Source organism: Gymnogyps californianus, chromosome 2, assembly GCF_018139145.2.
Source record: "Gymnogyps californianus isolate 813 chromosome 2, ASM1813914v2, whole genome shotgun sequence".
NCBI lineage: Eukaryota > Metazoa > Chordata > Aves > Accipitriformes > Cathartidae > Gymnogyps > Gymnogyps californianus.
In genome coordinates, this window is record NC_059472.1 from 96,741,391 (window position 1) to 97,029,748 (window position 288,358).

The window sequence follows — 288,358 nt, forward strand, 5'->3', positions numbered from 1 at the left end:
GCCATTTGTCTTTCAGGACTCCATTGTCACCACTCCCTGTTACTTAGCGTCAGGAGAGGACTCTCTTTGTAACTTTTATTCTGTATTATGAGAGCTGAATGCCGGTTTCTGATCTCTGGTGTGGCACTGCTTGAGACTGCTGGCTTTTCTGCTTTGGATGATCCATGCTTCAATTTGCTGCTGTGCTTGTAAAGAAAGAGCCTTTAAATGTGCCCCCTTTTCTCCACCTATCTTTGGGTTTTCTCTGTTTATTAACTATATATATATACACTTATATATACACATATATAAAAGCAATGGCTTTTAGCTTAATTTTCTATTAAGAAACAAAAGTTGTTGAGTTGTTGTTGCTATGTAGGGGCAATCTGGCTACTACAGATTAAGGCAATTTTAAAAAATATTTGCGGGCAGCCTGGCTTGGAGAAGCATTCAGACAAAGAGTTAGAGAAAGAAAGAATAAAGACAGCAGAATAACAATGCATGGACTTAAAAGCGCAGAATCTATCTCCTTAAAAATGTTTGCTACTTTTAGCACTAAAAAGATTGTTAAAATAACAACCTGACTGCTGTGCTGCCACTGGCCTCGGAGGATGGTATGGAGGGCAATGTGCATCATGGGGAAAGACGGGGCACAGGACCAGGGCTCTCGTCCCCGCTTGAATTCACTCTGAACTCGAGTGGGTCAGTCAAGCCTAAATGTACAAACCTGTCTTAGAGTCAAGCCCCCGCAGCCACACGCAAGAGGTTGATCTCCAGAAGTGCTGAGCCTTTGCAGCTTCTGTGGAAATCTGCTTTGTTCTGGTGTAAGGCAATCCTATATTTGCTCAGCAGGGCTGAAGTTACAGATCTATTTTTGTTGCTGCTTTGTGTCAATTCCCTATAAACAATTGAGTAGGACAGAAAAATTTTCTTCTCAGAAAAAATACTCAGTTGCCCATTTAGATGCATGAGACCTGTGACCTAATCTCTGATCCAGCATGGTCCTGTTTTCCGAATACCCACTCTAGTCATAAAAGCTGCTGAACTAAAACTCTTTCTTGCTCAGATGTATCAGGCCCACGCATCAGGTGGTGATGCCCTAACCAAAACGTATTTAAACGATTCTCTCCGTGTCTCAGAAATTAATAATTTTGTTAAATTAACCCCTCAGGCAGTACACCATGTCAACGTTTCTGGCCACACAGACTTTATCTAAATACATTGGCAAACTAGTGCTTAAATCAATGTTTTTATGCCAAATCTTCACCTGGTTTAAATAGACATGATTTTATCTATTTTAAAGCTATGCTATTTTACACCAGCCAAAATAATGGCTCTTTCTTTCCAGCAAGCAATCCTGAGAGCTTTATTAGATTGAACTTACCTGGGATGTACATCCCAGATGATTTTGCAAAATCATCCATGCTATATTAATCCAGAAAGAAGAAGGAGTTTTACTGCTATTGTATTAAGTTCTTTTGTTTTTATCTTCTTAGCGCGATTATTTCACTTGATTATCATACAAGAATTTCATCTGACGTTGAGTTTAGGTGTACCTGAATTCATTATACTGTCTAATTTATATTTGATATAAAATGACAATAGCTTGAAACTGTATTGACAGATCTTTATTGAAGATAATTACTCAACAGGAATCATTCTGAATGAATTAATCAGATTGAAAATTCGCTTCAATTTTACAGCACTCCAGTGATAAGAAACGTAACTATACACATTTCCTTTGCTAAATTGTAGCTATAATTTTGTTTAAAACTCTTTGAATTCTTTCAGGTAAATTTGAGCTCCCTAGAGAAGCCTGTAACACCTAAGCTCAACTTCTGAGATTTGATTAATTCGCAATTCAAGATGATACTGCTACAGGCAGATGTCTCACTCGTTTCCCTGGGATGGCAGGTTGTCACTTGTTTCAGGGAGACGGTTTGGTGGGAAGGGTGGGAGAAGCGGCCACCTTCCCTGCTGTTATCAGGAAGAGGTTTTGTTCCCCATTTGTGGAGCAGGTGGGAAACTGGCTGCCGCCGCGTGGGTCTGGCGGCGTCTCTCCCTTCGCCCAACCCCGGGGAGGAACTGGAGGACCCAGGCTGCACCCCCAGCCCCTCTCCTCTGATGATTTCAGTCGCTGACCTCCATGGGACCAGCCTTAGGCTCGCGTTTGAGCATCTGCATAACTTGCTTTGGGATTTCAGAGGCCTTATGCTCAGCACTTTGCAGAATCAATCCATAGAAATGAGAAACATTGCTTGTAACTTCAGTGGCTACACACATTTTACCTCAAAAGGTTGCAATAATTTATTTTCTCAATTTTGATCTATTTCCACTAAAAAGAGTTGTCGTAAGTGAAAACCTAAAATGTGCCTTCTATTTTCTTAACCTATTAAAATTCATTTGGAAACACAGGTCATGTGTGTGATATAATGGTTGTTCTCCATCCTGTATTCTTTGGCTGGAAACTGGTATGTATGGAACTGGCTTTCTGACAATTACCTTCTAGAGAAATTTTGTAGAAATGATATTCAGCCAGGATATAAAACAGCAGAAGGGAGAAAAAAATTAACAGTAAATCATGGCGAGGGCGAGGGAAGAAAGATGAAAAATCGGCAATGCATCTGAGATACGGCTGTGGTGCGTTCACACAGAGAAGGCATTCAGTGGCCACAATGGCTTATATATGCTTCACCTAGTAAGTGGTGTAATTGCCACGCAGACATATTGAACTAGTGTTTATTTCATGTCATATTTAAAAATTAGTTGAGTCACAAAAGTAAGAAATGAAGAATAGTGAAGACAGGAATATAGACGTAGAAGACAGATGAAGAGGGAACGATCATGCTGAGAAATCATATTGAGAGCGTGCTATGGATAAGTTAATTCTTTCATCGACTATTAATTAAAGGTTTATTTCCTTGTGTTGAAGCCTCATTGTCCTAATGCATTTAGACAGAGAGGAAGAAAAGGAGAGGATGGGGTGGATGTAATTCACCATCAGGAGAGGAAAGTCACTGCATGTAACACAGTCCCTCCTTCCATGTGTTCTGTCTCTCTCTCCTTTCCCAGTAAAACATTTTTAGATTCTCCTCAGCATCTTGGAAATCATTTATATTATTGTGCTTCAGCTAGTTTATTTGTGTTGATTTTCCTCTTAGCCAAATGGGATTGTTTATTGGGAAGTATTACAGCACATCACTGTGTATTTGAGTTACTTTAGTTTGGCTGTGCTTGCTTCCTGCAGGTCTCGAAAGTTGCCAGCTGCTTGTTCTGAGGGTCTGAGCCAGCAAATTATCAGTACCCACCTTAACATTGATTGCCAGGACTTTATATGGCTCTTCACACAAACGTGCACCAAAAGCTGCTGTAATTTTTCTGTTGCTATTCATATCTATTGTACCAGCCCTGCAAGACTCTTCATGAGGGACTCTACATGCAAGGCACTATCTGTGTGGGGAAGACAAGAAGGTGATCGTTGCCTTAGAGGCCATGCAAATGCCATTTTCTTGTTCCTCACCCCCAGAATGCTCATGGAACAGCTTCTCCTCTCTAGTTTTCGTCTGCTGGCTCAAGTGAGGTTCTCCAGATGCCTTCCATTGTGAGAGACAAGAGGAACACTGGTCTTTTAAATACACACTGGTACCAATCCCCCTCTTGCTAGCACCAATTGAATGGCTGTGTATTTCTATTAATCTCAGCTGAATAAGTTGATTGATGCTGATTTAGGTGAGAAGAGAATCAATCTTGCTACTGCAAAAGCTGCTAACAGATTTGCATTACATTATATCAGATTTATTTTACTGTCCCTGTTATAACGTTCCTTTCCTGATTTAATATGGTTTTGCAGAATATTCAGTAGACCCTGATAAACCAACTGAATATATTGTGTGAATTTGCTCAGTCTTTCTAGGAAAAGAAATAAAAATATTGTGTAAGATAATGCAAAGGAGTTTTCCATACATTTAGGCTGAGCACAGGTGTAAAAAGTGGAGTCTGATGTGGGAAGCTGGCTCCTTGCTTTTGCTCGCTTTCACAACCCTAATTACAGACCTGTGAATTAGATGCAGGGGAAGCTAGATTTCTCAGTTGCGCTGATGAACTCTGCGTCATGTTTTACTGCTCGTCAAGTAATTTCACACAAGTTGTTATATAAAACCCCTAAACCACCTGAAGGAGAAAGCAGAAACCTCACTGGAGAAAGGTACATGTGTGTTGGCCAGCTGTTGTCCCACCAGGAACCAATTTGCTTCCAGTACCAATTCCCATTGTAAAAGCTAATTTGGAAGCTGCTGAACTTTTTATCCATGTAGATTTTGCAAATAGAAGGTGAGGGCAAATGGCACACAGTTCAGCAGATGGACTTAGTCTACTCTGTGGAAGACAGGAGCTGGCGGAGAATTCTTAGGTATCTTAAAGAATAAAAATAGTAGTCGTAGTCTATTCAAATACTTGGTATTGCACTGATACACTGTAAGTCTGGCTTCAGCAGAACTGCTGGCCCATAAACTAATTGTGTTCTACATCTTTGGGCAAGGAAATGTATCCTGGCTTAGCCTAGTAACATGGTATTTTAGAAGGATGATTTAAAAAAAATGAGATAAAAAGTGAAGAAATTTTAAAATTTTTTAGATCCTACAGGGAGGAGGGGGAAAAAAAAAACAACAAAGCCCCCACCCAGAACAGAACCTTAGAAAGCAGGAATATCATTGAATGAAAAAGGGAACATGGACTGTAGGATGTCTAGTGGGCAAGGGCCAGGAGGTTATTTCAACCAAAGCATTGGAAAATGAAAATTCTACTGTATTAAGCCAATAAAAAGAAATGAAACTACAGTGGGAGATACATAAGGAGGAAATTAGAAGAGCTAAAATGGAAAGGGCAAATGGTACACATATTTGGGAGGGGGGGGAAGAAACACAAAACTGAAAAACAATAGCAAGAAATCCTGGAAGTGTATCAGGAGGACAGAACTTGGAAAAGAGTTGGATTACGGATAGTTAAAAGGATCACTTCAGAAACCTGGATGTCACTGAGCCATTGAGAAGGCACCTGTTCAAGAGTGATTTATTTTTCTTTTTTTCTGATGATGGCTAGAGGTACTACTCAAAACTGTGCAGAACAAAAGGTGTTGAAAGAACTGGACAAACTGGAGAGTAGAAAATCTCTAGAACTCTTAAGCCTGGTGAAACATAAAAATGACAAAAGGGCTGAGTTAGTAGTAAGAGCATTCATCCGTCATCCAAACAGATGTTATACTGGGACGCTAGAAGGTGTCAAATGTCCCTGATGTTTGAAAGTCTCTTCTGGGGAGTAAGACGACTGCAAACCAAAAAGTCTTATTTGTGAACTTGGTAAGTTAAACCACAACAGATCACAGAACAATTGGAAGATATGGTAATCAGATAATTTGACAACCAAGTCATGAGATGGTATTGTAAGAGGTGTTCAACAGGAAAATCATAACGGGGAGTGAAAGGTAGATAGACAAAATGGTGGAGTATAAGTGGAGAGAATGAATGGATTTATTCTTTGAGAAGACCTTTGCAAAACAGTTATCACTATTAGGGTCTAGAAGCTAGGCTTTTCAAATTGTCTTTCTTTGTTTCTGTGTGTTTAAACCTTTGCTGATCTACCCTTGCCAACCTCAGAAGGTCTAGGGTGGAGAAGGCAAAAAAGGAATATGGAACTGTAGTGAAAGAGTATTTGCAGAAAGGCTGCAGAAAATCAGAACAGAGTTAAGGTGGCGTTCATAAATGGTGAAGTTGTGCTGGTGGTCTTCCCCTGGGTTTGGCATTTGGCGAAAAGATGCTCAAGAGAACCTAGAGTACTTCAAAAGATGGATGGAAGATCTTTTTTTAAACAAATCTGTACTTGGAAGAGAAGACAGAGTAGTAGATGACTCCGGTTTTCATTTTCTCCATGCCTTACATGTTTGTAATAGCGTTCTGTAATAAGTGAATAATTTTTAAAATTAAAGTGATTTTAGAACAATGTGAGTGATGAATATGCCTTCATTTGGGACATAACATTGAATTTTAGCTACCCCTTGTCTAAAAAGACACAGCACGTAGACTTCAGGGAGAGAGGAAGAAAACAGCTGAGTTTTGGCAAGAATATAGATTCTCCTTCTTCAAGACGTGAGGGAACATCTGACTGCTGGAGCATTAGAAAGAGATTCCTGTAGCAGGAAGGCAACCCTTAGTTGTCCACCACAGAATTTCTTGTGTGTCCCGTGATGCTATGCGTATCATGGCAATACAACTTCCATCAAAGGAATTTTGATGGAAACTTTTAACACTGCATGTTCTGGCTGAACGATAGTTTATGCTGCAAAGAAAGTACCATGTGACAAAAAGTAGAGACTCAGATTGTACCCTTTTCTTTTATTGCTCAGTCTGTTCTACAGCACTGCCCAAGTCAAATTTGCAAGATTAGGCTCTGAGTTACTCACACTTTATGATAAATCTGAGACTAGCACCGAGGTTTAGGGCTTTCATCCTTTTGCTAACATTCTTATCTTTCAAGGTCTGTGATAAAAAGTTGGACTTACCCAGGGTCCCTTGCATCGCTATCTGTGTTTGAGGCAAGCTGTTCTTGGGAGTGCGGATATAATTCCAGTTGATTTCGGTATGAGTTTGCCTCTTGTTTTTATTGGAAAGAGTGTTGGAATCGGCTTATGTTCTGAAACATTTTATCTTGTGGTTGAAGACTGGACTTTTGAGTTGTATATATAGTTTTGCTTAAACTCATATCACACTGTACATGGACTTTCTGAACTATTTTTGTGGAGATTCTGTAATTTACCACTTAAAACAACTAACAAGTTAAATCCATGAGATCCAAAATTATTTCAAGTGTTGTCTCACAGATGAGGAAGCTCATACTGAAAGAATTAAAGGTAATTTGAGTGGTTTAATTCTAGAAAACCATAACTGGCAACTAACCCACTGGCGTTGATCTTATAATGTGCTGGGCATGCAGTATTTCTCCAGATTGTTGTGGAGGCACTTTTTCTTACCTTGACTTGTGCAGAGATATTCCAGGAATTGGAGGGCTGAAGGCCAGGTGCTGAGATCAGATAATATGAAGGATGCGTAACTACTGCACAATAATAGCTTTCATATAAAAGAAAGACTTATTAAGAGAGTGAAGAACATGGGCGCTGGAAATGTCCTGTGATCTGATCTTGGTTTATGGTACAGCACAACTGGTTAACCTGCAGCTTTTTTCCAATGCAATTATGCCAAATTGTCAAACTGAAGTATACTGCTTAGTACATTGTCTGACTACTACTATTAAAGATGTACTAGCACTGAGGAGTGTAGTCCATTAAAAAAAAAACCAAACCAAAAAAACCCCAGCCAAAATTTCTCATGGATCATCCCCCATGTTCCTTAAAGAGGTAAAATCCTTTATTTGGCCTAACTGGAGTAAGGGCAAACTGCCTAAGTAAGAAATATGGGACTGGTTTATGTATATGTTATCAGCCTCCCCCCACTCTGCCTGAAATGATCCAGTATCTCAGCCCAGCTTGTCTGGTAGCAGAAACTTATGAGTCATTTTTGCACTACTTGACCCCGACACCAGCAAATAAATCCCATGGGCTGTAAGGGACAGTTAGAGTGAGAAAAATAAGAAAACATATGGCCAGATCAAGAGATATGTCTGGTTTGTAATCTGAAGAAATACACCTTCAGATTTTCCCTCTTGCTCTGAGAATGCAACTCTTAATCTTCCTGCTGCCATGGAAAAGCTTGGTCACCCTTCTCAGATAAAGCAGTCTACTTATCTCGTCAATTCCCACTCACCCATTATTTATTTCACAAGTTAGAAAGCTGTCAGCATTGCGTAAGAACCATCAGCATTAATATTTGATGACCACAGCTGCCATAAGCGTAACAAATGTGATATACTGCTAGCAGCCATTAAATATTCTGTTTACTCCATAAATGTACGTTTTTAGAAATCTATTGAGAGATGCTGTCCAAGGAGATTTGAAGCTGAGTATTTATTATGAATCTTAGTTTTGAGTATAAATGATACACTTCCCTGAGAGTCTAGTCAACATTTACATCCTCAGTGCATATTTCTACATTTAATGAATGCTTAGAATGTGACATTGGTTTTGCTTCTGACTATTGTGTGATGAAATGCAATGGCTTTTCAGTTTACACTCTACTGGGATGCATTTGAAAGCCACATGAATGTGCCTGTATTTTAATAGGCACCAGTATTTTAAAAAGGTGGAATAATTTTAAATTATATTTTATGCAATACTTGGTTGTAATTGCATATTTTTGCAATTTTTAATCTTGTTAAAACTTTAGCAGCTTTGCCTTTATGCAAGAAAATCTCCCTGGATTTGTAAGTGGACTTCTTTGTGTTTCGCTATCTCTGTTTAATGCAGCAGAGATTTCATTTATCTGTGCTGAAATGTACAGCTCCAGTGACTTACACTGTGAATAACACCAGCTCTTTCTCTGAAGTTTGGAGCTACTTTTAGATATTAAAAAAATAAATTTGCAGCCTGATTTGGATTATATTTATTTTTATTACAGAACTCAAAAATTTGTTAATGGTTCCAACAGGAAAGCCAGTCAGGAGTGTTTGTTAGGGACCAGTACTCAGCTTGTGGGATATTTAAGTGAAGATGCCAAACTGGGGCAACAGCGGGAAGAAAGTTTGTCACTCAGTAGTTCCCCCACAGAGAAGCTGTTGAGATTTTTTGAAAACCCAGTCATTTATTTTAGTAAAGATGTTGGGTACGAAGTATTTCTGAAAATATTTTCATTCTGACCCCAGAATGAAAATAGTTTGCACAGGAGTCTGGGAAAGCAAGGAATAAAAATGGACGGCGTACAGTCAGAGGGCCAGAGCAGGCAGAGATGGTTTTCCAGGAGTTACCAAAATAAGCACCACACACAAACTGGCGATTTAAAGTGATGTCCACCATTCCCATGCCCATGGAAAGGGCAACAGTATTCTCTGATGTTTCTACATTTTTTTCCCAAAGGCTACAAGACAGAAAGGAAGATCATTCTGGTGATACTTAACTTGCAAGTTTTACCATAACAGATGAAAAGCTCCTTCAACCAACGTTTTTGTATTTACAGATTCCATAAATTGCCAAATTTTCCAGAAAATTCTATAAACTTTTTAACCACACTCACTGCTTTGCATACTTTTACAGACTTTTGTGGCAGTATTTATGATAGATATTCTTCATCTAATATCAGATTTTTTTGCATGACTTTTATGTGAAGTCTAATTTGACTAGCAATTAGATGTATATAGTTTAAAAGCCCTGAGCAATGAGCAGAATTACCTTCACCTTATTCTTAGCACTTATAAAAAGAAATAAAAAATTCCCTCGTTCAACTCTGGCAAAAGCAGGGCAGTGGTGGCAATCTGTATCCATCACTCCGTGTCGCCTCTCAGGAACACAAGCCTTTTCTTCTTTGCAAACAAAGACTATGGATCCGATTGAACTGGATATTTTAAATCTGCATCTTTAAAAAAAAAACAAACCAAAAACCAAAACATTGACACCATTTTAGTAGAAAGGGAAAACAATGTGAAACATTCAGAAATGAAAGTGAAGTATCAGTTGTACCTTTTAAAATGTTTTTTCTCCTCCTTGCCAATGTTTCTAGCATCGCTCTAGGAGTCTGAAATTAAACCATTTCCCTGTTGATTTGGGTTGGCTTTTTCGAATTGGAAAGAAAGAAAAGAATATGCTTTCCTTTTTTCTTCTTTTCCTAGCATTGCAAAAGCCCCGCAAGGATTCCCTTCAAAGAAATCTGATCAGTGATTTAACACAGTATAAAATGTTATGTAAAAGCACTAAGAAATATTCTCATAGAAGCCATTTGGGAACAAAAAAGAGACAAAAACAAACGTTTCAGCCAACATTTCCAAAGGAAGATCTATCATTTTTATTATTATTATTTTTAGACTCAATTTTTTTCCTCATTCAAGCACATGAAGAATAGACTTTTCATATGTGTCTTGTGCCAGAGCCCAAGCTGGGAACAAGGTGCCTGTCTGCTCTTCAGCGTTTGATATGATGGAGTTGAGGATCCTGAGGGGAGGGAACAAGGCTAAAAGCAAGATTACAACCCTGGACTTCAGGAGAGCAGGCTTTGGACTCTCCAGGGATTTGCTTGGAAGAATCCCACAGGAAATGCCCCTGGAGAGAAGAGGGGTCCAGGGGAGCTGGTTGATTTTCAAGGATCACCTCCTTCCAGTTCCAGAATGGTCCATCCCAATGAGCAGGAAATCAAGCAAAGGTGGCAGGAGGCCTGCGTGGATGAACAATGAGCTCCTGACAAAACTGAAATGTAAAAGGGAAGTATGCAAGAGGTGGAAGGAGGTGCAGGTGACCCAGGATGAATACAGAGACACTGTCTGAGAGTGCAGAGATGGGGTAAGAAAAGTCAAAGGCCACCTGGAGTTGAATTTGGCAAGGGAGGTGAAGGGCAACAAGAAGAGCTTCTCCAGGTACATTAGTAGGAAAAGGAGGACTAGGGAAAATATGGGCTTGGTGCCAAATGGGACAGGAGACCTGGTGACAAAGGACATGGAAAAGGTCAAAGTTCTCAATGCCTTCTTCCCCTTGGTTTTTACTGTAAGACTGGACTTCAGCAATCCCAGGCCCCTGAGACCAAAGGGAAAGTCCAGAGCAAGGAAGACTTGCCGTCAGTTGAGGAGGACTGGGCTAGGAAGCACTTAAGCAGACTGGACACACTCAAGTCCATGGGACCTGATGGGATGCACTCAGGAGTGCTGAGGGAGCTGGCTGATATAATTGTGAAGCCACTCTTGATAATCTTTGAAAGGTCATGGCATTTGGGAGAGGTTCCTTAGGACTGGAAGAAAATAAATGTCACGCCCTGTCCTCAGGAAGGAGGATCTGGGGAACTACAGGCCAGTCAGCCTCACTTAGACCCCTGGGAAGATGATGGAAAAAATCCTCCTGGAAATAATTTCCAAACATACGAAGAACAAGAAGGTGACTGGGAGCAGTCAGCATGGACTTAAGAAGGGGAAACTGTGCTCGACCAGCCTGATAGCCTTCTACAATGAAATTACTGTCTCAATGTGTTAAAGCTCATCTGCACACCCACAAAGGAGCTCAGGGAGACAATGGCAGTGGGGGAGCCTGAATAATATCCTGCTGGGCTAAACCCAGGGCCATCAGCCCATCAAAGGCCCATCTGCACAAATCCAGAGGAGCACGAGGCACAATGGCAGGTGGGAACCCAAACTGAGGACTCCTGAGGAACGACCATCTTGCCTGGGCCCGTCCCAGCAGAGTCCAGGCATGAAACCCATCACCATGAGTCATCAGGAGCAGCTCTCTGGGTCACCTTTCAAACTCAGGGAGGGGGGTTTGCTATCTAGGGGTGGGACATTTTATGAGATACAAGGGAAAAGCAGTTTGGGATCACACAGGACTTTTTATGGGATGTTTAGGGGAGGAACCAAAGGCAGGACACAGAGAGGTTTAGATGATTTTTGGAGGAACAAGAGTGGGAAAATAGAGGGGTAAAGGTATAAAAAGGGCTGGTTGTGTGTAAACAGTTGACTGGTCAGTACGGTTGTCCGGCTGTGCCCTGCACCTGCTTTCTGTCCTGAGAGAGCTGGGACTGTTTCATCTAGAGAAGAGAAGGCTCAAGGGGGATCTTATCAATGTGTATAAATACCTGAAGGAAAAGTGTAAGAAGCCAGGCTCTTTTCAGTGGTGCCCAGTGACGGGACAAGAGGTGATGGGCACAAATTGAAATACAGGAAATTCCATTTAAGCCTAAGTAAAAGCTTTTTCACTCTGAAGGTGGCTGAGCACTGGGACAGGTGCCCAGGGAGGTTCTGAAATCTCCATCCTTGGAGACGTTCAAAACCCACCTGAACATGGCTCTCAAAAACTGGCTGTGTTTGCCCATACTTTGAGCAGGGAGGTTGGACTGGATGATCTCCAGAAGCCTCTGCCCGCCTCAACAGTTTTGTATTTCGGTGGCATCGGCGTAGCTGGGGTACAGCACAGCACAAGTGGGAATGCGAAACATCCTCTCCTGTACTGTCACCTACAGCTGCTCCACTATTGCCAAAGGTATCGGTGAGCACGTCGCTTGCCTCTGAAGGAAGGAGCGGAAGAGGTAACAAGGAAGAGCTGCAGCCTGCCACCCTGCCCCGGCCCATAAGGGGTGGCAGGGATGCTTTGGTTGCGCTCCCAGGGCTGGTGCTGCTCTGCGAGCGCCGGTGGGCACCTTCCCGCTGCTGCACACCCCTGCCCCTCGCCCTGCCCCAGCGACAGCCCTGAGGGACAGCTGCCTCTTGGCTTGCGCATGGGTGCGAAGCCTCTTGCTCTTGGATGGGTTAGGGCGTCCAGGGGTGCTGCAACAGAAATAAGATCCAGGCACGAGCAGCTTCCCCACTTCGGAGAAAGCGATGCCACCGGGAGTGTTTCCCAGACCGCCGTCAGCGTGGCAGCCGCCCTTCCCTGGCCACGCTGCTTGCTCTGAAGGGGAAGGTCAGTCGTGAGGGTCCGGCTGCCCTTCACACCCCCTTCCCAGCCACAGGCCAGGCTCCTCTCTAGAGGCATCCCACTTTAGCACAGGGTAAATATTATTTAATCTAGTAAAATTCCTCCGGATAGCTCTAGGCTGTTATTAAAAAAAAAAAAAAGGCTGCCAGTTAACTTTGGGCAGTTGTTACTGAGAGAGTTAAAACCATGGGGAATTTTATTGGCCTACTGTGACACAAGTTAAATATAGGGGCAACAGGAATTTCCCTCCAGGCCAGATAAGTCCCACATAAAATATTTGAACTTTGCAGGCATGCACACCCCATAAGGCAATGCCAAGCATTTCATCCAAGTAATAATATAAAGAGGGCCCGCTCTCCAGTAGTGCAGCAGCCCTGTGTGAGAGGATGCCTGATTTCTTTTGTCTGTGTTTTATTGTTATGCTGCTATGCATGAGGTCTGTACACCATCCTCCTTACTCCTGCCTGTGCATTCCTCTTCTTTGATCCTTCCCAGCACCATGGAACATAATTCACACTTACTCCTTTGTGTGGAATTACTTCACTAATTTCACCTGGGTTACTCCAGCATTTTCACCAGCACGCCTGAGAGAATTATCAGTTTATTTACCTATTTTTTAAAGTTCCGGAGTTTACTCTCTCATTCCTTAAAACTCCATGGGACATGTTTATTTTGCTTGGCACTCAGTGTAAAGTTAAATTAAAATAAAACAATATAAAAGAAAAGAGAAATGATAAGAGAATAAAAGAGAAAAGAAAAGAAAAAAGAATGGCTAGCTACATTTCCTGCTCCTTAATGAAGCAGCTAATTGGTCTGTCCTGGAAGCACTCCTCTGGATAAATCACAGACCTTCACTCCCTGTGCAGACACCTAGAAGTCCCCAGAGAAATGTTACTGTTCCAGTGTAAACTACTACTCACATGTAAGTACTTACAGACAGCTTGCAGCCTGAAGAGGAAGGGAACAAAAGATGTTTGGTATGAAAGAGCAGGTCAATGGAATTATTCCTAGAAACTTTTCAGATGTTTTTCGAATGAGCTCACTGTGTTAATTACTGCTTCTTTTTTTTTTATTGCTGTGCATGCTGGTAGGATAGAGGAGGAGCATGCTACAGCCAAGCACTTGGGTTTTATGTGCCTTACAACCTTGGCCAAAGAGAAACCTTCTCCTGAATTTTTTTATAGTTTATTTAGGGGCTTATATCTGGGATCTGAGATCCCAGATTCCACTGAAAAGATAAGTATTGTTCCAAACAGTACCTGTCTTGGTAGCAAGATACTAAGTGGATTAAATAGATAATGTTTCCCAAAGGAAGGAGTATGCTTGTAACAAATATGACTCTTAAAATCTGATATTTCTGGGAGATAAAGGAAGACAAACAGTTCCCATTAGCTTTCCTCCCACCAACACATACATGTCACTGTGAATGAAAGTTCACAAGTAATTAGGTACCATCAGGATGAGGTGAAGTTCCCAGAGAATATTAGTTTTTAAGTTGTGAACATATTTTTCTTGCTTACATTATTCAATACAGATTTCCACTTTTCTGACTGCAGAAAACCTTGCTGGAAGCATATTTTTACTTGCCTTGGCCATACTGATGTAAGTAGGGTGACACAGTAGAGAGGTCAATGCCTAATGCAAGTGCTCAGTTTAAGGATGGGCTGCAGGGCTGGGGCTCTCACTGTAAAACTGCATCTGGAAAAGGAGCATTTGGGGGGGATGGAGAAGGGGGCGTGCTGTACTAATAAACACCTACAGATTGACAGATTTTAAACAATATCGGGAACATTTTGTCATTTGGTGTCTCAAGAAGAATCTTAAAAGAATCTAAATTGTAGTGGGTTGTTTAAATAAAACCCGTGGGAAATCTGCACTCCCTGTGCTTGAGTAGCTCAGAGGAACAGGTTGTGCCCCAGTTCCCTTAGAATGGGGAATTCCTTCAAGGGGGACCCATTTCTGCTCTTCTTTTGGGGGAACGTTGTCCACTTTGTTGTCACTGCTGGAGGTAAACAAATTAATAACATGAACAAATAAGGAAAATCATAGCAAGCTAGCAACACCTACAACAAAAAGGACAACATATACATGTAGTTAAACTCAGGATTTCTTCCAGAGGTGGATATATGAAAAAAGCCATACAAGCCTGTTTCTTTGTTTTGTAAGCTGTATTTTTTGAAACACATCATTTAAAGTTTATGCTTATTCTCTTTTAATCTTCTTCCAGTAAAACAAAAAGTAAAAATAAATATTTTTAACCTCTCCTTGTGCCTCCAGCTTTTGGTACTTAAAGGGAAGTGAGTTTAAAGTAATCATCTTGTACAACACGGGAAAAGTTGTATTGTCTCAATCATGTCTTAGAGCTTTTCTGTTTCAGAAATATTACTCTGCAGCATTCTCCTGTGCCTGCAGATATTAATAACACTGTGTCGTTCAGACCAGACTATCAAATGAATTTACCAAACTAACTGCAAAGTAGAATTAATTGAACCTTCCTCACAGTCGAGTTTCTTATCATCCCTACACAGTAGGTAAGTTGGGCAACTGCTGTAAAAACTGAAGCCATGTGCATGTGTTTAATGCTGATAGAAGTAATTATTGTGCAAAAACATTTGATGCAACATTGCTTCATCTACAGAATTCCTCCATCCTCAGTTTATATTTCCTCTCCACCTTAAATCAGATACTTTTACCGGTGAAAATATGATGATTAAAACAAATGAGCAGACTAGAAACAAGCCTGCTAGCCACCTTGCAGTCACCTTGCCTGCCTGCTTGCTGATTAGCGCAAGGGGACACGTTGCAAACTTCCTGCAAACAAAGTACGAAGCAATGGACTGCTCTGAGCTCAGCGGCAGCACGTGCTAACTGAAATTATTGCAGTATTACTGGCTGCAGTGTGAAAACCTCAGAGCCGAGAGAACAAGGTAACTGCGCATGTGTTCAAGAGCAGTGGGAAAGAGACTCTCACCACAGTTTAGTTAGATCAGGTGCACCAAAAAGGGAAGGTGCAGCGTGCAAATGTGACCTCTTCAGAGAAAGCGTCAGATCAGCAGCAGCGCCCATCACATTGCATGACTTTTTGCTGATGCTGTGCCCGATTCGTTTTCTCACTGCCTTCCTGCAGAACTGCAGACATCGGTTTTGCAGTTAATTGTGTTCTTGGAAGTGACAGACCAGGAAATTCTGATTGAAACACCTGTTTAGGAGGCTCTTCTCAGTTACATGCAGTCTGCATCAATCAGTAAAGCTGTGCCATGAAAAGTCATTTCATTTCGTGGAGGATTTCGATATTGCAAAATCTGGTTTCTTTCCAAATTGGAATGAAACCTAAATTTCAACATTTTCCATGAAAGGGAAAACACTTGGGGTCACTGCATTTCTGGCAGGCTGCTGCAGAAAGGAGGGTGCTGGGAACCCTCGGTCTCTCATCCCAGGGCTTTCCATGTGACTGGCAGGACTGGGACCAGTGAGCCTGAAAACCACAGGGTCTCCCACTTTCCCGGGGAGCTGCAAGGCTGCGAGCTAGTGATTCAGTTCATCGTTCCCCAACAGTCTGCATAGTGATCTCTGGAAAGCTTGGTGCTGTAGCCCTAGCTCTGTTCTCCCTCCTCTGTGTGTGAGTTGGTCCAGTCTGCTGCATCTGTTTGCTTCATGGCTTTGGATTTCTCGATGCATTCCCAAAGTGCAGACCCTCTCTGAGCATCCCCTTCTGAGAACTGAGACCTTGGTATCCAGCTCTGTAGGGGTTTTGGAGTTCAGCGCCAAGTTTATGTGCAAAAACATTGTAGCTGATTTGTCTTTGGTGCCAGCTCAAATCTGTGTCAGGGCTGAACTTGACCTCCATGTAATGGTTTGCTGTCACTGATGCAGATCCTGAGACTGGTGTCAGGTCTCAGAGACGCCCTGATGGCTTAATCAAACCCTTTCCCATAGCACCAGTTCGGTGGGTATTCTGGCAGATTGCCTCCTCAGGGACACATGATAGCTGAAGTGTATACTGCAGCCTTTGCATGAGGTTTCTAACCACATCCCTGTCCCCCCCCCCTTACCGCCCCCTTGACACTATTTATTTTAGGCAGCACAAGGGAAATACAGATCTAGGCAAAACAATAACATGTCTATGTGCCATATCGTGCCTCAGTTTTCTCATCACACCGGACATTCTTGAGTGCTTTCCAAGGCCCTGCTCTTGGGAATGCAGAGCCTCTTCTCCCTGGACCTGACCCTACAACATGGACCACAGCAGTTTTCCTCTCCCTTCTGTGAGCTCTAACCCCTTCTTTCTTCCAGCATTAACATCAGACAGTCAAAATGATGCCACTTGGCACTATTTTCTTTAGCACGTTTATCGCACTGTCTAAACCTATTGAAAATGTCAGTGACCCATCTAGTCCCTTACCTAAGATAGACCTTCACCTCTCTTTCACATCTGTACATGCACACTTCATCCATCCATCCATCCATCCATTGCCTAAGCACTAGCCCCGGGAAAGGTCTCTGAAAGCAAGAGGTCACGTAGCAATCAACAACTGGACATTTTCTGTAATCAGAGTCTCTTCAGAGGATGCAGTGTAGATGAGTCAACATTCTCCAATGGGCAGAAAATACTTCCTTCAGACAGTTTCTGACCGCAGAGAACTATTAAGTGCTGTACTTGTGATTCACTCCGGGAATGAGCATGCCAAGTTGAAGTGACGGGAAGAGGGAAAAAGGTTTCTGAGGATGTGAAATGTTGCCACCATTCTCAATTTTAAATGTGCCTAAGGACATGAGGTGCCCCGTTAGAATACCATGTGAACGTAGACACACTCTCCAGCTACCTCAAGAGCCAAATCATGCTTTTAAGGGCCTTGTCTGAGCATCTTCAGCTCCACCTGAAGTCAATGAGGGTTGATGGTGCTTAATATTTCTGAAAAATAGGCCTAACATGCACTGGGTTGTGTTGGTGTTTAGCCAGGAGCTTAGGAAGTACAGTCTTTTCCCTCCCTCTGCAGCTTTGGGCCAATCTGTTTTCTTGCAACAACACAGAACAGCACTAAGAATTTATATGTTTTTTGAATGGCGGCAGACATTTGATGGAAACCTCCATATGTAGGTCTGGATACAGGTCTGCTTTTTTTGTTTGTTTGTTGGACCATCTAGAAAATTTCTATGGGAGGAGACCAGAAGAGTTTAGCTTGTTTACCTTGTCAAAACCCAGGCTGCAAGAGGTTATGGAAGTGGTGCAGAAATACTGGGTAAACAGTGGAAAGATCATTGACGCTAAAGGACAATGTTAGCTAAGAAAAGCTCAAGCTGAAAACGAGGTGTTTCTAAATAGACAGTATCTTTTTAGGGGAAATAATAGAGTGAGTTGTCTACCCCCTTCTTTTTAAAGACAGAGCTTTTATCATTTATTCAGATTCAGATACAGTATGTCTGCCAGCCACAGCAGGGAACAAAAATCAGACACCCAGAAAATGTTCCCAGCTCTAAGGTCCTATAAGTATTCTTTCTGCAAGAGCCTGTGCTATTGAACTGATAGAAAGCTGCCAGAAAAGGAACACTATTTAAGCCTAAGCCTGCTCATGGTGAATTCATTTGAAAATTCCAGCAGATGATTTCAGGGTGATTATTATTGTGTTGCTTGCTTAGCTGCAGCTGTGATTTCCTTTTTGCATAGTGTAGACAGAGCTTTACAGAATGTTTCCCAGCACCTTCTGTGATAATTGACAATTATATGTAAACCCTGCCTATTGTTTCAGATAGCACAACATGTTCTTAGTTGCATGTTTCAGATTAGAAATGGATTGAAAAATGAAAAGACAAATAAAGCAATAAAATCTTTAGAATTTGTTTCACTCATTCACTTTTTGTATATACTCTCGGGTATATTCTTCTCCTGTCATATGCATGTGAACCCAACCAATGTTTAATGGAAGCTTTGTGAAAAAGCTGAGAAAAGACCATACTTCTCTGAAATTCAAGCGCTACTTTGATATCAGGTTGTACATGAGTACATGACAGACTTTTCCTATCCAAAGGAATATTCTCCGTCTTTGGAGATTATGTTTAATAAGGTGATGGCATCAAAAAAATGCAGGGCTAGATTGCGCTGCCTACGCAGAATGGTGTGTAGGAGTCTAATGACTGTTTTTCCTCAAAAAAAGGTTCCACAAGCATGCAACCTGCCCCCGGATGACCCTTGCTAGGATGAAGGCTGAAGACACAAAATACCTCTGCAGAAGGTTTGCTGTAGGAATGAGAAGGGCACGTAGTTGCTTAAGATATTAAGCTATAGGAGATAATGAAATCATGGCCTCTAGTGAGAGACCTACAAGACATAACAGTATTGGTCAAGGCTCCGTGCCCAAGCTACACTGCCTCAGCAGCAACTGCGTAAGCTTATCTCACTGCCATGCCTAATCATCACCCCAGTTAGCCACGATCGAGGCTTTGCTAAAGCAGGTTTGAGGAGAACCGTATAGATGCGTGAAAGTAATGCAGTGAGGAGACATGAAGAGCAGGTGGAGATGACAGAAAGAAAGATTTGGATGCAGAGTCCCTTTCTCCGTTAAGAGAATTCTTGCAAAACAGGCTTGAATGGAGGATCAAAGGATGTATTTTTTTAAATTGGAAAACAAAAGAAAATTTGAAACACCATCACTAACCCAGTAGACCAGCGATAATCAGAAAGCCAGAGAATACTGTATGACACTGGAAAGGATTTTATGCAGATGATGTCATTCTTTCTTTGAATGAATGCTATTAATCTGCATCTGAAGCATAAAACCATGAGGTAATGGAATACATTAATTGCTGCAAGCCGCCAGTGTCTCTAGGCCAGTGGTTACCAACATTTTTGGAGCCAGCCTCTTAGCACTTTTCCTCCCAGCCCTTGTCCCCAGCAGATAACTTCCACCTTTGCCCACAGGTTCCCATTGCAGCTTTCCACCGGCCAGAGCCTTTGCTGCTACTTCCTCTCCTGTGTCCCAGGTCCCCATGCTCCTGCTGCTTTTTCTTACTGCCAGCTCCAAGAACAAGACCACAGACCCCAGCAGAGCTTATTCACTTGGCCCCTGCACTCTGCTGAGCCTCACCTTCAACGTGGACGTACCTTGCTGGTTGGGAAGGGAATTCCTAAGTTGCCTGAATTGTTCCCCTAGCTCATCTGCAGTGGTGAAAGGGAAGGTGAATGCAGAGAATCCATGTGGAATTTTTTCCATCACAAATTAAACAAGTGTGTGGGAGCTCTTCGGTTCAGGTCGGAGCTCACTATTGCATTCTTCCAGATTCTCGACTTTTGCTCAGGAGGGAACCTCAGGGGATTTTCAGAGCATTGTGTAAATGACCTTGCAGAGTAAGCTATTAGCATTCACTAAGTATGTCCAATAGTAGTAACTTACGCTAAGGCAATAGCACTTCCATTCGTGTTTGGGGGGTTTTGGGGTTGGTTTGTTGGGTTTTTTTTGTGTGTAATTAGATTGTACATCCTTTGGAGCAGATTATTCTATGTCTAATGTAAGTACAGGCAGATAACTGATACTCAATACAGGTTTTATAGTAATGTATTAGAAGGATAAAGATAGTCCTGGCTATTTTTAGAGTGGTATAAGTGCCAGGTCTCTGACCCCAAGGTCTGGCCTGCCATTCCCTGAGGACCAGAGCTCAAACTCTGTATCTCAAGTTATAAGCAAGCAAGAGAATTTTGTTTGTGCAGCTGACATGCTACGGTACTTAAGGTGTCTGAGATCAGGTTAAGGTGTCTGTATGGACAGAGCCAACAACAGCTCCCACTCAGGCCCGGGGTGAAAGGGACAAAACCAGACTGCTTCTGTAGTTCCTGCTGCAGGCTTTGTTTGACAGAGCTAATTACCAAAATCTTCAGAGCCCCCTTCTTTCCATCATTGGTAATCCATCCACATACTGGCAGCCAAGCAGTTTAGAGAGAGGAGAAGCTGTGGAAGAGGAGACTGGGAGCCAGGTTTTAAGGGATGACTGAGATAGATGAATCTAAGAGGAAGATTACAAGCTTGATAAGCAGGTGGAGCCTAATGGAAAAGGAGGACGAGAATGGGAACTGGGAGAGGGGAGTCGGCACAGGTTCACCAATGTGAGACATTGGAAAATCAGTCTGGCAGTGAGACAGGGGAAAGGAGTTAGGATGAGACAAGGCAGACGACTGGAGCGGGATGAAGGGTCTACAGAGGGACCCTGGTGGGCTGAGAGGCTTTTTAGGAGGAAAGCTTTGGGGTAGAGGTGGGACTGTCTGGGCAAGGAGGGAGAAGGCAGAGAATTCATCTGGGGCAGGGAGACTGTACAGTAAGGGGATGCTGGTGAAGAAGAAGGACTGAGGGGAGGAAGAGACTCAGCAAGGGGAAAGTGTAGTTGGGCAAGGAGCCTAGCACGGGGATTCGCAGCCCAAAGGAGGGAGGAGGAAGGAAGGGAGGAAGGAAGGAAGGGATTCAACTGGCAAGGAGAAACGGATAGGGCTGAGGAGTGCACTGACAGAGAAGAATCAAAACAGGAACATTGTAGTGGGGTGGGACAGAGTCAATCAAGCTTGGGAAGGAAAAGCAGAAGAGCATGTGCCTCTTGTAGCATATATTTCTTTGGTTCATCCTTTCCAGTGTCAGCAAATAGCACTGAAACCCACTGGCAAAGTGTGCGTGTGTCTGTCTCTCATACGCACACACACACGTACACAAACATGCACACAGAGAGAGATTCTGTCAGATATACAGGGCAATGGTCAAACACTGGTGGAAGTTGTCCTTTAGCTCGTGGGGCAGATGTCTTCAAGACCATTACGCAGGTTCCTGTGTGCTGGGGTACTGAGAGACAACAGAAGCACATTTCTGGGCTTTCAACGTGCTTTTATAAGCCTAGGAAATAACGGTCATGTAATTTTGTTTTTTTCCTTTATTAACGTTTAAAAAAACCAAGTCCTTAGTCATTGGACAATGCTAGAATTAAGGTTGCAAAATCCTCTCAGCCATGAGACTTATACCTTTGATTGCATCATCATACATACTTTTTCCCTCAGAACTCTTCTTTGCTGAAGGTGCAGGATGGATCTGCTTTGGGACGGATCCAGGGCTTACAGGGTCCCCTGCTTTGTCTGATACAGAAATTGTCAAATGTGTATTGCCTGAGACAAAGGACTGAGGAAGGAGACTAGAGATTGTCAGAGCTGTATCTTGCCCTGGAAAATAAAAATCTATCCTTGGTTCTGCTCTAATTCTTATATGATGTTAATCAAGTTTTGACAGTTTGACAGCTTATTTAAGAAAGTGTGTTTCTTATATTCGGTATTCCAAATTTCAGGTGCTGATGCTTATGTTTGTAACAAAAGTCAATGTAAGTTGTTCCTCGATCAAGTAAAGTGCTGTATAATGCTAAAGCTTCTGAAAAAATCAAACTGGGCATTTAAAATTAATGAACAAATGGGTATTTGTGATACTACAGTGGTGGGTGTTATAGATATTAGTAATTCTGTCTCCACCACAGGGTTTGAATGGCACCATTACTAAGGCTTTGGTACCATGCCTTGAGCAATATGGTGAAAAAGAAATATTGAGCAGGAGCTCATTAATGGTGCAATCAGACACAATGTTCTGGCTGCAGCGGATCCTGTCTCATGGATTGCTGACCTCTCAGATCTGCTGGCAGAATAGCACATCTTGCTGTTCCTCAGTTTTGCAAAAATGATCTGGCTTGGCGGGGCCACCGTTTTGCCTGCCCTTTAAAAGCGCATACACACACCACCCCCCACCACCCCCCCAAAAAAACCCCCTAGATCATTTGACAGAATTTGAGTTAGGAAATGACTACAGATGGAGCTGCGCTGGCAGATCAGAAAGTGTGATTATATCCCTGGCAGAGAAGGGGTGATGAGTAGCTGGTGGTAGGGCCAGGGCAGTAGACTCTCACTTGGGATGAGCTGTGATCAAAACGTGTCTCACCCTGCTCCGCTGGAGTCCCACCCTCAGCAACAGGCAGTGCATGGAGTGGCCTTCACCCAGAGCAAAGGAGCATGACGCTGGTCTCCAATACTCACTATTCAGGACTAAATTAATGCTGCACGGGTAACCTTTCTTGTGGTGTTTCCTAACTACTGAGTGGTGACCTTTACAGCCTGAATAGTGTTTTCTGAGCACATTTTTGTGTATAAGTACACACGGAAATACATGTTACATAAAATATATGTGTATCATGCATATGTATGACTTTCCACAGAAAACTATATTTTTGCTACCTTTTCTTTGCTGTGCACTAGGAAATACTCAAGGGACAGATGAATCAGCCCTATGGCACAGCCAAAATCACGATGAGTCTATCAAGTGGACCTCACAGGGAACGTTTAAATCCCATAGGTATTTTAGAGACACTTAGTAACTTCTGGTGCTCCTTAAATATTAACAGCTGCTCTGGACTGTTGGATGAATGATAGTTTGGAAAGCTTTCTGTGCAGATCCATGACATAACTGTGTCTCAGTTGAAGAGGAATGCTTCCTTTAATCAAATCATTGTGTAACATGTCTGATTCACCATGGAGTTGCTAAGTAGTGTGTCCCAAGTCTCTGCAGCAGATACAAGGTTAATTGGGGGGGGGGGGGTGGAAGTGGAAAAGGGAAATGTGTTTTTTTAAGCCATGCTCATACTCTGAATCTTAGGCCAGCAGTGGACAAAACCAGTTTCCTAACTTCAATTGGAGTCTGAAAGCCTCTTTGATTTGTGCCAGCTGCTGGTGGCCCCAAGAACAGTTTGAAAGGAGAAGCAAATAGGCTGAGTGCAGCAACCAAGCATCGACTGGCAGTGGGGATGTCCCAATCTTAATCCTTATGCCATCCCCAGAGAAGATATAAGGATATATAAGGTGCTCTGCTAACTTCGTGATTGTAAGTTAGGCAACTCCCCCAGAGTGAAGCCGGATGGCTTTCAGGATGTTTTGGGTTGTCTCTGTTATTCCAAAAGGCTGCAGTGCAGATACGTGGGCTGAGCTGGGAAACCTGCCCCTCTGCTGTGGCGTTCCTTGAGTGATATTCATGTATAAAATGCTTCTGTTTTGACTGAGAAGGATTTACCGACTGAAAGGAGGTTTAACATTGGCAGAACTATAATTTCCACCAACTGGCATGGCTTTTCTGCACTGAAAGAAGGATTGAAAGGTAGTTGCAGCTCAAGATCTAGTTTATGGAAGTTTAAAAGACAACAAGAGGTGCAACACTACAGTGACACGGGTGTTGTGTGCAGGTCTTGAAATGGCTTAGAAGACCAAGAGGGCCTGGAACACTTTACCAGCACCTAAACCTTCCCTGAGGGAACTAATTTTGCCTATTGGGAGAAAAATGATATAGTCTTATTTGAAAGAGAAAAACTGAGTTTAAAAATAGAAATCGACTCCTGATAAATAGTACCATGATGCTTGAGAAAGCTACCTGTGGCACGCTGGATGTGATAACCTGGAATAAATGTCAGTTGGTTGAAGGGGCTATCCACATGATAACCATTCATGCTATGTACAAGTGGTGCAACTGATTTTTGTAATCCCAGACAAAAGTAGACTCTTCTGAAGCATTGTCAGCCTGTGAAAAGCTTCCAAAGACCAAAGCTACTGCTGAAAAGCCAACGGGGTGGCCAGCTTCCAGCTTGGCATCTGCTGCTAATGTTCCATCTACCTAAAATTGCCATTATAACATAGTTAGAAAAGGCGTTTTTCATTTCCTGCTCTGCACTGATGTGTAGAGTTACTGTGTGCTGTTAGCAACTAAGTGCTGGTTTTCACTTCAGAAACAGATGCCTTTTTTTGAAGGCTGGACCCTGGCAGCCCCTCCATAACTACGGAGATGGAAAAGGGCGCAAGAAGTTGCCTGGACACAAACGTGCATGTACGGTGCTATTTCCATCAAGCTTGGTTTTCTTTTTCCACTCTCCTCAGCTTTAGTTTCTCGGATGTGAGGCTTCTCTCCTGACATGACTGCGCTCATGCAGTGTGAAGAGGAGCACTCCCTGCATCTCTCCAGCATGTGAGAGTGCTCCTGGATGCGCTTAGCTGCAGTCCCTGCCCCGACCTTCTTCCTACATGAAATTGTTGGTGTAAGAGCTACGGGCTGCTCTGTAGTTTCTAAAATATTTCAAACCTCCTCCATTAAGACATGCTATGCAGCCGCCAGTCTCTACAGATCAGAGCACGATGGCCACACGTGGTGGCTGGAGTTCAGTGTGAATCCGATCCATTTTCTCTGAAGCTGTTTCAGAAAATGAAACCCCCCTTGTCCTCTCCCTGGATAAGCCCCTCCTGCCAGTGGTCGTGTATCACCCTTGAATAACTCTTCCGTATAGATGGTTTTGAAGTTCTGTTGAGTCATCGTGCAGTCTGGGAGGGTTTGCTGTACGCTGGCTCCACACCTGCATTTTCCAGAACAACCCAGAGGGAACTGCCCTGTGTGATTGCTCGCGGTGTCCCACAACACTCACATGCAGTACGGTGCACCATTCTTCTTTGACGCCTCCATCTCTCTTTTCAAAGCTTAACACAGCTTTTGCAGCACTCTTGCTTTCCAGGTTTTATCTGAGTCAGGTCATAAGCACGTGTTTCCTTTGCGACTATCTCTGCTGGTTGAAGATATTGCCGCCCCAAGGTATTGGTTATTGTTCCCGTGCCAGAGGTCACCATTCCCACAGATTTGCCAGCAGGTGGAAAAATGTTTACATACTCCATTTGCTTCTTTACAGAATTAACTCAGTTAACTTAAACTGCTAAAGAAGGCAGTCTGGACTAGCCCACATGCAGTGGAGCCGCTTAGGGAGCGTCCACGCAACCCCTTCTGCTGGCAAAGCAGGACCTGTAAACTGCATGTGGGACACTAATGCACTCAGTCACAGCTGAAAAAGTAGAGCAAGTAGAAGACATTTATCCACAGGCTTGAAATCTGGCTGACTTCAACATGGACCATTGGAGGTGATGCTAGGGCATGGATGGGATTTTAAATATTAAAAAATTCCAACATAAACTAAATTAAAATCTAATTACACAAATTTGCAATGAAGAGGGAAAAATAAATGTAATATCTGAACTCTATTAAAGGATTTGCATTTGTATGGGAACATTTGCAAAATTAAATGTTTTAAAAATTGTTTCAGATGATTTGGCCAGGAATAATTATGGCATAAAACCAGACTGTAAATACAGAGAAAACCAAATTAAGCTGGGACATGAGGTAAAGGAAGTTATTCATAATTGTTTTATGTTTAATATACTTTTTTCAGCAGCGCTGAAATGTCTTACTGCAGCATAATTAGAATATAACCTTGTCCCAGGAAACCCAACAGTTGCAAGCCTGATCCTGTGTGTGTGTGTGCATGCATGTCTGCCTGTACACTGCCTGTAACAACCCGACCAATGGCAAGGGCGAGTCCTGGGAATGGAAATTTTTCTCAAAATTCAGGCTATTTCAGAATTCGGTGTGGGGTCCCACCTGGTGTCAGATACTCACTAGTGAGAGCAGAGAGAAGGCAAACAGCACGTGAATTAATTTTTCAGTTGATTTTTAACTTAGGAAGGACTACAGGTGCCACCAAAGACCACAAATAACAGAGAGCAGCTTAGAAAGGTTACCCTTGTGGAATGGAAAGATCAAAGGGAGAATTAATTTAGGGAAAATAGTCTAAAAAGTGAACATAACAGGTAGTAGTGGGAGTAGAAAGCAGTAATGCAAATAAAAAGAAAGGATGTAGGAAAGATGTAGGAAGCACAGAAGAATTCTTTCCAGATTTATAATGATTTGTAGCCAGGCAAACCAAAAACTCCTTGAAGGGATTTTAAAGCAGCCTGGACGTAAATTTGAATGCAGGCCATATTATTTGCAGCTAGGGGGTTTTGTTTAAAAGTACTTGCAATCCTTTTATCGCAGCTGTGGCTTTCTTTAACTTTTTAATCTTTTGCTTGCTGTGTGGCATCAGATACGTTTTTAGAGTTAAGGTCTATTCCAAGCCTTAGAGAATCTAAAATCATGAGCCAGATTCTTGGAAATGAAGAGAGGGGGCTTAAGAAACACAATGTTAACATGGTGACGTACACGTGTTATATACACAGACACATACATGTACATGTATGTGTTATATATACACAAGCATGTTTTGCAATTTCTTTTGCTCATTTTCTCCATCAGGGCCCTGAGAACACTAACAGTCTTTAATGGACCTGACCAGCCTCACCCACCCACTCACCTTAAAAGGGCCCAGAAACCCTTTTAAGTTCAGCTGGGGACCATCAGCCCCTGGCTGAGCTATTTGGAGACATGTTGGTCTCCAGCTCAGCCTGGCTAGGACTGGCCAAGGAGTCCTTTTCTCTGGAGCTCAATGGTTTCCCAGCCTGAACCTGGCTCTGTCTTGTCACCATGGCCCTACCTGGACATCACTGGACCTGACCTGTGAACTGGCTTCATGGCTTGATCTTGGACCTGCCCTATCACCATGCTTTTGCCTTATGGTCTGGACCCTTGGTTGGACCTGGCCACCATCTCTGGGCCTGTCTTGCCTGGCTCACTCAGGCATGTGGGGCAGGCTATGGGATCACCTCAGCTCCTGGCTTGCCATCCCTTGGAGAAAAGACCTGCTCTTGCTGCTCTCTGACACTCTCTTCAAGTATGTATGTGAGTGTGTAGAGGTGAGCTACTGTGGCCATCGCTACCAAAATGACAGAAGATGGTGACTCCTGTCCACTCCGCAGAAGCACTCTAACTGAAGTCACCTTTTTGCCTAATGAGGAAGGAGCTGTCCCTAACTGGCTCCTCTTCCCCTGGAGGCAGGAAAGTAGCAACAGAAGGCAGAGGTAAGGAACAGAAGCCTCTGGCAGCATTGCTATAATATCTCCAACACAGGAGAAAAATCTAGATAATGCTTTTATTTTCAGATGTGAAGATCTGTGGTTCAGATTTGGCCAGAGAACATTGCCCACAAATAAAGATAATCCTCTATTCAATGTTTCACCTCACTGGCTTGATCCTGCAAAGTATTGCTTGTCTAGGTAAGAAATGTGCACTGATGTGGTTTATGTGAGTGTTTTCAGAGCTTGCTGCTTAGGTCATACTCACTATTTCTTATCAGTCAGACCAATGCACCTGCATTTTATAGGTCAAGAGGACTGGGACTCTGCAGTTGATGGTATTTCTGCAGTAGACTTCCAGAATCAGCTTTTGATCACTTTTTGTCACTGCATCCAGTCAACTCAACAATATCAAGGAATGTTTTTGGTCTCAGTAGTAACAGGATTGGGCAGTGGGTCCCAAATTTGAAAATGAAGAGCAGCCATTTGCACCTCTGTGTCCTCCCTGTGCTCCCGTTGGGAGCTGCTTAAGAGGTATACACCAAATGGTCAGCCAAGGGGGAGGATGATAGAGACGTGAGTGAAGGAAGCTTCAGTCCTTCCTCTCCTAACCTGCAACTTCTCAAAAGATGCATCCAGGCTGGGGAAAATAAGGTGGAACACATAATGTCTCCTCGTGCAACTTGGGTAAGGAAAAGGTACTTCGAAGTTGGGAGAGAAGTAGTGTGACGAACAACTGGATAAAGAAAAAAACCACTCAACAGCAAGATGGGCCCTGGGAATGGGAGCAGGGATTGAAGGAGTAATTAAAAAGTGTGTATAAGTGGAAAGGGTATTAAAAAAAAAAAAGCTTGCAGGAAAAATGGGAGATGCAAAGGTGGGTACCATGAGTTTGGCCTCAATAAACCAGACTGAAATTATCATGGTTACTTCATTCTACAGTCCATAGCAGTGGAGCAAAGTGTTTCTGCATCTCTTGGTTTGTGTGATTAAAATGTTCTTGGCATCAGCTTTGGTTTTAATGCGATTGGTTTTTAAACATAATTAGAAGGGTTTTTACGGCTTTGTGTATTTCTAGTTAAAAGACAACAGAAGTAATGCACAGTTCTGTTTTGTACCAGAGAAGGATCTCTAAAGCATGCACCAGAATGGCACTACAGTCTTGATAATAAGATCATGTATGGTGGAGCGTTGCAGAACTGGCTCTGAATTGTTGCAGACAATGCCTCTGTCGCAAAAAGCACAACCTGTGGTTTGTTAGCCCTATTGATCTCGGTGCCTCGTTGTGCAAGCTGTTCACAGGATCAGATACACAAAATGGAGCCTTAGATGGGGGAGGACAGGTTCAGTTATGTTTCAATTCTCTATGAACTTTTTTGATTCAGTAACATTCACTTTCTTTTTCCGTTCGAAGTTTACTGCGGAGGCTACACTAAGATCATCAGGGACTCCAGGCATGAGTGGTCCCACTAAGCCAAAGGGATAACTCACATGCTCAAATGATGCCTATAAAACTTGATACAAGAAGCCCTTAAGCATATGCTCTGGCTTTCTGAGAGTGCACTAGTGGGACTCAACAGACATGCAAATTCTTTCCTGAAGACAGGCACAGGAAAAATTACTCCACAAGGGAAATACCTCTCTAGAGAGGGATTCACAGCTGCCCTACGTACTCTTCCCCCTCCCTGCACGCTGGTGCCCGAAGCCCTCGGGGAGCTGAGCTGTTCCTTGCAAGCTCCTCTCCTATCTGTGCCCAGCATCTGCCTCACGTGGCTGGGTCTCTTTATCTCAGCAGGCCTGGCCTCCATGCTGGATTTCTTCTGGTCAAGTATTGACCTGGGCTTTTGTCACCCCTGACAAACTCGCTGTTTTTAAGAAGTGAGTGCATGCCATGCTTGGGGTTTTACAGGCTGGCCAGCCACTTGTCCTGTAGGATTTCTGTGGCAATGATATAATTTACATATCTCGGAGGAACTATGCCAATTTAAACCAGTGGAGGATCCAATGTCTTAACTTTGGTTTTCCTTCTGTTGCCATGAGCTTATCTGCAAGCGTAATTGTACATCAGTGTCAGATCCTCCTCTCCACAAATGTACGCACATTTAATTCATCAGTATGGCTGTTCCACAGTTTGATCAAAATAAGATATATGTCATATTTTTGTGATGTAGAAAAGGCCTTAACACTTGCTGTAAAGACAGGGCTGGGGAATGATTCACCTCTGAAGGAAATAAAGTGTGCTTTTTCTGTTGTACCACTTCTTAAGCCAACAGACAAGCAGCTTGGAGGCCAGCTGTTGCACCCTAGAGCACGTTTTGATGTTGCTTTTCAAGACATTACAGTGTTTAAATAGAAGATATAGTCAGTTGTGAAATGTCTTATCCCTTCTTGGTGAAAAGGGGCTTCAACTGGCGTGTGACAAGCCCATGGCACAACTTTCTGGAAGGGGTGCAACGTGCAGCTGGACCTGAAGAAGCCCGAGCAGAGGCTGCCAAGCCAGCCTGGAACAACAGCCCGGCCAGGCGGGGAACAGGGCTGGATGTCAGCTCTCCAGGCTGCCTAGCACCCTTTGGCTGATCCGTGAAAAACCAAACCCAAAATATTTCTCTGCTTACTGCAGTGAGAAGCCAGCCTTGAACCAGGTCTCTTATTTATATCACTGTTGCTCTCCTATGCCTAGTTTTCCTCTGTCTTGTATGGTACACAGGTAATTTTTTATCGATGCGTGAAAATGGGTATAGGATGCAGTCATGCTGCTGTGATAGGATTTTGGAAAATGACATCCATGGCTTTTACAGTGTTGGCCTTGTGAAATTTTGGGACAGCTGCAAGATTGCAAGTGCTGTGTTTTCAACTTGTATTCGCTTGCTAAAGCATGTTTTGAAAATTTTCGATGCTCCTCAGCGTTGGAGCCTGACACTTGTTAGCCTTAGTTTAAAAAGGTTTAACAAAATCACTGGCCGCAGCTAGAGGAAATGATTTTTCAGGAGACCCCACAAACAGGGAAATTACATAGCAGGATTATTAACAGAAAGGCACCAAGATCATTCAAAGCAAAACCATACATCTAGTTATTGTTGTAGCCATTTGGACTTAAGGAGGACTGAACATCTTTAAATGATAGAAATAGCACAGCTTACAAAAGGTGCTATATGTCTGGCTTGTGATGCACCACTGCAAATACTCCATATATTATTTGAATGCCACTTCACAGTCAGGGGAATAAGGCTAAAGGAACTTGAAGCTTTGTTGTTGATCTGTGCCTAATGATCTGCAATATGCCTGGTAAAGCAAACATTCCAGTAATCAAAGAAATTTTAACTTGTTTGAGATTTTTCAATAAATGGGGATTTTTTTTTTCCTCTTTGTGGATTTCTTATATTCACGTCTGTACCGGGAAAGAGGCAAGGGAAAACATTTCCAGAGAAAATAATGATGTTTTGCTTATTTCCTTTTAACCCTGCAACCTTTGAGCTGCTAAGCTAACTTAATATGCTCAGAATGTGATATTTAAAAGACCTCTCCCATACATGTCTGTGGCAAACAAAATACTAGAGTGCCATTGAATGGCAAAAATACTTGGGGAAGAAGGCACGGGATGAAATGCTTTTTAATCATTCAGATATGTTAAAATGTTTATGGTTGAATCTAAAGAAAAAGCATACCACTGAAAGCATCTTGGCAAGGTGCACTTGTGTTAAGTGCATATGTGTCTTCTGTTTCTTGAACAGATAAAATAAAAGGCTTAGCAGAAAATGCTGGCAAACCACACCATATTTAAATGAGCAGTTCAGAACCTAGAGCTACTGAGAAAGAAAGATCAGAGTGAACTGGCGAGCTGAGGTGAAGGGGAGATGCAGTGGAAAATATGAGCAACTTCATGAAAAAGTTCAGAGACAGCAAGAAACCCGTCTAGCTCAGTTAGGAGTAAAAATACATGGGTGCAAGGGAGTAAAAGTACAGAGCCTGCTGACCTACAGAGAAACAGTTTTTTCTGAAAAGACAGAAGCAATTTTCAGTGGAAAGCCAAAAGCTCTGGGACTTGCTTTTCATGGCTACATCTATGCTAACTTCAGAGCACCGGCCCAAGCTCAAACTTGCCTTGTGTTTGGACACAAGACTGTGCTCAGGGCCTTGGGTGAGCTCCATCTCGGGGAGGAGGAAGGGAGTCTGAGCTGGCTCAGCCCTTTAATATAACCTCAACGGTATCATATCCTGCACTGCAGATGAGCCTTTGCCTTCTCCCAAATCCTCCATCCCAGATCTCATAATTCTCTGTGGCAATTATCTCCCTCCCATAAGAGCTTAATGTCACATCCCACAAAGCCCTGTTAGATGTGTGGTGTGCTGAGTACAAGGCATTCATCGCATGGCGGTGGTCCAGCCTGCCCCTCATCCTGCTCAGCGCAGGTCAGCAGCAGCATGGGCACAGCATATGCCAGCCACTGGGGCTGCCTTTGGAGAAAAAGGCAGCACTGGTTTAACCAGTCTGGTTTTAATTTCTTTCTTTTTTTCTCCTTAGACTTTGGCATGCCATCATGGAAGGTTTGGCCGGGCAGGGAGTGCGGCCAGCCTCCAAAGCGCTGAGAATGAGTCTCTTGCTCTTGGTCTCATCGTGTCTCTGCAGGGAGGATGCTGCACGTGGTGCGGGCATGGCACCAGTCTCGCCAGAGCTTGCAGTACCGAAGGAGAGCTCAAAGGGACTCTGCTAGAAGGCATTTTCCTCAGCGACTTCTTTGCTCTGTGGCTGGTCTCTTGTCCAGTCTCTTGTCCTGTGACCAGACATGTGAGGCCTTGCGTGCTCGGAGGAAAGAAGGCTGATGTCAGGCTGTGGTGGTGGTTTAGGTAGGGTGAGGATTGCTTCCCCTGCCTGGAGGCGCTGTTGCTGGGAAAGCTCTCCTGTGATTACCCCTGGGGGAGCACCACAGCAGCTGGGGCTCCTCCAAGGAGGGAGAAGGACAAAGAGTCACCAAAACAGTTTTTAGCATAGCATCTTAAACACATGTATTCTTGTCTGAGACGCTCTGATATCATTAAGATGAACATGGTGTAAATAACTAGAGACGGCATCAGTGATCATGAAGGTCATTGAAATGTCTGGTTAATAGTACCTGGAAAAAAGGTGAAGCTCTGTCAGTGAATTGTGCCCTATATCACTTGATTAACCTGAAGCTGGACAGATTTGCACCTTTCCTTGGCCGCAGGGGTCCACACCAGTGACCACCACACATTGCTGCAGTATATATACATCAGTAAAAAGTAAGGTTAGGCCAAAATTCTTCGAAGGAACATGTTTCCGTTATATAATGCCAGTTTCTCCAAATCGGAAGGAACCGATTCAACTTATGGGACAACATAAAAGCAACCCCCCTTTAGGACATCCTGCAAAGGGAGGCGATGCAGGACACTGCCAAGCAAAATGTCCCAACCGGGACCAGCTCCTTGCTCGGAGCAGCAGGCTGCGGGGAGCGGCGCACGGCCAGGTCCCTGCTGTCGTCTTTGCCTGCCTCCAGGAAAGCGTCTGGCCGTTGCTGACAAGGGAGAGTTGCGAGTATCTGGGGTGACAGCTACTGCTGGAGAAAAGGGGAAAAATGACCTCCTCTCGCAGCAGCAGCGGTTGCTGCCCTATCTCTCTGGCCCCGCCGCAGGAGCGGCAAGCCCTGGAAACGCTCTGAGCACCAGCTCGTACCAGGTAAGCCAAGATCCTCTGACTTTCATCTGAGTGGCGCCGAATGAGGAGCCTCAGAGCACAAGCTAATAGACAGCAGTTCATTTAGCGAAACCTTTATGTTAATTCAATACAGACTACTTACGGAATTTCCCTTCTCTGAGAGAATCTCAACTTCTGTAGAGAAATAGCGCTCAGTCTTGTTTTTTCTTTTCAGAACTTCAGAAGTTCCCTCAAAAATTCCCTGAAGCCTTAATAATAAAGATTCTCAGTTGCGTGTCAGGATGTAATGTACTATATAAAATTTTCACATTTGATGCTCAGCATAGTTAAATCTACCATAGTGCTTCTCATTCAATATATACCAAGAATTCCAGCAAAATCACATACTGTTCAACTAGAGATTTATCATGGGGTGCTTAACAATGAATTATTTAAAAGTACCTAATGTATCATGGTTTCTTGAGAGCCTAATGTGTGTATGTGTATATATTTATACATAAAATACCTGTGAGCCATTACAGAATACCAGTTTCTGAGCGTAGGGGTTTTGAGCGTAAATCTAGAGGATGTTTAAAAATAGGTGTCCTCCTGAAAATGCAGTGGAGTTTTAGCAAGAAAAAAGCCTTAATAATCTTCCCTGTTCAGATATACACAGTCATTTAAAGGGAATCTGTATCCTGTAGGGCTCCTTTTAGGTGAAATTTTAAAAGCATCTAAATTCTGCCATGAAGAATTTTTTTTCAATGTGCATATTGATGTGGCATTTTAGATCTCGCTGAAAACTTTTAAAGAATTTCCCTCACTTGCAGGTTTGAGACGATTACTATGTGCCTCCTACTAGCAATCATCCACAGTACTTTTCCCAAAGTACTTTACCGAGTGGGTATGCACTTCCTTTTTACCGATGGAAGGACAGAAAAAGATGAAGTGGTCTGCCCAGGATAAACAGCCTGGTATGCTGCCTTTTCAAAACCCTCGGGACTGTATTTTCTACCTGCCCAGGGGGGAGCCCACGGGAGCAACGTCAAGCTGGGCTGGAGGCGGCTCTTTGGCCCCTAGTTCCGCTCACTCGAGGTGAGCAGGCTGAGGAGCATCGCCAGCTCACAGCTGCCTCTTCGGCCGCTTTTTCAGATGGCCGTGGGAATAACCTCACGGGGTCAGACTTTCAGTTCTGCGTTTCGTCATCTGACCCAAGCTGACTTTGAGGTGACTGGTTTCACGTTCAAGGGTGGCTCAGCTGGCACCATCTGACATGCCCCATGCCTCCCTGGGGACCTCTCTCCTCTTTGACACCTCCTTAAGTCATTCTTGTAAAGACACTTGTGCTTGATTGCAGAGGAAGGGCACCTATTATTCCTGTGCACATCCACGTGGTGAGAGGGCTGGACTTTCACGCTGCTGGGTGGGACGCAGTTTGACTTCTTTGAGTAGAAAAACAGTTTCCTGCTGGCTCCAGGGGGTTTGCTATTGTCTTTCATTTCAACTTGCACGTTGGAGCATCTATTTTGAACTTATTCAGGTCCTTGCAAAGAGATGGGTGACCTAGGACTTCCTTTGGCACCAGCAGCAGCTGTGGTGGGTCCTTTTTTGTCGGGCATCTTGCGAGGAAGGGCCAGCATCTGATTCTTCCTCCCTGATGACTCTGGTGACAACCACCTGAAGCTTTCAGACAATGAGTAGCAGAAGAAGGAGCCAGATGCCATGTATTGCAAAGGCCAGCAGGACGGACTTTCAGGGACAGCTGAACAGAACAAGTAGAGGTCCAGACCTAGTTTCAGAGGTCACTTGATCTCAGGTTTGTGACTGGCCAGCATCACAATTAACATTTGGTACGCTAATTTAAGCTTATGGCACCTGCAGGATCATATTCATATTGATGTGTTCAGGCTAACGGCAATTCTGTTCTTTAGCAAGTCAGAGCCCTGAGTCTGAAAGCCAGAGGGGGAAGACAAGCTCAGTCTCTAACAAAAGAATCATCACTTTCTTGCCTAACTGGAGTAGTAGAACACAATGTTTCTCCTGAAGACGCTCTTTGAGGGTCTGATTTTTCCCCATAAATCTCTAATTCTGTGATGAATACCATCTCTCACCCGAACCACTAGGTTGTGGACTAGCGAGGCAGTGTGAAGGCAGGTTGTACACTTACTTTTGCCTTGTGTAGTGAATCCTTCTGTTGCTTCCGGGCAGGAGGCAGGACAGGTTACCCACAGCAGAGAACCTGCCACCGTTGTAAGCCATAAACGTTTTCAAGGTATAATTTAAGCGAACTCAAGAGTCAAAATAGCCCAGAGGCAGTGCCTGTGGCCAAAAGCTCAGACAGAGGTGGTCTCGTGTCTGTACGCAGCTCTGCAACGAGCTGCTCTGCATCTTCCTTGCCTTGGTTTCTCCCCTGTGGAACGGGGATGAAAGTACTCATCTGTCTTATGAAAACCTTGCTTGATTAAATGTGGTTTGAAAGGAGGCCCTATGAAAAACTTGAAGACTCTGGAAATGGTGGTCATGTTCTCTTAAGGTAGGCCCTGGTCAGGCTCTGGTCCGGACACTAAACTTTACGAGGGAAGGACGTAGCATGGCCAAAGCGCTTACAGCCGAGCACAAGGGCTGCCAGGGCAGCGCAGGCACGGGAGGAGGAAGGACGGTGAGGTGATGCAAGAAATATTTAATTGGGTTTATTTGCTGAAGGCATCACGTGCCGGCTCCAAACGCAAAACCTGATGGAAAACCCGCGCGGTCGTGAAAAGCTGCCAACACCTCTTCGTCGGGGAGTTTGGATAAAAAAATTAAAACACAAAAGTTCCGCCCCCCCCCCCCCCCCCCCCGGCGCCAAAAGCCTAACCCCGGCTCCCTCGCCTTCGGGGGGGGGGGGGAGGCACGGCGTTTCCCGGCGGCGGCGGCCGTGCCTCCCTGCCCCGCGGCGGGGGGGGGGCCGGGGGTGGCAGCCCTCCGCCGGGCAGGGTGACCCCGCACGGAGCACACGCACGGACACGCAGGTTGCGCGCACACACACACACACGCGCACACACACACACACGCGCGCGCCCAGGCTGCACACGCACAGCTGATGCAGGAAACCAATCGCCGCGGCACAGCCCCCACCGGCAAAACCCGCGGCCCGGGCCAAAAAAGGGGCGCCGCGGCGGAGAGCACGACGCGCCTCCTCCTCGTATTTCCTCCCCCGCCCACTTCCAGCGGCGGAGGGGCTCGCTGCCGCCGGCTGCCGCCCGGGATGAAAAGTTAGCCGCGGCAGGATGCGCGGCGCGGCGGTGAGTTTCCCCGGCGGCGCCGGGGCGCGGCGGGGCGGGCGGGCGGCGGGGGCGCGGGGAAGCCCGGCCGGGCGAGCGGGCGGGGAGGAACCTCCGGGATCTCCGCGTCAGCCCCGGCTCTCTGCGTCTGTGTGTGTCTGTGTGTGCGCGTCCGGCCGGCCGTGCCGGTGCCCCGGGGGCCGGGCCGCGGCAGGGGGGAGCGCGACGCGCACCGGCGCAGCGCCCCGAGCGGCGGGGGCGGGGGGCGGCGGTAACTTTTGTCCTCGGGGGACGGCGCTGCTTCGTGCGGGGCCCGGGCGCGGCCGCCGCGCGGGGCCCCCTGAGGAGAGGCCACCCCCGGGCCACGGCGGCGAGGGGCTCCCCACTCCCCCCCGAGGCGCCGCACAGCCCCGGCCGCGGGGCGGGGGTCGGCCCGGGGCGGCGGCGGGGGCCGCGGGGTCCCGCCCGTGAGGCGGCGACAGCAGCGGGGAACCCGGCCCGCGGCGCGTCTGTTGTGCCTCGCGCTGCGCCGCCGTCCCTCCCCCACCGGGCCACGAGGAAACCCCCTCGGTGACCCCTCCCCCGACCCCTCCCCCACTCCCGCCTCCCCCCGCCCGTCCCGGCCGGGGAAGGGGGCGGGGCCGGGAGACCCGGTGACGTCACTGCTCCGGCCCCGCTTCCTGCAATAGAAAGTGAGAGAAGGTAAAACACCCCCTCCCCCTCCCCCCCCCCCCGCGGCCCGCGCCGCCGCCTCGCGCCCCTCCCCCCGCCAGTGACCGGGGCGCCGGGGGAGGGGCGGGGCGGGGGAGCGCGTCTCTCCCTGAGGGGAGCCCGGCGGATGCGCCGAGCCCGCCCGTGCCTGCCGGCCCTCCCCCGTCGGGCCCGCCCCGCCCCTCCCGCCTGTCAGGGGAGGCTCCCTCCCCCCCACCCCCCCCCGTTCCCCTGCATTGTGTGTGTCCGTTGTCCCCCCCTTCATCGCCCCACAGCCGGGGGGCAGGGGTCGCGGGGGGAGTGTCCGGGGTCGGTCGTCTCCCGTGTGGGACGGGGACGGGGGGGGGGCGCCCGGAGGAGGGGTCTGCCGCGGGGGGCGGGCGCGGCCGGGGGCCGGCCGGCACGGCGGCGGGGGGCTGCGGAGGGGGGCCGTGCCGGGGGGCGGCGCCTTGGCCGGCCCGGGGGGGACGGGGGACGGTGCATGGAGGAGGGGTGGGTGTCGGTGCCGGGCTGTGTGTGTGCGTGCGCGCGCGGCCGGGCGCGGCTGCGCTGGGTCATGTTTGTGTTTGAGGTTGTCAAGTGAAGGAGGCTCCCGGCCCCCCCCCCCCCCCCCCGCTCTCCCTCCACACCCCCCCCCTCCCGCCGCCGCCGCGCAGGGGTCGCCGCGTTCCCCGCCGCCGCCGCCATCAGCTGCCGCCGCCGCCGCGCCGGCCCCTCCGCCAGGTTTGCAGCGGGCCCCACGGGGGGGGGGGGGGGAGGCGGGAGGGGGGGGCTCGGGAGGCGCCATGGGGGGGGGAGTGTTGCGGGGCGGGACGGGCGCTCCCCGCCGCGGCCGCCGCCCCCCTCTGCGTGGAGCTGCGGCAGCCACAACACAATGTGTCCTCCGCCGGCGGCGGGGGGGCCGGGCGGGGACAGGGAGGACCGCAGGCTCCGCTCCCCCCCCCCCCCCGCCCCTCCGGGACGCGCGGGGACTCCGCGCCCCGGCTGCGCCCGCCCGCGCGTGTCCGCCCGCCCGCGCTCTCCCCGGGGCTGCCGGCTGCACCCCCAGCCCCAGGCGGGCAGCGCTCGGGCGGGTTTGTCTGTGTGCTCCCCCCCGCTTTGCAGCCGGGGGTGGGGGGGGTTGGGTGCCGCGGAGCCCCGGCCCGACTCTTCCCGCCCCCTGGCCCCGCCGCCGTCCCCGCTGGGTGCCGGGCTGCGGCCGCCCCCCCCGCACCTTCCCCCCCCCCCCCCCCCGGCGTGTGTGCAGCGCTTTGTTCGGTGCGGCGTTGCAGAGGGGTTTTCCCAGGCTCCTCCCTCTTTATTCATTCATGTTTTTTTTTCCTCTCTCCCTTCCCCTTCTCTTTGCAACCCTGCTCGCACATACCGACGGCTCTCCGGGCCCCGGGGCTGGCTGCTTCCCCGCCCCGCTCCCTAATCTGCATTTTTTTGAGGGGGGGGGGAGGGGGAGAGGGAGATGTGACCGCTGCGTTTGCAAAGGCCCGTTTCTCCTTCTCCCTTTTTGTTGAAATTAAGGAGGGAATGACTTTTCGCGTGGGTCCTGCACGGTGTTTCCGCCGTGGCTTTCACACGGCCATCTCTTCCCCCGAAAGAATGAGTCCTGCTGGTGAGCGGGGGAAATTGGTGGTTTTAAAGCGTAAATAAGATGTCATTTGTGCTGCAGGGGAGCATCGGGAGGTGCTTATGATTTACGGATACCCAGGGGATTTGAAACTCCTGCTCCAAATAACTTGCATAAAGAAGTGATAGTGTTTATTATAATCTTTAAAAACCTCAGCCCAGCAGCACCCAGAGTAAAGGGGGACTGGGATTCAGGGGGTGCTTGTTGCTTCAATCCTGTCTGAGACCAGGAAAATGGACCTGTTAGCACAAGGTTTTATTTCTTTTCTAAATCTTTCTGTTATCCTTGCAGATAAAGTGGAATGAGTTGAACAACTTGAGAGGCTGTGTGCTCTGTTTTGGATTTCTCCTTGTTTTTCCTTTAACGTGCAGTAATACCCTAGTGAAGAACCTTTAGTCAGAATAACATTTTCCAGCCTGCCTTTGTGTCAGTTGCAGTCAGTTTCTTCTCCTGTTTGGGTCCTTTTATGCAGCAACAGACAAAAGAAACATTAAAAATTAATGATTATATTCCTCAACAGTCTGTAGACTGAAGGGGTGGTTGCAAGTAGTCTATTTTAAGTGGGTTTGAATTCCAGTTTTACAAAAACATGGTTGTCTTAAAAAAAAAAAAACCCAACCCTAAATTAATACTTATAACAAATGCTAAAAATTCTATATACTTCGTCCTTCGAGTAGCTATCCTTAATCAACTTGTCCGTAGTAGGGGCCATTCTGAAGTTTATATAAATTTTTAAAATTTCTTCCCAGTGTTTACTAGACATGAGGTAGTATTACTGTTTAAAAAAAAAAGTAGAAAGTGGTTAATTTTTTATTTTGTTTAGCTGGAAGAGTGGAATTACACCAGTCATTTTCTTTTTTAAGGTCTTGTGCGTAAGTAGTTTGCCGTAGTTCTGTGGGAGATTTCACATCCTGTAGGATTTCAGAAACTAAACAAAATGCTCCTTCAACTGGAAGCAAATCATAAGAATATTTGAAAAGTAAGAAAGTTGTGTTCATCTCAAAAAAGATGTAGCTTTGGGGCTGCAAATGTAGGTTTGTGCCAATTTAGCAGCAAATCTGCGTGTTAGGCTATTAAAAGAATTCCCTGGTCCGTGGGGTTATCCGTACCGGGGCTTTGCTGGTTGCAGCCTTCTGTAAATGCAGCGGCTGCTGCAGCCACGTAGGACCACGCCAGGGCAGAAACTTGCTGTGCAACAGCTTGCAGGTGGGTCGAGAGCCAGTGTGATTCCCTGCTGTACACTGATATTTTGGCAGAAATATCCCGTGGGGAGTTCTTCCGGACCTGCACGCTCCGTGTAAGGAACCCGGAGGTAGCTGATGTTACAAATAGGGTGGATTATTGCTGATGCAGTGCGTGTTTGCCCTCCACTCTGCTCTCCCCCCACCCCAAGATGAAGATCTGTATCTTAAAGCCTGAGGTCAAATTTTGTTTAGTTTTCTGGATTTATTTGCATGGGACACGAGTTGTTGGAAGACGTTTTCTGGCTAGAAAACGGCTGACAAATGTGGAAAAGTGTCTTAGTTTTCTCATGCTTCCTGAGTAATCCCAAAAGGAGTTTCACCCTCATGTAGTTTTCTTAAGATATTGGAACATTTCACTTTGTAAAAGGATAAGTACAGAAATATTTCTTGCTCATCGCTAATTTCCATAGCCGTTTGAGGATGAAAGAGAGCAGACAGGTATCTTTGTTTTCCTTATTAATGCATACATCTCATAACTTTTCTTTCTCTTTTTTTAGCATACGGATTAACTGACCCTTTTGACAAGTTTATGGAGCTGCCATCTCTCTGCTTGCTGTACTTTCCATTTCTGAGAGGAGAAAGTGGTGTATGAGATTAGAGGAAAATGCCTCGGACAAAGCAGATACATCCCAGAAATCTGAGAGGTATGTAGCTCTCAGCTGAGAAAGAAAAGCTCTTGGGAAACTCAGTTGCAGTTTCAATTACGAGGTTAAAGGAATATGTATTTAAGAAGTCTGTTTTGATCCAAAAATAGTTTGCAAGCAAGTTTTAGGAGTCGTCTGCGAGACAGCTCTAATTTTGAGAGAAATAAGTGGAATCTGTTCTTATTCCTGCAGTCTGTGTGCTCGACAGCATTCTTGATATCCTCCAGCTTACAGCAGTAACCAGCATGAACTTTGAAAAGGCAAAGGAAGGCATAGTTTCCTTACCAGAGAGTTTACAGTTGAAATATACAGGGAGGTGGGAAATGCACGTAACATAGAAGCGGCATGAGATCTGACAGCCGGTAGTTGTTTTTCTTAATAGTAATCAGTTCAGCTTGCTTTTGAGGGGATGAAACTCTCCTCCCATGCATGCCTCCTCACTGTTTATCATCTGTCACCCACGCTACCTCGGGCGTTGCTAGGTTTGACCTTGGTCTCCTCGCTGTCGTGGCTTCGCACAGCCAAATGGCAGCTCGTTGGCTCTGGAAAGGAGCAAGCAGACAAGCGACCTGCTCCACAAACTGGCAAGCTTACATGTCCAGGCATTTCCTTGAACAAAATCCCAGTGCACTTATCCGGGCCCAGGACTGGCAGATGAGTGTGAGGAATCTGATCCTATGGTTATTTGTTACTGTCTTGGTAGAAGTGGCCCTGGAGGAATTAAATGAGGGGAAAAATACAGGTCAGTTGACGAGCAGATGTGTATGTTGAGGGAGAACACACTTCCATCCCCACCGTCGTACGTAGCTTTCGGGAGAGCATGCTTCCACCTGCACCCTCATGTGTAGCCATCATCAGCTTTTTTAATGTGAATTTTACAGTTGCAGTATGGAAGCATCCCTTCAGACAACAAAAGCGATTATAAACCACAAACATCAACATAAAGTTTTAGGGGCAGGAACAGCATTTGATTCCGGTTTTAACTTTTTATGCCAAAACCCAACAAACATCCGCATGTGTTTCAGTTAGTTTACAGTTGAGAGGCTCTCAAGTGCTAGTGCATACAGCTGTATCCGAGACCTTGTGTTTGCGGACTGTTATCACTGCTGCCACTAACAATCTCTGCTGGAGAAGACATTTTTGCAGTGTCTTTATTGAGGAAGTGCTGAGTAGCATTGTTCGGTGTGATGGATAAACCTCCATCACAGATCAGGAATTTCACATTTAGGTGATGCCATTTCCCCTTCTTACTGAACGTGAAGCAATAAATTAGAGCCCAGTTTTTAACATTGCTGCTTACCAAGTTGCTGACATAGCTGAGCTTATGTTTTCTGATCAAATATGAGAGATCTAATTTTAGTACTCTGTCTGACATCTACTCTTGTATTGCTTGAAACTTAATAGGAGTTAAGTCTGTTGTAAAGCTTTCTATTCACTTAAATGCATTTGAAATAAATAATCTAATTAAACTCATAATTGTGTAAGAAATTAATTGCTTTTTTTTTCCTTGCGTAATTTCCCCAGTCATTTAGCTTTTATCACCCCCTGTAATAGCAGTTTTCATCAGTTCCTATTTTTCCACAACTAATGGAGTTCTTGAATGAATTAAGATGGGTTAAATGTTGAGAATGAAAATAGAGGTATACAGTGAGCCCATAATTTGAAATGATGTTGGAACGGTTAAATGATTGTTAAAACTACACAGGTGCTGCAAACTTCAACACGTTGTGAGCATATATTGCACTATCATGGGTTATTAGAGGTGAAGTGATTTGAAAAATCAGTTTACTTCTCATTAGTTATGCCCTATTTCCATTTTTAGTCTAGATAATGAGGAAAACTGGATTTCAGTTTCTTTAGTCATTTTATCAGTCTCTGAGAATATTGCAGAAAATATTTGCTTAAATCCTCAGTTTTTGCTGGAACTTGAGGAGGCTGAAAGATTTCACAGGTCTGTTTTCTGACAGCTTATTTTTATGTATGCAAAGTTAGAGCCGTCTTAAGTTGACGCTCTTAACCATTAAAACTTTAAAAAAATTGTTTTTTAACACTGTGGTTTAATCCATGGTAATTAGTACCGATGATAACTAAGTCTGCAGAAAGAATCAATGTCTGTGGTCAAAGGTGAAACTCGGCAAACTCTTATGTTTTATAACTTTTGGAAGACAAAGATGTAAGATTAAGAAACCTGTATGTTTAGGTTAAAAGGTATTTTTAAGTTGTCTAAACCTCATTGTCACCTTTTGTACTATGTACAAAGAACACTCCATGGCCTTACCTGGCTTCTCCCTCCCTTGTCCCAGCTCCTCTTGTTGCCCCATAGCAATCAAATCACCAACAGTTTTAACTGGACTTTTCCAGAGCCCATCAATGTTTAACTTTTTTGAGAGATCACTGTTGAACAACCCTTGACACTCTCTATCCTGCTGTGCATCAGATGAGTTACTTGAGTTGCACTTGCAGTCCAAGTCAGCCTGGAGAATAAACAACCAAGTGCAAGAACCTAAAGTATTTTCCCCTAAAAAAACCCCAAGACAATTCCCCTCTCCTTCCCCCCAAAAAACCACACAGAAAAAAACCCCACCATAAACACCCCCCCCACCCCCCACCCCCCATTAGTTAATTTGAGGTTTGCTGCAGTATAGGAATAAGTTTTGGAGGTTTTGATATTGCCTGTGTTTACCGTAAGCAACGTTATTGTCTGGGGAAAATGAAGTAGCATTGTTTAATATAGAGAGCTAAATTTAAGATTTTGGCAGGAAACCTTAAGGCTCTTCTTTTTGTGACATGGCTTGATTTTACTCATTTTGTATACTTCTGAGAGAGCTGACAGCCTTTTGCAGATTAGCAGTGGCCCTGAAGTATCAGGATCAGTGAAGATCAAATTTATTTTTTGTGGGTTTTTTTTTTTGTGTGCTGAGGTCCTCTCCCCTCTCCCCCTTCTTGGCTTTTACTGTCTGTTTATAGATGAGTCAATATAGTGCTGTGCTAACCTGATTTTACAGCAGGAAAAAAAAAACCCTGTATCAAGAGGACAGGCTATGGGAAGCATTATTTTGGAAATAAAAAAAAAATTAAATTAGTTGGCCATTTGTTTTCATGACTGCGTGTTAGTGACATGGTTTTAATGCCTGACTGCGGCTGAATGAGCATGTTGTATCTGAAGGGTACCAATAAGGCATCTGCTGTGCTGCGCTCGTTTCATTTTGTCACATCAGCCTTCCCTGCTTCTCACTGCAAATACGTTCTTACGTGAAAAATGTTACCATCACCAGTGGACTGCTTTGGTAAGAGGAGTTGTGCACAGTGTCAGACTTAGTCTCCTGACTAACTTAACAGTCGTGGTCATCCCCAGCAGTAGGGATGAGTGGCTAAAATTTGCGAGAAATTACAGTTTTGCAGGTCTCAAAAGGATATGGATTGGATGCATGCAAGTTCTGGAAAATGCTTAGTAGTTTCAAAGGTGAAGGCCAAAGGTATGCCTAGGAAAAGCCTGGCACCGGTTACCTGTCAGCTGTGTGAGTGGAACTGAGTTTATAAGCAGGTGCTCTTGATGTTGTCTTAGTCTCTTAAAGATGCATATTGTGTTGCTAATCAAAAGCATCATCACTCCCCTCCAGAAAATAAGTGTGCTGCAAAAGAGGAAAATATCTGTCTTATTCAGACATCCAGAGGTTGTCTTTTCTTAATTTACTTTATTTGTTGTATGAAGTTTTAGCTTACTAAAACTAATGAAAAGACTACTTTGCATGCGGTTACACCCTGTATTTACATGGCCAATTGATACACAGGTGTAACAAAACATTTCATAGAAGCTGTAATGTATTCCCAGAAGTACAGTTACATTAGAGAATCATGCTTTTAGCAGGGCTGAGTGGGCTTGGTTTGTTGTCAGATGGTTGTGAGGATATAGAAGGAAAAACAACTCATGTTTTTGTTTACTTAGAAGTACTGAGTTGCAGAGTTTAAAGTGAAAACTTATTTATTACGTGTACAGTGTTTAGCACAGTGCTCTGATTCACCAATACAAAACTGTAACAGAAATATTTTGAACTTAGTCTCTTTCTAGATAAGCTTTCTGTTATTTTTAAGAAGACAAGTTGTTGCTGTTCCTGTTTTTCCTTCTCAATCAAATATTTCTATTTGAAACAAACGGCGGGCAGGCACATAAAGTTCAACAGCCACCTCCAAATCTTTTAACACTTAGCATTTGATAAGGAAATGCAAGTATAATATGAATAGCTTTGCTCAATAGCTTGATAGCTTTGCAGTAATCTGAAAAGCGTACTTAAGTTTGCTGGAAAGCTGGATACGATGGGGCCTTACGATGTCCAGAAGAGCTAGGCGTCTACTACGTCTTAAGTGTGATTTAGCAAAGGCTCTTTGAGTTGGTTTAAAATTGTCATGTGCTTTCAGTACTGAAATAGGCCTGTGTACGGTGAAAGCTGACAGGTTGATATTTCTTATTAGTGTTTGGTCGTGTAGTCTATAAAACTTGAGAATCGATTGGTGTGCTGTGCTTTAGTTCATGATTTGCATCAAATGACTTAAAAAAAAAAAAAGGCTGAGATTTCTCAAGGCTCACTTCTGTAACTTGTGCTTGCTTGGTTCAAAAGAAATGTGCAAGCACAACATTTGACTTCTGGGTCTTGGTATTGTTTCTGAGACAAAAATAATGCTCCACTTTAGGGTATTTCTGAGGGGCTGTTAATGCAGTATTGGTACATCAGAAGTGCTAGCAGGCTGCGCTCTGTAGCATACCTGTGGACATCCGTAAAGATGCTGCATATGTGTCTTGGTTAAATTTCTGGAGCAGTGTGTGAGATACAGGTGGAACAAGAAGTCAGAGTTTTGACTCGGTGACTTTGTTATAGAAATATCCCTTGATTTGGCAGCAGTTCTTGTTTCTGTATATCAGATTGTTTCGTATAATTTCTTCTACAAACCAAATTTGAACCCAGACCCTCCCTCCTGAAGGCAGAGAGAATGCATGGCTGTGTTGGTGTATCATCAGCTGGAGTACCAGCAGAACCACCTGTAATGCAATGAATAGACTGGATCTCTTGTAGACCATAGAAGTACTCTCTCTGTGCCTTGTATTTCTCATCTGGGCTGTGGAATGCTAATGTATCTCTCTTTTTGTTGGTTTTTGTTTTAGTTGTTTAGAGTGTAAGATCTTTAGGCTGTTTCTTAAGGTGTGTATGGTCCAACATCTTGCACATTAGATATCACCTTGACTGCAGCCCTTAAATTTTATTGTAATGTGAATAATTTCTATATTTACATGTGAAAAACTGTCTGAAATACTCTGCAGTGTAAGAAACGCTGGATTTAAAGCTGTAATTTGCCACCCTTTCCCATCACCTGTCCTGTTCCTGTCTCATCGTTCCGTGTCCCTAAATTTGATCATGTGTTTTCAACAGGGTGTAGTCTATTCATTTCACAGGATGGTTGGGGCTTATGTCAGTGGCCACAGGCGATGGACAAAAGCCTGTTCAGAGTGGATTGCAAGACGGGAAAGAATGGTAGGGTGGATAACACTGTTCAGTGTTGCCTTCAGACAACTGCATTTAATTCCTGCCTCTACCACTGAGTTTCTTGTGTGAGACTGAGCGATTCTCTTACACCAAACCTTTGCAGCCAGCCACTAATTGCATGTCCTGCATTTTGCCTGGGTTGAGATGCCTAGGCACAAATTCTGAGTTTTTGCAACTGCAGTTGGTCCACTATGGCTACAGTTTGGATGCAAAATACTGGAAAAGTGCTAAGTACCTTTAAAAAAAAAAATTAAAAAACCCCCAAGGTCTAGGTGACTTAAGTTGAAGATCCAAGATTAGCCAACACTTATGGCGAATCTTAATCTCTCTATGCTTCTGTTTTCTGCCTGTAAATTTGAGATACCAGTACCACATCAGCTTCTAAGCGCTCAGAAGGTAAAGTTGTTAGTGTTGTGAAGCAGACACTCGATGGCTAAATAATGGAAAAGATAATGAGGAAACGGGTAGTAAACAGAGCCAAGCAGTGACCGCAGCCCGTTTTGCGCACTGGCTTGGTTTGCATAAACACCCTTTTGGCATTCTCCAACTTCTTGCTGCTTTGCTTCACAACCTTAACATTTAAAAGGTATTCTTAAAGGTTACTTCCTAGCTTTTAAAATACCAAACTAAAAAACCAAGAAATTCCACCGTGTTGAACCACAGTGCTTCTCATATGAGTCACCAACGTGTTGGGACCTCAAAGTGCGATGCAGGCTTTTGCTGCGTGAGCCGTGCAGCATGCTGACGTACCCTGCGTGGACCAGGCACTGGAGAGCAGAGAAAGAAATCGCTCCCGTCGGTGAGTGTTCATCATCATGTTGCAGAGTTTCGAGCTGTTGCTGCGAAAGCCCCTGCAGCCAGGAGGGAATACTCACCGCAGGAAGTGTCTCTAGAGAGGAACATCTTTAATGTCATCGTTTCCCAGCTGGTTTCAAGGCTGGTTTTAGCCATTGCTGCTGGAGGAGGAGGAAGTGAAGCAGTCCTGCCTTCCCCCACCTCAGATGCTTGTTCCCGGTGCCCTCTTTACTCATGTGTTTGCTGGCCCTGCAGTGGAAGAAGTAGTGGCATCCAGAGTGAGTTATGCTAGCATCACGGGCGGGGGTTAATTTTTGTGCTGGGTTGGTTGGTTCCCTGATGCTGTACGCAGCACTGCTGCTGGAGCAGGTGGCGGTGGCAGCCTGGGAGGGACGGCGCAGAGGCAGGGTTGTCTTGAGCCTCTTGCTTGAACTCATTGTGAAACCATGTTGGAAATCTATATTTGCCATGTGTAAGAAGCAGGCTTTTTGAGCTTCTTTAATTGTCCAAAGACAGGTATAGATTCTGATAGGGATAACAAAAGGTGTGTTCCTTGTTTCTGGTTTCTTTGCTTTTCCCTCCAGAACCCCCCTTCTATTGACAAATTTCAAAACTGGGAAGTGATGGAGGTTCTTAATGGATGACTTCAAGAATTTTAGTGTACTGGTAAACCAGCAGGACACCGAACTGGTCTCAGTTGACACCTTAATTAAAAAGAAAGTAAAACACTCCCTCTAAAATTTGGCATAGAGCTTTCATTCAGAATGAACAAAATTTGGCTAAGATTTAAGCAATTAAAAAGAGGTCCAGAAAACCAAACTTGATTGTAGCTGGCACTGTCAGCTTTGAATATGTATTTATAGATTTCTGCATATGCACGCTAAATATTAGGAAAAGAAAATGGGGATAATGCAAAGAGAGTCTGCTGGATACAGACAGTGGCAAAAATAAGTGCTTTCAGAGGGAGTTAAAATAACATGAAGAAGAGGGATAAAAGAATGGTATTCCAGCTGACAGGATTGCAAAGAAATACCTGTAAGAATGTTGCTGAAAGAAAAAGAATGGAGGAAGGAGCTTAGTTCTGTTCTCTTGATAGTAGAAAACAACAAATTGTATTTTTTATGGAATATAAAATCATTATAATTGCAGTTAGAATCAGGCTCGAGCTTGAAGAAGTTGGTGAAGGGTAAGGTTAAAAAAAATTGAATTCATACAGAAATGAAAAAAGCAGCGATGAACTGGGGCTTGAAAGCTGTGTATAAGCCAGTTAGATTTCTTTCAGAATACAGTGAAGTGGAGACAGTGCAGATCTGTAATTCTGCCTCACCTTTACATCCTGTATCTTTATTGCTAATTGAGTTTGGAGTAAGAAATGCTACAGAATTTAGCATTTGCTGAAGCACAAACTCCAGTGTGTTAGGAAGGTCATGAAAAAAATTGTAGCTGTGAAGAGAGAAACAAAAAGTAAGATTTCAGCAGTTGCTCTTTCAAACATTTCTATTAAAGCAGGCAGTTGGCTCTGGAATGAAACTGAGTCCAGTCTTTTGAGCCCAGGAACAATTACATTTTTAAGAGTCCAGCTTTCTTATGAGCATTTAGAAGAACATGACTTTTTGTTTGGTTGGTTTTTTAAATCCTTGCATCTCAGAATAGATTTTGGTTCGCTGTGAGTGTATATGTAAGGTAACTGTTTTAATGGGGGGGATGTATGTGTCTGTGTGTGTGAACTTACTTAAAAAACAAACAAACAAAAAACCCAACAGCCACTTCTAGTATGTAACCATTAGAAGTTAACATGTAAATGGCAGAATCCTGGATAGGCTGGAGAAGCTTGGTTAAGAGAGCCTCCTCGCAGAGGTTTATGGTTATCTACATCTTGAATGGCTGTTACGAAAAAGGCGAAGGCTTATGGTCTCACGTTTTTCTTAATTGACTTTTTACTGCTTTAAAACTATGCAAGTTTCTCTGTTGACACTCCTGTCAGTATTTTCAAACTTTGAAGGCATCAGTCCACTAGACTTCGCAGTTGTGGGCTGTGTTACTGCACAGTCTTATATCTAGCCAAATAAACTTTCCAAGAGCGTTGTTACCATTTAAAAATATCTTGTTGCAATGAATTCTCTTTAATAAAAAAAATACCGAAGGAATTTGCAGCATGGTACTGTTTCCTTTAAACGTGCATTGTGCCTGTGTTACGATGCTTGAAAGGGTTTGTGTGATAAATACTTACCTGCTGCTCCAGGCGAGGATTCTTGGGCTGTGGGAAGAATTCCCAGTCCTTGGCAGAGTGGACAGGCATGCAGGACCTTGCTCAGGGAGCTCAGTAACAACACGCAGTTGTCTGCATGTTAGGGGGTAGTTTCTGTTTGATCTAACACTTTGCAAAATTGCTGAAGAGGTGAGAACTATTTTTTTTCTAACCACAGTCAGTCCTTATCACCAAACCAGTCACCCTGTAGCCCACCTTGATGTACTCAGGAAGCTTAGAAAAAGATTCTGTTTTGGGGGTTATGTTGTTTTGGTTTGGTTTTTAATCCTGAAGTGATTCCCTTTCATGGCATGTATTTTGAGTTTCTTCTTACAATCAGACAATTTGATTTCAAATTGCAAACTGCTGTAAATATTTGTGCTGGAAAACATGAAGGAGACTTCCTAGAGCTACACATTTTCAAAGAGCTAGTTATATCACTATGTATTTCCTAGACTTGTTCATTCTTTGGTATGTTGGACTTCTATAGTAAGCATTTTAGTTCAGTAATGGCTTATGAGATTATGGAGAGAGAAACTCAGGCTCTCACTCAGTTGGAAAAGTAAGATTTTCCTTGCTATGTTAAAACAGATGAATAAGTTGGACTTTAAATTTCCAAATTGGATGAGTTCGGTGAAGTGCAGTCTTTCCCTCCACTTGCTTAAATGTATCATAACTCAGAATATTTACATTAAGAAGAAAGGGCGGGGGGGAACCCCCTAGGCAGATGTTTGGAGCCTTCGGTGACGCATTTGTGGGGGAAGTGGGGAAGCTCGAGTTCAGTAGGCGAGGCAGTACTGTTTGTTTTTACACAAAAGCTTTTTAAATGCCCTTAAAGCTTCTCAGAACGAGGCCGCTTGGAGAATATGCTGACTTAGCAATTCCCATATGACCTTTGGTGGCAGACTGAAGAAGAAATGTCTTTGTAATGATCCACAGGTTGTGAAAAGCAGAAGGAGGATTTTTGTTAAGGCAAAGTTGAAAAAGGTCTGTGTACTTGAAAATTTCATCTTTGACTTAATACTTTGTTGATACTCATGTAATTGAATCTGGTTAATGCAGTAAACTGGATTTAACATCTTTGATTACCAGCAGAAGCAGCGAGTAGAGAATGCATGTTCATATGTTAAATACCCTGTGAACTTTCTTCCCCCTGAATTCCCATGTGTTTAAAAGATAAGTTCCCACCAAGTCCCCTTCGTAAATCCCGGGGCTGAAATCGTGAAAGGTTTGGAACGAGCTGCGGGGCGGAAAAGCAGCAGTTCAGCAGGAGCCTGTGGTGTAGCGTCGCTACAAAACAACTGTGTGTGTGTTCCTAGTTACCTATGAAATATGTGGCTTACGCCCTGCCAGCGGTGGTAGTCATGGAATATCCAGAGCACACCACATGATTTCCTCTGATTTTTGGCCTAATTTCGGGGGGTGGGAAGTACGGTAAGTTAATGTTGAATGGCATTGTTTTTAACTACTGAGCTCTGTTAAGTCAGATGGGAGATTGCACGCTTGTTCTTACCCTAAAGGTTGCAATGCAGACGCAATACGGAGCCAGGAAAAAGAAATAAGTGTTTGGAAATGGCACTTAAAATATAATTTCTGTGGTGGTTTTGCTATTCCATTACCTATAAGGAATGTCTAGCCGCTGTGCTTTTTGAAGAGGAGTGGCTGACTCCTCTGTACAGTAGATATACAGATTTTACCTTTCTCCCTGCTGCAGGATTTGTTACAGAAAGAAGTATTTCTGTCCCAGATCTGTGAAGGAAGCACAATGGTGTATGTATTAATTGTGTTTAAAATATTTCACTCTATAATTTTTTATTAGCAAAATACCTAATATGCCAAAATGTTCCTGTAATTCTCAGTTGTCAAGAGGCAGAGCTAAGTATGTACGCTGTAATAGTTTAATGCCTTGAATCTTAAAAGAGAATTGCCTTCTTCAGTGTAAGGGCAATGCTTTTGTGGCTAAGAGGCAGGTTAGGAACTGTGAAAATGCTAAACTTTATTACAGGGATGACTTAATTTTCAAACAAATCTTTATGTAGTGTACACAGCGGACTTGCTGAATTTGTCTCAAGTATTGCATGCATTTGTTAGGGGGGTGGAATAGTACCCTTTTTCATGATAACAATTTATGGAACATTTAATTATGTTTTCCCCTGGTGTTTTTTCTTTCTTTTAAACAAAGTATATGTCTATGCCGATAAAATCTTACATTCATTTTAGAACACTTGTGTATGTATGTTATGTCCAGGTATATGTGTCCATTAGCATGTTTCAAAATAGTGTTTTCTTTATGTGCTGCTTCCTTTTTTTTCTTAGAATTCTAGTATATAACCTGAAACAGTGATGTAACTTCTGGAGATACCAGAGGAATTGCTGTTCTGGTACAGGATGATTTCACTTTTGTCAGACTTGTGAAATGCAGTTTGTCTTCAGTACCTCTTCAGCAAGGTTTGGTATCAGGGTTGCTGTAGAACCTGGCTGCCATCCCTGTTCGCGTACGTGAAATCCATTGCCGCAGTGGTAGAAAGAAAGCCAGTTTTTGTTGTTTGGCTGCTAAATGCAGATCTGCTTCCCTGTTAAAACGGTCAATCTTCCCTCTCTTAGGTTCATTAATTAGGCTAGTAGTTAGGTTTACTCAGAAGCCCTGCAGTCTTAACAGTTTATGGTTTTCTGAAGCTTTCAGTTGTCTTGGTGTGTCATCTGCATATGCAAGAGTACTGTCAGGGCAAACTCTGAAATTCCCTGATGGAGCAGGTTGGGATCTCCTGCTTGGGGCCTTTGCCAGAGGGATCCCATATCCTAGAATGAGTGGGCACTGCAGGCAGATCGGGGCACGTCCCAGAGCTCGTGGGAAGTTTTCACAGGCATCCAGGCGGGATATGGCCTCGGCACAAAAGAGCTTTTAATTATTAATGTTTTTCCAGTATCTTATGGCTGGCTTCTATCATGCCTTTTCAAAAATAAATGAATAGTGCATGCCTTTTTTTTTTTTTTTTTTGCAAGTGGTGTTTCTCTATTTTTTTTTTTCCTTCCTCTGTGCTTTTTTTCTTCTCTTACTCTTTTTCTCTAGAGTGACTTCCAGTTCTCACTATCCACAGATATTGCTTCTCTACCATTCTGTCTGCTAATGCAAATATAACCGACAGTCTAGTGGACATCTAGGAAACAGGCAAATTCATAGTGTCGTTTTATTCCTCCCTGATTTTTCCTCCTGTTCTTAAGCCTCACAAACCTATGATATTGCTAACATCTTACATGCTTCGGTTTGCTCCCTGAACAAAGTTGTAGGTATAAAGACATTTCTACTGAAGAGACCCAGAGTTTACATGATGAGGCCTTAAAAAATACAGTTAACAAAGTATGTGCTTCAGGAATAACATCTTTACAGTGCTTTGAGAAAGCAGAATAAGAAATTGGCTATAGAGAAGCATGGTGTATTAAGAATCAAGGTTCAGAGGTTTGAAGAATGTGATACCTGTCTGTAACATGCTCAGGAAGCAATGCGAAGTAATGGATGTTCAGTATATCTGAAAACTGACCCCATTATTTTAGGCAGTATTTCTACAAACAGTGTCTCCAAGATGAAAGAGCAAGGATGCGTGTGGTTGCGTTTCTTATAGGTCTGTATAAACACGTTTAGGACTGCTTGGAAGTGCAAAAGAAGAGTTAATATTGAAATATTTTTCCCAAATTTTACAGTAATTTTTGTACTTTTTTTTTCTTCTTTTTTTTGGGGGGGGGGGGAGGGGGGTAAAAGTTCTTGATTTCCCCATTCTGTAGGAGATTCACATTCTAGCAGCTTTTCTTTTGAATGCTCAACCTCCATGCCTTAGTAAAATGCTGACCAGATTTGCACGGTAGATCTCTGCTGTTTGCCGTCTTGGACTGTCAAAGGGAACTTCAGTAGAGAGAGTGTGTGCTGAGGAGGCTGGCATGCCCCACGTGCCTCGCAGCCTCCTTTCTTTCCTGTGTCTGTTTGTGGCATCGAGGGTAAAAGATAGATTGAACCTGTTGAGGTATTTTCTTGTGGACCTTAGTATGTCACCTGCAGTCAGGTATTAAAAGCTTATAAATGCAGCTTGTGAATTTCTGATTTTCAGTTTGGCTGGGAAATCACAATTTGCACAGCATGGCCGGCGACAGTCCTAGCTCACCAATATTGGCCTTCTGTAGTTGAATGTATTAATTATAAAAAGCTATTTAAACATACTTAGAAACAGGGAGGAATCTGAATGTTAATGTCTTATTGGTGGAAAATAATGGCCTGAAAAGGATGTAGTAGTCAGTGTTTTCCAGAGCTGAAAGTTTCTGGTTAACCATGTATTTCCGCAAGGGCATTCAGAAATTTGAAATGCTTTAAAACCTACTGATGCAAGGAAAAGGGGCAGAGGAGATAAAGCCTGTTTTTAAGCTAACAGAAAGGGTTAATGTAGATGCACAATTATGTACTGATTACCTGCAAGTTAATTTCAATCTCACGTTTCTAGTAAACACTGAGGTAAAACATGTCTCTTGAGCCAATGTTTATAACTAATCAGCTTTTTCTCCGAGAGGCTTTAAAAACACAGATTTGGCAACAGTAACTAAGACGGTATTTTACAGAATAACCTCCAGTAAATGGAAAGAAAGCTGGTAATCAGTTTTGATGAACAGATCTGCATTCTGTTATTTAAATGTTTACATCCTGATTAGCATGTACGCTACATTTAAATATGCAATTTTATTTTAGCAAAATTTGAGGCATGGAGAGTGGAGATAATCTTTCAGATGCTAAAGACTGGGAATGTGAGGTAAAAAATTTGCAGGAGATGCACCCATCTCCCTCAGCCTTGTAAAGTGATACCTATGTGACTGATATTTTCACTTGGTTGTGGGATTATGGGGTTTTTTAATCAGATATGGGTAAAGGAAAAAGTGGGGGGGAAGTTTGGTTTTACTTTGTTTGGGGTTTTTTGCAAATTCTACTTAGTCTACAACAGACTTAAATTAACTGAAGTATTCAGGCTGTTGTTCATGAACTAAATGTCTCCTGCTTATTTTGTTAAAGAAGGTTGAGCATGTACAAAAGTTGGATATTTTTCTGGATTATTTTAAGAATTGCCAGTTTATGATAGCATCTGATCGTTTAAATCTGCATTTTCATTATGATATTTGCTTCATATATGTGTGCAGAATAGTTGCTATTTCTTATGTTGTTCATAATGCTAGTTGTTTTTTTTTTTTTTTAAATGGGAAAGCACTGATTCTGATAACAGTTGTTAGGTACCAGAATATAGTGGTTTGCTTTGCCGACTCACTTCTGCTGCAAAGTTGAGACTTTTGGCCAAAAGAGCGTGTACATCTTTCTGGGTTGCAGATCCTGGCTTTGTGAAGAACTGACTGATTCAACAGAAAGGTTGGCCTGCCACGTAAGCACGCCATAAAAAACGAGCATCTGACAGCTCTGTGGCTTAAAGTAGGGGATCTGACACAGGCATATGGAAAATTCATGCAACGGGGATACTGTATCAAAACAATTTCTGTAGGGAGGCAAAACCAAACCCTTTCCCTCCCTTCCTCCCTCCTTTGCTTCCCCGTGACTCTGTTTTTACACTGTTTGCTTCTCACCTTTTTCCTTTTAAATGATTCCTCTTTAAAAATTAACATCTCACATGAGGATTGAACAGTTCCTCAAAGAATTTTTAGGTAGAACGATTGAACTTTGAAGGGGAATATTCACATGGAGATAACATCAGGAAGGTGGGACGCTTTTGAAAAGCCGTGGTTCCTCTTTCACTTAACGTGACTGTCCAAAAGGAGAGACAACATACTGCACTCATACGTTGGAAAGGGAATTCCTGCGCAGGATTATTTGACTCTCTTTCTTCCAAAGGAAACTTGATATTCTTTCTGAGCCCTCTGATGACACAAACCTTTTCACCCCTCCACCCAGTATATTTTTGTTGCATTAGTTTTAATATCCTCTGCAAGGTTTTGTATTAGTCTTCTACCTGGGCTTGTAGAGCAAAGACTTCTGTTTACACAGAAGACCTTCTCTTGTTGTTGTTGAACTGGCAGAGGTTTTGAGAACTGTGAAGGGATAGAAAGTAAACGTAGGCAAGCAACAAATAGAACAATCACCCTTCTCTCACAGCAAGCAAGTCTATAACTGATCTTGCCAGCTTATTTTGTTTTGCATTTTTTTTTTTCCTCCCCTCCTGCCTCAAATGTTTTTAAGACTGTTAGTCGTAAGCAGTACCAAACCCAAGTAATTCACAGTTGTCAGTTTTTCTGCATAGGTAATACCCAAACTACTCGGTGCTCTGTTTTTACTATTGCATTGGTGCTGGAGTGCCATTCATGCAGCCAGTTTTCTTCTCTCTCTGCTAGAAGAAAAAAATAAAATAGCTGGAACAGACTTAGGCATTCATCCTGTCATTTTTCTCTATCCTCCTTGAAAATCAAAACAATTCAATAGTAACATTTTTCACCAACTGTCTTTGGGGCTTCTGTATTTTTTGTTGCACTTCTTTCAAGAGACCTTTCAAAATAAGGTATTGCTGTTACAACTATCACAAAGTCAAGAAGTGGAGGCACAGGAGGATTAAGAGACAGCTTGACCAAGGTGTGTAGGCACCTACTTTCTACCAAAGCCTGAGGAGCTATTGTGCCCAAAGCCCTTGCTGGATCAGGCCCTTGAACGGTCGTTTAGGGTCATGCTGGGGTATGAAGCCAGGTCTTTCCTGCCTGCCCCGGGTAGCAGTGGTCACCACTGACCCAGTGTTTTCCAGCAGAGCCCTTTCCTAAAATTTCTGAGCTGTGTGGCTCTCTTTACAAGACTCTTCCCCCCCACCCCCTGTCATGTATTTGTGCCCAGTGCTACGGGGTGTAGATCAATGAGATATAGATGTGTTTGTCCAGGGGCCTGTGCCTTGCTGTGCCAGCGGGACACGACTCTGAACAGCATCACCAGTTCCAGCAGCTGCCCAGTCTGCTCTTCCCTCTTACGAGTTTCATCTGAGGGAAGCTCTCTGTGGTGAATGAATTATTGAAATGAAGTGCCTGAAGATACAGTTAGACTTGCATTCATCCTGAGAAGTAATTAACAACTGGATGTCTCACCGCTGAGAATTAATTCCCTTCGGTAGTGGCCAAGTCCTCCTCTGTGTCTGTGCAACTACGTTTGTGTGTCTTCAGCTGGGCTGTTGCAGTGAATATGGCAGACATGCCTCTGAACATGCAGATCCGTGTGTACGGCGAGCCTGTGCAGCAGACTAGGGCTCATACTCTTGAGCCTGGCCCCAGTTATGTACAGGCTGTGGATTTCTGATCTGGCTGCAACCTCCGTGAAGCAGCTGACTTCATGCCTGGGGAACCGCACTAGCCTAGGAACCACAAAACATGAATCATAGGGATTAGAGCCTCATGGCGAGATAAGGGCAATAGACTTCTGGCTGTCTAAAGGTTGGAGAAGTTATTCTCCATCACTGTTGCCATCTCTGTGCCCAGGAGTGCTGAGGAACTTGGCATGATGCTGCGTGGTGGAAGTTGACGTGGGTTTATCCTTTATGTGTGCCTGCGTGAGAAAAGTATGTTTGGTAAACAAATTTTAAAACGCCTGGTTTGTTCCTTCTGCTTCATATGTAAATCCCAACGTGGGAACTGCATATATGCTTACTTAGTATTTTAAAGTTGTAGAAGGCTAATGATGCTGCAGCGTGGGTGCGTGAAGCCACGCTGTAGCTTTTTGTGTCGTACCAGGGACCAGGTGTGTGCAAATCATCCAGGAGTCTGCTGACGGGTGGAGGAAGGGGCTGTCGCTCTCCTGCCACGTTACTCCTTTGCTCCCCTGGTAAAGCTCTGCCTGACACACACATTGCTTTGCTTATTTTGGTGCTCTTACAAGCCATACTAAATAATTGTTATAATAACAATGCAGACTTCTAAGTAAAAAGTCCATTGGAAAAAAAGCTGAGTTTTTTCCAGAGACGAATCCAATCGCCCCACCCGTTTTTTCGCTGCAGAAACTGGAGCTCAGGAGTTGCTACAGTAATGCTCTTCCAAGTCACAGTGGTTGCTTCATCCCCTTCCTAATAACTGTGCTCCTGTGGTGGTGAGGAAGTACAGCAATGCTCCCAGGCTCAGCGTGTACAAAATCCTCCATACAGTCACAAAAAAAGTATTAGTCTGCAGTTAAGTGGATAAATATATTCCCCAAGGAAAACTTTGTCCGTACCTGTCTGTATCTGACACTAATGTTGGAGCATGCAGCTGAGAGGAAGAGGGGGGTAAATATTCCAGCTGAGTCGTCTTTGCTTCTTCCCGATTATGCGTTTCCATTCATGCTTAATGCCCATGGAAATATTTTTTCCTTAGAGGTTATTTTATTTGCTTTGCTTCTTTTTATCAAAAATTATATACAGAGTATCTTACCTTAAAAACTAGATTAAACGAACGTATTTGTGCAACTAAGACAAGAACTGGAAATTAGAAAAGTGGATTTGTGGCTTTTCATTCAATATTGATTCATTTTACTTGTACTGCTGTCCTGTATTGAGCTGAGGCTTTTACTTTGCAGAAAAAGAGAAGCATGTACTCATGTCAAGAGCATAATTCCTAGTTATTTTCAGCAGGTGCTTAAACACATTTGTAAATTCCAGCTTATAGCTGAGCAATTCACCCTTTACCCCCTCTACGTAAATTCATAGTGGAGGACACAATGAGGGGTTTGAGTATATAAATGATAACTTTTTTTTCAGCGTGGAATTCCCATTGAGAGGCCAGGCCTAAAAATACCAAATGTTTCCACAAACAATTCCTGCACGCTGCATGTTGAGTAATACAGCTACAACCAAGGAGAGAGCTTCTGCTGACAATTTCCCAAATGAATGCAGGAGTCCAAGCTGAGCTAGTTTATATATAGTTTTTATTATTGGTCATAACGCTCTTACGAGAAATCCAGATGTGCTTGAATCATGCAGCAGATTAATGACACAAAATGACTGTGGCTGCAGGATGAAGGTTTCTTTTGTGTACCATAAAGGATACGGTAACCAGTTAATGACTTCAAAATATTTTACAGAATGCAAATGAGCGAGTTAGGGCATGTAAACAAAAGTTGTCAGACTTCTTTTCAAGGTAAGCGTTTGAATTACATGCTATTGAAATGTGTGACTTGATTTAAAGAAATAATTTTGTATCAGTGCTGTCCTTTTCCAGTGGAGTGTTTCAATAAATAAATATTTTTTTTAAAACCCTCAAAACATTCTCAGTAAATAAAAGGGAAATTCAAAAGGAGTAGAGGATCTTTACAGGGCAGGCAACAGTCCTTCTAAAATAGTAGAAAATCTTGTATAAGGGAACCTGAAGTGCTTCATTTTAGGAATGTTTCAACATAACAGAAATTTTTGAGTAGCCACTAATTTGAAATATGAAGTTCAGCATGAAAGTTAGTAAGCTTACGAGTTCAGATATTTCTCAGTGCTCATATCCAGCAGCTGTATAGGCATGTTTATGCAGCTTCAAAAACCTTATTTTTTTTTTTTTCCTGCTGCTGCCATACTGTACTTTCCTTGGGAAGAATCCTGGTCCAGTGGTTGGAGTTTCATGTCAAAGTATGCTCTCTCCAAATTAAATCCCTGCAGAAGCAGGCGAGTGGCATAGGGAACTTGTTCGTTGCAGCTGCATCCACCAGCTACAAGTTTTCTTGTTGCTCAGGGTGGTAGAGGCAGGTCTTTTCACTCACCCAGACCATTTACTCATTTGTTTGGCAAAGAAATTGATTAGAGTGATGCTGTCAATGGACTGGTTTCACCAGTATCTTTATATCAGAATGGTTTCAAGTACAATATATAATTGGAAGCAGCGTGGGAGAGCTCAGTAGCCCTTGTGGCATTGCGGGGTTTTTATCTTGATTTTTGACACAGTTGAGACCATGCCTGAAAGTGACTGAGCGACCCTCGCAGACCCATCAGCGCTGCCCATTGGCACTCAAGTCAGTAACTGTGGCTCAGAGTCCACTCAGGTCTGATATTTCCACTCTAACAAATCCACTTTAAAACTAGCATCAGGCACTACTTACACCAGCAGCTGTTGTACCCCAACATGTGCCCATGAGTAGCTGTATTTTTCACTCTGTGTATTTACACACGTCTAAGCTGTAAATAATGCTTGAACTCTTTCTAAGCTTATTTCCAGCTATTTTTTGGTGGAGTATTTAGATTACTTTCATAGACTGGGATGGGCTGTGTGTTTCTTCTGTGTTGTGAAGCTTTCACATAGTGACTTTTTGCTCACCTCAACTTCTGTAGAAATCCACTTCTGAGAGAAGGGTGGCGTTTGCACCAAATTGTCTGCATCCTTTGGCAACACAGAAAAAGGAAAACATTTTTCCTGTTAGTAACTGGTCTCATTTGTATTTCTGCTTGCATAAGAATATAGCCCAAATTCACAGAGAGGGATTTGTTTCAGGGTCCTGTTAACCTGAGAACTCTTGGGTTTTTTTTTTTTTATTCCTGGCAGTAGAATTACATTCACTGTTTCTCCTATTTTGAGTCTAATTTCTATATGTTATGGGAACTGTAATGTAATCGTCTCCATGAAATGTCAGGTTGCCATTCATAAGAGACACTTTGGAGGTTTTTGGGTTGTTTTTTTAACCAATGGCTTATCTAGGCTAGGGGTGAGTGGGGCTGTTGAGCTAGAGGCACTGGTGGCAATATTGGGGATGGTCAGGTACCTTTTAGCCTTTGATCATTGTGGTAGTTAATACTATTCTGTTTAATCCTGATAAAACTTACTGAAAGTAGTCAGACGTTTGTGCATAGTAGCATTATCTTTTTTTCTAAAGGTACTAAGGATGCTGATAGGCGTTTCTTTGTTCCTAAGGCAAGCATTGTATTGATACAGAAGTGTTTTCTTTTGGGACGTCAGAATCAAGTCTGGTTTATGTTATTTCTGTATACATACCTATCCTTCTAGGCTTGTAATATTTTCTGGAATTCCCAGAGTTTTCTGCAAACAGCTTTATTATTAGATGTGTGCTTTCTGAAGTCTCCGCTTAGGTTATCTTCAATATCATGATGATATTGAGGTCACACCTAGCAGCAAGACAGCCCAGGCCATGTATATGTGGGGAAAAGGGAGAAGGAGGTAGGGAGCAGGGGCAGAACAAGGGGTTATGGAGGAATCAGGACTGTATAATTTACTTACCTGTATGGGAAATGTCTACATCTATTTATAAATGAAACTTTCTTAGATCTTTCCCCAAACTTGATTTTTTGTATTTGCCTGAAATAAAGATAGCGGAGAGAGACACGACATTACCAAAGACTGTGGAGCAGATTCTGATAGCAGTATAGATTATGCTGTTCTGGAGAAGATTATTTTTTAAATTATTGATATGCTTGAACAGCAGCTCTGAAAATATGTAGAAGAAAAGGTAAGAACAAGGATAGATGGTTGATGCAAAAACTACCCAACAAAATTGGATCCAGATGGAGGAAGTGGGATCTACGTTCTTGAGCTATGGAAAGGCTCTCCCGTGTTTATCCCTGTTTTCCATTATTTTCAGCACAACGCGAGGAACTCTATGCTACATTTAGGTGTTGGAACTGAGAGTAAGAAAGTAGTAATGAGCCTGTTGTCGGCGTGTTGTGCTTTCTTTAATTTACAGCATCATCACTGTGCTGTGCTGCCATAAAGGACAGAATATAGCCTTTGTCCCTACTGAACGTTAGCAGAACCCAAGAATGATGCATGCAGTTGGCAAAGACTTCAACAACAGAGTCCCCATTCATCGCTGCAGAGTAGTTTGTTTTAGCTGTGTTACATAAGCCATTTGTGGTATAACTCAGGACATTGCACAAAATAATATTGGGCATGGATATCCATCTGTTGTACTAGATACTGAGAAGGGGAAAAAGATACCTTATTGCAGTCAGTTGCTGGGATAGGCCTTCAGAAGCTAGCTGAATTGAAGTATTATGACCCATTCCCTTAGCAACATCATATAACAACTGCTAGAAGCAGTATTGAGCAACTGCAATAGATGTCCTACTTGCACAAAGATATTCAGTTTTACCCTTTATGAACCTAATGCCAGCTCATGTCTTTGTGAGTTATGCACAAACTGGACTGGTAAGAGAAAGTTTTTTCTGAAAATACTACATGAGTTACCAGCCTCATGGTGTAATGGTGATGTGGGGCCGTAGGAATTATAAAGCAGGTAAGATTTTTGTCATTGAGCTCTGAAAAGTTACTGCCATTAGATATTGTGTTTCCTGAAGGTAAAACCACCTACATTTTGTAGTTAACATTCTGCCCACGAGTATGCAAAATATTATTAAGTAGAATGTTTTTGCTTGCAATGGAAAGAAGGAAAAAGAGTAGCTGAAATATGTCAGAAGTGGGTGATACTGAAAATATTGCCTTGCCATCCTGAATGTTGTCTGACAAAGAAGTAAAATGCTGTATAAAACTCTCTTCACTTGAAGTGATGGGTCTCTGCATTTTGTTTTGGAGGACTTTTTAAAAAAAAAAAAAAAGTGAAAGCAGGCGTTTCCCAGAGTCATGGATTGCCTTTGCCTTTGTTTTGTTTGCCCTGTGCCAGGGAGGCACTGGATATTGCCTGCTTGGCAAAACATCTTCTTTTTCTTGGCATTTGATACCACTAGTCCTCAGTGTGAGCTTGCAAAGCGACTAGAGATGCTGGAGAAACTTTAAGCAAAAACCAGTTTTATTTCAGCCAGGTGGTGCGTTAAGTTCTTGATTACTGAGTTAGCACAAACAAAAAATGTAAAGTGTAACAATAAAGTACAGACTCAGAGACTGTTGTCATATATTCTGTTCAACTTGTTTCTCTAGGATGTTTTCCAAGGTGTTTTATAGCTACAGAAATCTGAGGATCCAGCTCTGTGTAGGTGCTCTTTGCCTTTGTAATGCTCTCTTTCTAAGGGGGATCCTTTCCTAGAATTAAAGGAAGAAAATTTCAGATCATGTTTCTGTTGATTTTTTTGAAGCTCCTTTTTTTTCCTGTTTTCTTGTCTTTAGTTATGTGGCAACCAAGGTGCTGGTTGTATCATATTCTTTAAGCTTATCTGGGAACAGGTTTTGTTGCTGAGGAGGATCCTTAAAATTCCTGTGTTTTACCTCTTAATAATTCAGTTACATCATGTACTAGAAGAGTTTTATTGAATCATGTAGCACTTTGTCTTCTAGAGCTGTAACACTTTATTGCAATTATGTATGACATTAACATGCACTGTTAGTTTTACGTAGAGACCAAACCTGACGTATTAAATCAATGACAGACTTGGCCTTGGGGTTGATATTTCTAAATTGTCTTCAACTGCTAGCCTGTTCTACAGTTAGTCACTTTTTGGGGCTCTGGCCATCACAGTGGTGAATTACTGAAAACAATTTGAGAGTCTATTGTAACTACGGATTTTGGTATTCATAAATATTTACGGGTGGGAAGTGCTGATAAAAACGGTAGGTCATTTTTCGTGATTCTGGGGGCTTCTTTCAGTTGGCTGTAAAATCGAAAATACCCAGTTGAATCAGTTTATTAGAAGGCAGCATTCATTCCTAATACGTATAACCAAGTTTTCTGTAGTTAGGCCATGCAAAAAAGAAAATGAGGACTTTTTTGCATTTGGAAACTAATTTGAATTTAAAGGACGTATACATGTAAAATTCAGGGAATTTTCGAGCTCTGTGGACATGCTTATTCTAGGACAAAAAAAGTGCTCTGTGTCTGTTCAGCTTTACCCATTTTTAAAATAGAATACTTAATTGAGAATAGCTACTAGCTGTGCATAGCTAGGCTTTGAGTCTGTGAAATTTCTCTGTGTCTTATTTGGGTTCCTAAGGAGGCATTGCCCAAGTATTATTTAAGTATCGGATTTCAGGCTGAATATTTCCAGTCTGCTTGTTTTGCAAGCACCTAAAATTACTGTAACTGAGAGAAAGGAAAAAAGTGTAGTTTGTGCTTTTGATAACAATATGTATGTAATCAACACCTCCTGGTTAATGAATTAGTTGGCTGTTTCTTTCATACAGCAATAGGAGGGAAAACTGCTGGGATAATCAGCAAGTATTGGCAGAGGGATTCAGCAATGTATGTATCAGTTAATATTTCCTTTAAATAGTTTTCAAGTAGACTAGATCAAAATTTTGAATACGTCCCCCTATGTGTCTAATTATTTTCCAGAAGCTGAGGCAAATTAAATATTATAAACTGTACAGTATTTAATTACTTTCTTAAACCTTGAGGAAGCACACTGAATGGTTTTATTTCCCTCTTTTCAATGCAATCACAGTCTGCAGAATAAACTCTTAATTTTGATTTTGAAACATTGAACATATTTGAAGGCTTTTTTTTCCCAAAGAGATCTTCTGTAATGTCAACATAAATATCTTTTTCTTCTTAAATGGTGATAAGAATATGTTCCTTTTACAGATACATGTTGCGATTGCAACGTATTAAATACTTTGGGCCCAACCGTGCATGCAGAAGCCCTGTTACAATTTAGAGTTCATTGCTTAGAGCCCTCCCAGAATTCGGGTATTAAGAAGTAGATGCATCAGCAGAGAATAAATTTATCTTTGGTGATGGCTACTGAACCTGTGTCCTCAACAGTGTTACGTTCCAGCGCCCAGACTTGTCTTTAAACGTTGTCTCTTACCAACTGGACTGAAAAAACAAGCCAAAGTGGGCATGGGACCATTCCCTGAGCAACAAAGAGAGGACAGTGCGTGGCTGGCCACCAAGTGATGGCCATCCCTTCCTCACGGCAGGAGGTGGAGCAGTTTTGAGAGGAAGAGCAGCGTAGGAAAAGTTGCGGTTGAGGGGAGGTTGTGCTGCTGGCCTCGGTCCGGTGCTTGGCTCCCCAGCCCCTCATTCTTCAACGCAGGTCTGCTTGTGCATAATACTGTATTTTCGCTCGGGGTGCTTGCGCTCCCTGAAGCAGGGGAGGGAAGCGCTGGTGAGGAAGGGAACTGGACGGGAACCAGACGGCTCCTAGGATGGGCTGGACTTCAGTATCGAGGGGGAAGCAGCCCTCCGGAGGGAACGCTGACAGGGGATGTTTGATGTGAGCTTCCTCTTGTTATCCACATTTAGATAGATACTCCTGCTGTTGGCAGGGGTTTGGGGTTTTTTTGGGGTTGTTTTTTTGTTTGGTTTGGGTTTTTTTGGGGTTTGGGGGTTTTTTTTTTGGTTGTTTTTTTTTTTTTTTTTTTTACAGAACCAACAGTATATTTTTGTTTAAAAAAGATGCCATAAGCTTAAGCTGCGATTCTTTCATCTTGGCTATAACAGAACCAAAGAGAAAACCAATAAGCCAGTTGGCTAGCTTGGAGCAGGTGTGTTTTTCCCAATTAGGAAGCCTCATCGCTAGCAGAATAGCTTTGTGGAGTTTTATTATTTGCTGTACATGAATGTGAGATACAGATTCCTCGCTCAGTCGTGGCAGCTGTCACCCGAGGATGCCGGCGCTGGGGAGCGGAGGCTCCCGTGCCGACAGCCTGAGCCAGGGTGCCCCGTCGGGAAGCCGATACCTGGCCAAGCGGGGAACCAGGGTTCATGAGGCGCAGAAGGCTTTGCCGGCTGTGGCTTTTGGGAGGGTCCGAGACCTCTGTGCTGCTCTGATGCGTGAAAGTAATTTAAATCATTTCAGCATGACCTCGGGGATCTCTGCCCCGCTTTCTGTTGGCTGGTAGAGACCAGGTTTCAGTGTGTTCTAGTGATTTGGTGATTTTTCCCTCTCTGCTTTATTGAAAAGCCAGTGATAACTCATTTATTATTTTCTGTTTACCAACCATGCTGTCCTTCTGTAAGAGGTTTGGTAGCAATGTAGTGAATTACAACAGTATTTTTATCAAACGTCCAGTCAAAATAAGTTTCTGGAAGCACTCAGAATTGTGGGAAGGTGTTTTGCAAACATCATTTTCTAGTACAATAATGCTATAGCTCGAGGAAACCATGCTATGTATTTTGTATTAAAAAATAAGGCCGGTTCAAGCTACAAATAACTGTAGAAGCTGGGATCACCAAGACAAAAGAAATGGCCCACACAAATGACTTAAAATTTTGAGTCTGACTGTGTTTGTACTCTTCTCTTGTCTGAAGGCTGCCAGATTCTAGATGCCGTCTTTCCTGGGAACTAACCAGTGCTCCCTGGCATGATTTTTACTTCCCCTTATGTCTATATTAGAAAAAGCATATGTGTAGTCCCTAAATGAATATAGTGGTTAACAAGCTATGGATTACAACCCACAAAACATATTTGCTAAAGTAAGTTTCATAATGCCTAATGGAAAACAAATACCAGAGCTACTAAAACAGGAATATTGCTATACATGCATATATTTCATATATGAGAAAAGCTGAAGGAAAAATCCCCTTCTGAGTTTTTCTTGAGCACGCTTCTTCCTGTTGGATTTAAGTTACTGGAACTCTGGGGACAGCTTGGTTCTTTGGTACATATTTATCTTTTCCCTGGTAGGGCAGGACACTGCTACATGGCAGGAACAGCTAGGTACTGTCGTTACACGAGCAGTAGTTTCATCCTTCATAGTTACATCCTAAGGAAGTAAAGCAAAAGAGGCCATGCAAAATTTTCAAGCCCTCTACGATGTGCATTGTGCGGAAGTGACGGGACATGATGCTCGAGCAGCTCGGTGAAGGACTGCAGCATTTGGAGAAAAAAACCTACCTTACAACTAGAGAACTACCCCCAGCTGATGGATGTTCTTGGGGACAGGTGGGGAGCAGACCCCGGCTGGGAAGGAGTGTGCTGGGATAGAGCACATTTTTCCGCGGTCTTCGATGGCAGATTGCCACGGGTGCCTGCAGCCCTTGCTGCCCAACTCGGGTAGCACTGAATTCAGGAGGTAATCCAGCTAGTAACTGCTAGCTTGAACACAGCACAAAATTAGAGGTTTGATTACAAAACACTAATGCTCAGTAGTGTTCTTAACCTCGGGTGCTCAGTCTTGAGCCAGAGCTTCCTGAAGTTGGCTTAAACTATTAGATTTTTTTAAAATTAAAAAGGAACTTGAAATGTTATTTACTTGCCTTCTTTCATCTGGTGCTTCACATTGGCTTCTTCCACATGATTGCACTGCTGTGAAGGTTAGGAACCTAAGAAGAAAAACTGAGATTACTGTAACCTTTTGCTTCCTCTATCAAATCCCTTAAGAAATTATCAAACACTGCCAAGGTTTATGATGTAATTAAAGGCTTACTAACACCTTTTATAACTGCCTAATGCTCTGAGTAGAAGAAGAAACTCAGTTATAGCATGTTGTGTAACCAAGCATGCTGGCTCGCGTCTTCAAAAACAGAATTTAAAGTCTGTTTTTTCAAATTAACTTTTAGATGCCTGTATAAATACACTTAGTTCTGGTAAGATCAGTGGAAATTGTTAGATGGGCAGCACTTCTTCTGATCTGAACTGCACCTTTGTTTTGTTTTGTTTTGTTTTTCTCCTTAATTTTGGTCATTAGTTTCTCAATAGTTCGTTGATACTAGTGCACTTTGTATTTAGGAAACGGGGTAACTTCCATATTAGCTACCTGGTTTTGGTAAAGCAGCTGTTGCAGAATGTCCACTCTTCTGCCAGAGTTTACCCATGAAGTTCTCTATTTTGTGTTTAAAAAAACAGCTTTGTACATGTATGCCTATCTACTTTTTTTTTTTGTTTGTTTTAATTCCCCTAAGAATATTTGTTAGTTAACTGCTGTGGGAACTTTCTGTGGTTTTCTGATAACCTTTATACAAACCAGGAAGAAGTGGCCTTTCTCATTTCAAAATGAGCTGAGACATGGCTGCTAGGTACTTTCCAAATGAGTGCATCATGACATCCCCTGTGGCTAGCCCATATGAACCTCGCTCAGTCCAGCTGTTGTTACCCTGTCAAGTATGTCTCATGAAGCCAGAGGCCGTATCTGCCATGCACTTGCATAAGGTTTTGCCTGCTTCATAGAAAAGGAGGATTGCTGTGACCAGTATAAATAAAAGTATGACCACAGCTTAACTTTCAGTTTATTTTCCTTGGAATCTGGAGCATATGTGCGTTTGTGGGATATAAATACATATAGAAACTTTCCATTAAACAAAGCCCATTATTACAGCAATCCTAATGCACCTGCATGGAACAACAAAAGGAAATGAACTTTTCAGTTAAGCACCCTTGGTCCTGGCTGTACAGCAAAAACCTAAGTGTCTGCCCAGTAATGGTTCTGATAAATTGTTTGTCAAAAGCTGCTGTAGTTAAACCCAACAGTTGCTTTGCATGAGATGTGACTCCAAAACAAGCTGCTGAAACTTAGTTATGCATGTGCTGTGGACAAGGCTTTGCTAAGGGAAGCATGTGTTAGTAATGTAATTACCGAGGTGTTTTGCTCTGCCTGAATTGTTTTCTCGGAGAGCTTCACTTTAAACACTGTCACTTTCCATGTTGCTGGTAAAAGGAAAAGCCAAAGGAACATGTATGTATGGTGACCGAGATCTTCACCAGGACTGCAGTCCTGTTGGTTTTCACAAAAAAATCTAGAACGGTTTTAATGGGATCATTGACATCTCCCTGGCTTGGAGAACATACTTCAGCCGTGGACTCCTCTTGCAAGCCATGTGGTGGATGTCAGGATGAGTGTGTCAGGCGGGTCCAGCCTTTAGGACACAACAGTTCGTATGCAATGCTCAGCATAAACCAGGCAGGCTGCAGGCGTCCAGATGAGGCCAGGGCCCCTCCAACCCCGACAGCAGTCCAGAGACAGGAGAACACAAAACATTTTTGAAGCCACCTGTGTTGTTCTCTGACCTGTGCTTTGTCCTGTAGAGGCACAGTAGTTTCTGACCCCTCATTTTTAAGACATTATTGCAATGCCTTTGTTCTTAAAGAGTTAAGTGTTTTCATGTACCCGTTTTTTTTTCCCCAGCCCAAGGACTGAAGTTGATTGGGATAAAAATCACAGTAATTTTTCACATCCTTGCTATAGGGTGACTGTAACTGTAACATTTCCATGGGGGGTTCTGTGTTACCCACCAGCCTAGCCCAAATTGTGTACCCCTCTGCATCTTCAGTCAGTCCTTCTAGGCTTTCTAGTTTTTTCTACGCTCTGTATGTATCCTTTGCCCAGGATTACCAGGGACAGCAAGACTAAAGCCTCTCTTCTTTCTGTATTTTAAAATAAAGGGACTGCTCCTGTCATAGGCCTCAGTGGGCACTTGGTGCTGGGAAAAGGGTGAGGCGGTTTGCCTGCATGCAGAAGCACAGGGCTGAACTGGGTCCCCAAGAAATGATCTAACCCACTTACCCTAAGACAGGGTTGGCAAAGTCTTGGTCATTTCTGACAGCAACTAGCATCTTCATATGTAGATATATGTTCTCATCCTACTAAAAAGATACAATATATGTCATATATATGATGTATATGTATACATATATATATCATATATATTCTATTCAAGTGCTTGTCTTTCTGTCAGAAAGCTTTTCTCACTGTCTTGGTAAAGTCTTTCTTCTTGTAAGTTGAAAATAAGTTCCTTTCCTTTTTGCGTCATCCTTGTGAACAATTGAAGACTGTTACCTTATCTCCCTTCAGTTTCCTTTTGTTTAGATTAGATACGTAATCCATCCTTTTTCTGCTCTTCTCTGAGTATCTTCTGACTTGTCCACATATTTCTTTGAGTGCAGCAGTGAAACTTGACCAAAATGCTCCTGCTGACATCCCAGTAATGCTGAGTACAGCAGAAGGCTTTCCTCGCGGACCTCTGTTGCTGTCTGTCTGTTCCAGCACAACATTTGCTTTTTTGCAAGAGTGCAATATTGTTGATGGATATCTAGCTTATTGTGCGCTGTAACCTCTAGCTCTCTTCCACAGAACTCCTGCTTAGCTGGGAGAGTGCAAGTTGGGCAGTCGATGAAAGATGGAAAACTGGTTGTGAGGCTAGCATGGGATAATGAAATAGAAGAAGGGATAACAATGACTTAGAGGAAAACTACTTGACTAAAGAAACTGTAAAAATATTTCCCTGGGGGGAAAAAAAGGACAAAACTTAGAATATTTTTTTCCACAGTTACTAAATCTGATGCCAGAAGGATTTTGGCAATAAACGTGCTGAAGTTCAGTTTGGATGTCAAGGTTATAACCTGATTGAGGCTAGGAAATAGCCAAAGAAATCTGTTTTTCTTGTGTATGCAAGACTATTATTAATAGTATTATTATTAATGCTAACGTTTGCTTGCTTGCATTGGTGCGTGCTGAAATCTGTCACTTTGCAGCCCAAGTTGCTTTTCTGTGTGACCTTTTCATATTCTTTGTGCAAAAAATTTCAGTTCAAGTGATTTTTATATAAAGCATTAGATAAATTCAGTTGGTTTTGTTTGTATGTATTTTCTTGTAACAATAGTAATTTTGTAAGTTTCAAGAAGTGGTACTTTAAACTTTTCCATAGTCTTTTTATCCCACATTTCAAATGGCAGGGTTACTTGTGCAGTGTCCAGGGTGGGTACCTATGCAGAACAACTCCCATCATGCTTTTGGTTATTTAGGATGTGCCACACATGCACAGCGAGTTTTTCCTTTCTGAAAAGAGGGGAAATCCTCACTCATTGAAACAATTTGTCTTCCAGATTGGACAAAAAACTGTAGGTCTTTGTAGTGGGCTAAAATCCTGCAAAATTTCACCACTATATTTTTTCCAGTAATCCCAAGACTGTTTGTTCAGCTGCTTTTATTCAGTTTTAGCACTTAATGTGAGTATTTGAAAAAAAGAGAGGTGGTTAAAGCATGGAACTTTTTTTTTTTTAAGTTCTTTGACATGTACTTGTTGTTTCAAACTCCTTTCCATGTTCACATTGTTAGTTTTGTGTGCGTGTAAAAGAGTGTGCTGTGTGCGTGAGCACTCCCAGGAGGGATGTCAGCAATTTGTACTCCTGAGTCAGCAGAAGTTGCTGGAAAAAGGATAGGAGTGTAGTAACTACTGCAGCGAATGCCACGGTTCGTGTTGTGTTTGATCCCGATTATGGGCCTTAAGCCCCTACTGACAGCTGCAATCCCCTTGTTTATGAATCTGTTTCTAAATGCTTTCTTTCGGAGAGTCACACAGCTATGACTTCACCCTGGTTTGTTTCAACATTTCCTCATTAGCCTTAAGGGAACTCTCTTAAAACCTGCTGCCCCACGCTGCTTCCATCGTCAGCGTGAAAGGGGACGGTTTAACAGAGCTGTGCAAGGACCAGGGGCTGGGCTGGATTTGGGAGCAGGAGGGAAGGGCGCTCCATGGTGGCTGGAAAACCATGTCGTCAAATATCGGCTGTATTACTTTATAATTTCTGACCCAACTATTACTGAATTGGCCAAGGACTGGATTGAAATCATACAGGAATCTGGGAGCTTTATTTCTCCTTCGGTCTTTCGCTTTGGGCTACTTCAAACCAAAACTTCAAAAATTGAATAGAAAGATATTGTTTAATTTAACATTTTTTCCACTTATGCTATGGTCTCGGTTAGGGGGTTTGGGTTGGTTTTGTTGTTTTGTTTTGTTTTTTTTAAGAAACTAACCAGCTGAATCCACGAAGTAGTACATGTAGTAACCTTACGATGCTTCTATCCTTGAGCATGTGCACTGCTACGAAGGGACAATCAGCTGTAGAATTGACCTGGGCTTCGTCTTTCAAGGCCTGCACATCGGTGACTACATTATTTGTTTAGCATGTTCTGTGATCGGTGCTAAAATTTGAGTTGCACAGTGTGCAGAAGTGCTGAGTAACTACTGTTTCCCTTTTATTTTGTTTTAAATAATTCAAAAAGATGCTTATACAAAGCTGTGGGTGCCCTACTGCATAATTAATACTACAACAAAACCACAGCAGCATTAAAATAATTAGTCAAAAAGGAGCTCTGCCTGTCTGCTACCTACAGAGAAAATTCTGTCCTACCTTTTTATTGCTCTGGAAATGTAGATCCAGGTCTCTCTACAAGCAGTTTAAAATAGATAGCTTTTGCTGAAGTCCCTCTGTTGAAATTTAAGGAGGGGTAAAAAGAGCAGGAGCAAAGAGCTGACATGCCCTTGGAGAGCTCAAAGGAGACCAGTGGATGCGAGGGGAAATCAAGTCTTTGCTCTCAGGGAGGCAGGATCTGTATCCATCGGTTTTAATAAAGGTACGGTAGGGTTTGAGCTGCGGGTGGAGCAGGGAGCGATAAGGCTGGTGTTGGGGTCACCCTGGCGAGTTACACAGTCACCATCTTTTCCCGCATTGTTTGCAGAAGAACCCAACATGAGCTCCCGATCATGGCTGAATTGTGAACTTTTTTGGATTGGTACACTAAATACTTTTGATGCAGAAGTTGGAAGTTAACAATGATTCCTTTGTGTAGCAGTCTCTTTTGAAGTAGAGAGTCCTGTATCTACACAAAAACATTATGCGGAGGGATAAATTCTGCTTTTAAGTCTGTATTTTATACATAAATGTCGTATGAATCTTTTTAGCACAGTATATGTTAACATGAATATTTACATATGAAAAGGAAATAGGATTTTAAACTATTTAGTTGAATATGTAAGTATCCCTGTACTTGTTTGATTCTCCCCCCCAAATAATCAGCAGAGAACTTCAAGGCTTTGGCATTTCACTCCCTTCTCACAGTAATTTCCGTCCTTCTTGAGTGCTGATACTTGGTTCTGTCTTAGCTATTTGATACTGAAGTTTCTCAGAAAGCTTTTACATCCATATCCACTGGTCGGAAACTGCTTGGCTGCTTTTTTGAAGTCACCATCTTAATTTCTATCACAACATTTCCTAAACCATTTCACATCTTGTTTTTTTGGATAGAAAACCAGTGGTGTTCTCAGCTGTGGCTGAAGACCCCGGTGCCATAGCCGGCAGCCCTGTGGCAATGCTGGGACCTGGTGAGAAGCTCTTCCCCAGGCTGGTCCAAGAACATCAGTAATGGTGACGGTCACCTCTCCTGAACACAGTTTAGTACCAAGCGCAAGGGAGCCACCCAGGCCATGCAACCGCAGCCACCTCCGGCCCTTTGCGGGCTGCGTTGTCTCATGTCATGCAATACTGTTGTTGGTTATTAAAGGCATCCTCTCATGTTGGCAGCCTACCGGACTATCTTCTTCCAGCTAAGCCTCAAGGCTTATTCCACCAGAGCTCAAGGGGGACGTGCCTGCCTTAGCTGTGTGCTGATGCTGTCAGTCAGACAGGGGTGATGCGGAGTAGCAGGCCACTCTTGATCACATATTATGTGCCTGACTTAAGGGCCCCGGCAGATCCTAGTTCAGGAGAGCATGTGTACGGCTGCCGCTGGGCGATGCGGTTGAAACCTCAGCCTGGTGACAGTGAGAAGAGGTGCTGTTTGCTGGTTGCCCACGGTTGGACCCATGACAGTGGTACACCAAGAACGTGTAACGAATCCTACGAGTCATGCCATTACTTCTTGGCATATCGGTTTCCTTTAACTTTGTGCTCAGAGGGAGCCCAAACACAGCCCCAGAGACTCCTCCCTTCACCTTCACGTGGAAGACACCTCTGTGTGGTCTGGGCAGACAGGACACTTGTGGTAGGAAAGAACGTTGATTTGGACCACCTAAGGAGCAAGCAGCATAGAAACGCATCCTGGAGAACCAGTGTTAGCGTAGGGTGAGCAGCTGTTCTGTTGTCATCTTCCATGAAGTAACTGGAAAGTTGTGTCATAAATACTTGTGGCTCTGATCGTGTCTGCAGAATACGCTGTGTGACAGACAGCCTTGCTTAGGAGTCTGTATCTTGGGGATTGTGTTGAGTCATACGACTGATTATTTAAATGTAAATAATAATTGACACACGTTAAAATTTGAATTTCATTAGGTGGAGGTTTTTAGACTTAGGCAAATGAAATTTTTTTAATATAACACTGCAACGTGCTTACTAGCTTTGACAAAGAGGTTTTTTTCCCCGACACAGAGATAGCAGATAATAATAAGCAAGCAGACAAGGTTATGCAACAAGGGGATATTTTAATCATCTGTGTTTTGGAGAAGACAGGCCAGAGTGAGGTACCTCTTAGAAACAATCTATTTCACTGATGCTTTGCTTCAACAGATTGACAGCATCTCAGAAAAGAAAATAAGTGTTTGCTATTCCTGTTGTAGACTTCTTTCAATCGCTGCAACAGATGTTCCAAGCATATTGTTCCTCTGTTAGGTTTCTTTAGTAGTAAAAATACTGCGGTCTAAATATAGTTTAAATTGGTTGAGGTACCTTGTTTGAATATGATTCAAAATTGCATTATACACGGTTTAAATCATAGTGTAACAGGACAAAACCATTGGAAAGACTAGTTAAGATTATTCCAAACCCAGGTAGGAATTTTTATTCAATCATATTTAAAGCGGTTCCAAAGAAGTGCTATCTTTTTCCAACATATCTTGCAATCTGACATAGGATGACCACTAGATAGCATAGTGAACTCTTCTCCCCCTGTTCATTATTTGGAATTACCTTAGATAAAACTGGAAAAAAAATACTTAGTTAAATAGTTCTCTTTTCCTGTATCTGCTGTGTTGTCTCTTGTGACAGCTGTATATTACACATCAGAAATACACAGATTTTGTTTTCCTTGTTTTTTCAGTTGAAACAGGGTTTAGCATTCAGGAACAGTTGAAGTGGCTGAGATTAGAGCGAGAACCAATACGCATGCACAATGTACCCATTTTTCCTTTGGGGAATTTGGGAGGTGGAAAGACTATGGCCCTTATGACCCCTCCCTTCCCTCTGCCAGTGAGTTCCAGTTCAAAGCTCTTCTCTGTCACGTCTCTTGCTCCTGGGGACCACTGGGAGAGCTAACGATGTGATGCAAGCTGAGTTCTGCTGAATGTGTTGGTGGTAAATAGCTCCTCCTTTTTATCCCCCACCCCACCCTTTGTATCTAGCAAACTGGTTGCTGTTCATGAGACCCACTTTTGGAGACTACTGGGTTGGGAGCGCAGCTGCCTGCCTGGAGTCGGGTCACGGTGGTATGACAGTAACTGCCCTGGCGTCCTTTACAATTACAAGTGCAATTCCGGTCAGTGACATTGATCGGGGGAATGCTCTTGTTTGGATAGTGGCTGGCCGAAGCTTTCTGCTCCCTCTTTTTGACATCTGGCATCAGGACACATATACAGATGAAGTTGCTAAACTGCAGTGTCTGGGACAAGGTGCTCTTTCGTTTCCAAAAATGATGAGTAGAGCAACATTAGGACACAGTTCAAGGTTTATTTCGTCACTTGGACTTTCACTCCAGTGGAAAAGATTGGGATTTCAATTTTAGAAAATGGAGATCATCAGTTTGTAATCTATTTTTGTTTCATTACTAGTTAGTTTTTTAATAGACTCTTAAAATACTCCTCCAAGAAGGAAGTGTAGGGAAATACAGGTGCTGTGATCTCCAGTCACTAATGACTGAAAACAGTTAGCATCCTTCATTTTGTGCCCCTTTTTGGGGGAGGAGAGAGAAGCTCGCGTGGTAATCACATGCTGCCAGGTCGTCGCTGTGAATCAGGTGGCAGTAGAAGGAGTCTCTTGAAGGTCCCACTTCTGCAGGAAAACTCACTGGTAGTTGACTTGAGCGTCGAATTTTGAGACCTCACAGGAGAGAGCAGTTCACGTACACTTTGTCTTGAAACGATTTGGGCCCTGCTATGATCTCACGTAAGGAGACATTTTCTTCTAGGTTTGTTTTACAAATTTAGAGTTAGGATCATTCATACTGATCTTTCTTTTTCTTTGGTTTCAAGCTTCTCTGCGCAGCAGTGATGATTGTTTTTTACTTATTTGTTTCTTCATGTTACTTGTGTTGATTTAGTGCCCATAGGTATTTAAGCTGTGAGAACAGTGGGAAAGACTTTGAACATCTAATTTCTCCCCCTTTTTGCAGCATTGTTCTTGTGATTAAACAGAAGTCCTATAGCATTCACCCCCAGAGGCGCTTTATAAAGTTCACTGGTAATGTTACTATCCATGGACAGCCGAATGCACTTTCATTTACTTGCAGCATGATTGTGGCCTTCTCGTAATTGTTTTTATGAACAAATTTATTTATTTATTTATTTATTTATTTATTATGAAAGAAGATCATTAACCTACTTCTTGAGTTTGCTTTCCTGTTTGAAGAGCTGAGTGGGGCACATCAGGACAGTTGTGGCATTGGGGTTTCAAACTTCATCTCTTTTGTCCAGCTCCCATGCCAAGGTATAGGAGCATGGTGAGACCTCTATTTCCTGAAAGGTAAATTGGTCGTTTAGGGACCGACACCTGGGATCCTTCTTTATTTCTTGGTCCTTATCCATTTATAACAACAAGGTTTCTTGCAAGATGATGATGCCTTTAGCTCAGGATTTAGCAGGGCGAGTGAGGAGAAGAGGTAAAGTTTCTTGGAGGTGAATATAGTAAAGATGTTTCTGCCTGCCTATAGCATTTGGATGTGGCTAGTAAGAATGGGAAACACCTTGACCTTAATGTAACCTTCTGCCCTGGTAACTTGGTCATCTGTCTCAAGACCTGCAATAGGAGATTTGACTGCCTCTCACAAGCTCTCCTACCAAGGCTATCTTCCAAAAAGGGAGACAGAAGAGTTACGTAAAAATGTTCTCCTTCAAAACTGTATGTTACAGAATTCAACCAAGACCCTGATTTTAGCTCCAGTAGAAGTCTAAGACTGGCACAAACCATTTTCCAAGGTCCATTTTTCTGCGTGTATAAAGAAAGTAAATGAACCAATATTTTAGTATGTGGGACAGAATATTCCTAAATGACAGCAAGTAGAAAGGTTTTTGGAAATAGCCACAACCGCCGATTCACTAGTTAGCGAGGTTTCTTCCTCCAACAGAGGATACAATTTCTTTGTAAGAAATCACCAGCAGAGAGCTCTGAGGAGAGGCGGTATGCTGTGAAACAGAAACTGAAGCAGTTGCAGACATGATACCTCCCTGTTGAACATTAATGAACTGTAGCATTTATATGTAAGGTTTGTGGCTTGTTATGTATGCTTAGCTTGTCAGAAGTTTCTCGGGGCATTAAGGACAGGCAGTGTCATTTGTGCAATAGGCAAAGCCCTCTGCCTGTGGATGTAACAGTGACCTGACTTGAACTGATAAATAGCTGTCTTATCCACGACCTTTAATAGCTGAAATATGTTCACCATCTACAGCATTTTAAGGTTTGCTTCAAAAGAGATCAGAGATCAGTGGATAACACGTATGTATGTATGCATTGCTCTGTGTGATCCTTTCTGGCTTGTAACAGTACATCAAGGGAATTCCAGAGTTTAGGAGTAGCAGAGCGATCACAATCACTTTTCCGTGTGCTCGCTTTCTTCCTCATGAAAGGTGCTCATTCATAGGGATGCATGGTGGTGTGCAGCCTGTTGATCTTAAAGAAAAAAAAAACCACAACAGAATGTAAAGTTGGGTTTTATCCTCTTAATGTAAAATAAGACTTATTTTCTGTTTGTATTCTCTGGTTTAATTTGAAAGAAGACAGAGACGATATTAGAATATAATGAGGGCAATTCATTTTGTTGGTTCACAGTGGCTCAGATTTAGAAGGAAAAAAAACCCCTTAATCAGCACAGTACTTAAGGGCTCCCCTGTAAGAACGTTATGCTTAACCTTCAGCAAACGCTTGTGGGCTGCCCTGAATAGCAATGGGTTTAAGCACATGCTTAAGTGTTTTCCTGAAGGAAGACCTAAGTATCTTGGCAGGTGTTATATTACGGCTTCATTTACCTTTATCATAAATCCCAGCACCAGAGGCAAACTTTTCTTTCATCTCTCGGCAGATATCTGGGTGTATAGATTTTTTTTTTTTTTTTTTTTTCCCCCACCTCCGTTTGGCTTGCTTTCTACGCCGCTCTTGCTGCAATCGGGTCAGCCTAGGCTGACCTTCAGTGGCGCTCCGCATGGGCTGGGGGGCCTGCCCGCATGGATCCGATTGCACGATCAAAGTCCCCACACCTCGCCTTTCATCTGCCGGTTCCCTGCCTTCGCGGGGTTATTAATTTGAGGAAGTTCAACGCGCAACAGTTTTCCGCTGCACCCGTTAACGGGAGGTAGGAATGGGGACTGCGTGTCGTTGAACGGCTTCGCTGTCGTCGGTTTTCCGTGGTGGGAGGTGGGATTGGAGCGGGTTAAATCTGCACCCGGCCGGCTGTTGGCTGGCTGTGGGAAATGCAAAAAAAGGAGAAAACAAAACAAACAAACAAACAAAAAAAACCAGAAAAACAAACAAACAAAAAATCCCCCAAAACCAAAACAAAATATCCCCAAACCAAAAAAAAAAAAAAAAAACCCACACAAAAAAACCCAACCAAAAAACACCCGACCCGCAGGCCTCCTCAGACTGCTCTCGGGGTGAGGCGGGGCGGGGGCGTTGGGGCGCGGAGCGGCGCGCGGATGGCGGTGGGATGCGCGGGGGCCGCCGGCCTTTTGGCAGGGGCTCGGCGCGCTCCTCTTGCGTAAGAGGCGGACCGTCTTCCCCCGTCGCCGCCGTTGCCATGGCGAGATAGCGGGGGAGGATTCCTGGGATCCGTAAGCCGGGGAGAGAGATGACGTCTTAAGCCGGCACTCCGCTGCGCCTAACGTGATGTGGCAGGGTCGTTCAGGTGCCCCGGGGGGAGGGGCGGGGGTGTGTGTGGGGGGTGTGTGTGACCCGCCGGGTAGGGGGAGCGAGCCAGCAGCCCCCAACTGTTGCAGGCATCATTTTAAATAAAATAAAGCTGTGCGGGTTGCGGGGAGGGGGGAGAGAATTGGGGGGGTGTGGGGGTAGGGGTGGCTCTTGGGGGTAAGAGGATGAGATGGGTTTGCACGGGGGCTACGTTGAGAAAAATACCGCAGGACTTCAGGGGAGGTTGGTTTGAGGTATTGGGCTGGTTTGGATGGAAAGGGGAGGCATACGTGTTTATGAATATTTCTAAGTGTCTGCCGAGAACTGGCTGTCAAGTGCTAGAAGGGGATTCTTTTAATTTTCATCTGCATATTTTATTATCGCAGTTAGTTGTTACCGTTTTAATTGTAAGCTGTGCGTATACACATATCCTGAAAGTCTATAAGCTGTAAGCAAGCAGCGAGTCTAAATACTAGCCCTATGCTGATATCTAGCCTAGATCAAGTCATTGACAGATGTCCTTAACATGAGTGGAAGGAATGACAGAAGACGACATCAGTGTCTGCTTTGGTAAGTTTTCTTTCCGTTGTCTTTAATTATTAGTGTTTTACTCCATCCCTTGTTTAGTGTCCAAATGGGAGCAGTTGCCACTGATGGGGTCTTTTTGTGCTTTTGAGCTTTTTGCTATTCTTTTGCCTGCTTGAATTCCTAGAAGCAGGTGAGAATTTATTGAGTCCTGTCACTGTGGTCTCTTCTTTTGTCGCTGCAAGGGTATCATTAGTGCACGCAAAAACTTTATAAATTCTGATGTTCGGTTTTAAGTTTGGAAAAGATGATGTATTGTCTAAAAGAAAGTATGAAAAATACTGTGCTGCAAAATATTACATTGTAAACATGTTTCTTAAGAGAACAAACCCTACCTGGGTTAGTAATAATATTCATTGCCAGAAGACAAATGTGTGTGGGGAAAAAAATCTAAGTAAATTTAACATTCTTAAACTGTTTTACAGCAGTTGGGTAAGAAATGTGTTAGGATGTAAGAGAGTACACTACTGGGAAATGAGCTTGCATTACACCCACAGAGCATTTACTGTACATTAGTTATAACCCTGTTGTTTTTGTTGTTGCAATTAATTGAGTAATTTCTTCCATGACTGAAACTGCAGGTTAAGCATGTTTGCTTTGAAAGACAGTCTTCTGAATCAAGACGGCTTTTGAACTTACCATATTAACAAGCTCTCGCAAAGTACATTTTGTGCACTATGGTTACGAATTCCTGAAAAGTATCGGTGGGGGTTAATTCACTGTTACATAAACAGCCAATAACAGCATTTCATTGTACTGGAATTGCTCTAAAATAGTTATTAGCTTCCAGGTTATTACCTGGAAAAAGGCTCTGTTTGGTCTACGCGAACAAAGACATTTCGCTTTTGCAAATATTATTTGTATGAAAAAGACAGAAATGGACTACAAGAACTTTAAAGCATTAAAGTAAGGACGCTGTTGTATAAATAGGCAAAGCCTAACCTTGGGCTGTAGTGTAGCTTTAGTGTTGGGTTTTACAGCTGTCACAAGATTTTTATCTCCAAGTTGTACTGGGAGGGGGGGGAATGGAACAAAATCACAACCAAACCAGTTTTCCAGAAGCTGAGTATTTATTGTATGAAGATGTTTGAGAAGAGCATTGTTGCTTTAATTAGCAAAGCATACCTGCTACCCGTGTGTGTGCACGCAGATATTCTAAAAATGCAGAAGTGGGAGCTGGCAACACATAAAGCTGAACAATACAGGCGTACCAAACTGTGCAAGCACCGGGGCAGCACAGGGAGCCAGAAGACGGGATTTATTGCAGCAGGGTTATGCAATAGTTCAGCACACTCCAGGCGGTGCAGGAAGGAGCTGAGAAACAGTTTCTGAGCGACTTGAGTGCCTTGGCTGGGAAGCAGGGGTGCCTGCCTGTCACTGGAGGGTGGCAGGTATGCCTGCAGCCATTGCTGGTGGCTTCTGGTTTTGAAACGTCCCGTCAGGAATTTGCTAGATACTTCTGGTGTTGGAGTGTTTATTTAGCAAAGCAGGCCTGGTACCTGTTGAAGGAGCCTGCAAAACTGGCGCTGTCGTCTTTGGATATGAGCAACTGTTGTTTGCTCGGAGAACTTGAAGTGTTTGGATATGAGAACTTTGCTTGCATTTAGACATCCTCGGTTGCCCCCAGACTAGCTTACAGCTGTTCTTTTCAGGAACTGGAAATATTGCTTCTGCTGCATTTCTGTAAGTAAAGAGTACAGCGAGGGGGTTTTTTTGAGTGTGTAATTCAGCTGTCTTTTGCATATGTCTGATGTTCGTTAATATTGACAGCTACTTTCCAAGAGATAAAATAACTTATGTTTTGGTTGTTTCAGCTATAGGGATTTGACTCTTGTTTATTTTAAAATGCAGTATTGTTCTGCATCACCAGCAGTTATTTATTTAGGCTTGGAAGGCAAACACGTGGCTTTGCATTAACCTTTCTTTCCCTCCCGTCTCCCCTGACCCCAAAGTAGTTCAGCCTGAAACTTGATAAGTTAATTGCAGTTACCTTGGCAAAATTAAAAACAAATGAAGACGGATGAAGCTTGACCTTAAAATTATTTTGGATAGGCTGGGCATATGCAGCTGAAAGCACTAATTGCTGCTGTTTTGGCAGCTACCTTTGACAGTGTAGGGTTTCAGTAAGTGCTTCCTCCTTGAAGGAAGTGAGACACACCCTGCCGTCTGCTTCGCTTCTGGAGCCTTTCTGAAGCTCGTTGGATTTATGAGTAGCCTCAGTCGATGTCGTGTAGATATGCCTTTCAGATACTTTCACTTCCCTGACATGGAACTAGTGTCAGCTTATCTCTGTATTTTTATTTCGATATATGTATGCTTGTCACAGGGAATTAAGTGTGTTTGCAGTGTTTAAAAACGGCAGACCTTTACTACAGTCAATATAATTATAATGGAGTTAATGACACTTTAAGAAGAATTTTTGCTCCTTTGTCTGTTATGTACCATGATTTGATTATAAATCCCAGCAGTGCCGACGGCCCTGGAGATGATAGATGACAGGACACAGTACATACTGGAGGATCAGCTATTAATATTGGTTCATCCAGTCCTGGCTTGTATTGTGAAAAGACATTGAGAAGGTGCCTGTAACTCAGCCGTGGAATTTATTTAGAGGGAGACTCCAGAAGAAAACCCAAGCACAAATCTTCCTATTAATATATTTGGAAATCTTTTCATGATATTAAATCTGACAGTGTTTGTTCGTGTAGCATATTTTACCAAAAGTGATCCTAAACCTTTGCAAGTTGTCTTTCATCTAGAAAGTGGGTAGTACAGGGAGATTGAGAAGCAGGGGTAAGGCTTTTGGATCTTAACGAAGATCATTCTGCTAGCGCAGCCAGAGGGGAGATGTCAGGTGGGAGGCTGAGCTGTTTTTAAAGTAATGCATGGGTTTCTTTTGGTGTGATCTAAGTGTCCATTTGAGACACTGTGCGGGTGCACCATACGGTTTTGGTCTTTGCTCTTTGAGTTTTGTGTGTTATAAAGTGTATGGTCACAAACCAGTTCATGCTGAGCACAGTAAGATTCTATTCTGGTTGAACATCCATGCTTTATTATAGGTCTTTATAGTCATTGCAAGATAAATAGCAAGTTTTTATTACTTATTATTAAGTTTTATCTTTGAAGATCGTTTTCCAAAAGATTGAAACGGGTTGTTACCTCACCTAGGAGTTATGAGTGTGATTGTCAGGAGCACTTGGAAGTTGAGTTAGGTGAACGCTGTTTTAATTGGCTGGAGCTTTACCATCAGCTTCTGTGGCAAAATTAGTTAAAACCCGTCACCAACGTCATAGTGCCTTTGAAAATTCTCAACTGTATTATGAAGATTTTTTACTTTAGAATTAATTGCTACAAGCTGGAAGAAGAGGCTACTTTCTAACTACCCTAATTTTGCATTGTCCGTACAATAATTGGTTTACACTGTATTTAGGAGACGCATACAGAAGTCAGGTGTGTTTTTGCAGAAGGGTTTTAGGCAGCTAGCTTTGTGTGGGCCCAGTCTGAGACAATTTAATAGGGTCTAATTTTGAGAAAGTCCTTTGCTGAAAACCGGGCTGGTTCAAGAGAACTGTGGTTGGGCGCTTTGACTCATTAGCTGCTTTTGAAGTCGTTGGTCTAACTATTTAGTATAACCTGTCAGAATGTGTAAGGGCAGGAGGAGTTTGTGCCCCCACCTTGGATGCAGTAGTAATATGTGATGAAATAGCAACAAATCAAGCTGCCTTTAACTTTTTGTGTGCCATTGGAAAGGCACCAGTAAATGAGAAGATATGCTCAGGAGGGCATCTAAGGGGTTAATTCAAGAGTATGTTCTATGTAAGTAGTTGGCAATAAACTGTCTAAATATCTCTGTAAGACTTCACGTGTGCAGCAGCTATGTTCTTTAGGAGTATAAATTACCTTTCCAATAAATCCTTGGAGCATGGGAAACGTTGTTTTGTGGACTGGAGCTAAGGCACACAGGAAGGTCACGGTGGGCACTGGTACCGAACTTGCATATCCCACAACAAGTTCCTTAACCCTGAGACCCGATTTTTCCCCCCCAACAAGTAATTCCCTGTGGCATTTCACCCTCACCTCTCCAGCATTGTCCCACATACTCTTTTCTGCCTTCCCATCACTGAGCCATGCAGTCGAAAACAAGCATCCCCTTCCCTTTTCCCGCTTGCCGTAGAACAGGGAATTTTGTGCCACTGGTAGGCGTCTTGCTACCTGCTTTTTTTTATTGCTCTGTGCCTGGACGCTTTCCAAGGCAGCCCGTCCTCACTTTCATCTACGCCCTGGGATTCCAGGGGAGCGACGAAGAAGCAAACCTTTGTGTGAGATTTGGCTGGTTAGCAGAGTCACTTGCCACAGGGGAATGGAAGTCATAACAAGGGAGTTCCCGCAGATAGGTGGATGTTGTGGGGTTGTGCCAGGAAGTTTTGGTTTCCTAATAAAATGGTAAGATGAAATTCTGGTTCTCTTAAAATCCTAGGGAGCTTTATAGTCAGCCTGAGCACGGTCTGAATTTCGGTGAAGAAGTATGGGGTTTTCTGGGTTAACTTTTTTTTTTTTTTTTTTATGTTTAGGCTTTGCACTGCTCTGGAGATGCTCAAATTCAGAGGTTGGGCTCTTTATCCGATATCCTCTGTTGGTAGCGTATTGGTGGGGGAGTCAAATGCTCACCCGAGTTTGGAGCGTGGGGATGGGGAAGGCATTTCAGCTTCATCTAATTTATTCCATGCAACAGAGAAATATTCATCTGTGTGTGCCTGCGTACCATTGTAAGGGACAGGTGTATATATAACAAAGAAAAAGACCAGCATTTTGAGATCCATAATCGAGTTTGTAGCTTTACAATGGATACAATGTTGTGCAAAAAGTAAAACATATCCCTATTGAAATTACCTAAAACAAGAGTATTTTCAGAACGAGTCCTCTGAACGGTAGTAAATTTGTTCATAGATTTGAGTGAACAATAGATATTAAATCCACACTTAATAAGGGTGTGTCAAGCCATTCCTTGTGGGTATGTCAGATGATCTTCAGAGTAGATTTGTACTTGATTCAAACATCTGCAATTAAAGCTCATTGAAATTAGATTCATAGGTCATTGTTGACATTATTTTTAGAAGTGTGCGTTTGTTTTCCTTTATAACTTGTATTTAATGTGAAAAAGCAACAAAAACTAAAATGTCAGAAAACTCAAAACTTGTCACATTTCTGTAGTTTTTCTGAAATGAAAATGTGTATTAAATCAGAGTTTCATTATTACAAATTTTAAATACTTTGAATTTGACTTTTCAAAGTCTGCATGGCTTTTCTTTAGTGTAAGCTAATAAAAAAATTGAAACAAAGCCTTGGATACAATATTTTTGGGTTTGTTTTTTTTTTTTTGAGAAAAGATGAAACTGACCATTCTAGAAAATATTTTGTAATGTAAAACTTGCTGAAACTCATCCTTTCCACAAATGCTTCAGATTTTGGCAATGAATATTCTGACAGAAAATTTTTTTTTTGGCAGATTCCCTCTGGCAGCATCCTCTTGTCATCAGCACGGGAGCCTACAATTTTCCTGGGGATGCTAGGCGTTAGCCCAATGTAGGCCATTTTAAGCTATAGAAAATCAGTCAACTACTACAGCCAAACAATGCTAGCTGTGCCCTTTGGTAATAGTAGAATGGGAGAAATGGCCAGTAGATCATGAAATAAAATTTAATTTAAGGTTTCAAAACACCAGAATATCTTAATGAGAGTCCCAGTATTGACTCCAGTGTTAATAAGGCTCCGTGTACCTTAATAGTGCATTTCCCAACCATGATGTGTTTTAATTTATTTTGCTCTGATTTTATGGATATGCATTACTTGTTTTGGGGATGATTGTGAGGATAGCGTGCCATATAATGCATTTTACTCTCCAGTACTAATATATAGTGTCAACCTGATTTCTTACAACCTAGTTTTTGTATGGGGAATTTTAAAGGACAGTATATGGTTTGATATGCTTCATCCACTTCTTGTTACACAGGATTTGTAGTATAATGCTTAAAGCCCCTTTGATAATACAGCACATAGATTCTTACTGGCCTGTACAAGGTATTCCCAAAATGTGTTTACTCGTGCAGTTTACTGCAGCCTTCTGGTTTTCTTTGGCATTATGCCTTAAGGAAGCTTTACTGTTGCACTGTTTGGTTTCAAGTTTTACTTCTTAAATATAAATTAAACGTGATATATTTATAAAGCAAAAATTCGTAAATTAATATGGCCAGACATCTCAAATCTGAACTAGAAATGAAATACTACAAATAAAATTTTGGTTTGCTTTGTCTAAGTCTTGTTGAATTGTATGAGATGGGAGGTATCGTTTCCCACTGCATATCTTCAGCAATCAACAGTGTAACAACAGTCTGATTGGTTATTTACTTTTTATTTTCTCTCCCATAGATCTTATGTCAACAGCATTCAAGTGCGAGCGTAGCATGGTTATTTTTAATGTATCTTTCTTGGTTGCGTAGATCAAAACATGAACAGTTTTATAGAGGTTGCATTTTTACATCCTGACAACTTCATATTTGTTCTTGTTCCTATTAAAACGTTTAATGTCCCTCAGACAACTTAACCTTTTTCTTCCATTTGAAATAATGACAAGGACAAATAATTGTCAACATCCCTTCAACCCGATCGTTTCACTGCTCCTTCAGTATCTTGGAGGTCTGGAAAAGCGTTTCTGCCCTTCCTGCAGCAGAGAGGGTGGCCAGAGGTGGGAATGCCTCTGTCTACCTCTGTCTCTGCAGCAGCCCTGGTGGTGGTGTGCAGCTGCCGGGCTACCACCACCAACTCAGAGGGCCACCTCCAGAGCTTGCCTTACCCACACTTGCAAAGCCCCGGGTGGCTGAGGGAGCGTGGCAAAGAGCAGGCTGCAGGTCGGCTACGTATTGCATCTTCCTTTCTCCTAACGTCACACTGTATTGTGCCAGACCTGTCAGCTGTAACAAGGTGTAACGTAGCGGTGAAGCGAGGAAATTTTACAGTACCTCCAAACGCAGTATGGTTGTGAACTTCCACCACTTTGCTTTGGATAAAGTGATTAAAAATAGTGTTTCGGGTGAAAGAATGAATGATACCTGAACAGCCGCAATGACTTTGTCAGGATGTTTAGGACCTCGAGCAGAGGTATGGATTTTGGGAATCTGTAATGCCTGTGAAATAGAACCAGTATTTTTTAGTAGTATATTTAAGTTAAACTTCTTGGTAGAAGGGGACTGTTTTTTTTTTCTCTCTTATATGTGTCTAGCACACTGCTCAGTAAATAGGGTTCTGATCCTTCACTAGCAGACTGTGATATGAACACCAGTGATTTCCCCATGTCGCCTTCAGACCTGTGTGATTATAATCCTACGTCAGCATCGGGGTGACTGGGATTCCGCCATGCTTTTAACTACTCAGGTTGCCAGTTAAAAAGGCCCATTTCCACTTACAAGTGATGAAAGATCTCTGTCACACACTGCCTGGCACAGATCTACTGATGATGGATGTGACTGGTACCTTCACAGCATGTTCGTACTGTGTCTTTTCTGGAATGTGTACCCAAAAGGAAGGTTTCCACGGTTTTCAAACGTTTTCTTCAGCTGAAGACCTGTTGAGAAGGGAGAAGGTGTTTTAAGGAAACTGTGGCAAATATAAATACTTATAATAAGGCTCTTGTGGTCTGTGTATGTGCTGCCTGACAGATCTGTATTTGACTTCACTGATGGCTATTCAAATGCAGAGTTCAGTTTTCTAGATCTTCCTGCAGTTCAGTGTGCCTTGATGGCAGGTTATCTCCCCGCACAATGTCCCATTGCCTTTTCGTGTGCAAATACTCCCTTAATTGTTTGTATCCTGCTCTTTGCCACTCTCTTTCTCTTGTAAAATGAGTTAGTGTGTTTCATTTAGGAAGAATACAGTCAAATATTGCGTGCTGTGAAATGGCAGAAAGGGCATTTGTTTCTGGTGGTGGGGCGTGCTGGTGTAGGTAGCTGTCTTGTATGGCTTTGGGAGGAATGTTCAGCAGATACTTGATGACCTGCCGTAGGAGGAAAAAGGTGCGCAGGTGAAAATGGAGGAGGTTCTTGTGAATGTCGAGGTCTCTTGCAAGTCTGGAGCTCAGCCCACGTTCCCGTACATAGAGAGAGAGATGCACTGCCAAGAAATTAATGTCTGCCTTATTGGGATACCAAGGGTCTTGGTGCACCACATTCAGAGCGCTTCTGTGGCTTCGCTTACAGACCTAAGTTTGGGGAAAAAAAAAATGTTCCAGCTGGAAAGAAACTAATTTTTCTTTAATAAAAAAAAAAAAAAAAAAGCCTTGGAGTGCCTTGGGTGTGTTGGGTAATTGTGTACTCAAGAAATGAAGTTACATAAGTGCAGACACTCCTGTAACCCTAGCCTGCCAGGAAGACAGGCGCTGCAGAAAATCCACTCATCACAGAAGAACTCCAGCAGGTGCAAAAGGGGAGAAGCTTTATCCTTTGCGCCGTATTTATTCACAAAGAGAAGTTGTCTTTGGCTTGTCTGTTTGGCACCAGAGGAGTCCCAGTTTTTATCCTGTGGAGCTGCTTTTTCTTGTTGGTGTTGCTGGTAGAAGTTTCCTTTTCTGACGTGGAAGGGGAGAGGTGGGTGTTTTCCATAGTTCATCACAAGGCTTCGCCACCGCCGGGTGAGAGAGTCCAGGTAAGCTCCTTCTGGAGGCAGGATGGGAGTCAGAAGCAAAGTCCTGGGCAGCAGCTCTGGTGGCTTCCATCCCAGAGCTGTTTGAGAGAGAGGAAAGATGTGGAGGGGCGTAGAGGCGGCACGCAGCAGAGCACGGTGTGTAGGACATCGGTCTGGGTTTCCCAGTTCAATAGGAAAGACCCACACAGATCCGAAACAGTGGACAATGATGTCCAGATCTACCTTTCACGCTTACCAGTGTGTGTTTAGGGGAGTTTTAAAAGAAGGACGCTCTCTGGGAAAAACTAGGCTATACTGCATTTACTAAGTATGCATATTTTCAGTTAACGTAGTTTATGAAATGTGTAAACAGGCCTTACTGTTTGCTTACATTGCTTACGGTACAAATGTCAAATTTAAATGCATGTGAAACTTTATTTCATGTATTTATTTCAAATGTAATTTGATTTTACTGTGAAAACATTTCATGAGTTAAGTTTGGGATGTGCAGCAGAACAGCAGAGATATTTAATATTTTGCTTAATTTAGAAAAATGACCTTTCAGAGAAAAACACTGTGCTTGTCAAAAATATACTGATGAATTAATTTCTTATGATGCCAGTGTGTTAGTTGACTTTTGAGAGCAACCTTATAGATAATGAGTTTTATTTTTATCTTAGATCAGGCTGATTGTAGTGCCTCTCGCAAATCAAGTCACTTTTACTGGCTTTTATGATTATAAATATATAGCAACATTTGGAAGCAAAAAAAGGAAAAAAACGAGAAAAAAACCAAACCAACCCAGCCCAAAGCTGTCTGAGTGGCGTGGATACCTGGAGTTTTAAACAATATTGCAATTGTAAGATCAGTACCCCCTTTCACCCCCCCCTACTCCAACCGTCCCCAAACCACCCTTGAAATACTATCTAGAAATACCATACTTCTATTCTGATTTTAAATGGCCCTAATAGAAACTATGTTGCATGTGATAGCAATGTTGTCTTGCATTAGAAAATACTAACTTTGTTTCCACAGACTAGGTCAATGACTTTCCATTTGTAAAAATCTGCAAGGAATTTGAAAGCAACTTCAGTACTTCTTGTCGGTTTCTGACTGCTTAAATTGATTTATGTTTAGAGGCTAATCTTGCTCACTTTGACAAAGCTGGCAACTTCAGTGGGTTTATTTGTGCAGATAGAGTGAGAAAGATTCAGCTTTTGATATAAATACTTCAGCTTTCTGGTTTCTGAGAACTATTTTCTTACAGTTAATTATGCATCCTTAAAAATGTGTACATTCATACGCATATGTAGAGGGAGAGATGGCAGTTTAGTTTGCAAACTATTGAGCTTCGTTTTGCCTATCAATGTTTTTAATTTTAGTTTGAGTTAGAACAATCTCCAAACTGTTAAGATAGACTCAGATCAAGAGAGTTACAAGTCAGGTCACATATATCATCACATGTAGCATCATATACTGTATATAGGTGGCTATTACTGGAACATCAGTATATTCCAATATATTACTTTAAAAGTTATTGCTGGGTTGGTTCAGAGTGGTCCTTTGAGGTTCATTTGGGCAGGGACAGATGTCAAAACAGGAGGTTTGTGTTCCTGAGAGCCATCGGCTGCTGTTGGGACTCAGGGCAGGTAGCAGGGAGAGTGAAGGAGATGGCTCAGCTTGCATGGGCTTGGGAACGGGTTTGTGGAAGCTAAAATATTGCAAAACAAAAATGCCTTTTCGTGCTTTAATTCTAATAATTAACATGGTTTTAGATGGAGTGGTGCCAACCTCAAAGGAAACAGCTTACAAGTTTAAAAGTCTGTGTCGTTTAAAAGAAATATTGAAGGGTCAGTGGTCAGATATGTTCGTGACTAGAACTGAAGTGTCTGTATCAGCAAACAAGAGAATCTGAGTTCAGCAGTCTAAAAGGTTGCAATTTGAGTGAAATGCAACAGTAAAGCTAAAATGCATGGTAAAACCACACAGTTTTAGCTTCATTGTTAAATGTTAGCAGTATGTTAATGTTCTTGTGTTAGAAATGCCATCTTAATGATTTGAGTGGAGTATTGCATTTCCTGAAAATGAAGTTAGCTTCAAGTTGCTGTTGAAAATAGAAAAACCCGTATTGCTATTTTGATTGCTGTGTTTTTGCTGGAGTCAGTGGGCAGCAAGTTACTGTCATGTTTTGGTGGTTACAGTCAGGTCACTCCGAACTAGGCTCAGCTGAGCATTTTTGGTAATATCACGAGTATACTCCAACTTTGCGACGGCAAACTTACTGTAAATTTGTGTTGATCTCTTTTTCGGTGGTAGTTTCTTAGAATAGCTTTAGTTATTGTTGGAATAGTGGCAAGTTTAAAGGGTATTGCATGCATGTAATGGTATTTCATCTCAACCAAAACAAAGGATGTCAGTTTCTAAAGCAACCAGAATTATTTTTAACTCTTTCCTCATTTCTTTAAAACAAACCCGGAGTGATTCATCAGTATCCTGTCTCGAAGTGGCCCCTGCAAAGTGTTTCAGAGGCAGAATAACGAGTGGTTCAGTGGGCAATTTTGCAAGAACTGGCTGTGGACCACGGTGTTTTGTTTTGTGGGTTTTTTTTTTTAACCTTTCGTGCAGTGCAATTAGTACCTGGGTGGTGTTCTGAAAATCACATTTGATCTCCATCGAGAACGTTACCTGTTTGCCCTTACCAGGGTGTGTTCTTCTTAATAATGTGAGTGCTGAGATTCCCTGGTACACAGCTTCAGTATTTCATGACAAAAGCCCAAGAGCTAATATCTCATTGTGTTTAAAAGGGTTTCTCTGTAATGTTTTCAAACAGAATGGATCAATGAATTCATTTGCAGTGGGAAAGCTAAATCTCAAACACATGTATTTTAAATATCTGCCCAAAGCAGGGAGGAAATGAGAGCTGAGATAAATTGATAAAACAGAACCAGTGAGAAGTTCAGCTCCTAAGACCTACATCTTGGTATTAGAAGTAAGAGTTACGAAGTTTCAGTTTGCTCTTTTTTTTCCAGTAGTGCTCAGCTTGACCTTCCCTACCTGCATTACATCAAATATTTTTCACCTCTCTGTAAATTAAACTGCTGTAATCTTTTAGACTCTTTGCATATGGAATCTTCTACAGGCTCCTAAGTATTTTTATTGCCTTTTGAACTTTTTCTGTTTCTGAATTAATTGTATTATTATTGTGTATATTTTTCCTGAAGCAACCCAACATTTTATCTGCAAATACAGCCCCCTCCCACAAAGAATTAAAAAAATAAATCGGCAAAGTGCCCAGGAATGAACCTTGCGCAGTATGTGGTTATTTTCAGAGAATCATCGAGGTCTGCAGGTCAGTTGCTCAGTGCCGTGAGTAGTTTAAACAGATACAGGGTTTCCACCTATTGATTTCTTTCTGTATTTCAGTGCTTTCATCATGGCTTTTTGCCTTAGCATGCTTGTTGTAACACAGCCTTCCAGGTAAAAACACTTTTCCATAGTCTGCAATTTAGGCTGCTAATGTACTGGTTGGGTTGCATTGCTCTAGCTGTCCTATGAGGAGGTGACTCCTAAGGTGTCATACAGTAGACTGTAGTTAAACTGTGAATTAAGCCAGGAACTTAAACTATTTGCGTGCTCAGAACTACATCCTGGTAATAATTTAAAAATGGCATCTGTTTTTCCATATTTCAATCCAAATTTTACAAGGGGTTTTTTAAGGAGTGCTATTGGGTTTGTCTCTGCTTTTGTGCTAATTTTGGAGTAACAATTTCCAAATCTTTGGTTTACTGTAGCATGTGAGGTAATGAAATTGCAGCCACTGAAATCTTCAGAATTATCTACTAGGAGTGTGAATGTGTAAATTTTATCCAGTTGATAATTGGTAATTAAGGGCAGATTCTGTTACTGAATCCTGGCTTGAGTTGTTAATGAACACTTGTTGAGTATTCAATTTGAATAAAACTTAATTTCTGGAAGTTCTTAAAAATAAAACTGTCACAGTTTAATACAGTTGGAAGTAATTACTAAATGGGATAAAACAAATGAGAGCTAAGATATTTAAATACCCAAACCATAAGCTTAACATGAATGGAGGGTGTTGTTGGCTTTTGGGGTGGGGTGGCTTTGGGGTTTTGTTTTGGTTTGATTTTTTTTAAAGTATTATATGCTTAAAATTTATTTCAAATTATGAAGCCAAAAGCCAAATACCTGACTACCTATAAGAAATTGGTTAATCCTGCCTCAGGATTAGCCTGAGGTTATTTGGTTTGTAATTATGAACTGTAACTACAGAAAATGAGAAGCTGGACAGAAAGACTGCCAAAGATATGAAAGCATCAGGTCATCTGCTGTATGAGTATATATTTTAATTAAATTTAGTCACCAGTAAAATATTGTCCAATGTTTATTTACAAGGGAAAAGAAATGGGAAATCATGTGTTCGGTATTTTCCTACTTGCTGCAATTTCTCTGCTCTCTGAGTAGAGTCCTCAAAGTATGACCTGATCTATCATCTTCTCAGGAAGGAGAAAGAAAAAGGAGAAGAAAATTATTTCAGTGCATCATTTCTACAGCGTAGACACTGTTTATTGGCTTTGTATTTTACTTCATCATTTCCCCCCCCGTACTACCTTTTATCCTGCTTTTGTTCTCCTGTCTCCTTTCCTTCTCCCTCACCCATTTCAACATGGAGCAAAATATTTGCCTCTGTTTTTGAGAACCACAGAGAGAGAGAAATGCTGTCTGAGCTCTGTGCACAACCTGAGGTCTTCCCCAAGTTGGAGGCATCAGAAGCCTTTGATCTACTGTGGTTCACGCGGGGAATACCAGATACGTGCATTTGGTTGGTGGATGCCCACCTTGTCCTACCACTCACAGCCTTAAAAAATAGCACTGGGTGAATCTGGTGACAGCGGGGGGAGCAGGAAGGTCTTGCTGATGTGATTCTTGGCATAGGAGGGGTTGGCAAGAAAGGAAACCTGAGAGAGGTTGAGGAGCACCGAGCCCAGCCTTGCTCGTGGTTTTTCTGCACTGGAAAAATCTAGTCATTCCAGCAGTTTTGCGTGATGGTTTATAACAATGAACAAGGTGAATTTGGAGAAGGTATAAGCATTAAGGAGAAGAGTAAGTATTAGGGAAGCAGCACTTGTTCCTTGGCACGTGATCACTAATGATTTGTAAAGAAAGTCCGAGGAAAGAGCATCCAAACTGCAGAGGCAGAAGGTGTCCACCGTGAGATCTGCCACCGGCTGCCTTGCCGCTCGCCAGGCAGATGCCCTGGTACATCACTGCGGGCCTGGCTCAGCTGTGTGCGTTGGTGAAAAGTGATGCATCTCTGTCTTCCATCACAGGATGCCATCATGAGAAAGTGTCAGATTGACAGCTGTGGATTGCTTTTTTCCTTTCCCCCAACACCTTTTCACTTTGCTCATGTAATGCCCCTTCGCTATATATTAGGTTTGGATGAAACATTCCTGGTATTTCGTAGGGCTCTTATAAGCTTTAGTGAGAAGCTGGCAGAGCGTTTTCCTTCAGCACAACTCCGGGTGCCTAGGTCAGGGAGACTCGGTGGTCTACTAGCCAGTGTGAACCTCCTCAGAGAAGAGAAATTAAAGAGCGAGAGAGGTTGGCCAGTTGGCCTCATTCTCCCCTCCCTTCCTTCTTTGTGTGTGCAAAGTTTCCGATGTTATTTTTCTTCCTATTAACGATGCACAATTTTTGTCTTGGTTACCCTTTCTCTGGCTGGAAATGTGGAAACTTTGAGTAGAAATTTATTTTAGCTGAGCTGTTGAAAAAAAATTGAGAAAAATACTTCTGTAAATAGGTAAGACATATTTAAAACTGAAATAAACAGATTAGGGTATATATGGGGAAAATGCCATTTAAAATCTTAATAGTTTTGGAAATTTGAGGCTGATCTTCAGTCATTAATTTTAGTGCTACCAAGAAAATATCCGAACAGGCGTGTTAAAAACAAAACCAAAAAGCTGTTCCAGGACATTATACTGGGTTTGCATTTTCATTGTTTTAGTCAAGTAGCACATTCTAATAATTTCTTTTCCCACTCACCATATTTTCCAGAAGTCATTGTTCTAACAAAACAAACCAAAAAAAAAAAAAACCTTACTGTAAATGAGTTAATAAAGTTGGATGCAAGTCTTTCTGCTCTGTTGTGGCACAGGGTCGATTTGTGTAAAATCTTTTTGTTAAAGGCCAAATAAAAATTCTGTTTGAGGACTTGAAGTCCCTGGATGCTCACTTCAGCACATTGCTATTGAAGCGAGCGAGCTCCAGGCTGAATTGTTCACTTCCAAACGCAGGAATGGGATGGTGTGTGCAGCAGCTTGCTGTGGCTTTCTCCCACTCGTTCCTCACCGCCCCCTCATCTTCAATCAGACGACGCAAAATTGAGCGTGAATTCTAAATAAAAAGGGAAAAAACACCTGGGTGATGTTCAGATTGCAGAGTGCCATCATTTTGTAGGTGTATAAGAAGCAGCTAGTTAAATCATCTTCCTAAGCTTGCAAGTAGAGAAAGAAAATTTCACCAGTGAGCCTAGAAAAAGGAGGGAAGAGGGCTAGGTTTTGGTTTAGATTTTACTTGGGTTTTTTAAAGAAATCATAATAGTTTGCAGTTCCACGGCAATAGGAACTGTACTTGTGGGATGAGGTGAATGTGAGTGGATCTATATAATGTTCGCTTAATTTTTCAAAACACTGTTTAGCATATTAATAATGCACTTAACTATCTGTATACTACCATATTTGTTTCCTATTCTTTATTTACTAAACAAAACCTTCTCAGCTTCTTGTAATAACTAGTTTTTTGTATAAAAATTCATGAACTGAATTTGCAGTGTCAACATTCTGGGATTTTTTTTTCAAGATCTTATTTGTTGTCCAAGGGTTTCTTAGGTATAATCAAAAAAGGAATGCCAGTAAAATACTTCAGCCTACTTTCTTTTATTTCTTGGGGAGAAATTTATTATATTTCTTGGAGGGAGGGGAGAGAGAGAGAGCGCATTTCACTGGTTTTTTTTCTTCAGATTTGATGCTGATTACCATCCAGGGCACACAGCAAATATTTTAACAACCACCCCCACCCCCACAAAGAAAGAAAGAGAAACAAATTTTGGTTAGGACTCTACTTTGGAGGAGTCATTAAAGATTTCACTGTTTTATTCCAGTTCTCTATAAATTCAGCCCCACGAAAGACCTTCTGGGGCTCTATTGCAACACGTTTTTGTTTGTCAACGGTGCTTAGAAATCATGCTGGGTTCTTCGTCTCTGCTCCCTTTTACCGGATTTGTATGATCTGAGCAATTTTGACCTTTTGCAGCGGTCAGGGGCAAGGCAGTGCTGTCCTTTACAGGTGAGCTGGGGTGGGCAGGGTGCCTGCGGGTGGGACTGGGACCCGGAGCAGGGAGCCAGCAGCAGCGGTGTCCCCCGGGGCCGGCCTCCCCTCTCGGCTCCCGGGGCCAGCTGGAGCAGGCACGGAGGAGGAGAGAGACAAGATGCGAGCTGGCTGCGCTGGAGACAGATTCTAACGAGTGCCTTGGGACCAGTGCAGCCCTGCTCCAAGCAGAAATCCTTCGTTTTACAGGACTTGGGGAAGAGGAGGAGGGGAGCTCGAAAATGGCTCGTGCCGTTTGCAGGGTAACCAGGTAGGTGCTTAAAGTTGAGCACAGCCTTAGCAGGCTGGTGTGTGGTTGTGACCAGAAAATAATCCCTTCTTAATAATGTGGATGTTTGTCACTTGGCCTCCTGTGACAGAAGACTTCAAGTCCTCTATTTTTCCTGAAGAAACGGATACCTGTTTAGATGGGAGGTTACTAGCTGGCAGGACAGGGGCTGAATCTGGCCCCCAGGATGTTTTCCTCCCCTCCATCCCCTCTCCCTGGGAAAAAAAAGGAGTTGTTTTGTACAGCCTTGTCTTACGAGGCTTATCTGCCATTCAGCCCCTGAATAAGCAACCAAAATAGTGAGGCACCTAGGTTTTTACAGTGCTGGAGGGTTATGGTGTAGGACCTGTTGCTGTGCGCTGTGGGGTGCTCTGCAAGGTCAGCTTCCAATTTCTACTTCAATTAATGGTTAGCGACTTGATATCTTCTTTCTAGTAGTTCTTTAAAAGTAGTAGAATTACAAAGCTGCAGCAGTGTTTGTAGTTTCAGCTCATCCCGATTTGCTGGGAATGTATAGGTGAATATATGATCCGTTTTTATTTCCTTTTGGTATGGAACATCTCCCTTACGTGCCTGTTTTCCTCTTGGCGTGCCTGCCAAATGGTCCCTCCTTCCCAAAGTTGTACCTTGGGAAGTGTCTGGCAAATTTGGATGACTTAGGGTAATCGGCCCACAGCTTTCTTGCTTTGTTTAGGGTCCACCTAACGCTGTGTAGGGCGTGCGCAGTTTCTGGAGAGGTGGTTTATTCTTGCTCCCACCGTCTTTGATGGGAATGGCACACAGACTGGAGAACACCCAAGTGCTCAGTGGGATACTCTAGAGCTAGTTTTTGTCTCAGGTCTTGAGGGAGGATGGGAGCAGGTACGGGAGAAAAGTAAAATAAATCACTGAAGTGAGGTATTGGCTTAATACATGTATTTTACACCCCCGATTTGTGTTTGCCCTGAGAAGAGAACATGAACTGCCTAGGGCTGCTTTGTTTGCAAGCCTCTTAGAGTGGCTAAGCCCCTGTTCATGGCTGGAGCATGTTGTTAACAAGAAAATATCATCTCTTTGTGCCTTTGCTTAAGTTTTATGTTTCAGGTACACCTAGTCCTACATCAGCTTGTATTGACTAGTTTTTCAAAGGCATTTTTCTTTTTGTCAATCCAATGTCTGTTGTTGTTTTTCACTTTAAAGCTGCAACTAGTAACATTTCATTCAGCATATAAAAAAATCAGGGCAAAAATAGAAGATTACTGTGGAAAAATAAACTTGCAAAGTCCACAGAGCAATGTTTAGCATAACAAGTTAACTGTGGATTTTTAGGTTTTTGGTTTTTTAGTGCTAAGACCCACTGATGCTGTTATGACTGCTCATATGTTGGACTGTATTCACATGCTTTGGCTTGTAACATTAAGACCTATTAAGTGCTTGGAAAAAGAAGCAAGCAAAAAATGAGATATCTTAGTTAAATTAATGAAAAGCTTTAACTTTGCATTTAATGTTTAGTTACACTAAAGAAGGATTCTGAATTTGAAGGTGAGTGTGATTTTGCAGCCCTGTTCGAAGTGGATTTACTGAATAGCATAAAATGGCAGCTGACCATTGATCTGGAAGAAGTCCTAAGCTGTGTGTTAGAGTTGGTCCAGTTATAAGGATGATACATGAAGATGCTCCAGCGCTGGCAGGAGCTGGTGAGGAAGGAGTGGGCAGGGTGGCTGGAGGTGACGACCCAGAGGCATGTTCTTTGAGCTATGTGGTGAAGGGATGATGGTGTTTGGGGAGGCTGGGTTTTAAAGACAGGTTGGAAATAAGGACAGGGTTTTAAAGAAGAAAGAGTATCGAGTGAACTCCCCCGACACACCCCAGAAGAAAACTCTCTTGTGTGTAAATTTATTGAGAGGCTGATATTTACACATTTTGCAGTCAATACCTGCTCCTTAGCAGACAAACACTGCCTGCCGTTTTACAGTTAATAAAAATGTGTCTCTGTCGATTCCCGTTCTTCTGAGTGATCCGGGAAAGAGCACGCATAGTAAAGTGGCAGTGTTGCTGATTTGATGGAGTTATCCACGGAGGTGAAGATGAAGATGCAAATGAAAATGCAAAGGATTTCAAAATGACATTAGGTTGCTGTGCAACCATATTATAAAATGACAAATGAAATTCAGTGCGGATAAATGCAAAGTGATGTCCACAGGAAAAATATTCTAACTTTTCATTTAAATTGAGTTGCTTGTTAACACTCGAGCATGAGATGTGAGGGTCACATATTTGTGTGGAGAAGTCAACTGGATACTCACTAGCTGTCAAAAAGCAAATAAAGCATTAGGAATAGTTATGGCAATACTAGAGGAAAAACATTAGCATCTGTGGTGTGCCTTCATCTTGAACAGAGGGATCGATTCTGACATCTTCCTCCTAATTCTCTTTCCCTTCTTCACTTCCACCTCCAAAGAGAGATAAGATAGTACTGCAAAAGCTGCAGAGGTCGTCAGTCTATTGAACAGCTTTTGTGTAAGGAATGACTACGTAGATGAGGCCCTGCAGTTTGAAGAAGAGAGATGTGAAAAGCTCACGTGGATTCAAAGCACACTTGGAGAAACTAACGTAGGAATAATCTATGGGACCCGTGAGGTTCAAATACAGCTTCTGGGGCTTGCTTCAAAGCTGCGTGGTTTTGGAGTCTGGGATTTACCATGTGTCCTCTTCTGCTTTTCCCTCAACTTCTGCTCATGGCTGCTGCTGTGGAGGCAAGACGTTGGGCTGGACTTTTGGCTTGACTTGGAGGCTTTTGCTTTGCTTTGGTTTTTGTTAGTGTCATCAAAAAAATATTTTTTTTTTTTCTTAGCCAGCAGTACTATTTATTGTCCATCTTAATATCAGGTAATTATAAGAACTTCAGTGTCTAAAGTCCTACTGAAGATTTAACCATTTAAACCATTTCTGTCAAGATTTTAGGATCTCGGTAAAGAGATAATTTTTAAGGTATATGCTAAGCTTAAGAAAATGAATCTGTGTTTAAACAGGGTTGTTGGTGCTATAGGTTCCTCAGTGCTGAATGTATCTACTTACATGATTTCTGCCTTGTAAACTCGGTAGCGTTTGAGGAACTCCAGAAATAGAAGAAGACATTACAGAGCAGTTTGACCCCGTGGAGAACTTGCAGAAAGCCTCGGCGCTGTTGTCTCAGGTGATGAAACACTAGCTCTTGATGTTGTTCTACCTGTTGAACCAGTTTTGTGCCTTTTCTGTGTTGGGCAAGCGCTCCCTCAGCAGCCTTGCAGTTGAGGACGAGTGCTTTTGGAGTACCAGAAAGATGGATGGAAAGTTTTTCCCCTGTTTGGCTGGGGAGTGGCTGGCTCGACTGTTGGCTGCTTTGGTATAGGATCTGTATTTGAGAAAATACAGAAATTAAAGAAATCATTTGGGCCCCATGTGTTGTTATTTTTATATATGTTTCTGGTGAGTGGAAAAATTGTGTTGGGTTTTTTTGGGTTTTTTTGTTAAAATGCTTGCAGGTATTTCACTGGCATTTATTTGATTTCTGTGTCAGGGTTTAAAAAAAAATGAATAAATGAAAACCACACTTTTTTTTTCCAGTTTGGGGACATCAGATCAAAGGCCAGGAAACCTACCAGGGGGAGGGAACCTGTCTCAGTGCAGAAAGTATGAAGGTGCTCATAGCAGCAGCTTGGAGAAGGTGGTGAACTGGAGCGATTCGTGGCTTTAATATTTTGTTTTAACTTTTAGCCCCAATATTGGGTTCGGTATGGAAAAAAAACCCAGAGAGCCGAAATTAAGCCTGGAACAGTGAATGCCCTAGAGGCTGTTAAATAATTATTAAGCAGATTTTAGTGATAATAATCTACCCTGTCGTAGGTACACAGCTAGAATTTGGCAGTGGGGCAGAAGAATGCTCTAGGCATCAGCATAGCAATGGCGTAATTATTGTGCTAGGTGGCTGATTAGGAGCTATGCAAATGGAACTGCAATCAGTATTTGTGTTTGTGCTTTGTTACAGGAGAGACAAGGTGTAAATGAATTATCTCTGGTGGCACAGCTCGTGGATCTCAGAAGTACACATAGGATCTAGGATCGCCTGGCTTTGTGGGGCAGGTGGAAAAGGGACTAGCTGTGGAAAGTGCCAGCCTTGCACGGTGGCTTACACAGGGTGAAAAGGTGCCTAGCAGGAGATATTTCTGAAGATACTTCACCTGCACTACTGAATTTTCGTGTTTGCGGCTACTGCACCTGTCCCCACAGGTGCCTCGCTGTTTGCTATATCCTTCTGTAAGGCAACAGCCATCCAAAAATCCTCTCCCCTCCTCCCCCCCCGTGCTCAGTTTTTAGTGAGTTTTAAAGCCTCATAATAAAAATTCAAATCATGTAAACAAAAAAAAAGTTGAAAGCTCCCCAGTCGTAAATGGATGACACAGGGACTGAGTTTGGGTTCATATGCAAAGTGCTTATGTAATTTATGTGCATACACCTTGTCAGCCTCATCAGGAGCCCTTGCCATGCTTAAGTAATACATGTGATGGCAAGGATAAAGCTGTTATATATTTCATTATATACAGCCTCTTCATTGACTGTTTTATTGTATATACAGTATTGCTGATACTGATTTAATCTGCAGATTACAGATTGTGTTTTCAAATATGCAAGCCTTTTTTTCTTAAAATGAAGAATAATGAGGAGGATTTTTATCTTCTGTTTTCAACGGGGTTATGTAAAGTATCTGTCATGGGTTCTTCATTTTTAAATGCAAATAATTATGTATGGCAGGGAGTGTGATGAGCATTCAAAGTTGACATTAAAATGAAAATGCATAAAATTTTCCTGAAAAACTGATCAAACAGGTCATTAGTCAAGGTTATAATGACTAGTGAACATTTTAAGATGTTTTAAATCTCATTTAAGATGTTTAAAAAAGTAGTTGAGAGTTTTTAAAACAACTGCTCCTGCATCATCCTACTAGTTGCTAAGAGTTCTGAATTCACATAATTTTTAAGAGGTCTTTTTTTCCCCCCTCTGTTACAGCTGTACTAGCAATCTTCAAACCCGGTAGCATCTGATAAACTGGTATTTAATCTGTTTTACCTTGCATTTTTGGTAGGCTGGGGACATCCACGCTATCAGTTATCAGGCTCAGCGTTTGGCAACCCACTAAGCTGTGGTGCTGTGATTCTCTAAGCCCCAAACTGGAAAGGAGAAACCACAAAACAAACCGTATGCCAAAAAGTGTCAAGTTCCCACACTGTAAAATTATAGAGAAGATGTAGGGACTGTTTTTCCTCATCTGATCTCTTCCTTTTAATCTTGAGCGTTCCTCATTAAATTAGAAAAGGGAAATACACGGGGACAGAAGAGTGGTTTCTAATTAAAAGTAGATTTAAATTTGAGAAGAGTGCCTCGTCCTGTGGGTTTCGTGAAATGTCTTTTTGCTGCTGTTTGCCAACTTTGTAGGTGTTCATTTTGCAGCAGGAAGGCAGCAGTGGGAACTCTGGGCCATCAAAGGCGTCCTCAGGTGCCTGGGTCTGCCAGCCCTTGTACCTCCTGGCTGCGGGGTCCCCTCCTTCTGCAGCAAGGGACGGTGCTGCCATCCCTCCTTCCTGCCGCGAGCCCGGGGTGCAGTTGGGACCTGCTCCCCCGGCTCTGCCGCTTGGGTTTTGGGTTTGGAGGATCTCCCGCTGTGCGGGGAAGCCTGCGTGCAGGGACCTGCCGAGCCTCCGCTCTTCCCAAGGGATGGGCAAGAGGCAGCATCCTGCCGACTGCCCCACCAGCTGCACTGCACTCTCAATTAACTTAATGGGCTCCTTGTACAGACAAGACTTTTGCTTCCCCCCCCCCCCCCCCCCCCCCCCCACTTCGTTTTGGTTTTTTTTTCAATTAGCTGGTTAAAGGAGGTCTTGGGATTCATCTCAGATAACCAAAACGCATTAGGACGACGGCATTCTTGTTTTAGCAGGCTGTAAAGAGCCTTTCCTCCTCCTGGTGAAAGGGAAAAGCCAAGTATCCCAGGCCCCTCGCAACGGGGCGCGGGCACTTCTGCATCCTCCCCAGCCCCTGGTGGGTACCCCCTGCTGCAGGCGGGGTGCCTCAGGATTAAACGCTGCCTCCGGTGCCGAGGGAACCTGTCAACCGGGGAAGCACTCCAAGCTTGCGTCAGCTTCGCACGGTGGCATCAGCTTCGTGCGGCTGCCCTGCCCTTCCCTTCCCGCCCGCGCCGCTGCCTGCGCTGTGTGGGCACGGATGCTTGAAGCGTGAGGCTTCCCTCCGGGGGAGGTGTGAAATGGCTCAAGTGGGACATGGGGGTGGGCTTGCGTCCCTCCCTGTCAAATCTGAGCCCTTCTTCACGCGCCGTGCCGCTCTGCACCGCCTGTCTGGTGCTCGGGGTATTTTTATTTATTCGTTTTGGTTGGGTTTTTTATTTATTTAATAATAGGTGCTTTCAGACATGCTTCTCGTCCCGTGAAATGCAAAGCACTTTGTTGCTGGAACATTAGCCTGGTGGGTTTCAATACTCAGGAGATGGAGATTTCCACACAGGGTCTCAGCCTCTTTTCACTTGTTCTCTAAATTTAAGTAGCAGTGGAAAATGCAGTGTTTTGAACTTTCATCAGTGGTTTTCTCAAGCTGTGCATACCCCCCAAAAAAAGAAAACCCACCCACGGTTCTGTTTACAGTAATACCGCCCAATGCGTATAGACTGATGGCATTAATGCACTTCAGCTGAAGAATATTTTGTCGCTGCAGTTCGCTTCTCTGCTAGTGATCTAGATGATCAGTGCAAGAAAAAATAATGAAAGTGATATCTTTCTTTGTGTCCATTGAAAAAACATGCAGAGTGATTTTTAAAATTACTTTTCAAATGTCTTCTGATGCAGTAAGGTAAGAGAGAGTGCGTTTTTTGAGAAAGCAAGAAGAAAAAATTGCCATCTGAAGCTGTTTTGCAGGAGGTATTTTTAGGATGACTCAGACATAAGGCCTGAGAATTGTTCTTGTCTTTAACTGAAGGGAAAAAAAATGCTGACATTTTCCTTCCAGCTGTTTTGGTTAAATATTTGAACATACAAACTTAGCCTTTCAGGCAAGATATGAGCTCATATTTTTTTAAAGTTTTGATGAAATAGCCTGTTCTTAGCATCCAGTATGGTGTAAATCTGCTAATTTTCCACTTATCCATGAACAGAGTATGTGAGGTTAAAAAAAATAAAAACAAAGCCCTTTTTATTGTTTTAGAGCAAAAGTTTTGCATCTTCAACAAGAAGCCAAAAGAAACCCTTTTTACAGTGATACAGACACATGCCAATATGTACAATGAAAAATATTCGTGTTTGGATGTTTTGCATAAGCTTAACGGACATTTCTCACCCACCACCCCCATGTAAGCTTTGCTGGTGGCTTAAAAGTAGTCCTCCTCAGTGACTGCTTCATTCCTTTGTGTGTTGTTGCTGTACGGGGTGACTTGTTCAGCAGGACGAAGTCATCTCTTTACACTGGCATGGGGACTCTTGTGAGCAAAAAAGAGATGAAAAAACCAAAACAAAACACACAAACAAACCCACAAATGGAAGATTTCTTTAGCTCCAGCTTAAATTGCTGTCAGAAGTTACTGGTTTCATATTTTGCAGACCTCACACTTTTCAGTATTTCTGCTTTACTTGCTGGAATTCCTAAACCTTTATTTTTCTTCTTTAACTGACCGTATAAATAAGGCCTTTAAAGTTTTTCTTGAAAATTCCTAATGCATTTCTAATACACATAGACATGTTCAAGTTTGTATACATTGATATGCTGACATCTTTAAAAAAAAAAAAGTAAAAATCTTTATAAACTACATTTTATTTGTAGTGTAACTAAAATCTGTGAGGTTATATCTCTCAGCGAAGATCAAAAATAGAGAATGTAAAGCTGTTGAAAAATGTGGCTTATTTTTTCGTTTAAAAACCCACCGCAGCATGACCGTATCTAACTCAGACTGTTGGTATCCATTTAATGATCTATCACAGCAGGAGGCGTGTAAAACAAGAAGTATATTTTACCGCGTGCCAATCTCCTTCCTCGCGTTCCTAAAAAGCACAGTTACATTATATATTTAAAACCCCAAGGAATTTGATGATATTTCCATGCAGCAGATAACCTGCTGGGAGAGCTGTATTGGACAATAACAGGAAAAGATTTAATACTGGAGTAAGAAAAGCCATTGCACCCATGTTGTTTCATTTTATTTTACACACATACATACATATATATAAAACTATATGTGTATAATATGTCGTATATTATATGATGTTACTTGTGCTTTGCTTTTTTGTGGTATGCACCTGCCTGGGATAAACAAGAGCTGGCTCCGTGGCTTGTGACACCGCTATCATATGGAGTCTCCTGTCTACGCAGCAGTGTATACGATGATTTCCTCTTTTATTGCTGCTCCGCTTTTTCCCCTCTAGTAAGCACTTAGTGAGAAGCGTCCCGTCTTAAATGAGAGTGTGTTGTCTGTCACCATCATCGTTTGCTTCTAGATGTGTGCTACTCCAGAAGGCTGACTGCTGAAGGTTGGGGGCATTAGAATAGGTCTGGCAACAATCCAGTCATCAAGATATGTCCTATTCTGTCATGTTATGGGAAATAAAGCAGGTGCTGTGCCTGCCACGCATTAGAAATTTCCATTAGTTAAATTATTTTCTCTTACCCTAGTAAAAGTAAGTAATAGTCCAGTGATAAAGAAATGTTTCCTTTGTAAAATTTTCAGATTAGACAGTATCTTCAGTATCACAGGTTTAAATCTGAAATAATACTAAATCAAGTGAGTACTGGATCAGATAATATTATTTGCAATTAATAGTGGACTTTGCAGTTTTCAGTTCCTCCTGGGTTTTGCAGATGATTTTTGTGTAATGTATTTTTGCCTATAAAGAGTTTTCAAAGGTGTATACCGTTCGAGAATCTATAATATAATTGTGAAAGAATATGGTACACTACCTGAAATAATTTGCATTAAAATGTTTCACATACGGGTAGTTTAATGAGACAAAGGAGAAGGAAATGACTGGATAATACAAATTTGATGTTATTTAGCAAGTTATTGTTGGCGTACGTGGGGCTTGTCAGAAGAGCCAGGGAGGCTGCGTTTCGGTGTCGCTGGGGTGAGTGATTCAGAGCCTGCTCTTCCCACCTGCTCCGCAGCGGTTCGGGGTAACCCAGTTCTTCCTTCCAGCCTGAAATGCAGTGGTGTGTAAGGCAGCCGCCCATACAGGATCTGTAGCTGTAAAACGCGGCAGGCTGGGAAGCAGCTGCCACAAATTTCGTACGACGGTGTTAAACATGCCTCGGTGTAATAACAAGAGCAGGTAGCTGTGTGATACAGCTCGTTACGAGGATGTAGTCCTCAATGAAACGTTTAGCAAGTAGACCCGTGGTAATACCCATGCCTCATTTGCAGTCAAAATTGGCTCGCTTGGTTTCCAGAACCAAGACTGAATTTTTTCGGTGTTCATGATGCTTGAAACTGTTTTGCACAGAGATACGTCCATAGGTATGAAGACATATATGCAACAAATATAACACATTGGGGAAAACATATCAGGAGATGCAGGAAGTGTAGGAGACTTTCTGGCTGTGTACCAAGCATGTGTTTACCTAGTTGTTATTTCTGTTATCTGTGGTTCTTTGTTTGGGATTACAGTCTGACAAAGAAGTGGTTGGGAATTTCTGATAGGAACCAGTGTTTTTTTTAAATAGGAGAGAGAGAATTCAGCTAAGGAGATCAAAGCATTTAATCTTTCTGGCAATCTAATGTAGCATACTTCCAAAATACTTAAGTAATTCTTCTCTATAAAATAGGATGATCGTGAATTTAAATGCATACATTTCTTGTAGCATTTATGTGAAATATGCAGATAATTCTTTTAATAATGAAACTGCAGTTGTCTGTGTACTTAAGTATAAATTTTGAAGACAAATCTTTTACATCCTCTCAAGAGATAAACACCGTACCTTGTGCATTAGATGTATCTCTAAACAGAGAGGAAATGAGTTTCGTAGCCAATCTACGGTTTCAATTGCTTGTTGCTTTTTGGTAAATCTTACAGCTCCATTTACAGGGTTAGTTTGTTGATGTTTATTTTTTTCCTGTGTGTTCATGTATTTCCTCAGCTGTCATGCAGCTTTGTAAGTTGCGTATTCCATCACCTTTCTGTAAAGCAATAATCTGTGGGAAAACAGTATAAGATTGTTAGATACATTTTTCTCTTATAGCATTAGTGGCACATGTATATAAAAGATGCTTTGTTTATGTTTCCTCTTATTTTTGTTAGAAATTGTTACTTACAGCCCTTTCTATTAAAAAAATGTATAGATACGTACAGTATTTCAGCTGTAGCTGAAATCCAGGAAGATGTTAAATATCAAGTCTTCAGTGTTTAAAGTAAGCCTGCACAACTGGGTTGGTAAAGAGCTGGTGAAGGGTTGTTCTCTTTTTGAGTTGCTTGGGTTTGTCTTCAGCAGCCAGTAGGTCAGTACAAAAGAAACTGTGTATAAAATTTCCTTTTAAATATGTATGTATGTCTCACTAACCTCAGAGGAAGAAGGAAGAAGTTTGGCTTTTAAAATTGCGGTGGTAGTCTTTCTCGCTAGAAGCTTCATTTGCTCCAGCTCTGGGAGTCTGCCCAGTTAGCATCGTTGTGAGATGTTTTGGTGCATTCTCTGGGACAACGTACAGGAGAGAAATTGTTGAGCTTTAGTGAGAAAGAAAACCTGGTACTAGTTTTGAAAGGCAGAACTGAACAAAACTCAGTCTTAAAACCTGCGAGAAGGTTTTGTTTCAGTTATAATTTTTTTGTTCTACTGAGAAAATAATTGGAAAACAATTTCAGACTTCAACTGTGAACAAATGGTTCCAACGTACTTGAGTGGTTCAGGTCATAAATATTAGAGAAGGCATTTAAACCCACTGATTTAAAAGTCTGTTGAAGAAAGGACCATTTTCTAGAAACCTTGTGTTGTACAGGAACGGTGAGTAAAAGTCAGACTGAGTAACAGCCTCCACACTCGTGAAGAAAGAGGTGAGGACTTTGCAGAGCTGTCCTCCTCCTCCTCCTTTGTATGACAGCCATGTTGAGTTGTACTAGTAAAGTTGGGAGAGGTTTAGGATGAATTCAGTTATATTCTATTCTTTCGATTTAATTTTATAAAAACTGCCCCCTCCCCCCAAGGGGAAAAAAAAAAAAAGCTTTCACAGGTATTCTGGAAAATGATCAGTTATATCTGAAAGCCATGTTCCAAGCTCAGATCTTGGTCAGTCAGGCCATAGTTTCATGTGGAGCTCAGCCTCTCCCAGTGCCGCTGCTTCTTATCAACACAGCCTCTTATCCTGTAGCCACTCAAGAGGACTGTTTGCTAGCAAAAAGAAATCAGTCTCAGGTTTTTAGTCATTCCAGTTGCCCCTTTTCTTGCTTCTTGCTCTGCAAGTGCAAGCGCGCCCACATGCAGAACGAGGTCCCCCCTTCCTGCGGGATCTTCTGTGCGACAGCAGCAGAAACGCAGTTCCCTTCCTGACACTGATGTGTTTGGGGGGCAGCAGGCGATCTGCGAAGAACAGGGTGAGAGTAAAGACTCGAGGCCTCTTTTTGCTCCTGCTGCGTGTGTGGGAATTTCAGGTCGTTTCACAGAGGGATAAGCACGGGGCTACCGCTCGCCTTCCACTACTCCTGTGTGACAGTATTGGCCCCATCGCTTCACGTAGCAAATCCTGTTTGCTGTTTCTATCGCCGTGTTTAATGCCGCATTGTCTTGTTCTAATAGCATTTTTCAAAAACGTATTAAAATACTCTGTAATGCACCGTAATACCTACTCCAAAGAGTCCCCTGACTGCATAAATTATTATAGATGGTACAAAACTACAGTGGGATTAGCTGTTGACTGCAGATCCAATGCCAGTGCTTTTTTTTTTCTGCAGTTCCGTGTAATTTAATATGTCAATAGCCTTGCTGGTAAAACATGATAAAATTTTATGTTGCTGTATTACTCATAATGTACCGCATATTTACGTGTGAATTGTATCACTCCTAAATATAAACAGATAGTTCAAGACAGATTTCAGTAAATGACTTTCTAAAATCTTGCGCTTTTTATATATGTATTTTAATAACGACTGTTCTTTCTTGCAGACAAAATTGAAGAAGCACAAAAACAACTTAATGGAACAGAAGATCAACAGAGAGGTAATAAGCAAACCCAAAAAGTGAAATGGAAAAAAATGCATTGTGATTCTAGAGGGTGATCCAAAGCCTTCCTGCATCAGTGAAAAGACTCCACTGGGCTGGGCGCCGGATGAGGGCCCGGGCATGTCTATCTGCAGATCAGGGGCTGTGTCTGTAACGCCCCAATTTTGCTGAGACACAAAGGCTTTGTTTTAATCACTTGAGTAGCTGCCTTGACCTTGATGAGACTGCTGAAGCTGTAGCATTAGGAATGTGCATGAGTTATTGACTACAGCCTGTGCTAACTGTTGGTTCATTATATGATTTACCTAATCATTAATAACCATATTTGGTTTATGGCAAGCAATATGTGATGATTTCTAACAGATGCTGAAGGGGGATTGATCATCACAGGTTATTTTAAGAAACAGATGACCTGTGACAGATTAAATCTGTGTGTTAGAGCTTAGAAAGCTGGTGGAAAGTTGTTGCGTTTCAAGGCTGGCTGACTGCAGTGGTACCTGTGTGGTTGTGTGATAAAGCTCATCTGCACACCCACAGAGATGCCCAGAGAGACATTGCAGGGGGAGCCCAAACAATATTTGCCAGGCTGCTACCGGGCCCATCACAGGAGAGCCATGAAAGGTCCATCTCCACAAGCCCAGAGGAGTACAGGGGCAGGCAGAAACCCAAATGAAGGACTCAGAGGAAGGGGGACCCTGTCTGGTCCTCTCCCAGGGCTGTCCCCGCAGAGCCTCAGCCCCAGTGTCCCGATGTGAAACCCATCACCATGAGTGATCAGGAGCAGCTCTCCAGGTCAATTTTTGGACTAACGGTGTTGTTAGCTGGGGTTGTGGGACACATTGGGGGATGCGGGGGAAAAGCTTTTGGGGATTGTGCAGGACTTACTATGGAATGTCTAGGAGGTGAACCAAAGGTGGAAAAAGTGAGGGATTTAGGTGATATGGGAAGGAACAAATGTGGGAAGTAGAGGGATAACTGAATAAAAGGGTCTGTTTGCATGCTAGCAGGGGCTGGCCAGGACGCTTGTCTGGCCATATTGTGCTCCTGACCAGCACAGTCTGTCCTGTCTCCTCATTAAACTCCACCTTCAACTGTTTTCCAGTAAGAGGCTCTGTACTCCCTGCGTGTATGGGGGGGGTCTGTGGTGCAGCAGCCAGAGCGAATATGGGTGTGATTGCTAGCAAAGATCACGCCAGCTGAGCCAGTGAGTCGATGAAGTGGGCTGGGGGCCAGGATGGGTTTGGAGGTCTTTAAGGGCCACCTCTGGGTCTGAGAGTGGCTGCTGGTCTGTAGAGGCAAGAGCACAGGAGGGTGGCTATAGGGACCGGGGAAGTCCTGGACAGCTCTGGCTGCGTGTGCGATGGTCTGTACCAGCAACTGGCGTGGGGCTGCAGCCTTGGGGGCTCATATGTCCAGGTGCAGCAACTGGGGAGACTGGGATCTGGAGGTGGCTACCGGGCAGACTGAGTTTCTAAGCCCAGCTGCTGGTGGGGTCCACCTTGGACATGTAGATATGTTTCCATTAATGGACCTCTGTCCTGCTCAGCCAGATCAGGGAGCAGGATGAGGTAGTTAAGTGTTGGTGTGAGTGCTCAGAGTGTCTGTCTGGGATCTGTATGTCCAGCCATATATATGTGTATATATATGTATGTCTGCGGTGTATATGTGTGCTCTGTGTGCATGTCCCTGTTGGGAAAACATTTTCAGCCTTGCTACTCGTTGGGCCTGGAGGCATAGAGCAGCAGCAGCTTCACTTCTCTTGGGCTGCCGGATTTGGCATGAGATGTTTTCCTTTAACAGTACCCTGTGTCAGTGCTTTGGCTTGTTCTGGGTAAGCATTCACCTTTCATGGTAGTGAGCTGTCCTTCTGGCCTGTGACACATCTGTGAACAGTGTTGTAAATTGTTGATGCTCTGTCCTGGAATCAAAGTTTATTATCTTTTGAAACAATGAACTTCAAAACTTTTTGAAGATTAGAGAACAGAAGAAATACCCAAGCGGATCTCAGCAGGGTCCATCTGGCCCAGCATTCGGCCTCCAACGGAGGCAATAGGACGTACTGTTTAAGGACAGCACATAAGCCTGGCCACTTTCTTTAGTCTATTCCCCTCATGCTGTCCACAGACATTGGGTTAGGGATGTCTGCCTCGTCCCTTTGGTATCTAGACATTTATGGAGCTGTTATCCATGAATTCTTTTGATTAAATGCTGTTTGCATCCCGCATTCTCTGGCAGCAAACTGCAGAAGTTCTCTACCAATCACATAAGAAAGTACATTATTTTATGGGTTTTTTTCTCAATTTCCAGTTCTTCAATTTTCAACAGGTGTCCCCCGGTTCAAGCATTGTGTGATTTGTTAAATAGCAGTTCTACAGTCACCTTATCCACTGCCTTCATGATTTTATAAATCTTGTCCATATCTTGCTCAGCTTTCTCGTCTCCAAACTCATGACTGCTTTAGTTTTTCAACGGAAGGTTTGATACAAACTGTCTTGTATGGGCCGCAGAACTGTGATGTCGCTCTACATATTTGTAAAAGGTGGAAGAGGAAAAAAAAAAAAGTGGCTAGATAGTAATAGCAGTCCTTCAAACATTTACAGAGATTTTTCAACAAACTAGACCTGCTACTAAATAGTTTTGATGTATTTTTGTTTAGTGGATCGTAGATAAGTGGTATTGTCATGCAAACGTAAAAAACTTGGCATGTAAAGTATAGCTGTCTGCTCTTGTTGCTGTTGGTCTTGCAGAAGTAGTATTGGTCTGGATTATTTTTTTGTGATGGACATGTTCAAGCTAAAGATGAGCTAACCTCTGCTTTCAGACCTTTGTTCTCACACGTGGCCGAGTAACATCTTTGCACAAAGGAAGAGAAATTCTGTAGTGTAAACTTAACCAGGTACTCTGAAAAGGATGGGGTTGCAAAGATTTACGTGGTGGTAGCACTCAGCTTTCAGCATCTCAGAATCAAAGAGATCATTGCTTAATTTTTGGTTTCTAACCTAAATTCATATGGCTGGCAATAGAAAATTAAATTTTTACATAGAAAACTGATACAGAAATAACTGAGATAATAAGGTTACTCTTTTATTTTCAGATAAAAAAATGTCCTCTGCCATTTTTTTTTTAGTTTCTTAAACGTCTGGATAGATAGATTTCTTGGTAATATGAAGTAAAGAAAATGATTTATTTGAAGCTTTAGAGTCTGAAGGCCATTGAAAAAAAGAAAATATATGTTTTGAGCTAAACAAGTAAACAAAAATGCACACATTCACATAAGTTATTTTAAATCACAATCCAGTGTATACAGATTCACATGAAGTATGTTTATATATTTTTCCTCTTTGTTGATTTATTTTGTCTTTCAGTTCATCTACATCACTTTAGATTTGTTTATTTCCTGTCTGAAATGAATAGGGAATGTAATTTTTGGGGAATTTATAATAAGTTAACTACTGCTCTGTCAGTAGCAGAGCTGTCAGTGGCACAGCATATTTGCAGGGAGGAATTTTTCATAAGTTTAATCATGGCGGGTTTCTGCTGACTAGCATTGTGCGCTGATCAGTCATAACTTTATACATGTGTGGGATTTAAGTTAAATTTAATTGACTACGAAAAGATATGTATTTAACACCTCATTTTGCCATTAGCTGTAGTAATCCAATTAAGTGCAAATTGGAATAGGACTCTGTTAAGCACAGAGGAGACATTAAATGAGCAGACATAGTTTTCAAGTTTGCGGACTTTGGTTATTTAATATAAAGTTGCAACTGGAAGACCTACCTTTTTTTTTTTTTTTTTTTTTTTTTTTTTTTTTTTTGAGTGGTAGTCCACAAATACATTCAGATTATGGATATTCAAATGGCCTGCCACTTGAGACCAGAAACATGTTCGTTAGGGGCCGTGCTCACCTTCCCGCTCAGTGAGTGTGTAAGGTTGATCATTCTTGTGTCGTTTCGTTTTCTCTCAACTGCCCAATTGCTGCTATGAATTTTCAGTAGGAGAAGCTGTGCTTCTCTTTAGCTTTGACTGTATCTCCCAAGGCTGTTTTACACCCTGGGTGTGCCCCGACTTTGAGGTTGAATTTAATCTTCTGACACATGTACAGGGTTTCATTAGTGTGATAGAGAAGGTCTCACTCCCAGCGAGTGCTCCACGTGGTGTTCTTTAAAACCTGGAAGAGATGGTGAGCTTGAACTACAGAAAATTTCTCCTTGAGAAGGCAGTGAAAGCTTTCTCTGATGTGGGACCCAGTGGGTATTGTGGGCTGGAAAGCAGTCAGCTGAATCCGACTGCTTTATCTTTGGTCTACCGCTGGCCATCCTCCTAAGAAAGCTATCCCAAGAAAGTCTCTCTGTCTTCTCCCTTCCAGACTGGTAAAGTCAAGTCCTCTCAGATCCTTGTGATTACCACAGAGGCTTCTGATTTGGTCATCCCCAGAACCAGTTCAGCCACTGAAGGCCAATATGAAGCGCTGTAAGCATTTGTTTTCTTCTTTATCTGTTTCAGCAGTTCTCTGCCTATCACAGCAGTCTGGGTCCTAGATACATCAGCTCCACCAACACCATCATTGCATTCTTTAGGACTAGTGGAACTAACTTGGTTATCTCCATACTTGGCACCAGCAATGCTAAGACTGCTGCCTAAATCTCTATCTGCTTCTGAAACTGTTCAGGGAACTAAAGTTGGTGACAAACTCCAGCAACACCAAGATTTGCCATAAAATGGATGTCAGATCCCCAAAAGAACCATCTCATGGCCTGATATATACTCTGCATTGCCCTCCGATCCTGGGGTCTCTCTGGCTGTTAGGAGTACTATTCTGGACTCAACTACATCATTTCAGATAACTGCTGCTTGCCATGTCACAGCCAAAAGGATCAATGATAAATGGCCAGATCAGATGGAAGATGGATTTCCTCATTCTACTTCTCAGTCGTGGGGATTCCTGTGTCCTCAGAGTATGAGGTGGTCTGGGATGGTCTGGGGACACACATGTATTCCTCAGCCTCATTGCAGTTTAGACTTGCAGACTGTCGTGGTTGTTTGTCAGGTGTGAATTCATCCCTCTGAATAAGCTGCTGTTCTTGTTTGATCAAGTTTTTTACTTCCTGCAGTGTCGTGGTTTAACCCCAGCTGGCAACTAAGCCCCACACAGCTGCTTGCTCACTCACTCTTCCGCAATGGGATGGGGGAGAGAATCAGAAGGGTAAAAGTAAGAAAACTTGTGGGTTGAGGTAAAGACCTTTTAATAGGTAAAGCAAAAGCCGCACACGCCAGCAAAGCAAAAGAAGGAATTCATTGACTACTTCCCATTGGCAGGCAGGTGTGCGGCCATCTCCAGGAAAGCAGGGCTCCATCACACATAACAGTTACTGGGGAAGACAAATGCCATCACTCCAAATGTCCCCCCCTTCCTCCTCCTTCTCCCAGCTTTATATACTGAGCATGACATTATATGGTGTGGAATATCCCTTTGGTCAGTTGGGGTCAGCTGTCCCGGCTGTGTCCCCTCTCAACTTCTTGTACACCCCCAGCCTACTCCTTGGCAGGGTGGTGTGAGAAGCAGAAAAGGCCTTGACTCTGTGTAAGCACTGCTCAGCAATAACAAAAACATCCCTGTATTATCAACACTGTTTCCAGCACAAATCCAAAACATAGCCCCATGCTAGCTGCTGTGAAGAAAATTAACTGTATCCCAGCCAAAACCAGCAAATGCAGGAGAGGGGGAGATGGGTAGACTGTCTGTACCTATTTCTTCAATAGGTAAAATTTTAAAGAGTTTAATGATTGTCACTGCAAGCTGTATGCAATATAATGAATCCATCCTGAGCTCAGACTTCCAGTCCCTCTAATAGCATGCAGGCATCTGCCAGTCTCCTCTCCTGATCTCTTCCCAAGACTGACAGGTGTATCTCTGTCTAGCTTCAAGGAGAAGCCTGTTTTCAACCTATCTTATTAGGGATCAGAGGCTTTGTATTACCTGCTGCCTCAACAATTGCAGCTGAATTTACTCAGACAAAGCGTGGGAAGATTTACCTCTTGAACACCACCTGTCCTTCAAGGTCTATGCTCCATAGCATGGACCAGGAGGATCCATGTTCTTCTGGTGGTTCTTTTTGTTACAGCACTCCTGCTCTCACCCCCAGAAAAGATGATGTTGTACATAGCAGAAAGAAATAAGCTGTCAGTTAAGTTTCAGATCAGTGCGTTACGTTGGTCCCCTCCAGTTTACCGGTCCTGATAGAGTACTCATTTTGGAGTACCCACTTGAGTTGAAGGGATAAAATCTGTCCTTAAACTGTGTTAAGGTCTATTTAGCACCTGTTTGAGTCTGTCATTTGCCTATCAACCAAGTTGCTATACTTTCTCACTCCATCATTTTTATGTTCCTTAAAGAGCTTTTTCAGTTCCTTGCCTGCAGCTGGAGATGCTGCACATGGAATTTGAAGATGAAGCTGTGTATTCTCCTGCATCCCCAGTTTCACATCCTCAGCATAGCTGTTCACTTCTTGGTCTGTGAAGATGGATTTCTAAGTTGCTCTCACTTCTTCCAGAATTCCAAGCAGTTGTGACAGATCTATCTTGATAATAGAGTTCCCTTCCAGAGGCAGCACAAGTTTGTCCCTAAGACAGTATCAGAATTTCACCCAGATCAGTTCTCTTTCCAGAGTCTCATGCTTCGATATTAGTAGTGCCCTCTTCAGTTGCATGCTGAGATACAGAAACATTGTTGGCAGGTCCAAGGGTTTTGTCTGACTTCGTCAGTGGTTGTTTAAATGGCAGCAGGCTCTGTCAGTATTTACTGAGAAACCACCAAGGCAGAACCATTCAAAGCCTTGGTTTGGACTCCAGCAAGGTTCAAGCAACTTCTGGGGTGCTGTTGAAAAATACCTTCATTTCCAGTCTGTCATGGGGCTACCTAAAGCCTCCATCTTGCTGATCTGTCTCTGGAGCCTTAAGGTTGACACTGCATTTGGTGGAGGGGCTCCATAGTCACTGTTTGCATGCAGGGCTGTAAGACTCTCTGTTTGCTTGCTTAGGTCCACGTATAGCTGTGTGGAACTACCCATTGTGTGAATGTACATTTGAGCTGTCGTGGAAAGAAAGAGTAAAGAAAGGAGAGATTACGTTCCAGCAGCAAGTATTCTCTGAGATGCACAATCCACATGCACATATGTTCCCCTCCCACACTTGCAGTCCCTTCAGAGTAGTGTGTTGGCATGGAGGAGAGGCAACTGAAATTAAATGCCCTTTACCTTGTTTGCCCATCTGCTGTTTTTTTAACCAGAATATTATTTTTCTAGTAAATTGAACGGCACTGAGATTTAGGTGAGGAAGTTTGTCATTATAAATGGAAGCATGAGACTTCAGTTCAGAAATGTAGGTTCTGCTGGAGATTCATGGTAGACATATTTTGTATCTTCGGAGTCCTTCCAAACTCTCCCTGCCTTATCATCTCTTTTGTTAAATGAATGCATGTTATTGACAAAATTATAGAGGGAGTTTCAAATACATTATTATAAATATACCAGCATTCTCCCTAGATAAACAAAACGTTGCATACGTCTTACCTTAAAGATTGATGCCCTTTTTATGCTGCTATGTCCCAGCTTACAGACGACTCTCATCGGCCCACCATCTGGCCTCAAAGGAGCGGCCAGGTCCCTTCCCTCCTCTCCCCTCCCCGCAGGCACTCCTGATCCCGCTTCCTGCCACTGCACCTCTCCCTGCCAAAAAGCAGGTGGGAGCGCTGCGTGCTGGTGACGTACCCTGCTCCCTAGGTCATCAGCTGTGGTCAATGCTGTATTCTTTCGTTCAAGGGAAATAGGAAATGGAATGAGAAGGGGAGAGATCAAACAAAAATCTGGAAATGTGATGCTAAACAATTGAAGCATTTTGATTTACCGGCTTAGAGTTACCTCATCCTCCACAGATGTTTCCCTGAATTTTTCCTGTAAGTTTGCAAGCATGTGAGCTTTCTGGATTCTTTGCTGCTGTGGTACCCATGTACTATCGTTAGTCCAAAACATTTTCTTTCCGTTTTGTATTTGTAGGAGACTGTGCCTTTTTGGGCAAGACATGTAACCAAGATCCAAAGTTTCATTTGATTCTTTTCATCTTTCCATCCTTATCTTCAGCAACCATATGGGCTAGAAATACAGTCACTCTAAATGGAAGTATATAATCTTCAAAAGTTGCAAGTTACAGTAGTGTCCTGTTTGCTACTTAATGTTGGTGAGAGGATTAGCTTGCCTTTTTATTTTTCTGTTGATACAAACTAGAACTACCTACCTTTTACTTTCCAAATGTTCAAAACTACAAGCTAGCAATAGTATTTCATGCAATTCAGTTGTGCGTTTTCCTGATGTCTGATTTCGTAAAGTGTTTGTATCTACATTAAAATATGTCAATACATGTGTCTGAGAGGTAATTTATTTAAATTGTTCTGTGTACGTCGAACTATAAGGCTTTAAATCAAGACTGAATTATCTTCCTAAAATATTTACAGCAGCTCAGACAGCCGTGATTGGCTTAATGCAGGAACTATTCGTGTCTATAGCTCATGTCGTACAAGATCTCACATTTTCATAAAGACCCATCTATTCTTAAAATCTCTGGTGTTTTCATATTGAGGGAACATTGCACGCTGCTAATAACAACGACTACTTCAAAGGTCCTTTCTGTCTTCAGGCACATTCAATGCAGGGGTTTGTGCCCACGAAGGACAGTGAGAAAACTCTCCTGACTTCTTGTGGGAGCAGGAGTAGTCTCTGATATCATTTAACCTCATTTTTCATTGCTTTCGTCTTCAATAGTTAAGTACATTTTAATGTCCTCCTTTTACCAGTGGCAGTAAACTGATAAAAATGGAGATGTTTACATGTTCTTTGCTCTGAGAAACAACATTAGAATATGGGCTTAACCCAGGGAAGTTTTCTGGCTCCTGTAAGCCTCCTGGGTTGTGAGTCAATGTCTGTATCTGTTATTTCTATTTTAGTTTTCTTTGGTTAGTACATTTAGTTTAGACTACTAGCAGCTGAAATCTGCTCAGTAAATCCACTGCTGGTGCTAGACACAGCAAGAGCTGGTATTGTTTTGACAGGCAGACAAACAGATTTACAGTTTTAAATTGAACATTTCATCCTTTGGAGCTATTATGAGAACTTGGTTAGAGCATTAATGGGATGCTAAAGTAATAGTATTTTGACTTTTCCTGACAAGTATAGCAAATTTTTTGAGTGACAGTTCAGCAAAAGAGATTCCAACCTGCAAGTATCATTTTCAAAGGGACATTATACAAATTAACTTTGTAAAACAATTGTTGAAAAAGCATCTTCCTGATAGTAAATGGAAAGTGGCTATTCCAAATCATGGTACAGGGCATTGTTAAATCAGTGGCTATGTTTTCAGATGCAATAACATTTTGAGCTTGACCCCGCTTTAGTCAATAGAAGGATTTCTTGCAAGTTTCTAAAATCTGAGGCCGGAACAAGCTCGTTTTTGTGCTGGGAGGATGCTGAGCTAACAAACTAGCTAATTCGAGAGGCATACCTACGCATGTGTAGTAAATGCAATAGGTTGCTAATTTTAGCTGATGTGAGCTGGGAGCAAGCCAGTTGTGGAAATGCGAGATTTTTCACTTGTTAGCTTCCTTGTAGTCTGCCTTGCATATGAGTAATCAGTATTTTTTTCATATTTTCCAGATACTCCTTTAGGTCAGGGAGTTGTTAATTTCCTTTGGCCACCTCCTAAAGGGAAAATGTAATATGTAAATGGATGGTGAGTTAGATACAGTGTGCCACTCTCTGGTAGTTATATGCCATAGGCTGACCTGCATGGAGTCTTCCATAGGAATCTCCTTAAAAGGTGCATGTGTGTATTTGTGAGAGGGAGAAGAAAGAGACTGTGGACGACTGTGGAAAAAGGCAGGCGAGGACAGAGAAAGGAAAGAACTGTGAGTAGCTCAGTGGGACCTCCCACTGATGCCAAAGCAAACCTGCCCTAGGGGAGATCATCCTTCCCACCTCTAGCACACCAGACTGAGCTTCCATGGTTAGGACATTCCTGGTGTCTAGTTTTCCATCAAATCAACTTCTGTGACTTTTGTCATGTTCATGGTACTATTTAGTCCTAAAAGAAAGACCTGCTGTGTAAGACTTTTCCTACTTGCTTTGCTAGAGCTCCTATTCCTTTCTCTGTTTTTAAATAGTATGGTTGTTAGGTCTGAGCTCTTTACTGCACTTCGTTTCTCTTCAGTTGCTGCAGGCAGTATGGAAATTGCTCCATTTGATCCCTGCTTTTCAAATGGAAGATTATATTAAAGAAATGCAGAGAATATGACTAAGGAGCTTCTTCTGTTTGAACATCATTATGTGCAAAGAGAGTTTAGTTAACATCTTATTCCTTTCATTTCTGTTTTTTTCCCCTCAGACTCATGTTTGGGGATTTTATATTCAGTATCTCATCTGACCAGATAGCAGTTGCTTGTTGCTGATAACCCTTAAAATGGCTGCTGTTTCATGAGCCGTCTATAATTCTGTTTTAATGGCCTTTCTTCTTCTTTGTGTTAGGGGTAGAAGTTGTTCTAATGATTTGCTAGCTAAATCCTAACTTTCCAGTAACAACTGATAATCCTTAAATCGCAAACAGATAATGTAATCGTGAAACTGTTCACGACATTGCCCGACGTTCGAGGAAGATTTCCACGTGTCCCTGAGGTATTTTAGTTAATTTCTGGCAACATACTTTGTCTAACTGGCTGTGTTTAAACAGCTTTATTCTTACATGGATAACTGGGTGGAACTGGTTTATGATTAGGCTTTGACTAGGAGTCCATTAATTTGCCTTTGGGGAGACATCCTGTCTTTTTTCATGCCCTTGGAGTGCCCAGTGAGGAAGAACAACTCAGACTGGGATGGCTGGTGATGTTAGCTGTGATAATGTTGTCCCTCCACCTGCGCATAGTCAACATGCTTTATCTTAACAGCACTTAAGTGATGATTAGTTTTCTTAGTTTAGTATTAAGGCTTCTGCATAAATTAGAAATGTAGTGTTGTTAAATGGCTGTAATGCAGAGCCAGTAGATAAATTCCATAGAGCTACATAATATAGTAAATATTTTTAATTTTTTTGAGCATGTTTAAAAAAACTGTACTACAAGCCTTTGCTGAATGTTCATATATTGACATTTTGTGTGAGTAGTTAGGCATTAACCATAGGTTGTGTGGTCGGCCATTCTTGTGTTGCCCTTCTGTCTTTCAATGAAACTCTCAAGTCCTGTGAAACTTTACAGTGGTTCAGTCTCTGCTGGTTTCTCATACACATAATAGTGGGAAATCTCGATCAGTAGTGAATGTCATGTTTCATTTTATATGTTTCATGCTGGGCAGGAAATTAACTCTTTGGGGGGAAAAAAAGTCCATTTCACTTTGGTCAGAGATTTTCAGATGTGCTGAAATGTTGCATTTGATTCCTGTTCACATATGGATGTTGGCGTTTCTCAGCTGAGGCTCTAGTGTTACCTCAGTGGTCAGATGTTTATTGCTGTTTGATCTTCTTGGTCTTCCTCATCAAGCACACTGGTTTTATGGCTAAAAATCTGCTGGTTGTTACTTTCTGCACTCAAGCCAAGAAGCTAAGTGCACAAAACAAGACCAAACTCTTATAAAGAAGATCTTTCTTGGTCTCATTAGTATAGGGTAGTTATGTCCTTACACCCCATCAGAAGTCTCACCATCAAGGTTGTCTTGATGTGAGTAGCCATGACTTGAAAAGATGCCATCAAAAAGACAGCCCCAGGCTTGTCATTTACTCTTTACCTATCCCAAGGCCAAACAAGAGTTGGCGCTCTCACGTCTGGGATGAAACTGTATCACAGGGGAGCTTCCTGGTAAGTCCAAGCTGTGTGCCTCGGGGCGAAGGTGTCTCGCTTACCTTACGCTAAAATGTTATTGCACAATTTATAAAGCTAATCCGCTCTGCCCTCGCTAATCGTGCCATGCTGTTTCATCTAGTGCGTGAGCAGTAGCCCAGAGTATGCCTTTGTGGCTGCACCTTTAAACCTATCATTTGCTGTATTTCTCTTACTGGGTTGTATGTATTCTTGATTCTTGGGGAAGAACCTTTTATGTTTTGAATTAACGAGTGGATCATTTCTGTATCTCTTTACCCTAGCTTCGTTCAGTCCAGAAAGTTATTCTGCCCTTTCAGCTTTAGTGTATCTTTGCAACTCAAACACTGGTGAGAGAGATGCTGAGACTTGGGGTCTGAGGAACCTCTTGCTCACTCCCACACCAGCTCTTGTCTCTCTCAGGGTAGTTTGAAATATAGGCAGGCCTATTCTTTCAGGAAAATGTTACTCAAAGGCAAGAAATATGTCTTCCTTTCCCCAGTGTTACCTTCAAAGTGACAGTTCACTCCTGTTAATACAGAATTAGTGGAAACAGTAGATTGTATAGTGTAAACTTTACCATTTGTACTAAAAATTATTAAATAATGTTTGCCTGTTCTTAACTATTGCTAACTTTTGGTACCCCGCAATATGGGTATTTCTTGGAACGTATTTAGTTGAAAACCTATAAATTGCGTATGAATAGACTTAGATATAAAGCAATGCCAGCCACATCTGTAGTGATGCTAAAACATCCTGTGGAACAAACTGAACATTTTAGATTGCATTGTTTTTGTCGAGGTGCCTGTTAGTTTTGCCATAAGCGAGATGAAGTGTGCACGGAATTTACTGATGTGATTTGTTTGATGGTGGAAGTTGCAAATGGGAAAAGGAATTAAGCAACAAGAAAAACAGAAAAGCAGGATTTCTGGGGGTGCTATTCCGTGTGTAGCCAGAGAGTGTATCATTGGTATGTCTTCTGATCCAGATGACTTAATAAGATGAAGACCTATAGGAGCAGGCAAACAGTGTATTGGGTATAAACGTGAGCAGAAGTACTTTGCAGACCTTCAGCTATTCCAATTTTGTAACAATGGAAATTGATAAAAACTGTGATAAAATGACTATGATAAAACAGCTTCTATTATAAAGTGACTGAATTTGGGGACAAGGGGAGAGCAGTGGATGTCATTTTTTAGCTTTACTTTAACAGGGCTTTTGACACTGTCTCCCACTATATTCTTGTGTCCAGGTTAGGGTGGTGAGGTCTGGATAGGTGGACAGCCAGAGGAGTACTAAGTCTGGTTTCAAGAGGTACAAATGCAAAGCCCTGCACCCAGGCAGGAGGAGCCCCTGCAGTGAGAGCGGCTGGGGACTGACTGACCAGGGAGCAGCTCTGTGGAAAAGCCCTGGGGGTGCGGTGGGCAGCGAGCTGGGCACCAGTCAGCAGCACGCCTGGCGGCAAGGGAGGCCACATCCTGGGCTGTATGAATGAAAGCACAACCAGGAGATCAAGGGAAGGGATTATCCTCCCCCACTCAGCAGTCCTTAGACCACATTTAGATACTGTGTCCAGTTTTGGGCCCCCCCGGTGCAGAAGGAACATCAAAAACCTGGAAAGAGTTCAGCGTTGGGACACGACAACCATCAGGGCTGGAGCACTTGTCCTGTGAGGAGAGGCTGAGGGACCGGCGCTCATTCAGCCTTGAGAAGAGGTGGTTTTGGGGGGGGTTATCATGAAGATGGAGTCAGGCTCTTCAGAGTGGAGCATGGTGGGAGGATGAGAGGCAATAGGAGTAAGTTGAAACAAGAGAGGCACGGACTGGCTTGTTCCCAACGAGGACAGTCAAGCAGTGGAAGATGTTGCTCACAGAGGCCGTGTAGACTCTCTCCTTGGAGGTTTCCAAGACCCTACTGGACAAAGCCCTAAGGACCCTGGTCTGATCCCATAGCTGGCCCTGATTTGAGCAGGAGGTTGGATTAGAGATTTGCTGAGGTCCCTTCCCACCTGAATTATCTTGTGATGTTATAAAATACTAATTTTTAAATTTGGGAAACTTACTTAGTGGTAGAGGTACTGGGTATGATTTCTTGCTGTATACGTCAGTACACATTTTCTCTACAATTACCTTGAGATTGTAGATACACATGAACTTGAGACACACTGATTTTTATGGGCTTACCAGGGTATGATGGTAGAGAGCATTAAAATTTAATTTGACTTTACGAAAATGTATGCTGTCATTTAGGTTAATGGCACTACTCAAATGAGTGCTGGTACCACATATTAACATAGCTGCACCTTTCCTGGAGCTTATGTTAGTAGGACTTTTGCTGTTTTGGTTAATAATGAGAAATTATGCTAATAAATAGCCATTCTGGTATGAAAACCTGGTGTGAAATGACCCTTAAAAGAGGATTGGGGAACCTCTCTCTTGCTGATAGCCAGTACAATACCTTTGATGGGTCACATATCAACCCAGAGCTCAGTGTTGTCTGTTCAAAACACCAAGAAAAATAATCATGTGTTTACAAGCAGTATGAAATCATGACACCATATTTACCTCATGCATGCTTTATGGAATGGTCCAGTATTTGCTGATATGAACATAAGGACATACATTGGCATAGATGAACACTTGATCCAATCCCTATCAGACTGCTTTAGCCTTTGAATGTCAAAGCTCACTCCCTCTTTTTAATTAATTAATGTCAAATTGTGCTTTATGTACAGATCAAGTCGTTTTTAAGGGTGCACTCTGTACTTGTTTGAACTTGCATCCTCAGCAATAAAGGCTCTTAAGCATAGATTAAGCCTACTGACAGAGGTTTTCAAATATCGCTGCTGACTTGGAGTGCCCCAAGTTCTTTGACTTGCCTCCTGACCTCTGAAACGGGGAGAGACCATTCTTGAGATGTGACCATCTCAAGAAGTCTGAAGTTAGGCACCTGAAATAAGACTCTTAAAATTGTTGGTGATTGACTTTAAAATCCTCTCTATTTGTGCTTAAAATTAAGCATGGCGCTTGGGATTAATCTTGTTAAAAACTTTCTCTTGACTGTGAACATTTTCATAGTTGTATGTGTGGTTTATGTAACTGTGATTTTTTTTTTTTTTTTTTAAATGATTTGGAGAAACTATAATTTTAGGAAAAATGTGTATGGCTGTACTTAACATGTAGGAGGCAGTATGAAGCTAAAGGGGTAGTTTAATAAAAAATGAAAGTTTAGTTATGCCCTGCTGCGTTTAATGTAAGTTCTGGTAGCCTTACATTTGCGGCAAGACTTACTTCTTTATCTCATAATCATGTTCTTAACTTATTCATGGAAACAGACCCAGTGGGGTGATTCATGAGTGCTTTTGATAGTTTCAGTGAAATCAAAATTAAATAAGTATCAGATGTCAAGAATAAGAATATTTTTAATATCTAAAGACACTGGGAAGCTTAGCTTTAATCAGAATAAGATCCTTAGTGATGGTCTCTCTCTTTTGAAAACCCTTCTATCTTTGGATTGCTACCATTGTTAGGTGTCAGAGTAACCATTTAGCTGTAAGTTTAAGACATCAATTAGTATTTGAGCACTTTCAGAAGAGGCTTGATCTTACTTGCAGCACCCCGGAAGCGGAAGTAGAGATTTAGGAGCTAATGTTTAGGCACTTGGATTTGAAAATCTGGTCTCTGTATGGAAGCCTACAATGATTTTTAAAATTCTGCAACATAAAGCGAGCACATGAGATGAAAATTGTGCCGTTCATTGGACTGTAGGGGCAGGTAGTGGTTGCTTTGCTCCATGTTTCACAGGGTCGCACCAAGGGAGAAAGGAGCTTGCTGCCTTGCTTCGGTTCCCTCTTATTCTCTTCCTTTTTTTTTTAAGTGCAAGCATGTAGCTCTCTTAGAAGGGAGAGAAAGAGAGTGGGTGTTATAACAACACGTAGGCTTTGAGACAGGCAGTTCTGGAAGTTACTTAAACAAAACCATTGAGATCATTTTGTCAAGACACTGTCTAGTTCACCAGTAAATGCTTCGGAAGGAAAAAAAATCAGATGCTTGTACCTTTTGTTTATTTGCTGCGTGAGTTACTCTGCCAGATTGCTATCTACACCATCACACTTGTGTTCTTTTGCTCGATTTCCTGTGCATAGAGCAAAGTGCAGCAGAGAAATTATAGGTGAACAAAGTCATGTTTAGAAACATCAGTTTTTCTTGTTGTGTTTTGAGTGCAGAATTCATACTGAAGCAAAAGAATTAAACAGAATCTTGATAGCAAAGCAGAACAAAGCCAACCAGGCAAAGTGCGAAAGAGATGCTCTGGTGTCCCTGGGATGTGAAAAGTGAGGCGCTGAGCACAATGGCATTGTTTCCTCTTCTCTTGGGCTGGATAACCTAATCCTATTTGGTGTAATGCAGCTTATGAAAGAGATACTTTTTAGACATCTGATTGAGCTGACAGCATTTCTCAACAACACCACTTCACCACCTGAGAAAAAGGGGAATTACCGCTGAACGATGAGAAGGGCTTTGTGATTGCAGAGGGAGGTGAGCAAAGCGTGTGGAGTGGCAGGGAGAGAAAGAAAAGCAGATCAACTTCGGGGTTTTTTCCCCCCCCTTACATGAGGATGTTTTTATGTTGTCTTTGTTCAGTGTCAGCTTGTTGATGTGGGTACACGGCCCTGGCAAGTTATCGCGCTTCTGAAAGTTTGTAGCTCTGAAAGGCAGAGGAGTGTTTAACATTCTGGGACTGACGCTTGCCACCAGTTTTGTTGTTGCCTCTGGAAATATGGATGCAGTTGATCTTTGTGCAAGCATGTAGCTGTAGATTAACAAACGTGTGATGGAATATCTTCCACATAAACAGGGAATACAAAAAGAAGACTTATACAAAAGGAACGAAAAGCTAAAAATCAGTGAAACGAAGTTGTCAGGCATTCCTTTTTTCCCCAAATACGCTAGAAATTTGGTTGTTATTAAACATAAGGTGAATATTTCCATTAATAGTAAGGATTTCTAAATTATCCAGGAGTAAAGTAGAGCACAGGACTTAAACTATTGTTAAGCCTTGTAAAACCATTGTCAAAAAAGTACATTTTACAAGATTTTATAGGTGGTACACTGAAGCAAACCTGCAACTCCATGTCTGGAATCACAAAAGATGTAGAGGAGGGAATACAAATAAGAAACTAGTTCTCATTATTTCTGTAGACTGAAATTTTATTGGTGTAGAAGCAGCACAATTAGTGGTTGTGAAGACTAAAGAAAATTACTATTTCTGTATGTAATGCAATGCATAACTGGCCTTTGTTTGTTCTTTTTTCTTTCCTTTTCTTTCCTGAACAATTTTTATGGTTTGGCATGTGTTGAACAACATTTTTAAAAAGTAAAGCAGTAAATAGATTAAGGAAAATTCTGATCTTGTATTCATAATGGATTCATATTTTTAATTGCTTGATTGGTAGATTAGAGATACATTTTTACTTTCTTTAAGGCTTTCATAAGCCACATTACACCTCTCAGCTGTGTTGGTTTCCAGTTCACTAGCATGGTACAGGTTGAGTATGCTTGTTCCTCTGCACTATATGGTTGAAACCCAGAAGTAATAGTTATTTAATATTCTGAGGCATCAGGAAGCAGCACATCATTTGATTGTTCAATTACTGCAGTATAAAACACCTTAGTCTTTTTTGTGTACGTTTGTCTGCTTGGACGTTCACAATTCCTGGCACTCTTACCTTCCTAGCTATGTGTAATCTGCCCGGCTCTTCCCGTAGCACTCTGGTACAAACACCAGCAGCATGATCAGTGTGGAGGCGTGATTGTGACAGGATAAAAGCTGCAGTGTGTGCATAAAAGGAACCAAATTACTTATGCTCAATTAACGTGGCCATGCTTCAGAGAGATCACCAAACCATGGCTAAAAGCACCCTTTTATATAATTACCTTGTTATTTTCTCTTTGATTCGTGTAAAATTGTTTTTGTTGTTATTGAAGAAAAAACAGTTGCAGTAGACTATGATTTTAAAAAGATCACCATTAATAATATTGATGATAACTTATTAGTGTAAGCCACTCGTTCAATCATGAAGCAATGGAAAGTACGAAACATTGTGATGGAAGACTGCTTGGCTTTGCATATGTTAAATCCAGTCTAATATGAATAGGTTTTGGTGATAAAGCAATAAATGCAAAGTTTGTTTAAAGGTTAAGTGAACAGTTACTGCAGAAATTTCTTTCTGGATGCACAAGAGGAGCATGAAGTCCCCATAACTAGGATTCGGAGCCAGTAGTTCTGGCAAGGGATTTGAGCATCCCTTTCATGGGACTGCTGAATGTGACAAAACAGTCTCTTACTCTTCACAGTTAAACTTCCTCTAGTAGGACTGAGAGAGGAGTAGGTCAGGTTCTGCAGAACTTCCACATTTGCAATACATTATGTGTGATGTGTAGTCTTTAATCTTTCAGTTTGCAAGGAAATCTCCTGAATATCCATTCAGCCTAAATGAATATATGTGTACATTAAGTTGGCATCGAGTTGGAAATGGGATTTTGAACTTCCAAGTATCTGGCATTAGCACACATCCCAGTTGGGTTATGCTCTGGCATGGAAAAAACATAACATCTTCTTGCCTTTCTTTTCTACTGGTCACTTTGCATTCTCTTCTGCTAGACAAGCTCTAGGCATTGCCTGGATTTCCTTTACATGGAGCAGGAATTTCACCCTGGATTCATCAGTTCCAGTATTTCTTGCAGATGCACACTATGTGTTGGCTTTCCTCCCACCGCAGTATAGAAGCCAGCTGGTGTTTCTGCAAGAGGATAGTCTTCGTGCCACTCAAAGGGGGCCATAGGGTTGATGAGTACTGGGAAGTCTGAGCTTTCTCCACTTACCTCCTTGTGAAGTTGACTGTGAGAATTTTGTCCCTTTATACGTTGTCTTAAGGCTGTTCTTTACCTAGAAGTGCACATAAACCTCTGTTCCTGGGTAACTGTGCAGGTAAGCATACTACGTGGAGTTACTTAGTAGTGCTTCCCAAAATGTGTATGCAGCTGAACCTTTTCAGAGACATCAGCCCTCTAGTCACATCAGATTCTTCCTTTGCTTTGAATATTGCCGATCAGTTGAATATGAGTTTGGCTAACAGCCTAATGAATGAATTATAAAAGAAGCTTAAGAAAATGGATTTACATCCATTTAATATTTGGCTTCCTCTGCACTACCAGTGATGCTAGCTGAGGCAGTGGCTATGACTGAGTGTATGTTAGGAAAGAAGTTAAAAATAAATAAATAAATAACTTAGATTAAATAGCACACTGTTGAGGTAAACAAAGGGGTGTAACATCAAGCATCTATAAAAAAAAAATCAGCTTTTAACACTGAAATTCAGTCTATATGTATTTTTTATTATAGAGGAAATTGGACTCTGCACAAATACAAGTACTTGCTACAAAATTATTCTGCTGAATAATACTCCAATTCATTTGCTCTTCACTACACCCGTGAAACTCCACATGCATACCTGCTTAAAATCAGCAACAAGCGTAGCTAGTAATGAAATAATTCAAATTTAGTTTATTTTGTTTCATGATGCACAAGTAGAAAATCGTTATGTGTGACTGATTTTATTCTTTCACAGTAGTTGCTCATCTGAAATGCTATTGAAGTTCAGTAATTGGAGCTCTGAAATACAGTATTTGACAGATGGTGTGGGTGGTTGTGCCGTTTCCATGATAAATCTACTTACAAATATAACCGTGAGGAAGTTGTCTTCATTCCTTGACTACTGCAACATATAGATGGAAAAAGTGACAAACACGACATGCAAACGGATTTGTGTCTTGGTTCTTCATTTTCCTGCTATAATGATTTGAATTTTTAAACAAGTGCAAGAGAGAGATTTCTTTTTACTTTATCTGAAAAGGAGTTGCTATAAATGCTAAAATATTCTTTCAGTAGCCTTTCTTTTCTTACATTTCCTTTGAAGCTTTTCCTATAGTGAATTACTTTTGTAATGTCTTACAGCATCAGTTAGAAAGCATTGCTCTTTTTAGGTGAAAACAAAATAGATCTTTGCTAAGATACGTTTACTGTTAAAAAAAGTATTGGAGGCTGGAGAGATGGACAGTCGTGTTGCCCCTGGGCTTACTGTTGAACTTAGAGGTGATAAAATGGTATAAATAAAAATATACTGCATTATCCAGTTTTAATATTCTTTTTTATTCTCTTTGTGTTTTAACAGAAATCACCGATGCTGGTACTAGAGGAACCCAAGATACAATTAAGGGTGTGAAAAGAAAAAAGATTGTGACTGAAAACCATCTAAAAAAAATACCAAAATCGCCTTTGAGAAGCCCTGCCGAAGCCAAGGTTAAGCAAAATGTAGACCCTTCACCGCTAAAAGCTCTTCCGGATGCCTCTGAACACTCCACGGCACAGGATCACCTACCCGTGCAAAATGGAAATCAATGTACCAAACAAAACGGGGGAGCACTTAGTAGTGAGATAAGTGTTGAAACAACCAAATCTGAGACATCAATGCAGACAAAGCTTTCGTTGACGCATCAGTCCTTAGATTTGGGTAAACAGGCAGCGGAGGATACTGATGTAAACCAACTGAACTCAGCAGAGAAGAAGTCTCTCTCAAACTCCTCATCAAGTAAAACAAAGACTGACAGTAATGAATGTATTAATTTTGTTGACTGCAGTACATCATCCACATGTACACGTACTGCATTCGATGTCTTATTAAAAGCTATGGAGCCTGAACTGAACACCTTAGCACAAGAGTGCCCCCCTTATGGGATGCAGATAGAGAAACTGAGACCAAATAAAACTGTAAGCACCTCTTCTAGTCTCACGTCCAATACAATGAGCGCCCCAAATCAGTCTGCTTTGTCACAGCATGAGTTTGCAGCTGGACCTCACTATTACCCATGTACGTTAAACAATGTGCATGTAGCAGCAACAGCCAAGACTGGACAAGCACAAGGCCAATCAGTTTCTCATTCACAAGACCTTATTACTAAAACCAGTCAACAAAATCACCAGGTTGTTATGTGTCCAAGTTTCACTAGATCGCTGGTGCAACAGCAGAGTCAAGAAAACACCAAGCTCCAGCAGATATACAGCATAGCAGTAACTTCGTCTGTCGTTCACACCTCATCTTCCAATGTAACTCAGGTTTTTCCTCAAAACCAGTTACTAGCTAGTTCGTCTTCACCTTTGTCAATTAGCACATCGAGTTCAACACACTTGTCTATAGGTCCCATGTATAATTCAGCCCAGATAGCATCAGTTGTAAACCATGGTGTAGAACAGATATGTAACCTCTTGAAAGACCAGAAGCCTAAAAAGCTGGGGAAATACGTCTGTGAGTATTGCAATCGGGCCTGTGCCAAGCCCAGTGTTCTCCAAAAGCACATCCGATCCCATACTGGAGAGCGACCATATCCCTGTGTGACGTGTGGGTTTTCATTTAAAACTAAAAGCAATCTGTACAAGCACAAAAAATCTCATGCACATGCTATCAAACTTGGACTTGTCCTACAACCAGATTCGGGTGGCCTCTTCTTATCTCATGACTCGGACAAAGCACTTAGCATTCATTCAGATGTGGAAGAAAGCGGTGAAAGTGAAGATGAAGGCACTGCTGATGAAAGACAAGATGATCAAGAACTGGAACCTGCACAAATAGTGAAAGTCATTTCGAGTGCAGAAACGTTGCGGAAAGGAAGCCCTATTCCCTTAAGCAACCCAGATTGTATACCAGGTGACTCTTCGTTACGTGATACAGAACCTCAAGTAAGGGCAGCTTTACCAAAAGTAGTAGTTCATCCTGTAAATGTTTCTCCATTAAGGGCCGATAGCCCAAAAGTAACAGAACCAGCACCTGAGCTTGCTGCAGCGCAGAGAAAAGGAGATTTTAAAGTGACAACTCTTCAGTCAAATTTAACACATACAGCCTCATTCAAGGAGAATGACATGAAGCAACATCAGAAAGTAGAAATGGGCCTATTAGAGGAACAGCTGGGATCTGCAGTAGGAGCAGTGCATGCTCAGCTCCAGAGACAACAAGCAACCGATGGTTCCCAAGATCAGCAAGGAAAATGTCTTTTGAGCCCCAGAAGTTTAGGTAGTACTGATTCTGGTTATTTCTCTCGTTCTGAAAGTGCCGATCAAACAATGAGCCCACCAGCTCCTTTTGTAAGGGGATTGTTGACCTCTGAGAAAGATCCAAACAAAAACCTGCCCTGTGTGCCACGAGCAAGTGGCGTGGTAGCATCAGTGGTACAAACTGTTTGTGCTGAAAAAAATCTGATTCTCTCTGGCCAAATGCGACCTCCCATGGCAACAAAAACTCTTGAGGAGCGTATCTCAAAGTTAATTTCTGATAATGAAGCTGTTGTGGATGACAAACAGTTAGATAGCGTGAAACCAAGAAGAACATCTCTTTCGAGAAGAGGAAGCATAGATTCACCAAAATCCTACATATTTAAGGATTCTTTCCAGTTTGATTTAAAGCCCATGGGAAGAAGAACTAGCTCAAGCTCTGATATACCAAAGTCTCCTTTCACACCCACTGAGAAATCAAAGCAAGTTTTTCTTCTTTCTGTACCATCCCTTGACTGTTTACCTATAACACGAAGTAATTCCATGCCTACTACCAGTTACTCAGCAGTACCTCCAAATGTAATACCTCCCTCTCATCCCCTTCGAGGAAGTCAGTCATTTGATGATAAAATTGGCTCTTTATACGATGATGTTTTTGTATCAGGACCTGCTACTCCACTGAACCAAGGCGGACATCCTCGGACCCTTGTTAGACAGGCAGCAATAGAAGATTCTTCTACTGGTGAAAGCCAAGGTCTTGGACCGGTGCGATCTGTAGAAGAAAGTTATCTGGGGTGTAATTTATCAAATGAATCTTTATTGCAAAGGAGCAAGTCCCTGGCACAGGGATCAAATTTAGAAAAAACAAAGAAGTCCCCTCAGGTGCGAGGAACAATGTTTGAGTGTGAAACCTGCAGAAACAGATACAGAAAACTGGAAAATTTTGAAAACCACAAGAAATTTTATTGTTCAGAGTTGCATGGACCTAAAACTAAGGCAGCAATCCGAGAGCCTGAGCATAAAACTGTTCCAAACAGTACACAGCCTCAAATTCTGCACTACAGAGTCACTACTTCAACTGGCGTCTGGGAGCAGACACCCCAGATAAGGAAAAGAAGGAAAATGAAGAGTGTTGGCGATGATGATGACCCACAGCAAAATGATACAAGCATACCATCAAAGAACACAGAAGGCCAAAGCAAGCCAGCAAATTCTTCCAGTCTGTCAAAACACAGTGCGACAACAGTGGTAGGATCACAACAGCCAAGCAACCTTCTGCTTCAGAGTTCCCAAATTCAGCTTGTGGCTCGAGGCACAGATAAGACTACTGAGCCAAAGATGGCCCCGCTCACTGAAAAGCAGGCAAGTTCAGCTATGCAAGAAAAGGTGGAGTTGAAAAGACAAGGGACTGGCATTTCAGTAATACAGCACACCAATTCACTGAGCAGAAATAGCTCATTTGAGAAATTAGAGTCGTTTGAAAGAGTTTCACCAGTTTCTTCTCAAGAGCCCAACAAGGTTGCAAAGCACCGCTCTTTGAATACAATTGTAATCCAAGAGGATAGACACTCTCATCTGAATACTCCCCAGCATCATCAACCCCTGGCATCAGAAGCACCTAGAGGGGAAGTTCAGGGAAGCCAAATAATTTCTAATGAGAGAAACGCACCACTTCAGCCGTCAAGACTTGTTCGCCAGCATAACATCCAGGTTCCTGAAATACTGGTCACAGAAGAACCAGACAGAGACCAAGAAAACCAATGCAGCGATCAGGAAAAGACAGAAAGGTTTAATTGGCCACAGCGCAGCGAAACGCTGTCAAAATTGCCAACAGAAAAGCTTCCACCGAAGAAGAAAAGAATTCGCTTGGCTGAAATGGAGCATTCATCTGCCGAATCAAGCGTTGACTCCACGCTTTCCCGAAGCCTAAGTCGGGAGAGTAGTTTGTCTCATGCCTCCAGTTTCTCGGCTTCACTCGATAAAGATGAAACTTTGAAGGCTGAGAACCCTTCCAAAGCAGAGCCTGTTAGTAAGTCGTCAGAATTCCTCATGATTCCCGCTGGCTCGCATGCACTGGCTGTGCCTGGACCTCATTACCGGGAAATGAGACGTGCCGCCTCGGAGCAAATCAGCTGCACGCAGCCGTCAATGGAGGTTGTGGACTACAGGAGTAAGTCTTTCGACTGTGGAAGCATGTCTCCATCAAAACCTGCCCCGCTTGTAGAGATAGCCGCTCCGAAAGTGTCGTCTGCAAATGGAGTTACTGGACATGTGCCTCTGCTAGAACGGAGGAGGGGGCCATTTGTAAGACAAATTTCTTTAAATATTGCTCCAGAAAATCATCAGCCTCAAGTTAAATCGACGACTTCATTTCAGACAGCTCACGCTACGGATGTGCCCACAGTGCCATTGCACAGGCTGCAGACCTCCAGCAAATCTTCGGTGGAATTTCCTTCAAGTACTCAGCATTCACAGACTCACTCCAGGCCTCACTCTGCAATTCAAACTTGTAATCCTGTTAGCCTGTCTTCGGTTGAGCAGCCTCTAGATCATGTGTTGAATAATCAAGGACAGCCATCCTCGACTCATCAGCCTTCCCAGACATCTACTAAAACATCAGCCCCAGGGGAACAAGTGAGCACATATGCGCTTTCTTGTCATCCCAATGAAAAAAAGGATTATTTTGCTCCAAAGTATCAGCTCCAAGTTAAAACATTACATATAGGTCAGCCATACTCTTCTAAATTGCTAAAAAATACTTTATCAACTCAGACTGTTCCAAGTCAAGTTGGGGTAGACCAGAATGCATCCTCCTTTGAATTACAGACTAAACTGTCTGACATGTCTAATCCATATTCTGTGCCTCCTCTAAAGCAAATTGTCCCTAATAACTGCAGCAGTCAAATACATCAGATTCCTCCTTTTGTGGTTCCCGTCCGTATTCACAGTAGTATGCCTTCCTATGGCTTTGCAACTGTTACACCCCTTCCTCACATTTTAGTGACCCAGGATCAGGTAAATCAATCTGTTTGCAAAACAAATGTTGCGACAGTGCCAACGCTTGAAGGCAAAACTCAGCTGCCAAAATCTCACAAAGATCATCAGAGGACTTTGCCAAATTCATTTGAATTTGAAAATTCACAACCAGAAAGTGGAACCAGAAATTCACCTTTGTCAAGCTCTTTGAATATTATTCAGAAAGTGCCAGTTAGCGGACTCTTCCCTCAACCAGAAGCTACAGCTTCAAGTAAACGAATGCTTTCCCCAGCCAACAGTTTAGATATTGCCATGGAAAAACAGCAAAAACGTGTTAAAGACGAGAGTGGAGCTGCCTGCGTGACAGATGCTAGACCATTGCATTCACTGAACGTTAGATCTAATGACCCTACTAGTAAGCAAAAGAAACCAGTTTTGGTAAGACAGGTTTGCACCACAGAGCCTCTTGAAAATCACCTCTTAGATCCTGATGGTGTTGCACAGCATGAAAAAAGCAGCAAAGCTAGTACTTCAGACCTGCTGTTGCCTGACCGTCATTGCTCTGACACTGGGGTTTCAGAAACCCTAAAGGAGTCACCAGAATCTGAAGACCTTAAGTCTTCAGCATCGCCGGTGTTTGTAGTTAGAAAACCGTCTGAATCGTCTCCAGTGAACAATCAGAGTTCTCTTCTCAAGGCTGTAAGTAGCAGTCAAGAAAGAAGGTCCCCAAGTAACAGTAATGAGAGCAAGCACATCAATAGCCAGGGCCCAGCAAAGCCTGTAACTACATTGGCTGCGATGAATGCAGGAGAGATGCAGAGGTTGTCATTTCCAAGCCTCAAGACCACAACGAGTTTTACCTGGTGTTACCTCCTGAAGAGAAAACCATTGCATGTGCTGCAAAACGATCAGAAAATCTCAGCCTATTCTACCTGGACCATTAGTCCCAACAATCCCAATCCACTTGGTTTGTCAACAAAGGTAGCTCTCTCCCTCCTCAATTCAAAACAAAAAGTTGAAAAACCACTGTACACTCAAGCAAGAACTACTCATCCTAGATCTGATGTATTGGTCTATTCGAGCAAGTGGAAGAACAGCTTAACCAAGGTACTTAAGCTATGCTTGAAGTATACTGATCGTTTACAGAGGATTTGCTTTGGAAATCATGCTTGTTCATATTTTAGTGAATGTAATATGCCTGACATGTATAATATATGTGCTTATTTATTTTAGTTATGTTGGCTCAAACTGCTAAAAAGATCTTAAGTAATTCCATTAAGAAACCTGTTTATAAGGATTTATCGCTTTTCATGGAAATTAGTTCCTGGATTTAAATCTGTATATGAAGTGTTTTTCATGGCAGGAATGTGTTTGGCTATTTTTTAAATGCAAAGGGTAGAACAAAAATAGTTCTGATATAAATATTTTTTAAACACTTTTAACTTAGAACAGGTTCATTTAAGATCATAATTGCATATTTTGTCTTAAAAGTCAGCTGGTATTTTCTGTTATAAAAGAGTGCTCAGCCTGAACAGGTGTCCATGGATATGCCATGAAAACATTTTTTGCCATTGCTGATCATCTAACTGTGAGAGGAGCAGTATACCATTTCTCTCTCTCCCACTTAGGTTAATCGGTGGTGTGAAATAATGACAAAAATAGCGAAGTTTAAAACAAAATTACGGCTGCCATAAAACCACTGACAACTTCTTGGATCGATACAGCTCCAAAGATGACGTTAAATCTTGCGCAGCAGAATATACTCCAGGCAATGTTTGTGACCCACATAAACCACTGTGTCATTCCAGAGTCAGATGTGGCAGAGCAAAGTAGTCACTTGTTATTTCTGTAGCTGTCTGGGGGCTGCATATGTGTGAATCAGGATTTCACTCACTGGACAGTTTTGTTATGGACAGGACCAAAGGTGTGCTGGTTTGCACTGGATTTGGCGTTCCTTAGTGGTTGAACCACCTCTGTGAATGGGTAAAGGTGGCTCTCTGCCCTATAGTATGGCAAGGGGTGGCCGTGCCTATGTGGCCATGTCTATTTAATGGATCCAATACTAGCTTTTATCGTCCCATCTAGTGAAGCCATAAAGCTTTTTGAAGAGAGCCTCGGCATACAGCACGGTTTTGCGCTCTTCTTTCCTCTTTGCTGTGTACGCCATGTGCGCGATGCCAAACTGCTCTTCAGAGCTGGCAAAAACGGGCGTTAGCTGTGGACCTCCCTTTCTGCAGAGTCCTTCAGATGTCTAGGACACAGAAAACTTTTTTGAGGGGGGGGGGTGGTGGGCTGAAAGCAATCATAACTTGCCCTAATCCTGCAGTCTGCCGTCGGCAAAGCTTTCCAGGCATCGGGCTGGGAATTGGGGTCCGTAGGGCGGCAGTCGCTCTAAAGGAGACGTGCCACAGCCTTGGGAAAGGACACGTATTTCTGTGGATGTTGAGTGACAGAGACTATTGCTGTCAGAGGTCACCCTGGGATGTTTCTGTGTTTGCTAAATGTTTTGCTAAGATACAAAGTCGTCGGTGGGGAAAACAGCAATAGGATGAGAAACTCTGTGTAAGAGGAAGAAATAGTTTCAGAGTTACAGGGGGAGTCAAGAAGATATGCTGAAACCCCTCAGGCCAAAAGAGCATTAGAGTTAAACAGGGTCCTCCTGAAACCAGTGGAAGACTTCACTAACATTTATATTGGAGGTCAAAACTTTATCTGTAATGTTTCGTGCAGAAAATACATACAGGCTGCTGAGTTTGTGTCAGTGCTGTAACTGAATTGAATTGTTGGTTCCATATTAGCGTGCTGCCTTTTGTTTAAACTCGTATTACCTTTTTCAGCCTGCTCCCTCATACACTTCATGAGATGTTGTACTTAAATAGTGCTAAATGAAGAAAAAAAAAAAGAAAAAAGAATTTGAAGAGTTAGCTTTTTTCATTGTACATAGTTGAGCGATTCTTTCTAAGGCAAGTCTCACATCAGTTGTGTCATTGACTCACGTTTGTTTTATTTTTAAAGAACAGTGTATCAGAAGAAATTCTCTGATAACAAAGCTACTGCGTGCCTCTTGAAGAACAAATTTTGTCTACAAACAAATTCTATTTAGAATATAAATAACGGATAATAATATTTTGAAAAATATTTTGACAGCACCCTTTTAAATACTCTAGGAGTACTTAAATGCTGTAATAGGCAGCTGTCAGGTACATGTACAGTGCTTCTGCCACAAAAGAACCACAGTTACTAATCTTTCTTCAGTCTTTCTTGCTGACGTTTTGAATGAAGCGCATGAGCACGGTGAAAATGAAGAGTCCTTAAGCTCTGCTTGTGGCTGATTTACAGGCTTTACTCAGAGCCATTAGGAAGGAAGAAAGTGCAGTGAGAAAGCACCAATTAAAGTTTAATTGGCATCTAAGATTGTATGAGCAAGGTATAGGATGGCAGAAATTAAAAATTTCAAAGACCTGATAGGTACTATGACCTAACACCTCCAGAGTTTGTCTGCTTTCTCTTCTAATGACTCAGGCAGCAGGATTTCAGCTGCTTTCCAGGATGATGATGATGATGATGATGCTGTTACAATACACCTCTGTATTACCAGTCTCCAGTTAGACCTGGTAATGGAATAGCTGATGCCAACTTGGAAACTTCCTCGCAGAAGCCATGTTTAAAGAAAGCAAAAACTGAAATTCCTTATTCAGTTCAGGCCCAGTAATTCTACTGTTTTTTCTGGTTGAGCCTGAGGATGGAAAATGTTGGAGGTCCTTTTGGAAATTAATATTCCATTAAAAAAAAAAAACCAACCAAAGCCAACAAACAGATTAGCAAATAATTCTCAAAAAAAAAGTGATTGATTTCCTGCTTAAAAGCTTGGCGGGGTCCTGAGTTCCTTCAGGAACCACAGTTTAGATTGCAAGTCTCTGGGGGTTGTGTTTGCTCAAGTGGTTTGCACATTTTAACCCTGACCTGACGGAGAGCTTTAAGTGCTACTATAATCCAATTTATAAATAATAATAAAAATGCAGCACTGTTATGCCTCACCTCGTCTCTCACAGTCGTAGCCCTTTCCAGAGTGATTTGGCATGTTCTGCTCGTGGGGCTTTAACTGCTGATCTTCTCACCAAGATAAAGCGACTCACTGAACTGTTCCTGGGTTTGCCCCCAGAACTAAGTCGTGTTTACAGAGATCTCATACTGCTGCATAACCACTACTAATCACTGTCACAAAAAAGGCAATTCTTTCAACAATAGATGCCATGGGAAATGAAGAGACATGTGAACAAAATGCAAACAATAAGGAACCCCAGGACTTTGTTTGCTCTTCACAATTCGCTGCTCAGAGGCAATAGGTGAAGTTGCCACGTTCCAGTGATTCAGAGAACAAACCACAAAACGTTATTGTGAAAGAAGCTCCTGGAATGAGTACAGCACATTAAAGTGTAACAAGAGGTTCACCTGCATGGAAAAGGCTTATTTTATCTCCCTCCTCTTTTTATTTTATTGTTCTATTTGTTGTTATTTTTCAACAGTTTTCCTCACCTGAAGTCATTGGTATTGTATCAGGAGCCCTTTCTCAAGCCCCCGCATTGATCTTGGCTCCCCTCTCTAAAGCAAATCAGTAATGTGTGCAGTATTCCAGGGTGAAGATTTTTGAGCAAGAATAGGCTGAAGAATGGAAAGTTTCTTCTAACTGGAAAGCTTTCCTTTCTTGGATGATGTACCACAACAGTCCAGCTCACCACTGGAAAGTAGTTAAATGCAGAAGATTTTTATGTGTAAACTAGTAAAAGTTTAAAGATATTAAAAACATTTTCCTCAAGTGGCTATGTGCCAATGGGAAAAATGTTTAATGAATATTCTAATCTGAAATTTATAACTTTGATGATTCAGGCTGCAAGCATGTTTTTTTTCCAAGGGATGTTGTAAAGTACCAGAAGTATCTATTGAGCTCTGGTCTCTGGGCAGTCCTAAGAGCTGTTTTTTTCCAGTTTTATACCAGTAATTGAAGACAGTGGAGTTAAATTTGAGCAAAACGAGTAAAGTAGAAATGAATCATGGTCCTCGTCTCTATGGGAGAAGAGAGAGAAGACTGTGTTAGAAACGGAAGGCATAAGTAATCGTGGAGAGGAACATTTTACAGCGCTGCCGTTTTTCTACCCTTTCCACCAGTACATGTGGGGTTTGGGGGGATTTTAGGTGAGCTACGTTAAAGGATTTCCACACAAGAAACCCATGCTCCTTAGAGACTGGCTGCTCTTTAAACTTTACAGAGGACCCAAGTCCTTCAGCATCAATTTGGAATTTTTCATAGAAACTAAAAAGACTGCTTTTTTCATTGTCAGTGAGCATTTCTGTAGATTTCTGTGACAGAAACTTGCTGTTTCTATTAGAGTATCTCTGTGATAGTAGCATTTTGCATGTTTAAGACACTGAAACAACTGCTAAAACAGCATACAACCAGTAAATTAAAGTACATCAGTGGGAGGTAAATAGTAATTTGAACACCTATGTTAGGCTATCTTATGTCTGTACATAAACATATGTGTTAAAAAAAAGAAGGGGTGAGGGGAAAATCCAGAGGTATTTGGCCTTGTGTTAGTTTTTGCACTCTAGGTGCTTTTGTGAATATACAATTTATTGTAACGCTGTTTCACCGTAGTTTGGATAACAACTTGGGCCAAATACTTCTGGAATCTTTCTTTTTCCTTTGTCTTTTCATTCTTGAAAATTAAATCTGGAAAGAATACTTAGTATTTAGGATTGAAAGATCAGGCACTTAAAGATTGCATTATTCCAGCTGCTGGGAATGTTTATGTGGTATTGGGTTTATTGTATGTATTCTGTTTTTTCCGCTACTCTTTTCTTATTAAATTACAAATGTCACCTTGTTACTCTTTTTTTTTTGCAGTGGAAACAAAAGCAATTCATGTGCCAGGTAGTGTATAGGAACTACAACATGGCTGAGTTGCAATTACTGGAGTAGGCTCCACTTCTGATATTTCTCATCCAGAACATCATCTCCTTTCACCTTGTATGAATGCTGTTAAAACATGCAGGGTGAAATTTCTTTCTTCCTACACACAGGCAGAGTTGTCATGTATGCTTTGGTAGAACTGCTCAGATATTTGAAAATCCAGCCCAAATCAATCAGAGGGCTGCACGAAGGCATACGAATTGGAGTAGTACTTGCAGCCTGTGTGGATTCCTAGGGCTTTGAATTGAATAGGAAGATGCTTTTCCTCTGATGTGTGCTAATTCCTCATCAGCCACATTCCTCATCAGGTGGGAAGTAAAGGCGGTGGCTGAGACTGCATGGAGGACTATGGGCGAGGGCTGGGTGCCAGAATGATGTCACCCTTCAATATATGTAACAACCAGTGTAATTCATCAGTCATTTTAAGTCAGCCAGTGAAGTCATTCCTCTTGCCAAGAATTCACAAGCTTACAGCATTAAATTTTATAATGAGTAGAAAACATAAGGCCAGACTTTTTTTTTCTATCATCATTTTATTCACTTATCAATATGAGCAAATGTGGTAAGTGTGCCAGCTACGTGGGTAGAACAGTTTATAAATACAGCAGTAATAATTGCTGGCTAATTGGATCATTCCTTCATTGTTGCCCATTTTATAAATATCCTAGACTTGGAAGGAGTACATTTTAATTGGCAAATGTTGGGGGAACTCATCTTCCTTTAAAAAAAAAAAAAAAAGTTCCTTAATTAATAATCAGGGGAAATGGAGAAACTTATTTTTGTTCTGCTAGACAACTGGTATGCTTTTTCTTGTAATTTGGTCTGGCAGTGGGAATTAAGTGTGGAGTCCTGCTTTGGAAGGGTTCCGGAGTCCCTGTTGTTCACCTCACCGCATTGGGAACAGTCAATTTCCACAGCAAAACGGGTATATTTTTTGAAAAACATTAGCAATCAGAAATGTTACCTGTTATTGTCTTCCCTTGGTACACCCCTCCTTCCCGCCCTGCTCCTCTTTGCTGTGCCGCGGGCAAGCAGCCCCTGCCAGCCATGAGGCGCTGCTGGGTGGTGGGTCGGCGGGTGAGACCCGAGACCCGCAGCCATGGGACGGAGAGCAGTCAGGGAAGCCCTTCCCTCCGCCTGCCCCTGCCCTGCGGCGGTAGACACCAGGCAGCTAGAGCTGGGGATGTGCTGCTGGAACGTCAGGACTTGAGCAGTGGGGGAAAAGCACGGGTAACTGGTTGTGCACTACAGGTTCCCCCTTTTTGTCAGGTTGTGGGGGGCAGCGTATCGTGCAACTGCAGAGCCCCGTCTGCATGGTCCAGTTGCCGCGTTGAGGGCAGAGGAGCGAAGCTGCAGCCGTTCAGGAAGCGATTGGGTTTGACTGTAAGCATCTTTTCTCTATAGAAGGCTATCTGTGAGCTAAAAAAGTCACCTTCACCTTCCCAGAAGAGAGAGGCATCTACTACTGCAGATTCAAAGCATTCCTGGTTTCCTGCAGTGCCATAGTCTCCATTATAGATTTACCAGTCCACAAATAGTCAATGCATAATAGAGAAGTTTAGCAAAAGATATTTTTTGTTTCATGTATCTCAACATTTAAAAAAATTCAGTTATTATAATTGTGGGGTTTATGATGCTTTTATTCACCATAACTTACAGGTTTGAATGGCATTTGAAATATACAAATTTTAATGATATGCATATCTCATTTTCTTTCAGCGAGCATTAAATAGAAAAAAAATGGCTGCAACTGAATTCAGCAATAAGGAAAACTCTGAATCAAGCACTGAGCACGATAAAGAAAATTCCTTTATCAAAACTGAACCAAGAAGAGTTAAAATATTTGATGGAGGGCAAGTGTTGTACTTTGTATATTAGATATCATTGAGAAGATTTTTTTTCCTTGATTCTAGACTTTGCAGAGATGTTGCTTCCTGTATGATTTATTTTAAATAACGGTTCCCATACTGTGGTCTGCGGACGTTGGTTTATGTTTCCAAGAAAAATGGAAAGTCATCAGAAGCGTGGAGCCATGAGAGTTACAAGGGGAGGGTAATGAAATAAAGAACAGTAGGCAGTGCAATTCATTTTTTTTTTTTTCCAAAGGACAAACATTAATCAGCAGTAAAGGCAGCTAGATACGCCACAGATGTAAATTCTTTTCCTATATTTCTCTTATGTGATAAATAATACCTGTTCTGCAATAAGGTTGTATAACTGTAGCCGGAGAGGATATAGTCCAGGGGCTAAGCAGCAGACTGCGGTACAGTCTCTGTCTGGCAGTTCGCTGTGGCATACACAGGCTGGAGAACTCCTGATTTGAAAAGTGCCATGGAAATATTTACTGAGAGCCCTCGTCCGTGCACTGTAATACTTTAAATCGATTGCCTGATATGAATAACAGTTGCTTTAGCCACAGTGTTGTGCCATGCACAACATCTTATAAAACAGATTTTTTTAGTAGAAAAGTGCCAGTGACACTTCTGAAAACTTTGAGCACAAATGGTGCATATTTTATTATTCTCATAATAGGTGGCAGGCTCTAGGGCTTTCCATTTATTGGTTCCCGGTTTGAATCCAGTCTAGGCCAGCAGTTAAGCCATTACCAGCTGCCCAGATAAAACATGGCTACGTGTCTCTGCTCAGAGCCAAACGTTGCAGGGACCAGGTCACAAAAGCTAAGCACAACCTTTGCCGTCCTTGAGCGGAGATATGAAGGGTGTAATTGAATCTGAATGACTTTTTCCATCTAGAGACAGTCCTAGTAGGCTGAGTCCAGAGCGCACGGACAGGGAATTTTAAAGACTTTCCCATGTCGTAACTAGTGTTGTTCCTTTTCTGCATCCAACGCAGAGCCTCAAAGATGCTCTTTTAAAGCTTCCTCATGGTGCCCAAACCTGCTTCCAAGAGCTGACACTTTTAAAAGTATGTTCCTGTGTTGCGAAGAGGAAATTTGAAATCTTTAAATGCTTAGTATCGAACGGTACCTTTATTAAAAAAGATACGCCATTATTCCTGAACAAGTCCATGATTACCTAGTGAAAAATCTAGATATGAGTTTAACAAATGAATGCAGAAGTTGAGCAGAAAGAGAGCATGATTGGTTTTGTCAGTCATTCATTTTCATCTATTATATTATTTTTAAAATTCCGGTAGATTAGGGTTTCTAACTAGAATCATTTTCCCATTACAACTAATTGCCTTACCCTTATGGTACTGTTACTAGGTATAAGTCAAATGAAGACTATGTGTATGTTCGGGGGAGAGGGAGAGGGAAGTATATCTGTGAAGAATGTGGAATACGTTGCAAGAAACCCAGCATGCTGAAGAAGCATATTCGCACACATACAGATGTCCGTCCTTACCACTGCAATTACTGCAACTTTTCCTTCAAAACTAAAGGTAGGGGTACTTTTCTGTGTACATTTCTCCCCTTTTTTCTTTCTACTTTAAAGTATAATTCTTTTCTTCTCACATTTGGCGGTTCGTGAGATAAAGAAGTTGCCTCTCTGTGGAGTTTTATTGTGTAATGCTTCAAATATTTGTAGTTTCTGATTCCATTCTTTTCCTTTGTCTTCTGTATGTTTATTCAGATAATCACATCTTTATATGAATGAACTGTGTGGCATGCCACAGTGGGTGAGAAATTGGAGTGGAAGAGGGAAATCATATGAGAGTACGATGAAAGTTAGGTGAAGACAAGTGAGCCAGTTAGCTGCTCATCCTAGACAGGGATGGGAACACAGAATTTAAAGTCCCTAGCGGTGATCTTTTGGAGGTATGACATTGACATACATTGTACTCCTATTGGTGCTCCACTAATTGGGAAAGAAATTGGCCTTCATTAAATTACTATATTAAAATGTTTTTTATGCCCTTGAAGGACAAGGTTCACTTCCACTTGACCTTCTAAGACCCAAAGATGGACCCTACTTTTTAAAGCCTGTTTGCACCAGATACTTAAATGCATCCTAGTTTAAGTAGGCGGCGTATTAAACAGTGGTAGATCCAGGACTCAAAATAAGTGAAACAGGCAGGAGAAGTTCACAGCCAAAATACTTTCAGTGAAAAAATTCTAAGCAGTAAAATTTTTCTTGGCTTTGAACATCGTTTAGCAATAATCCCCCCCAGCTGTAACCTCAGAAACATTTGTATATTTAGTGGGTTCGAGACCACTCAGCAGCTGGGTGGAAAACTTCCAAGAAATAACCCAGTGCTGCAGAAGGTGGAATGGATAGTCTTTAGATGTGTCAAAACCTGTCGCTGCATCCTGACACACTGGGTCATCATGTTGCCTTTAACATGAAATGCTGGAGTGTGAACCCAATAAATTCTGATTATGGTTTTTGCAGAGTAGGCGTGCTGGCCAAGTTCAAGTAATTAAGTTCTGCCCTTTTGAAATTCTCCCTGGCTTCAGTTGTAGCAGATACTTGTATTCGCTTCCTCTTCTGCAGTTGCTATGCCCGGCTGTTGCCATTACTGCTGGCAGAGTCAGTCACGCAGTTGGGTGCTTGATGTTTGGTAAACCACCCTTCATGACAGGACAGTGTAGCCAGTAACTGCATGCGGTATGTGAAGCTGGGAAATTTGCTATTTGTGAGTCAATATAGTCATACAGCTTCACAACAATTATTTCAAAATGTGGGGTGAATTACTACCTTCATTTCAAAGCGGGAATAACTCCATAACCATAGAAGAATCACCATTTCACCCACTGTAATTTTTCCCATTGAAATACCTCAAAGAAACAGTTTTTTGAGAGACAATAGGAGGTTTAAGTATAAAGTGAGCAGTTACTTGTAATAACATACATTTCACAAATATCATAATTTACAGACCTCTGATCTACTCTTAACCTTTTCTTGATAATATTTGCCATATTTTCTTTTCAGAGGAGAAGGGGGAGAGCAGCCTGTGGGGCCTCTCAGCAGTTATGCATTCACTTATGAGATTCAGATCAAATATTTTCATGCTCTGATTTTGAATAAAATTGATGTTTGTTTAGGTCAGCAGTGAAAATTATTACACTAAAAATAGAATCCATCAAATACTAAAAGAGCTGCAAGATATGAACTTTAGTTTCACGTGATAGTTTTCTGTCAGCATGACTTTGAAGACTGAATCAGCCTTTTTTATACTTTGCCATAAACAAATGAGGGATCTTTTACACCAATGCAAAGCACATCATCATCTAGGATTTCCATCCTATTGTATTTTATCTCAATAAAGAACTTCGTGAAATGTAGCCAGAGAGCTCGTAGCATTCAGGATGGTGAATCTGCCGTAGCCCCTGACAGCTTGCATTGAGGGGCAAGCTTCTATCAAGTATGAAATCAAATTATGCAGGTGGTTATAAATGTAGCTGAATAAGATACATGTTGAGCGTATATTTGTATACATTTGTATAGTCACAGAGCAGTTAATTTTTTTCATTTTTTTCTTAAGGAAATTTAACAAAACATATGAAGTCAAAGGCACATAGCAAGAAATGCATGGATTTGGGAGTCTCAGTAGGCTTAATAGATGACCAGGATGGAGAAGAAGAATTTGGTAAGAAATTAAAATCTTCTTTCTTTACTACATTATTGTATTTATTTTGTCATCCCAGTTTCTTACCCTTTCTTTTCCAAAGCTTTTAAATTCTTGTACAGGGAAACGATAGAGATAAAAAATCTTAGAAGCTAGTCCAAGGGAGCAAGAAATACTGGAAAAACTTTCGCCAAAAGAACTGACAAGCATATGCTGAAGATAAATTGCTGCTGAATTTTTCACAAAGTATTATGCAGTTCAACTTTATCAGTTTCACAGATAAATATGACAAGACTGAAAATACCAGAAAAACAGCTGTTTGCCTAGAGAAAAAGATAGTCCAATGTAGTGTTTCTTGGAAAATAGTTGTGGATGAAATTGTCAAACTTTTGAGATGCACATTGCATAAAAATTGTATCACTAACATGCCACCCAAATCACAGATACGTTGCTGAGTGCTTTGCAAGGAGGCTAATCATCTTCCAGTGTAGAGTTCTGTCCTCCTTCACAAATAATTGGGCATAAATCAGCAGATAGAGATCATTTAGAAATTATGACCATTATTCATCTTGACCTGTTCTACTTCTCCGTTAGTGATGAGAGTGTTACCAAAATGAATGTGTTTGCTAATAATTGGAATTCTGCACTTCCCACATCCCGAGACGGCTCCGCTGAAGAGGAGATGAGATGGAGGACAGTCAAAGAGGGCCAAACTGGGTTCATGTGGGTTTTGCTCAGCATGATAAGAAAGATGTAGCTGTACCAGACGCAGTGAGATGGAGAACAGGATTGTGCATTAGGTCTGTTTCGGATCTCGGCGTGTCTCAGTGCGTTGGTGGCATTTCCTCCTTCCTCCCGTTTCTCAGCAGGGAGATGAGTTGTGTTGCCTTGCCTTGTTGTATTTTTCTTCTTTCAGTGGAATAGTTTATTAGTTTGCGGATGAGGTTTTGAGAAAAGAAAGCAGTGGGGATCTTTATTTAAACAGTAAAGGGCAAGAAAGATGAATGCACTTGCTCCCATATGACAACCGCTAGCAGAATAAGCGAATCAGCTTGAATCTAATTCTAAATAATGCTGGGAATATGACTCAGCTGGTATGATTCAGTAGTGCGCTAGGTACAAAGAAACCTGCATTTTCCCTTTTTGGCATTCTTCGATATATTTTTTTTTTTGGTAAGCTAAAAACGTGTCCCCCTTTGCGATTTGAGGTACCAAATAAATAACGCAGAAGATAAGCGGCAGTACAAATTACTGTCCTTTTCTCACAGATTAACAGTTTTCATTAACATTTTCAGCCTTCACATGACAGAAAAATCATCGCAACTTTTTTAAGCAATGTTCTGTAGCTTTCGACATTTTATTTAGTTTTATAAACTACAGCTGAACAGGTATTTCCATTTACTAGGAACTGAAAACATTTTATTGATTGATAAATCGATATTTCCAATTGCATACATTAAAAACTGCATTTGTGGTTATAATGTAATGGGAGATGTTTCAAATGTTAACAGAGTTATCAGTAACACCCAGTAGAAGTAAGCCATTTCAAACATCTGTTGAAAGATTGCTTTTCTTTGGCTCTAAGACTAATTGAGAGGGAGGGAGAGAGACTCTCTCTTTCTACGTACCATGTACAGGTGTGTGTAACCATAGTATAAATATATTATATATTCCCTGAAATACATTCTTTGTTTCAGCACAGTAATTACTTAATTAAATAAATATTCTATTTTGGAAAAAAGGCAAGACAAACATTCAACAGGATTTGCTACATAATCCATGAAATTCTTCCAGAAAATTAATTTTGAGACCGCAATGTTTTGGGGTTGTTCTTTAATTTTACTTTTCAGAATAGAGCAGGTAGCACTTCTTTCTTTAACTAAGAACTCCAAAACAAAAAACAACTTGGTGATAAAACCCCTACCTTTTCTAAACGATCTGGCTCAGGTACCCATAGCAAAACCAGCTGTGCATCACAAAGCTCAGCAGAAAAGTCCCATCCAAGAAGCAACGTAATTAAGCCCGTGATAAACATGCGTTTGCTGCAGCCAAACCAGTCTAGCCTCTCCAGTTGCTGCATAACATGGGGCATTTACAATTATCGATGTAAATTGAGTGAGTAACTGTACACTTTAAAAATGTGATTTCATCTCTCAGCTGACCTAGCCACACTTGAAGGTATTTCTCATGATAATTCAGAAACTTGCTTGTTGGCCCATTTTTAAGGCAAAGAGTCAGGAGGGAAAAAAAAGTGTGAAGTATTTGCATGCATGCTTTTTTAAATGTAGGTGGTTCTGTTGCCCTCTCCAAAATCCTGTACGTGCTAATTTTTTGGCTACATTTGAATGGGATTGGATCTATTTATTTTTTTGAGGTGTCTAGGCAGTCTCGGTTAACAAAGTGACTTCAGCCACCTCTTTGGCTGCCCTTTGCCCAGGGCAGCGCAGCAGAGCTTGCATTCGGGGCCAGCACCCCTCGTGCCAGGTCTGGGCTCTAGGGACAGCCCTGCCAGCAGTATATCACCCACAAAGGAAAACGTGATGGGCCTTGGGTATTGAGCTGCACTCGTGGCGTCACATCTTTGGCCCTTTCACCGCTCCTCCCTCTGACGTGTGTTGCTGACGGGTTTGCGTCATGTATCCTTTCGGTGCTTTAAAAAACGACATCTTTAAACGCGTACATTTTTTACTTCAGGAGTTACATGGTTGTTAAAAATGATCTCTCTCTTAGCGAGTGGTCTGCCCAGTCCCACCTCTTTCCTTAGTTGGAAGGCAATGTAAGATGCTGTAGACGAAGGTGCAGAAAATCTGATAAGAAATAATTATGACCTCAGGAAAAAAGTTTCTTCTTCCCATAGGCCGTGCGAGATTGGCCTGTTTCCTGACCTGTAGAATGTCTATCTGTCGGTCTGTAACTAATTTGTTATCTGAACATTTGGAATACTGCTTATTCTTATGGCAATAAAAATGTCTGCGCCTTTGCTTAAAATAACTAAGCTGTATGTCTTCCATCAGACTTTGAATTAGAGAATTAGCCAGAAATTTAACAAAGCCACCAACCTTTTATTTACTACGGAATTTGCTAGTTCTATTTTTATGTAGTTTTTTTAAAGCATAGGCAATCACAATTAGTTGAATATATAATTTTTTAGATTCATATGAGAAGTCAGTTTTGACCTGATAGCAGTACAGATTAATAGTGCATGCAGATTGAATAGGGAGTGCAAAATTGGGCACAATCGTGAATGCAGAGGTGCGCGTGCACACACACAGAGCCTGTTTTTCCAGTAATCTGAGAAGCTGAAATTTTGTTGTGCTGTAGCGTCTAGGGAAAAAAAGATGCTCTCTAGCTGTCTGAGACTGTATGTGATCAGAGCTTTTAACATAGCATTCTTTGTATTTGGACTTGTCATCATTGGGGTATTAGTAAATACTTTCTGGCCTGGCTTTTTGTATTCAAAACCATTCCCTCATCCATTTATCTTTCATCTTCTGCTCTGTGGAATGTTCTTATCACCAAAATACAGGGTTAAAATGTAAGGAATGTTAATATCTGAATTAAATTGTCAGACGAGGTGAACTGTTTAGTGTGACAGACTGCAACTGGGGATATCCTCTTTGGCCATGTTGACCCAACATTTTGCTATGCAGTCTTAAAAACAACAATAATTTGTCTTCAAATTAAAACAGTTATGAACTTTAAGGCTGTTATATTTGATATGTAAGCTAATGTATGAGTGGTATGGTATACCTGCGTAAACTTGCACAAGGTAGTTATTTACTAATGAAAGCAGTAGATGGGCAGAACTTACTTAAATGGTCTCTATGGAGAAATTTTATCCCAAAATAGTCATTACTTCACCAGTGAAAATATCTAATTGTAAGTTGCAGATATGTATTTATATATATATACACACACACATATATATTAAAAAAACTTTAATTTTTCTGCAGTATTAAATAAACCCTTCTAAAGATACAATGGTTCTAAGTTAATTAGCTGTATATTACTTATAGTAGATCTTAAGTGAGTTTCCATGGCTCTTCATTAGCTTAATCATGACTCAGTCTGTTTTCACTGCACCTACATTTAAGGAGTGAAAATAAATGAAAATCCTTGCAATAACATCCTCCTTTTGCAAATAGAATGGAAGGCTGGTTCTGTATAGCTTACAAGAAGTATTTTTTTTTTAATCTTTTTAATCAGCATCTAGTCTTCAACTAGCTGTACATTAAGCATGCTGGAGCCCTACACCTACAGCCTGGGAATAGACTACCTAGTGCTAGGGTTGATTTACCATATACAAGTTACTCAGGAAGGTTTAGGTGTAAATAACATCTTTAAACAGAGGTTACTCTTACTTTTTTGGTTAGTTTTACTTTGTTACTTTCCATACTCTTAGGAATGAAAGTCAAAAGCCCACAGGTTTTTTTTTCTCATCTTTGAGGAGCACTGGCTATTACTAGTCTGAATTTAACCCAGTAGGTGTCACTGTGAGTCCTGTTTGATGGCGATGAGCAGTGGACAGTAGCTGAGGCAAGACTGAAGTCAGTCAAGTAAAGCCTATGAACAGACTTAGAAAGACAGGAAAACAGCAAGTTTGGGTATAGATGCTAGCGTTATTTCACAGTACTTTGTTTTACCCTTTTTAAAATGTGTTTGAATGGTTGTGGAACCGTCTATTACAAGACTAATACAACAGGTGAAAGGCAAATCTAAGCTTGTAATTGTTTAGAAAAATCGTGCATTGATGCCATACAGACCTTACTTTCAAGTTTATGATAATATGATGACATATAATAATATTTCTGCCTTTATTGCCATAGTATATATTTTTTTCTTGAGTTTGATGGAGAATATATAATACAGAACAGATGCTTTATTTTTAAATGCCTTTATGTAGCTATTAATCCATAACTGAAGATACTTACACAATTTGAGGCGATAAACACTGCTTTATATTACTCAGGTGCTAAAAGCCAATAAATTTAGTAAATTTAAGTTTAGATGGGACTAGACAGTGAACAGACCAACAGATACTTAGGAAGCTATGTCTTTAATCTGTGTAAGTAGAGCTAATAGCAGTCCTCTGGTTATCTATGTAACTGTCTATTTGCCTAGGAACGTGTAAAACTTCAGCAGTCTGGACTTGTATTTTCAGGTCTTTCTTGTCTTCCTGCCAGTGAAAGAATGAAAATGAACATTTTGCTCTTTATGTGAAAATCTACCTAAATATGATTAAGTTATAACCAAATATGACTAAGTTATAAGCCGTTGAACTTTATCATTGGATTTGGTGCAGAAATTGCTAAGTCTGTAGCAGGGCCTGATAAGTCAGGTCATGTGATGGACTAATTGGTGATAATACTGCAATTAAAATTAAAAGCTGTAAGTTGAGATTCTGAAGAACCTTTCTTTTAGTACTTTGCAGTATGATGATAATTAGATGGCCATTGTTAAAACCATGTACAGTAAGGATTCCTTTAGGAAAAACTTTTAAAATAAAGAACTTTAAAGTACATAAAGAGACCTATTTCAGTTACCTAATTCATAGCATCACAACTGGAAAAAGCGGTTCATGGACTTATCAGCCCCAGGCACTTCACTAATGGACATATTAGGATGCTGATAAGTCCAGCTAATGCTATTGTGCTAAAGAACTTGAAGCTTTTTCTTTCCCTGCTTTGAGGTAAAATGTCAGTATAACAGAGCCTTAGCCAACAAGCTCGTCAACACCACAAACACAATACAGAGCTGATTAACTAACTGAGGACTGACAACAAAATAAATGAAGGACTAAGATGATTTTTGCCCATGATTTGTATACACTTACTTCAATACCTAGGGTAAAAACTCAGTTTTATTAAATGTAATTATAGCTGGCATGTGAGCAAAATCCCCAATCAAAAGTTGTGTCCATGTTTTTATTATACCTTTATTTCCAGCTGTTCCTAATTTTTGCAGAGTTCATGTCTGTAGCCAAAAGTTCCACTTCCACCTCTGAAGTCCAGGAAGAAAGAGTCTTGCTAAGGGTTTAAAAGAAAAGATTGCAGCAGTTGACAGAGGATGAGAGACATTCCCTACTCTTCCAAAAACACTCTTTGTAAAAAATTGAGACAGGCTTCAACAGTCTTTCTGTTAAAATGGTGAGAGTTACAAATTTGAAAGAGAAGTAGCTTTCATAAAGGCTTCACTTAATAGTGTGAAACTTTTTTCCTGTTTTCTTTTTTTTTAAAAAAACTGTGAACTTTCATGCCAAAAGCCATTTCCCCATATGCTAGTGGCCTTTAAATTTATGACACATCCTTCATTCTAAAATATCCCACACTGCTTTACAACTTCATACAAAGTTAAACACAGAAGTCATTTTGTTCCCTTTGGAAATTGAGTCAGTTCTAGTTATAATATATCAGCTACATAAGCATATGGTTATAATTGTGCATAGTTTAAGATAGGAAGTGAAGAATTAATTTTTCCCCAATTAAAACTGCAAGGGAACTTTAGTAGGCAGTGTACCATTACTAAAATGGATCGGGGCCAATACTACTTGGTTAACAAGACAGTGCCTGGAAAAGTCTTTCACCACAAGGAGTGGTCACAGCCTCAGCTCGATGCCTCATTAGGAGAAGACCCCTTCCACTGCTTAAAACTCCAGTATTGGGTCCTCTTGCAACTCCACTGATTTATAGCGATGCGTAATGGGATCACTAATTACGGAAGCTTGGGCACCTCTTGTTTCAGCAAACATGCACGCAGGTATAAAAGCCAGAGCAGAGCGTTCCTTTGTGCATTGCCAGAGCAAGCAAGTCAGGAATGGGGTTTTTTTTCATCTGATGTTTCGAAGCAGTGTGGGAGTAAGGGAACCACATTCATCGCTGTCACCTTGCCTACACTGCAGGCTCTGGCTCCAGGTAACCACACTTACACAGAAGCTGGCCAATGCACAAAGGGTGGAGGTAAACAGGGAAACAATAGAGGGAAACGATATCCCATGGAGTCCTGCATATAAGGAGTCTGTGTCCCATACACGGTTCCCCTTTCCATGGCTTTATTCTAGAAAGCCAAGACATATGCAGGAAATTTCTACCTAAGCAGCATTTGCTAGTAAATCCTGTAGTGTTTTTAAATGTTGATTTGAAAAAAGATAGTTTCTTACTATAAATCAGGGCATTGTTTGAGCATGTGTTTTCCTTGCTGTACAAATGTGACAATTCAGTCTAATCACTTCAGGTAGTTTCCCTTGCCATTGGAAACAGTCATTTGTGATTGACATCAAATCTCATAGAAAATGTGACTCATGTGGGAGGAAAAAAGAAAAGAAACAGTAGGATTTCCCAGAGAATAGTTATGTGATGTTGGTAAATAGACCAAAATTAAGAGGAAGTCCAGACTGAAACCCGAGACTTTGCAATGCCCCGTGCATTATTTAAAGAGTTGCAGGAAATGCATGGGTCACCCTTTAGATGTAACACATGAAGAAATCTTCAAGATCTGTTACAGTGGCATTGAGGGAAGGTATTTCCATTCAGAAATCAAACATATGTAAAGGTTCTAACATTTTAGATGTGTTTGCTTTGCAAATTAATGATGAAGATACACTATTTGTGTGAAGAGGAGAAATGACAGAAGTATAGAGAAAAAAAAAGTTGAATAACTCCATGTGGTTTTGTTAATAATATTTTTAACAATCCTACTTGCCATATTTTTGGAATGGACCTTACTGAATTAATTTTTCCACTAAAATGTATTTTCTTTTTTGAACAGCTTTGTCTGTAGATGAGAATTATAAATGAAGACTATTTAAAATTCTAAAAAATGTTTTTGTTAACATCATTCCAATGACCTGGAGGATTTGGGGTATTTTTAATAACATTTCAGTTTTATGCCTGCTGCAGTACATGTAGAAAATCTATAGTTTCCATATTTAGTTAATGTACAAATTACTGTGTAGGCAAAGAGGGGCAAAGTCATTATAGAGGGATTTTTTCAAAGAAGCTATTAGTCTCATTCCTAATTGCATTGCTCATTTGAAACCATAAAGGCTTATAATGGTGGGTAACTTATTGAGAGGTAGCTCAATTAAACCCATTTCTTCTACCTGGAGTTCAAGATGCTTATTTTGGTTTTGGTAATGTAGCAGCCTAAAGTATTAGTAGTACATTCAAATTCTTTTAAGGGTCTGATTTTTTTCAGAATCGTTCATTTTGATGGTAAGTTGTTGTGTAGATTTCCCTAGAACAGGATCTCTGAGATTTTAACTAACCAGCCATCATTGCTTTTGCAGAGCCAAATGATTTTTATGCTGATATTTTTTTTGGACAGCTCAGCAGACAGACCTTTAATCGAATATAAAATATTAGTGCATTCAAAGCATTTTTTCTTTTATAAAATATGATCCCAGACAGTCTGGCTTGGAATCAGATACAGCAGATGGGATTTTCTGTCTCTTTACTAAAGACGATTCTTTCTTTCCAAGTTATGATATAAAAGAAGGTGAAAAGCTGCAGTAGAGCTGTATTTTGTAGAGAAATTTACAACTAGACAGCAGTTTGGCTTTAAGACTTGAAGTCAGGAGGGCTTCTTCATGTGAACAAAGTTTCATGCATAGGTAAGTTTTGGTAGGATTAGGGCTTTCTTGCCTCCTAGGACATCGTGGGTGATTTGTTAATAAACCTTTCAAAACATTAGCAAAGTGAAGAAATCTGGTAAGGTCTAATTTTGGTCTCTTTTGCCTGTTAACGAGACAGATTCCTGACTAACAGCCTCCAGTCTTTCTGTTTGCATCCTTCAAAAACCTTTGCAGCAGTGATTCATATTAGGTACAAGGACACCCACTTGTGAGTCAGAACCAGCTAGAGAATATCCCACCGCTAAGGTTGGCAGACCAGCTTCGTATGTCGTCACTGGGAACTTAATGAACCGGGAATCTGCTCACTTCTCCCCAAGCCAAAGAGTGAAGGGTGACTTTGAGCAAATGGTTATAAATGGCTTAAAAGAAAACAGACAAATCCAGAAGGTTAAAAACAACACAGAAGCAGAAGATGAAAGATTATGTAGCTGTATAATTAAATATGTACGCTGGAAAATAAAAATGAAAATCTTCCCTGTTGCTTTGATGCAATGGGATGTGGTTTTTTGGTGTTTCTAGTTACTCTCTCCCACCTCCTTCCCAGTCAGTCCAGGACCTTCATTGGCTTACCTTCTAATTCCCACTTTTGCAGGTGAGAAGCAAAGATTTGGCTATGATCGGTCAGGATATGATGTGGAGGAGTCTGATGGTGCAGATGAAGATGAAAATGACAATGAAGATGATGATGAAGACAGCCAGGCCGAGTCAGTCCTATCCACAACCCCCTCGGTGACGGCCAGCCCCCAGCATCACCCCTCTCGACACAGCCTGCAGGATGCCGCCAGCACTGATGAGGACATCAGACTTCCAGACTGTTTTGCTGGGGTTCACACGGACTCTATGGATGGTCTGCCAAAAGCGCTGCTGACGAAGATGACCGTCCTTAGCGCGGTGCAGTCGGTTAGCAGGACCTCCAGGTCACCAGCAGAATTCACCCATCAGGAAGCACATGAGGATAGAGCCCAGGAGAGAGGAGCAGGTCCTCGCTGTGGTAGTGCGGCACTGGCAGACGTTGCTCCTACATCTCCAGGTCGCCAGATGTCTGTGGATTACCCGGATCCAGAAGCAGCTTTGGGCCACTCCTTAATATCAACTGCAGCTCTTACAAAGGTAGGAGTATCTGACTCCGGGGGAGAGAGCGGGATTTTAAATCCTCCTTTTAAAGATCTTTTTGGAGATTTTTCAAAGATCAAAACATTTGTCCTTCCCTTCATTCTTAGAGTTGTTGGCTGATGAGTCTATAAGAGAGTTGAAAGTAATCGAAGCACAGATGTGTAGGACTCCAGAAACAGCGATGTTGTAGGGGCACTGCTTTTCAAATTCTCTAGTTTTGATTGTATTCTCCTTGAAAGGATTAATTGTAACATGGTCGTTGCAGCTGAAGTTTGGAGCTGGTAGATTGTATTTCAAATAAGTAGGGATATAACAGATATGTAGGATGAACATATGGTGGTGGGTATGAAGTTTTCAGAGGAAAGTGATAGAATTCACAAGTCATTTCACTCTGAAATACGCTGATAGAATCATTGGTAATTCCCAAGGAAAATTAGTCTAGTCCCGAAGGTTTTTGCCTTATCACTATAAAAAAATCGTGCAATTGCTTATCTCTCCTCCAAATATGCTTAGTAGTAGAATTAGAAAGAGCACCAGATGTTCAAGGAAACTAGGAGATTGCCCTTGCACAATAACAAAAGGAGAGACTGAGTACAGAACTGAGACCTGAGTTCCCAGTGCTCTCAGTTTTTCTCCAAGCTGAAAGAACATTTTGATCAGAAAAGCATTGATTCTGCCCATGCCTATTCTAGGAGCCTATTCTCTTCAGAGCAGTGTGCAGAAAGATGAGGTCAGTCTGTGTGCAAGGCTGCAGGAGCGCTCAGGAATTTTGGTGACTATTGTCTTCAGAACTCTGCTGAGGAAATCACAGAGGGGAGCTGGCAGGTGTTAAGCCTTTTACGATTCAGTAATATTTTAAGGGACTGTAATGGGGACGGTACAAGTCACATACATGATTGACCGTAAGGATATCTCTTGAAAGTTTTGAATTCTTACTGCAGACCATGAAGGCATTGGAGCTTTCCAGAATAATGCTCAGAAAAATGCGATGCAAAATGTAGTTTAAATAAAGGAGTAATTACTGCCTTCTATGTGATGAATGCAATATTTACAAATAGTATATGCATGCAGTTATAGAAAAATGAGCAGCAGGAAATTTTCAAAAGCATAAATGGTAAGTAAAAATTTAATTCTAGTTTAAGTACTTATTGACTTGTTTTTTCTTTGAAAATCTGTACTACTGGATTTATTTTTTACAAAATTTAAGATAGTAAACTGTTGACAAGGAGAAACAGTAAAAATTATTGCTGCATTTCGTTGTTTGGCACAGGTTCATTCCTGCTTGTAAGAACTGTGAGTCCATGTGGCAAAGTAAATTGGAGCGATTTTGAAGTATGACAGAGAATAAAATGTAGTGGTCTCTGATCACTGTATATACCTGCCACAAAAGGGATAGGATCTTAATATTTGGATTTTGGGTTTCAGTTGTTGCCAATAGATACCAGAAGGACATTTGACTGAGTTTATTCTCTCATCGAACACAACCACTGAAGCCTCAAGGAAATAGGCACACAATTAAAAATGTTGAAAGGTCGTTCATTAATATAGCTCTAATAATTGTCTTATTATTAGAGCTATATTATTATATTAATATAATATATTAAAAAAAACAATAAGCATGTAAGTAATACAAGGCAGTAATTCCTTTCCAGACTACCTCCTCCTTTCCCAGACTAAAAGAAGTGGCAGCTGTGTGTCTGATGGTTAATCTACAGTCTGTTCCTATTGTGAATGGTTGTGGATCCCACTTCTTGCAATCGACACAAGGGGTCGAGACAGCTCAGGAAGGCTGTTGTATGTTCCTTCGAAAGCATCCATACCAGCTTGTCAGGATTTCTTGTGAGGTGTCAGACAGGACTTAATTCTGAGAAAGATGTTGGCTTCCTTCTCACACCCATCTTCCCATTTAGACTGGTAGGCACTGCATAGTCAATAAATCATATTCTCCTTTAACCAATACATTTCCTACCAGCAGTTTTCGAAAGCATTTCTGTTCGTGTTTCGGTTTTGTGCCTGCTCTAGAGATTTCTTGAGAGTTTGGTCAAAACCACAGAATTACCATTTAGGACTATATAAACTAAATAAGGTTGCACTACTCTTGTGTGTGTTATGAATATGCCTAAAACTAAAAGATACTGCGAGATTGCAATTGCAGTTTAAGACTTCTCGGTTTAGGAGTTTTTAGGAAAGGAGTTGCCAGCCTTGGTCGGTAACACAGGCTATACAAGAAGAAAAGGGAGCATATAAATACGATTATCACTCCAGATTTGAGCACCAAATCACGGCGAGCTGAGGCAGCAGTGGGATGTGGGTCCCACATTCTCACTCCAGTATCTGCCCATCACCTCCGCTTCTGCGGGCATTGTAGTTGTCATCTATCTCTTGTCATTTCTTATCGCCCGTCTTCCACATTAGAAGCACCTACAGACAAATGTGCCATGATGCTGCCTCTGCCTGCCAGAGGCTGTAATGGCTCTAGGAGAGGAACCCAGTGCATCAAAAATGCCAGCTTATGCTTATTTAACCTTCTTGCCTGAGGTGATTTCCACAGAAAACAGTTCTCCAAAGCCTTCTCACTCTTTAAAAAACACATACAAAGGATATTCAGCAATGTTTTCAAGTACTCGTGTTCAAGAGAAATTAGCCAGGGTAATTAGGAGAGGAAAATTCAATTAGTGGGCGAGGAAGGAGTTAGAAAAAGAAAGGAAGGAAATTAGTTCATTGTTCAAGCTGGGCCGTATATACTGTGAACCAGTTTGTTGTTGTTTTTTCTTAAGAGGGAGTGTGGGAAGCACTCCCAGCTACCTTGAGTTCTCATTTCACTCGAGGATAGCGGTGGCCGCCGCATTAACACGCCTGTGTTGTTCTCTCCCAGAGCACGCCCTCCGTCAGCTCTCCCTCCTCACCGGTGGACCGCAGCATGCAGACGACAGCACCGTCACCCTATGCCGAAATCCCAGAGGAGAAGCTGGCCGGGTGCCCGCAGCACACCGCCGAGCTGAGGGCTCCCCAGACTCACCTCTTCAGCCACCTCCCCTTGCACTCGCAGCGGCAAGCCAAGGCACCCTACGGCACGGTACCAGTCGGGGGGATTCAGGTGGTCCCCGCCGGCCTGGCCACCTACTCCACCTTCGTTCCCATCCAGGCGGGGCCGGTGCAGCTCACTATCCCTGCCGTTAGCGTGATTCACAGAACTACCAGCGCCCTCGGAGAGACGGGTGGCACGGCCGCCGGCGCCACCGCGAATCCCATGGGAGTCGCCGAGGTGAACAGCGTCGTGCCGTGCATTCCCATAGGCCAGGTGAGCGTGCCGGGCATCCAGGGTCTCGGCACGCCCAGCCTGCAGCCTCTGCCACCGCTGGGCATGGAGACAGTGAACATCTTGGGCCTGGCAAACACAAACATCGCCCCGCAGATGCGCCCTTCGGGAATTACCCTGAACGCCGTGGGCCTCCAGGTTTTGACCGCCGGCGCGGCCCCGCAGGGCAACCCCAGCCCACAGGCCCACATTCCCGGCTTGCAGATACTGAACATCGCCCTGCCGACCCTCATCCCCTCCGTCAGCCCTGTCGGCGCCGAGGGGCAAGGAGCCTCTGAGGCGCCCACCTCAGGCAGCAAAGCCTGCGAGGCCCAGCCGGAGCTGGCTCCCGTCGGCTTCCCCACGGCTGAGGTCGGCCAGGCCAGCAGGGCCGCTTCTCCTCAGGCGGCGGCCGGCAGCCAGCGGTACGGCGGGAAGAGCCATCCTGAGCCCGCCCCGCTGACCGACTATGAGCGACCGGACGGTCCGGGGAAAGAGGATCCCGGAAAGACTGACCTCGCGAACCCTGCCAAGCCAAAGCGCGACGTCCCTTCCCTCCAGGTGAAGAGGGCTGCCCCGGCAGAGCCCCGCTCCAAGGCGAATCCCGACGCGTTAACCAAGTCCCCGGTCCACAGAACTGTCTCCCCGGACAGACAGGTACACAGGCCAGCCGCCTTGCCCCGGCGGCAAAACACGGTGCAGTTTAGCGATGGCAGCAGTGACGATGAGGATAGACTTGTAATAGCAACCTAGTTTTTGTTTTTCATTGTGTTTTTATTTTTTGGGGGTTTTTTTTATAACACTTACAGGTTTCTTTGCAAACCTTCCTTTCCTTAAAGCACATTTTTCTGACACAAACCCATTACTAATCTTCGTGCAATCATGAACTCTTGACCAATAATTGTTGTTTCTTGTCAGCTCCAGCCATTTTTGTACATGTTGTATAGACGATTGTGCCTTTTTGGAGTTTTATGTTTAGAAACCTGTACAGATTGTTGAATATATATATATAAAATATATATATATAAAATATGTATATTAAAACCAGGTAGTTGCTTGTGTTTAGTAAGTAAACATCCTATGTCAGATAAATAAAGGATTAAATTATATGTTGCACTGTTAAATGTAAATTTTTATGGCTGTGGGACAAAGTTTCTGTGTACAGATCTAGTATGTAAAACTCCATATTTATTGTATCCATATTAGTCTTGGAAAAGGGTCTGTCCATCTTTCTCGTGTAAGACGGTAGCTTTACACTTAAAAGAGAAATACAGTATCTGTGTTATGAAATATTACAGTAAAATTTTGTTTACTGACTTTACCATTGCTTATGTTGTGCCTTCTTGATGCAGCCCGGTAGTTGGAGAGGCGCTTGACTCATTCCTTTTAGTACCCTTCCAGCTGCGCTCAGCTTGAAAGGATCCGGTGGTGGTGTATGCCCCTGTGGTTTCACCTGCCACGAGAGGGAGAGCACGCTCTTCAGGCTTACTTGGAGCAAAACCTTCCATTTCAAAACATCCGGTGATGGCAAAGTGGGGGGGGAGTCCTTCAGTTTTTTGTAGAGCGAGCATCCATCCACCTCATGTTTTTAACACTTCCTAACTAAAATTTGAAGACTTCCCTGAGGGAAAATAGCAAAAGGGTCAAGATGAAATATTTTTTTATTTGTAATCTTGAACTATAAAACCACTTTTTATTGACATTAAAATGTTGTTACGCAAGAAAGGAATAATTCTTTGTGTGTTCTTAATTGCAAAATCCGCCACACAGTTGGTGAAAATGCCACTACTGTAATGAGGATTTGGCATTACCAATTACCATCAACTTCTTATGAGACTGCATTTCAGGTGATCTTCGTTTACAGATAGACAAAGCCAATTTCTCCCTAAATGTGGCTTTGTCTTATTCATGCAGGGAAAAAAAAGGGACTAGAGGTCTTACACATAGAATTAATGTACCCTTGTATCAACAAACTCGTCATTATGAGCATGGTTGGATCCCAGAATAATGAAATTTAATAAAATTCTGTTTGCACATAGTGAAAAAAATTTAAAGTTACCAATAAATTTTTAAGGTGTTCAGCTACTGCAGGAGACAAGTCTCACATGTTACAGGGCTACGCATTCCTGAAAGTTTCAAATTGACCTGGGATTTGTGCTGTAATTTTTAAATAGAGTTGGTTTTCTGCTGTGTCCTTATATCACGTTCTTACAGAAGTTTTTAAAACCATTTTAACAACCAAATTCCAGTAGAAGACTGGAAGATGTAAATTAAAAGCGTGATCACTTTTATGGAAATAACAAGGATGAGCGCATATAAAACAACTGGAAGAAAAGGGTGAGAAGCAAATCCTGAAAAAAAAAATCAGGAGTGAACCTGAATGTGAGCTGTGCTGCGTTGTTCACAGATTAACTCCTGTACCCAGCTCAAAGAAGTAATTCATACCTTGCACTGCTTATATTCAAGAACAGCACTATCCTAGATCCATTTTTAACTTTACATCGGCTTTTGTACTATACTCACATTGTACTCATTACATTATTCCATTACGGTGTGTTGTAAAACTGTAGGCGATGTTGAGTGAGCTTTATTAACTTCCAGAAAGAGCACTTCAGTACCAGAAAATCATTTATATTACTGTGATTATCAGCCAATTGTACTAATCCAGCAATTAGAAACGCATGTACTAGAAAGGAGAAATTACTCTCGGCTCAGACATGAATGTTGGTGTAATTCCTTACTGTGCAGAGCCTCACTGAGGGCCCGAGCACCTGAACCACAAAGCACTCTCAACTCGCATTGAACTTAATGAGAGTTAAGAGTACTCGGCACCCCACAGCGTCGGACTTCAAATTTGTGAGTGTCTTATGTGCAACCACTGTGTAAAATGTCACTGTGCATTTGTATGTTCTTTTTATAAACATGTAGTGATGTCAGCGTGTCTTATATCATTATCATTTATACCAAACGTGAAATTACCTGAACCAGGCAAAGTTAAAAAGAAAAATTGCTGCATTACATATGGTTTGAGAGCCTGAAACTTTTGCTAGTAGAATCAGGTGAAGGTTTGTAGTTAATGAACTCAAGAAACTTTGCATCAGTTTTATCTTCTTTAAAATGGACACTTGCACTTACCAGTAAACTAGAACTACCCTAATTAATCTGAGCATATTTGTGTACAGCATGACAAAAAAAAGATGACTGGATCAAATAGGTTGACAGCAAAGTAAAACTATCTCCAAAATTTTGAATGCTATCACAAGTATTACCATTTCTCTGAATTTTATAAGGAAGCAATAGGTAAGAAATTGCTGTTCCACTTGCCCCTGATTTTACTAACCATTTAGAAACTCCAGAGATTTACTGTATACACATCTTAAATGTTTACTTGACTAGCAATTCGTGGTGTGCTCATGTTCTAAGGATTAATTCCAGGAAGTCACTAATTTAACAGAAAATTCAACTTGGTGAATCAGGCGATCTACATGTGTCTCTTTTCTATTCTAGGTGTTCTGAAGACATCAAGGTCAAGAGACAGAAGCGGTATCTTGAATAAGAATGACAAGACAACAGATATGTCATAAAGAGGAATGTTAAGACGTGTGTCATTTGGTAAGTTAATAGCAGGACAATAGAGAGAAAGGACCAAGAGAATGGGTACCGATTGATAGTGAGCAATCATCACACTTAGCCAGGCAAAGCAGGTGAGCCATATTTGAAGCAGGATCTCCAATACCAAGGAAAAGGTTAGCGGGTGGTTGCAGGTATATCTAACCTTGTTCAAATGGAGTTGGGAGGAAATCACACTTTTCTAGGAGACAGATGTTTGTGGTCCTGAACATTATACTGTTTCCCTTCCCTCTAGCATGTTTCCAAATGGATATTCCTTGAGGTGCCTCTACAACTTGTGCAACAGGAAAAAAAAGCAAACTAGGAGTGTGACCAGACCTGAGAGAAGGTTAAACTCCATACCTCTCCTCTGTTAGTGTCTAGCAGTTTCATTTTAATCATGCATGTAACCAACATCTGTACTATGTATCAGCATACATGGGTGTCCTGCATCAGCACAAGCCTGTGACCACTGTGTTAACGATTATGTTTTCATTCTGAATTAATTCCTTTTATTTTAAATTGTGTTGTATCTTTATTCTCATGTCCAGAGTCATTAGTGATGGGGAAATTGCACTCCCCTTGCCACAAGGATCCTTCTGTTCAAGTCAGTAGCAAATATCTCAGAGATTGCCAGTGCAGGATTAGGCTGCTCTTCAGATGGTGTAAACTACCGCAGCTGAATTGGAGTAAATAGCACCGGGGCTGTTTACTCAGGGATCAAGTTTTAACGACTCTGTCAGACACCCTTTGGCAAATTTAGCACAGCTGTTTAAACATTAAAAGGCCAGGGCAAGTGTTGCTCCTCAGTGCACCCAGGCACAGTCTGGCATCTTCACACAACCTGTTGTCATCAAGAGGGTGCAAGCAGGTGCTAGCTAAAGGCTGGGTACAAATACAGCTACCGTAAGGACATGGCATGGTCAGCTTCTGTGAGACCCATGCAGTTGCTTCCCTGTTACCTGCCAAAAGCCCTCACTAGAAAAAGAATCAGCCAGTAGCCTGTAGCTCTTCTCTTTCAACGCAGACCTCAATTGATTTCTCATTGCAATACGTGATGTTTGCTGGTGATGTGGGTATCTGATTTAGAAGGCAGCATGTTCCCCTGCTGTCCATATAACAATATTGGTTTTGGAATGTGGACTCCATTAAATGTGTCTACGTTCCCCATTTGGGCTTTAATAAACTACAGCATGACCTATCTGTCATTCCTTAGGACAAGACCTAAACCAGAGGCAGCCACTTTTGCTGTAACTGGCCTCAGATTTCTTGATCTGTAGCATTACATCCCCAGACACAACTCCCAACTTCTGGCCCATAGCTGAAATAAAACAAACTTACTAGGTTCAGGGATGCCCTGCCCTGCATTGATTACTGCTGCTGTTCACACTTTTGCTCCTTTCACTTCTCAAGTAACTTGCTGTAGCTTCAGGTTGCTGGAAATTATGCCCTGAGGCTAGAACAGCCCACAGCTGGTCCATATCAGCCAGTCCCCTGCCAGAAAGTCTGACAGCAGTGTTTTGCATACAAGCAAATTCAAATGCTCATCACATGCGTTTCATCTCAGACAATGTAGTTAGGCTGAACACAGACTGGCCCACCCCAAAAACAAAGATATACCATAAAACAAAGACATACCATGCTTTAGACTTAGCTAAACATTCTGTATGGGTTCTTAATAAACAGATTTCTCTCGCCTTGAGTTTACTGACATGTATGTTAAACAGAATATAAAACGAATTTGTCACTATACAGCTTATTCCAGAAGTCCTCATTATTTGCAAGATAATTCTCACTAAGGTTTTATAAACGCTTCAGTTTAAACCTGTAAACTGCCTTTCAAACATGTTTAACATGGGGATGGTTTCATCAAAACAGAATAAAAAATGCTCAGTTTTAGCGTAACTTGCCAAAAGTCAGGGAAAACAAACAAGCTACAAGTAAGAGTGCTCGCTCAAGATAGCCTTCAGCTGATTTATCTGACAGGCCACTGCTTCTGTTGCTTTTGAAAGATCCTCTGAGACCAGTTACATCTCATAGCAGGGAATCCTTACCTTGCTTTCATAGTTTATAATACGGACAATAGGTGTCGTCCATCTTAGGTGGCTGTCGTGGTCAGTCTCTAGTTGTGAATGTTAAATTATGAATGTTTTAAAAAAACGTGGCTAGAATTGTCTTTCTGTGTCTTAAGGAATTTTCCTTTGCTTGTAAGGGGTCTCAGCACCTACAGATGGCCATTTTTAATGATACATAAAATACCAGAGACCACATAGAAACCACTTGTGGCTTATATCTTTGAGGCTGAGACCACTGTCTTAGGTCTAGACACTGGATTGCTAACTCTGTTGGTGGCTTAGGATAAAAACAAGCCACTTGAAAATACTTCAAATTGATTATTAGATAATTTTATATGCAGTGTCCATGGGTGGATGAGCAAACAGCAGCAAGGATGTAACAGCATGTAATTAATTGATTTGATGTTCATGTTTTGTTCCAGAAATGCTGAATCAAAAAAAAAAAATCCTTACGGCAAAGGTGTTGCTGGTGTTACGTTTGTCTCTCCACTTCTCTGTATACTGGCCAGACTACTCAAAATGTTAGGTGGCGGCTGGTGATTTTCAGATATTCCATGTGAGATCTAAGGAAACCATGCTGGCTGAAAGATGGCAACGCTTTACATTCCTACGGTTCAGTCATGGAAACAAAACTTGTCCTAAGATGAGTCAATTAGCTAGGCATGCTTAGTTTTCTTTGGTAATAGTAGGCTTGTTTTCCCCAATAAGGTCAAATGTTAAGGCCTGTTTGGTTTTGCGGCTGTACTCTTTAGTGTATTCGAAATCCATTACCATGCATGAGGCATTTGTGCTGGAAACAGGCCAACTGAAGGCTGTTTGTAAAGTCAAATACCCCTAGCATTTCCTCTTTTTGTTAAGTTAACGTGGTTACAACATCCCCTGGGCTTCAGAAGTTCCTTTTGCAGGTCATTGAGGTCTAAGGTGCTTTGGTGTTGGTACCTAAATACCTTACAGTTGGATTCCTCCTTCTGAGAAACAAAACATTTGACATAGGTGACAGTTGCATCTCATATACAGCAGCTCTCATAAAATTATTGACCGTTAAGAGTTGTTCCCCACCCCATCAGCTCGCTGCTCCAGATGCAGCCATGGAAGTGAGTTCACAGCCCGCTCGTTTGCACAGGGCTCGTCCCCATCACAGCAGCAGCGGCCCTGCTTTCGTGAGGGGCTTTCCCCGGGATGCCTGTGCGAGGCAGGAGTGATGGTAGGACGTGCGCATGCAGTGAGGGACCAGCACGGAGGGAGCATCACCGCGAACATCCACCCGCATCGCACGGGCACAGGGCTGCGGCACACCAGTAGGGATTTTGCTCAGCACCGGGCCTCGTGTGGGTGCAGATTTTGAGCAAGGAGTTAGGCACCATCAACAGGACCTACCCAGACCTGAAGTGGCTAAGTGGAAAGCCACCATCTCGAGACTTCCCCCTTCCCATCCCTTATACACAAGGCGTATCAAGTCAAAATGAAGGATTAAAAGGCACCTTTTGACAGAAATTTTTGACAAATCAGAAGGAATTTTGACATGAAGCCAAAATTCCCTGTTTGAACAGAAAATTGCTACAGCTCTGTTCCTGCTAATACTCAGAAACTCCCCAGCCTGAGCTGCTGCCCTTCTGGCACCCAGCTCTCCTTCACAGGATCTAGCAACAAGGTAGTTTGCTTCTGTGAGGCTCTACATGCCTCAGGCACACTGTGTGCAGAGAGGTGATATCCTTTATACAGTGCAATCACAAGGGCTTCATTCTGAAAATGTGAGCGTGAGGAAAAGGAGATAGTGATGTCCACTTCTTACACACTCGGCCACCGATACTGCAGCAGTGGCACCCTGTGCCATTCAGCCCGAGGGGTGCAAGGAAGGATGCAGTCACCATCCTCTCGTGGGAGGCTGAAGCGCACTAGTGCTGCACCAGCTCTCTCCTCATCGGCCAGGGACTATGTAGCAAGGGAGGTTATGCCCCTCAGCTCCCTCGGTAAGCAGGCACCTTCATTAGTTACGCCTCTTTCCCAGGAGGCTGCTCCAAGCTCCAGTGCTCTAGCCTAGGCCAGCTGCAGGCACTTGCTGGCAGAAACGAGGCCATGATACAAGAAAGAGAGAGAGAAACCAGGCTGCAAGACAGAGGAAGCTGGGGAGAGTACTGTGCTGTAACCAGGCTGTTAGGTTGTTCGGGCACAGGAAGGCAGCTTCTTGTATTTCAGCCCCATTACCCAGCGTTAGGTGTGTGCCTGGTTTGCAAAAAGTCTAGGAGCCAGAACAGAAGCAAATGTTGAAACGGTGCCTCTTTGCAAAACAGAAGTCATGTTTTCATCTGGACACCAGACAGTTTTGCTCCACCAACAAATCAAGTGGGTGGTTCAGATACCATTTTTCACACTTGAAGGTTTAAATTGTGTTTCTCTCTTTCTTTGTTTCTTCCCATACCTATAATCATCTGTGACTCTTTCTTACTTGCAGTGTTTCAGAGCAAGAGCTCACACACCTAATGCTGATTAATTCTGCTGGACTGGGTAACTGGCTCCCCTGTGGATATCCTGTTTTCCTGTGAATCATTGTTCCTCCTTGAGACATCCTCCAACTCAGATCAAAGATCCAGAGTGTATTAGATATGAAGACATCAGACAGCTCAAACAGATTAGAAAAGACACACGCAAAGAAATGCATCCCAGCTTCTCCCTCCTGTCCTGCTGAAAATTGGCATGGTGAACACAGTCCTAAGCACTTGTTATAAAAGAAACAGTAGAAAGACAAAAAGAAGGAAAAAGGAGAGAGACATTGGAAATTTAGTTTACCCAGAGTCTTCTACAAATTACCCTTTCTAAGTATTTGCACTTTTTTACGTACTTAGTTCTCCCTTGCAGTTGGAAACTCTTCAGGCTAGATCCTCATCTGATGGAAAATGACATCCGTAAGCTTCAGCAAGAGCTGCACTAACTGCATCAGCGGAGGACTTGGTATTCTCCATTTAACTACTGAGCCTTGCCTACAAACACACAAATTAAAGGAACATGAAAACACATGGTCTGTTTTTTCAAGTTTATGCAGTCTGTTGTGTTCTTGATGGTTTTATTCAATTTTCCATTTAGCTGTATGAACAACTGAAAAGATTCTGTACCAGTGAAATGCCAAAACCTAGGGTCATGAGGTCAAACTAGATTATCTTAATAGTCTCTTCTCCCCTTGCAATCTTTGAACACAGGTTTTATCTGATAAAGCAGTTAAAGTCTTTATTTCAGCAGCGTTTGATCTTGAAGATTGCACAAATAATTAGTCTTTTAAGATTCTGAACTTTTTTTTTAAACAGAATTTTAAACTCTCCTTTTAATGGATGCCTTTTAATCCTTATGTTTAAGCATAAGAGACGTGTTTGATCTAAGACAGCGGACAATGTGTTTGGATAGTCGGAGAGACCATTTTTATGGGAGTGCTTGAACAATATATTGTGTTTTTTCAAGAAGTTGTTCCTCCAGTCAGTGGAAATAGTTGAATGAAGGACCAAAGGACTGTCCTTTTTCTGTCATTAAGCTCATATAAAAGGAAGATAAAATGTGCTGCTCTTACATCTTAGAGTGGACTGTATCGGGCTTTTAGTCCTAGACTTCTAACTCTTCTATTAGTCTTCTGTACTTGGAGGGGAAAAGAAACACTTTTAACCTTATGCACTGTGAACAGACTTGAAGGCAATGGAGGAAAGAATGCCCAGCAGGAATATGTTGTGCAAATACTCAGCAAAATCATTAGATCTGCATATTCTTAATCGATGAGGTTTTGGCAGAATTAAGGGTATTTTTTTATCCAGACTATAGTTTGTCCAAGTCCCTGGGTGGGGTTCAGCTGTTTATGTTTTCTTTGAGGGAAAATGTCAGCAAGGTCTGATGCTGAGTTGTTCTCTGCCTCCAAAAAACCCCCGATGTGGGAGTATCAGCGTGTGGCACAGTTGTGAAGGGCATGTGAACTGAGCCCAAAGTTTGCCCCTCGCTGCAGCTTCCCCAGCTGGGGCAGCCGTCAGGGCCACGGCAGCTGTCCAGGGGAGGTGGGACTGGGTTTGAAGGAACAAGGGCCAAATAACACGAAAACGATTCGCCTTCTCCCTGGAGACAGAAACCTCATTGTCCAGTCCTGAGGACAAATGGATAATCTTTTTGGTTTTCATAATCCGTGGTATTTCTGTTGTTTTTGTGACCTTCCCCCTTTAACTGGACCCATGTGTGCAATACACATGTAATTAGCAATGCACTGGAAATAACGACTGATAACATTGTTTTCCAACATTTGAGAGAAAGAGGAGGGGGCAATTGTTGGTCTGTCCAATTTGGAAAGCAGTCTGTAGGTGCCAGGTAGGCATGCCAGAGCATATGCTTGAAACTTTGCTGGGGACGTAGGATATTCTACGTGATGCTTTGCCTCCCACAGATTCCTCCCTGTCAGTTCATCCAGGGCAGTGGTGAGGGAGCTGAGGACTGCTGGCTTTTTAACCAGGTGCTAGCTAGTGCCTCGAAAGAGTTCAGACTCCTACTTCATCCTATTAGGGTCCATTTATCAAGCACATTTTGTGTTTTCTGTGTGTACAATAAGGCAATTTTGTCAGCCTCATGCTGGAGTACTGACCAGACAATAAAGCTGGCTGCATAATGGTGGTGCCAAACAGGGCGGGGGGCAGGGGGGAAGGAAATCAAGCTCGAGCTAGGTTTGCGCATGTCCCTCGAGGAATTATCTTGTGAGTTTCTGGTACTGGAATGAAAAAGGGAGCCGTCTGAGAAGGGTTTGGACTTTGATGCTTTGGAGGGTGAGGGAGAATACTTTTAAAATAATTGTTTGGGCCAGAAAATTAAGACAAAGCCTGGCCTCAGTGTTGTCATGAGCAGTCTCCTACTGCCTTCAGGAGGGCCAGGATTTCACACATGGATTTTTAAGGCTGAAGCACGGAGAGTCTCTTACAACAGAGTGTGGGTATTTCTGGCACAATGGGGATTGCTGTTAATGACACCGGAAAGTGATTTTTTTTTTTTTTTTTTTTTAACCTGGCATTGCTCCTTCAAGCAAATTAAAGTCTGATACATTTGCATTTCTATGTGTCATTAACCCAGACACCTACTGCAGGGCCTAAAGCTTGTGTCTGCTGGCAAGACTAAATCCTACTAATGCGCTTTTCCTAACGCACTGAGGGAATCTGGAGTCTCTCCTTTTGAAGCTGACTTGCTATTTTGACTAATTGCTTCTGGTAACAGTTAATAGCATTTTGCAAAGGCATTTCATCTGCTGACAGCAGATTGATGTAAGGAAGGGACACAGTTCACATTTCCAAAGGGAGCATCGGGAAACCCATTACCAGCTTCATTAATCTGTTAATAATAAAATTAAAGTACAAATAAAATGTGACAAATTGGGTTCTGTTGTGAAAGTCACTTTAACAGGAGGCTCTGGATAAAGGTCAAAACAGACTCTGGTTTCCGCTGTGTTTTAATAGTAGAATCAGAGGAGAGCATTGTAGAAACACTGTAATTAATCTGGTGATACTATAATTGTCCCCAAACAATACAGAAAGAGTTTGACAAGTGATATTTTTATTTTATTTTTTTTCCAAGAGCATTTACAAAACCTGGAGTGTAAAGCTTGTCACACAAGATTTAAGTGCTAATCCAATTTCACAGGAAGCTTTCAACAATGTAGGTACAGTAGATATAGGCTTACTTTCACTGCCTGCGTACTTGCTGCTGCTACCTCAGTTGAAACTCAAGTTTACCCAGCACAGGGGCAAAAGAGAGAAGAAAAGCCCTGCAGGTGCAGATCTTCTAGCAGCAGTCACAGAAATGAGCCTGACATTGGAAAAAGGCTTCATCGAAGAGTCAATAAGCCCGATCAGACATCCCTTTTCTGGCAAGGACGGAGTTGGCTTGCTAGGAGCCCTTGTTTAAAATGAAAGCTGTATAAAATCAGCTTACGCTACACCCCTTCTTTTAGGGCTATCCCCCAAACCTATCAGTGACCCCTGCATCTCTAACATCAGCCTTCCTAGCCACGTCCTAGGTTAGCAGGATATCTTAGTCTAGCCTCTACACTTAAGGAATCCTCCTGCTGGGATCTTCAGCTAATACCGCAGAAAAAAAACTGCTAAGAATGAGACCCATTCCAGCCTCTCCGAGGCACAGTGTTAATGGGTTCTGTAGAAAAACGTCCAATTTATCTAAGTTCCTGCTTATTACAGTTGAGCAATTGCCCCAAAAGCAATCAGTTGCAGAGCATAATTTGGGGACGCAGCTGCAACGAACGGAGGGCTTCCTGCAGCCTGGCTGAGCAGCGGTCTGCTGGGAGCACCTGAACCAAAGGCACACTTATTAAAGAACCCAGCCAGGCAAACAAATATATAAACATGTTAATGTGAAGTATTTGAAGAGAATGGCTCATTAAGTCAGGCAGGATGACTATATGGAAAACTGATAGCTCTATTCTAAAAATCAGCAGGAAGAAAAGGAGAAGGCTGTCCTTTCGGTTTGTGCAAGCCAAAAGGAGTCTGTACAGCCTTCCTCTCCTCCAGTCATTTTAGGGATAATCTCAGACCCCAAAAAAGACCAGATTTCCAGTTTGAGAAGGACCACATGGAGTTAGTTATGTCAGGAAAGAAGCAAGGGGAGGGGGAGGATAAAGAGGAGGGGAAGGAGGACACGCTTGTCACCTGGTCTCCGAGAGGAGTTTGCAGTTACTCGTAGGAGGTGTCAACAGTGTGGTGAGGAGTTGCCCCAGTGTTGATGGGCTGGGGCCTGGGAAAGGCAAGAAGCCTGGAGCAGATGTCCATCAGTGTGAAAACGCTGATAGACTGGAAATCGGATATAAACTGGGCTTACAGGCCAGGAACTGTGTGGGTTGTGAGATGAGCTATTAAGCAGAGAGGCAGAGTATGGGAGGGAGAGAGGGGAGCAAGAAAGCAGCCTGCTCTGGACAGAGTAATCTTTCATTAGCACAGTGCGCTCTCAGAGGAAGGAGCAGGACAGAGGCTCACACAGATGAGCAGATTTTTTGCCACAACATGTAGCGAGAGTCCTCCTTATGCTCAGCCTGACTTTAGCTGCTTGCTTTACACTCAGTTTCACGTTTAAGATCTATTTGTTATTAACATCAAGTCAGATCTCTAATTCTTGTTCTAGTGATTTGAGCTCTAGCAGTGCAGCTATCAATCCAGTTCAGTTTGGGTTCATGGAAAGCTAAGTTGTCCGTGCCTGGGGGAAGATTTTGGGCAAATCGATGACAGGCAGGTCCAGGATTGCAGCTGCTTTGGGAGCTGGTGGTTGCCTGATTTGAATTTAGTTTAGTTGAGGACTCTCTGCTGCCTTTGATCTGCTCAGCCAGAGCTCACGGAGCACCGCTCCTGCTAACAGAGTGCTATTTCCTACCTCGTTGTTCCCATTTCCTATCGCTATCCCTTTTCCTGTCCTTCTGAAATGGGTCTCTCATGCAGGGTTTGTACAAGGCAAGGGAAGGCAAGCTCCGCTTTGTTTCTCTCTTTCCTTCTGCTTGTATCTCTTCTGTCCAGCAGAAATTTATGCGTACTTGACCCAGCGTGAGCCTGAGGAAGGTGGTCAGAACAATTGTAAAAGATCATCCCTAGGGCTGTTTGATACCTATCAGGTTGCTGAGTCTTCCTCGAAGACTTTGCCAGCCACATCTGCTGCATCACAAGGAGGGGAGCTTCATACTGCTATTGCCTATGTATAGGATCCTGCAGCTGCCTGTTGTAAAGGCAATCATGCCCCAGGCTTTTCTTCTGTTCCTTTCTATATAGTATATGCCTCTCTTATAACTGCTTTCTCTTTCTCCTTCCCAAAGAGTTTTGCCTTGTAAAATATTAGAGAAGAATCCTATACAGAGAATTAATATCAAATAGGGATGACCTCAGGCCTGAATGCCCAAACACGGCTCCTGTAGTCGAGTCAGTACAGTATAACTCTGGGATCACCATTTGCTCTATGTAATTCCAGCTCTGTATTTTAATTCTTCAAAGGCAGCAATTGTAATAGCAAAACCCTGGCCTTGATTTTTGGGGTGCCTCTACTCTTTTGAACAGATCTGTCAGAATGTCAAGAACACACAGGATGAGCTATAACCAACCTAAAAGAAATCTGGCATCTATTGCTTTAACAGTTTCATTGCCACCTTCTTTCTCTTCCTCTTTGGACAGTAAATGTTGACTAAAAGGCATTTTTAATCAAGGTTTATCTATCCTGTCACCCTCTAAAATACATTTCTCCATAAACATAAAAGAAGATACAAAGGAAAAACTCTGCCTTTGTGTTCAAATCCTCATTGCTCAAGGCCAACAGCACTGAACTTCATTTTTTGTTGTCTCTTCAGACAGTGAATAACAGAGCACATGTACCATTCTGCATGGAGGATTGGGATTAGTATAAACAAAGCAAAGAAACGTTTATTTCATGTTGAAAAATTAGGGATCAGAGTGTCTATTTAGAGAGTTAATTGCTTTTTTTGTTTTTACTTTGTTTTTTTAGCAGTGGCAGTGTCTCAGCGCTGTGCCCATAATGCACTTTTACTTACATTTTGTCTCTGTTGCTCCACGCATACGCTCTACATAAACCCAGATGCCTCCTGCTCTAAAGACTTTTCTTTCAACTTTGCCATGGAACAGCAAGGGACAGCAAGGCGAGCGTGACATCAGGGCCAGTGGGGTCAGGGCTTCACAGATGGACAGGAGGTGCAGCCCCACAGCCCCGAGCACGGAGAACAGGGCAGGCCCAGGGAGGCAGCCCAGAGACCAGATCGCTGGACAAATCCACAGCAGCCAGACAGGTCCAAGTTCAAACCAAGACATCAGCCCATGGGTTGGGGTCAGGGTTGAAATGGTCCATGGCCAGGCAGGAGCACAACCAGTGCAGGTGGGGCCGAGCACCAGAGCTTCAGCTGAAGATCAGTGTTCAAGCTAAGCATCTACATGTGTATCTGTTGTGCCAGGCTCATCTATAGGAACAACCATCACAAAAATTCCCATACAGTGTAAACAGCTGCTGTCTCTCCTTTGAGAGGCTCTTTTTCAGCTCTCCAGGGCTTCTCACAGTAAAACAAAACAGTAGGATATAGAAAATAAATAAGCTTTTAGCAACAAAATAGTAGCCTGCTCAAGGAAGAGTAGAGAGAAGTATAGCTGCTGGTAGTTTGGAAAACCAAGCTATTAAAGGAAGAGCCCAAATGAGGGATTGGGGGGGGGGGGGGGGGGGGGCAGCGGGAAGCGCTATCCAATCTAGCAAAGAACAAAGAAGAAGCAAAGAGCAAAAGCTGTAAGCTTAAGTAAGTGAGACGTGCGTTGTTACAAAGACAGAAGGCAAATGAGGATACATAGCCAATATGAGAACAGTTTAATATGGGGTGTTCCCCATTCCTTTCAGTCTTATGTCAATATTTGGATAACTTTCTCCATGGCTCAATCAGAACTTCTGAGCTTGATGCAGAATTTGTTGAATGAGACTCTTTGGCCTGTATTAAACAAAAGATAGAGTAGAGAGTCCTAATGCTCCCTGTGGCTGTAAAATTTATGAGCATATGAATTTATGGGACGGGAGTTTACTTTTAAGATCCCAGTCTCTGGCTGGTTGCCTGGCAGCAGGGGAAGGACATATCACCTGAAGGTGTACGTGTTGGACACTGAGCCATTACTGCTCTCAAGGCACTCAATCTGTCACCAGTATCCTCAGCTGAGAGCTGGACCCAACTGAGTATTTTCAACACATTTTCTAGGGGAGAGTTTCTGTCCTAAAGTCCAAGCCTGAAGCCTGCCATGATTGATGCGCTTGACACGCTACAAGTAGTGCCACTGAGAGACTGGGGGAATGGTCACCAAGTCAACTGCAAACCATAAAATCAGGTGTATATCAAGTCAAAGGGACAACTCATTCCTGCTAAGACTAAAATTCAGCAACATGAGTGAGTCTTTGAAGTTTCAGGGCCCAGAAGGATCAGAACAAGTATAGACAAGAAAATACTGTTGAGCCCTGTTTTGCAGTTGTGGACACTGCGATCTCTTAACCAGTTTAAAAACATAGATTATACCTTGATGCTGGAGACATAAGGGAAGATCTATTGTGAGAAAAGATACTAACAACTGCTGTATGGGGTTTCCTCTTCACCAGTGGAAGGCAGCATCTCCCAGGCTTGGCAGGAGCCCCGGTCAAGTTCCCCCAGGCAGCAACACAAAGCTATCAGCTGGGGCATGGGGACAGGCCTGCAAGGAGGGGACCGCTGGTGGCAGGCAGAGGCCTGAAATGCCAGTGTCCTTGTACCTGGAAGAATGAAGGTATCATCAGAGCCAGGAGTGTGGCCAGAGGATGGGAAGAAAGGTGGGACCGCCTGGGTCAAGAGCTTTGGGGTCAGCAAGCCTGGACGTCTCAGAGCGAAGGAAATAAAGCCCTCGTGTTCAGGGAAGCAGGACTTTATAACCCTTTTCCTCTCTGTAAGCAAGGTCACACCAGAGACATATGTGTATTTATATATACGGGTCTCTCTGCCTCAACTGTCTCCCTCTGAGGAGGAAGAAAGCCAGTCAGGCCCCCAGATTAGCAAGTGCTTTGGCAGCCCAATGTCTGCAAGAAACGTACGGCTGGGATCCAACTATTAAGTCTTCGTCAGGACCGTGAGACCATCCCTTTTGGGATTCTCTTCCCCTCTCCCTCCCCTCTCCTCTTACACTTGCCAGTCTTAATTTCATTTTAGCTATAAGAGTCTCTTTGCTCCTGACATTTCCTCATGTCTTCCCTAAGTAAACCTATGTTTATGACATTAAATACATTCACTGTGTATTGGTATCAAGCAATTGCTTTTAAAAGATAATCTTCCCCTTTCTGTTATTACCCCTTTATTTCCTCTGCTATTTTTCTTGGTGAGTTATATGGGAAAGAAATTACTGCTATTTTGTCTCGAGGTTTCCCTGAGGAACCTTGTCAAAATGAACAGTCCTTTTACTAAGCTTTCCTATACAGATTGAGCAGAAATAAAACAAAATAATTAAATGGCTCCTGAAAGAATTCAGTGCCTAAAACCCTGGGGAAAAATAATGGTTCCATCTATGCCATTGTGAAAGCCTTTATTGCAGCGCAGCGTTTATGTTCTGCATAGGGTCTTACGGTGTCATCACCATCACCATCAGATCTGAGTGCTTTCCAGGCGTGCAATTAAGTGATGTGACTAACAAGTGTCGTCTGTTCTTGCAGCCTCTCCCCACTGCGAGAAACCTGTGTAGTTGAGAGTCTTGTTTTGGAAGTATATTGCTTCTGTTTGAGGCATATTTTTGTTCTTGTTTTTAGTATAGTTGTTATCATCTGTTTCTGTTAAAGAAGTTTAGTGGCACTCAGGGAACGAGTGTGCATCCTAGCTGCCTGTTCTCCTGAGTGCTTTGTTCTTCAATAGGAGATTGAGAAAAAAATGAGTATTTGGAAAGTTTTTCTCAAGTTAGAAATAAGAGGCTCAGTTTCACACTAGTGATACGTGTAATCTGTGCCTACAAACCGGCATGATGAATAATGTCTTGGCTTGCTCTGCTGTGCAAATATATCCTGCATCCATGCAAAGTTATGGTTACCACAGCCACAAGCATGGTTGCGGCATGGAAACCCTGAACTCCCTTTGTCTTTTTTTTTTTTTTTTTTTTACAAAGCATATGAGGGTTCCTCGACTTTGGAATTTGCCCTCCTTGTTGGATCAAACAGTCCGAAGCTGTTTAGTTCTTTGGCTCGACTGTTCCCCCCGTACTTCTCAGAGAGCGAGAATTAATGGGCTCAGTCCTGCAAGACACTGATCTTTCTGGCACCGGTTCAGCAAACCACTTATGCAAGTGTTTAAATTTTAACCACGCATAGGAGCTGAGTCGCTGAGGTTAATGGGACTGTAGCAGGGCCTGTGGTGGGATCATCTTCCCTGACCCCACGGCCTGACCTGCCGACATCCCTCTGACTCCCACGCTGCCATAACTTGGGGGTGACCTCAGCACATGTTTGTTTATCCTGGAGTTAAATGAGTATATGGGGACTTTGCTGGATTTGCCTTAGACTGCCCAGCCCTAAAGTTCAGATCTCCGCAGAGCAGTCACCAGGGCAAAGCAGATGGGTGGGATCAGCTCCATGATTTTGTCCAACGGCAGCCAACTACCTTGGCCATGAACCCCTTCAGGCACCTATGACATGGGCAACCTCCTGGGACAGCACCCTCTTTCTCACTGACCCACTACATTTTCTGAGGGTTTTTTTGCCTTCCAAAGGGGTTTTGTCATGCAGGGACAGGAGGCTGGCACCATGGCTTTGGTACTCAGGTTTATGGGGACCTGGACCTCAGTGGTTTCCTCCAGTGCCATGTTGTAATGGTGAAAGGAGAGGCCACTACCCTGAGCAACGCCTGTGGCATGAACAGGGACTCTCACGAGTTCTTTGTTCCGTATAGAAACAACAACAAAATTCATCTTAGGCATGATCAGTCACAAAACTTATAAACCTTCAGAGGCAGCCAAAATTGACCCATCCTTTTTCTTGAGGGGGGTGGGGGAAACAAGCTCCAGTGGCCCCAATTACTCTGTTTGCTAGAAAAAATATTTTCGTGTAATGACCTCAGTAGGGAGTGAGCGGCTCCTTTTGTGTATTAAATTAAAATCTCTAGGGGGACATTAGGCCCTGTAATTCGTATTTCTCAGATGCAATTTAAGTCTTTCATCAAAAAACCTCATAATAACTGAGCTCTGTGATACCCAGTAGATTCATTTTCATGTGAAGGATGAAAATAGCCAGCAACATGTTAACAAATTCCACAGGGAGACCAATTGTAATAATAAAAATAATCTGACGTGGGCATGAATTTGCAAATACACTGCTTTATGGATCGCTGAAAAGGAAAAGGCTGTCTTAAACACTTTCTTTATATTAAGATAGAGGTGGGGAAAAATTCCCTAGCCTTCTCATTAAGAATGGAGTACCTAAGCAGTTTCCAAAGAACAGAGGCCCAAAAGAATGCATCTCTGTATCTTATTTAGAAAAAATCCCATGTACCAGGAAGACTGCTTGCATAAGTTGTCATCACTTCTGCTGCATTACATTGACTGAGGAAAGGAGAGGTCTGCACGAGTAACAACTTTCACGTACTGGTAACTGCAGAGAAGAACATAGTTTCCTGTGCAAATAACTGATGCTGGATCAAACCTCATGTTTTGAGGAACACATGTATAATTTCCAAGGTTTGGGGCTTTTCCAAGAATTGCCTGTGAGTGTAGGAGAGCCCCAAGCCTCGAGATGCTTCCTCCGCCTGCGTCCTGGGAGAGCGCTGGTATGTTAGAAAATGTCAGCAGAAGTGGGCCTTAGACACAACTTAGCCCCTGGTGTGGGTAGGCATTTTCTGGTGGGAAAAGCAGCATTCCTCCCCCTCCAGCTGGAAACTTTATCTAACACCGTTTCTTATTAAAGCACATTGATGGATGGCTGCCTCTGCAGCGGTTCACCTCCTAAAGAGAAGCAGAGCCTTTCGTAGGACTCTCAGCAATAGCACTCAGAGCAGGGGGTGTTTCTGTGCAGCCATGGTCTGAATGTAAAGCTACAAGCTGCTGATAGCCCAGGTCAAGGAGAGGGAGGCTATGGCTGGACATAAAGAGGCAGATGGGAGAATAGAAGAAAATACAACAAATTATTTATCAAAATAACAGATACAGTCTTTGCACTACATTGCACTTCAAGTGACAGTAAAACATCTGGCAGTCTCAGAGAAGGATAGTGGCTTTGCCAATATATGAGCAGCTTTGCCTAAAATAATTTTAACTATGATTTTAAGCATAAAAACTGTTTTAGCAGGATTCATCATCTGTTGTTGAAACATTTTCCACTGGAACCTTTGGTTTTTGCAATCCTAGATATTTACTGCTATTAAAGTAACACATGAAAAGATGCTTATCAGTCGCATCCAAAACATATTTTGTTGCGTACAAATGGTTTAGTCTATTTTTGTATTTAATCATCTATAAATAAACAAACTAAGACCCAGTCCCATAGTACACACGCAAGCCGTGTATACATCAGGTACTAATTTTCAGCACACACTTGATTTGTCAAGAAAATTGAGTGGAATAAGCTTCCTAAGACCTGATTAGCAGGAAATTGGACTGAGGCAGAGTACCGTTACAGTGGCCTGTGAAAAGCAGAACAGGAGATCAGGCCTATGTTATACATTTTTCCTGATGGAGTTGTGAAGGACAGAGTTTGCAAGGAGATATGGCTGGTGAATGATGCAGCTACACTAGAAAAATTACCTGGAGTAGACACAGCTGTAGAGCATGGGCTACAGCCTACAGGTACAGGTTATTCTGCTAAGATAAGGCAAAAAAATAATTGTGCCTCTGCTAAAAGTCTTTTCCAGAGATAGTACAGACTGAGAAGACCTAACACACACAGACATGGCCCAAGTTATGTGGTTAACCCTTTAAAGAGAGGCCATGACTCACCATCATTTGCTCCTAAACTCCTTATCTTTCGCAAGGTAGTGAGTGAAATTATTTGTTTTACCAAATCCTGTCAAATCACTTTATCCCCAGAAAGCTGCCTGGAAAACCACAGAGGAAGTGTAACAGGCATGTCCACAGGCAGGGGAGAAGCCAGCTCCCATTTGCTCAGGCCAGGCCAGCTGCAGCCACCAGAGAAAGAAGGGGCAGATTGTTGTCACACTGCTAGTACTGATCACAAGTTCTTATTTTCATCATTGCAAGGGATATTAGCCGTTTCCTTCTGCTTTCTTCTTCTCTCTAACTGTGGATACCTTAATGTTGAGTTTATACAACTCAGTTTATGCAGAGCTGATCAACAGGCTGTTCCTGCTGTAATTCCCTCCACCAGCTTGCACTGGGAGAGCACCAAGGAACAAGCCCAAAGACCAAGAAGGAGGTGAACTGGCAGAGAAAAAGGCCAGTGTGTTATACAGGAATTTCTTTGTAAGCAAGAGTATTAAAAGGATGAAGATCGATTCATAATGAATTCAGGAGGCTCTCTCTACATATTTTAACTTCTTGGTATTATCTCATTGAAGAGGCACTCCAGGCTCACTAATGTACGTTGTTACACAAGCAAAGCACTCCAGTATTGATTTTTCTCTTGCAGAGGATTACGAATCAACATGATTTAAGCAACTCTATGGCTGAGAGTAATGACCAGCCCCTGAAAGTTTAGCCAAGCACAGGAACTTTCTGGACAGAAGCAGTTTTGTATCAGTGCTTTTAATTACATTTGAAGACATGGATTGTCCATTAATATTTGACCTCTAATTATGTTTTTAAGAGGTGGCTCTATTGAAAAACAGTTATATCATGAAGATGTGTGCAGAAACTTAAACCAAAGCAATTTGTTTTTTTTCCTCTGCAGCCCTTTCAGGAACCTTTGCTTGAATGAGCAGATCTGCTTTAACCAGAAGGCCAGAGGGGCTAACGCATGCACCATCACTCAGGTCTTGGGGGCTTGTGAACCTGATGCGGATGTTGTAGTTATATGTGCTACAAGGGTCTAAACTAGAAAACAAGTAGCTGCTGCCCTGGCTTGCATCTGGAGGCACTGAAAGGATGCAATTGTGAAGTGGTAGCTGTGATGTGCAACAGCCGCAGCAGGCTCCACTCCGCCTGCACGCTGCATCCCGTGGCTTTCCTATCAGCAGGACTGAGCAGAAGTTGCTCCAAGGCATCCAGCACCTGCCTGTTTTGCAATACTTCTTACTTAGGCAAGAGGGGGAACAAATCCTCCCTCCACAGATCCCCAAGAGCATAAATACAAACCGTAGCTATGGAGTAAGCATTTAGTGCTGGAATCATGAATGAATTTGCTTGGCCTTGCACTTCCCACTGCGGCAATCAGCAGCTATTTGCTGTCTGTGATGGCTGCCAAATTCAGTGACCTTTTGGACAGCAGAGAGTCAGGCAGGGCCCTCCTGGGGCTGGCGGAGTTTGTGGTTCTCTCTCCAGGATCCCACTACCTGCCCCAAGCTGAGAAAACCCTGAATTTCTTTTCTGTTTGTCTCCTCTTTCCTCAAAACTCCCCAGTCTCCGAGCTGTCCAGATGTGCTGATATCATGCAGCAGGCCTTGCATAACTTCCCTCTTGAAAAAAAAATTAAAAAATGAAAGTGCTGCAGTAGCAGTTCCTATGGAAATTTATTATTTTAATAAGATCCGCTGAAGCACTCAAAACCAAACTAACAGCTGTTCAGAGACCAGTTGTTTCCCCTGAATTCATTGAATTTCTGGGTGAGCATGGACATTTGGGATATAAATTTGAATACTTCTAAAACTGAAGCTCAGAAAACATCCAAACCAGAAACAATATCTTGATGAAGTTGAAAACTGAATTTAGCATTCAGGTCCCTGTTTCCTTTTCCCTCTGGACAGGAGAGAAAAGATCACTGGTTTATTGCTCTGTTACTAATGGCACCAAATAGCTTTAGATGTAACAAAGAAATCTCTTGTGTTAGATTTAGGGCCAAATTCCAGGGATACGCCAGAGCTTGCATTAAGAAACCTCACAGCCGTATTCTCTTCTGTGCTCCCTGTACAGCCTCTGTAGGCTTCGCCGTGTTACTTCTGATTTACACCAGCACAGGAGAAAGGAAAACCAGTCCCAGTATGGCAGGGATGACTGCGGAGCTATGACAGGAGTCTATAAAGCCCTGCATGTCAGGAAGGAGGTGCGTAAGGGTCCTCCATGACAGGAACTAAGGATCATAAAGCAATGACCAGCAGCAGATTTGGGATGAACTAAAGGCTACGTTTTCTTCACACCAAATAAAAGTGAGCCATAGAAATTGGCCATGAGATGTTGTGAACAGTAAAGCTCATCTATTTTCAGAAAACTAGATAACTCAGTGGAATAGGGATCCATGGAGGGCCGCTATATTGAAAAGCACCGTCTCTGGCTCAGGAAGCCTTCAAGTCACAGACTCATGGGGGTGTCTCAAGCTATTACTTTCCCTGTTCTTATACTCTTTCCTAGGAATCTGCCTTGGGCTGATGTTGGAGGCTTTTGGTCTGACCCAGCACAGCTGTCCCTGTATGTGGAAAGGGAGTGTGGCAGCATGACACCCTTCCCATAACAAAAAATCCAGGCCAGAACAGCATGCACAAGGTATTTGAATGGATGCACAAGGGATTTGAAGGGGATGCAGTATAGCATCTGGACCCTGGGAGAGGCTGAGCAAGGTGAGACAACCCTTTGGGGCAGGAGTCGACCCAAAATCTCATGTGCCTTTTTGGTTTCCCAACTGCTGATTGACGCAAACTCTCCAGGATCCCACTGAGGACCCCCATGGCAGCTCAGTCCTTCTTGGGTTTTGACTTCAATGTACAAGCTTTAAAGACTTGCCAAAACTTCAGTGTTTTTTTTTTTTAAATACGAACAGTGCTCAGGATGATATTTAACATGCTTAATTTAACTGTATTTGGTGTAGAGACTGCAGAAGTTTTTTTTCATACACAGACATCCTTAAGAATTAATCAGGCTATTTCCCCTACTGCCTGGAAAGAGCAAAAAGCATCCTGTCTTAGGACCTTTTTGTGACGATTTTTCCATGTTGTACTTTGTTTTGTTTTTCAATTAGACAAGTCACTGGACAGCATGACAGATGTGAAAAGGCTGTTTCCTTTACATTGTACATTCAGATGGAATTTATTTCCCTATGTATCACATGTGATTAAGCCCAAAACCTTGGTCTTACAGCAGGTCTGCAGTATAATTGCCACAGATCTGTGCCATCTTCCTTCACAGGTATGCAAAGGAGTGTGAGAACTGGCTACTGCCTTTGATCATATAGAAAGCGACTGTGTGAGAGCGTAATCTGTTCAGAAACGGTGACCCTGGCAGAGTTTTATTTGTAGAGGGAAAGTAGACAAACTTTCTGGGCTATGTAGGGAAACATCCGTGCCTTTTCAAGTCTGGCAGTGGTGTCCTTGTGCGGGGGTGTGGGATGAGCTACTGAGATAACTCTGCTCCTCTCTGTTCCCTTGGGTGGATGTCCCTGTTTTGGGTCGGATCGGGCATCGCCTTCCTCCTCCTCCGCATTCGGCTCTTGCACCATCACACACTGAGCTGTGCAGCTGCTGTCCTCAGCTTTCCAACTTCCTTTCTGTGCATTCCCTCTCCAGCAAACTTTCCCTCAAGGAGAATGGGAGAAAGCTGACAGTCCCCAAAATGCTGCCGGAGTGCCACCCTTTTCTTATCTAGAGCCAAGGAAACACCTCAGTATATTTTGCCATCTAGTAGTCAGCCTACCGTGAAGTCACTTGGTTTTGTACACAGCAATTGTGAGTGATGGGGAAAAAGGACTTTTTCAATTCCAATAGGCTTAAGCCATCTTTCTTGAGGGAAAAACTTGAGTATATACTTAACTTTAAAGGCAATGTTAATTCCCAGGGACCTCAGATAACTATAAGCGTTGCATGAATTTAAGCAAGCAAGGCACTGCACAATTTTCTGAGTAGTCCCTGCATTTCCTCCACACACGAGTTTGAAGATGAACTGCAGAAGGAAGCATATTGATCTGTCTGCGTAAAGACCTAAGCCCAGAAGAATAAGTATGGACTAATTATTCCTCTCCTGCACCAGTGTGAAATGCTTTTAAAGAGCCACTTACGATCCTCTTATTTCAGCCACCGATGGCAGAGGAAGCCAAGGAGACAGCGGGACCTGGCTGGAGACAGAGCATGTTACCCATCTTTGGGAAAAAACACAGCATGCGCTCATCCTCTGGCTGAAGCCACCTGAACCTCCCTATGGATGTTCCATTAGTTGGGTTGCTTCCTGCAGAGCCTCAAAATTATGTGAGCTGAATCAGGGCCTATAAAAGGCATCCTCACGCAGCTTTTAGTGACCATACTTGCAGTGGTTTTAGGAGGTTCTGCATCTCCCCCACAGTCCAGGTCCTTAAGATATTTCATCTCAGTTATGTGACCACCTCCGCAGCCATCTCCTCCCCAGGGCCCTCTCCAGCTTTCTTCTTTTCCTCCCTCTCCCATCCACACCACAGCTATATCTGGCCTCAGTTACCAGCTGTAATTTTCTTTTTTTGAGGTTTCTTTTATTCCTCTTTTAGAACTGCATAACCCTTTGGATCTGCCAGCTGCGGTGAGGGATGAAGAAGTTAAAATAAGGGAAAAGAAGTCAGAAATATTCCTTAGAATTTATCAGAAAAGCCTAAGTTTGGATTTAGCCCTGAAAAACTTTCAAATTGCAAGTCTAACACACTCGTCAAGCAGCACCCTGAAATAAGCATAGCCCCAGGTACAGCCCAGTGGGAGGAAGGAGCCAGAGCTACCAGCTAATTACCCAGCCCACCAGAAAAGCTGCTGCAAGCTCTCAAAACATGTCCGAGGAGAAAAACAACAAAAGGTGATCTGGTGGGATTGGGAGTTAGGGAGGGGGGGAGGAATAGGTTATTTCAGAAGGATTAAAAGGTCAAAGGACTCGATGTGGAGAAGTCAGCCCAAATCCACCCAAAGCTGTTAGCATGGGATCATCTGAAAAACAAATCCAAGGGCTAATCCTGTAGCCTGTTCAGCAGAGCAGTGCATGTCAGGGAAGGTGTTCCCCCTCCTCCCGCTGGGCATGTCCTGCTTCAGGGATGAACTCGTGTGATGACCCTCCTCGGATGTCCCTCCAGCTGTGACACCACCTCCTCCTTTGTCCCAGGTTTGCTCCCTTCTTAAATGTAAGTACATGGAAACCTGTAGGGGCAAGGAGGAAGCCCAAGGGCAAATTCTTCCTCCCCATACCAAATACAGGGCACAGTCATTCCTCTCAAGAGGAGGGTATAGCGGGAATGAAAATAGCAAGCCTTCCAAGACAGGAGTCTTCCCAAGTAGGAGTCAGGGAGCTGTGTTATTCCAGCATGAGGGGGACATATATGAATGCACCATGAGTAGGTGGGAGTTGGGGTGTCTCAGCTGTGTCAGGGCTGATTTGGACTTTGCATGGCTATGTGTACCAAATAGTTTGCTTCAAAACAGAGGGTGCATTCTGCTTCCTAGCTGCATAGTGGAAAAGGAGGAGACATGATGAAGAGTTGTGCTGGGATCAACCCAAGGCTGTGAACGTGCCTGGTGGATGTCCCTCACCTCAAAGATGTAAAGAGAAATACCAAGAACTGCTTTCTCCACACCTAACAAACTCAGTGTATCTTTCCAATTTCAGTCCCTAATATTGCCCTTCCTCAAAGTCAAGGATAGGGAACAGCGCTATACCATCTACAGGCATCCTTTCCTCCACAGGTGTTTCCAACAGTTGCTCCTGCCCCACACACAGACTTTTCACACAGCCCAGGTTAGCAAAATAGGCTGCAGAGCAGGAAAAAAATAGGCACCCGCTCCCACTGATGACCCATGAGCCTGCCCATTTCATTTTTCTCTTCTAACACTTCAGTCTGAAGGGTATAAACTTGGTTACATCTCCTTACAGACACCAGTTCTCTAGATGACAGGGCTTTTCAGCAGCCTCAAAGCAAAGCAAACGATCGTTTTCTTTGGGATTAGGGGCCTGGCCCACACCAGCTTTAAATGAAGGTGTCCCAGTCAGCTCTGGATGAAGGCTGTATGTGGGGTCTGGATGAACTGCAGACGTGTCTGTTGCTGTGGGGGATCCCTCTAGTTCTAGCTGTGGCTCCTTTGCCTAAAGCAAACATACTTTTCTAGCAATACTTCGGTGAAAAGGGCTCAGCAGGACTGCCTGCTTTGCTCCCTCTGCCTCCCCGGGAAGGGCACGGTGGGTGATGTGACTGCTGGCATCACTTGCTGGGCAAAACCCAGCCTGAGGCTGCTGCTCCCCAGCTCCTGGCATTAAACTTTAGAGCGAGGCACCACCTAGAGGCATGCGGGCTGTAGTAAGGCTGGAGGAGATAGATAAGCACGGCCAGGCTCCAGCTCTTTCGGCGACAATAACAAGTAGCACGATGCCTATCAGAAACCAAAAGCCTCAGCGTCCCCATTTTCCTGTTCCTTATTTCATCAAAACAAGTTGATTAGTTTGAACAATAAATGCAAACCTGGAGCCCTCCGAGAGACCAAGCTGTGGTCGGATGGTCTGGGAGGGGAAATTCAGCCAACAGCAAAAAGAGTCCAGTGGGACGCTTTAATTGGGGTATCTCCATAATCCAGGCCAGACGTGCTCAGTTTACTAGTAACTTGTTTTAGGCTTTTTTGTGTGAAGGTCCCAGCCTCAATTTTTGTCTATTAAACAAATGCAGTTTTTTGCAATTGCTTACTGTCATCATCTACAATATCACAGCTTTTTAGTCTTAGGAGCTGAGCAGCCTCTCCAGGCCAGAACAGAAAGAGCTATTTCTCTCTTCTCCTCCAAAGTAATTTCCTTTGGGACCTTGATGCTAGGCTGAGGTATCAGTTCCCTGCGCTGAACCACCTGGGCTCCTCTCCTTGCATTCAGGTCCACCCTCCAGAACCTGGGGAACAAGTTCCTTCAGAAAACAGATCCATATGCCTTAACTTTCTACCACCCTCTCATTTTCTTCTTTCCAGGTTGTCCTTTTCCTTTTTGCAACCTCTTTTTCCACTATAAACCTGTTGCTGGCCTCACCCAAGTGGGAACTTAAAAAATAATTGCTAGGTCTATGAAGGCAGAGTTGGTTTTGTTTGTTTTATGCCATCGGGTATGCGTCATGAAGTTTATTGCATTACTGAAGTCTGTTATTATAATCTAGTAGCTCTCCATAATAGTAACTCTGTCACAACTGGAGACTAGCCCTGGATCTATCTGTGCCTCCAAGTTGATATTTTCCTACACTTGGTCTCCCTGTCCAGGGAGAAACTTTCAAAGAAATGTGGACAGCCACTTTTAAGATCCAGAATAGCGGCCTGTCTAATATTTCTAATATCCCCAGACATGTGGAAACCACCACTAAATCCTTGTGGTGAGAGAACCACACCTCTGACAGAGCCGAATAGGGGAAAAAAAAAATATTCCCTGAAGCCCCTTAGACTAAGATCAAACCTCCTAAAAAAAAGAAATGTCCTCTGCTCAATGAAGCTCCTGAGCTTTGGATTTTATATGCCAGGAGCACACTCCACAAGAGGTGGGTGACCACAGCAGGGTGACCGTATGCACCTGTGAGCCCAGAAACATGAATTTCCTTTCTTAGTATTCAAGAGGATGCAATACCTCTAGAGATGTTTGAAATACTTCTGTCACCTGCACTCTGCCAGGTACTGGCACCCCACAAAAGGAGACACATCCGACCCTCATTCTGCAAACACTTGAGCACGTGCTTAAAGGTATTCTCGAAGTCAGTGGAATTGGCCACGCCGTTAACACCGCTGAGCACAGGTTACGTGTTCAAATGAGCCCAGCAGCGGGGACCTTGCAATTGCGGCAGCTGCATGGATCTTGTGTTGGAACTGTCACTCTTGAATGGCCCCCAAAAATGCATATTTCTTCCTCGTGCCCTGCTTTAGGCTTGACCCCCTGAGATTTTCATCCTTCATGCCTCTTTCATGGTTCGTGCTACTCCGGGACTAAGTTAAATGTCAATGTTACATTGCATAGAGGATGCAGCACTTCTTTGTAGTTCCTTCATTGCTTAGCTCTATTTCTCATGTAGTGGGCCAGCACGTCTGCTTCAAGACTCTGGGCTGTCAAATAACCTTTGAGAAAACCATGCCCTTGGTGATAAGACCAAAGAAAAAAAAAAAAAGGCTTTTTACTTTTACAGAACAGCAGTTTAGATTGCATGCAACTAATCAGCACCTTCTTTTGCTACAGTGTACTTTGCTACAAGGAAATGTACGGCAGGTTTCCTATCTCAAAGCAGCAGTTTACCGTAACTGTTCTTCAGGAGGAGGACGGGGAGACGGGGCACCGGCTCCAAGGGCTCCGCTAAACGGCTTGCACCGCTGCCCTCTTTTGGGGAGGCCTCGCACTGCGGCCCTCCGCGGTAACGGGTTCTCTGCCCTCCCGGCAGCAGCTTTGGAGATGGGCAATGCTGGCCCCGGTTGCCTGCTTATTTCCCAGCATTGCTCGTAGCGCAGTGCCATTTGCAAGGTCCGAGAAGCCAGCCCGATTTACTCCAACGGAGTTTCCACCGGTTTATTTTCCGTACAGCACACGCGTCTACGGCGGCACGCGCATAGCGAGTGAGCTCTTAGCTGAAGATGATTGTTTCCAGTAAAAATCCCCCTTTCCTACCAGCGTTGGAAATTCCACCTTCTCTTTGTAAGGAATATCTTACACAATCCCGAACAAACTGCAAGGAAAACAGGATGCTATTTTCATTCAAGTATCACAACTGATTATTTATGGGGAGAGAAGTGACAGAATGGAAAAACTGTGAATAGAAACTGCAGCAAAAGGTAGGTGCCCTTAGGAGCCCTGCCTCCTCCTTTTCTTATAACAAGGGCAGTGAAAGAAAATGAAACAGGCATCTGCTAATTAACAGATAGTGTAATTTCTCTAGAAAAAGGAAGCGGGGATTTCTGGTTTGCCTAATCCTGAACCGGTTTCCTGTGAGGATAAGTGGGTTTTGAGGGGGTCACTTTGCCTTGTTGCTTTTGACTTCCACTTTGCCAGGGAAGCAAGCAAGCTGCAAATAAACAGACAAAGCTTTAAGCTGTGTCATACAGCCCCGTTCAAAGAGCAAGTATCAGCAAAGGCAGCAAGGCGTTTTATTTCTTTTTCCCATTATGCAAAATTAAACATTTTCAAATTTAGTGCCAGCTCTTCTTCTGGGAAAAGACACAGTTCTGGTCACCGGTGGCTGGAGAAAGGTTAAAAACTTTGGTGTCAGGAGAAAAGCTCTTGAGAAATGAGGCCTTTGAATCATACCCTTGCTGTTCCTTGTGTTTGGCCTGGACTTTCTCTTAATTTTCATTGTTCTAGAGAAAAGTGTGATTTTAAAGCCATTTTAAAAACTAGGAACAAAACTATATGGATAACTCACTGCTGAAATGTACTGAAAACACAATGCTAAACTTTGTTTCAGTCAGGTTTGGACCCTCCTTACTATTCTGCCCTCCTAAACTAAAATTAAACTGCTTCTGCTCAGTTTCAGCTGGTGTGAAACGAGCTTTGCTTTTCAGAAAGAGTCTTTTCACTGGAAAAAAAAAAATACATCTGCAAGAATTTGAGGAAGCTGGTCTGCTCTGTCAGCTGATGGCTTGAACTCTACTGTGTGATATATACAGTTCCTATTTTCACAAGACTCATCCTAAACCTAGAGTAAGAAACAGCTGTTCCTGGCTGTGTCTGTTGGAATTGAAACCAATACTACAGTTTTACAGCATAATCCTGTGAGGAAAGGTGGAATATGTTTGTCTTTAAATAAAAAGAAGATGTCATTAAAAACTGTGAAGAGGTGATAAATGTTGGGAAAAATGACACTAGGGAGCAATTCTTAAGGCAATAGCTGCTCACATACAGTTACACCAATGGTAACAGGGTAACTACAACTCCAAGTTAGCTTATCTGAACAGGATTAGTCAAAGGATGATGAGCGGTTTTCTGCATGTACAGTACTGGTAGTAACGGTGGAGAAAGTCTTCATCACCCATGAACTATTTTTGTCAAAGCACAGCCCTGCATTTGCTCTGCACTGTGCTATACCAGCCCATCAGAGCAAAGGTCCCACGTGATACCTTTCCTACTGAGGCTTCCACCACTTCAGCTGAATGCCTACAACTATAATGCTGAACACATAGAGGAAACTGAGGAATTTGCATTGCCTTTTTTTTGCCATAGCAAGTAAATCTGCTTGGAATAGCAAGAACAGAAAGGTCTGGCTGCAGGCATCAAGCCTGCAGAGGGGTTCCCAGTGGTACCAACTCAGGTTCTGCTGAGTAGCCAAAATGGAAACGGCTGGTGAAAAATTCCTGAGAGACGTGCCTCAAGGATGCTTAGTGAAAGCAGCCAGAAAAGCTGGCCTCATTCCTATATGCTTTATGTCATATATGGCAAATGTCGACATACAGCCCTGTCAGGCATCTTCGTTTTTTAGCTGCTCACAGGAACCTGGAGTCATATATAGCCCCTTCCCTTCCAGTGGTTTCTCACCCCCTCATATTTCCCAGGCACTTTGTTGTGTGCTGGTGGCAGTGCCGATGCTGCAGGCTGCATGCACACTTGAGCACAGGCTCGTTCTCGCAGCTGAAGGCAGGGGGTGGTGGACGTAAGGTGATCTTAGCTCAGTGCTGGGGCACCGGAGATTCTCAAGCTGCTGTTCCTGTTTTCCTGGCCCTGACAGGTAACGAAATCTCCTTCTCGTCAGTGTCACCAGTGAGTAATTGCCATAACAACCCCTGGATCTGTGTGGTCCATATTTTACCTCAGACACAGGGTAGATATTTTAATGCGTATATGTCTCTTGAAAAATAAGATGGTGTCCCTCTTATTGTCCTTTTACAAATAAGAAGGAGAGCTTCTGAATTTTATTTCTTTTTTATTTATTGTAGTTTATCTACAGCTTCTTTCCTCTGAGAGCTTTTGGTGTAACTTGTTCAAGCTGAAACTGGGTGCAAGAAACAGCTGGAGCATGTTTAATTCAATGTTTCTTCACAAAGCTGCTTTCTCCTGGGAGAAACAAGGGCAGATAAAGACTAGGAACTGCAGCTGGAGAGAGACGGTCAGCATTTCTTTTACAGGCCAAGTACGCCCTGGTCAAAAAAAGACAGACACAAGCATCTGCCCAAATGCACGAGTAGATCTTTAATGCTAGGAGCACTGGTTCATATGAGGCTACTTTCCTATCCACCTTCCAAGCAATGATGGAGGGAAGTGTAGTGCTAACAGATGTGGGAGCAAAGCAAGTATCTGGAACAAATAACCAAAGAAAACCAAACCCATACCTATGGCTCAGGCCGCATCTAAACCCCTGGTGTTTCCTAGCACATACTCATTTCTCTCACAAAGAAAACAGTGGGACCGGCAAGCCCCCTCATCTAACTCCAGGCTCAAAACGGAGGTGGCAAAACAGTCACAGGGGGGCTACATGTGGGAGCAAAAGGGCTGTGCTGTAAAGAAAGTTCAACACCGTTTTTGGAACAATGTGTTTGCTAATTACCTTCATTTCAGCAAGGCTTTTATGCACGCAGGAAAGGGTAGAGCCAGCTAGCTCTCAGAAATCTACTACCTTGAGTCTTTGGAGACAGTCTCATTCAAAGGTGGAGCAAGCCACATGATAGGTGAAAAAACTGGGCATGAAAAGTCAATTAAATTCATTAACTCAAAGAAGCGTCTCTGAGCGAGCTGCATGAAATGAAAATCTCGCAAGTACCTTTCCTGAGCAAAGCCACATAAAATCCAAGAGATGGACAAATTGACACAGCTGAAAAGTCAGTTTTGATAAGTGAACCTCTGCGTACTGGAGAGGGCTGATAATGTAGCGGGCAGGATACAGGACGCAGGTTTGAGGAACTCAGCTCATTTCTCCACACCCCCCCCCCAATTTCTCATGGGACCCTGGGCAATTCACCGACTTTGATTCATCCCCAGCTAACTCTAGCTGTTAAGAGGAGGATGGTGTCTAAATTTAGGACTGTCAGCACCTTAGGCCCCTTTCCATAGCCTCAGAGGGCAATTCGGGTGAGCTAAGATGTTCGTCTAATTTAGAAACCCTAGCAGAGTATCTGCTGTTAGACAGGACGAGTACTGGCCTCCTTGCTTCAATTCCCAACTCCGGACACCGGGACGGCATCACTGATCCTTTGGCAAGACTATGGGAAAGTGGCATTTATTAAAGAACGTGAAACCCTGAAGTGCACTGTTGATAGGAGCAAGGTGATCAGTCAGAGAGCTGTGGTTTGCATCGGAAGATTTTCTAATTGGAGGCATTGGGTTTGACTTCCTTGCAAGCCAGACTTGCCAAGAAGTAAGTAAACAAAACTGATAAAGCACATTTTCCACTAACTGTTATTTGCAAATAAGCATTCTGTCATATGCTGCTGTATTCATAGAAGAGGTTGTATACGGAACCAGATCTGGTTTTCTACAAGAGACACTTTCTGTTCTGTATTTTCCTTTTCTGCACTAAACCCTTCTGTTGCAGTCTTTGCACTAATCTCTTGTATTTATTGATGATAATCTTTATTATAGTTAAACTTTTACTTGCATAACCCATTCTTAAGAGGCTGATTATCAACACGTGTAACTTTTTACCATCTTTTCACACTTCTAGAAGACATAATTCATACTGCTTGTATTTTGAACTTGACTGATGGAATGGAGCTGAAGACCATGCAGAAATACTTTTTTTTTTCCAAAACAAAATTAGGGTCCAAGCATAACTATGAGAATATATCACAGTCCCACGGGATCAGACGATCCAGCCCAGCACTTTGTGTCTGACATGGCTGACGGTGGACATGTCTGCAAGAGCACAGGGATAAGACACAGAGCTCCTTCTCCAGAATATTTCCCCAGGCTTCAGCAATTTGAGATTTTCTGGGCCAGAAGTGAGGTCTTTGCCTTATAACTCCTACTAATATTGTCAGTGACATGAGAAAAACTCAGGTCAATTAAAAAATGAAATCCAAGTTAAGCACCACAGTAGAAACTGTTTATAACGCCAAAGGGCTAGGGATTGAAATCCTTCGAGGCCTCTGCGTGCAGGATCCTGAGCTACCACAGCAGAAATAACCACCCACCTGAGCCTGCGGGTGAGGGTGCCATCCGGGCACCGTGCAGGGCGGTCCCTCGGCAGTACAGGTCACCCCTGTCACCCACGCAAGGCCTGGGAGAGAGGGCTCCGGTCGCCTGCCCCGTGTTACACCCACAGAGCTTAACCTTTTGCCTTGCTCCTGATATTCTGCTTGCTGCTCCTGCACAAGGGGAAACGCAGAGTAAAAGATGGAAACAGGAGGAGGTGCTACAGCTTGCTGGGACGGGGGGCGGCCAAGCGCCTCCAGCACCCCTGCGGCTCGCTTCAGTGGGATGTGGACACTCTCTCTCCCACGACATCCAGGCAGAGATGGGCAGTAAAAGTACGGGGGAAGTTCCCGTTAACTCTCACCTAGAAGTTACATGGATTCTTTATTCCCAGACTATCTAAGCCTTTTCCCTTTTCCCACCTGATGTTTCCCCTCGTTTAAAAATTGGCTTGGCTTCCAGCGAAACATTTCCCTGATGTTTCCAGTTCTTTGTTGTGGAGAGTATAAGGGGGAGGAAGGTTTCACAACAGTACCTCTGAAACCTGAATCTTCGCACACCGTCCTTCTTGTGTTTCTGGTAACAACAATTTTAGCCCTGGGAGAAACTGTGAACTTTGCTCAGTAAAGTTGATTTTCTCCTCTATTTGAGCTCTAAGCCGGGTTTGATTTCTGTGTCTCAAATGGTATCTAGTCACTGCCACCTGGTGCCAGGACATGCATGGTCCGGAAGAGCTTTCTTTTCTCATCTGCTGGTGGCTCTTCTGCGCCAAGCGTCATACAGCTGCCACCTTCCTCCCTAGTTTAAATACGGTTTTCTACGTGGAGTGAATTTTGGAAGGAAAATGACCATTGGTGGTATTGGGATGGGGAGAGGATCCGGCCGCCTGCTACAAACAGGTGGGGCTGAGGTTGCTGGATGAGCGGCTGACCTTCCTCCTCTCCTCAGCACTTTAAGAGGTGCACAAGTGTCGTGTGTGGCAGGCACCTATGTCCTCTGATAAACGTCATGAACTGGAGATGGGGAGAAATGAAGAAAGTTGGTTTGCGAGAAATTACGCTTCTGCCCAAGGACCCTCAAATCTGTAAGGGGAATTAAATCCATTGTAGGCTGGGTAGTGACAGGTGAGAACGAGGTGATTTCCAAGAAGCCTAAATTAGTTAGCTCTTTAATTTGCATGTTATGTTAAGGAGGAGGGGGAATCTCCCCCCCCCCTCTTGTGTAAGAAGGGGCGCAGGGGTACTGGATGGCCCCTAAGAGGAAAGTAAGGTGCAAGAGGGGCAGTGAGTGAAGTAAAGGGACAAGTTATGAAACTTCCACTTAATTGAGAATTGTGTTTCAAATCTGCAGAAAACAGCATGTTGCTCCCCTTGTTCCCTAGACAGAAAGGCACAGTTTTACAATCTCCTTTTATTGTGTTGCTGATAAGCAGGCATTTCACATTTCTGACCCTACACAAAATGTCCTTTAGAACACTCGGTCAGTGCCATGGCCTTTTCCAGCTGGAACATTAAAACCAGAGCCTGGCTGGCCAGCGAAGTTTTCACCCCATAACACAGTGTCTCAGCTGTGGCTGGCCAAGGTGCTCCAGGGAAAAAGCCTGCTGCAGGAGCAGTCAGCTTCAACTCCTGCTTCCACCCTCGCCCAAACGGGCAGCAGTGCAACTACAGCGCAAACTTCCTGGCCTTGGGGCAAGCTGGCTTGGCGTGCACCGGGACGACTTGTCGAGTACATGACTTCGTACGATCACGCACGACTTCGTATTTCCATTCTGCAAACGCTGACAGCTAGCCAAAGTTTAGTCCTGTTCTGCTTATTTTACAAGACCCCTACCGTGACCCATACTGTTACAGACTCCTACTATAAACAGCTATAGAGTGAGCGCATCTTCCTTCTTTGGCAAAACTCCCACAGGGTATTTCTGCGCGGCACGGACCTGCCCGGTACCTCCCAGCGTCCAAGGAAGGGTCAGGGGGTTACCCCTTCCTGGGGAAACCCACCTCCTGGCCTGGCAATCCCCGCGGCCTGAAATGACCCACCCGGGCCACTGGCAACTGAACATAAATCTGTTTTTGCATTACTCGAACAACAAGCAACAGGAATAGCTTGATTCTGGTTAGTCTCAAGATCTGAAAGCAGAGCTATCAGAAATCGCTGAATCAGAGGATATGGATCTCTGACAACAATAATATTTATGAATCCTTACCAAAAATTGCTGAAGATGTTTTTGTTTTTAAATAAAAAAAAAAAAATAGCACCTTCAGAGGTCCCTGTGATATGTTTGTGATTTGTTATTCAACGGAAACATGCATGCCATTTTTGCCAGCTAACAAAATACTTTCTAACAAGGCATTTTGACAAAGCTGAAAATATCTTACACCGATGTGAGTCATTTTGGCTTCAAGTGCACATCTTAGAAAAAGGAATCTCAGAAAAAAATCTCTTAAGTAAGTGCTGGCATGAAATATGGTCTTTAAGTGACAGGCCTGGAAAGGCTATGCATATTTGTATTCTATACAGAACGATAGCTATCTTTCAACCCACACAACTGCTTTGTGTTTTTTCTTTTTTTCTTTTAAACACCAAGAAGCAAAAAAAAAAAAAAAAAAATCTAATTTCTTTCCCAACTTTTGGATACTGATAAAGTTTATTACTTCAGTGGGCTACGATTTCTTTTTATATGTAGCTAGGTGACCTCTGCTGGTAGATTCTTATCATAACTGCAATAATTCACACACACAGGTACAGATACATTGGTATTCCGGTAAGTGCTGCCCTACATACACAAGAAGACATAATACACAAGAAGATACAATCCCTGCTCTGAAAAATAGACTCCCACGCTGGAAAGGTGTGAAAAAAATATTGTATAACCCAGCTTTCTCCATGCACAGATGTTTTCTAGGGCAGTCTTTAGAGAACCTTTGATAAAAAGGTATGACCATCTCAGGATGGGGCCACTGGTGTTTCAGCGGTCTAAATAATGGTCTAAATGCTCGCTATTGCTCGGAAAGCCCCTACACTTCATCTTGTTAGAAGCAGGGAGGTTGTACCAAGGAAAGGATTAGTCTCCACTTGCATTCCTTTCTTGTACTCTTTCTCATACCATCTGCTAACAACCATTGTGGTAGAAAGGATACCAGCTAAATGGACCTTTATTCTGACTCAGCACGGTTGTAGACAGTCTGTCCGCTATGATACAGTAGCACAGTATAATTTGATACTTTAAAAAAATGGCCATTCACCTGAGAGATAACAATGCAACTTGCAGTTAACAGCCTTGGTCTTTGTGATATCCAAGGTCATTTCTATTATTACAGCACAGTGCACGGAAATACCACAAATACCAAGAGAGTCTTATCTATTTATCATAGGTGAAATTGGCACGCTTTGCAGCACGATGGCTCCACGTCGGATCACAGGCATTTGAGTTCACTTGAGTTTATATTCAGAGGCTGGCTTTCTCAGTTAGGAGCTCCGTGGATTTCATGCATGTATTTGTTTGCAATGGCATTGCCGCGGCCATTTCTCAAGTGTCCAGCTTCCACGCTGACAGCTACTGCGCCTCAACACAAGGCAGCAAACATAAACATTCCAGAAAGAAACTCGCCCTGGCCTCACCAGAGTTAGCGGCAGGAGCCAAAGGCAAAGGCTAGGCACGGGTCTTCCCTCTTCCCGACCGCACACCCCCGGCTTTGCACGCCTGCTGCTGCTCCCACGGCCCAGACCCTAAAACGCGCGCTGTGGCACGGCGCCCTGCCTTGCCACGGAAGAAAAGGGGGGTTATATCCGAACGTCTCACTGCTGCTGCCAAACCCAAACGGCTTGAGACCCCAGAGCCCACCTGGCTGGGCCTGCGAGGAGCGGGATGGGGTCCGGGGCAGCCAGGCCTCGTTCATCCCCGCCGCCCCTCGGCGCTGCCCGTGCAGCCCCGAACCCTCCGCCCCGCGGCCGGCAGCCCCCGGCGTCCCGCTGCCGGCTGCCTGGGCGGCTGGGGAAGGACAAGAGGGGACGCTCGCCGGGTCCTACCCCCGAGGCGGCTGCGGCGGCGGCGGCGGGAGCAGCAGGCCGAGCCTACAACCCCCGCCGGGCGGCGGAGCCGCTCCAACGGGCGCCGCGAGCCTGAGGGGCAGCCGCGACACCTCCACCGCGAGCGGCACCGCGCCTGCCGCCGCCGCCCGGCCCGCCCCGCTGTTGTAACAACAACAACAACAACAACAACAACCACCACGCTGGCAATAATCACAATAATTATTGTTGTTATGGCGAGGGCGATGCTGCCCCGCCGGCCGCCGCCGGGCCCTGCGCCCCGCCGCCAGGCGGCTGAGGCTGCCGGCCGCCCTCAGGTGCGAGGCGCGGGGCGGCAGGGCGCTCCCTGGCGGCCCGCCCCCGGCGCGGCCCGCGGCGCCCCCCGGCCCGGCCCGGCCCGGCCCGGCCCGCCCCTCCCCGCCCCCGGGTCGCCCCCGGCCCCCCCCGGCCGCCCGCCGCCGCCGCCGCCCGCCGCTCTGAAGTTCGCAGGCGATTTCCTTTCCAGCCCGGCCTTATCTCGGCCCGCACGTTGCCGCGCGGTGACTAATAGCAGAATAACATTGTCTCGGGATAAAATAGCGCCGGGGCTGTTTACCCGCTCCATGGGGGTTCGCTATAAAAGGGCGCCGGGGACCGCCGCGCCAGCCAGACGCGCTGGGGCGCACCGAGCCGCTGCCTGCCCCCGCGCCGCGCACCGCAGGCTACGGGACACGGCTCTCCGTCCCGACGCTGGGAGAGACTTTCCCCCCTTTTTTCTCTTTTATTAATTTTTTCCCTTTTCCCCACCCCCCTGTTTTTCCGTCCGCTCTCCGCTGCCTGCTATGGATTATTCCCAGATGATCGTCTCGCTGCTCTTCGTGCTCTGCCCGGGGCTGCTGCCGGCAGGTAGGTGCCGGTCCCCAGCCGCTCGCCGCCGCTTGGGTCCGGCCCTGCGGGGGGCTGCCGGGTCCCGCCCGGGCTCCGTCCCGGCTGGCGGGGAGCGCCGCCGGGCACCCCGCGGAGGGCGGCCTGGGGAGGCTGGGGGATGCGGCGGGAGGGCCTGCCGGCGGAGATGCGCGGGGTGCGTGGTTGCCGCGGGTGCTGAGCTCTGCCGCTCCCTCCCGCAGCCCCCGGAGCCGAGGCGGGCGCCGCGCCGCCCCCGCCGCCGCCGCCGCGCACCGCCGCGCCCGGCGCTGCTCCTGCTCCTCACTGCTGGACGAGGAGTGCGTCTACTTCTGCCACCTTGACATCATCTGGATCAACACCCCCGAGTGAGTGAGCGGACCGCGGGGGGCTTCGGCAGTTGCCGAGCGCTGGGTTCCGCTTTGGTTGGAAAAAGCGGGCGGGGGCGGGGGGGGGGTAGGAGGGAAAAGTTGAGAACCACGGACCCCCCTGCAGAAATGGGAAGAGGAGGAAGGAATAGTTATTTGCACGGTCTCTCCTATTGCTTCCCCCCTCCTCCTGCTTTTCTGCCGAGTTGAGCAGCGAGACTGTTCACTGGGAGAAAGCAAGCGGATCTGACCGCCTAGATTGAGCAGATAGATAGCTCCTAATAGCCCTAACACACCTGCGTTCCTAAAATCTGGGCAGGAGTGTTTCCTTTGGGTGCTGCTCAGCAAAGGCTGTGGGATACTTTTCACTCTGAATCAGAAGCAGACAAAATGCCAGAAGTATGATTTTGCCAGCCTGAATTTGTCTGGCTGTTTTTCTCTCCGACAAGTTAGGAGGCAAGAAGGCTTACTTTGACACTTACTCCTCACCACCTCTTGCTGCTCTCTGCTGCAAGTTAACGCATCCCATGTGTTAATAGGATTATGTACGGTGTCCATTTCTAGGCTCTCCTCACCAAAAAGCAGTGAGCCAGAGCCTCACCTAACGCTGCAAACACTGACTCTGGTGATTTGTTCTGCTGCTGGGTTTCCTCTGAGCGCAGAGGGTCTGTTCCTCACTTTTATTGCTTCTTTCAGTGTTGGCAGTTACCAAAGTTCAAAGAGATGAGGTTTTATTGCTTTCTATCGCACAGGGAGGCACAGCAGCCTTATGAAATCACAATTAAAAGGCCATTAGCCTTGTCAGTAGCCATGCTAATGAGTATGTTGCAGGATCATCAGAAGCATTTGCATGGAAACTGTGGCCAAGGAGGCATTCCCAATCCCACAACCTTTACTCACGCAATCAGTCCCATTGATAAGATTGCCCAAAATACCCCACTGTTTTGAAGCCACAGAATTATTCGAATGACTTTCATGTTGTCTCTTTGATCATAGGAAGACTGTTCCGTATGGTCTTGGAGGCCCTTCTCGATCCAGAAGATCCCTGAAGGACATGGTGCCAGAGATGCTAGCTGAACCTAGCAGCAGATGCCAATGTGCCAACCAGAAGGACAAGAAATGTCTGAACTTCTGTCAGACAGGAAAAGATCTCTGGTGCGTCTATTGTTGCTACTCTTTAAAAGACAGTGCATGTAAAAGGGATGGATTGTGGTAGACTTACTCATTTTGGCACTTGCTCAGCAAATAATCTGCCCAAAGCCTTGCCTCCTACCTGAGTGCTCACGCTGCTATGATACGTACTATGGTTTGGCCCAGAAAGATCGCTTATTACGTGCCTTGAGAAGTGGTTGATGAGATGCCTCACCTTGTGGACTGCAGACTTGTTTTTTTTTTTAACAGCAGCGCCTTTTCGCTTTTAACAGGGCTCAGTCCACAGAGGAGAAAACTGCACGTCACCGCAACAAAGCTGGCAATTGCATTGGACCCAAATGCATGAACCGACAGCTTGTTGACAGCAAGAAAATGAAGCGGTGAGTTTCTTCTCATCCTGTTGTAGTTCCCCAGAGTAGCAATAGAGAGCACAGTTCACCTGCCTTCCAGTCAGTGTGGGCTTAGCTGGCGATTTCAGCTTGAGAGTTAAGAGGGATCAGTGAGGATATCTTGAGGGTTTTTCTTCATGCAGTGGGTGTTTAGCTTGTGAAGACACGGGTGCTGGGCTCTGCCTAGCATCCTCCGTTTGCTTAGAGGAAGCAGGCTTAGTTGTAGGCCTAAAGATACACCAAACTTCAGAAGAGTATGAAATCATGAAATACCGACAGAAATATAGAGCCTGTCATTTTAGTGTGTTCATGCACTATCTTAACTACTTAAAAATATTATGTCCCAACTACTCTAATGTGAAATTGAATCAGAATGCCTTTTCTTAGATACTTTACTCCATTTTACTGGAGGGAAAAAAAGAAGATTATTGATCTATCCAGATTTTGAATATATTGTTTCTTCTGGCTGGTGTGGCTGGCTTTTTAGAATGCAGGAGGTGGATTTCTACCTGCCTTATCTCTTACATTGCCCGATAAACCTGTGTAAAATGAGTACAGGATGTTAGTGATGGAAATGACTGCAAAAAGGTTGAGGGAAGGGAAAGCGAAGACTAAACTAATATTTGAGCCCAAATTAATATTTGAGATTAGGAGTAAATTTCAGGACTGCCCTTTGAGGTCCATGCATAATAAGTTGAGTGGCAGTAGGCAGCAGTGTCACTCCACAGTGCAGTTCAGAGACGCATGCATTGGACTTGGTGCAGCTATGAACCCCACAGAGGTGAAGTCAGCTTTGAAGCTGAATGTTAGTACAGCTATATCAGCTCCGGCGTTCAGTGTTTGGCCATATGCCCATGTAAAAGTATGGCATACAGAAGTTTGCCCATACAAAAGAAGACTGTTTAGTGCTACTTTCAAAAGCAGAACAGGATTTATGGGAGCAGGCAGCCTGATGATTTTGAGTGAGACTTAGGCCCTGGAAGTCTTAAATCATTTTTGAAAACGGGGCTGGCTGGCTTGCTTGCTTGAAAAATGCACCCATTCATTGGAAACAGAATCAGGTTTGCCTAAAATAAACAAAACAGCCAAAAAGAATAAGACCGAAGACCTCTTGATTGGATACGTGCTATTTAAGGAAGTCTAGGGCATCTACATTTGAATGAATATTTTAACTTATTTTAATGTTTGCATTTAAATTCTGAATCCAGTATTTCAAGTGGCTTAAGTTAGCGTAATTCTGACAGAGATATAGCAATCACCAGTTTCTGAGGATCCCATGGCAGAAATCTAGACTGAGGTTTATTTAATCAAAAACTGAATGTCTGCACACTGGAGATGCATCTTCATTATTGTAACAATAAATGTGTATTTATTGTTTTTGCAGGCTGGAAGCCATTGGTAACAGTATCAAAGCTTCCTTCAGTATTGCAAAGCTGAAGGCTGAGCTCCAGAAAGGGCGGAAGCTGAAACATAACAGGGCGAACAAAAGGCAAAGCATCTGGGAAAGCCTGAAAGCATCCTAGTGGGAAGATCACCTGACTCTTTCTCTGTCACGCTTGCTGACAAAGCGTCACCAAAACTCTCTCTTGACTTCTAACATTCCATGGCGGCGAAGGGCCTCTCTGTCTGAGTGTTTGCACAGCAGAGCAAAACACTAAGGAAGTCCCGTATTTGGAGGTATAAAAGCAAAGGGTTTCATCATTTTGGAATTCAGATGGATGGGTAGAGGGGGTGAAGGGGAATCCACAGTAACATACATGAAAAGCCATCTTTCTGAAGAAACAGTTGAATATTGCTTCTGGAATGTTACCCATCAACTGAGCAGCTGTCAGGGTCTACATCAAAAGCATCTTGCAAGGAAGACCTCACAGATGTGCTTAGAAAGGACAGAAAGTAAGATCTGAGTGGACAAACTTCAAAGCGAAAAACTCTACCTTTTGATTAAAATGCAAAAATGAAAGCCACAGTGCTACTTTAATCAGGACTTACTGTGTATGTACATGTCTACCTCGCGTACTGTTTGTTGCACTCCTGCTAGAGTATTTTTACACCTTGTTATTGCCTTTACTAATCAGCTGCAACCCTTTGCCTTTTTTCAGAAGTCTAGTTTACTTGTGCAACCAGAGTTATCTGAATGTGGGTTAGACACTGTGGTTGTTTGCATAGTCAAAGTCCTTTGGTTTTGGATACCAAAGGACTCGTCAACATAAAATAAAAGTTAGAGGATACTACTAGGTTTCCCATAACAAGGATATTTGGCTAACTGAAGTTCTAATAATAGAGGTTGTTGTGTCTTACATGCCACCAAAAATGCACTGAAGCAGGGATGTACCAGAGGCTGTTGTGAGATTTATTCAGTGCCTTGTTTGGTGGAAATGTGCCGAGACAAAGGGTTGTTTTGAATTATGTCAAAAGGCTAATATTGGGTGAATGTTTATAGCAGTGAATTTGTTCACATTGTTGAATTTCCTGACAGGTTGAATCTTACGTGCTTATTTTTTGTGTTTTGTATTTATATTCACACAAGTTCTTCATTATATTTACCATGTTGAATACACATTGAAGTAGGCCATATTGGTCTATGCATGTTTTATGTATTTCTGTATGAAATTGGGAAATGCTTTATGCCTATCAAGGTAAATATCTTCAGAAATAAATATTTTTAATTACTGTATTGGTTTGTTTTTCATATGCCCCACTTTTCCGTAGGCTGTGGCTCCATGATCATGGAGGTAGATTGCCCCACATACAAAGCTGACCTGGATGAAGTGTGTGCACATGATTGCCTTTCTGTCAGATTAGCCAGGTCCCAACACAGAAAGTTTGTGCCAGATGTGAGACAACAGATAATACTTGTTCTAGCTTCAAGCTTGCTCATCAAAACTTCACGGTGAAATTTGAATTGGCCAAATTAATTTATCCTGGAGCAGCATTCTCACATGGCTGATGTCTTTTTCATCCGATAGTGCAAATTCTAATGTTGGATTTACTGTACCATTAAAATATGGCCAATAAGGGGTTGGATATAGATGAACTAGAGGAGAAAACGAACACACTGGATGCTTTGTGGGCTATACTGGACTAGGCCATGTTATGTTACTTACTACCATGCTATCCTAGAAGTCTCAGCCCAGCCCATGCAAGTTAAAGATGGAGACCTCAATGGAGCCTGGGCCAAGCCCAGGAAAGAGCTAGAGCAATGGTCAAACTTTGCATGTCTCCAAACATTGGCCTAAAGTGGTTATAGCTGGAAAGATGCTTACAGCAAATAAATGGATTTAATAATCTCTGATCCTGTAGGAAAAAAAAGCACAAGAGTTAGTCCATGGATAAAACTGAGTGTTTTGGGTTTTTTTAAAAACAAACTTTTACAAACAAATACAATACAAGCTGTGTGACACTTACAAACACTGACAGTAGTCACCGTTAAAAACTTTTGAAATTGTTCTGGATTTCTTGTCAATATTCATTTGTTTGCAGCATTTTTCACACCCAAACACCGTAAGGCTGAATAAAGCCCATATCATGTTTCCTTCACACTGTTCTGCTACATTTTGGGGCAGTAATTCAGTGGAGAGATGGCAGTGCTGGCAGCTCGGGTCTAACAGGAGAGACTGGCCCAGGCAGCGGGAAGGAACCGGGAGCCCCTGTGCTTCTGCAGGGCAGGATGCGGCCCCCGAAGCCTCCCTTTGATCTCTGGATCGCCCGCGCTAACTGCTTGGGATGTGCATGGATCAGTGACCTCTGTCAGGTGTGAAGAGACCTCACTAACGCTCCCCAGTTTTCCATTTCTTCCCCTACCCGTGGTTGCCTTTGGCAGGGAAAATAAACAAGCAAGTAGTCGAGGCGCTGCCTCTCACTCAGCCGAAGCGGCAGGCGAGCGGGTGGTGTGGGGTGCCCTTGCTAGGAAAGGGGCCGCGCATTGGCATCCCCGTCCCAGTTGCTCCTGTTTTCTCTCCCGGGAGAGAGTGGGAGGAGAGGAGCGATTCTGGGAGTGGAGGAGCGCTACAGCAGTGCCTGTGCTGTTATTAAGGCTGGCTATCTGGATTTTGTAGGCGGTCAGGCTAAATGGTGCTGTGGGTGGGCTTTAGTAGCCCAAACTCCTGGCCAGCTGCTTAAGGGATTCTTGAGAGACCATCCTAAAAATAAACCTGTTCCTTCTAGGGTTTACTCTGCTCGTGCCTGGACTCGAAAGCTGGCTTTCATCCTTCTTTCCTTCCCCCTGAACTGACCCCGCTGCTTGCTCATGCTGCAGCTTTGTGCAGTGATGGGCACCCACTGGCCCTTTGGGGAAGGCACAGTCCCCAGAGCCATGCGAGGTAAAGTAAGAACCCCACACAGCACCGAGCCCAAGCAGCAATGCAAAGAGTGCAAGGAGGGTGAGATGCCCTGATGCCAGGGGCTTGCAGGCTTTGGGAAGAGTGGCCAAAGCCGTTTCGTGCTGGCCAGCCTGCTCCAGGGGCCTGTTTGTGTGCAGCAGGGGCAGAAGGGGATGCGCCCCTGCCCCCGCACTATTTACCTTCTGGCATAGGAGCATGAACTGCAGCTTACCCTGGTTTGCATTAATGAGCTGGACCGAAAACCAGAATTCAACAGTCTGTCTCACTGAATAAGCAAAAGGGAACATGAAGCATGTTATCTTAAGGCTGGCTCACTTACAAGTACCAGGGTCTGTCCCAGAGGTTTGCTCCTTCTCAAAGCGAGCTCCATGGCAGAAAGAGATTCAATAACTCAGGCCAGAACCCCCGGTGAAAAAAAGAGAGGCATGGTATGTGCTGGGATTTATGGCACTGAACACAGAGCAGTGTAAAAGTACATTCTTACTTATAATAAACGACCTGAGCGAAAAAATTTTCTACCTGAAGCCAATGGAAACATTGTGCTGACTGCAGAGGCAAGGCTGCAGATTCAGGGCTCTCATTCTTCTAACTAGAACTAATCGCACTTCTGCTCTTAAAAAGTAAACCTTTCATGGCCATGATCTATCTCCTTTTTAAGTGAGAGGTTCTAAACCACGATGAAATTTGAGAAGGACGAAGGGAAGCATATAGAGAAGGCGGCCACCACTTTCCAGCGTGGCCATACTTTAACAGTCCCAAAATACACCTGATGTATGGCTGAAATTCCAGCTCGGATCAAAAGCAAGGAAAGGCCCCATTCCTGAGCTGTTACCAAATTGTATCTATCATCTCCCTCCTCTGATTTTTCCTGGGTTCGGCACAGGCATTTCTGAAATTGCAAAAAGTTTCACAGGAAAAAGACAACTATTTGTCTCTGAAATTAAGATTGCTGTACTTATTTTTATTCAATGCTGTGTGTAATTCTTTCTTGCTCAGCTGGTTTATTTTTATTTTCTCTGGATAAAGGCTGTTTTGACTATATATCAAAACAAGGTATACAATAAAACAAAGCTTCGACGTGTGAGTCAAGCTTCAAGTCAGGAAAATACTACAATGCTACTGAAATTCTTTCCATCTTATCTACATAATTCTGACCTAATTTTTCCAGAAATGGCAACTCTAATCTGTACCATGTTATCATGAACTGCCTCAAAATAATTCACGCAGGATGTCCGAATGTTGCCTATAGAAGTTACCAAATACCAGCCTCTTTGTTCATGTTTCCTTACATTAGGGTAAATTTAGCCACCACAACACACTTCTATATTTACAAACACAGTATGAGCTGGATAAACCGCTGTGTGAATGCTATCTGATGTTTACTTTCTTCACACTCAACTGTTTGCCTCTGTATATATAAAACCATATCAATTTTTACTTTGCCTGCATCATGATGCTATTATTAGGTTCCTTGGGTAGAAATCCAGCTTCCATGCACAGCCGATATCTTTATTTAATTTACTGTTCTTCCTTCGTGACCTAGGAAACAAAAGGACGGAGTTTTTGATTAATCAGAGGAGAATGCTTGGAAGCTGCAATGGTGAGTGTAAGTATGCGAAGAGACAGAGAGCCACAGATAAAGTACAAAGATAGCAGCAGGATCGTTTTTCCTGAGGTAAACATCGTGTGAACAACACTTTGGAAACTTAGCCAGAAAGGGTGTTCGTGTCTTTCTTTATTTTATATCTCTGATCAAATCTGAGCTAGGTGAAAAATGATAGGGAAGCCTATTTTGCTATTTCTCAATATGGTTAAACAATTGGTTGGTATGTCTTAGTGGTGTGCCTGGGACAAGTTCCTCTGCTCTGATCAGGTCAAGGAGACCTGAATTCTGCCTGAAGTCCACCAGGTCAGTCGGTCAGCCAACAATTCCCTCAGCTTTAGAGGCATCGTTTATGCCAGTGAAAACAAGAGCAGAATTTGACCCAGAAAGGCTTTGTTCTTTGTGATATCGCCATCATGGGGGGCAAATGGACACTGGTTTGCTGATGCTAGCACAGGGCTCCAGCGGCTCTTGCTGCTCTTGGTCTGGGTTTGGGGTTTTTTTGTTGTTTTTTTCTCCCCGCAAGCACTTGCTAGTAACAAATTAGATAAATATCACTTTGGTAAGCAATGGGGCAGTTTGCCTCTGGCTCAAGAAGGCTGCATTCAGAAATGGACGAGCCCTGTGGAGTTTGTGGTTTCATTGACCTCTCCAACTATTTTGGGGGCTGCAGAAATGATTTGAGTTCACCAACTGTAATTCAAGCCCACACTGTTGTTGTTGTGTTTTTCCCCCCAAGGAAATAAAAAAAAAACCCCAACCCTAAACCTAACTTTTTTCTAGCTAAAGGAAAAATGTATGTTATGTACCAGTCACTAGAAACAAATCCAACCTCTAGTCTGGCAAGAAGAAAACAGCACTGTATTTTGGTCATATATATTGGATTTACATTTTCCTCTGCGTTCTCCATCTCTTTTCACAGACACAATTCAGCCAAGCACTTGGTGAAGTGTCCATCATGAAGAATTAGCCAATACCCTAAGGACCTCTTGTGCGAAGGTAGCCACATGCATTGAATATTTTGATGGACCAGAGCTGCTCCTCTTGTCATCTTTCTCATCTTCATTTCAGTCCTATTGTTGCAAGAGATCTGTTTTTCTTTTGCTTCTTCTTTTCATCTTCTCTTATTTCTAACAGGAGTATAAAGCAGTGATATTCACAAACTAGCAAACTAAAGTGGACAGAAAAATTGGGCAAATGGTGCTTGTCATATTCTTATCAGAAATGTGCAGGCCTTTAAGTTGTGTATTTGTCTGTGGAAGGATTGCCAAGTAGCTGAGACCTCTTACAAGTGACTTAACCAACAACAAGGCTCAGCCCTGCAGAGAGTTAAACTCTGTTACCATCAGCTGCTTATGAAAGTGTGGTCATGTAAGTGTGCACAGACTGCCTGGGAGCTTGGAAGGATCCAAGGTGCTGGATGCTTTGCAGGACCAAACTCCTTCCTCGAGGAAGTAAGGACTTCTCCTGTACTTTCTCATACATTGAACTTGCTCACCTGCTTCGGTGAGCATCCCTCGAGTAGCATAAGCAAGCACAAAACAAGAACCATGATATTATCTGCAGGAGAGGTGCCTTGAGAGTGCCCTCTGGGTTATTCCCTCATGACTGCACGTCTCATCTGACCTCAAGAGAGACATCTCTTTCCTCACACATGGGCTGCCCAGCACATCTGTCAGGCAGCTGACTTCATTGTGTGGCAAGGCAAGCAGGGATCAAAGAACCCATGCTGCTGAAAAGAGTGATCATCGCTGGGCTGCGCAGAGCCTCCCCTGCGCAATGCTGCTGCCGGAGTGCTCCTCGGGGGACGGGACAGAGGGTGGCTGCAAGTCACAAATCACACCAGCAGCTCTGCTCAGTCCCCTGGAAATGTAAACCACCCTTCCCACATGGCTGCGGGTTCGCCCTGGGTAATGCCATGCAGGCTGCTTTGCGATGGCAGCTGCTTTTTCGATATGTATCGTCTCAAAATGACCCCACAGATTTTATCAGTATCTTACAGCAGATTTTTCTGAGAAAGCATCTCAGCTGGGAGGGCTGTCCACTCATCCCAGTTTCCCTATGAATGGACTAAACTGGCATCATTCAGGTGAGTCTAGAGGAACAACACTGATGCACCAGCCCAGAGGTTTTTCAGTGTGTATCAGTCATGCAGCAACAGCATACAACTGTGAAATCCACAGATACCTCTACAGAGGTCCACGTTTCTTCCATGTATTCATAAGAAGAATGTTTTCATAATTTTTCCAGAAATTTTACTCCCCTACCTTTCTAAAGTCTTATGGGTTTTCCTGAGGACTTGGCCTGCTGTTTTTCCTCCTGGGTCTCTGCTAACCATTACATCATTCTCCGTACACATCCAGCTGGACAATTTGCAGCGATGTGCTTTCCAGTGGCTTCCAAACAATATGCATTAAGGCTGCTAATTTAATTTTACTTCACCCTGAGTCTGCTTCATCATAAGCACAAGGACATCTTTCACGTGGCTGAAAAGCGAAGTGCCTGTGAGTGCCGTCCTTTGCACTGAATTGGCAATGGATTATGGATTGCTGGTTCTGGTGTTGACCCTTTAGGCAAGTCAGAATGTTGGCTGGATATTACTATACAGTAAAAATTTATTCTTTGAACTAACCCCTTTCTGCTGAGTAATTATTTTTCTCCGCAAACATTTCTATAAATGTCTATACATGCACAGGGGTCAACTTTCTAAGCAAACTACAGCCTTTCCTTCCCCATCTCTTTATTTTTCTTCTCTCAAGCATTTCTGTGCTGTTCGTGTGACCAAACACAGCTTTTGTGAGCTGCTTCTGTATGAAGCTGTGATCGTAGCTGTTTTTTCAGCCTGTGATCCATGAACATCTGAAGAGCCATGAAACGTGATTAAGGGATGCAAGTTCATATGTGCTTTACAACAACCTGCATATGTGAAATTCCTGGAACAGTTTGCACTTCCACTGGAAATTTTTTTGGTGGTCCACATTACAAATTAATTAAACCTGTGACTTATACATGGAAAGTAGGTTTGAAAAAAAGTTGCAAAATGAAGCTGTCACCATAGGGAAGTGCAGAATTGAGTCCAGCCACATAGCAAATAAGAAAGATACCATTCTGATAAAAGAGTATGTGATTGTATAACTACATTGTCAGGTACTGCAAAGCGTGTGTGCAAAAAGGTACATCGGGGAAAACTTGAAGCATTTACCAACTCTGCATGTGTACTTGTAAGCGTGGAAGTGTGCGTACATGTAATGCAATGTAATGTAATGTAATGTAATGTAACGTAATGTAACAAAGGTCTTTCTGATGTTGTACAACACTTTTTGGATCCACTTCCCATTGTCAGAAGACTCCAGACTCAAGGGCCTCTCTGCCTCGATGTCTGTCTTTTTTATCCCCGTTTAATCTAGTAGAGCTCTGGTCAGGATAGCCAAATTCTGTAGCTGCCCTTGCAAAGGATGCTTTGCAAAGGGTGCTGCTGTTCATAGCACCCTGCCCAGGCACTGTTATGCAGAACAGTTGCTTTTGCCCAGACTTCTACTCTGTTCAAATAAGCTTATGTTGTTTACACGGATTTTTTTACTATGAGGTCTACAAGGAGAGAGTATATTTGCCCTCAGTTTTCCCTCTCCGGACAGCACAGTTGAAGAGCTCTGAATGGTTTATAGGCTAATTAAAAACAGACCACAGGTTTTGGTTGGGGTTTTTTTTTTCCTTCTTTTTGCTGCATTCCAGTTTGTTTAGCTGCTCGGCAGGGATTTGACAGGGGCATTGTTAAGGAGACAAAGAACCTCTGGCTTGGGCGACATTAGTGTGCTAAGAGATGCCTCCTTTTCACCTGACAGCCTAACCAAATTGGATCAGGTATCGGAAAGACTGACAAAACGTCGGAGGACATGAAATATTTAGCAAATGACTGACCTGCACATCCTACCTGGCTCTGGCTACAGTAACAACTTTGCAGGGGAGCTGATGCAGAACTGCCCTTCTCTCTCCACCTGACAAGCTCAAACAGCTGATAAATTACCAGAAATAATACTTGCCCGGACAGGCCTTTGATCCCTGGAAGAGTCAATTTATAAATGATGAGCTCCTTTTACATGCCACCGCTGATGGAGCTGTTGAAATAGTTATAAAATCAATAACCCCTGTGGTCTGGGGATTCTTTCGTTTTCTCCCATTTTTTCAGGAGGCAGTTCAAAGTGCCTGCAAATGCTCATTTCCGTCTCTTCCCAGCACCCTGCCCAGAAAAAGTCAGGCATTACTGCAGGATTGAGGCTTTGTAAGGAGAAAGCATCTGAAAAGCAGGCCAGTCCAGATGAACATCGAGTAGGAAGCAGGATGGTCTCCAGATCTTGCACTCAGCCACTTGGGATGGTTTCTCCAGGAAGAGAAAATTGTCAAAAACAAGGGCAGAAAGGCAAGGCGGGAAAATTTTGGATGATAAGCAGCATCATGGGGAATGGCAGCATCTTCAGGGTGGCAGTGGAACAGAAATCCCATTTATGGCTCCCAGTGTCCAGCCTCTACAGGGAGCCCAGCCGGTCTGTTCCTGGGGGCATGCTGCCTCTGCCAGAGGCAGAGCTCCTGGTGGTCTGCCGGCACACATCTCCTTCACCTGTGGCCATCCGGTTATGGCACAGAAGAGCACCAAGACTTGGGGTACAAAATTCTGCTATGGACTCATCTGCATGGCTTTAAGTGGCCAGAGTCCACCCTACCCGGCAATGATTGTACTTTCTGGTTTTGTTAAGTGCGAACCTGGCTTCACCGATCTGAACAAGCCAATATTTAGCCAAATAGAGTCCCTATGGGTGGGATCTCATGTACAGAATTTGGTCCTAGACCTGTATTGCAAGAGCATATTGTGACCACCACATGATGGAGAACCCAATGAAACCTCGTCCTTGGGCTGTTTGAGCAGGTTGCTAGCTCTTTTACAACAGATCCCTTTACAGAGCGTCAGGATACTCCAGAGGTCGTGTTTCTCTTACACAGTCATTTGACAGCTTCCTTTTTCTCTTTTTTTTGGTGGAAAATTATACCTAAGTATAGAATGATACCTAAAATAAGAGGACATCTAGGAAAGCCGTGTCCTCAGCTCTCACAAGTCAGCACAGCATCAGTGATCGGAGCTTGCTGGACCTCTAACGAGAGGCAGCACCAGAGCAGAAATGGTCCTGCCATTCAACAGGCCTTCCCTGAGCAAGAGGCTCCTCTGAGGCCTGCAGGTGTGAGAGGGACAATGGCTGTCACCAGCGGTGGCAATGCAGAGAGAGGGGCAATGTTTCATTTCAACTGGAAGGAAAATTTAGCTGAATTCTGGTAGGCCCCTTCACAGCAATGCCTGTCATTTTTAAACAGGAGACAGAAAGGGTGATGCTTACTGCTCAGTACCCAGGATTACAAGCACTTGGCTTCCAGCAGCCCAGCTCACAGGGGGTGTCAGCACCACCACTGGGGTCATCTGGGACCCCATTTTCTTTGGGCCATTAGAAGCAAAGAACAACTTAGAAGAATAGTGCAATAATTGCACTTGGATTTGAAGGACAGTCCTTGGCCTGCTCTTGCTGGTGTTTGCTCATTTTGCAGTTGCGATAACAAAGCGGGAGCACTCCGACAGGGCCTGGCTTACTCCTGAGAACAAAGTTTGCAGGCTTGGACCCGGCGTCTTGCCACTCACCAATTTTTGAAAAAACAGCCTAGAAGCCATGAGTCTGCCTCATATCTGGAAACCTTATTTGCACGCAATCCTGTCTTTCAGTACAATCACTTTTCCTGTGCCTGATTATTCTGATGAGAGAGTGCTCGTTAGAAAAGTGGAACACCACAACCCAAGTGCATGCATGAGGCTGGAACAATAGGAGGTGCTGACTGATGCTTCACTTTCCATTCTCCCCTGAAAGCTTGTACAGAAATGTGAGGTTTTGTAATGCAGTTCAATGTGGTTACTCCAACGCTGTCTGGGGCCTGGCCACCAAGGCTTGTCCTCACCACGGACAGAAGAGGTGCTCCCTAAGAGTGAAATCCCCCTCTGGTGTCCTCCAGACGGAGGAACACTCGGGCTGAATCACAACATCCGTTACAGAAAGAAATAACTGAGAAGTTATTAACTGTAACTAGCTGTTACTGAGTGAAGGAAATGGCACCTGCACATGGCTTATACAGTGAGATTCTGTTCTTGTCCAGCTTAGTTCTTCACTGTCTTACCAACCTTGGAAGTTCTCCAGACCTTCAGCCTGGGTAGTGCGCAGGTGATCCATAGGGAGATTTTTCTTCAGGCCACAAGAAGGCCTTAGGGCTGGGAAAAAACCATGAAAAAGTTCCTTAATTAATGTTGAACGGAGTTAGATGCAATGTGCAGTCTTCCACTGGAGGGAGGACTGAAACTTTTTGTAAAGTGAAAAAGGGTTTGGGGATGGCTTTGCATCACCAGCTTGTGTAGTAAACTGACAGGAAGCTTGTGTAAGTTGACAGCCCCAGAGGAAAAGAGGGTTTCTGAAACTAGGTCTGCAGGACAGCCTTAATCACTGTGCACTCTAGGGAGCTACATCTTGAAGAGGCAACAAGACAGAGGTAGGAATAACACAAGAGTGAAATGAGACTGAAGAGACTTAGTCTGTACAGCCTCTTGTTGCAAGTTACTTTCTGACCCTAAGGGTCCCATGAAACTCCCAATGAGGAACTGCCTTCCAAAACAGGAAGGGCAACAAGAATGCACCGAGATGAGCAGAGCAGGGTGATCAACTCAAAGTCCTCAGCCTGGTATTAATTAAGTGGCAATTCAATACTGAGCAATTTGTTCTCAGGATGGTGTTCACCCTGAAGTACCAGTATGCTTTCCAGCTGCGTAAAGGGTTTAGAAGCAGACACATTTTCAGATGAGGTAGCATCCACTAAGCAAGCAATGAGGGTGGAGCAAAGGAGGGGTACAGCCAGCCTAATTTTAGGAGAAATGGTTAAGTGCAAAGAGTCTAGGGGATCTTCTCCAAGGAAATGAGATTGCTCCCAAGACATTATGCCATATGATAAAAGAGGTGGGTATGGGCCAGGAGGACAGGTTGATACGGAGAGGCAGAAATAGGACAGTGGAGTAAATATGCAGGAAGGATCTACTGGCTATGTGGAGAGACAGTGGGAAAAAACTGCATAGTTAAATTCTACCTGATTTACATAGCTGACTGATGCACCTGAACTGAGAGGAGTTTTCCTCTGGAGGCATCTGGCTTTCTCCCTTGACCTTGTGAAGGAGCCTACAAGGGATGGCGGTCACAGAGATGAAGTTAGGACCACATCCACCTTATCTTCATGAAGTAGCATTTCAGGGATGCAACTGTATTAAACAGATGGAAATGTTTTTGGGCCCACTGTGTTCAGTATCTAATTTTCTTATGGGAAGTATGCATTTCCCACAGAAGAATAGCAGGGCAGCTATTTATCAATTGTTTTCCCATAGATAAATAATAATCTTCCAATATGTTCCAAGAGGTAAGCAAAGGCAAGATGCACTGTATAATAGCTATGCAATAAACTGAAGGTGTGGTGAAGAAAATAGCATAAAGGAAGCTCTTGGCAGGAGAAACTCATCTTCTTAAGCAGGGTTTCTAGGACAGGCTTAACTACCAGGAATTAAGTCTAGGACATCCTGAGGAGGCACCAAGACAGAGGGAAGAAAGAAGCAAGAGAGAAGCTAGGCTGAAGAGAATTTGATTCCCATGAAATGTTGACTGAGGCTAGCTGCTGCATCCTGACCTGCCACCCTCACATAGCTGGGCTGACTCAAGAGGAAGAGATTACCAGTTTTGGTTATCATACTGAGAAAAAAAAAAAAAGAAAATTTCTTCATGCTCTTTTCTGACTTAGTCAGCTATTTGGAGGGCCTTTCACACCCAGGAGATGTTATTTATATTGTACACTTCCAGGACAATCTTTCATTGGGCAATCTTCTGTTCTGAAAAAAGGGGAAGGGTAAAATAATTAAAGGATACAGTTCAAAAATAGAATTATAGGAAAGTGGTGATTTCAGTGTGGTTAGAAAGGACATAGAAACAGCACTGAAGCTGTTGCTCTCCATAGCATCAGAATACATGCCAGGATCTCACTGAAGATCAGTTCTCACAGTACTCACTCCCAGTTTGAAGAAACCTTGTGAATGCATGCCATGTGTGACTACAAGACAGCACTGGCATTCCTTGACAGAACTAGTTTAAGCCCTGTTTCCCAATGTGAGTTTGGCTGGTGAGAAAGTCAAAGTCAGGATGGGTCAGCTGAAGTTTCCAGAGTGGTATTAAACATGAGGACCAAGCAGGTCCAGGCCCACCACGCTCTGCCCTGAAATATCTAGGTGACATCAGTGACCAGTTATGCTACCTTTGAGCCAAGTGGGTACTCAGTGAAACATGATGAAGTGTCTTTCTGTGCTGAAGATAGAGAACAAAGTTGTGAGATGGGGCCACTTTGATTTGAATCGATTTCTCATTAATGTTTGACAGCAGAGGGTACTGCCAGCTGCTGCAAAAAACTATTGTAACGGCAAAAAATTGTTCTCCTCAGGTCTCTAATATTCACAGCCAATCACATGTGAGATGTGTGTCTGCTATTGCTTTGGATAAGCTGAAATGGTTTTTTTGTCTTCATTGGATGAGATGATCAAGATACATGAAACTTCTAAATCGATCTTGACCTTTCACTGCAGATGAAAACAAGGGAGAGGACAATAGTCTGTCTCTTGTGCTCTTATGAACAAGTGCACATAAACATTTGTTGACATGTCTCCTACTCCAGAGACCTGTATACAGCTGCAAAGATGGAGCGAGCTTAGCTTATCTCCTGTTTGTTTAATGAGAAGTTTACCTGGTAGAGATGTTGCCCTCAAGTTCACAGGGACTTGTGTTTGTGTTTCGCAGCATTGCAATGACACAAAGAGCTCTGCTGAAGTACAGGGAACTGTGTTACTTGTTGGTGGCTGTTGTTGAAAATGTTGAGGTAATGCCCATAGACTTGAATGAAGAATAACAGTAAGGATGGCACTTGCTAGAAGTGAGTTTTCTGGTCAGGCATCGTCTTCTAGCACCTCCCAGGTTAGTGGTGGCACTAACACTAAAAGCAACAGAAGGTGGTTAGAGGGATAAAAAACATGGTCAGTATCCACGTCCAACCAACCCAATTTCTGAAACGTTTATGACCATGGGAAAGAGCAGAAGAGAAAGGTAGACAGGGAGGGCATGGAAGTTACGCAGTAAGATACCAGCGGTCTTATGAGAAGTCCAAGGTACTAGAGATACATGATGGCTGTAAATAATGGGACTAAAGCATCACATTACACAGAAAATATATCAGTCCAGAAATCTTGCAGGAAGCAGATTTCTTTTGAGGTTCAGAGTAATGCCTGGTCCTAACCCTCTGACAGACAATAAAAAATTAGCTGAAAGCCAGAGGTGCAAAGTCTGCAGTGTCTTAAGCAAGCCCTGACCCTGTTGTACTCTTCAAGTCACACTGACTTCAGTGGGACTTCGGCCTGTGCCAAAAAGTATCAGAGATGACTTTTTATAGGGGCTTCAAGAATTAATTGAACTGGGGTGCAAAGTCATGGGGAGAGCTAGCCAGCCCCAGCCCCACCGTTTATAGCTCCTGGTGAAGTGCACAATTGCTAAGAATTCATGTCACTCTTTTCCAGCTGCTGACACCAACGCTTCCATACTTGTCTGAGTAATGCCAGCATTTCTTCAATGTTGGTACTTCTGTTTCCCAGTTTATTGATTTATCTTTCAAGAACTTAATTTTGCTAACACATTCATAACAGTTTGCCATTCAGTTCCAGATATTAACTAATGACAGGGATAGTCAGTTAAATTGAAAGGGAGACTTGAGTCTTCATTGGCCCTTAAATGCTTGCAGTGACACCTCAGATATATATAACCATTTTTCTGGTAATATTTCAGTTAAAAAGTCTGATTCAGACTAATTAGTTTGGGAAATTTGGTTTCAAGCTCGCATTCTTCCTTCAGGGTTTCACAGGGCTGCGTCACAAAAGATACGTTTCATTACGTAATTTTGCATTCAGACATAGATGAAAACTGGTGTGCAAAGCAGAGTGAACTGAAATGCTTCTGTGTTGCATCTCCAACACACGATGCTATTATGGGAAAGAGAGAACTGGTGAGAAATGGACACTATGATAAAAGAAAGATTTCAGTACCACAGCCCTTAATTTGGAACAAAGTAATGCTGACATAAGACATAAAAATATTTTCCATTGTGAAACAGGTGCCTTGGCCAAGTCTGGCAAGATCTGAATTCTTTTTCTCTTTATATTTGAAAATGAAAATATGTACTGTTATCAGGACTTGACATAAAAATAGACGCATTTTTTTTAATGTGTCAGCACTCACTTCTTTTACAGCTCTGCAATATTCTGAATGTGTTTTTTCTGACTTGCTAACTAAGTTACCAGTGTAAATGAGTTACAACTCAAGAACTTGATATTCAAGGTTGCTAAAATTTTGCAATTTTGTGGTATATGAATGCACCATCTGTTCTTCCTAATAAGTAGCTATTTTTAAATTGTATTTTATATGGTTTCTGCTGTTCTTTGACAAAGAGCCTAGGAAACAGCTTAGTAAATTCTGACACACCAGACAGAAATAACTTCAAAAGAATTTTGATGTATGTTTCCCTCCAAATACAGGAGTATTCAGTCACATTGAATTATTCATCATGTATGTTGTTTAGCAGATACTTACATATTTACAAGGTACAGAACTTATATTCGGTGGTTTATTTAACAGAGCTGGTGCATGATTTTCAAACAAAATACTTTTTATTAGGTACTGGATTCTTTGGAAAATAAAAAAGATGCCCCAAAGTTTGGTTTTCAAAACATTTTTGGATTTTTTTGATGAAATGGAAGAAACAGGCCTTTTTCTTTCAGGAAATTCACGTATGTCATTTGTTTCCTCTATATTCTTTCACTACTATTTTCCTGCTTTTTCAGTAATGAAATGGTTAAATGTGGGAAGAGGGAAAGGAAAGAGGAATAACGGTTGAGAATAGAGACAGGAGAAAAGTTTCAGTCCCGGTTTGTTGTTAAAAATAGGCCAGTCGGTTACAATGATCATCTCCCTTGTTGCAATTGCTGGTGTAGCAACAGCAAGCTTTGAAAGAACTGATAGGAAAAAGTCACTCTATTGCTACCGTGCCTCAAGGACTCTACTCCTATTTTAGGTCGTCTTGATAATTTTGCTTAAGTAGACCAGAAAGACCTGGGAAGTTTGATTTGGAATAGCTATGCAAAATTCAGCTTTCTGAAGATCTCCGTTTTCTGAGAAAATGAGACAAACTGGGGGTTCAGTCTTGCCTCCCCCTTTTTCTCAGCTGGCTGCATCTCTCTCTTGCAGTCTTTGGGAGGGTATCATCTCTCCCCTACTGCAGTCTTCATCCTGTGCCTTGTCCATCTGTTTGGGATAGAGGCAGCGAACACATGACAGCTGGATTCCACCTTGAGAAATGCTCTTGCCCACAGGCCCTCAGGGATGCCCAGAACTGGCAGGAGCTGCAGGCAGCCCACCACAGCAGCATCGGGACCTGCTGAGGTCACTCTTCAGGGACATCAGAGGACTGGGAGGTGTGTGGAGGAATAAATCAACAGAGCTCAGAGAACTGGAGAAGTGAGGCGGGGATGCAACGTACCCATCTGCAGATTGAGTTGCAGCGCCGATGGGAACCGGAGATGAGACACTTAGGAAAATTAGGGCATGGAGCATCTATCACTCTTTCTCCAGCTTGCCTGGAATATGTCATTTCCTACTCAGGCTGCTATTTCACAGCTGCGACTTTTTCATCATGTTCTTTTCAAAAGAAAACAGGTCTGGCCCCTAAAGAAGACTTAGCACAGTCCAGCCCCGAGTGCCCCCCTCTAGCTGGTCTCTCTCTCTTCCAGCTGTCCATCTCTTGGTTTTAATGAACTGAAGCCATAACAAAGTCCGGACAACGCAAGGGCAATTCAGTACTGGATTTCTTTCAACAGTGCTAATTCCTCTGGCCTTTACAGGGGCATTGAACCAGAAACACACCTCAAATGGGTAGAGGGTAAAAAAACCCAAACAAACAAGTAGGGGAAACAAACTGGAAGGTTAAAGAAAAGATAACCTGTGCCTGTTCTTGGGAAAGTAGAGTGTTTTCTTCCAGCTCAATTCACCCCGTGGCCAGGCAGGTCAGGACTGCTGTTACTGGGTAGCTCACCTATGAAAACAAATATTCCCCTGTTGGATAAAGTGCCACACTGTTGATATTCAATGCCTTTTCAGGTTTTAAGGCTCTCCAGACCAAGTAAAAATCAGCCAGGCTAATTAGGATGTGCAAGTCTTTTGTCCTGATTGTGTTTTGTGTACAAATGTACACGTAAGAAAGCAGGACCTCCAGGAGGGTGCAAGAACATGCAAGAGAGAGAGAAGAGGAGGCGAGTGTGTGAATGCACAACAGACAAATGAGTGTGTGTATATGAGAGACAAAGGGAGACCAAGGAGCCTTTTCTTATTATTGAAGATACATTAGAAGATTTCTTCTTTTTAAAGAATGACCAGAATGACACATGATAAAGAAATAAGGATAATGGGGCATTTCATTTATATAACTCATTCCACTGAGCTATATAAATCATTTGCCTGTGCATGACTTTAGTCTGGAAATGATGAAGAGAGATAACAGATAAGAGCACAAATCAGCAGCTTCTGCAAAGTGATACGCAGGGCTGTAGATTTCCTTCCTGGCTGGAAGTCAGGCATGCCAAGGGACACTGCATGTGCAGCAGGAGCTGCTGTCTTACCTGGATGAAAAACGCCACCAAACAGAGCATGGGTTGAGATTTAGCAGCAGCAGTGCACTGTCTGCCTGTGTGCAGCAGCTCCTGGCTCCCAGCAAATCCAAAGCTGAGCAGAAGCGGGGAGCTAAAAGGTGCCATCTCTCATAGACACCCGTCGCAAAATACAGTGACTCGCAGCTGATTGCTGGCCCTGCTGGGTGTTGTTCAAAATCCTGTGGCAGGTTGCCTGCTACTGCAGGGCATTAGCTGTGGACTACCCATAATTTTTGGACAAGAAGTCACTCAATGTTAAGAGATGCCTCTATAATCTGTAGGAAATAAAAGTGTGAGTTATTGTCCTTGCCTGAGATCATCAACTCGGTCTATGTAGTCTGACGAAGAACTATTGGATTAACAGTTTAATTCTTTCTCAGTTCAGCTTGGACCTGACGTAGTATCATGTAAGGAAGTTATTTCTAATGCCACTGTTGGGTTTCCATTGTGCTCTTTCTTGCCAAAAGAGGACTCTTCTGGATATACAGGCACAGATTATTGTGCATAGATCAGCAGTTTTTTGGAAAACACCACTACTCTTCACTGGTGATAAAAATCTATGAGCTCGCCTACGCACTTTTTAGGTGAGTCACTAAATCGAGGGAGCTTGAGAGCCAATCTACATGCAAAATTGGAGAAAAAAAACCAAAATCAGTTTATTATAGTGCAAGTCTACAGCTGAACAAGGGCTCTAGGTTCACAGGCAGGAGGATTCACTCATGCTACTTACTGCATTTCTGAAAGGCATGTGCAGACCAAGAAAAAAAAACCCTCTAAAAATAGGAAGGAAGCTCTTATTCCAGAATGAAATGTACTATTTTGATGCACCTGAAATTGATAAAAAAAAGTCAAACTGAGTGCAGAGAATCACTGAGGCAAAATAGCATCCATGTAGTTACTGAGCAAGACAAACCAAGATGTCAGTTAAAATGGCTTTGTTTCTAGCAGTGAGGGTTTTTACATTGATAAAATCCTTAAAAAGGTGCGTATGCTGGAACTGTGACCCCCATGACATTCCAGTTTTACACATTGTGTGCTGACATAGGCCTGCTCAAGCCGGGTGAAAAATAGAGCTTTTCATATCCAGCCCCAGGTTTCTATGCAGCTGGCTCAGACGTATGATACCACAAAATTGTAAGGGCCATAGCAGGGGAGACTCAGACCTGTTTCTCTTCACTGTTTCTCCAGGATGTGTTTGATGGGCATGTCCCAGATGAGTTTGGACTGAAACACCAGGGCTGATTGAAGGCCCAGCTGTTTCCTCGCCTCTTGTTGTCTGAAGTGAGGCTGACGAAATTACTTGACCGTGCCAATCAGTTGAGCTGCAAGCCTGCTTACCATCAGGACAGCCAAACACAGATATGAGATCTGCCTGGAAGACAACTCCTAACAACTTCCTCCTGTCAGAAGCCTCAAACCTGAAAATCTTCTTGCTAGGGGAAGTGAGAAGGAGTAGCTTTTGGGTTTATTTCCCTTCCTATGCAACAGTGACCTGATTCTTCATAACAAAATAACTGTACTTTGTTGAAATGCTGCCCTTTAGTGGAAGCCTGCGCTTTCAAGATGTGCAGAGCGTGTACCTAACCACAAACACATGCATAAATACATTTGTATGTATTTATACATACTTACATGCATGCATGCATATATATGTGTGTGTGTGTGTAAAAACTGTATGCATTGGACCTGACCATCAGTTCACTGAAGTAAAAAGTTCTGTGTCTCAGAACGTTACTTGCAGTTACTCTTTAAACTACATCTGGACCAGGATTCAGGCACTTTCCTAGCTGCAGCATGAACTTACTAGTGACCAGAGGGTTTATAAAATAGCTAAGACAGAGTAGTTGAAGTGCAGAAGACAGAAATAAACCTGGGATCCATAGTATTAGCTTCATTTTTAGAAGGAAAATTAAGGCTTCTTCATCAGAAACATATTTTGCGATTCCTGTACTGTCAGCCCAAAAGCAACAATGTGGTTATCTAAAATTTACCGTGTTTTGGGGGTCTACTGTTTGCCAATGATTCAACCATGTCTCCCTGGTTTGTACACAGTAACAGTGGGGGTTCACATGGGGACACTTAAATAAACTGACTTCAGACTTGTTTAGCTTCTGCAACCAGACAATAGCACAGCCACAGGTATTTATTAGGAACACCAGTACGAATATAGTTGTTCCCCCTCTCGAAGGCCCTGTTCCGCAGTCCGTATGGATTCAGTCTTTAGCAGAAGTCATGGTGAAATCAATGGATGGTTTCCTGGAACAAGAAGTGTAGTAACAAAAGAAAGGGGCCTGTGCTTAGTTATCCAGTTATTTCTGCTCTGTAGAAAACCTGGCATAATTTGAGCATCAGCTAAGCACATACCTGGCCCACACAGTAAGAGGTCTCTTGCGCCCTGCATCACAAACATGGTAAGAATGCTTATACCTTCCTGTATCCAAACTGGGTTTATCCTAGTGGAAAATAAGTACCTGAAAAAAGAGGCAGAGAAGAAATAGAAAAGAATTAGAACAAGGTGTTAACTGGGAGAACAGAGATTTGCATAGTTTACACCCTCCTGGGGCCTCCTGGCTGCTTTATTAACTTACTACTTTTTTCCCCTGAATTGTTATTGTTTCAGCACGAAAGCTCAGTCTGAGCCCTATTAATGGCATTGAGCAATTTTGGCTCTGCTTAAACTTCAAATTCTTCACCAGAGGAATTTTGTTCATTTGCAGAAACGACAAAATGTCATTCCTGACCAAGGATACAAGTTTCAACTAATGTTGGCAGGAGTGTTATCCATGTCAAATGGCAAATACGAGAGCCTTGCACACCTCCAGTGCTTTGCTGTCATTCTGCTCTGTTGTGCTGTTTTCTGGGAAATCTATTAGCTGTCAATACGGAGCTCAGGTACCTTGTTAGTCTCACCTGCGTGGTTGAAACAGCTGCTGTATGTGGTCTTCTGCAAGAAAGCAGCACATCCATTGGGTTTTTTTGCTGCTTTGCCAGAAATTGAGACTTTTCACCAGCTAACAGTCCCTCCCAAGAAATGTCGTCACAATTTCCTTGTGGATAGCTTATACGTACAATCAGGGACCTTGTCAAAGCTTTCTAGTTTTCTGTTTCATCCTCACAGTATCCTCAGTCCTGTTCTGAATTGCACCAGGTACCAAAGCCCTCTGCTACTATGTTTCCAGGTAGTTCGACCCTTCCTCCAACACCTCCTTTCTCACCCATGGTGCATAAGGCTCACAACACAGAAGTTTCTTCCACCTCCGTCGGGGATTCCCCCATTTCAGGAAGGTCCCCAGAAAACTGCTTTCTTAGCTGGTGTTGCAAGAAGAGCCTCATGGTACAAAAAGGGAGAAACAGAGGTGGGATTCTTCTGTGTTTCTGGTTTTTAACGCAAGAAGTCATGGTAAAGTGACTGAGACATCACTTTGTATGATCGTCTTTTAGCGAACTTCTGCCTTACAGTAATTTAAAAATATTAAAAAATAAATTCTTTGTTCAACACACAACAGCCTTCCACAAGATTTGGTAATCTGGGAAATGTTTGTGACTGTCATGCATGACCTCAGCAAAACGCCTTGGGGAAAGCTACCCAAAGTTATTATGCTGGGGCTTGCACAGGTAAAGAGCCAGCTCTTCTCTCTGTGGGAGGTCTGAAATGTGTTGACTCAAAGGCCATGACGCAACAGGCTTGAGGAGGAGCAGAAAGCATCCTGCTCGCCTCTACCTCCCCGCTCTTACTCGGATCAAGTTCCCCTTGGAGAGCTGAATCCAGAAAGGCACGTGGGTACCCTCAGAGCAATGGGGAAAAAACCTTATTAGCTGGGACAGCCTGAATTTGAGTGTGAGCCTTTTGGCATGCACCCATCATAATAACTGTCTGGTTTTCTGGCTTTTACGGTGCTGCTTCCAAAATAACACAGAATACATGTGTGTACAAGGCTGACTGCCTATCATTGCAATTGGTGACTTATTCTGAACAGGACATAGTAGCTAATCTGCTGCAGTAAGGTCTGCTTAACAGAGTATTGTGAAGCACTTTTTCCAGTTGAACTTACTGGGGGAAACTTGGTATATACGGGTAAAACATGATTGCTCGAGTTGATACGTAGCTTAAACCCCAATACGACCAGAGAGCATCCCTGTATACCACTGCAGTTCTGTTGGCTTCACACACAGATCATCCTCAAGGCAAGTAATGAGATATCAGCAACAACAAGAAGCAGTCAGAATCCATTCTGGGTTGTATTTTACCTGGAAGGTGGCTATAAAATAAGGACATAAACTTGTCTCATGCAGTTAGTCTATCCACTCATGTGGCCAGCAGCACATGTTCAGGGAAAGAGTGTAGGACCAGGTAAGCACACAGCTATCATCTGCCTTGCACGGTGGGAGGCTTCTACCTTCAATCAATTCAGTTTATGGTTAAATAGCAGGATGCATCTTCCAAGACTTTGGTTTTTTGTGAACTACTTTATACCTTTGGCTGTCACAAATTCTGGAGTGGCAAGGAGCTCTAGAGCTTGGTTACGCTTGTGTGAGAAAACTACTTTCTTTTGTTTGTCTTAAAACTTCTTCTTGGTAAATTGATGTACTATCTAATAGTTTGTCAGATACAAGCTCATCAAGGAGTCTCTTATGGTGGTTTAAACATCATAGACCATTTTTCTAGGTTCTACCCACAGACCTGCAATGTAGATCCCAATGTGTTCTTGCAATCTGCAGACTGCATGGTGGATGCTAGAAGTCAATTTGTTAGCATGTACACATGCAACTCTATGTGCTACACTGACTCACGGGCAAAAGAACAATCAAAACCCATTGTATAGTAAACACGGTGTAAAACAGAGGTGAACACAGCTAGTCATTTGTCCAATATAATTTCTTGCTTGAATCCCTACTCCAAGCTGCTGCGTCACTGTGCTTTGCAGCCTGGATGTGGTGGGGTGAATTTCATTTCCTGAGAATGGCAGACAATAGGATAGAGCCCACACCTGGGAGGTTTTGGAAAGGAGAGCAAAGGCAAGCTTGCTGAGGTGAATGCTCTGCTCTGAAAAAGTATTATTCCTTGTCCTTAGACACCACTACCCCTAAACACACTGTTTGAGAGCTTGTCAAATGCATAGATAGATGCACCCAGCTAATCATAGCTGGTACAAATATTACAAAATACAAAAGCAACTGAGACAGCTCCATTAATTGTTATGCACTAACAATTTAGAAGAGCTAGGGTAGGGAGTCCAATGAAAGCCTAGCACAGCAGAAAATATCCACAGCAGGCTGAGGAGACCCTAGTGCACAGGCACAGAGACAATGTTGTCATCAAAACCAATGCAGCGGTGCTTATGACTTACATGGTGTCTGCCCTCACTTTGCTGCCAGTGCCTCGTGCACCAGGGCTAGGGAAAGAGGGGTGGGTGACAGCTGATTTGTATGCTCCTATCTCGTCAGATATTCTGAGTGCCTAGATGTGTATCTTTTTGTTTGTGCTGCCTATGCAATGCTCATCTCCCCAGTGAGAGGGAAGGAGTGCCCACCTCCATTAGACACCGTTTCCAGGGCCCATGAAGACAAGGGGAGTAGTAGTAGTCCTCTCAGTGGTATTATCAGGATCTCCCATAGCAGAGGTCATCAAAGAGTTTTGTGCTGGAGGATAGAGAGTGCTGCTTTGAGACTGTGTGCTTTCAGGCTAAGCTGCTCCTCACTACAAAGAAGGAGTGGTGCCAACGGGGCTGGTTTCTCGGCTGCTGAAATGCAGAGCTTTGCCAGTTTGCATAGGAAGAGAAGACCAGCCAGGTCCCTGTCATCACAAACAAGCCAAGCAGTAAATGTTTAATCTCAACAGGGCCCTAGAGCATCACCTCCACATGCCACTGACTGTTAGAGGCTTCAAAATAGTTTCCTAATATCCTCTGACAAATTAAGACCTATGGTAAAGACTGAGAGCCAGTACAAATAATGTAGTATGTAAAAGGAGAAGAGACTCATGGGAAGCCCATGTCCAGAAACAATGATGCAGTAGGAAAACTGTTACTTAGAAGTCTGAAATAGCCCTAGGAAGCAGGTTGTATCTCACACACTATGGAAGAAAGCAATATTCCTCTCCCCGCAGGGTCTTTCTTGGCCCCAAATCAAGTGATTGGCTTAACCCAGACATCATGAACAACATACTCTACAAGATCTGATGCTACTAGGATCTGCAATACATGCTGCCATATCAGTATTATACCTAGGACCTCAAGAGTTTCACATGTTTTCCCAGTACTTATTTTCAGCACTTCTCTAGCACCCTACTGACAGCATTTATGATCTGAGAGTAGTGGAGGTACAGCACGTCTGGAAGGGCTCAGACTGCCTGGGCACCAGGCAAGTGAACAATTTAGCCCTTGCAAAGCCACTTCTGTTGGCATTGCATAGTTCTAGGGAGCTAATCCAAAATTAATCTGAACAATGTGCTAGGTCTCCGTTTCCAGTGCTGGAGAATCATGGCAGGATAGTGTTTAGTGTCCAGTAGTGGTCCAGTGCATCCGCAGGTGGATGTTCTTACAGGTGGACATCCCTCTTTGAAACCTCTGCTGACTATTTGCCAGGTCTTTATAGTTTTCTTCACGCTCTTGGAGGTGGCTTAAAAAACAGGTCCAGCAAAAGCAAAAAGCACACAGATTCGTGACTTAGCTGCATGGCAGCATTATACATCCACTGTCTGTCCCCCTCACTTGGAGCATGGGGCAGGGTACTTGCTCATGGATCTTGCATTTAGTTGTCATGGCTAAATTTTCTGCAGTGGGTGATCAATACACCATGCCTGTGAGGCTGTGAAGGCAAAACCTCAGGGGTGCCCCATGAAGGTGTCCCCACCACAGATGCCCCTCATTAGTAGCCCAGGATGGGTTTACTCTGTTACTTCCCAGCTACCAAAAGGGCTATTCTGGAAACTAAGCCTTGCCATGTGCTTATCCCAGGAGGACCTTGCAGCAAGACACTGACATCTGCAACGGCTTCCTCTCCACAGTCTTTCCACACTGTCAGCTGTACCTTCCTTGACTTCAGGTGTACCTACCGCTGCAATCCATGTCTTAACACCCAGGAAAAACTAGCACTGAGCCAAGAGAAATCAGTTCTCTAAGTCTGCCTCATCTATTTTCAGCACTTTTCCTTTTCTTTTTTTATTAAATGAGACCAAAATGAACACAGGCAAAAAATCTGCTGACATCTGGGAGGAGTTTGACTGCAGTGTTGGATCTTCATCTCCTACTGGGATTGCTTCGCTGAGCCCAGTGTTTCCATGAAGCTGAAGTCAGGGCAGTTCTGCTAGCTCACACCTGCTGTATATCAGATTTACACAATGACAGTTTACAAGCTGGCAGGTGGCTGACTTCATTGTAGCTGTAATTAACTCTGGAGTTCATTAGTATTCCAAATGATTTTATAGATTTACTTAGGCAATTCCACTCACTTGCCTTTTAAGACAGATTTTCTTTGGTATCCATGCATGTATCCATTTGAGAACATCTTTATTTCTTAAATGCAGAATCAAAGTCTAGATTTTAATTTGAAGTAAGCCTTAATGCATCTCTCAATTAGAGCACAAAATAGCAAAACAGTATATTTTCTCACATATTGTCTGTGGGTTTTTTTCCCAGTCACAGAATTTGCTTTCTAACCCTAGAGTACAATCACTGTGTGGAAGTCTACTGCTTGTTACTGGTGAGGTTGTTGGCCACTGAGTTTGTCCAGTATGCATAACCATTATGCAAAGCTGTGCAGCATGTGGCAAATACAAGTTAATCATAAGTGCAGTCCTCAGAAAGACACTTGGTTCCTGTGGCTGCCGACTCTCCTGACTAAATTTCTCACTTCAGACAGTGATTGAACGAACAAGACTAGATCACCTCAGCCTGGCATCTTCTGCAGTCATTTGCCTCTGGGAAAGTTGACCTTTTCTTCATCACAAGCCATTTCTAGTGCACGTGCCAGGAAATAGCCCAGTGGGAGACACCTCACTTCTTACTTTTTATGGATACTTAGCTCCAGACTTAGGTCTGGACATTTCAATGGAGGAGACAGGGTATATGGGCAAAACGGACCACTATGTCATCTATATGCTGTTGCTTATGACAGAGAAGAATTGTGGGTGCAGTATACATATACAGAGTATAAATGTTAGAGAAGCAGTTCAGAGGCTGTTCTAACTTTCCTCAAAGGCATGCATTGCTACAGCTGCTGCAGAGCAAGGGACTCACCGTGGTGAAATACGACTATTCTCGCTCTGTCCTGAACTGAGAGAAGGACAGAGTAATCCACACTTGGGGAGTGAAAGCAAAACAGAGGGAAAATATGGCAGAATCAAAATTCCCCATTCATTTACCTTGAGTGGAACCAGTGTGTCCTCATTAACAGCTGACATCATTTTGCACAGCAGCAAGTACAATAAAATGGACCAAGGCAAGGGAGAAGCCAAGTACCATGAAATGATGTTTCTGTGAATCAGCTGTAGATTTGATTCCATCATGCTAAATATTAAAGCTGCTAAATGTTTCTGCATGCTGGTGTTGGCAAAACACTGTTGTTTCTTTCAAAACAGTGTCTAGCAATTGGTGGTACTTGCAGCAAGGCACTGCCCAAAGACTCTTCTTGGGACATGGTTCAGTATATCTCCACATGTGCTCTGTATCATGGCTGCAGAACAGCGGCTGGGGACCTGCACACTGCACAGCAGGAGGCATTTCTCCATGAGACTGATTCCAGCTTATAAGGAACCTCTCCCATGTTGGCTAAAACAGTGTTCGTACAAGGCACCCTTCATCTGCAGGGGCAATTTTGTGTTGGAACAAGCAAAGAATGGTGCCAGTCTTCCCAGGATTCCTGTGCCATCTGCCATATTTCTCTGCTCCTGCTCTCTCTCAGCCAGCCAGGGCCAATGAGTAAGTTAACCTAGGGAATGGTATGTACTGTATGCCCAACCACAGTCCTTTTCTGTGTCAACACCTTTGACTAATATAATATCTATGAGGAAGAGAGACGCAGTCATAGAGTTGATACATGTCTTTGTAAGGATACTCAAAAAGAATAGAAATTTTACAGTTTTATCTACAAAATGCCTGAGCTGGGAGAAAGTCACAAGTAGTACTTTTCTTTTTTGGGTGTGAAGACAGAGAACAAGTATTCCTTTCTGTGCTGCATTCACAGTCCATCTAGATTAGCCTGTTGTGCTGCATTCACAGTCCATCTAGATTATCCTGTAGTCCTTGCCTGTTAACTTCAGCCTTGGCTACAGCACTCCCATACTACAGTGACAGGCTAGCAAAGGCGTTGTGGTTTAACCCCAGTCAGCAACTGGGCACCATGCAGCTGCTCCCTCACTCCTCCCCTCCCCGGCTCCCAGTGGGATGGGGAGGAGAATCAGGAAAAAAGGTAAAACTTGTGGGTTGAGATAAGAACAGTTTAATAACTAAAGTAAAATATAATACTAACAAAAAAAAAGAAATATTATTATAATAATAATAGTAATGAAAAGGAATATAACAAAAAAAGAAGAGGGGAAAAAAAGGAAAAAAACCCCAGTGATGCACAATGCAATTGCTCACCACCCGCTGACCATGCCAGAGCCGCGATCTGCCCCTCCTGGCCAACTCCCCACCTTTTATATACTGGGCATGACATTCCATGGTATGGAATACCCTTTTGGCTAGTTCAGGTCAGCTGTCCTGGCTATGCTCCCTCCCAGTTTCTTGCACGCCTGCTTGCTGGCAGAGCATGGGAAACTGAAAAGTCCTTGGCTTAAGATAAGCACTACTTAACAACAACTAAAGCATCAGTGTGTTATCAACATTATACTCACACTAAATCCAAAACACAGCACTTACCAGCTACTGAGAAGAGAATTAACTCTATCCCAGCCAAGACCAGGACAAAAGGGCTAGAAGACAGAAGGCAGGGGATGGACATCACCTCCCACAGCTGGTGTTAAACCCATGCCTCATTCAGCTCCTACTGAATCCTCTCTGCCTGCCCTTTTGAGGATACTGGGATCCATGACTACTCCACCACTGCTTGAGGGAAAATAGTCAGTCATCCCCAGCCCACCATGTTGGCTCCTCTCCAGAGGTCTTAAAAAGCAAGCCATTTTTAACCATGCAATGTTGCTGTGGAATAAGTATCTTGACCCCCATTGAACACAGAGGGAAACCAAGGCACAGTGGAAACCATCATACGACATTTCTTTTAATGGGAGGCTGTTTGCCATCTGCCTACTGAAGCATGCCTTAATTTGTTCCATGTTTGACCTGGACCCGCATAAAATTCTCATAATGGTGGATTTTCAAAGTATACTGGAACCTAGAGGCCAGAGGGGAAAGCTGACCAGTGGCAAGGCCTGAACAGGAGCTGGAAATCTTTTAAAAGATGCTTTTTGTCTTTGAAGGGCTCTTTGCAGTGAAAAGGATCTTTTTTTTGGGTCCAGACAATGTAGAGGTCTTTCACAATGTTGAACATATTTGAAAATGTGTCTCATACTACTTTACAGAAGTGACATTCCCACCTTAGCTGTAAAACAACAGGGAGGATCCTCAGACCACTGGATCCTCTAGGATGTCTCATCACAGTGCACGGTCTAAGAGTAGGTATCCCTTTGCTCCATATCCATATGGACACCAGGTTATGTTAAATCACAAGTATGATTTTTTTACCTTAGTTGACTGCTCTTTCACATTTTAGAGTGACGTCGATTTAAAAAATAATCACAAAACCTGGCACATGATCAGTTGTAAATAATTCAGAACAATCTGCACAATTACTTTAGAACCATTACTTTTAATACAAAAATAGGACCAAAAAGAGTCTAAATGTCTGATCGTATACTTTCACAGTGACTATTTGTAACATACTTTGTACTACAAGTTATCTCAAGTGCCTTTTCCAGTGTACTTTATCCTGACGTGTCATTTTTGATAATTTACTGGTTCATCCCAAGATCTTTCTTTCATCTTTTAATATATATGTGGATTTCCTGGATAAAGGCAAATCACTATTAGATCATCGTCTATCTCCACATCATAAAAGCAAATTCCTTGCCAACACTAAGCCAGCATTAGTTGTCCACAAGCCATTAATCCAAAAAGCTTAGAAAAGGTCAATTTTTTAAGCTAATAGTATAAAACCCGCATAATATAACATTCGGATAGAAAGTTTAGGAAGTCTCTTTTGCAACTTAATTTAAATCCCCTGTAGACCAAAACGTCTGGGTAAAGCCCACAAAAGATTAAAGACACTGGAGGACCTGATTTTCTAACCCATTGCATTTTCTATCCCCGTGCAAATCCACACAAATCTTTACCTCTTTGAAGTCGCTAGCAAATCTCTTGGTCTTTTCAATAGGACTTACAATTTCACTTCTGGTAATTACATCAGCCTGCCACTGTGGAACATCGCTCCTGGGAAATGTTAATAATATAAAGCTGGCCACTGCCAGATCCTCTTTGTACCAAAGCCATTTAATTTAAGTAGTTTTTTCTTTTCCTTGTTGAAGATGCGAGGATGTTACAGGCTTCACAGATGCACAAATCGTCTCAGAAAGGGACAGGCTGATCCTTTTAATAAGAGTTTGAACCTTGACAATATGTTTCAGAGAGCAGATCGTGGCTAGGCACTCAGCTCTCAGTGGATCTTCCTTCTCCAAGGCATGGCTTTCCTCCAGCTGATACGCTCTCTCTCTGCACATGCCTGTCATAAGACTGTTCTGCAAATTGCTGTTATCAGCTACATATCTCTCCCCACTTCCCTTTAGGATCCATGGTTGTGCCCGATGGGTCCATGGGGGCTCATCAAACCTGCCAGTCTGTGCCCTTCCCCTGCCCGGCTCAGATGCTGTCTACATCTGCCCTGCTCCCAGGGATGCTTCCCCTCTTTCTGTGCACCCTGATGGCTCAGCAATAAATGGAACACAGATATGGCTGGGCAAGAAAGTAGGTCACCTTTTATCAGCAGCCTGGGCACCCTGATAAATCTTCCCTTTGTGAACCTCTCCAAGTTAATATGTTGCAGCAGCAGGTTATGCTGGCTGAGGAGCTAATGCCTGTCCAGGGGTACTTCCCTTTGCTCACTGCTCTGTGTCCACATAATGAAAGGCCATCTCCTCATGGCAGCCTGAAGGGCAAGGAAAGGGAAACAGAAGATGAAAAATGAGCTGCAAGGAAGGGAAACACACTGTTGAGTCCCCTTGTTTCGCTGATTAAGCTTCCAGCCAAAATATTCCATTAATGGAAGCATTGTGCTTTGGGGTTTTTTTGTTTGTTTTGTTATATTTCTCCATTAATTAGATACAGACACAAATGCACAAAGGAAAATCAAACAAAATTAAACAAAACGTTTGACTAAAATTCTGGGGTTTCTGGTTGATCTTGAGAAAGTTTGATTGCAAACACTGAACTCTGCGACATCTGTGTCACCGAACTGTTGTCCGAGGTGGAATTCACTGTAATGCCATTGCTGAAAAATGCCCAAAGGCTCTCTTCTTCAGTAACAATGTGCCTTCCTATTTAAAATGGCACATTTTTATGGCCTGGCAGGTTGCTAAAGCAAAAAGCTTCTTGTGCGCTGCACGCTGCTGTTACTAATGCTGTTGCCATTTCTTTTCTCCATGGGGGAACTGTTGACAGAGCAGATGATAAGTCAAAGCCCAGATGATGATCTGGGTGTTGACAGATAAAATCAACAGATTTGTTGTCTCAACCCAGGCACTGTTTATCCAGTACAATAGTGGGCTAATTTCACTGGCACTGGCTCTATGCTAATGCCCTGCCATAAAGGAGTTATTACAATTCCACCTGAAAGCTGGTGCTGCTCCTCCCTTTCCTCTCTCCCTCCCACCATTCTTCCCCCTTCCCACCAGGTAGATGTTAGCTGAAATGCCAGATGCAGAGATTGCAGGCTCCATGGTTTGTTTTGACCTATGTGGATTTGCTCGGAGTATTAAAATGATGCCAGTCTGCCATTGTATCGGCTGCAGGTACTCCTCACTGAACGAGAATCTCTGTGAGATTTAAGGCATATCGCTCCCTAGGCATCAGGAAAAGCATAAAGTGATAAACTAGTATAATTTGAGGCTGGAATTACTCTCAATTACATATTAAATCCTGTGTTATTCCGACACCTTTGATGACTTTACAGTGGATGTAGGCTTGTGCTGCTGAAGGTAAGATCTGGCCTGTTTTCTTCTCTTTAATCACAAATACAATCTTTTGGGAACAGCAAATCATTTGCATGTCTGCGTGACAAAGAATTATTACACAGAAGAGATAATTAAAAGCATCGCTTCATAGTTCTCATTTGAGTCACTTAATTAGTTTTGTTCCCAGGTGATAAATGAGGGCTTTGCCAGGAAGGAAACAGTGTTTTCTTACTCATCACCAGAAAGCATTTGCTGAATTACGTCAAATCTCTTACTACTATCTTCTTTGACAAGTGCTTGTAATTTCTTTACTTCTCCAAAAGATATCTCCCTGAAATCATCAGTACAAGATAAGGTCTATTCTTCAAGTGCCTCCCTCACACCACTCCATTCATCACATGGCTCTGAGATTTATGCCCTTGGCAATAATCCCAGAAAGATGCTCACTTCTTAATCTCAGCATCAGAAATATGTCTGAAGCAACGTCCAATCCCAACAGCAGGGACATCGATTAGGAAGTAGCTGCTGGAAAGTAATGAATATGTAGAGGTACTTTCTGTAACGATTGCGAATCATAATTAGAGCTGAATGGAAAATACAAGTAGCTTGCCGAGAAGATGAATTTGCATTTTCTTAATGAATTCCCTCTGATGGTATCTATACTTCTTTCTAATGTTTGTGTTGCACAAACACCTGAGTGATAAGGATTTTTTTACCCACACAAGCCTAGGCTTGGTGAACCAGACTCAGCATTGCTCCTAATGTCCAAAGAGGCTGAAGGGGAGGAAGGAAAAACATCTGCCCCTCAGTGATCAGCCCCGCTGGAGGGGACTGGGCTTCCAGCCACTGTGGTGGCAAGTGCCGGCTCCAGAAAAGGTACAGCGGTGAGTTGTGTATAATCTAGCAGTCTTTAGGGCTCCTCTAAAGTACAGGGGACAATCGTCCAGGCGATTGCTCTAACAGGTGAGATGCAGCTCTCCTGCATTAGCGCCTGTGTCCATTCTTGTGAACTTCACACTAAGCGGAGCAGCCTGATTTTACGGTCATATGGGAATTATGTCCTTTAACTTGTGCCATCCTGTTTTAGATTCGGTGAGGCATAATTGTTTTAAACTCCTAGGATAAGAGGTAATGAATGCTTGTTACAGCATGATTATCATTAATGTTTGCTATTTTATTTATAGAATTATTTTGCTGTAACTTCTGGTAAGCCATTTCCCCTCCTTTTATGAAAAAAATGGAGATTGAGTCTGCCTATGCTAAAAATCGTAACGGTCAGCTGTGTTGTTTTTTTGTTAATAAACATTGACAACTGGAAATTCAAACTTCTTTTATTTATCAGACTGAGTCAGAACTTTAAAGCAGAAACTAGCTTTGAAGTGGGGCCCAAAGTAAGAAAAAACCACAACCTTTAATGTTTTATCTGCAGGTTTGCTGACCAAATCCATCTGCTTTATTTGACAACTGATAAAGACTGGCAGGTGCTCTATTGAGCCGGTTTTGGCTGCACTTGCCGATCATCCTTTTGAAACCTGCAGCAATGTCGTTCTCCAAATAGCTGAAAGACATGATTGACCTCAATGTCAAATGTCTCAGTGGATGTGTGCATGACCATTCTTGTGAGTATGTGTAAAACACCCTCCTGCACCCCCCTTGCTGCAGCTCCCTGACCCCTGCTCCTGTTTGCCCTACACACATGCACGCTCTGCCGCTGTATTTTGGTTTTTCCCTCTTCCATTTGGGTCCAGTCTTTCACGCAACAGGAATTCATCTGTAACAGTCCACATCTGAATGAAAACTTGCAAAATGGCCCATGTCACCCCCAGGCCTGTGCTACAAGGGGAGAAAGGAGCTGGCCAGTGCCCTGGTCTCGGGGTGCCGTTCTTATTTAAGCAACAGAGCTTTATCATTAAAAAAGCAAGATTTATGGGAAGAAGTAACATAAAATCACAGAACCCCAAAATAACTGAGGTTGGAAGGGACCTCTGAAGGTCATCTGCTCTATCCCTTGCTCAAAGCAGGCCCAGTTTCAAAGTTAGCGTCTTCAGTATCAATATTGTCTGAGATCAACTCATGCACCTTCATCTCTCTACTTTGTAGGTACCAGCTGGGAATATCTTTTCTTTCTCATAGTCTAAGTGGACAGCATAATCAGGTTAAAATTAGAGCAATTGTTCCCAACTTGTATCTAGCTTTTCAGCTTCTTCTATTTTTGACTTGAAGAAGGACTTCTGTACCCAGACGCTTGTTTGCTTTTTCAGCTGTATCAGCTAGTCTGATAAAAATATTACCTCCTTCTGCAAATCTTGCTGGTATTCTTAGACTCTCCCAGCAAGAACATTATCTTCAGTGACAGTTTTGACTCAGCAGTGACCAGAGAATTTTTGTCCCTGAGATTACATACATTTTATCTCAGACAAGCTGCTGAAGCTGTTATTGGAATAAGCAGACTAATCCAAGATTCAGTAATGCTATCTGAAGGTTTAAATGGTACAGAAATTAAAAGAGAAACTGAAGTAAAATGGCCAGTGCAAAAACAGTGATTCTTTGTTTTTAATGTAGTTGAAATTCATTTGTCCCAGTTATCCAGCCCTTTTTTTGATGGGGTAATAAAATTTCACACTTTTTTGCTGCTAAGTTGACAACACGTTTGGTTTGCCATTCCAAGGGGGGGGGGGGGGCAGGGGGAATAGGAGAGCAGACTAAAAGAAACAGGGTTGGGCAGAGATGTCAGTGGTAAGATGTGCTTTGCCTAAAGTTCACTTATCTTAATTATGGTAAATGATTAAAGGACATTACTTCATTCTAATCCCTATACTGACAGTTTCCTCTTAAAAGTAAAAGCTAAACAGCTGACACAAGAGCAATGCAATTATCTTTAAATTAGTCTTCACAACCAAAAATAAAATAGGAAAACCTTGTCAGTTATTAATTTTTACTGGGAATATTATGGGAAGCCTGGAGTAGACATTTTGTTATCTAGTCCTGCTGTTCCTGACACGACTAGGCATACACACCAAATTTTTCTCTGTAGTATAATCTTGCTGTGTTGAATCAAGTCAGAAACTTAAAAAAGCTCCAGCCGTATCACCCTGAGTGATTCTTGACCCTCGCAATTACATTTTCAAATGCTTGGGGAAAGAAAAAAAAATTAGGATGAGCTGTTCAGGCTGCCCTGAAAGGAATGCAGATTCCATCAGTGTCCATTTGCATCAGTCAGTGGAAATGACCCCAAAAAAATGTTCTCAGAATTAATTGCTCAAGCTTCACTTATTGGATTAACCACAGTTCTTCCTGGTGCCATGTTAGTATTGTTTATGATTTAGACCGGTGGATCCATTCATCGTGGGCACAGTTCATCCTCCAAGGAGTTCATAGTGTGACCACAAGACAAATAAAGGACAGGAGAAAGGACCTGTTGTTGGCATTTCTAGATGGGGACGTAAGGCACAGAGAGAGATTAGTATCTCGAGGGGCAACTTCTGATGGACTGGAAAAAGCATAGAATTAAACAGGCTTGTGTCATGAAAGGAGAATATGATAGGGCAGAATTCCCAGCCTCTAGAGCTCTGTCCTGTGCCTCGCACTGGGAGTAGCTGAAGGAGCATCCCTGCTCCTGGAGAGAATCTGGTGCACTGGGCAAAGTTACTCCTCAGCCACAGACCTTCCCTCAAGATAATACCTCTTGAAATATCCCATCACAAAAGCATGAACACCAGCAAGGAAAATGTTTTAGGGGCCACAGCAGGCCTATAGAGCAGGCAACCTGCAAGTTCATGGGAGGGTTGTCAAATAGGGTTTTATTGCCCGTGCCATTGCATACCCCTCTGCTTCACGGTGATGGTACCCTGCAGCCTCTCTGCCTTCCTCTCCTTTTTGCCCTACCTCCTCCCAACTAATGCTGACAGGGAGGTTTAGGCTGAAGAAACAGGAAAGCAATTGCTATTTGCCAGAATAATGCTGGAGAATTTAGTGAGTTGCCTCTTGGACATTAGAGTTCACAATTTGAAATGCTGAGGGACAAGTAAGAGCAAGCAGGGGAATGGAATTTCTTCTCCTAGTTTCCCCTCCCAAATATTAAATTTAAATATGCCAAATAAGTGGAAAACTTATAATGCAAGCGCAGTTACAATCCTGAAGGACAAGGGAAAACAAAACACATTGCTGTTCCTGGAAAACTTATGTCTCAGGGCTGGCCAGATAACACTAACAACTTTCACTAAGCCATTTGAGCAGTCACACTCAATGTCTAGAAAATTCATCAGCTGTAAGGAGAAGAGCAGTCCTATCCAGGAAAAATAATTTATCCCAGACAAACAAAGCAACTAATGCGGAGTGGCTGAAATCCCACTGCAATAAAAGTGTGATTATAATGCTATGGCTTTAAGATGTATGAATATGATCATAGACTGTATTTGTCCAAACAATGGTTGTGTTCTTCCCTTCAGATTTTGACTTAAAAATCTGCCACGGACCATTACTCTTTCGTGGTTAAGAGTCCAGCAATAATCACTTGCTGTGAGCAGGAGGCACAGGCACAAGGCACAGCCACCTCCCATTTGCAGCACTTCTTTGAGCAAATGCAGCATGGGCTGTGGGATCTCAGTGCAGATCCCACTGACGGTCCTGACCTAGGAGTAAAAAGAAGGTGTTGTCTGTAGTGGGTTGAGCACTGCGCATTTCTCAACCCCACACAGGGTACCATAAAAAGGGTTACGACTCAGAGTCATATAAGGTTAGTACATCAGACATATGTGGAAACAGCAGTATGCTCATGTCCAAAGTATTCCTCTAACTGAGTACTTCCTGTAGACTTTCTGCTACAGAGACTTACTCACACCTCTAATCAAGAGCATATGGGATGTCCTGCTGAATTCAGAGGATGGTTCATAAGCCTCATGTGTTGATAAAGTCAGAGACCATTGTTTGGCCTCTAAGCAAAATCTTTGGAAAAGGTGAATGAAATAAAAGAGACAGAAGTATATGCAGGGGCAGGGTGAGGAGGTAAATCCTTCCATAGGTCACAAAAGATGTTGTAACCATACGTTTTGGAATACACGTAGAACCTGAGGGTGCAAGGATGATAGATTCCAAACTCAGATCACAGATGAGGCCTGACATACAACCAGATTTCCCTTATACACCTCATATCCTACCAAATTTGCAACACCCAGAGGTATGTATCTCAGTACTTCAGGCATTTTGTATTCTGGTCAACTCTGCCCTGAATAGACTTAACTTCTATAATTACCACACATTTGCTCAAGTATTGAGATTGTTTTAATCTGAAGTCTTTGTTTTAGGTCTGCATTTCTCCTGTATCTGGTCCCTTGCAATCCAGAGAGAGCAGCAGCTGCAGCCCTAGAGCAAGCATCTTGTAGGTTCCTGGTTTGGTTTTGGAGAATACAGCTTGACATATCAAAGCAATGCTAGAGCATGAAATGCAATATGGGAGAAGCCCTCACAAAATCACTTTTCTAATATTGGCTTAGCTTTGCTGCTGGTTTGGGGTTTGGTATTTTTTAAATGAAAAAGTTTGGTGTTGACAAGCATGCTCTATCAGACAACAGTGAGCTTATCATGTACAATGGACCCATTAAATCATGTAAAATGGACCCATTAAATCTGCCAGTGGGGATTGAAATATGCACTTACTGTGAGTAATATATATTAATTTTAGGAAGTTCCGTTGCTACAGGTAGCAGAACTCATCAGATGCTGCATGGAAAACTGCACAGGTCTGGGTGGCAGAGCCTGTGAGTTTAGCCACATGTTTGGTGGATTCCTCAGGCAAAGCCATCAGCTCTTGCAGACTTCCCAAACAGAGCAGCTACAAGAGAAAAGGAGCCCACGTTTTCTCAGAGACAGACTCACAGCTACTTGACAGCTCTGGATTTCTTTGTTTTCCACCTCTCCTTCCTGCTTAACTTTTCCTTTAAACATGAAGAAAGCTGAACATCAGGAAAAATCAATCCTTGTGGTGCACGACTAGGCTTAAAATGTAAAAGCTGCATATAAGGACGAGGGATTTCTCTTCTGTTCTGGTGTGGATCAGCTGGGGATTCCTTTAACAAGCCTCGTCGCAGTGAGTCACTGCCCTTTGGCCCTATTACGGCATCCTATTGCCCTACATCTTCTGGTCCCTACTTTAGTCAAGTAAAAGTAGTACTGTACCTTCCCACACATAGACCTTAGATCCTCTTCCCCTCTCTTAGAGCAGCTACTTTTGAAAAGAAAGCCTGCAACTACTCAGGCAAATTCAGAACATGGGGGCAGGGAAAAATTAGGGGTAGAGTGGCTATCGTGGGGTAGGAAGCAGGCTTGGGGGGTTTCCTCAGACAGGAGACAGACAAATTCAATTATGTGACAGACACAAGCCTGCCACTGAGGTCATGCACAGAGGTTAATGAAATAAATGACAGGGGAGGGCCTTTGCTGATAGAGGTCTGTGGGTGAAGCATCTAGTACCAGCCGTCTCCCAGCTCAGGGCACTGGTGCTCCGCCGTCCTGGGGTCCCTTGAGCAAGGCCTCCTGTGGTGGGGAAAGAGCCAGCAATGCCTGGTCTCAGCACAAGTCTGTACCTCTATCCTCCAAGCCACTCCATTAATGAAAACTGCGAGCAAAATGCCTACATTTCTAACAGGGCATTTTGATTTGTTTTGGCACTAGTGGTAGTGGCGTACAAATTTTTTTTTAGGAACATGTATGCATGGTCTTTACGACCAATCCTGTCCCATGTGCACCAGTCCTGAGAAATTAATGTGGTAGCAGGAGGATCAGTGGAAGCAGCCTAGCTTTTCAAACCTGAGTCTATCCACAGGCAAGGTTCATGGAGTTTGGGGCCCCACATCCTAACTGTCCAATAAACCAGCCTAGAAGATCCTATCACAGGCTTTGACTGAGGTTTATTTCATAGCTGGGCACTTTTATCCTGACAGATAAAATGGTCTTGAAGGAAGAAAACAATGACTAAGCACAGACTTCCACAGGAAGAGATGCCCAGACCTTTATGCAAAAGCAGCAGCTTATTTTTTTCTTTTTTAAAAGTACCTTCAAGTCAGAACAACAAAGTTGTTCCACACACTGATTCAGACTTTAAATGCTGTCCGTCCTGGTGATGACTGCATTGCCACAACTGACCCTACTAAATAAACGGACTTTATTTAATGTGGCCCTCAATAAATACTGTACTGTGTCCTCAAATGACAGAACTGTGTTACCAGCCTCTTGTTAGTTAGCCTCATTTTTCATCTAAAGACAGCAGTGTACTAAACCTCACATCTGTTAAGTTGGTGAGATACTCTTCTATTTTATATAAAACCTGTGTTTTAGGAGAATTAGGTTCAACAATCCAGCTGCAGCCTATGAGCAAGAAAATGATGTATTATTATGTAACCTTTATCCGAACAAATAGGCAAACCAAATAAACCTACTTCTCTTTAATTGAGTAAGCAAACTGCAGAAAGAAGATAGCAGTGATAATAGGGTAAAGGTAGCAGAAGGAAAGGTGCCTGCTAAATAATACCTTGTCAACCAAAGAAGGAGACTTGTGAGTGACTGTATTGGAGTTACAAGAATTGGATGTACATGTTTGCACACATATATGGAGGAGTAATGTGAACGGTGGTGAGGTCCATTTACTTTGATGTCTACTGGAACCCCGAGTAAAAAGCAAAACAAACAAGAGATGCAAATCTGAATTTTTATACTCTGGAGTAACCTGTTACTATAGGAACTGAGCCCCCTGTGGTGTAATTCTGGCTGTAATTACATAGGAACAGCATTTGTGGTAGCGTCAGGACAAATATTACCTGCATTAGGTCTTGAACAAACATGAGTCGAGAAGAGTAGGTGTTCTCCAACTTACCACGTCCACATAACACCGGTTAACTGATTTTATTGGGTGCTCTGGGCACCCAACAATTTGGAAAACTTGTGTTCTGCGTGCCCTCTAGTGGCTCTCGCCGCGGCAGGCTTCCTCGCCCAGAAACCCTTCGTGGTGCCAGCGGCCCGAGGAGCAGGGCTGCGAAGGCGGGGAGGGCTGGCGAGAGGCAGCGCCGGGTGAGCCACCTCGCTGAAGGCACGGAATGGGTCTCGGGCTCGGCTTTGTTTAAAGAAGTTATAGCTCACTTTTATAATGATTTTTAATAATTCGTTTGATGCTTGTAGTCATTAACTTTTTTGGAATGTGATTTGTCATAGAGGAGCGTAAACTCTCTGTCTCCTGGAGGGAGGAGGAGGGAGAGGGGGAAACTCTATGGGCTGCGTTTGAATACGTCCAGCCGTGGTATTTACTCCTACACCCCCTTATGTCATTTGCCTTGCGGCAATTCTCGTTGGATTTTGTACAGCTCCAATTTAAAGCTTATGCCAGCAAATTAGCATTTTGGGGGCAAGAAACATTCTCAGCAAAAATTGCTTTTCTCTGGGTTGCACTTGCATGCAAAGGCAGACCCAGCCTGGCTTTGTGCTATGCGCTGGGCGTCTTTACTGCACGGAGAAACCAAGTTATCTGGGGGAGCTGCGCTCAAAACCCGTACACAGGCACAGTCCTCGAAGCTGTTCGGAGCTGGCCCTATCAACTCCTTCCAGCAGCAGACGCAAAATTAGTCTATATGTTTTAATAATTAACAGCAGTGATAAAAGTCTACAAGGTATCTCTAAGCTAATGTAAGACCTTGTCTGCTTAAATAAAGTTTGTAAACTAGACCTCTGGTTTTCCATCTGCTTTTTGATCTGACGCCTATCTTAGTACAGTACTATCTTAGTAGTCAGCAACAAGCAGGAGGGTGTGTTAACATGTTTCATTTGTTAGCATTGCTACAGGCGAGAAAATACTTGAACTTTGAGAAAAGAAGAAAAACCAAAACAATAGAGTAAGATCAAAGTGAAATCTCTGATGATTTTTCTTTTACAGAGAGTTTCCTTCTTTTCCTCCTCATATTTTCTGAGATGTTTCTGCTCTTGGAGGTCACCTTTAGCTATTTTTTGGAGAAAGATGACACAGAAACATTGATACAAGCATTAAAGCGATCCCAAAAGGGAGTTAATGTAGGACCAGATCTGAGGACAAAATTTCTGCTTCAATCAACATCAACTGTTCCACTGCACTTGTTTTGCATATGGGAAGCTGTGAAGCCAGCGCGGCAGAAGCAGCTCTGCAGGTAAGGCACGTAAGGCATCTGCAATATGCACTGAAGAGGAGAGCTTCGCTGAGGGTTCGGCTTTCTCTTCTTTCAGATACCATGTGGCAACACAAATGAATCAAAGTTCGAAGGACAGATTGCTTCCCAGCTGTGCCTGCCCCTTAGCAAAGCGGATTAATCCAGCAAAGCAACAATTTCCACTAAAGCCAGTTGTTTACGTGCATTTGGATTGAGTGTGTAATCTTTCTGAAACTGAGTCCACAGGCAGAAGGGGTCACCAAATCAGTGGATCCTAAGTGAGTACCACGTACTAGCCATCAATGGTCCACCTTGATTTTGTTGGAAAAATGGAACCAGTAAAGTAGATGTTATAATTCTGTACAAAATTTTAAGGTAGAAGAAATGGGCGGTACTCTTAGCTGGGATGCTGGATTGGCAATAGGAAATCAGAGTTCTTTTTTCTCTGCTGTCAGCCTGACACAAAGGCACGTCATTCTACTTCTGTGCATCAGACAGGAGTCCTGTTCTAAAAATGCATATAATGAAACTGCATCCTGGAAAGGGCATGGAAATCTGCTGAGGGGAAGGGCAGTATCTGAATGCTAAAGGATATTATGATCATGCGGTAATATGAGGGCAGGATTTAGGCTGATGTCCTGGTAAACACAAAACATGCTATTGGTCTCAGGTCTCTGATCAAAATGTTTTGATGGTTAAATATCAACCACTTGAAGTGCACACAAGTACTTTCAAATGAGCCGCAGCCTGAGAAGTTACAAAGCAAATAACTGCAGTAAAATTCAAAGAAGAAATACACTGCAGAATCCAGCAATCTGGTCAAACTATTCTAGAAGAGAACAAGGTAAAAATCAATTAGGTAGGCTTTACTTACCAGATGCATGTTTAACTCCAGCTGCAAAATAATGACTACAGAGTAGCAAATGTAGCCTGTGTGTGGGTCTTGAGCAGCACCCAGCTCAGGTGATTCACATCATGCTATACTACATTAAGTCTTCAGATAAGCGTGGCTGCTGATAAGAGACCGACTAGTAGAGTCTGTAGAGTGCAGCTCTGCCTGGAAAATTGGGGCTGGACAGTACTTGGTTGAATTTGTTAGAAGCAACTCTTGCCCCTCAGCTCTCTGATAGGTTATGCACTGCAACTCTCAGATATATGAAAGCCTTGCTATGGTCTCTGAAGGACTGGAAAGGTTGGTAGTGCATTTATGTTGACCAGAGGGTGTTAGTTGATGTAGGCTGTGATGGAGGAGGTGGTGTTACTATTCTTGTGCTATGGATGGAAACCTGAGGCTCGAGGGGATGTACCCAAGAATGGGAGCTGCAGAGGTAGGAATTATCCTGGTGCTCCACTAATGGAAGGGACTGCTGGAAGCCTTGTACATGACATGGCTCTCCGTGGTTTCACCTGCATGTCTGCAGGCCTGCATCTGCATGTTGGAGCTGATAACTACAGTCAGCTCTGTTTTACAGAGAACTGATACAGTTGCTTGGCTCCTGCTAAGCTGAAAATGCAGGTTTTTCCTTAGCAAAGCTGTGACTTCTGTGTGCTTTGGGGACTGCAAGAGACCCCTAAGATACAGGGACCGAGTAGCTTTAACCTATACCCTTTCCTACTTTCTTTAGCCATTTCCTCTGGTTCACTCATATTTAGCTTAACATTGGGATTTTTTTCCTCTCTGTCCCTGTCACTTATGTGTTTGACTAATGTATATTGCAAGGCAAAGCCATTTCGCTCAACTATAACTTAAAAAAAAAAATAATCCCCCTGATATTCCGTCACGCAGTTAATCTCAAAGCTGTCTTCTAGAATCTCACTATCTCCCCGCCTATCATGGTGAGATTTTGATTCCCTTGTTAAAATCTAGTTTGCTAGTAACTGCCATCTGTTTAACTTTTACAACTTCTTGTTCAGATATGCTTTATTTCAGTGTTCATTTTAATTGCAGTCTGAGGTTAGCTGACAATTGTTGCTTGACTTGTCCTGGCACCTACACAAAGGCCCCACCTAGGGCTGAGGTATGAGAGAAAATAAAGTATGACTTGATTCCATTGTGATGGGCTCATGTGAAAATGGTACCACTGCCATTTTGCAAGCTTTGGCAAAACATGAGCTATGTGAAGGGGAAAGTCAGGTCTTTTGCTCTTTTTTGGAACAATGTAGGGGAAAGACTTGAGATATAGAGATAGGGAGAGCATTATACTGTATTGCAAGGTCTGTTTCCTTTATCACTCTCAAAGAGAAACCTATAGTCTCATTTTGGGTACCTAAAGTCATTTCAAAATGAAGAATAAACTGATAAATCAACTGGACTTCATGTAGTGTTTTGACTGCAAGTGTATTCTGTGGCAGACAGGCAACCTAGAGGCTCCATTTTGCAGGGTCTTTTCCTTTATTTCTAGTGAATACCAGTTTTCCATTGTCCTGGTTCAACACCTGTTGGTGTTACCTGCTGCCCACAAACTGAGTTAATCTCAGAGTAACCCATCCTCCTACAAGGCTGCCTCTGTTTCTTGGAGCCTCAGTAGAGGATTCCCCTAGTTCTCAGAAATCCAAAATATCTCTTCTTTCATGTACTAAATCATGATAAAGAAAAAGTCGGTATACTGTACTGAAAACACGAGGCGCTGCAAATAGTATTTTGTCTCTCTAATGCAGCTTGAAGTGTTATTTGTTTCTTGGTCTCTCAGCCCTTAAAACACTCCTTGGCTGCATTTTCAAGCTTTGTGCCTTGCTGTGAGGGCAAGGCATTCAATTCTTTGTTTTGAAGTGCAATTAGCACTTTGAAAATAACACCTGACTCCAAGTTTTTATGAAAAATAAGTCCACAAGCATTGTGTAACTTCATAGGATCATTATAGCCAGTGAGACTGGCTATTTGTAACACAGTCAAAATATCTCCAAGTGCAATATGGGTCCTTCAAATCTACCCACCACTAACCTGTGGGTAGTTTTCATGCTTTTTCCATTGTGTGCTTGGTAGAATAAAGAGAAAGTTTAGGAAATGTTATTGCTTCATGCAATATCTTAATACACATCTACCACCCACTGTGCATATCTAATGCACTATCTACCACCTAGTAGAGCCTGATATTGCACCATAACAAAATTTAACAACAGTTTGGAAGAAGAAAAATAACTTCTTATCTCATGAGTAGACCTAAGTCTCCCCCCTCTCTCTGTCAGGCAGATCCACTCAAGTGCTACTTGCCTTGCCAGGTCCCAGGTGTTCACTTTTTGATTTATATTTGTGATTACTGGACTGATGCATTCTGATATGTTTTGCATCGTCTCTGGAAAGCTAAGGCTTTGTTTTCCCCAAGTCGCTTGCATTCCCTAGACCTCAACTGATTTCAGCAGAATAGCATCTGTATGGCAGAAAAGATGCTGTATACAACTGGCAAAAATGAAATTAGGCCATGCAAACTAACCTTTGTGCTGTTAGGTTTACTGTTTATGCTTACAGTTGCCCTGATAAACCATAGGTGTCAGTTGTTCCAAAATTAAGCATAATACTTTGCTCCAGGTAGCAACTTGATGTAAAAGGCTTGGCAGGTGATTAGTTAATAATATCACTTAATCTGTTTCAGTAATTTAAATATTGTCAGCAGCTGAAAAAGTGCCTATTGCAAAGTAGCTGCTCTAAGGATGCTTAATCTCTTTGTAAAGTGCTTTTGAGATCTACTGATGAAAGTTAGGTGGTATTACTATTATTGTTGTTGTGTCATAAAATCTGGGTGTATACTACAAAATATTTTCTATGAGTACTCATTTGAATTTGGATTTTAAACAGACTGTTCTAGCCAACTTGTATTTCTTTCAAGCTTGCTTTCACAAATTTTGCTGGCTGGTAATCTTACAGGGTATACCTTTTAAGTCTGAATTCTGCAAGCATATGCTTTGTAAGCCTGATAGTTGAGATGGCTGTTGCACAACCAGAAAAAAACAACAATGCCATGCAAAGTGTGACAGAGCAGAGGAAGATCGGTCTTTATACAGTGATGTGGTAGCTAACAAACAGGGGTGGACAAACCCATCTGTTGAGCTTTCCAGTCAGAAACAAACCCAAGCATCTCTCCTAGGTTAAAGGTGGGTAAGCTCTGCTTGCCAATGTTTGTTAGATTGCCCCACTGATGGGCCATGGCTGTTGTCCTTCCTGGAGCAGAGCTCATACGAGATGCCTCAGGTCCCCATTGCACTTTGTGCTTTGCATGACTGGGAAAGAGGATCCCTGTCTGTTCAGCGAAGCATTTCAAGTCCTGCACATGCAAACAGGGTAAAACATCATAATTAGTCACATATTTCAAGTCTTTTGCTCTTCAGGCAACAAAGTCTGTGTGGAGAAACCACAAGGGCTCGGTCAGATCCAAATAGCTGTGTTTACTGAATGTACACAAACGTAGGAGGCTGGAAACCTGCACCGATGAGCTGGTTGGTTTCTGGCACCTTCAGCAACAGAGAGCTGCGGAGGGCCCGACTGGCCATTTAAAGGCAGAGTACATGAGTAAGAATGTTATGTATGGGTATTTAGTGGTGTTTTTGAAACCCATAGCAGTAGGACACCAACATAATTTAGTCCCATTTTGAAGCTGCCTTGTGTTTCCAGAATGATACAAGTCAGCCACCTTGTGTGCACCCAGAGGGTCTGACTTCTAGTTTTCACTAGAAATGGTTGCTCTATTCTTGTCCAGTAATACAGGTCTGCCACGGAAGACCCTCACTGTGCCCTCTTGGACAAACTGCCCGCCTTCCCCTTGTAATTTTTATTATCCTGACCTGAACAGCTCTAAATGGGCAAGGATACTGTGGGAAAATAGGGGATACTGTATTGGGTATGGGTGGTTGTGTGCAGGTACGACTTTGTGGCTGGATACAGGAGTGGATCTTTCTGAGGTTGCTGGGACAGGGCCTCACTGATGGGTGAGCCTTCAGCTCTGCTTTTAGTGATATTCTTAAGGTATGAACAACTGATTGATATCCATGCACTACAACAATATATACAGTAACAGAACACATGTACTGTAATTGCAGCACTTGAATTGTCCCAGGTGCCCTATATTACCGTGCTATCTGGGAAGGCACTGCAGGTTAAGGAAGCTGCATGTGAGGTGATTGGGAGCAACAACCAAACCTCAGCAGAAGAATCACCTCAGTGGTGCTGCAGGTACAGGGTTGCTTTCTCATCACTTCATGTTGTCCCATGGCTCCAAGTCAGGCCCTGATGATGAGGGAGCATTTTCCAGGGGTTTATGATGAATGTGTGGAGGAGAGCATGGAAATGCACAGGGTGCAAAACTGAATCTACATATGTCTGTGACTGTTAGGTACATCTGTGTTGACTGCTAAGCTTTGCTGTGGGGATGCGCATGCTGACAGGACTCAGCCCCTTCTCTGTGCAAAGCAGCCCAGCAAAGTAGCTAACACTTGCCCAAGTGGGGACAAGCTGACCTTGGGGTTACCAGCTCCCCACACAGAGCAGCCCAGTAATCCTGTGCAGTCTGGCTGAAGGGTAAGTGTGAGGAAGAGGCTGGGGTTACACTGAGCAACGCTTCCCCGGGGAAGGCTCTGGTTACCCACCATGACGTGTCTCTAATGATGGCTGGAGGGTGAAAGCGTCCGTAGCCTGTACTCCACCCTGAGAATTCCCCCTGCCTCCGGGACTCTTCCCTTTCTGTCCATGGAAGCTTTTGGAGCCTCCTGGTAAGGAAAAGTCAAGGTCTATCAAGTCAAAATGAGAAAAACAAAGCAAAGAGGATGCCTCAGCACTTACTCTCCTCTCCGTGGCTCTCCTGAGCTGTGGCTAACTGTGTGAAAGAGCCTCCCTCTGTTCCAGGGAACCAAAGGCTGTTTATGCAAGGGGAGGAAAAAATGTGCTAGTAAAGGATTAAAGATTTAATAGTCATAAAGGAAAAAATGCTCTGTAATGGAGTATCAACACCAATTGACTAGTTTCTGCTGTTTTGACAATTGCCAGGTGTTCTGCAGTAGCATGATCTGCACCTGCCTGTGTTGTTTCAGCAGCACCTAGGTGCTCTCCTCCCCACCGAGCTGTCTCTTGCCTTGCAAATCTCCCCTGAGAAGGGTGGGAGCAGTTCATGTTTGGTATGTTGTCATGGAACCAGAAACCCCTTTGGGCGGATAGTTGTCATATTTGCCTGTTCGGACAAATGCGGGAGCGCTCCTCAGCAGCTTTTGCCAGGGAGCTGGCGGATGTCTGGGGGTGTGCAAGGCTGTGCGGGGACCTGCGTGAGGCTCCCCCCCCTGCCCACGCTGTGCTCCACGGTGCCAGGGGCTCAGCAGACCTGGAGCTGGGCCAGCTCCCCGAAGACCTGTGCGTGCCCGCTGTACCTTGGCCGGGTCTCACCTCTCCTGCAGGAAGCGGCGCGCTCCGTCCGAGGCCGGCGTGCGTGCCGAGCTCGCGCAGGGAGCAGGCGTGCAGACTTTGGCTGGCGGGTCTCCTCAGCAGAGAGGGGTTGCAGCGGGTGTAGTGTCTCGCTGCTAGCGCTACTGGCTGGCCTTTAGGAGTGACCGTGGCTCGAGTTCAGGAGCGTGTTTGTCTCTGAATGTCCCTCACGTTGAGAAAATTAATCTTTTAACACGAGTATCCTTTCTTTCTGGCACTGACTTCTGTCTACCAGACCCTAAGCACTTTTGACGCACTTTTTGGAGAGTTTTCACCCCTCTATCCCTGATTCTGTTAAATAGCCCATCAGCTCTGTTTGCTCCAAGGTGCTGGTCAGTGCTGGGACATGGATAAGAAAGAATGAGGAAAGCAGCTGATGCCAGGTCTGGATTTGGTTGTTTGTATAGCTATAATAGTCCTGTCTTCTGGCAAATTTCATCACCCAATTTGTCTTTCCTCGTGCCTAATCTGCTCCAAGCCTGATGCTTTCCCCAAGCACGGTACACCCCCTGTATTTCAGTACACTGACACCCATACGTACTGTACTACCGAAGGCTGGAGGAAGAAGCTGTCGTTCCTAATATACTTTAAGTCACTGTTCCTAGAAGCTGAGGGTGAGGTCAGACAGCAGAGTGAGGCCAGCATTGTGCCTTGCTGCCGGTGCAGGGGCTGTCTCCCCATCCCTCCCCCTCCCAGCAATGCCATTTCACTCCTTCCCTGCCCCAGCTCCAGCACGTGTCTGTTTGCACAGACTTATTCAGCTCACTAGACTGGCTGTGGGTTGTTCCCCCCCCCCCAGGTTAGTTTCCTGCTGGATTACTGGCTTGAATTGGTTTATCGGCCCATCAGCCGCACACCAGTGCCAGCAGGAGGGAGCAGGGAGGGGAGATGGGCTGGGGTGGATCCCCTCTCCTGCGGCGTCTGTGAGCCTCGGTATCAGCCCAGCCCTATCATCTCACCACACCCTCAGATAGAAAAGTGAAGGACACTTCAGCTATTCCCAAGATAGATGTCTAGATAGATAATAACAATAGACAAAAGAGCTGTGTACTGCACACAAGCATTTTTGGCAGAGAACAGCAATTCGGATATCGGTGTCTGAAGAGCAATGCTAGGTCTAGCTGTAACTGCAAACCCACCAACACAAAGGCACGCATATCTAAGTGGGTTTTTTTTTCCCCCCTTTGTTTTCTGTTGCACTTTACCTTGATGGATAGAGACTTGTCTGAATTAATTGCATCCTATTATCATAAAGGTGGCTACTTCATAACTGCTGGTAATTACACTTCAGAAATATGCTACTGAAAGATTGTCACATCTGTTACAATTACTGCTTCTCCCATCATTACATTTCAAAAATACATGTGTATATATTCAAATTTGTTTTTGAAATCAGATTAATCTGCTGTGTTCTTGAGTCTTGGCCCCGAATTCAGAAAGATGCACATGTTCTGAAAGATGTATTTTTAAGGAATAAGCTTTCCTATTAAAAATTCAGCTTATCATTTTGCTCTTTTCCTTCCTCACTGAGCTGGACCAAATCTAGACTTTCAAAGGTGCAGGTTTAAGCAAGCTTCAGTTAAACTTCTGTAAGTGAATGCAGCAGTAAATGGGATTATGGTTACCAGAGAACCTAAGTCTGCCTAGGTTTTGAGAGACACTAAAATTTCCACAGTGGAAAGTGGCCAGTTCCTACAAAGATATGTGAACTGCAGTGACTCTTTGAGAATCCATAAAAATTGGACCCTCTCTAATACTTGCATTGGCAAATTGAAGGCTGGATATACTTTCTCACTCAGTCCTTGGTTCAGGAAGCATTTAAACAAATGGGTAATCCTATTTGTATTCAGCGGGGCGTTTAATTTCAGTAGTGCCAAAGGAAAAAAGACTTTACCCTATGGTGGGTCTTAATGTGGCTGAGAACTGGAGGACATTATAATTTGCAGTTCGAAATCTCTTCTGTAATGAACTGCTTTCATGCTTGACTCTAGTGGGCATAAGGCCAAATTTGATTCTCATTTAATCTTAATAGCTAATGCTAAGTTCCTAAAACCTAAGCATCTGTAGGATGAACCTTCTTCACAGTTTTCACAGATGGTCAAGTTTTCACAGGTGCTGAGTGTCTCTGCTCCTGGCAGAGCTGAGCGGCACAGGCACCCCGTAGAAGAAGAAAAAAGGCTTTATAGACTACCCCTGGCAACCAGCTGCCAGCTTGTAGAGGCAGTTGGCCACCTCTCTTGCAGTGTTTCCAGTGGGTTATGGGTCAATAAAACAAAGCTTGTTACTAAAGGCTAAAGTCATGCTCTGATCTTTTTTAGAGCCTGCCTGAACTGTCCATAATCTTCTGTTTATCAACTATTGCTAAAGTTCATTTATTTATAACCATGACAAATAACCCTCATGTACATTCCTCCAGTGATTTATTGTGCAATTGTTATGCATTCCTGAACTATAAAACAAACCATCAAAGTAAGACACGATGCAAGATACTAATTTTTAAGAAACAAACGGAGGAGAATAATTCTTTGAAATGGACAATGCAAAACGTAAACCAGCTGCTCATACACTATGATAAGATTTAAACTAAAAAGTTACAGTTCTGATGAGCTCTCCATGAGAAGTGCAAGCTGTTTTATTGTAGAGTAGATAATGATTATGCCACTTCATCACGATGTCACTTAGCTCTCCAATAATTCATTGTCCTGCCTTAAAGACTGGGCTGTTGCTGGGCAGCCTTGCTCTAGAGCCTGTCCCCCTCATTGACCTGTAGTTGCAGAAAGTGGCTCGTGCAACCTGATCCAGTTTCCATTATGGAAAAAGAGGGCTGAATCAGGCATTTTGTGCGTGATGTCAATGGTCATGTTTATATCTAATCTCCACTTCTCCATCCTCCACTCTTGTAACAGTGCACGCATCAGGAAGCTGAGCTGCATTTGGGATACCATAGGAAAGACATGGAGGTTTGTCGTGGTTTAACCCCAGCCAGCAATTAAGCATCACGCAGCCGCTCACCCCTCCCCCTTCCCAGTGGGATGGGGAGGAGGATCAGGAAAAAAAAGTAGAACTCGTGGGTTGAGATAAAAGCAGTTTAATAACTAAAGTAAAATATAATGCTAACTAATAATAATAAAAATTTTATAATAATAGTAATAGTAGTGAAAAGGAATATAACAAAAAAAAGAGAGAAATAAAACCCAAGAAAAGACAAGTGATGCACAATGCAATTGCTTACCACCCGCTGACCGATGCCAGAGCAGCGATCCGCCCCTCCTGGCCAACTCCCCCCTGTTTATATACTGAACATGACGTTCTATGGTATGGAATATCCCTTTGGCTAGTTGGGGTCAGCTGCCCTGGCTGTGCTCCCTCCCAGCTTCTTGCACACCCACTGGCTGGCAGAGCATGGGAAACTGAAAAATCCTTAACTTATCTAAGTGCTACTTAGCAACAACTAAAACATCAGCGTGTTATCAACATTATTCTCACACTAAATCCAAAACACAGCACTGTACCAGCTACTAAGAAGAAAGTTAACTCTGTCCCAGCCAAAACCAGGACAAGGCTGTACTCCTTTCTCCCAAGGTCTTGGGAGACACATAAGACTGGGCCTGCCCAAAGAGTGTCTGCTATGCAAGGAGGTGGTGTTTTCTTTACTGGGTCTGCTTATCCTGTCTGTCCCAATTAAACTCAGGAGGCAAGGAAAAGCCCTCAAGTTGCTTAGGGCTTTTGTGTATAAACAAGCACATTGTGTTCACCCAGAAACCAGTGGGCACCCAGTACACTGCACAGACGCATTCATCTAAGACAAGGTTGGGACCTTCTTCACAAGTATTAGTTTTGAGGACCCTTGAATTAGCATGACTTCCTCAGCCAGACCTGTGTTATTTGACCAATGTCATATGGACATATATCAAACATTATATGGGCTGTACTGTTATGTGGTCTCCTGGGTAATCCAGGTCCTGACTGTCAGGATAAGTGAGCAAGTATGTGATGGTGATTGCATTACTGTTGATTGTACCATTGGTTTATTCAGCTCCCTCCCAATTCCACCACCAAGCCGCAGCGGAGCATGGGCATGCTGGGAAGCCTGCTGGGGTTGTTGGGATCTGCCTGTGAGGTCCTGGGTTTGTGACCACTCACGGTGGGCCCCGAATGAAGCTTTTCTTGCTGTGTCATGGGCATTCTCTGGGGAGTTTGCCCTGTAGCCTTTCCCTTGAGTGGCCCTTTTCTGAGATGTCTCTTATATTTGACCGTCTCATTTGCAGGACCTTAGTTATCCTTGTAACCTGTGCTCCTCCATCAGCCTGGCCGAGATTGATCAGTGGGTCCAAGAGATACTAGAGAGGGACACACCTACATCTCTGCCAGCAAATACAGGCACACACCCATATGAAAATAAGCATGAACAGGCACATTATGATCGTACACACCTATTTTCCTAGAAGCCAGATGAAAACCCTACGGATGCTCTTTGCCCACCCTTGCTATTGCGAGCAGAGTCAGTCTCTCAAGATCCAGGAAGCCTGTAGTGAAAGTGTCTCCGAGTTAAACAAATTAAATGGCTGGCTAACATTAATGTAATCAAGCTTCATCTCAGCAAGAGCTGAAACAATGTACAGAGCTCTAACATTACTGGAAATTTGTGAAATGAGCATGCTGTTTCTTGGTTGTTTTGTTCTGTTTAATACCAATTGTTTAGAAAAGAAAACTTTTCTGAAAAAGGAAATCAAGAGCGTTTCTCCATCCCTACCGTTGCTGCAATAACAGGAAGCAAAATTCACATATACAGAGCTTGGCAGATAAGAGCTGAATGGTAGTTTGTTTTTTATAGCTGGTGGCAAGTGATCCAAAAGAAAATCAAATCACTTGCCCTTGTAATTCACAATGAACTGAGCCCTTAGTCTCCTGGGCCTTGTGCAGGCACCAGGATGGAGCTCCCCAGGGACGAGAGCTGCAGGAGACCTCTCTTTTAAACTGGCAAAGCAGCTCTAAGCCGACCAGTTCACGATCACAGGTTGGCAGCTGTAGCACCATCTGTGCAAGGAAACCTGGCCACTTACAAAGCGAAGGCAAGGGTGGCTCTGAGCAGCTGGCTGTGCCTCACCCAGGGGTTTCTCCAACTTATGGTCTGTTGCTTTTCTGATAAAATGTCACACAATCAGAGGAGGGAAATTTTCAGCTGACTGGCTGCATGAGAAGTTGTAATCCAGGTAGCCTGTCTGCTCGTTGCCTTGGCAGGAAGGTCAGCTGGTGGTCTTCCCTCATGTGGCAAAACTCAGCAGCATCTCAAACTCTGCAATTGGCACCGCACGGGTTGCCTTGTAAAGCACCTCGGCTGTGAGACGAAGGTTTTTGCAGCAGCAGTGCAGGGAGTAGCTGAGGGGACTGCTACAGTTTGAGGCTTTTGGACGAATGCAGCAGCTGCATGATTCTACTAATGCTATCAGCAGCAAAGCAATTAATAGACTTGACTATTTACATATCTTTTTGGGGGGGTCAGAGTGGGTTCTTCCTATTAGGAGACTGACATCTCTCAGGTGGTTTCAGGCTATCTGCAGAGTAAGAACAAAGGTGCTCTTTTCATGTATTCCAGTTTATATGTATAAATTTGGATGAGAAAAATGAGGGCTTAAGATGCTAGAGCCACGTTTCTACGGCACACCAAGGATTGTGCTCCACAACTCTCCCTGTCCGGAGCTATACAACACTTGGCAGTTTCCCTTTAGGCTCCTGTGTCTTGTCGCTTCCCTTACATTTTCCATCTAGTTTCTTAAGTTAGTGTGTAATGTTTTGTTCCACATTCATGTCGCAAAGCCTGAAATAATATCAGTGGATTTCATTTAATCCTTCCTTTTCACCTAGCCTGAGAGCTAATCCAGTTTTCTGACAGCACGTTATTGTTGGCTAAAGCTGGCACTGCTAAAGCATACGCTTTCCGGGTCGGGGCTTGCTCACTGGCTAGTACTGTTTGGTGTACGTGTATGATACCATGTCAGTAAAAGAAATACAAGATTACATCTTTAGCAGTAAAACCCAAAGCATTTTAAACAACTGAAATGCACTCTGACCATTGTGTCTTCTGTCAAGTGTGGGCCCAAAGGCGAACACTTACTCATTTCTGGGGTTGTAATAGCGGAGGGAGTCTTGAACAAGGCCTCTGCAAATAAGGACCTGTAGGAACTCGGGATTCCTGCTCTGAAGAATTTACTATTTAAGAAATAATGTACTTCTATAATGTATGTATACAAAGGTCCAGTCACGCAAGGTGTTTTAAGGGCTGAAATTAAGCTTGATGAGGTAGCCTTATTAAACCATTCGCCTGTTGTTGCCTTTAGGCTGGGCTGCATTGCAGATGTATTTGCTAGCTTAAGTACTTTGAACCAGTTTGCCTGTCTTCACACAGCAGAAAGAACCTACTGGGATTTTGAGGGGTGGTGGAATACTTTGAATAACATCCACCAAGCTGGGATTCCTATCCGTATGTATTGCACTGTTGCTTAAAACACAGAGATATAGAAAACTTGTCTGTATTTAGAATGGGCTCTGTGTGTATATATATGTATACATGGGCTGGCAGCTCCCTGTCACTGGCCCTGACACTCTGTTCTGTCCACTTGCCCCCCATGCTCCCAGTTTCCTCCACAGTGTCCTCTATCTGACGTGTTTCCTACCTGGGAATGCATCTTTACCTACCCTTCATTTACCACCATGGGATAAAATGTTTTTTTCTCTCTCATAAACTATAGAAACAAGCTCCATTTAAATGTAATGATAAAGCAACGAGCAGCTTTATTACTAATGTTACCAGCGCAGTAAGTCTTTGACCACTTGTGAAATGATGGCTGATGCTCTGCTTGATACCCGGATCATTTGAATTTTGATCAGGTGGGGTGTAACTCAGAAAGCTGCTTGTTGCTGTGACACATGGCTGAGCAATTCTCACCACATCTTATCAGGGAAATACCTACAGCCCGGCCATTTAATTGCTGTTACTTTTTTAAGTTAACTGGGAAATGTGTCATCTTTAAATAATCTGTAGGAAGTATCTGAGCTGGCAGTATTGTTTGTGGAAGGCAACCACTGCAAATGTTTGGCATCTCCAGTATTCGTGTTTATTGCTTGTATATGGACGGCAAGGTGTAAGCTCAAATAGCCGTAGCAAATTCAAGCACAATGGTATGTATCCTAGATGGCTTCTGAAAGCATATGGGTTTGCAGGGATTTTCACACAGTCGAGTCTCTAGACATCCACTGCAAGAAAATAAGAAAAATAAGAAATAAGCTCAAACCCTCACCACGGGCCTCGGCACACAACTTCAGAGCAATACCTCTCTACTAGTGAATTGTTCTTCTGGAGTAACCAGTTTCTACTCATAACCAGGTACATGCTCCTTGCTGTCTGGTGGCTAAACGTAAGCTTCAAATGACACCTTCACTGAGACGAGTGCAATTAAATTCTCTTCTATAGATCTGGGCGGCTAAAACCTGGCTGGAACTGAGTCAGCACTTCTGTGGTGATGCACAAGCTGGGCAAGACCCATTTCCACTTACCACAGTGCTGAGAAACCTCAGCCAAAAAATCCAGGTGTTGACAAGGCTGGAGAACACTCTCTGCAGGTAATGAGCAGCTCTGCGAAAACAATTCTTGATTAATAAATCATTGGAAGCTTTCATAATGCCCAGTTTAATAGAATTTAAAGATGAGACAGGATTAAGTGAATAACAGGAAGCATCCTGCAAGAATTTCCCCCAGAGCACTGCGGGCAAAGGAATGAAGTGAGAGAGGGAGCGCACATGTGTTTGCAGCTGAGGAATGCATGCCTCTGAGGGGTGGTGCACGCTCCTGCTCGCTGCATCGCACACAAGCACTGCTGGGAGAAACCGGGGCTTGCCAGGGAGCAGGTGGGCAAATCCCGCCTTGCGTTTGATTCCTGAGTCACTGAGATGCATTTTGTCTCTCATGGTTCTTTTCCCCTCTTCACCCCCTGCAACAAACCCCTCCTCTGCATCTCTGAAAGTAAGGCCCTGTTTGCTGGGTAGGCGCTGCAAGGGACAGGATTTTCAGAGCAATACTCAGAAGCATCATAACCCAGCAACAAATGTCTTTTATAAAACATAACATTTTCCCAACCTACTTGAAACCAGCTTATTGACAGCACGGCTACCCAGAAAAAAAAGGACTGTCTTTCTGCATAAGCTAAATTAGCATTTTTATTTGAACCATAAAACATTGACGAGAAACAACAGCTGTAGATATGAAAGGTAGTTAACCAGAGAAAACAAGCGTATTGCTTAAATAGGGAAGCTTGACAGAGAACAAGTTATCAAAAGCACAATGATGCTTCAAAAATGCCATGAGAATGACAATAATTTTCTGCCACATAAGTGGAAGTATGATTCTCCTGAGCCACAGAATATAATAATCTGAGTAAATCATTCCCTCCTTTTTCAGACAAGCACTTTTCACTGCCAAAAAGAGACAACTGTACCGCGGACAGGGGAAAATAATTACTCTGCGAAACTTTGAATAGCACTTTGTCTCCAGATATCAACTTCAAATTGCCATATCAAAGAAGAGTCCTACTAACATCATTTTAATCAATGGCCATTAATCTTGTGGCCCTACTGATAGTGCCAAAGCAAACAAATAAGTGCATTTTTTTCATTCCCAAGGCAAGATTGTTGTTACAAGAGCGGTGTAGCAGCTATGCACAAGGTCCCAAAGGTGCAGGAATGAACAGAATTGCCCTGTAAACTTGGGGCTGTAACTGGTACGTTGGTGGGAAAAGGAAGGGGAAAGTGTTTTAATACTCTTTCCAGCCTCTAAAATGCTGCAAAACAATGTTAATTCTCCATTATACTAATGTGATAGGAACATGGAAAAGGCTCAGCTTGCGAACAGCAGTATAGACACGTGGCCCAGACCTTGAAAAAGTGCTCGTATGTATTTGCCAAGCAGTAGTGCAGTCCAATTTTTTGTCTGTCCCCTGTGCATCTGTAGCTCCTGTTACTGTATTAAATTGAGTAATTTTGTGGGTTTTTTCAGTGTTTACCCTTGAAAGATTCTTAAGATCCTTAAGATAAGAGAGTGCTAGCCTCTACAGTCAACAGGAAAAACACCAAGACTAAAAGACTCTTCTAAGGTGAAGGAGAGAGGTTCTGGTGGAGCAGGGAACTGAATCCATACCTACTATGTTTCCAGCTACTGTCTCACCCGCTGAATCGCCCCTCTCCTTCCTCTGCTTCTTCCTTTGGGGCAGCTTTTCTTTCCCTGCAGGTATGGGAACTGGGAGCTAGCAATGCTTCGGGTTTCAGCAAGCCTTGGGGAGAAAGCAATGGTCATAAAGCTGTGAAGTGGGTCTGAGCACACTCGCTGTCCAGGATGTGCCCAGTTGCTTCATACGTACACCCCTGACATAGCCTGGGGGACATCGCACAGCAGAACAAGTAACCAGACCATTCACTATGGGAATGTCAGTGACAGATAGGAGTAATTCCTCAAACTCCCCCTTTTCCACCCCCAAACTATTATACTCACACACATTTAGTAGCCACAAGTTAATTTTTCACCAGCTAGTAAAATTGTTATGTTCATTGAAATGACAGAAAGCAGCAAAACATGTGGTGAAAAACTGAAAAATCTGAGGTACCGTAGGAGAAAAGCAAAATATCTCTGCACTGACATAATTTGGTGCTGCAAGCTGCAGTGTGCGTGTTTCATGCTCCCAGTCTTTCTTATGTCTCCTGTAAGGTACCATAGCACAGCGCCTCAGTAGCAGTCACATGGCATCCTGCGGGGGGTGAAGGACAACTAGGGAAAGAAACCTGAGGCACTGGAGTTAAAATGCCAGTATGGATTTAAAATCATGGCACTTCATTATCAAGATCCCTTTTTTCTGGGTGAGGAAAGAACGGGATGAAATATTTTGCTTTTCAGCCAGAGTTCCTTTGGCAATTTTCAAGTGTACAGGTTTTCAGCAAAAAAGAAAAATTTGCTATGGATGATGGATGACTTTTATGGAAAAAAACCCAACTATATTTTGTAACCAAAACTTCTTCCCTCCCCCCCCTTAGATAATGTTTGTGACCACCTTTAGCTGAAAGGGAACTTCCCGTTGCCAATACCCCAACTCAAAGGTGAGTTGATATCAATGTGAGGTTTTGTTTATTCAGAGATGTCAGGATCAGGCTTTAAGTCTGTAGAAACAAGAGGTCCTATTACTCTTTTACTTGTAGATGTGCAACTGATGGGTGTTCAGCCTCCAGGAGTTTAGATGACGGAGATAAGGTTTCAGATAAACATCCAAATGTTTAGATTTTTATCTAACCCAAAGCTCTGAAACTTTAAAGGATTACCCACCTCCAGGGATAATCCTGTAGTGATTTCAACACCTGTACTGAGTCAAAGTGAGTTCAGAGTCTCCTGGCCACAAGAAACGGTTCAAGCCCACCCTATCATTTGTTTTGAATGGCTAAAACAGTCCGTGTCAGATCTGAACATGATTAGCTGGGCACTCTGATTTTAAGTGACTCCATCACAGCATAACTCCACATAGTCATCAATAGGATCACTTATTACCAAAGAAAAACAACCTGTGTCACTATGCTTCTGTGGCCTACAGAGTAGATATGCCCTGAATGTTTTTACGGTGAATCAGAAGCTCTAAATACCTCACAGTTTTATAGGTATTTAAATGAGCTGCTTTTCTGTCAGCATTTTGCTTTGGAAGCAGACTTTGCTGCCCTCTCTTGCAGTTATCACGAAAATGTGTTCATGTTGGCACACAGCAAAGCTCCACTGTAAGTTAGCGGGACTAATCCTAAAAATTGCTGTCCCCAGATACAGAGCAAGATATCTCATGAGTGGCCATTTCCATCTGTTACCGCATGTGTATTAGATAGACTTAGAGGGAACCTTTTTTGGTCCTGTTCCAGCATCTGCAAAGTGCAGAGCCCACGGCAGGATAGGCTGTACGCTCTTCTCTTTCCCAGGCGGCAGCTTGTCCAGGTGCCCTGAGGAGCAATTGGACTTTGGGCTTCATTCAGGCTTCTCCTAAACAAAGCAGTAACTCTTATCAGGGTTACTAGAATTCTTCCAGCATATCTAACGAATTATTCTGGGTTTAGTTTCGGTTTTAGATGCTATGAACATGCTTCGCAAGCAACCAGGAATTGGGAGGAAATGAAAAGAATTATGCCTGACACTTTATACATACCTATGCTCATGCACGTATACATGTATATGATGCACATTATTTCACCACGGATCTGAAAGTGCTTTACAAGTGTTAACTGATCATGCCACAAAAATCTCCTTTTCGTTATTAAGAAAATCAATGGGTATTATTCTGACAACAAAATTATAGACAGAACACAATCTTCCCTGAGGCCTTTTGGCAAATCCTTTAGCCTTATTTGGGCTGAGTCCCTGTTAGCCTGAAAGGAAGGCAGAGGTTTTTTAATAGAAGAATGGCCCAGTAGACTGAACTGTTGTGGGTTTTTGATTTTTTTTTAAATCTAAGCAAGAAAAAGAGGGTTCACTATTCTTCATTTAAGAAGTTCATCTGCTGTAAACTAACATATCTCTGGAAGCAACTACTAGCTTTGATCACTCTCCTGAAGTACAATGGTATTTAAGGAAAAGCTGATCTTATTTTAATCACTGGGTCTTCAGCTCACCTTTGTAATTAGAAGGAAAGCTTGCCTCAACAGTGCTCAGGTGGAATGCATAGGAAACATGTGATTAAATGGTGATTCTAAGTTTAGCATTTCACCTCCAGAAAGCAAGGCAAGTATTGGGTGCAAAGTGTTTTCCATAAAGTCAAGAGACTTTGAAAGATGAAGTTAATTAACAATGGCCTACATAATAAGCAAAGACAGAGGATGAAATAATAGTGAATTAAAGCTAGTTGGGATCTTGCTGTTGCATTCAACAGGGCTAGACATTCAACCCTCCATTTTCACACTGGGTCTTCTCTACAGATTTTGTTTGACATTCATGGTGAGGTGAGTTGCAGAGAACTTTATCAATTAGGAAAACAAGTACAGATTGGGTTTGCTTTCCTATGTCAGCCCTATCTGATCAGCCTGAAACAGAAGCTTCTCCCTGTCCTGTTGTGCATCCTACTGCTTGGTAACTTCAGACAAATGTTTTTAACAGAGTTCTGGTGATTAAGTTCTCCTTAATGTGTTGTAAATCCCTGGAAGTGGAGGAGGATGTTTTCCTGGAGAGAACAAACTTGTTTTTCCTTTTAAATAGAACTGTTCTCTAGTAACCATGTTGATCTGGCTACTGGCAAGCAGGCCTCTGCAAATGTATGTGTTAGGAATGTTTGGACTCAGGAAAAATTAAGATATGTTAAGGTATGACCACCAGAAGGTCAACATCTAACTTATATAAAGATGATGGTCTGGGGAGTATTTTCATCCACATTACTGTTATTATCATAGGATACCTACTGTTTGCATCTCTGATTCATTGGTTATTCCCCCACCATCCCAAGAAAGATTTATCCCTGGTAGGAATTTAGCAAAAGTGAAGGGAGAAGCTACTGATGAACAAGCAACGCTGTTTTCATTATATTGCGTACTTGGCAACCAAAATGAAACTAAGGCTTCCCAGGAGTTCCTTCAGTTTCTTCAGCCAATGCTTTCCATACCTGTGTGGTATTCTCACCAACCTGTTTCACCCTAGAATTTCATGTCAAGTGAAGTAAAATTCAGTGTGTACCATCTGAGGAGTGCAAATGCACAGAGGACTTAATATGAAGCCGTTCACAGCTCTCTTTTCTGAAATTATGTTGAGCAAAGTCTTGCCTCATGCTTATTTGTGTTTGTAATTGTAGCTCAAAGGATCATCAGAAAAAAGGCCATTTACTAACGGGGATTTTAGAGTCTACACTACAAAATATGACACACATAGAGTCAGAACAGGCTCTCTGGAATCTGACAGATATTCAAGTCTGGAATATTTTCTTTCCCTACTGAAAGGAATAAAACATGCAGTCTCAGTTTTTACCTGTAGAAAATTATGGTTGGACTATGATAATAGTCTCCAATGGTAAAGCAGTGGCAGGAAATCAAATACCAGATTTTTTTCCAACTCTTTTCAAAACCAGGTCAGAGTAGAAAGTGTTAACAGCAAATCCCCTGAACAATTAATTTAGGCATTTGATAGATCACTTGAAATCTCTAGAGAGATCCAGAGAAAAATTTAAAAGTTTCTTTAACTCAGAAGTTCTAGACTAGATGGAGAAGCTACCTGATTTGAGGGAAGAGATTGAGTACATAGGAGACACACCAGATATCTGGGTTTAAAATGTAGTGTAGATTAAGTTCAATTTTTCAGAATAGTTTCTCCTATTTGGCTTCTTGATTTCAAACTTTGATGCTGGTGTGACAATTTATTTTGAAGATAAGAATCTTTATAATACTCCCTCCAATTCCATTTATTTCCATTTGCAGAAGAGCTAAGTGTAGGTCAAAAGACCTCAGGAGCACCTGACTCCTGGCAACAGGCAGTCAGCCTTTTCTGAGCACAGTAAGCATGAGATTACAGTTTGGAAAAGTGAGGAAGAAAGAAATTGATGAGCCCACAGAAGAAGCAGAAACAACTTATCTCCTGCCACATTGCTGAGTCTTCATTTCACTGCACTCGTCCTGCATCACTGTGACTCCCATGAAATCATGAAGTTACATCAGCCAGGCACCTCAGTAAGAGGACTGGAGATACTGGGCCTAGTCTGCAAGGTAAAGTAGCAGGTATTTACCCCAAAATGTCACGAAACAACACAGCGAACATACATATTTTAGACCTTATGAACCAAGCTTCAGGCTGCATGGTGAATAGGTTTGGAGGATAAAGTAACCTATTGGTGTTACATGGGTATTTATTACCCGGTGAAACCTCTGTAGGTGTTAATTGCATAAGAATGCTTATTTTAAACCTGCTGATTGGCAGGGACCAACTACCCCAATGATTGTATTGCTGCAGCATGTTCTTTATCTGACATTTAATTGTTTGGGTTGTTGGGGGTTTTTTTTGTAATAATGATTTCTCTTTCTGTTATACTCTGGCCATTTACCAGTTATGTTACTGCCTGTTGCTCAGAGAAGGACTGACATAGCAATGTAGACACATCTACTCACCCAGTAAGCGATAAAATATACTCATTTTTGCACACTAGTCAGGAAAATGTAAGCTTCCCAATGCAAAATATTAAGAAAGTTGCTTTGATACCTGCAGCTCCTTGGCAACTCTCATCGAAACACTTTGATATATAGAACATCACATTTTATAGATGAGTAAAAGGAGTCTCAGAGAGGCCAGACCATGGCAAAAACTATGGTATTGATTCTTCATTCTCCGAAGTCGAACAGGCAAAGCAAATACAAGTGCTACTCTTTTTCAGAATGGGTGTTTGCATAGTACTCACCTTGCTGACCTGTCTCCTGGGCCATTTGAGTGTAAGACAACAGCTTACATCTGATCAACTACACATTTTTAGGGTACATATCAGGCATTGATAAGCAAATAAAATATTGAAAATGGGGGTGCAGCTGTAAGTCCTTCATACCCGACTAGTGAAGCCAGCAGTCCAGCCATCTCTGCACCGGTACAACAATACTCCCTCTTACAGCTTCTCACATTATGAATGGAGTCTAAAATATGTCTGCCTGACAGGGGAAAGTAAGAGAGGAAGGTGGGGAAATGGACAGGAACGGGAGGAAAAGAAGAACAACAATGCGGTGCTTTGAAAAGGTAGGCTTGACTCCAGCTTAACTTCAAACACCGCTGAGCTGCGTGGCGGCTCGGCAGCTGGGAGGTTTTCCTAATGATATTGTGCATTGTGCTGGAGTGGCTTCTACCGCTGCAACGCAGCCACACTGCTGAAGACTCTGGGGAATTACCTTGGTATTTAATTTGTTGTTATGAAAACAGTGAGTTTGACTGCAGCAAGAATAGTTTCTTCCCAAACAGTTACCAGAATCCTATTGTTGTTCTCCTTCTTGTTGACCTTTTTGCTGGTTTTGCGATTATAATAATGATTTTCCCGGCTGTGCTATCTTGAATTTGTTTGATTTATACTGTGCCAGGAATTCAGAAGGGGAAAAAGCAGCCCATCTCAGGCAGAAGTTCTGCTAGATGAAGGATTTTAGAGAAGTAATTTTTTTGAATGGAATTGTGATGGGAAGAGCAAAATTTTCCTTGCTTTAAGCATTTTAATTGTATATGGCCCTTAGAAACATAGGGCCCATTTTCAGCCCCCGTATCATGCTGCTACCACACAAGCTGTTCAATTGTGGTTTTTTTAAAAATTAAATTAAAAGCAAATATGACTTCTTTTAGAGTGTAAAGGCTGTGAAAAAGTCTTTAAATGATTTTTGCATCTGTAACTTTGCTGAGATCAATTACTTCCTCACTTAGTTTTGTTCTTTTCTGAGGGTATTTACTGGGCTTTCTGCTCTAACTGCCCCCCACGTAAAATTCTGAAATGAAGAGAAAAGCCCTCAAAGAGCAGGTCACAAGCCTGCTTTGGATAGCTATAAATAGGCTTTACTCAGGATCCTGTTTGCAGCATGTCTGTGTGAAACCTCTCATTGACCTCCCATGAAGGTAACGGTCAGGTAAGTCTGGTTTAGGTCATGCTTTACCTGCTTGTGTCGCAGGGGACAATGGCATAACAAAATCATTTCCAGTTGTGTTCTTCTGTGTCTTCAGAGACCCAGAGTTTAATTTCTCAGGGTGCCCAAGACTGTGGCAATCTTAGGAAGGTGTTATCTTGGCTGGCGCAGAAATCGAATTATTGTAAAATTATCTGGCTATGAAATATGGCACCAGGGCAGCTGCATGAGCTCCCCCTTGCCCTCTGCTCATGGCCCATGACAATGGCATGAGGGATCGTGTAACTGTGCCTCCATCTCCGTTCAGCCCGTGTCCCCCATTGCATTTTAACAAGTCTTGCATGATATCCAATATAAAAGCAGCAAGCTAAAAGCTAGTGAAAGTAAGTGTCTGTTAACTTAGACACAGGTTTGTGTAAATTTATGATGCTATTTTGAAAGCCAATTATAATAATGAAAGAATATAAAATGATTCTTACATTTCCTACCATAAATGCTCTTTATTGTAGATAGTTAACTACATTTGAGGTAACATTTGCATACAAAACTATGCACCACTATGATAAGATAACATAGTCATTATGATGCTATTTACTGTGTTTATACAGTATGCTGATTCAGTTCCTGCACATTACTTTTCCTTTACTACTTATGGCTGTGTCTGAAAAACAAACAAACAACAAAACACAGAAAAGTACTAAATTTTTTTGAATTTGTGTATGAAACCGTACGTTATCTGTGCTCTGCAAAGCTTACATTTTAATTGACACTTCTTATCTGCAAGGATGTACTTTTCTACAATAAGGGCAGTGTGCCATAAGCTACTTATGAAAGTCCTATTAGGAGACAATTATTTTAATTATTATATATATATATATTAAGATTAGAGTACTGCTAAAAACATGCTATCCACTTCAGGAATACAAAAAAGACCTCTCCATCCTACACCCAGTTCTCCAAAGAGAGCTTGCAATCCACAGAGACGAAGCCAGCAGGGAACAACTGAAGAAGCATGCAGGAGCTGGGAGACCAGTGTGGCTTCAAGAAAACGCAAACATAGTCTTGAATACATTTTATTAGGGCCTAGGTGAACAAACTATAGAAATATCCTGTCTACTGTATGTATTTTGTTCTTAAATGACAGTAATGTAAGTGAAAGAAGGCAAACATTAATTGCTGGTTTGCTACGACCTCTTCCAGCAATGGTGTCATTTTGACATATTTCTGTAAACAGCAATGCTTTTCTTTACAGCTTCTTTCTTGAATTTTGCATGTAGTAGTCATATATACTGTGCCCACAGACTCTGTAAAGACGGACTTTATGTGCCCCATTACAGACTTTTTATGAGTTTGTTACCAAAGGTATCAGCTCACATTAGCCTCTTTTTTCCACAGGGTTATTTGCATGGATATTTGCAGTAGTAGATTTTAGCGTAAGGCAGGGAAATAGTTCAAGAAGAGCAAGGTGCTGATGCAGTTTAATGAAAGAGTCCAAGCTCCACGTGAAGAGGCCGCAGAACTGCGCTCCCCCTCATTTGTTATTTTGCTCCATTTTCCTCGGCAGCACCATCTAATACTCGTCCTTGCAGCACAGATGGAAATGACTCAATAAATCTCCACCTGGGGAATATCAAAACCTAGACAGAGTTGAAATATTGCTGAAACAGAGAGAGAGAGACACACACATATTTAACATAAAATCAGACAAATGAGTCCAATGCTGGAACAGAGTTAGTACGCCGGTCTTCTTCCTTCTCCCTCTCCCTCCCCTGGGTTGCCTGAAACCCACGTCGAGCATGGGTGTTCACTTATTTCAGACTCCTGGAATTTAAGTTCGTGCACTGGAAAGTGAGAATGGGTTTATGGAGCCATGACTCATCCCGAGGCACAGAAGAAAACACTTTTACCAACACTCTGGCCTCGCTCAAAGTCCATTTCTCAAGGGTGGTCTTGCAATCAACAGCTTGGAGAAAACATTTGGATCCCTGCTGCCAGACCCAGACAGGTGGACACTGACCCAACCAAATCTTTTCTGGCAAAAAGCTCCATCCTGCAAGACCACTGAGACCTCAGGCCTCGATGTGGTAAATGGTGAGACTAAACCAAACACCACCTTTCCTAATGGCCTTTTGGATGCTGTCCTTGAGCAGTAAGAAAGGGACCAAAATATTGTCGGAGCAGAAGGCTACTCTATGTCTGTTGCCAAACAAAATGTTCTCAGGACTCTGGTAAGACTTCTGGGAAGGGATTTTTCTCTTAACAGAAAGGTCTTCTTAACACTTTGCAGAGCAACTGTCAGGTGGGCGACTGCTTTATTTTCAGGTTTTTCAGTGTTTTCTTCTTGTGTGCCCGTCGACACGTGGAGAAAGCAGATGCAGATGATCTGCTTAAATACCAGGTGCCACAAGAGGAAAGAACTAGGAGATAGGAAGCTCTTCTCACCACCCTTCACTGCCTTTCAGCTGGGCTTTCAGTACAGCGGTGCATAAGTTAAATGAGATGGGGGAAAGCCACTTGCTTGTGATTGCAGAGGTGGGGAAGGGAAGCAACCCCCGAGCCCTTAGCCCAGCCTCCAGATGATGTTTTCCTCCTTGTGTGCCAGCACTCGGTTTAGGAGCTGTTTAGTTGCATGGTTCAAGGCAAGAGTTATCTTTCAGTTGTGTGTTTGTACAGCACCTAACACAGTGAAGCCCTTCTCCTTGACTGCAGCTTGGAGACATTATCACCACACAAATAGTAAATAATAATCAGGTTAAAGATAGCACTGAATTAAACCAGAGCAATATGTCTATTGAAGGCCAAATGGTACACAGTGCCAGTTCAGGCAACTGGCTCTCAAAACTGAAAAAGAACATTCCTCCACAGTAAAATAAACACTATTCTTTTTCTCTTGAGCTAGATAAAGCATTGTGTGTTTCTGATAAATCCATATGGTTTGCTTGTTTGCAGAGCAAAGCATGAAGAACAACAATTCCCCAGATTTCTTCCTCAGAGGTTGCATTATCAATAAACGCCTGTGATATCAGTCGCGTTCTTTAGCCCACACATCCGGCCAGTATCTTAATTGCAATAACTTCACGTCCCCAAAAGCCAATGCAGTGATATACAAGGGACCTGATTCCAACCCCTAACCTCTCAGAGCCCGGAAAGTCTTTCAGCATTCCTGCAAACTTACATAAGAGAGAAGGAGCAGATAACATTGTATGCTTACAGTTAAACATGCAGGATGCTTGTGCCCTCTTGCAGAAAGGAGTGAAAGAATGGCCTCTTAGGAAGTCGTTCTGAATTAGAAAATGGCCTTACAACTGAAGAATTTGGAGTGTAAAACCAAGGACCCCTGCGATTGTCCAAATTGTTTTTTCAACTCTCCAAAATGACTTCATTGCACTTTTTTCTACAGTCTATGACAACCCAAAACCTACTGAATAAACAGAGAAAATATTGTATGTGGTCTTTATATATACTGAGCTAGGCCCTACCAGCAGCATCATATGCAGTGGACAGAGGACAGGCATGACTTATTCTTAAGTGGAGAAGGAAATTCTCTTGACTTAACATGTTTCCTTTAATTTAATTTGCCTTTAGAATTGGGAACTACAGACCAGAACGGGGAAGCCAGACAGGTCTGACTTCCATCCCTGGGAAGGTGATAGATGGTCCTGCACATCTCTTGGGAAAGAGTTGCCTTTGAGAAGGGAGCGCCTGTCTCTGGGTGTCTAGGAGGGTGTCGGTAGCACGAGGGTGAAAGAAATCCTTTCAGCATAATTTTCAAAACACCTGAATTTTCAAAAGCCTTTTACAAGGTGCCACACTAAAGGTTATTGAAGAAACTAACCGGCCAGAGGATTACAGTCAGCAGTGGAGAGTCTCCAGGGATGGGTGCTGCGTCTTTATTGATAATGAAGAGAAGGGAGTCAGCGGTAAAATGTGCAAGTTTGCAGATAATACTAAGCATTTCTCTGTAGGCAAATGCCGTGCCAGGTTCAGAAGGACCACATGAGTGTACAAAAAGGTGGCAGATGAGGTCCAGGTAGGTAAATGAAAGGTAATGCATCTTTGGAGAAATAATCTAAACCATGCCTTCATGATGGTGAACTCAGGTAGCTCCAGTGCAGGAAAGAGACCTCGGCATCATCAGTGACAGTTCTCAGAGATCATCTGCTCGGTGTGCAGTGGCAGCCAGAAGAGCCAGCAAAGCACTGGCCATCACAAGGAGCAGTATGGATAATGAGAGAAAGAGTGCAATTTTCCTGCTACAGAAAACTGCTTTAGTGACAACACCTGGAGTATGTTGTGCAGTTCTTCATCTCGAGGAGGATATAGTGGAGCTAGACAAGATCCAGAGAAGAGCAAGGAAAATGATTCAGAGACTGCTGATTGGATGATGTCTTATGAAGAGAGACTAAAAAGATTGAATCACCTCAATTTGGAGAGAAGACAGGTGGGGGTGTGAGGGAGGACATGGTAAAAACTTACAGAATCACAAAGGTGGTGGATTAGGCGAAGGCAGAAGGGTTATTTACCGAATTCCTTAATGCTGGAACTGGGGGATGCTTGCTGACACTAGCAAGAGATCAGTTCAACACAGATAAAAGAGTATACTTCTCTTATGTTGCTGGCAATGAAGTTCTGGGATTTGTTGCCACCAAAAGTTTCAGGCAGACAGTGTCTGCAGGTTCAGGGAGAGATCAGACAAACTCAGTGACAGCAGGTCCACAAGTAAAGGCCAAAAGAAACTGTCCCCTATCATCCCTAATACATCCGTTGTGGGTCTTGGAGCAGAACGAGCAGAAGAGACCACAGAAAGTGGCTACGCCCATTTGCTGTCTTTGAATAGTGTGACCTATTTATTGCCATTGTCTGAGATGCAATATTGGGCTAGATGGACTGCTGGTCTGATCCAGTATGTCTCTTAAGTGGAGACAAGTAAGTAGTGATTTTCAAAGCTGTGGAGGGTAAACAGACGCGTCTTTCCTTGATGTTTTATCTAAATCTTTTAGGCTGTTTTAAAAAGCTCTGCTCCACTTCACACACCTGGTAACTCTTAAGCACTGGATTCATTGGGTGCAGCCAGTGCGATTTACTGCCAGGTGAGCATGGTTTGCTCCCCTTCCTCTTGTTCCTTTGCTTCCCCTTGCTATTTGATTGGCAACAAGAGCTGCACAGCACTGTTTCTCTGTCAGCTTGCAGCCAGAACAGCTTCTTTTGGGGTTATATGAATATGAAACAATTCAAAATTTGATTCATTGTTTTTCAGGGATAAGGGAGGTAGGAAGGGGTCAATCTGTTGACATGCAGCAGCAACATTATATAAGGTATGGCCTGGTATCAAAGGTTTTCTGTTTAGGAGCAATGAGGAAGAGTGCTGCTGCACTCAAATAAGTGTCCTTTTGGTTACATTTTCTTCTAAATTACTTTTGCATGTGTTAATGCCACTGAATTTCATGGGTATACAAAAGAATGAAGAAGTGAGATGGCATTGCTCTACTTCAGTTAGTAATGAAAGTAGTTAATTACTACACAATTTAAGGGTAAGCAATTCTTATTTGAGAAATTTTTTGAAGGGGTGAGCGTGATCTCGCAGGTTTTGGTGAGCTAAGGGTCTAATCATGCTTGAGTTTGGAAAGGGGAATGCTGTCTTCTGGACCTAAAAGTTCGCCTTGGACTTTTCCCTAGGGCTGTAGCTTTGCTCTTTTTTGTCACCCTTGAGACTGTTATTAGCACCCAAAGGGACTTCTGCATTTTGTTGCACTCCTACAATACTCTTTGGCTGTGTGGGACAGGTGGTACCTTACAATGTAATTCCTCAATGCTTGCATGGTCCCTGTGAAAAGGAATCAAGGGCTGGGGTAAAATGCTATTAATTAGAGTCACAGAGGGAGGAAAACTTGAGTGTTATTTCAATGCAACAAAAAATGTGTATCCAGTTCTGATCACTATTTGTCTATTGTTAGTAAATGAAAGTATTGCCAGCTTTAAAAAGCTGGTCTAACCTACAGGACACGACTGTGGTTCATTTTGTGAAATCTCAGTCAACAGAAAGTGGTATCAATGTGGTCAGATCACATCATGAAGTCAGAGTTTGATATTCAATTTCTAAGCAGAAGAAATTTTCCTATTTGTTGTCTAGACAAAGTAGTTTTTACAATAATGAAATATTGTTGTAACAGAAGGAAGCAAGTTCTTGAATTTAAATATGCCAGAACTTTGCAATAATTTTGGTTTGATCTAAAGTTAATGTCAAGAGCTTCTCTCTAGTTACAACATGTTGAAAATGTATTGATGATGTCACATTTTATGTGACTTATTACTGTTATTGTTAAGGGTTGGGCCTTGTTACTACTGAGTGCTATGCAAGCTGTTTAAAAAAAAAAAAAAATGTTCTTTTTCTTGCCTAAAATAGTCCAACATTTTGTCCAAAGCCATATGAGCAATGTATCTCAGCCATATGTATGAATATGAGACAAAATAGAAGATTAAATGTGCTGACTACCAGGACAGTTCTGAGTGTTTGTAGGAAGTGCAGGACAGGCAAATTTCTGGGTTGCATTAAGTCTTTAGTTTTTATACTTCTGAAAATCCAAACAATACTTCTAGTAGTTGTCAAGAAGGAATTTGCTTCTTCCTGGCAGTTACTCTGATCTACCAGGTGTGTGTGGTCTCTTCCCTTTCTGAGGTTGCCCTTTTGTTCTGACTTCTTCAGCCAAAAAAAAAAAAAAAAAAAAGGCAGCTGGACAGCTTTAGTCTGTTAAATAGTCCACATTACTTACAAGGCTACTCTCCTCTCTGACCCTTAACAGTTTAGTAGCTATGAACTTTAAGAGGCTCAGTCTTAATCTTCTGTCTTCAAAGGAGCTGGAGCTGCTGCAGAATGTGGCCTTTTGATAGTGGCTTTCCCTGAATTTTAGAAACCCACCTTTGTCAGCTGATCACTTCTATGCTTTTATCTAGATGCCGACAACAGTAAAATTAACGTAAATTACATAGACTTGTCTGAGGGCTTTCATTACTCCTTGATGCTTTGCTCTCCTCCTGGCACGAGCTCTCTCAAATAGTGTGTTAAATAGCAGACTACTACCTAAGGGACAAAATGTTCAGAAACCTTGGATGCGCAGCCCAGAGAAAATACGCTGGCCAAGGAGCACTCTGGCTCAAGAGTACAGCTTTTGTATCTTTACTCAGAACTGAGGAAAGGTGGCACGCAAGTGATGTGATGAAACTGTGTCTCAACATGTGGTTTCAGGGACTGTCTCTCTCTAATCTGCACAGATGTCGAGACCGGACCCAAAGGAAACTCGTTATTTAGGGAAAATGGTCATTTTCAGCAAGACAGGGCTGTTGGGCTGGTGCTCTCAGTAGATTCTCCGCCCCGCCCCGAGATAGTAGTGTTCTGATGTGGTTTCACATGGGTACTGTTTCCCATTTCTTACTCGCCTTGATTTCTTCGGAGCGCTGTGCTCTGGGCAGTAAGCATAGAGGAGAACCGTGGACATGGCCGTGAACTTGTGCTGATTCAAAGAGCATGCATAATACTGGTATTTCAGGGTTGTGAATTTGACCCTTTCCTGTTGCTCTAAGATGCACACGAGTATCTCTATGGCATATAGAGACCTGCATGCCTGCTATGCCTGAGAGCTCAGTACCACAGAAAATATTTTTCTCCCTGGGGATGGATGCATGTAAACTTCCTTCAGGCTTCCCTGGAGGTGTTGTTGCTCTTTCCCACTCCTTCTACAGACTGCAACAGCCATCAGGCATGGGGTAAACACAGGGATATTCACTATCATCACTCTCTGGGACAAGTGGCTAAGATGTCAGCTTACAAAAACTTTGGGGGGGGGGGGAGAAGGGAGCGGGGAGAGGATCACATTGTAAAAATAGTTTCCTTACTGTATCTAGTCTCCAGAAGTGTAGACAAAGGTGTTAACTATTGGTAATGTAGTGCACTGGAATCACGTATGGACGCTGCTGCGCTCCTGTCTCCAGGAGCACCGGTGATGCATGTGGGCCTGCTGGCTTCCCTCGGATGCTCACACAAACACTGGCGGCTGCTGTCGGGGAAGGCTTGCAGGATCAAGCTGCGAGGGCTGGTGTAGGGTTTCTGTACGCTCGAAAGCCTTGACTTGGCTGCGCGACATTCCTCCGTATTCTGTCATCTCTTGCTGACCTTTCTTCCTTGTTTTCCATGTGACTGACAGCCCTTTAAATCACAAAGAAACAGGATAGTGTCGGATGGCAGGAGGAAACATTGTCATCGGTTTGGGATATCATTATTGAAACAGCTTCAAGTTATCAACAGCTTCAAGGGGGAAAAATGCTGATATTTGGTTTTTGCCTTGCATACTATTCCCCATTCATTAATTGGTTTCTTGACTCTCTGACCCACTTTCCTGCAATAATAGTTCTATGGAAAATCTAATATTTCTTATCCTGATGTCTGTATCCCTGGGCTGAAGATTTTCAGTTCTGCTTGCTAGCAAACCCTTCTGAGACGCTTCTGACTGTAACTAGACAAGACCTTTCCTTCCTAACAGTTTGGAAATCATGTCCTAATCTTTCCTTTTTACTGACACTTCTTCATTACTCATCACAGCTGCTAGAAGAACTAAAACATAATTCTGGAGGAATTATTTGGTTTTTCTGAACTCTTAGGGACCATGGGGTGACATTGGACCAGATCCCTTGTCTCCAGGGTCATCACACTAATGCCCTATATAAAACATCACCAAAAGAGGTTTGACTGTAGTAATTAATGTCCCAAAGCCTGCCATTTATTTAGTAATCACAGAGTTTTGCAAACATTCGTTAATTACATTCTCAGCAGCCTGGTCTCTTTAACTTTACTGTTCTAACTTGGTACCACAACAGCCACTGTTTTTAATAAAGTAATTACTAGCCTCACTTTAGCATTGTATAAACTGATAGACAAAGAGATTGCATTAGGTGGCTGCCTGATTAAACACTGCATATGTGGTAGACAGAGAAATTAGGTCTGCCTCTGACTCCTTCAATTCTGTTTTGACAACTAAGATATCTTGCTTTTTGATTCTGTAAGTTCATCTAGGGTCTTCCCCAGTGCTTCCATATGGTACTAGGGAAGAAAATAACAAAAGCTGGGAACAAGTGGTTGGTAGGCAAATAAGAACTTCCTTTTTTTCCCCCCAAAGAGCAAAGGCAGAATGCTAACTGATGACAAATTTCTCATTGCTAGGAGTTGAGCTGCCTTAAAGTATTGCCAAGACCGTAGGGAGTAAGAAGTATTTGTGAGTAGTCCTGATGGAGAAAGAAACTAGCTTTAGGGGCACAGAGCAGTGGAGAGAACAGCTCACCCAAGAGCAGGGACCTTTGCTGTGTAACAAATGCAGTGGTGAATATAGGTGTTATAATTGCAACAGCTATAGTCATTGCCAGCTGGAGAACTGCATGGATGAGCTATTTACAATTAATAAGCTTGGTGTACTTTGAAGATCAGAGAAGCCACCCAGTGTAACCTGTGGTTGACAATATGGGCCATGGATAGTCCTGCCCTGAGGCCAGTAACCCGTGGTGCAGTTTCACAGTTGCTGTGGGCCAGTCTGAGGCCACCATGCTCCTGCCCGCTCTCCCCTTCCAGTGCCTCTCCCCACTTGTGTTCATGCTCCATCCTTTGCGCTAGCTCTAGTGGCTGTGAAACCAACTTTAAACTACCAAAAAGTGTAGTTTTCAGTCTGTTCCGTAACTGCAAAGTGTTGAACGAGGTGGGATGACATAGCCAGCTGATGAGAAGGCTGCCCTTGGTTTGAGCGGATGAAACCACCAGATCATAGTCAGGATCATCTAAAGAATCTCTCTTGGAGATCCCATATGGTCCTGAATCAGAAATGTTGATGTTCGGAAACTCCCGTACCTTCAGCTATGTCACTAGAACATCCTCTTCTTTGACGGAACAGGATTTTTTTTCCCACTTGTCATATTGGAAGTTGAAAACCTTGAAGAAATCTACAGCCTGCCCATGAGGTTTCAGTGACTTAATACAAGGACAGGAGAGAGGGTAAGGTTTCAAAAATAAAATGGCATTTGAATACCTTGCCCTCCTGTGATATTCAATAAAAGTCATGGTCTAACTAGCATTTATGACTTTTAAAACCTTTATCATGGGGCTTCAGTGGTGGCAGCAAGCTCAGTGTTTGAATAACTATAGCATGTGGTGTGTTAAAAACAAAGCTCAAATTCCAATCACTGGTGGGCAACATTCAAATGAGAGGGGCAAGGAAGAAAGAGTTATTTGCTAAGGTATGATTTATATATTTGAAGACTAGAAAAAGGACATAATATGGAAGTAACAAGTTAAAAAAACCAGCCCTTTATGCAAGAATCACTTATGCATTATATTTTTTTTTAAAGCGAAGAACAGTATCTTTACAGGCTAAGGTACAAATGGGTGAAACTGGCTGATAAGGAACTAGCAGTAGGTCAGTTGTAAACCATAGTGAAAAGCAGAGTTAAGCTATGGTAAGATATAGTGGAAAGCTGATGGTGCTTCTTGCAGCAATAAATTTCTAACTGTCCCCATGTGAACAGTTCTTTTGGCTACGTGTGAAATTGTCTAAATCCTACTGAAACCAGTGAAAAATTGGTTTCTGATTTTTCTGTTATGCCACTGAAAAAAAAACCCTTTCTCCTCCACATGTTCTGCTCTGTTCCTATTTTATCCTGTCTTTTACTACCTGAAAATCTTCTGGCTGATGACTTCTTTTTTTTTTAAATGTTGGATCTTGTGCCTATGTTCTGCTGTTGTTCCCAGCATCTGATATTTCTCTCATTGCTCGGGCTGTGTCAGGGTCTTCAACCCTATGGTGACCGCAGCCTATAGATGAGCCCTTACACTCAGCAAGGCCCCGTCCCCTCTTCAAGTTTGTAGTTTTGTGCAGGTATCAGGTATAATCTTGGCCTGTAAGTTTTGTGATCTTACAATGAAGATGACAAATGAGACACTGGGGACAAAGAATTGCTTTAAAGGCCTAAAAGACAACCATAATGCTAATAGGGTGTGTAAATGTATTAGCTTCTAGTATTGACATGCTGGATGGGAGCAGAGAACTTTGCTTCCTAAATGCTGCGTGAAAGCTGAAACTATCATAATGCTAGAAAAGCAAATTGGAAAGCCTTGGAAGAGCAGCTGAGAACAACACATGAGTATGCTGGAACAGAGAGTGCATTAGCCAGGAGCTCCTTGGAAAAAGTTAGGCTGGGGGATGATGACATGATGATAGTAATATAAATAAGTGAAAGGAAATTGCATGAAAGAAAGGAAGAGGGTTATCTGGATTATCTAGAAAGTGGCTGAACAGAGTTTGGCCTAAAATTAAAAATGGAAAAAGAATCAGACTAGACATAAGGAAAAAAATTCATAACCTTGAGCATGCCTGGAATACACTGTCAAACTGTAGCAGAGGCAATGACATGGGTGGGTGAGACTAGATAGGATAAGACAATAGCAAGAATAAAATAAGGAAATAATCTTTGTGGTGTGGGTGACTGGAGTGGATGACCCAACTCGTGTTTTTCCAGGCCTGGCTGTCTATATATAGTTCAAGGGAGGCAGTAAGTAAAGCTCGTGCACTTGTCAGTGGTGGTTGGCTACGATGGAACACCATGATAAGCTTCCTGTGCCTCTGCCCGGTTCCACAGAGATGCGGCTGTGAGGGAGGATCGCCAGCCCAACACTTGCCAGAGGTCAGGTTGCACAAAGTGCCATGAAATGGAAAAGAGATGAGCCATCAGCCACAGCTGTGGCTCTCAAATCTTCCAGGCTTTGGGAGTTTCAAACTGCAACTGGAACAGTTGTCTTGGATGCCTAAGTTGCCTTGAACTGCCCAAGTCTGTTACTTGCAGGTCCATCATCCTTGCACCAATGTCATTATTCAAAACATCTGCTGCCTTTAAACAAATCCTTTTACCTCACTCCATCTCCAATGTGGTGACGTGGACTGAGCACCCCAGAAGATGATATTAACAGGGTGGCTGCAGGCTCACTAGTATCAGTTTCACACACACACAAAAAAAATCACATCTGCACCTATTTCTGTTTTGTTTTATACTCCCTACAGTGGAATGAGAAAGAATAACATGAAAAAAATGAAGGTTATGAGAAGCATGAATTTGCCATGCTGCTTTTTTGGTTTGCTCATGATGTCAGGGTTTGGGAATTTTTTTTTTTTTTTTTTTTTTTTTTTTGCCTGAAATATGTGTTAATACAACCTCTATCTGCTTCAGATGAAGGACACCAAAGGAAAACATCCATTAGAAGACCTTTTGGCCCTTTCTGTTTGTTCTGTGTGGGAATTTTCTTGTTTCATTTTGTAGCAACAGGCCCATACTAGGCTAAAATGAACCTTTAAAGGAAGTAACCATAAATGTGCCTTCAGGTCCACTCTCTCAGCCCAGATGGGAACGGGAAGAGAGATCTTGAAATTCTCCTTGCAAAGAGAGGGGGTCCGCATTTCTAACCTAGCGAGTCATTTTTCCCATACTTGGTGTTCAGTAAGCTCTTCAGAGAGTTGCAGTTACGTGCCAGAGACATACCAAAAGGGAAGAAGCAAGATTTTGAAGTACTGCCAAATACTGCGCATCGTTACGCACCAAGGCGCTCCCTGCTCACCCGTTGGGCGGCGGGTATTGATGTGCTAATATTCAGGTGGCAATCATCTTACATTTACGTGGCTCTCTATGCGGGAAATACTGATCCTGTCCCCCAGTAAAGGCAGTGAGAATTTTGCTGCTGATTGCTGCTCAGAATAGACACCACAGATTTGCAGGAATTTCTCAGGAGAGCAAAGAATACTGAGGGCTGTCTGCAGACCCTGAGGAGGGACGAGGTTGAAAAGGTGACAAATACTTCCTTAAAATCAGAAAGTAAAAGGACTGAATATCCGACACTGGGTCAAAAGTTCCTGGTTTTGCATGGTGAGGGAGGAAATGCTGCAGTCTTTGGTCGGGGGGGGAGGGAAACATGTTTTCCAAATTTCCTGCAAAAGGGGAATTCCACAAAAATTTCAGAACTGAAACATGTTCGGGAAAATTTTAAACCTCGTTTGAGGAGTGAGATCTAAGCTCCAAGACATCCAGAGGAGCAAGGGTTCCTGGGGCCTCTGGTCTCCTAGCTGTGGCCAGCCCAGCAATGACCTGCCCTGGAGCAGGGATCCCTGCAGCTCCCCAGCATTATGTCAGGCAGCCCAGCAGGAAACACCTCCGGGACCCGGTCCTGTTTGTGCTTTATCAGAAGACTGTCAAACAGACCCATTTCCCAAAGACATTTTCTCTCTGAATTGCCCTTTTCCAGTCTGTTTCACTGGAAAATTCCTAACATGCCTTAGCTGCTATCCAAGGACACTGGAAGAAACTAAAAGGTAGCAAGTTCAAAGCTGAGAAAAGGAACTATTTTCTCCTGCATGATATAATTCAACTTTGAAACTCATTACTGCGGGCTGTCACTGAGGTCAGGAATTTATCAAGATTCAGAAAGGGCTGGGAATGTATGCTGATGATGAGCATATTTGTAATTCTATTACGTAATGCTACAAAAGTAGGTTTGGGGACGGTTCTTTAGGATGAGACCTTTATTGATCTCTCATGTTATAATGGGATGAAGCGTAATTGTATTACATATAGGTGTATACTGCAGAGGCAGGTCCTTGTGGTTCTCCCATGTACACATTCAACAATTTTGGTGCTGGTCATTGTAAGAGTAACTGTACTGGCTTACTGGGATCTCATCTTGATTTGATGGATGGCTTAAATATTAAGCCTCCATATTAAATGCTAAGCCTCATCTTTGATGCATTGAAGATGTTAAATCTGAGGGTCTATTCTCTTGATGTTCTGAGTTGCCTTAGCTCCCACTGGAAACGTATAGAAAATGAGGATTTTTCTCTTCATAGGGGCTTGGGCCCATGTTGTTGAGACAAAGGAGACGGGGAATGGGCAGCAAAGGTTTCTGGAGTGTTGAATCTGCGCAGAGCAATTGTGGGTACAATAGGTGCCGGAAAGGGAGGGGAGTCTGTAGGAGGAATTGGATGTTTGGCAGATGACGCTTCAAACTCCCAAACTGCAAAGACATGGGCCAGGTTTACGCTGACAGATGTTGCTGCCTTACTAATTATGCTAGGTGGGTAATGTCGGTGCTTCTAGCATAGAAAAATCACCTTTGGGCATGATTCACCTCATGTAATTTTAGCCGCTTAAGTCTAGTCATCCAGAGTTCATCTATCCTCAGCAGAGAGCACAAAGCCTGTCTGTAGGGTGATTCATTCCTCTTGCCTCTGATATCTGTCATAAAATGGGTTGAATCATCCTCAAAAGAGCTCATCCCTTTCCACTGACTGCAGTGGGAGCCCAGACACACCAGGTCATGCCAGATGCCTAACCTGGAGGCAGCTCATGTGAGGTGAACTAAGTCTCCCTCCCTGGGTAGCTGTGCTCATACCAGCAACAACAAAAAGCACAAATAAACTTATTTTTTTATCAATACGATGTAAATTGTATGTGTACCAGGGGAGAGGAGGTTGCCTTCAGAGGTACCCAGTTGAGGTCAGTAAGGTCCCACAGCTATATTCCTCTCCCTTTCAGCTCTCAGACTTTAATCTGTACCTGTGAAGTCCTCATCTCCTGCTCTCTTTAGAGAAGCGAGTAGCATCAGATAGATCTGGGAAAAATGTAAGAACATAGGAGTGTATCCACCTTGGTGTGCCCCAAAGCTTGCTTGCTTTGTCTCCTGCTGTACCTGTTGGTCTAATGAAAGATATTGAGTCTGCCTATAAACTTTGCCTGCATCCTATCCTCACACCATCAAGGCAGCTACAAAGCCACCATTACCTTGCCCTCAGCTGATCTTTGGTGAAGAACATATGCTAAGCCTGTAATGAGATAAACTTGTGCTTTGAACACAGACACTTGTCTACTGGTACCTCTAGCCAGCAGCACTGCTCGCATCTTTTAAAATTAGAACATGCTTAAGCATCTCATAGTGAATCTCATTTTCATCTGAAAATGGCAACTTTTGTGGCTTTTTCACTGAAGAACTTGAGAGGCTACACATCTGTGAAAGGGGCACTTTGTGTGCAAATGCTTTTCCAGAACTCTGGAAGTTTCTCTGATAAGAAAATCATAGGAAGCAGAAATGAATGACAACAGAAATACATGGGACAATATTACTCATACAATGACTCTGTCGCTTAAAGCAAGAAAAAAAATTCCCCACAAAACCTCAGAGGAGAAGCATGCAGGGAATTTCTTTATTTCACAAATCCCTCATTTTGGGTGCATATGTAACAGCGTTCGCCATCCGGGAGGCTTCTTACGCTTAGGTAGGCGCTCATTGTCCTTCTATGGAAATATACAGTAAGTTGTGCAAATAGAGGCTGCAAGGAGACATCTGTCTCCCACTGGCGAGGAATGTGGGTGTGGATCGCACTGGGCTCCAGCCCGGCCCCTCTGGGGCACTGCCCTTGCACGGCCCCGAGAACAATAACCACCGGAACATGCTCAGAGACCTTCAGGGAGGAAAAAAAGGAAAGAAAAGGGGAAAAAAAATTAAATAAATCCCAGCATGGACTTTAATGTGCCAGTGCATCGCTCGGTGCTATTTCTGGAGATAAATGACGTGTGGGGATGGTGACACATGCATGTGGTGTTTGCTCACCTGCTCTGGATGCTCGCCACAGCAGGCACCTGACGTTGCAGCACGGAGAGTGCGATGGCTTGGGTGTCTGCCGAGGGCGAATCGTCCTCAGACGAGCTGTGAGAGCCCCCTCTGACCTGTCGCTTCGTGGGGCACCCCTAAGCTGTGGGAAAGCGGAGGGCTGGAAACACTGCCGTTTAGGGGGCATGTGGTGGAAAGACTGAGAAATCAGTAGTGGCTGAAGCACAATAACGTCCTACAATAGCTAGTTATGTATTTACTGCCATCTGTCTCTGTTTTGCTAGCCCACTCGCTTAGACTTCACGCGTACCAAAGCGATTAAGTGCTGTGGCTTGTTTTCTTGTTGTGTGTGGTGTGCGTGCGTGCATCCCACACACGGAGAGGTGCGTGCGTATTCCCCGCGCTGTGTTTTGGAACAAACAGCTCCTGTGATATCTTCTTGCGTAACGCTTTCTCCTCACTGGCAATTTCTAAATTCAGAGTGGATGTTTTCTTAAGACACAGGCCTTCCTCATTTAAAAAAAAAAAAAAAAAAAAAAAAAAAATCAGTGTCAGGCAGCCCTTGCAGAGGGATCACTGCACTAATCCACCCTTTGGCATCTGCAACGCGTGAACCCATGCTGTGCTCCACCTGGCACAGCTGCTGGGCACAGACGGTCTGCTCTGATGGCCAGCACTGCCAGTTGCAGCTATGGCAAGAGAAACACCATGTGGTTTGATCGGTGGGATCTTATCACAGGCAACAACAAGGAGGGAAACGTAGGTAACCAGAAAGGATCTGTTGGTATAGGGGTCAGGCAATGACGCTAATCGATATTTTAAGAATGGGTTGCCTGGCTGTTGGTCCTCACATCACTGCTTGGTAATGAATGCAAATAGCGGGTTTGATGTTTTCAGGCGTTGGATGCTGCTTGACTGCAGTGACCGTTGCTGATGCTGCAACCTTGGAAAAATCAGGGCAGTCATTTAGCTGTTGTTATCTGGGAGATAACATTCGCCTGTGGGCACCCATGTCTGAAAATATTTGACTTTTGACAAATGTCTCTCAGCTGCTACATACAGACGTTACTTTTCTTTTTTGCTCCAGTTTCCCCAGAAGCAAATGCAGTGGAAGTAAGCAAACTGTGATTTCCTTTAGCTCTGGGTCTGTACTTCAGACCTCAGCAAATGCAGTGTAAATAAAGCTATTTTCCAGTGTAGATCTTCTTAACTACCAGTTCTTTATGTATGTGACCCAAAGCAAGCTGTATCATGGGTATGATTTTTAGGTTTCTTGTTAGTGTACACTGCACTGAAAAAAAAAAAAATGCAGAGGCTTGTTGTAGATGGCAAGTCTGAAAAATTATTTTTAAAGAAAGAAAATATCATTGAAAAAATAGGCCAGAATACAGACAAAGCTGATGACTTGTTACTATAGCTGTTGTACTGCTGTAAACACAGGGTAAGGAGTGATAGTTTATGGAACCGGGGGATCAGTGCATCCTTCTGCATGCTGAACATCTGGCTGGTCAGTTAGTTTTGGAGGGGGAGAATTATTAGCTATGCCCAAGATTGGTGCATTTCACTCATCATTAAGTGTTAATTAATGTAGAAATTAACAGAAAACATTGCTCTCGGTGCATCAGGTCAAGTTACAAAGTTTTGGAATAGTACGTAGGAGGGATTTCTGAGGCACACCTTAAGTGCCAGCGACTGCTTTTCATACCAGGGACTACCTGAGTCTCCTTGGCAGAAGCAGAGCTCAGCTGCGGTGGGGTTTTTTTCTTCCCCAGCTGGAGGCTGGATTGCGTGCCCAAAGCCATGTTCTCAGGGAAAAAGATGAGATGGGCTAGTCAGAAAGCATGAGGAAATAGCACTCAAAATTTTACCCTTTTAGAAGAAAAGTGATAAGTTTCTGCCAGCTCCAGCTAGGAATTAGCTTTTTAATTTCTGGTTCCAGCTCAGTTGTGGTGGTGGAGGGAGCAGGGGCTTAGCGGGGTCTCTCAGCTCCCCCCAGGGAGGGTAACTGCTTTGGCATCAGCACGCCTGTACTGCCAGGGGCAGTTTGGCTCCATGGTTCACTCCAGGGACTGCACCCTGCCTTCCTTCATTTTGCAGGCTCTTTGGGGTTTGGTGTTTTGTCTTAGTCTGCTGGTTTTACCCAATGTCTTTGCCATTACTCTGGACTCCCTTGATCCTGTTTTCTTTTTCCAAACTCCCCAAACCAGCAACTCAACAACCACAGTGAGAGTTTTGGGAGAGAGAGACAACAAAACATTTCCCCCAGACCGGCATATTTTTTAAATGCTTGCTTTTTGAGGCATGCAACCTGCTGACACCCTTCAAAGTGAGTGAGTGCCTTTCTCCTGCGCTGGCAGCCTGGAATGAAGAAGCCACCTTGCCCAGGGGGACACCCGTGGCTCTGAGTGACAGGCCTCCACGCAGCAATTAATCTGTCAGCCGGCTTCGGCTGCCACGCTGGAATTTGGGACAAACACATGGACACCCGCTCTCGGCAGGGACGGGGCGGCAGGGGTCTCGCATGGCTGGGTTACAGGAGCTGTGAGCAGCCACGGGAGCTGGCCACAGAGAGCCAGCAGCAGGCTGCCTGGCTTGAAAAGCATTCAAAGTCCACAGGATCCTTGCTGGTGGTTGGAGCTTAGCGTAGGCATGAAAAGGCAGCCTCCAGCCAAATGCAAGCACAGCCCAGATGTTATACAGCTAGCGCTGCCCGACTTCACCAATTAAGTCCAGCCCTTCTCCTATTTGTTTGCTTGTTTGTTTATTTGTTTCGAAAGGAGAGGGGAACTTCTTTGTTGTATTCTGTAGTTGTAATTTGATTTGTCCTAGCTTTTTGTGTGCTGTTGAGACAAGCTGAGTGGAAATTCCAGTTACATGCTTTCATTTGTTCCCCCTTGGCATGCAGGTTACGGGAACAGGGCTACGGGCCCGTTGGCCTACATGTCATTAATCTTCTGGGAACAATGAAAAGAGAGCATTTGAATGTGTCTTGGCTTTTCCGGCAGGCTTTGTCTGAAGGACTTCTCATTTATGTGGCAAGAATAACAAAAAAAAAAAAAGGAGAGAAGAACAATAAAAGGAATCCTTGAGAGGAGAGCATGTGTGTCCCTGGGTGTCCGTCAGCCTCACTGGATGGGGGCTGCATCCCAATACCAGGAATGAAAGCCTGTCATCACAGCAAGGGGCAGGGAAGAGGGCTCCCATTCAGGCGTCCAGAACCCAAAAAGTTGAACAGATGCAGCTTTTGATGAAGAGTTGTGGATGTAGACAACTGTGCCTCTCCCCTAAAAGTTTCCTGAAGGCAAGGCAGAAGGCTGGTATCTGCAAACAGGTGGTTTGCAGCTCACTGTGGCTCTTGCTGGAGAGCAACCGTTAACCTTAGTGGATGAGGGAAAGGCTGTGGATGTTGTCTACCTAGACTTCAGGAAAACCTTTGGCACCATTTCCCACAGCATTCTCCTGGACAAACTGTCCACTTACGGCTTGGACAGGTGTACTCTTCACTGGGTTAAAAACTGGCTGGATGGCCGAGCCCAAAGAGTGGTGGTGAATGGAGTTAAATCCAGTTGGCAGCCAGTCACAAGTGGTATTCCCCAGGGCTCAGTACTGGGGCTAGTTCTGTTTAATGTCTTATCAATGATCTGGACGAGGGGATCGAAAGCACCGTCCGTAAGTTTGCAGACGACACCAAGTTGGGTGGGAGTGTTGATCTGCTTGAGGGTAGGAAGGATCTACAGAGGGATCTGGACAGGCTGGATCGATGGGTCGAGGCCAACTGCATGAGGTTCAACAAGGCTAAGTGCTGGGTCCTGCACTTGGGTCACAACAACCCCATGTAACGCTACAGGCTTGGGGAAGAGTGGCTGGAAAGCTGCCCAGCAGAAAAGAACCTGGGGGTGTTGGTCAAAAGCTGGCTGAATACGAGCTGGCAGTGTTCCCAGGTGGCCAAGAAGGCCAATAGCATCCTGGCTTGTATCAGAAATGGTGTGGCCAGCAGGACTAGGGAAGTGATTGTCCTCCTGCACTTGCCACTGGGGAGGCCGCATCTCAAACACTGTGTTCAGTTTTGGGCCCCTCACTACAAGAAAGACATTGAGGTGCTGGAGCGTGTCCAAAGAAGAGCAACAAAGCTGGTGAAGTGTCTAGAGAACAAGTCTTATGAGGAGTGGCTGAGGGAACTGGCGTTGTTTAGCCTGGAGAAAAGGAGGCTCAGGGGAGACCTTATCGCTCTCTACAACTACCTGAAAGGAGGCTGTAGCGAGGTGGGTGTCGGTCTCTTCTCCCAAGTAGGAAGCGATAGGACAAGAGGAAATGGCCTCAAGTTGCACCAGGGGAGGTTTAGGTTAGATATTAGGAAAAATTTCTTCACTGAAAGGGTTGTCAAGCATTGGAAAAGGCTGCCCAGGGAAGTGGTTGAGTCACCATCCCTGGAGGTATTTAAAAGATGTGTAGATGTGGTGCTTAGGGACATGGTTCAGTGGTGGACTTGGCAGTGCTAAGTTAATGGTTGGACTCGATGATCTTAAAGGTCTTTTCCAACCTAAACAATTCTGTGATTCTATAACTCTGCACATGGGATTTCCCTGTCCTCGCTGCCTCTCACTTGTCACACTTACCCAGTTACCTCTCCCATACACTCTGTGGTCCGGGGTTGCTGTTTACTTAAACAGTTACTGGACTGAATTCACAGGGAGCCGACCAGGATGAGGCCTCTAGGACCAGGGATTCACAGCTTCCCCGCTTCAAGTGTTGCTTCCCTGCAAAACTGGGTTTTAAGGTGGTATGTGCCAACTTTCATTTGCAGGCATGTGTATTTTAGTTCATCGTTTAGCCTAAGGATTTTTAGACTTGCTGGTAAGATAGGTGTCTGAGGAAACCAAGGGGCGTCGATTATAGGGCTGGGCGGGCAGCAAGAATTCCATTTTGCAAAATATTTCAAGGTGTTGACGCTTGTGTCAAAGTGCAATGAAACCAAGACTCTCCCAATTGTTTTTGCCAAAAATAAAATAAAAATAATAATATGGAGGAAGAAAGGAAAAAAATACACACTGCACAATAGCCAACAGCTCAGACTTGCGGCTATTCACTTGAGAAGTGGTCTGTAATCTGGAAGAGGAAGAGCACTCCTACCACCAGCCCACTCACCATCCTGGGGTGTGCCTCCCTAGGCTAGAGGTCCTTTTCTGCACCCAAGAAAAAAAAATGTTTTCTGTATTCTTCATCAAAAAGCGAGCAAAAAACAATAGGTCTCGAAGGAAAGCTTCAGTTTTAATCTACTGCCTTTTCCAAGGAAACGCCCCCTCCTTTTTTTTTAATCTTCCCTGCCATCTCCAGTTATAGCATTCTTTTCGTGTGTTCTCCGCTGTGGAAAGGATCACAGTAGATCTGGTGCTCTTGGAATTGCTTATCTTTTTCCAGTAGGAGGAAAAAAAATAATCAGAATTTCAAAAGTATACTGAGAATATTTTGGTGTTCAGCTTCCCTGTGAGCAGTGTTGCACCTTTGAATGTTAAATTTCTGCTAATCCTGCAGTGGATTAGTAATGAGCTCCAAGCAAATGTCCTTACCTTTCTGGAAAACTGATGTTCTCAGGCAAAAAGAGGAAAGAGGGGGCAGAAAGATAATCATCTTACTGAGAAGTGGGGTGTCTGTGAGAGAAACGGCATCGTGTTCAGCTGGACTGGCCAGCTAGGAGGTTAGCGGTGGCTGGAAGTAGGAGAGCAAGCTCCTGCTGTCCTGCAGCTCCTGCCCTGCCTCCACGGGCAAGTGCAGAAGGGCTCTCCCTTTGGGAGAAAGCCCCAGGTATTGCCAGCAGCTCTCTTCAATGCCCTGCCCAAGGGCATTTGATTTATGGGACCAGACCGGCTATCTCAGCCTTACCACCTCCCGCCCTCTCGATCTTTAGGCATAAAGAAGTGGACTCATGGTGTTGCCCCATATCCGTGTCTGGCTTTGGTCCACTTGTGTCTGTGCTCCAGGCTGCATGGATCAGGGCAAGCTGAGTCTTGAGACACACCTGCAAAGCCACGGCACGCAACCCATGCCTCTCCACTGATGGGACTGCCAAATGCTGTTCACTGGCACAATTGAAATTGGCCAAGAGACTGCATTTGGCATCCTGGGGATTTTCTGGCCCCCTGCAGTACGGGCAAGGAGGGTTCATCAGGGTGATAATTTTAAGGTTTTTCCCAAGGTTTTGGTGGGGCTTTCTGGGAGAAGTAGTTAGCAAGTGGTCTACAAGACAACCTCCAACGAGCTCGTGTATTGCAGTCTGGGTGCTCCAGCAGTGTATTTACTCTAGAGTAAATAGTAAATATTACCGATAAGGAAATAATAACTAATATGTGCCAGAGATTTAATCACGTGTTATTGGAATTTTCATCAGTGAAACAATTAAAGGATTAGAGCTTACAAACTGAAACTCCCTGACTGAATGGTGCGTGAGAAATTGTGTTCAGAGGGGAACTGCTGGGAAAATACCAATTTACGTGTCAGTAGGAAAGCTGGAAAACATAAGTATCTTTGAAATAAAAAATGAATGGCTTGACAGAAATGTGTATTTTAAGAAAATAGTAATTTATATGCTCTGCAGTTTTAAAGATTAATGATGGTACTTTCACTTTATCAGAATTAAAGCACTGCAGCTTCACAAAGAGAAATCCTGTTAGTGAAGCGGCATATCTGAAAGTGCATAGTGAAAGGGTAACTGCTAAAAAAAGATCTTGTATTTCAGCATACCTGCAGGAAGCCAGGAAAACCCAAGTATCTTTTAAACTCAGTTTGAAGTTTTATAGAAAGTGAACTCAAAACCAATATTTTAGTGTTGCTGTTAAAATGTTCTCAAGAAAACTGGTAATTTTTGGTTGTATCAAGGAAAGAAAGCAGAGTCCCCCACTCATGGCCATCAAATCTTGCACAGGAGCCAGCTTGCAGTTGGAAAGGGAACCCTCTTTACCATGAATCTTTCCCTCCCCTTTCACCAATTTCCCAGTGAAAGAGGGAGAACCCAGGAGAGGGCCTAGCCCAGTGAGGGGCTGGCAGCATCCACCATCATCTCCAGCCAAAATAATGAAGGGCAGAAGCCTCTGATAGATCTGGGTCTGGAAGAAGCTTAGCAGCAATGAGTGTGGCTGAACTGAACACCTCCTTGACCCCAGTCCACCATCTCCACCCTGTTCATTGGGTTTTTCTGGGATGTCCAAGCCCAGCCAGACCCAGCTCAATCTTGTGCTCTGTTGTAGCTCCACGTTCAAGTCCCTTCGCTGCCAGCTTTGCAGTGAGGGGTTGAAGCAAGGCTTCTTGCTGGCAAAATAAGCACCCCATTGCTTGACTTTCTGGGCATGGGAGCCTCTCTCAGCAATTCCCCCTCGCCCTAAATCTTAAGACAAAGATGACCATTTCTCATCTCATTCCACAAGGAGACTCTTAAGGGCTAAAATTCACCTCTGTAAGCAGCAGTATTTCTCAAATAGCCCAACCTGACTCACGGTTTCCTTTTGTTTCTCCCTGCCTTCCTTTCATCCACCTGTGGTATTTCATCTTGCACTCAGTTTGGAAAGCTTTAGGCAGAGCTCTTTCCTTTGTTGTATGTTTGCACACCTAGCGGACTGGGAAGACCTGACTCATGACCGATACTCCTGGACAACACTGCATTATGCACACACACACACAAAAACCCCAGCAACAGAAAGATGAGGATTTGTTGGTACTTGAGCTGTACTCAGCATCCCCAGTCTCCTCAAGCAGTCACCAGCTGATGGGGTTCGGCCCCACGTATGGGGGAAGAGGTTATCTAGCTTTGGGAAAGTCAATTAAATCTCAGTATACTGTCTCAGCTCCTCAAAGATGTTTTAGTCCTCTTTTATGAACTGTTTTGCTGTTCGTGGTGATGGAGGCCACCACGCACTGGCTGCCTCAGAGACAAGGCACAGTGAGGTTAAACCCAGAGATACGTTAGGAACTAAATGTAATGGTCCTCCTGCTGTAAGACAAGAGGTTTTCCAGCTATTCAAGGCTTAGGGGAATATATTAGTGTGTGTGATGTCTGTATGTATTATGTGTTTGAATGAATTATAAATATGTTCATATGTATACCTTGCATCCCTAATACTTTATTGATATGATTTATCTCATTGTTTCAGTGACCTCATGTTTCTCTTGTATCTACAGCGCATGAGGAAATAATTTGGTTCAGTAAAGAAGGTTTCAAACAGAGAATCTTTTATTTCCTTAGTATTATCAGAGGAAGGCAGGATGGTTTGAAAGGAATGCAGCAGCTTGGAAACAGAAAAATACTGCTTTTATTTTTTTGCAGGTGTCAATGTGCATAGGGGAATAGTTGCTAGCAAGAATTTTTGGAATAAATTAACACCTACCAGAAATACCTTGGGCCTCAGACCAGCAAAGCAATTAAGCGTGTGCTCAACTCAGAACACTGCCTATTTTGTAAGTCACTTATGTGCATAATGTTAAACAGAGGCTTAATTACTCCGCAAGATCATACAAAAGCAGGGCTGGAAAGGACCTCAAGAGATCACCTAGAGCAACCCTGACAGCTGTTTCTCTAACAGCCCTCCAATGACAGGGTTTGTACAACCTCCTCTGGTAGCTTGTTCCAACTATCCTTCCAATGAGAAAGTGTTTGGTTTTTTGTTGTGTGGTTTTTGGTTTGGGTTTTTTTTTCCCCCCAGGCAGCTAGCTCAAATCTCCTTTGTGCAAAATAAACAAAATTCTCCTTAACGCAGAGAACAACTAAGCTCTGTTCTTCGTGTAACACCCTTCTTGCATGCTGCAAGACCGATAGCGTCTCTCCTTCTCTCTTGTTCTCCCCCTGCTCCTGTTTCTGTACCGAACAAAGACAGTTTCTCCAACCTTTGCTTGAATAACGTGTTTTTCACATCACATATCATCCCCATTGCTCTCTTCTGAACTCGCTAGTGCATTGATCTCATCTCAAGTGGGGAGCCAAACTGATGCCCCACCAGTGTCACACAGAGCAAGCTGATTGCCTTGTGTTTCAAATCCAGCCCTCCTGTTGATACACCTTGAAAAAAAGATTCATCCTCTTTTCTATATGCACATTGAGTTTCTGGTCTTCTGTAACCCCAAGATCAGTTCTTGGTGTGCAGTCACTCCTCTGTTTATTCAGTCTATTTTATTTGTGCATTCAAAAATGCCTCATCTTTGCTGGATTTCATGCTGCAGATTTGAAACCCCTCCCCACTTTGGATCATTCACTAGCTTTATAGCTAGTGCAGTAAGTGCTGAGCTCACTGTCAGTCCCTGCCTCTAATGAGTCAGTTGAACAGAGCAGAGACTAGGATAAATGCATGAAGGACTTCCCTAAATGTCATCCTGCCCTGACAGTGAATGACCGATAACTGATCTCCAAGTGTAGTTTTTTACTCAGTGGCATGTTCAAGTGAATATGACTTCACCAAGATCATATTTTCCCATTTTACTTCTCAGAATATCATGTAGAAAAATGGCATCCTGCCTCTTTCTTAATTACTGGGCTACTTACCCAGTAAATTGGTCTGACATGCCCTGTTCTTAGGAGAAAAAAAAAAAAAAACCAACACCCAAACCTGCACTGGCTGATATTTGTCAATATATTGTTCTCCTGGGATTATAACTTGGTTATTTAATTATTCATTCTATTATCTTTCCATTTATCAAAGTTAGGCAGATTAGTTTTGAATTCCCTGGTTCCTCCGTTTTCCTCTCTGTAAAGATAGGTCCTCTCTCTGCCATTTTCCAGTGCTCTGGGACATCCTTTTTAAACCTTGAATTCTTGCAGATAACTGCTAATAGTTCAGTCTGCTTTGATTAGTTCCTTAATTATGCTAGTGTGAGTTTCATCAGGCCTCAGGAACTTGAAAGCTTTTATCTTATCTAAAAACTGTTTGGGCAATTCTTTTTCTATCTTGGCCTTTGTACTTATCACCTGCTAAATCAATTTCACAGTTAACTTTTTTTACAAAGACTTGAACAGCCTTCTCTGTTTCAGCTGTTATTTCTCCTCTTTATCCAACAAGTAACGGGTTTTCTTGTGTTGTCCAGTTCCACCTGGACATCTGGGAAGCCTTTTATACCCCTTGCTAGTTGCTATTCATTTTGCATTTACATGCTTGTGCTATTCCTCTATGTTCATTCATCAATACAAGTCTGCACTTCCACTTCTACACTAATTTCATTGACATGGCAATGTTCCGCAAGCTGCCAGTGCTGTCCTATTGCTCTTTAGCTATACTTCCTTTTCTCCTCTGCAACTCAGACTGCTTTGTGGCTGTCCAAATATAGGCTTGCACAGTGACTTTTCTGCACTTCACTCCAGAATGTCTTCCTGCAAGACTTGACTTACCATTTCTACAATGCTGTTGATGTTTGCTTTCCAGAAGTTGGTGTTTGTTTTGTGGTTTTCACTCTTTTCATGAATGCGACCATTTTGTGACCATCATCATCCCCCTTGCCTTGCATTTTAAAGCTTGCATTCAATTCCTGCCTGCTCAGCGGCACCAGGACTAAAGTATGCACTCCTACCCTAGACAAACACTCTTCTTTCTTGGAAACACAATTTTTTGCTATAGTATTCAAAGAACATGATGAACTATGTCCTGCCCCATTTGATTAATTACTTATGTAAAATTTCCCCGTCACCAAGCCTTTACTTGCCTTGAGATTTGCAGTAACCTCTGCCTGGTTCACTCTCTGTGGGTGCTGCCTTGTAGGCCGAGGTCAGGCTCGGTGCCATAGGTTTCATCATGGGATGCACGAGTCTGTAAATTAAACCTCTTATGGAGCAATTACACCTCCAACGTCTTCTTGACCCAGGTACCTTCCAGTATTAAACAGGTATTGCTGATGCTTTAGTTCCCAAATCCAGTAAAGACTGCAAAGTATTCAGGCCTCTGACAATGGCCAGATGCCCGACGGTCAGCCCATTACATTTTTTGTTCATTAAATGTGTAATTGTGTGCACTTACTTATATGGACTTCTCTGTAAAAATCTGATGCTCAGAAGGTTTGGCAGTCCTGAATACACCAGGCAGGTACTGTCTTTGTGTTGTCTGGAAACATGATACAGCCAGGGCTCATTATTAATATCATTAAATAATCAGAAAGTCAATAATAATCTTATCCAGAGCATGAACTGGTCATACTACAAAGGATCTACCTTCAGTTATGTTGTCAGTCTGAGGCAGTATCTCTGTCTAATGTTTTTTCTTTTCCTACCTGCAAAGAAATGGAGATGCGACCAAGGCGGAGAGCGGCGGGGAGAGAGGTGTGATCCTCCCCGACCTCTGCACCTCCCGCAGATCTGCTCTTGCGTTGTGCAGATGCTGCTGTGAGCCCAGCATCTCTGGGCTCTCGTGAATGCAGGCCAAAGGCATGCCTCCCCCTCAGGCAGGGGCAAAGGCTTTCCCAAAAGACAAACAGCACTCCCACTGAGGGGTGAGGGGCTCGCTGTGCTCCCACCATCTTTACTGACCTAAACTTGGGTCTGACAGCACTTTTACCCAGTGGCTATTCTTAAAACACTTCTTTTGCGTGCATGTTGCTTGTTTGATCTTTTGAAGTGATGGCTGGCACCTCCGCCTTGCCCAGCCAAGGTTGCTGGCCCCGTGCAAATCCTTGGAGTCCTGGATGGCTTTATCAGAAGTCTCCCCACTCCTGTTTAACGAGTGCCATGGTTACGAGCACCGCTAGACTGATGATATTCACATGCAGGAAACAATGCAGGGAAAACAGGATTTGCACGGCTCCGGCTGCACTGCCCCAAGAATTGCAGGAAGTGATTGTACTTTATGAAACCGTCTGTGCTCCGCTAGATTGTCTATAGCTTTTAAGGTCAAGTTGTAGCACACCGCGTTTGAAATGCCCTTTGTAATAATGAGGACTGTTTATGAACCAGAGCACAGGCTGTATTGTTTACCCTGGGCTTTGGTTAAAAGGTGCTATATTTCAGTCTGTTTTGCAGGATGGCATGGGGAATCTATCATGGGCCTTTCTGGCATGGGCTCGGGCTGGGTTCAAAGGGGGAATGTCCATCATGTCATCTGAAGTATCCCCCAGCATGTAGAAAGTCACGCAGCAAGCGCGGCTGCCCGCTGCCGTGCAAAGCCAACAAAAGAGCCAGGGGGGAAATCGTGAGGGCCTGTCAGGGTCCCAGGGCATTGCTCCGGGCGCCTCCCACAGCAGCCGAGCCGCCCCCTCGGAGCGGGGAGAGGTGCGAGCCCTGCAATGCATGTGCTTGACCTAGAGAGAGGGGCAGAGCGGTGATGCATGGGAACCGCGGCCCCTGCCAACTAACTAGGAAAGTTCTGGGAAGCAGCCGTAAATTCAAGGTCTCTTCTCTGCTAACTCCCCGATCCTTTAAATCACACGAGCGCTGGCTGGTGCCGATGCAGGTCCGTGCAACAGGGCTGTGAACAATGCGTTTCTAATCCAGTCGCGCTTTGCAGAAGTGCTCAGGCACAGTTTCTAGTGCCTGGCTTGGGTTTAACAATACCAGGGTTAATAAGCAGAGCGCACAAGGCTCCAGCAACCAAATCTGCATGGCTCAGACTGGCTCAAAAAAAAGGGGTGAGTTTTCCAGCAGATCTCTTGCTTTATATTGTATTGAAGGCTGCAAAAAAACCCCCTAGCTGCTAGCCCTCTTTGGGTTAAGAGCATTGCTTTTTGAAAGTAGGTTGCTCGTGCAACTTGCCAATCATCCAGAAAAGCTGTGTTTAAAATGAATTAGTGCTGCTCATGTCTTGGCAGCAAAGAGAACCTGCCTGTTTGATCAGTTGCACTCCTGTGGTAAGGAGCATAACAGGCTCGGGGCCTTTTGGTGTGGCCACCAGTGACAATGTGGACATGTCAGAAATATTGTGAGTGGTTAGAGACGGTGGAGTCTGGAAGCTGAAAAATATCCTCCTTCAGACGTGAGCCTTTGGTTAGCAATCATACCAGATGGCAGGTGGACAAATACAGGACAGCAGCCCAGAGGACTTGCTGGGACCTGTGATGACCAGCAGCATGCTGTGCCTTAAATTCAGGTTTAACCTGATCGATATGGAGAGA

At 43.1% G+C, this 288,358-nt stretch overlaps 2 protein-coding genes across 3 annotated transcripts; both read left to right on the forward strand.

Annotated features, from left to right (window-relative positions):
• The first annotated feature begins 40,354 nt into the window (after positions 1–40,354).
• HIVEP1 (HIVEP zinc finger 1) lies at positions 40,355–157,797 on the forward strand. 2 transcript variants are annotated; one of them, XM_050891271.1, is made up of 9 exons: positions 77,604–77,668; positions 78,165–78,240; positions 106,763–106,816; positions 126,943–132,896; positions 139,480–139,613; positions 140,987–141,162; positions 143,206–143,310; positions 152,511–153,028; positions 155,907–157,797. In XM_050891271.1, exons 2-9 carry the CDS (start codon positions 78,210–78,212, stop codon positions 157,080–157,082), a joined length of 8,148 nt encoding a protein of 2,715 aa, XP_050747228.1. In that variant the 5' UTR covers positions 77,604–77,668; positions 78,165–78,209; the 3' UTR covers positions 157,083–157,797. The 2 variants fall into 2 exon arrangements, with proteins under 2 accessions (XP_050747227.1, XP_050747228.1); XM_050891270.1 differs by lacking the exons at positions 77,604–77,668; positions 78,165–78,240 and adding an exon at positions 40,355–40,468.
• A 36,475-nt stretch (positions 157,798–194,272) lies between these two features.
• EDN1 (endothelin 1) lies at positions 194,273–199,136 on the forward strand. The gene is given in 6 exon segments (XM_050891275.1): positions 194,273–194,556; positions 194,778–194,810; positions 194,813–194,921; positions 195,918–196,076; positions 196,346–196,453; positions 197,847–199,136. Coding segments are annotated over 6 exon segments (612 nt in total). The 5' UTR covers positions 194,273–194,492; the 3' UTR covers positions 197,986–199,136.
• Positions 199,137–288,358: the final 89,222 nt, after the last annotated feature.

Excerpts from the sequence above, each read along its gene's own strand:
- HIVEP1 (XM_050891270.1), top strand. The coding sequence starts at position 40,429 with ATGCCTCGGACAAAGCAGATACATCCCAGAAATCTGAGAG. Across the intron at positions 132,897-139,479 it reads GGAAGAACAGCTTAACCAAG|CGAGCATTAAATAGAAAAAA; the intron begins GTACTTAAGCTA and ends ATTTTCTTTCAG. Across the intron at positions 153,029-155,906 it reads CAACTGCAGCTCTTACAAAG|AGCACGCCCTCCGTCAGCTC; the intron begins GTAGGAGTATCT and ends GTTCTCTCCCAG.